Source organism: Lutjanus erythropterus, chromosome 2 (assembly GCF_056507025.1).
Source record: "Lutjanus erythropterus isolate fLutEry1 chromosome 2, fLutEry1.hap2, whole genome shotgun sequence".
NCBI lineage: Eukaryota > Metazoa > Chordata > Actinopteri > Lutjaniformes > Lutjanidae > Lutjanus > Lutjanus erythropterus.
In genome coordinates this window covers 27,255,786-27,495,956 of record NC_139318.1, presented here as the reverse complement: position 1 = coordinate 27,495,956, position 240,171 = coordinate 27,255,786, and the positions used below count along the sequence as shown (strand labels likewise).

The 240,171-nt window shown below is 38.1% G+C and overlaps 12 protein-coding genes across 17 annotated transcripts; 6 read left to right on the top strand and 6 right to left on the bottom strand.

Annotated features, from left to right (window-relative positions):
- Positions 1-252: 252 nt before the first annotated feature.
- slc38a3b (solute carrier family 38 member 3b) lies at positions 253-34,351 on the bottom strand. 2 transcript variants are annotated; one of them, XM_084735696.1, is made up of 17 exons: positions 34,163-34,351; positions 19,624-19,805; positions 19,248-19,268; positions 19,011-19,092; positions 18,790-18,905; positions 14,913-14,986; positions 14,236-14,328; positions 12,724-12,805; positions 7,148-7,230; positions 6,333-6,391; positions 5,797-5,970; positions 4,597-4,676; positions 4,401-4,501; positions 2,947-3,071; positions 2,705-2,849; positions 1,048-1,151; positions 253-940 (listed from the first exon to the last, which is right to left on the bottom strand). In XM_084735696.1, exons 2-17 carry the CDS (start codon positions 19,728-19,730, stop codon positions 836-838), a joined length of 1,551 nt encoding a protein of 516 aa, XP_084591822.1. In that variant the 5' UTR covers positions 19,731-19,805; positions 34,163-34,351; the 3' UTR covers positions 253-835. The 2 variants fall into 2 exon arrangements, with proteins under 2 accessions (XP_084591822.1, XP_084591830.1); XM_084735704.1 differs by lacking the exon at positions 19,248-19,268.
- A 6,730-nt stretch (positions 34,352-41,081) lies between these two features.
- On the bottom strand, positions 41,082-51,000 carry rbm5 (RNA binding motif protein 5). Of its 4 annotated transcripts, none has more exons than XM_084735683.1 (24): positions 50,846-51,000; positions 49,118-49,295; positions 48,849-49,007; positions 48,660-48,729; positions 48,161-48,234; positions 47,412-47,495; positions 47,058-47,118; positions 46,623-46,688; positions 46,378-46,538; positions 46,111-46,208; positions 45,910-45,997; positions 45,754-45,822; positions 45,257-45,323; positions 44,831-44,931; positions 44,581-44,737; positions 43,762-43,853; positions 43,276-43,455; positions 42,996-43,136; positions 42,803-42,886; positions 42,470-42,655; positions 41,838-41,912; positions 41,632-41,732; positions 41,370-41,499; positions 41,082-41,277 (listed from the first exon to the last, which is right to left on the bottom strand). In XM_084735683.1, the coding sequence occupies exons 1-24, from the start codon at positions 50,860-50,862 to the stop codon at positions 41,152-41,154; spliced, it is 2,565 nt and encodes an 854-aa protein (XP_084591809.1). In that variant the 5' UTR covers positions 50,863-51,000; the 3' UTR covers positions 41,082-41,151. The 4 variants fall into 4 exon arrangements, with proteins under 4 accessions (XP_084591809.1, XP_084591801.1, XP_084591792.1 ...); XM_084735675.1 differs by having other exon boundaries at positions 42,803-42,889; positions 43,762-43,850; XM_084735666.1 differs by having other exon boundaries at positions 42,803-42,889; positions 48,849-49,004.
- Positions 51,001-52,592: 1,592 nt separating this feature from the next.
- Positions 52,593-54,016, bottom strand: brk1 (BRICK1 subunit of SCAR/WAVE actin nucleating complex). The gene is made up of 3 exons (XM_084735647.1): positions 53,856-54,016; positions 53,205-53,287; positions 52,593-53,104 (listed from the first exon to the last, which is right to left on the bottom strand). Exons 1-3 carry the CDS (start codon positions 53,971-53,973, stop codon positions 53,078-53,080), a joined length of 228 nt encoding a protein of 75 aa, XP_084591773.1. The 5' UTR covers positions 53,974-54,016; the 3' UTR covers positions 52,593-53,077.
- Positions 54,017-55,471: 1,455 nt separating this feature from the next.
- Positions 55,472-57,899, bottom strand: gpx1a (glutathione peroxidase 1a). The gene is made up of 2 exons (XM_084735622.1): positions 57,625-57,899; positions 55,472-56,147 (listed from the first exon to the last, which is right to left on the bottom strand). Exons 1-2 carry the CDS (start codon positions 57,847-57,849, stop codon positions 55,800-55,802), a joined length of 573 nt encoding a protein of 190 aa, XP_084591748.1. The 5' UTR covers positions 57,850-57,899; the 3' UTR covers positions 55,472-55,799.
- A 504-nt stretch (positions 57,900-58,403) lies between these two features.
- On the top strand, positions 58,404-106,793 carry tex264b (testis expressed 264, ER-phagy receptor b). The gene is made up of 4 exons (XM_084735635.1): positions 58,404-58,986; positions 68,015-68,236; positions 96,591-96,756; positions 106,290-106,793. The coding sequence occupies exons 1-4, from the start codon at positions 58,738-58,740 to the stop codon at positions 106,574-106,576; spliced, it is 924 nt and encodes a 307-aa protein (XP_084591761.1). The 5' UTR covers positions 58,404-58,737; the 3' UTR covers positions 106,577-106,793.
- An 8,133-nt stretch (positions 106,794-114,926) lies between these two features.
- grm2b (glutamate receptor, metabotropic 2b) lies at positions 114,927-160,065 on the top strand. Its single transcript, XM_084735576.1, has 6 exons — positions 114,927-115,632; positions 123,986-124,613; positions 148,464-149,301; positions 151,037-152,100; positions 157,122-157,320; positions 159,372-160,065. The coding sequence occupies exons 2-6, from the start codon at positions 124,104-124,106 to the stop codon at positions 159,443-159,445; spliced, it is 2,685 nt and encodes an 894-aa protein (XP_084591702.1). The 5' UTR covers positions 114,927-115,632; positions 123,986-124,103; the 3' UTR covers positions 159,446-160,065.
- Positions 160,066-163,098: 3,033 nt separating this feature from the next.
- On the bottom strand, positions 163,099-170,235 carry rrp9 (ribosomal RNA processing 9, U3 small nucleolar RNA binding protein). 2 transcript variants are annotated; one of them, XM_084735589.1, is made up of 15 exons: positions 170,023-170,235; positions 169,781-169,869; positions 169,565-169,674; positions 168,915-168,982; positions 168,333-168,374; positions 168,097-168,223; positions 167,804-167,928; positions 167,584-167,676; positions 167,354-167,454; positions 167,130-167,264; positions 165,787-165,849; positions 165,489-165,646; positions 165,149-165,228; positions 164,928-165,001; positions 163,099-163,249 (listed from the first exon to the last, which is right to left on the bottom strand). In XM_084735589.1, exons 1-15 carry the CDS (start codon positions 170,104-170,106, stop codon positions 163,147-163,149), a joined length of 1,452 nt encoding a protein of 483 aa, XP_084591715.1. In that variant the 5' UTR covers positions 170,107-170,235; the 3' UTR covers positions 163,099-163,146. The 2 variants fall into 2 exon arrangements, with proteins under 2 accessions (XP_084591715.1, XP_084591725.1); XM_084735599.1 differs by having other exon boundaries at positions 165,501-165,646; positions 170,023-170,233.
- Positions 170,236-170,570: 335 nt separating this feature from the next.
- On the top strand, positions 170,571-176,825 carry LOC146331798 (uncharacterized). Its single transcript, XM_084735611.1, has 6 exons — positions 170,571-170,690; positions 170,994-171,166; positions 172,271-172,427; positions 173,677-173,852; positions 174,631-174,859; positions 174,955-176,825. Exons 2-6 carry the CDS (start codon positions 171,011-171,013, stop codon positions 175,155-175,157), a joined length of 921 nt encoding a protein of 306 aa, XP_084591737.1. The 5' UTR covers positions 170,571-170,690; positions 170,994-171,010; the 3' UTR covers positions 175,158-176,825.
- A 4,276-nt stretch (positions 176,826-181,101) lies between these two features.
- Positions 181,102-182,940, top strand: LOC146331797 (putative G-protein coupled receptor). The gene has a single exon (XM_084745215.1). The coding sequence runs from the start codon at positions 181,196-181,198 to the stop codon at positions 182,477-182,479; it is 1,284 nt and encodes a 427-aa protein (XP_084601341.1). The 5' UTR covers positions 181,102-181,195; the 3' UTR covers positions 182,480-182,940.
- An 8,010-nt stretch (positions 182,941-190,950) lies between these two features.
- On the top strand, positions 190,951-194,026 carry cav4a (caveolin 4a). Its single transcript, XM_084735563.1, has 3 exons — positions 190,951-191,282; positions 191,458-191,645; positions 193,815-194,026. The coding sequence occupies exons 1-3, from the start codon at positions 191,055-191,057 to the stop codon at positions 193,963-193,965; spliced, it is 567 nt and encodes a 188-aa protein (XP_084591689.1). The 5' UTR covers positions 190,951-191,054; the 3' UTR covers positions 193,966-194,026.
- A 986-nt stretch (positions 194,027-195,012) lies between these two features.
- On the top strand, positions 195,013-198,274 carry LOC146331795 (caveolin-1-like). Its single transcript, XM_084735551.1, has 2 exons — positions 195,013-195,363; positions 197,673-198,274. The coding sequence occupies exons 1-2, from the start codon at positions 195,241-195,243 to the stop codon at positions 198,012-198,014; spliced, it is 465 nt and encodes a 154-aa protein (XP_084591677.1). The 5' UTR covers positions 195,013-195,240; the 3' UTR covers positions 198,015-198,274.
- A 2,522-nt stretch (positions 198,275-200,796) lies between these two features.
- On the bottom strand, positions 200,797-209,904 carry oxtrb (oxytocin receptor b). The gene is made up of 3 exons (XM_084735538.1): positions 209,774-209,904; positions 208,558-209,655; positions 200,797-201,492 (listed from the first exon to the last, which is right to left on the bottom strand). The coding sequence occupies exons 2-3, from the start codon at positions 209,480-209,482 to the stop codon at positions 201,230-201,232; spliced, it is 1,188 nt and encodes a 395-aa protein (XP_084591664.1). The 5' UTR covers positions 209,483-209,655; positions 209,774-209,904; the 3' UTR covers positions 200,797-201,229.
- Between the last annotated feature and the right edge of the window lie 30,267 nt (positions 209,905-240,171).

The window sequence follows — 240,171 nt, the reverse complement described above, 5'->3', positions numbered from 1 at the left end:
CATATACAGTAGTTAAATATAATCCATTTGAAATTAAAAATACAGTTATAGTAGCTAAATAAATATACACTCCTGTCTTTACTGTCTTTTGTGTGCTGTTCCAAATGCTAAAAGGCACCAGGGTTTTTGAAGAAAGTTAGCAGATCTGGAACAAAAGCTTAAACTGTATGACTGTATGACATTACATAACAACTCCGGTAAGTGACAGATCATGAAATGAAATGTCGCCTGCACTCTAAGGCCTTAAAGCACTTATTTTTTTGTCTTATATTACATCATGATAGACAGTTCAGAGTGCTGCTGGTTCAGGATGATGTCATCTGACTGTCCTCTTTTGTGCGTCTCATGGATGATAATTAATATCTATGTAAAAATAACTTATGAGTTATTTATCTTATATATCTTGATGCCCTCCTGTCTTCAGCCTAACTGACAATCACACCTTCTTTTTTCTGTACAGTACCAGCTGCAGTTGTTTGTGTGTAAATAAAGAGGAAGCAACAAGAAAAGGATCATTTACAAAGAGACCCTGTTCAGTCCTGATTATTCATAAAAATTGCATTACTATTGCACTACGTTAAATTGAATTATAGAATTATGAAAGGATTTTGTTCAGATATGTGTTAAGTTACAGTTAAAAAGTTAATTTAACTTGATCAATACAATTCTGATTTCAACCAACATAGTATACTGTATATTTTATACTGTTATAACACCCAGGCTCTGTGCTGGGCGGCCCTGTTGTGTGTTCCCACTGATAGTGATAGTGCTCCCCTCACATTGACCAGTTCTTTTTTCCCCCTTTCCAAAGTTCCCACACACTCTGAAGCAGCATCTAGTGGCCTCCGGCAGCACGGCCGCCCCCTGTTGTCCAGTCTATGAATATGAAGCTCAGACTCATTACCATGAAGGAGACGCCCAAAGCAGCAAAACAGGCAGCCTGAGAATGAGGGAAAATAAACACAGCATTAATTAAAAAACTGTACCATATCACTCACTAAATTAGCATAATGAACGATTGAAGGGAAACAGATTTCAGGGCCTCACCAGTATCTTGGGAGTGGACGTCATGGGTTCGTCATCTTTGGGAACGATGCGGATGTAAAAGACAGCAGGGAAAATGAAAATGAGGCAGGGAGCCGATGTGGCACCTGTACAGAGAAGGAGAAAGGACTGGTTAAACAAAAACAAACAAACAGAAGAATATGCAGAAGATTTATTTAATTGCAGCGACATAAAGACAAAACATATGTCAGTTTATATTTATTTTGTCTGATCAATGCGCAGATTTTTTTTTTAAAGGAACTGATCAGCTTTCATTTATTGTCATAGGCAAATGCAACATTTACCGTGTTTAACTTGCTACAGAAAATGCATGGTCAAATTAGTAAAAATCAGTTACTAAGGGTAAAAACATTTGTAATAAATGTGGGTTTCCATATTTAAGGCTCACCAATGGAGATAGCAAACAAAATACGCTAAATTTGAGGTTATCCTCAGACTATCAATCTTTGGGATTGGAATAATGAGGTTTTAGATGTGGTGATCATAATCTGATGATTCTGTAGAGATATTTATGTGACTGTGTCCCAAGACAGTGTACTTAAGGTTTACCAGGAGGAAATACACAAAGAGGGAGTCTACAGTGGAGAAAAAGTTAGTTTTGCACTGAAACAGCGGGTAGAGATTTCCTTCAGAGGGCAACTTCTTATCTATATTTATACATTTCAAAGTCTGTCCTTTTTCACTTTTACTTGAGTAAAGAAGTTGAATCAGTACTTCTACTTTTACCAAAGGTTTTTTTAACACAAGTATCTGTGCTTATACTTGAGAAAAGAATGTGTGTACTTTTACCACGTCTGTTCATTGTATATTGAAAATGTACTTGACAATAAAACTGGTTCTGAAACAGCTGCCTTACACATTTGCCTGGGAGAAAACTTATAAAATAGCTCCAGAAGACTGCTTTGTTTTGCAAATTATATTTTCATTTGAATGTTTGTGTTGGGTTTTGTGTGGGTTTTTTTTGTCTGTTTGTCATCTGGAACTGTACACAGATAAATTCCTGACTTCCCGGAGCCCTAAAAATATACAAAGGTTGTTTGCTCCATATGTTGCGTCATCTGATTGTCATCTGACTTTCTTCCTGTTTCTCCACAGTCGTGTGTTTATGAAGCGAGCTCTGTGTGCTTAAATGCATGCAGATGTTTGTCTAAGTGGAATCCATAGCTTTGAAGATGCCCTTGGTGCTCCTTTAACTGTTTTCAACTTTTAACTTTCATCTCTAACCCGTGAAACATGACCGCCAATCTGAGGACAGAGCGTGACAATAATATTGACTTAGGTTGTCAGTTTGTCGGTGAGCAAACATACAGTGGTCACATTTTTTAGTTGTGCTGTTGATGTTTTTTGTGTCAGGAACTAAAAAGCTTGTGACTCAACAGACACTGCCATGTCAAACAGGAGGTTTCAGTCTGTAAACAGAGACAGAATAGGTAAACCATCATCATAACGTATGCAGGGTATAACCTATAGTCAAATAAATCCAGAACACTTACCTGTAGGAAACACTGAATGCTGCCTTCAATGATTTTTCTAATGTTATTCAGATTATGTTATGGTGGTGATATTTCTGTGGCAGTCTATAAATATTTGTCTTGACGTTAACAGGAGGAACTAATGACCTGATGGGTGCTGTACTAACCGATGATGCCGAAGATGCCCAGAATGTTGGGAGCAAATATCACCAGCATGTTGATGAAGGTGAGCAGGATGAGAGCGATGGCAATGTGACGCAACCAGTTGAAAGACTTAGTGGGGAACAACATCTGCTGGATGGCTCTACGGACCTGTGGACAGACACGGACGCAGTATTAAATGAGGAAATGACACCATAATATCGTATTCATTACAACTTTACGGGGGACAAATCGACGAAAAACTTACAGGGAACAACACAATAGGGACGGTCAGTGTCACGGCTGTGAGGACGGCCACTCGCACACACAGAATCAAAGGGTCGTAAGGGTCAATCCGGCTGTAAGTGTGCAGCAGTTCAGGCTCCACGTTGTCTGTAGAGATATAAAGGGAAAAAAAACTATAATAAGGTTTTTTTTAACATCACCCACTGACAGTGCCCTCTGACACCTGACAGCACACTGTCACCACAAGAGGGAGCTCAGGCTCCATGTGTAGGAAGAGAAGAAATTACTGTACCTGTACCTCTGTTTTTCATAAGTACAGAGGAATACTAACCATGAATACTGCATGTTGTCATGTGCTAAACAACATACAGTGAATTAGAACCATACATTAGGACTTTGACCTATTAAAGAAGTGATTAAATGTTTGATCTATTTACTGCCACTCTAGTTTGTCACCATACCTTCCTCAGGTATTATTAAAAGCGACATTAGGGCCAGTGTCCAGTTGCGTTAACTAAGTTAAGTTTGTCCCATAAGCAAAATATTTCCCTGAGGGGTTCATTTATTAGCGTTGCTGATATACTCGCTCATAGTGTCCAGTGGGTTTTCTCCTCAGTCATCATAGATTCAGCCATTGTCTTATGTCCCCAGGTTTTTAAGTGAAGTTCCAAATGTCTCATGAGTTTACATCACAAATTAGAACGGCAATAGAAAGTAGCATCCTCGATTTGAACTAAATTAGCCTCGTATCTTTTCTCATTTATGGTCATCTTTGGGAAACTGCCTCTGCACAGGAGATAATTAATGTTTGTGAGTAAAATACAAACTTTATTTTGAGCCAGAATGTCATTCGTATAAACCTGAACTCACTAACAATGATTGAATGTGGTGCTACATATTTTTTTTAATTACTGATTTTTGGATAACAGTGTCTTTATAGTTCTTATTATCCATGAACAAATGGAATAATTTTCCAGCTTTAACAAGGCAAAGAAATCCTTTGTTTGTAAATATCTGAGTTACCTTGAACTCTTCTTTTTAAGTGTTCTATTACTGATATATTATTATAGCTATATAGTCATAAGGTTATTGCTTTTAATGAATACCATATGTGGCCATGATTCTTTGAAGCCCCTAATCTGTATGTCTGTGTGTCTTATATCTGTTTGTTATATATTGTCTGTACTTTCACACCTTTTTTAAAATTTTTTGCTGCCCAGCTTGACTGGGAGTCAGTGGCAGAAGAGATAATGTATCTTAATTGGACCTTTGTGGTTAAACAAAAGATACATTAAAAAATAAAAAAAAAACAGATAAATGAAACAAATGAATTCTGTCTAGATTCTAGATTTTGCCTCTAAGCCAGTGCAGCACTCTTTTTCCTTAACTTTTTTGACAAACTCTTTTGTTTGTTTGTTTTCACTGATTCTGTGAACACAAACTCCAAAACAGTGCCAGGGACAACTGTTCGCTCACCTTTGAAGGTCAGATAGCCAAAGAGGGCTGCCAGGAAGTACATGCTGTACATGACGAAGATGGAGATGTTGGACACCTGCTGCATCCTCTTCTTTGTTGGACTAAAATCAGAGATAAAGTTGTGTCAGTGCCACATTATGCACTGAGGTGAATGTGTGTATTATCAAATACTGCACGTGACAGAAAGGTGACTCACTTGCGGAGCTCGGTGTAAATGGGGAGGACCTCTGGGTGACAAACAAAGGCAAACGCCAGGATGGGGATGGTGTACGCTGTCTGTGAGGAACACATAAACACGTGAGGTTCTATGATTAGCAGTGCAGCCAAGCTTCCCAAAATAAGTGTGGAAACTCTGACAGGAGATTACACCTGCAGGCTTCAACATTTTTGTGGCCTTAAAGAGATAGTTCAGATGTTTTGAGTGGGGTTATATGAGGTACTTATCAATAGTCAGTGTATTACCTACAGTAGATGGCGGTCGGCAACAGGCATACCAATGTAGAAACCTAAGCAATGCACTGCTGTGGACAGAATTAGCAGCAAAAGATATTCTAGCCACGTAAAAAAAAGTCCACCTAAGAATTAAATATCATTTTTAAGCGTATGCTGTATTTCACCACCTTACCTTCCTGTCAGAAAGCCTTTTCCGACAAGAAACTGCAGTTATATATGTGGTGAACCCTGCTCTTTCCAAAGCAACCAAACTCCGCTGGCAAAATCTGTCATTTTACCCTGCAGAACACAGAAGTTGCTAATCTACAGCTGCCTAGATCTGTTACTGTAAAAATTGTGAAAAGTGAATTCTGACCAACAAAACAAAACGAAATCACAATAATACAAACAAACTAACAGATCAAGGCAGCAGTACGCCAGCAACCCCCATGATACGCAAGGTAAAATGACTTATTCTGGAGACGGAGTCTGGTTGCTTTGGAGAGAGCAATATTTGACTTATAAATAAACATTTCCTGTCTGACAGCAGGATAAAGTGGTGAAAATACTCTGAATATAGCATGCACCTTAACTGATATTGATTTTCTTAAGTGGGACTTTTTATTGATCATCTTTTTAATCATTTTACTTTATTTACTTTACTATTTGTTATATCACTCATTTTGCCTACCTCTGTATACCTTTGATATCGTTTTAAAATTAGTCATTATTACGTCTACCATTTTTATTTTCTGTCTTGCAAAGCACTTTGTAACTTTATTTTGAAAAGTGCTATATAAATAAAATTATTATTATTAATACCATTATTATTATTCTGCTGATTCTAACTAACTAACTTATCCACTAACTCTGGATAAATACATTATCCACTTCAAATAATCGAAACTATCCCGTAAATGTTCAGTCCCGATAGTCTGACTCTATCTTTGCCTTTACTGCCTACCTGAGAGTTGATGGTGAAAAAGCGTGTAACACAGTGGGCATCATCGTCCTCGTGAACCAGACCATTGGTGTACTCATGGCCGTGGCTTGAAACATTAAGGCTGAGGTGAGCAGCGGTGCTGTTGGCTGAGAACTCCTCAAATGGGCAGCCAATCTGAAACTTCTTATAGATAACCTGCAAAAGAGGCAGAGGTATAATCAAAGAAAAGACATAAAGGCGAGGGGACGTGTCAGAGTCAGTAAACAAGGGCTCTAATTTACTGCCAAGCTCAAAAAAGCCATTTTCACATCAGATTAGAGTGACTCAGCCTCTAATCACCGAGGTTTTACTCTCAACCTTTGATGTGTCTGAGCAGCTCTTATATTCGCCTTATCAAACATAACCACATACCGCTGAAAATAGAGACGAGGGTGGGAAAGAGACGGAGGTGGGAAAGTGAATGAACATGTGTGCCAGGATGACATGCCAGAACAAACGAGGCTCCTTGTGAAGAGTCAGTGTGGTGATGTGCGACTGTATGAGCTGAACTAACTTACAGCGGTGAGAAAGAACACCATGCAGCTCAGGGAAAATCCACTGGTATAGCCGAGGTAACCTGAAAATAAAGCAAAAGAGACCCTTAATGTTAAACTAAACTGATCCATTTGGCCTTTGTGAGTTGATTGGCGCTGTGTACAACTGAAAGAGTTACACAAGAAGGTTTCCTACTGTTCTATAAATGAGGCTTCCGCGAAAAAAAACACCCCCAAAAATGCCCCATTCAAATGACCTTCGAGCACACCAGAAAGAGCGTGTTTATTTTGTGTATTAATGAAAAGTTCAGGCTGGAATAGAGTGCGATCATCTCAGGTCAAATTATGTCTAATTGGGGCGCCCGCTGATTGCACTGCCAGTGGTGGGATAAAGAAACACACTAATTGCTTGATTTTAATGTAGCTCCATCAAAATGTCATCATCTAAGTTGGCTCAAAGTCAAAATAAAACATAAGCTTGCTTACCAAGTGCTTAATGTTTCGTAAAAGCTTTTGGCAAATGTACAATATGTGTTAGGTAAGCATATTGGAGTTAAATGTAAAAGGCAAAAATACTTAACATTAATTAAATAAAGGTTAAGGATCTCGGAGCTGTGACAGGCTTCACAATAAAAGTTTGAATAATAACAGACCACGTTTCAGAGAGGAGGAGAGGTGCAATGTCAAAATTGATTAATATGTTAATATTAGGAGGCAGGAACTGCAGCCCAGTAACAAAAACTGGAACTGCGGGAATTACCCAGTGTTCATAGTGTTGTGACATATATATGAAGATAAGAACAGAGTTGCGGTGGATGTCATGTGTAAGCTCTACTCACCGAGCTGTTTCATTAAAGCCAGGGGCAGGATGATACTGGCAGAGACCATGATGACCAGGTAGTTTCCATTCAAGTACCACAGACTGTTTGGAGAAAAATAGTTTACTTTGGTGAGCTCAATATTTCAAACACTGGCACAGAGACACAGTACACAGAGACAGAAATAGTGGAGTGGAAAGTGTTGGATGATGTTCTCACATTTAGTGGAGCTGTTAGTACTACTTTTTCTAAAATCACATAGTCTGAGAGCACTTGTTTGAATAACACAAGGTCGTTAAAAATCTAGTGGACCAAATGGTTGATGTGCGGCATTTTGCCAGGCCGACAGCAACCTGCTGGGAACATCAGTGGTGGAAAAAACGCGTCTATGTTATGTTGCTCTCCACACAAGTGCTGGAATAGGCTGTTACATAACTCTGATGATTAATGTGACAGTACACTGTTGCACAGAAGGAAGACATAGAGGAGCCTAAACAACATAGCACTGATGTCTCTAAATATTACTAATGTCAACTTGTTCCATCACATCCTTCTTACACTGTATATATTGTAAAGCCCCCTGAGGCAAATTGTGACTTCTGATATTGGGCTATATATATATAAAATTTGACTTGACGTAGCTTGACTTGACTGCAACAATCAGTCAATTTATAGATTGGCTGATTGAGAGGAAATTTCTTGCCAACTATTCTGATAATTGTTTCAGTCATTTTTCATTCAAAAATGTCAGACATTTGCTGGTTCCAGCTTCTTATTTGTGAGGATTTTCTTTGGGTTTTAGACTGTTGGTTGGACAAAAGAAGCAATTTTAAGAGGTCATTATGGGCTGTAGGAAATTGTAATGAGCATTTATTCACTTTTTTTTTACATTTTATGGACTAAACAATTAATTCAGAAAACAATCTGCAGATTAACTGATAATGAAAATAATTCTTAGTTGCGGCCCTTCCATTGCTTAAACAGTTTTGATTTAAATACACAATATGTAACATCTGTCGCTCAGGGTCTTTCAGATTAAAGCCACCACAAAAGATGTAGGTTGATGACTTCATGAAGTGGTGTGGGATCATGGGAGTTGTTATCTTCACTTTTAACACTACTACCAACATTTTATAACATCTAGAATGGCCAGAGGAATCATTCTGACTCATACAAGGGTGTACTTAATGTCATTTTTGCCATGTCATATTTACATACAAAGCTTCTACTGAGGTTTTTGGCTGAAGCTCTGAATGTCTGCTGTCATATTTGATGACATAATCAGATAATATAATCTTTTTTTTTTATAAACAGAGGTTTTGCTGGATAAAAGAAAAAGGTTGAAAGCTTCAAATCTGTCTTTTTCCTTGGTTTTAGCTCAAAGTTAAAGTTAAGCTAAAGTGGGGGGAGAGGTTTTAAGCTTTGCATGAGTGTAAAAAAAAAAAAAACAACTAGAGAAAAAGTTGCTAGGCAATAGTGACGCACATCTTCAACAGGAGGAATGAAATGACACAGTGTTTATAATGTGGTCAATATGGCCACTCAAGGTAGGAAAAGTCAGGGTCCCATACTTACATGGGCTTGATGAAAACCTATCTGACATGACTCAGACATAAATCATGTTTATGAATGAGGTAATAGTAAAGTTTTATTCACATTATGTTTAGTGACAAGTATGTTAACTCTGATTTATCCAATATATCCCATGTTTTGTGTGTTTTCCTGGAAGTTATTGCCATTAGTTAAATTATGGATTTCTCCATATTTGAACATTGTTGGTAACATTTGGTTTAATAAGTACAAAACTCAACAAAATACATATGTTTGGCATTTTTAGACATATTAATGCAAAAATGTTATGTATTTGAGCTTTAAATCTAAAAACAGGTGGATATAGAATGACATGTCCAATCTTAGCCCTGCTTCCCCTGCAGTCCAGTGAGGGGGGACCATGCTGCTCTATCATCATCTGCTATTTGTGGGCACGACACGTCCCCCATTAAACAAACCTCCTGCAAATGCCCTTCATAACATATAACTCCTTCATAACAACATCTACATATGTTGAAATATGTCAAAAACTTACAGTACCAAGAGTCAGAGCAACTTGAATATCACATAACAAGTGCATCAGGCTTAGACCATCATAATGTAATGCAATACACTCGCCCTTATTTCACTTTTCTAATTGGTTCTGTGTCATGGTGTTCTGACTTAGACTTGTCATAATAAAATTATATATTTCACAATCTTTCGATCAGTCCCTGCATGATTGTTGTTGTTATAGTAAACAGATCACATTGATCAAACAGCTTGTTTATTGTCTTGTGATTAGAGGTGGCCCAGCACCAGTTTACTTAAATAGGATAGGAAAGACAAACTGTCCTTGTGAGTCTCCCATAGGAAAACATAAAACATAACCTGGGGACAGCGATAGTAAATCTCAGTTGCTGTAGACATGAGAGAAGCCCCAGCAACAGAAAGCTTATAGAAATCACTGTCAAACCATTAAAGACCTTTGTCTCCTAAATCCTGTGTATAGAACAGTCTTTATGTCCCAGAGTCCTCTTTTTAAGCCGCTAAGCCTGTTATTCTTAACCTGCTGAACGAGACACAACCAGCGGGATCAGCTGTCTGCTATAAGCCCTACAGGCTGCAGTGTGTGTGTGTGTGTGCGCCTTGAAAGTAGGGGAAGTCACACCAATCACAGGTCACATCCTCTTAGGACATTTGGTCAGTAGGTCATTCTAGGCGATCAGTTTTCACATGTGAGTTGAAATCAAGAGCTGCGGGCAAGTCCAAGTCAAATCTCCAGCCAATCAAGACCAGTCCAAGACAGTATTTGCAATTTGCAAGTCTTGCATTTGAACATTTTGCTATGAAGAACAGTCTGCCTTGCACTGTGTGATTTTTTTTTTTTATTGTTTGGGATTTTAGCATGTCAGTGATATTACTTCAAGTTCTTTTATCTTTTATTATCGTATGCATAACAATTATGGTGGCAATGAAATTCTTGGATCTCAGGCTCCATCTAACAGTGTTTTTACAGATATGAATGAAAATATACCACATAGTCCAGCAGCTGAAATATAGGTATATAATATAATAATGCAGTAACAATGCCAAAAACTAAAAAAAAGAAGAATTGAAAAAAATGTCTTTTATTAAATGAGAGAATTTCCTGGGAAATTGCATGTGAATGCTGGGTGTTGAAAAGTTGATGCTAAACTGCATTGCTGGCTTTAAAAGTATAATAATACCAATAATGCATTAAATTTGTCATTTAAAAATACAAAACTACATTATATACAAACAAAATGAGTCTGACCTTAAAGCTGCAACATGTAAGAATTCATACTCCAAACAAATAGAGGGCAGTAACCTGTAACTGCTGCTAACTGTAGCTGTCGTTAGCTAGTTGGCTCAGTTAGCTGTGCAGCAAACAGTCTGGAGCACCAGGTAGTGACTGCTAACAAATGGGAGTTCACAATGATCCCAACAGGACATCTTATTTGATTAACTTACATTTAGCAAACTTACTTTTTTAAATATTTTAAATACGTTTGACTGCCCATCTCTGACATCAAAAATCTACTATCGGTTGGGTCGAGTTTAGTCAAGTCTTGCAGCAGTCAAGTCCAAGTCAAATCTCAAGTCCAAATATCTGACCTTCTCTTTGTGTGACCATGCTAACACGCCACTGCAAACCCCCAGCCCCACCCACCCAGCCAGCCACCCACCAACCACTCATTCCACTCTGCTCTCTTGACGCCAGCGATCTGAGCAGCAAGAGGCTCTTGGAGTGGGAACGAACAGCGTGTGACTCAGTTGTCGAGAGCCGGCCCCGAGCTGACCTGTCCTTATGCTTAGCCTCGGAATCTGGCAACCATGTTACACCACCTGCTGCTGTCATTTGTGTGTGTCTGTGTGTGCGTGTGTGTGTCTGTGTGACAGAGAGTGAGTGAGAGTCATAACACTTCATGCGTCAGTTTTGATTGTAGCTAAGCCTCTGACCCTGACATAAATACAAATAAGTATTTGTCTATCAGTGATAAAGGGTAGTGACATGTCCTTCAGGAGGATTACTATGTAAGAGTTTTCAAGGGCACGGCCTAAAAACAGAAAGAAACACTCAACCAGACAGATCAGGCCACATGGATGCAGGGTTGAGAGGGCTACTTTAAGTACAGTTATTGATTACCTCGTAAAAAATGTAATCAGTAACCTAATCCAAGCATAAAGTAATGTAATGTGATTACTTCCTGTTACCTCCATACCAAATATGGGTGAATTGCTTAGCCTAATGTTGTATTTTATGTTTGTTGTAGGTTTAATAATTCTTTGTTCAGCTCCTGTTGTTATGCCCAAATGCACATTTAGGTTAATAGCATTAATTATGCACTTTTAAATATACTGTTATTCACACTTCACACTCAAACTTAAAGTAAACTGCCATAAATGCACTCTGAGGCTAGTGTTTTTACCCACATGCCATCTAGATCACTAGCATCACAACCAGCAGTCCAAACATAATTTTCACTAATTGTAGTACTGACAGTTTAGCTAGCTAACTGGATTTCTCAAGATCTAATGTTAGCAGCTGGTCTATGTAGCAGTTGTTCTGTGTAGCTAATGTTAGCAGCTGGTCTGTGTAGCTAATGTTAGCAGTTTGCCCGTGTAGCTAATGTTAGTAGTTGGTCTGTCCTGCAAATGTCATTCCAGTGAAGAGAGCGATGTTGAATTGACGTGTGGTGTTGTGAGAGCCATGAAGTGTTTTATTATTGGCACACTGCACATGGTAGTATATTGATCTTTGTTTTAAAATGTATTTTAGATTTGTTATCCTACTAATAATCCCAATTTTGGTTTGGTTTGGTTTTATCTGTCACTTTAATGGACACATTTTTTCTGATATCCTAATTCCGTAATCCGTAACATATGTAATCTGTGGTTCCCCCAACCTGCTTAGATGGATATCTAAATGTTGCTGAACATAAACTATGCAGTGCATTGTGTATTGCATTGCTTGTAAGATCCCTACAAGGACTGTCTGGATGTTTAGCTCAATTATGTAAAACACAGTTGAGATGAGTTGTTGACATTTCTAAAGAGTTTTTTTTTTTTTAATCTTTCAGGCCTGAGATGCTTCATGAGAGGTGGCTGCTGCAGTGGCTGTGATCCCTTTTGAGCACATGGTTTGTTTTTAGATTTGAACAGGCAGCTGGAATCCACTTCAGTCCTCCATGGCCTTATGCAGAATGTCTGTGTCTGTGACGTGACTCTGTGACATGAACGCCACTTGGCTCGATACACTGACGGCGCTGAGGGTTTATGTTATGTGTATACATAACTGACAGATAGCGCCCCATCACAGGCCCCCTGTCGCCCAGCCAATTACAAGCTGCCATTCTCATCACACCCCCACATGGACTGAATCAATGAATGGTGCAAACTGAAATATTTGCTGCCCACATGGTCTTCCAGGCCCCTTGACTGCTGCACACTGTGTCTGAGCTCCGAGCCAACAGCAGGCAGGAGTCATGTGTGTTCACTAGCAGCACAGTGATGATATAAAGCACTTAAATGAGAATACTCACTCAGAGTTGGGTTCCGCCTTCAGGAAAGCTTGGATGACCAGCGGCAACTCAGATTTAACAATGTACAGGTAGCTGGACATAGCTGTAACAGGCGAGACAGAGAAAAGGAGAAAATGTGTAGTTTAGTATGCTTGAGCAAGGACACAAGTTTCGTTTCAACTGTCTAGAAGTCCTCCATGCACAAACTTTGAACACCAAAACACCTAATTTCTTGTATTCTGGTACATTTTTATGTAACAATTTGTTCCCTTTGATTGTTCAGCTAATTTTAGATAGGCTTTATAAGCTTTAATTATTATGGGCAGGTAACATAATTTAACTGTAATTGTAAGCATTGTCTTTGGTTGTACATTGTCACCACATACTTTACCAGAGGCACTGTTGCACCTATGAGTTGTGTTCTTGGAGTCTGTCAAAATTAAAGACCTCTGCAGCTACTACTGAGGGGAACAAACGCATGATTGAGGGTGATTTGGCCCCTGAGTCCCACCCAGGATCTATGTCCATGTGCTTGAGTGAAAGCAGGTTGGCGTATTAAACAAATGGACACAGCAAAGTAAAGTCGGCAGAAAACTGCCAAAGTGACAGAGCAGTATCTACTACCAGCGACACTGAGGTCATGTCGTCGTGCTGTAGCAACCTTGGGGAGGTTATGTTTTGTACAATTTTAAAAAGGTTTTGAGAATGAAGTTGCTCATCATAGATTCTCAGGAGAAGAGTTTAAAAAACTCAGGGCCTTTGATGCAAAGACTGTAAGTTGGATTTCTTTGGCTTTAAGAAATTGTCAAAGGCATTTTGCCACTATTTTTTGACATTTCATAGACCAAACAATTAGTTAATTCATCAAGCAATTGATGATGTAAATAATTGTTAGGCCAGTTGCACACCTAAATTTTACAGGAAATACAACGGAGAACATTCAACTGTATCAATAAAATATAGTAAAAAATACAGTCCAAACTGTTCAAATGTTCTTAAGTTGCATTGGTATTTGACATTGGGAACTTGACCTAAGGATTTTGAAAATCCTGGCTCTCACCCAGCAAAGCGAAATACTGACACCAATGTGTCAATCATGACCCGATTAGAACGGCTCTATATGAAATGCGTCCTGAGATAACTTCTGTTATGATTTGGCACTGTATAAATAAAACTGACCTGACTTGACTTGACCTGATAGGCTGATATGTATCCACAAAACTTTGATTAGAAACAGCCACTGATACAGCTGTTCAGTGAGAGGGAGGAACTTTTCTTAATGCCAAAACCTCTGGGAACTCAGCTGTTTACCAACAGCTCCATATTGGAAATTTAAGGGGACATACTGTATATACAAAAACAAAAGTAATACTAGTGGTTCAAGTGAATATAGTTCTGTGTGTGGTTGTGTAAGGCACATATAAACTCTAAGCCATGTAATTGTGTGTAATTCATGTTTTGTCCTTCAGGGAGTCTGCAAACAGTCAACATATATATGAACACATTAATCTCTGAGTCCCACTGGCTCCTCACCTCCGATGTTCTGCAGGGTGATCGCGATGCCAGCGGCCATTTTTCCAGGAGTGCCAAAGGCCCTGTACCCCAGCTGTTCATAAGCTCGAATTCCTGTAAACAGATTATAAACAATAATATCCACTCAGTGTTTGATGAAACATCCCTCTGAGCAACACGGTAAAATACCCTCCAAAAAAAATGAGGTAATAAAGCAGGCTGTACATCTGTGAACCATTTCACAGTAAAGTTTGTCTGTAAATTACGACCTTTGCCACACACCAGATTATAGAATGAAGTAATTCATTAATTCTCCTTCTTATTGGTCTAAGCCATTAAAGCCAAATCTCTGTAGTACTAATCACACTGGTGTGTAAACAACAATTTAGCTGTAATTAGCAAAGTTCCTGCTAGAGTGTGTTTAAAGCAGACTGTATTTCCCTTTTAAGTGTTAATCCATGCCTTTTTTAGATGAATTTGCTAGAAGTCAAGCAGACTTTCTGATTTGGACTAACTGGTCCTTACTACTCCTTAACCTGTTTGAAAATATAAAATGTCTTTGTCAGTTGGGATTAATATTTGATGTCCAGAAGCAGCAGAACAGTCGGACTTATGAATAATTTTAATACCGTAACAGTACACTATAATATAGCTACACTGTTGTTTTACACACGGCTGAGACATGACAAAAGGCTTACCCACAATGCCAGAGGATTTAAGCAGCAAATGAATGGAGTAAGACGACAAGGCTGCGACTGCAGTCAGAAGAAACCTGTGACACAACACAGAAGGGAACGTTACATTCCTGTATGTTATATACAGTAAGTCAGTATGTTTACTGCACCAAATTCGACATTCCCTGTTTGATTCCTCTTCTGTTCATCTCCATATACATTACAGTCAACATTTTCCATTAAGCTGTGATGTATTGTGCATGTTCTTGCATGTTACAACATAACTTATGCCCATAATTCATTGTTTAATGTGACTTTATGTATTATGTATGAGGGAAAAAACCCTCTCATTAAGGCTGGGAAGTAGGCTGATTTTCCGGCCATTGCATGACATTTTAAAGCTGATGCTGATTGCTTGCTTCAGAATGCTAATTGTATTATTTTGACACAAATATTCAGCAACAAACAAGGCAGGGCATTCCTTGAATAAATCTTTTTTTCATAAAGGAACATAAATGTTCTCCATTGATAACAGTCCTGTACATGGATGAAGACAATATTTCCCACAACCCTTTGAGTCGCAGTGGTCCTCCCACAGACCTTCAGAGCCCTGAGAAGTCAGCACAGGGCTCTCAGGTCAGCATTCCTAATGGGTCACAGGTCAATCCCAAATCTATCACCTCCCTCAGACCTTTACTCTGAATTTCTTGTAGCCACGACTGAAATGAGAATCTTTTCCTCTGGCCCACGTCTGTAAGATGAGGGATGAAGGCTGAGCCCTCAGATTCCACTGAAAACTGTCCAGCCTCCCTCAACTCGCAAGCAAGCGTTTATTTTGTGTATCTTTTGTAAATATCACGTGTAGTGTGATTCCTTGTCTAAAAGGCAGAAATATCCTCCTCTGGATGCTGACGCCTGGGAGAAATTTTTAGCTAGGCACCAGGCTTTTCACAGCGGCTCTATTTCTGCGTCTCACTGAAAATACACTGACGAGGAATGAGAATGTCTACTTGTATCTGTGCTGGTGGCTCGGTGCTTCTCTTGACACTACAGGCCATAATCTCCACCAGAGCTACAATGAGGGACATAAAGTTGGTGGTACAAAGAGGTGCAACTGAGGCAATGAGAGCAAAGCATCAGAGCAAATCCTAATGCGAACAAAGACAAAGACCGAAGGGCAAAATTTTGTAGATTTTCTTAACAAAAATAACAACTTTGTTTAAACGATCATTGGTAACATTAACAATTAATCAGTCGATATTACACGTATAACTGAAAATCAGGTAACATGTGGAACATGCTCATAAAAATAATCTCCACTATATATCAGATATTTATTCTATAGTAGACCAAAATTAATTGATCGTTGATTAATCATTATCATCCCTGCTAAGAAGCTTGTATCAAGGCTTGACTTATTTTTCCAGAAACATACCTTTATTTCACTTATTAATGAAAACCTCATGTAGAGATATGAAGCCAGTGAGAGTGTTGTGCTTATATATAATCAGGGCTGTCATGTCTAGAAAGCTCTTTTCTTTTTCTTTTCTTTTTTTTTTTTTTTTGCTTTCTAGAAATCAATTAATCCCACAGAAATCAGGGATTAACAGATTTACAACAGCAGATTGCATTTAATACATGAAAGGTCCTCTTTAAAAGCAATAAAACTGACTAAAACCCAGAAAAATACTACGGTGAGATAATAATTTAAGATGCACATAAACTGTAACTTATAATGTTTTCATATGGATGGTCATGTTGAGCATCTCAATAATATCATGTTTCATTTGCTAAGTCAGAGTGATGGTCCATCCTACAGTTGCTGAAAGAGTTGTGCAATAAAAAAAAAAATAAATTATGGATGATAACTTATATCAAAATAAAATTGCCTACACTATAAGATTTTGTTCATCGTGAACCTTTACCACTGCTAAACATACTGTATGCTCATCTTCCAGCCACTGGTGAGACACTGTATGATGAACAGGGAACCTCCTGTCTGCAAAGCCTCCGTCAGTAGCCTGATATCTGTTTGGTATTAAATCCTAATTACATGACATCTAACTGCAGACCAATGACAATATGCCTGCGTTTGTTTTACTCACAATGTTCAGTATTTGCTGAACTTTGCTTTTTGAAGAATTATGATAAAATGGTTTCATTAGTTACATTGTATGGCATACTGTTCATCATGCTGGAGGATTACCCTTTCACCTACATCTGACGACTTATCTAACGCACAATGTTTTAACTTCCTATAGCAGTGCGATGCTCACAGTGTGTTGGCCTTAGATACTAACAGTTTACCATTGTTGTTTTTTATTTAGTTATTTATTTACAAGTCTGTAAGGGACTGCGTAACACATAAACATAAATATCAATACTTGATATATAGATAAGTTAATTTTCATGCCCAGTCCTGGCCAGGTGAAACAAAAATACAAACAGCTGTTAATTCTGATATGCAAGTGCTGTTATTGTATCCTATGTTTGACATAAGTTGTCATGACATTGATATTTTTAACCTTTTGGTAACAACTACTAGTTGCCTCAGGTTGCTTTAACAACTTATGTAAATGTAAATGCATGGACTGCTACATGGCAACCCAATTACGTCAAACCAGTCATCAGCTATATATAGTTATGATGCAGCCTCCATCATAATTAGCAGAGCTTCTCAACATTGTACTGACTTCCACTTCCACAGTTGAGGCTAAAGATGAGGCAACTCTAATTCCTGCTACTTTTTCACTGCAGCTACACACATACTAGACTACAAGACCAAGACTACTGGGGTCACAGACTGACAGCAGCATTCTGCAAAGAGCAGAAGGAAGCAAATGAGAAATCCAGACGCCTCACGCGGGGTCTGGACGTTCAGTTATTCTGGGCTATGGCCTTTCCTTTTGGGGTCTGTACGTGTCAACGAGGGTGGAGACGGGAGCATGAGAAAAGGGTATGTATAGAGGCGGTTATGTCATGGGACATGATGTTACAAGATGTCAAGACAGGTACTAAATCACCAGCACCGCCTTGGCCCTTAATTGAACCACTAAAGCAGCCCATTCCTCAGCCATAATCCCTCAGAAAGTACATTAGAGAGTCTCAGGACGCCATAGTACTTTTGTACTTTTGGCAAATGGTTTCCTTTGTCTTTCAAGTGCATTCAACCATTTAACAGACTCCACCCTTCAGTGAAGCTATAGGCAGTTCAGCATTAGGTACAGATCCACAGAAACAATTGATATGACAAGAAAATGGGAACAATTCAGCACTTCAAACGTGAACATAAGTGACTTTATCTTTGTTTGATAAATGCTACATAGGGATTAATCTACTCATAAAGATAAGTCCCTGGCTCTTTACTTGTTGACAGGTGTTTAATGCCAGTGCTCGCAGTTTTCCATTGACTTTCTTTTTCTGACTTTAAGAACAGGTAGCATCAGGGGCCATGGCAATGTAAAGCTGTGTATCAACAGCATAACTGAAATTTATGCCATGTTTCCTGTTGACATTTCCGTGTAACGGATGAAAAGTGTCGGACCTAAAATGGAACCTTGAGGAACACCACAATCCATTTTATAGTTTTTAGATGAACATTCAGCTCCGGTTGCATAAAACTCCCTATTGGTAAAATATGATTTGAACCAGTTAACCAGAGAGGCGAGTCAGTCTGCGGAGTCTAGCTGAAAGAATCAAGGGGTCTAGTGTATCAAAGGCTGGACTTAAGTCAAGTAGTACTAATATGGAAAGTATTTTCCATATCTATATTTGAACAGAGGTCATTTACAACCTTGACTAGTGCTGTCGCAGTATTATAATTGGCCCAAAAACCAGTGTGGTGTTCAAAAATGTTGTGGGAGTAAACTATTGTCAATTGATAAATGAACTTATTACTCACAAGAAGAGGAGAATGCCAGTGTTGGCCATGGCATAAGCCAATCCCAGGATTCCACTGCCCATAATAGCATTACCCAGGTTGAAGACAGACATGCCAAAAGAGGTTTTTCCTTCAAACTGAGGAGGGAACAAACAAGAACTTACAAACATAGTTTCAACAATAAATAAATAAATTAAGCTATTTTGGTTATTTAATTGTTGTCTGTAAACTTTTACACTTACATCTGTAAAGCGAATAGGTTTCTTTCCGTCAGCAGTCGGCAAAAATTCCTCATTCTCCTGTCCTCCTTCGGGATCATCATATCTAAGGGACAAATTTAAGATTCATCAATCGATCGTCTCTCTGTATACCTCCTTAAACTGTGCACATACACGCTGTAGAAAGTAGCTCATCACATGCTAATTTTTTGTGCAAGTATGCAGTTGAAAAATCCTTCATACAAATCTCTGCAGACATACCTGACTTTCTGAGTGCCATTTCTGCACAAGGATCCACCAGTTCAGGCGAGCAAAAAGGGTAAAGGTAAACATGCATTTAACAAAAGATTATGCAAGAATTCATACTCTATGTCACACACCACATCCGTTATCCTGGTCATTATTAATGAGAAACTCTTAATCAAACAGTCTGTTTTTAGCTTTTTAGTTAACTTTAAAATCACTTTAATGAATCCAGGATCTGAATTTCACACAAGTATAACTGATGCAGAAACACAAAACGGACTCAGCATATAATAAGTGCTTGACGCATGCTGTGTTAAAATGCCATTAACCTGTACAGAAGTGTCAAAAGGCAGCCATTCATGTGTGTTTAAAATGAAAGGAGAAGACTCACTGATCCTCGTCTGGCAGCGTCTTCATTGGCACACCCATGTCATCCCCGAGATCATGACTTTTTCCGTTGGATAAGATGTTCATCTCTGACTGAGAAGGTTCCATCATACAGGTTGGAACAGATTCTTTTTGGCGTGTGTTCAGTGAAGATGACCCTTTAAAGTCACTCAGTATCTTGAATATCTAGGTTAGAAGGAGAGAAGTCATGAATCACATTAGATATGTTTTTTTCCGTGAAAATATAATTCATGACGTGCAGCACTTTGAATGTTTAAAAGCCATGAAAACACATTTTCTCAGTCAACTTCTTACTTGGTCAGTGGGCTCCTATTCAAACACAAAAGCTTCTGCCAAAGTTCAAACAATTTGCCTTTTTTCATATTTTTCATTGTATTGTATATTTTCGCTCTGCTGTTCTCAACTGTGGAGCTGGGTTGGAAAATGCAGATGTCATGTATTTCTGTGAACCAATCAGATTCTGACAATATCCCGTGAGTATCCTGAAGTTGTTTGCTTATGTTTCCACCCCACTGTCAGTGTTCAATGTCCTGCCACTAGTTAGCAACTAGCTGGAAATGTCTAGAAGGAAATGCATCATTATCTTGATTTACAGATTTCTGTGTTTCTGTGTTTAAACACTTGGAAACATTTGGTCAAGTGCACAGATCAGCAAAATATATAACATATATCTAGCATGTTTAGATTTTTTAAGCTTTGAGTATTAAACTTGTCATAAAAATACTTAGTTCACCTCCAGACACATTTTAATGTATGCTTAAGTGGCCTGCTATAATTTAAAATTTGTTTCCAACATTTTTTCCCTTCATAAAAAGTTAATAAATAATAATAAAGCTGGAAGCATATCTACTCTTTCTCCCTTGTTGAGAAATTCTGGATCTGGCTGAGCAATGAAAAAGCAGTGTGCATCAAGATAACTAGTGTTAGCATTCATCAGAGAAACATCAGAGAGATTCAGACATACGTGTTTGAGTCCCAGTCAGAACCAGAGTCAAATGAGGAGTTTGTGTTAGCATCTTTTGTTTGTTTGTTTGTCTTTAATGTTGTTTGTTAGCTTGTTAGCTTGTAAATGAGAGTGCTGACAAAGCCAATACTAACTGCAGTTTTCTTGACACTAACTGCCTTTATATGTACATATATATATATATATATATATATATATATATATATATATATATATATATATATATATATATAATTAATTATATTTACAATTTATAATTTTTTTATATTATTAAGTTCAATTAGAAATAGCTTAGCTGTGTCGAGGCACTGCAGGTTTCAATAGGTGAAATCAATGCTCATACAATATTTGTCTGTACAACATAGTGATGACACAGTTCTACTATTGACACAGTGACTTACAACACCTGAGAACTGACCTCATTCCCTCACTCATTCAGTTCGCCTACCGAAACTCCTGCAATACGTACATCACTATGAACGGTACATAGTTTGAGATAAAATGCAGGAAAATACTGCAAATTTCTGTGCTTTTCCAGAATGTCAGTGTTGAGCAAAGCAAACAAGTCCAGACCACACGGTCAAAGGTCAAGGTCTATTTGAGTTTTTTTTTTTTTTTTTTTTTAACTTTTGTTTGCTCTTATCTTTGGTGTAGTTAATGTCACAAGCCTGCAGGTTTTCAGCGCTCCTCAGATCCCACACAGTGACACAGACGAATATTAGCACAATGTAATTAAACAAAATGCTAAATCACTCACAACAGGCCTTGAATGACTAAGAAGACAGTTGGCAAAACAGTCATTACTGTACTACTATAATTATAAATTTTAGCAGTGTTTTTCCTTAATGAGCGTGGGGTTTTCTGAATCCATGACAAAGGAGGTATTTCACAGGAAAACTGTCAAGATGGGATCTTGTTGGAAAAATCCACAGTACTCACATTCAAATTCACATTATTATTAAAATGGAAACAGACAACTTTTCAACGATAACCTTGATACCAATGAAGTACTTCATTTGATACCTATTTATTTACCTTATTTATTTTAAGATCTGGGTACCAAAATGATTGAATACAGGTACTGTTTGACTGGATAAGTTTCAGTTCTACTGGGTACTGGATTATTTCAATTAATACCTTAAAAGCACTGAGTACTGATACCCAGCCCTAATTGAGATCTATTGTAGTAATGTGCATTGCATAGTAATAAAACATTAGAAACAATGTTGGAGGTGAATGGGGGAGTAAAGTTACTAGAAAACATAGGGAGAAACCGGCAAATTTCCTCATTTATTTAATCTATAGTCTATTATTTCCCAGGAATAATTGTGCCTAATGGCAGACCGATTTTTCACTGTGAAATTGAGGCTTATAAGGAACCAATCTACATGTGGATGGCGTCATTATTCTAGAGCCATTACTCTGTGCAGTCAACACTGACTTCATAATGATACGTTAAAGAAAAAAGGTTGAAGCAAAATGGCTGTCTATTTCCACTTTAATTAAGAACTATTAACAACCTGCATTGCCTCCCATGACCCCGGTGACACAAATGAATCCTCTTCTCTATTTCACAGTGTGAACTCAGAGACAATGGTGTGTTGTTAGCTGCTTCCGCTGTACAGCAGCTCAATTGTTTTCACAGAGTCCACTCAGCTCACTGTTACTGCTATCCACTGTACTGTTAAAGAGGGCCATTGATGGCACTCCACTGCAGCTACATAAGAAACCTGAGAGGAATAAAACAACACACCAAACACAATTATCAGGTACAGACTAATTTAAAAATGACCTCCAGTGAAAATGAGCAAAATCTGGGGCCCAGCCATCTAACCTCAGTTAGACCTCCCATTGCCTTATCTATTGAGTCATGTTATTTGCCCAAAGTTAACATGTCCCTTAACGTAGCTGCAAACGTAAAAAGCCCCAAATATCAATACATTATGTTGCAACACCAGTATTTGATAATGGTCATTTTCAGAGAGACTGAGAGGAAAAAATGTGACGTGTATATAATTTTAACATGGAGCTTATGACAGTTTTGAATCATTAATGTTAAACAGGCTAATTGGCAGCATTGCTTAAAGAACCTGTTTTACTCTTCTCCCTATGAATTACGATAATGTTAAGAATGTGCCTGTTGTTGCACTGTAGACTCAAATCAAGCAGAAACCAGCAGATGAGCCTGGAGACACTCAATTTACAGTAAATACAGCAGGAGGCTCATTATGGGGTTTCATGATGTTGATGTTTTACCACCCATATGACCACTGTTGTCAGAGACTGTTACTCCTCATTTCTGCCGATGGTGGTGGTGATTGTTTGCTAATATGTGCTAAATCGTCCCTGGAATGGCATTTTCAAGTTAATGTGTGTACTGTCAATACCCTGAATTTTACCAGCCTGTGAGAAATATCTCGGCTTTGTCAGAGCAGTAAGTAAGAGAAAGTAAAAGCTGACCTGTGATGTGTACTTAGCACAGGAAATCAAAGAAAAAAACCCAAATCTGATCAGGACCCAATAACTAAAAGTAAAAATACAGCACATAAACACAAAAAAGTCAGCTAAAAGTGTCTACGTGCAAAGACAATTCAACAAATGTGGAGACGAAAAAGTTTCCAATTAATTGATTTTAAGTTAAACTCAAATTGAACTTTTCTTTCAAGGAAATTCCTAGATTCCTCATTTATTTTTTCTACCAATAACATAATTCTAAGTGAACTAAATTACAAACCCATAAAATTAAGCTTTACTAGGTGTTCGCTCGGCTTTTAAGAAGTGTCATGAATAAAACTGTAAGGCATCAATCTGTGACAGTTCTCAGTAAAAGTATTGAGGAGGAACAACCAAAGGTAGAACGAGGGCGACTACTCAAAAATCTGCATGATCAAGCATATTACCAGTTTCACCCACTGAGGAAAACTCATCATTTCAACAGCACTGATACAAGCAACAGAACTGAAACTCTGCAGAAACGTCTGACAGAACAGACCAGGGTCTGAGATCAGGTATGAGCTCTTTAAAAAGACACAGTGCTGCCACTATTTCTGCTGTGTAATCTTATCTAGTGATGTGCAAATGGCAGGCTGAACAGTTTAGCCATATGTTTGTCTATAAACATGCCACTCAAGATGATGAGGACAGCTTGTTAGAGGCGCGACAGATGTGCTTTATGACGCAATTGTTGTTCTGCATTGTGCTTCCTTATGTGAAGGTACTGAAATATGCTTTTCCAAGAAACAGTGTTGCAGATCTTACAAGCTGTTTGTATCATCTTGGGGATATCCTATTTTTTGTTATTTAATTGAGCTCTGCAGGAATGACTCCTAAATCCTAGAAATGAATTGCATGAGTGCAATAAGTGCATATTCACACTTCCAGAGCCATCACGTCAAAGTCAGTGGGTTTGTTGAGTGGATGTTTCATTATATACCTGAAATAAAGTCTGTGGCTAACACAAGATTTTTTCACATGAGATTTTCAAGTTTTGTCATTGTTGAATACATCAGTAAATACGCCACTAATGAATTTTGAAGCTTTTATATGTCTTTAAAAAGGCAGTAAGTGGTACCACTACTTACAGTCACATGACAGTAGTGTGGTTGGTGTGGTTTATTGCCTAATGTTAGCTTTTTGCTTTTGGCATTTGCATTTACACTTCAGAAATCATAAATGTTCTTTTGTGAAGACTATCTGCTGAAAAAACTGTGTAAGTATCATAAACCTTTGTTCGACACAGCTTATTTTCTGCATCCCATGGAAAATCTCATGGGCTTTTTGTGGAGAAAACCAAAGCAATGCTAACTTCTGGGTTGGCCTACAAAAAAACGTAATCTCTGCAGCATTATAGTAGGGATAAATCAGAAAGAAAACAAAAAACAAGCTTGATACAACGGTATAGACACTGATATGAGGGAGTTGGTTTCACTGTCTGACTTATACACACATGCAACAACTTTTTTGCACCAATCAAAAAAATAAGAACCAAGATTACTTGGTGCAAAGTGTGATTCAAAGGGAGGGCCATTAATTTATTGTTTTGTGGGAGTGGTGAGAGCTGCAAAGGTTATGGATAAAAATAATACTTGATTGCTTCTTCTGATCTTCCTCTCTGCCCACGTCTTCATATCCAGGGTGACTCTCCTGCTGACTTCAAATGATCAAGAAGGTAAAATCTGCCAAGCCATAAAAAAGCTCACATGTTCCATTTTAAGAACATCTGCACCAACTTTATGGTAACCTAACCATAATTATACTTTTCTAGGTAAGTATCATGCTGTTTCTTTATCGCTAAAACACATAAAAGAAATTCTTATGGGCAACAAAAACTGCTCAACTATTTACTATTACTCAATACTGATCTCTGTCAATCTGATAAAGCGCCATATGAGCAGCAGGGGGGTCACCTTACACTCCGCTGCAGCCCATAGTGAGTTCTCTGTTATGTAACAAATCGGAGACAGTGAAAAGTTCCATTCTGAGTTACTGGACTTAGATGACATTTGAAATGTTTGAACAGGTGGGCGGGTGAATAATGATTAGCTGTTTGATTTTCCCATCTGTTCAATGTTAATGTGAGAGAACAACTATTTATAAAACATTTTACTTTTATGGAAAAAAAAAAACACATAGCAGCAATCTGGACAAATACTTCCTATCACTTCTTGTGTCAGTGGGACATAAAACAGAGCGCGCACGGGACAAGTGGGGGACAGAGTGGGCGAGCACATGTAGATGAGGAGATGCCCATGTGGTGGTGTATCAGGAACAGGCACGAGGTTCAGCCAACAGCGCCTGGCAGCACCAGCTCATCTCAGCCACGTGCCTGTTGGGGACAGAGGAACACATGCTGGTGTCCTGCAATGTCCGCCAGCACCTGAATCATACTCGCCATGCTAAAGGGACTGCCTATATTATGGTAAATTTCTCCTGAACTACGACCATTTTAAAGGCTCCAGACATCTTTTAATAGTTTAAATAAGCAAAGTTCTTGGGCAGTGATTATCTTTCTTGTGCTTGTGGATGTAAATCTACAATTTTTTGTACTAAACATTTGCTATAAGATACATTTTATTATTTGAAAAATAAATTTATACTCCTGAATTCACAAGATATTGGTCATATTTCACCCTCTACCCTACCCCCTATATGCCAATATTATTAAATATGCACAATGGTCAATTAATAGTACAACATCAAGAAATATCAGACTTGTATTAGACTGAACAAAGAAATTCTGTCTGACTGAGCTTTAAAATTCATGCATTTAGTCAAAAACTATGACAGATTACATCATTGCACAGCATTACATAACTGCACAATCATTTCATCTTCATTCTCTAATGCAAATTTTCAAATAATCTACATAACATGACTTTCATGCTAACAAGGGCATTAGTCTTCTGCACCACCTCCTCTTCAGGTATCTAAGCTGTGTGGATCATGACAGAACACACACTCTAATGATTACAGCTCTTGAGTGAGAGGAAAAAAGCACAACACAATTCAAATTAATCTGTATGTCTCATTGCTACACAGATAACTGTTTGACATATTAAAGGCACAGTTTGGAGTGTCAGTGTATTTCCAGCACAGAGGCTAAGCAGTGCTGTGGACAGGATCAGCAGCTAAATGTATTTTAGCCACCTAAAAATATCAATATCAGTTTAAGTGAACTCTATATTTACAATATTTTCACTGCTTTACCTTACAGTCAGACCAGCCTTTTTCACAGGAAACTGTTGCTATGTAAGCAAAATATCACTCTCCCTCACTCAACCAGACTCCTTAAGAAAAAACTGTAATTTTACATCACAGAACACATGACTTTCTGGTCCACCGCTGTCTTGATAGTTTAATTTGTTTGTATTATTGTATGACTTCTGTGTTTTAAAGGATTAGTCTAAACTGATCAAAGTTACACAATGACACAGACAAGATAACCGATGAAGGCAGTGGTAGAAACTCCTGTCTTCTGCGAGGTAAAATGACTGTTTATGTCGAAGGAGTCTGATAGCTTTGAAGAGAGTGATATAATGGTGTCAGTTTCCCACTGGAAAAAGCTGTCTGATCACAGATTAAAGCAATGAAAATACTCTAAATATAGCATACACTTAAACTGAAACTGAACATTTTAGGTTGCTAAAATACAGTCTGTTGCAGATCCTGTCCACAGCAGTACATTTCTTAGCTTCCTTCATTTGTTACTCCTCTCTGCTTCTACAAACCATCTACTGTAGGTAAAACACTGACTATGGTTAAATATCTCATACAGCCCCATTTTAAAGCCCTTAAAAGCTTTGTCTTGTAAATGCTGGCAAATACAGTCTCCACTGTACACAGTATACATGTGTGAAAACCCTCGGAAGTCTATGCGATAAATAGAGAGAATGTAAGTGTAAAATATATAAAAGAAAGAAAGGAATTCAACTACAGCTGACAGCAAAAGTCATTCGTCTACACTTTAGAATTAGTCTTATTTTTGCACAGCTCTCAACATAGATGCTTCTCAGGTGAACAAAGTTCTTCAATGTCACCAAAGTCCAACCAAGCTGTATGAAAATAATAACAGATAAACACTGCATGCATGTTTCTTTGAACAACTCAAGAGTCAAGGCTGAGGTGGTTACATCAAAGATAAAAATCAAACCACAGAATGATTGTGGTGTCTCAGTTGGACAAACAGTGGCTACAGCAGCACCATTGCAGTATACAGAGCGTGTTTGACATGTCTCTGTGAGGCTGAGCCAGCTTTAAACACAGTAAAACATCTGAACATCATTCTACATTTACTGTAAGCAAAGCTGTGAATAAATGTTAAAAGGGAAAGAGAGAACATACTGTAAACAGGTGATATCCAATATAATGACATAATGAGAGTCTACCAAACATTTTGTTAAATATAATCTCTTCATGGAATGATTTGGATTCATATGGAGGCTGTTTTCTTAATTTATTCTTCTGACTCCTTCTCAAACTCAACTGAATCATTAAAGGGATCATAAAAGGATGCAGCACTACTTGAGTGCAAACAGAGAGCCGAGATATAATTTAATATGCTGTTTTACAAGTGGCCAATACAATCTGTGCTTATACAGGGACTTAAAGGAGAATATTAAGCTCCAGAGCCATTTAAATGATGATTTGTGGAGCGGCATCAAACAGCCCGACTATGCTCCTATGTTATTATTAATCCAAGTAAGCATGCACCCCAGTGACAGGTGTGGTGTTAGCTTGACCCCTAAAATGTGCCTTTCATAAAACAGTTACACAAGCGAATGCACCAATTATTGTTTCTTGCCATCAACTTTGGGAATGACTGATGTCTTAAAGTTTCCAAACACATTTTAGAAAATAATGTCACTGAAGTTCATGCTGCAGAGGTGACATCAGCCATAGGAGGTCCAGAACTTTTTACTGCATGACATGATCAAGTTAAAAGCTGCTACGGATCCACTGGGACATTGGTTTAAGCTCAGGCAACCACTACGTACAGTATGTATGCCATCCCCTAAATATAAAAATAACCTGGAGGAAGTAGCTCTGCAACAAAATGGACAACTGGCATTTTAAGCAACAACTTTCACCTATGTTTCTGCCTTCAAGTAACAGGTTTACTGAATTAAATTGGACTTGTGCATCTAAAGGTTGATAATGCCATCATCCACTGGTTTCCACAGTTTCAACAATGAGGACGACAGTTAAGTGTTGGGAGCAATGGGCATAACAAAAAAGTGTAAGAAAAAAAATGTCTTTAATACATGCACAAAAGTAACAACAAGTTAGGATGTAAAATAGCGTCTAAGTTGAAAATGTGATTCAGTGTGACAACAGCGCAATTACACAAATATCATCTTGATCCTTTAATACTGAAGGAAAATGGCATACAGAAGTGTGCTTGAATCAGTGCTTGTTCACTAAAAATACACCCTTGTTAGTTACATAAGGAATCAGTTAACTTTAATTGAATACAAGTGCATGTTGACAAGCTGCAGGGAATATTTCTAAGAAACAACTAGTTAACAAACAGCTGACAGCTGGAGGCAGACAGGTCAATTATACTCCAGGCACCTGTTCCAGGCAACTACACTTGAGCAGAGGTCTGTCTTAAAGTGTCCACACAATCCAAAATGTGACATTTACCCCCCCCCCCCTTTTTGATGTGTGACTGTAGTTAATAATTGCACAATAAAACATGTTAGAAATTAAATCCAACACAAGTTCACAAGTTCTGGAGTGAGATGTTTTTACGTAAGCATGTATTTCTGTTTGTTGTCAGTGAGCCTCTATTGCACACTGAAGTATGTCTAAAAGAAACACATCACATGAGAGATGTTGATGGTGGCCAAGCGTCACTTTGGGGCCGGTTTGTGTCCACCATGTTGCAGTGACTTATTTGCTTTATGTTTCAGCTAGTAATATTTACACCAGACCATTTAAGCTGCTGTAATCAAATTATTATTCATTCATCAACAAAATGTTCACCTAATTTATGCGCACTTATTTCAGTTCAGTGTGAAGTCTTCTGCGTTTTCTTGCCAGTTGGTCACGTCTTTCTCACCTTGTCCTTCGTCTCTTACTCTGTGTGCTTCGCAAATGTGCACAAAGAGCAGAGGAGAGGAGAGACAAGTGACGTTACTTGTCCATAACTTGTTATGTGAATGTAAGTGCAATAAAAGCTTCCCAACAAGAAATCCAGCTAGCCAGCTTCTCCCCCAACAAACAAGCATGTGTTGCAAGACTCAACTCATGTCTGTGCAGGAAAGCAGAGAAAGACATTTTTAAGTGTCTGTGTGTTCAGCTCTTGGTACTTTTGTAGCTTCTAACTGAATTTTTGTGTTTCAAGTTTAGTTTCTTTCCTGTGTCACTGTTTGTACTTTCAGGTATCTGCTTTATTTTATAGTTTCATGTTCGTTTTCAGCTGTGTAAGAGTCAAATTATTGCTGATGAAAACCCAACATTTACCGATTTTGCTGCATCTTAATACAAACTTTTAAATAACAACAAATAACGAGACCCGTCTGCACCCCCAAAGCAGTCAGCCAGGGGGAAACACTGCACAATATGTGTTACCTGCTCTGTACCCAGCCGCAGACAAAGTTTCCAACCAGCTTCTGAATATAGTGGAGCATTAAGCAGCTTAAGAGCCACATTTTTCTGTTGGGCATTGGTGGAGACCAAAACATAGCTAAAAGGAGAGTGAACATTCGACTTAAATTCACCAGGTGGTCACGAATGACTCCAAATTAATGCTACAATGCTGCTCTCTGTCTGGTTTTGTGTAAATAGGCAACTATTATTAACTAACGAGTTCAGCGTATGAACATTAAAGATTCATATGGCTTCTGTTGCCCCCAGATGGTCAAAAAATAGTTATTGTGGGTTTAGATAGGCTATTTAAGGTGAGTGAGCGATATGTAAGCTCATGTCATATTGTTTTGGGGTTTCACAAGGTCCAAACTTGAGACTTGACTGTTCTTGTTTTAAATACTAAGTCAAGACAAATCTTGAAGAGAACATAACCTCTATATCAGCTTATATAAGCCAGTTTATATACATGATTGCTGACAGTATATGCTTGACTTTGTATCTTGCCAAGTACAATGGTGATTTATGTCCCGCGAGTCTTCAAATATTAGAACATATGGGTCTCTGTGGAACGATTTAAGATGAATATATTAACTTGAGAACATATATTTTGGCATTGATTGCTCCAGAGGGAACAAAGTCATGGGAGTGTTGGTGCCATTTTCTACCCATTAAGCTACAGAAAGCTACAAAGCATAAAAGGTGCTCTTTGAATGGACACAAGAAAAACAAAATTTTAAGTTGAACTTTCTCATATGATGACAGAAGTTGTTGAAACAAGATCAAAGGGCCAGCAGAGAACATCTAATTTATTAAAAGTGTTCTCAGTGGATTAGATCACAATAATGATAATCGTAACACAATATCAACAAAGGAGGGTGACTTTCCAGTGACTTCAATAAAAATAGACAACAGAACATGATATGGTCAGGTTCAACCCCACAGATTATGAGCCCCCTGACAAAGATAATAATAACCTCTGGAGTGTCTGACACGTTACACTCCGGCTGACTCAAACGAAGAAATTCACAGGTCTCTTCCGTGTGACAGAAGAACTCAGCTGGCTGCTTCCCACAGGCACAAAAACATCGGCCTCCCTCCCTCCGCACACCACGCACCTGTCCAGCTCCTCCTCCAACTCTCAGCCACTTTGATCACTGCACATGCTGGGGTCACTGACCGCTGCCAGCCTTATCTGCTCATTCTCCACTGTGATGAACCCAGCATGAAAAGTGTTTAGATAGGGGCCAAAGTCAAAAACATACCCCTGCACCACCCTGAACGCACAGACACAAGTTCTCTGTTCGGTGTATGTGTATCCCTGAATCTGCTGAATGTTTTCTCTTAACATGATTGGTATTTCAAAATCTTCTCTAACTTTGTACAGCGTGTCAAACTTGAAGTTACATGTTTTCACTAGGACAACCACGTTTTTCCATGATGACCATTTGACACTGCATCCAAACAATGTCGAAACAAACAAACGAACAAGTGCCTTGTTTCCCAGCATCTTAACAGTTGTTGCACAGTAATTTTTACATTTCCACACCCGCCACTTTCCAAGTCAGTCGAAAATCGACATTTAACAACCTGCAACATGATTCTTCGTCCTTCAGCATATAATCAGGACACATGTTGCAATTCCAAAAACAAAAAACAAAGACCTGAACCCTGAAAGGTCTTCACTTAGAAAAAATAATAAAAATGTCTAAAGTATTATTCTTATTCTTACTTTTATTATTATATTGTTATTGCAGTGGAAATCTGGAGCAAAACTCTTCATTAATGGCACGACTAGTACAAGAATATAAGATGTATTTTGGGCTGAGCAGCATGTCAATATTATATTAATTTTATGACATCAGACTAGATAGATATCGTCATAGATTTTGGATATCGATATTTTATTATATATGGCATAATTGTTGTCTTTTCCTGGTTTTAAAGGTTGCACCACAGTAAAGTGATGTCATTTTCTGAACTTAACAGACTGTTCTAGCTGTTCTATTATTTGCTTTTTCCCACTTAGTCATGATTATTTACCAAAAACCTCACTTTGTTAATATGTTGTGAAAGCAGCGATAGTCATCCTACAACATCGTCGCAATATCAGTGAGCCACAAAGCTGCTCTTTGAACGGACCCAAGATGAAAAAAAAATTAAGTTGAACTTTCTCATATGATGACAAAAGTTTGTTGGGACGAGATCAAAGTGCCATCAGGGAACATTTAATTTATTAAAAGATTAGACCACAGTAACTATATTCTTAACACAATATGAACAAAGGACGATGGCTTTCCAATAACTAAAATAAAAATAGACAACAGAACATGATATGTTACAACATAATATTGTGGCAGTATCGATTAATAAATATCGATATCAAGGTATTTGGTCAAAAATATCATATTTGACTTGTCCATAATCCCCAGCCCTAGCTGTATTGATAATTAATAAATAAAAAGGGCTGCAGCTAACAGTTAGATTAATTTACCATTAAACTTTTGATTATTTTCTTGATTGATGTATTAATAAGTGACATCCTAAAATTTTGCATTTTGTCTGACCAAGCATTCAAACCCCAAAGATTTACAGTTTGCCTCACAGCTCGAACAGGTATGTTTGTAATTTTTGCTTGAAAGACAATTTTAACAATGAATTAATGATCAAAACAGTTTATTAATTTTGATTGCCTATGATTTAAAGCTGATAAAAGGAACTTTCAGATTATGTTGATTTTGGAGGTCCCTGTAGAGAAAAGTGATAGTGTTTCCGCCACATTATCTAAATTATCTGAAGAAAAATCTCTTCCTTCCTCGTTTTAAGTGGCTAACGTACCACTCACTGTAACTTTGTTTGGGAAAATATAAACACAGGTCTCATCTGATTTCACACAGAATCCGACCCAGTGGCAGACATTTAGAGTAACTATTTCGAAATAGCCGATCTTTTTACCAGCGGTCTAGTTTGCTTATATTGGTCATGTAGAGGCATCAGTATCAAACTGAGTCTGTATTTAACTAATCATTTCTAAGGCTGAATGATATGGACAAACTCAAATATCACAATATTATTTTACCTAATACCTGAATAATAATATTTACTGATATTGTGAAAATACTGTAAGGATGACTATTGGTGCTTTCACAAAATATTAACTTAATCAAATTTTTTGATAAATAACAATCATTAATGTGGATATAGTGTGTAAAGACAAATAACAGCTCAGCTAAAAAGGTCATAAAATCTCATTAGTTTACTGTAATGCAGCCTTTAAAACCAATTATGTCATATCACAATACAGCAATTCCAGAATATGAGATGATATCTAGTCAGATCCCTGGCACACATCCACTACATGAACACTGCTCAAAGAAAACTGAGAAATCTAAGTCACAAAATCTCTGAAATATTATTAAGGAAAAATGTAGAACGTTACATTTCTTGTGACAAAAAGCCATCGGCACACAATAACCACACAACATGACGTTTGCAGCTCAGCCTGCAGAGAGAGAGAGCGTGATAATGTGCAGCATTAACTTCCCACACAGCGCGCTCTTCCTCCACATGGGTATATTTAGCCGACAATAACAAAGACAAAGTGCTTTAAAAGGCTGCTACTGCTCTTAAAGCCACTGGTGTTCATGAGGTCTTACTCATTTCTTGACGCAGACTGAATATGTTATTCCTGTGTGGTGGAGTATTATTTAGAAAAAAACAAAAAACAAAAATAACAGTTTGGGTTGGTTATGGTTTTGGTGCTAAGAGGAAAAGGAAATTGTCTTTGCGTTTAGGACTCGATGCCACCATGTGGTTTGGACACCTCCAACACATTAAGTGTAGGCTGAGAAAAACATGGAGTTTGTCTTAACCAACAAAATATGCACATCCTAAAACAGACTATCGATCAGTTAAGTTTCCAGCCTCTCACAGATCAAGTGAAACTAGGAAACACTTGTACTTTCGCCACACAAAAATAATATCTGCTTCTGAGTCAGACATTGGTTACATTCAGCCAGCTGTTGATTCACAAATCTTTAACTTTCAGGCTGATCCGTTGTGTAGGCTGAAAGACTCAGCATGAGGCGGAAGAACAATAGATGGACAAAAATCTGTCAGAGGCTCCTTGAGGCACATGGTCATGACATCTAGACTTGGCGCTCACTGCAGGAGCACCAAATAAGCTTTTCTTTCTTTAGTGATCACCCCCCACATAGGAAACAAAGCCATACGTGCCAGTATTGTGTGCCATGTGATCATATAGGCAAATACAAATATGAATAACATCTGTTCATTATTCTCCTCTCTGCTTCAATATCCCTGTGTGATTGATTGGGAAAAAACACACTACGCCGAAGGGTTTAAAATAATACCACACAAAATCTGTTAAAGATACATATTATGTCAAAATCAATACAAACACGTTCATTTTTCCTCTTAAAAGAAATACATTAGATTTGTCCAGTCTTACCTTCTTGTCACGAAGCTTTCCAGTTAATTCCTCTGCTGAGTGAGAATAAACGTGATAATCTCAGATGATTCTCCGCGTCTCTTTCTCCTCAGTGAATGTGGTAGTATTCGTGGTGGGTATTTACGCACACTCGGACCGTCGCTCTAAAATGCGCTTTGAGGGACGTTCAGCATTGTGAAACCATCAGGAGCTCAGCTGTGGGGGTCGCGTTAGGTCCGCCTCCTTTTCCAACCCCCCTATAGCTGCTGGTCGCTGTAGGTTTCACCACCGCTCTGGCAGCAGATGAAGGGAAATACAAAGAGAATCACAGAACGTAGTGGTCATACTAGTGTTTGGCATGAAGGCGCATAAATGGCACCACGCCGTTACGCACAAGAAAATATGCGTAAATCAGAGCTACCGTTGTGGAGTAAGTGTAGCCCCCATTAAGGTGTCTTAATTTGTTGTAAGCATTAAAAAAGACATTTAAAAATAAGATATTAAGAAAATATGCGTATGTGAGTACATTAGCATATCCTATAGAATAGGCCAAAAGTTATATTTTGACAAACCAAGTAATGTTTATAGATACTCAGTCATTATGTTGACTTATTAAGTGATTATTATGAGATGCTACAGTAGGTCCTTATTATGATATTCTAAGCCATTATTATGAGATACTAAGTCATTATTTTGATGTATTAAGTCATTGTTATGAAATATTAAGTCATTATTTTGATAAAGTCTCTCATTTTGAGATACCAAGTCATCATTTTTGAGATATTAAGTCATTATTTTGAGATACTAAGGGGAAGGCAGGCCTCCCCTGGGGGCTACTAACAGTTTCAGGGGAGGCTCAGTGAGTGGAAGTGAAAAAAAAAAATTAGTTATGAAAAGGAGATCACATAGAAGAGCCTAAATGTTTGTGATTTGGTTTAGGGAGTCCAGAGATATAGTAGTTTGGGGGAATCTGACTGTCTTTCTCACGTCAGCAACTCAGCAGCTAATAAATATCTTTGGATCTATACCTTTTTTTTTATTTTTTTGGTGTAGCTTGGATTAACATCAAACAGGCAATATTACACTATCTTGTCTCAACTGTTGAGATCGTATGGGAACAAAGTGTTCCTATAGGCATCCAGAAATTAAAGAAAACTAAGGAGGAAGACTAAAGGGGCGATGAGGTGCCATTTTCCAAGCAAGGTCTGTGGGGCGGCTCACATTTTCAGACTTTGGTATTAGCAACTCCCTACAGTGATGGTGTAGTTAGTATGTTTCCCTTTTTTGATCTTATATTTCCCTTGCCCTGCCCGTATCTGATCCAGCAGCTCTCAGCACGGTGCATGCTGAGATTTGGCACCTGTTAAGAGTCAGGAATGTAGAGAGCTGCTCACTCATGAGAAAACAATAGCTGGACATTTAACACAGAGGTGAGGAGGTCATCTTAGGTTTTGGCAGAGAAATACAGTGTAATTAATTAATTTAGTAATTGAATTTAATTGCATAGTTGCACTGCAAGTTGGACCAAAATCCACATTTCTGTGCTTGGAGAAAAAGAAAAAAGAATTTATTCATCTTATGGTTATGGCATGGAGCAGATGTGAGTTAATAAAGTTGTAAAAAGTAGAATAGAGCAGAACTTTATTGTCGAGCATTGTGGAAACTTTAGCTCGCCAAACAAACACTGAAATACAAAACACTGACCACTACCAGTACAAATGCAAATAAAATATTGAATAATAAAATACTGTGGAGCATCTCAGACTAGATCAGTGTAATATTTAAAATTCACCATAAAACCACTGAGCAGAGAATTGTCTAAACTCATTGGAGAGGAGAAATGGCTCCTCTAGTGACCTCTAGAGGCCTCATTGGCTGAATGAAGTTTGAGGAGTTTGTTTCAGTCCTCATTTTCACATCCATCAGCAGGGTCATCTGTGCTGAATAGTTCAGGTGGGGCTTAATGCATGCACTTGTGAAAACTGACAAGACCTAGACCTAGATATTTATAGACAGTGACACTATACTTCTGAGCTTTTTAGGTGACAAATGACTTAACAGCAAAATAATTCAAGCACACAAATATTACCGAACAGTGACAGCAGAGGGTGGCTGATTGGTGGGTATTTGTGAGATTTGAGAAACTAAATAAACACAAATGGCGGATGTAGTTTAGTGTAGCATAGAAGATACAATAGATGGTTATCAGTCATGTATTCATGGGATTTAAAGACAGTTTAAAGCTGCACTAGCTGAGTTTTTAGCCAACTGAAGACAGCAAAAAGAAGCCAGTGAAGCAGGCTGTGAACAAGTTTTTCGTGATATGTTGACAAACAGTTGCTTATTTACAGATCCAGCAAACATGGAGCAACATTAGCTTTCATTTGGAGTTGTGCTTGATCCCACCTAATATGTCATTTGGATATTTTTTAAGATGTGGAACTGACTTTGTGACAGCAGAAAACACGTCTACATTAATATATTCATCACACATCAGCTGATTCTGTGGATTAGTCACTTCACTGTCACCTCGTCTTTTCACTGTGCCTCTACTGTTGCTTAAAAAGTTATTTTAGGCAAAACAACATTCGTAAAGCAGTGTTTCATCCAGACCGTAACTGTGCTGTGTTAAAGGACAACCAGGATAAAGACATGAATCAAACATTACATACACATTCACCCCTGACAGTCCCTCATCTATTGCACTCAGTGTGAACAGGCAGTAGACCTCTCACTTTGTTCTGGTTTGTTCATTTGGTTAAAACACGAGATTCTGCTTTTGAGTTACCGTTAACAGAAAAAAAAAAATCACAATGTGAAATTAAAACAAAATCGATGTATTGTAAAATATATTCCTGCATGATGAAATACATTTATGTATCTCAAATTTGAGCTTACATTTACCTAGAAGGCTGGTTAATAAAACTTAGCACTGTTCTGAAGGAATCTTTAAAGATTATATTCTGTTTTCTCCACATTATCTTTTGGGTTGTCTGTTGTCTGTTTGCTAATCAAAATAGGACATCTTTGCTTATGTGTAGGGACGTTAATGATTATTTATTATTGATTAATTACCATAAATGCATAAAATTTGTAACCCTATTTATGTAAACAAAATGTGAAGAATTGATTTGTTTTATTTGTTTATAATGATAGTCTATCACTTTACATATTCAATTTATTTTCTAAAATAAATAGTTAATATTTATCTTGTGTAAAAACAGACCATGAACATATGTCAGTATTTGGTTGGAATAGATGGTTAGAAGAGTGTTTGAAGATTATGGAAAAACCTTCAGAGCAGCTGATGGTATTACAGTGTTTTAAACAATTTTCAACCTTCGGTGGTTATTTGAGTTTCAGGAAAACGGATGCTAAGCTCTGTGAATGTAATGGTCATTCATGAGAGGCAGAAACGGGCTAGAAAAAGCACAGCACTACATACTTGCTTTATACTATGATGTTTCTATGCACAGCTGGGTTTTTAGGTGTGGTGTTTGGCAGCATGTAGACATTCTACAAAAAAAAACTGATACAGAGAGTTCATAAAACAAAAGGAGGATATATCAAACTGAACCAGAAGATGTTCCTGGTGCTGTCTGATGGGATCCCAGGTGGTATTAGAATTACATTACTCACATAATAATGCCTACCGTTGGTCCTGCACCCTGCTTACTCACACACCTCAGCCAGAATCTGCTGAAGCAATGAGCAGAACCAGCAAAGTTTCTTTTACAGTTTATTTAAAAAAAAAAAAAATTACATAAGCCCATTCATAGAGAGAGGAATAGGTTCATTTTTCTCAAGCTGCAGATGGTTTTTGTTCTGAGAAAGCAGGGTGGAAATACAGAAGGTATAAGAGCAAAGTTTCCACTTCAAACCACAGGAGTTCGGGCGTATTGCTACAATATATTTATATAACAGAGGTGGACGTGAGGTTCAGAACATTTCTCCCCGAGAGGTGAAAATATCAAAGGATGAGGCACCATGAGGTCCATGCAATAACCCATGGGATATATTGTATTATGTTCCATTGTGTAACACACTTTGTTTAGATAAGGACTGCCAGCACAGAGGCCAGTAAACCGACCACCTCTTTGTATGGACCAACAGTATAATTTACAATATAATTTACAGGTGAGTGAACCTTTTAGTGATCAGTAATCAGTGGTCAATATTGTATATGCAGTGTCCAGTAAATAACAGCCTTTCATCTCCGTTTAGAGGATGCTTTCATTTTCTCTTCATCTTTCTCTACTAACAAACACAGACATGAACAAAGACCTTGAACTCAGCGGGCAATGATCTCTTTAAACAAAAGATACATAGGAGCAACACAAACAGATTTTTTTTCTTCAGCCTCCTATAGATCAGCGTGGTCAGAGTCTCTGAGGCTCTGAAACAACATAAAGTATGCTCACTGGATGATGCAACACATCCAGTGTCGGACAGATGGAAATGTCTTTTATCGTCCTTTTTTTTGTTGTTGTTAGTGATGATAACTTGCAATGAAAAGATGGGGAGAAAGGAAACTAAGGCAAATCACATTAAAGATGGATTAAAGGCAAATAAGAGGAAGGAGGAAATGTTAAAGGAACTCATTTGTGTGTTGCATGGTTTTTTACTTTCCACTTTCCAGCACAAAAAGAATTTATCTACATACATATATTATTATTACATACACTACTTGTCTTGCACTGATCATCGGTATAAATAAACACCAAAAGACTCCAGTGGATTGCGTATGTTATTGCAGAAAAGCACTAACATGATTCTCAGATGTGCATGTTCTGTGACTAACGTGGGATTAATGAATGCTTGTACTGGGGCAGTCCTTGACAAAATGACATAATAGCTAAAAAGACAATGACATCAACACATTTTTAAAAAGTTATGTTGCTTTTTCTTTTGAAATAGGCACAACATGAATATGTCATATAAAGATTTGCAGTAGTGCGCCTCTACGTAATGTTTTATATTCAAAACACAGTACCTGGCTTCTGTTCTCTCAACAAACACAATCTTCAGTGCATGTACGCATGTATTAGATCTCACTGTATGTAAGCATATGTTAATATACTTATAGTGTGTATGCATACACACCTATGTTATAGAGATGTATATGTATGTATGGATATGAGTATAAATGACACTTGCCTGCTGTGTGTTTAACCTGAGATCAGCTTTAATTACAGGATAAAAAATACATCTTAACTATCTTATTTTTTGTTCAGATATCATCTTTTTGTCTTTATCTGACCAAGTATATATAAAGATATGAGCTTTGTAAATTAATTTTTCTCTGGGCATGAAATAAAAAAGAGGACTGGAAGACACTTTCTCACAAATATGAAGAAATAGCACTGTCTGTCTGTGTTATGTCATTGTTAAATAAAACAATGCAATAAGATACTCATGACATTTTCTGTATCTCTCTACCTCTGTGGGTCTCTCACTTTCTCACTGCTATTGAGGCACTGTTGCTCTTGTTGCTGGCTTCACAGGATCCACTACACTCTTACCATGACATTGCAACAGCGCCAGGGAAGCCCAAAGACGACTGGATCTAGATAATTTGTGTTAAAACCAGCATTACCTGTCACTCCATGTATCTAGACTGACTGACTGACGTGTGTTACAGGGAATCTGGTTATTCAACTGTCTTCCTGAAGAAATATATCTGAGGTGTTGTCTTCACAGGAAGAAAGGTTAACAACCTGTTTGCTGGACCTGGAGAACATTTGGTGTCTTGCTGAGGGACCCCTCACCAGAGTGGATGCCTGTCAACACATTGCCTTAAACATGTGTCCTCTAGTGAACACACACACACAACACCTTAAAACTAACACTTAGCCAATAGTTGTACAGTCTTGCAAGTCATACAACAGGGCATGTTTAGTACGGGTCATTACATGACGTTGCTAAATACTTATGTAGTAAGTATGTAGTAACTTATAAATAGCTGTAAGTTTCAACACTGAATATACATAAATATACTTTCAGAAGAAGAAAGAAGAAAATTTTTTTAGACTTCACTAAAATAAGTCCCAGCTGGTATTGTTGTATATTTTCATGTTGTTATTCACCTGGTAATGCTAATTTACTCCATCAGTTGTGCTCGCATGAGTGAAAAATTAGACTTGTACAGTCTAATATCAAACAGATACAAGGTAGATTTAACATTATAAAACATAATGTATCAAGATTAAGCTGTACTTCTCTTTTTGCTACTCACAAAAGACATAAACATCCTTTACAGATTCTTTTATTTTCTTTTGACAACCAAACTATTCTGCATGGTGGTGTGCTGAGGATAAATTGAGGAGTCTCACAGCCTAAGGGAAGAAGCTGCTCTACAATCTGGTGGTGAGCCAGCGGATACTTCTGTATCTCCTGCCAGACTGCAGCAGGGGGAACATGCTGTGGCTGAGTGGGTAGTATGAACTGAAGGAACCTTCAGGCTAAAAACCATCTCTACTGGAGATCACTTGTAGAACTGTGTAAAATGATTAGCAGTAGCTTTTTAATCCATCACTGTGGATGCATCACTGATTCTGCATCTTCTAGTCTAATTATATCATGTAGGTTTACACAGCCTCATTAATACTACTTTCATAATTTGTTAAACCACTTCTGTTATGGAAAATGAAATAAAGACCATCATAAATCACGTATCTCATTTATTTTCTGTACAAACAGACAAGATTTTTGTATAAACTGTACAATCTTTTTAACATGCAGAGACAAAAAATGGCATTAACACAGAAGAAATATATAAACAAAGGAAGTAAATTTACTGCACCTATGTACAATTTATAAATAATCTTATTCACTATCTTAACACACCTCCATTACAGATGTTTTCTATTGTCTGGTTTAACCATAAGGGCGAGAGGCATAATCATCATGTATCATACATGGAGTGAAATCTTTTAAGGAGAATCTCTCTTTTGCTTCCAAGTCACTTGTCACTTTCACATCAAAAATCGTCTGAGCTGGAGGCTAAGGACTCATTCCAATTCAGTGAAGCGAGCAAACATGGCTTTACGGACTGCGTCTTTGTATGTGTCTGAGGCAGAGAGGGTGTAGTTGGTACCTTTAGTGCCAAGTCCAGCTCCCTTGGTTCTCAACTGAGCCTTAGGAGGAAAACAACAAGCTTAAGCACTTTTTAGAGAGGGTTATATACAGTTATTAATGCTGACAGCCACCAGGTAATGGTTGTAAATACCTCAATTGGTGTAGTGATGCCCTGCTGGTTGCGACCAAGACCTTTTCCCTCCTTCCAGCCCATGGCCTGCAGCATTTTGTTCCCAATATTGTCACTGTTAAGGCCGTCTTTAGTTGGCTGCTCATAGTTACTACACAGGAAAAAAGGGACACAGTCATTTGCGCATTACTAAATACACACAAAAGAAACAACTACAGGTCTACAAGAACTGGAAAACAGCATGTCACATCACTTAGTAATTTAACAAAACAAAATCACTTACATGACTGGTGCTGGTTGGCTGTATTTCTTCTTTTTGGGTGCTGGGGGTTCAGGGATGCCATATTTTTCTCTCCTTTCAGCTGCCCTGTCTCTATATTTCATCTGTTCATCACAAGAATAAAAACATTTTGAATATTAAAATGCAGTCACATTTAGCTGGGTGAATGGGACTCACTAACAGTTGAGTGATTCTGTATTGAGCCAAACCTCAGTTTCTTTTCTCTCCAGTTCTTCCAGCTCTGCTTCACTCATTTTGGATCTGCGGAGAACCTCCAGGTTTTTCTAGGAAAGGCCAGGGACAAGATTATTACCTTAATGAACTGATGGTTTTCTTGACAGGCACTTTGAACCCAGGCACAAAATTAGCTCCAGCCACCACTAATAAAATATGCATGTGGCTGGTAGACAATGGTAGAGCGGCGACGATTAATTGGTTTAGAAATTAGCTGTCAACTATTAAATTAATTGTCACCTATTTTGATAGATTATTTTGAGTCAGTTTTTTATTGTTTCAGCTGTAAGTGTTTTCTGGTTACTTTAGTCCTGTATGACAGTAAACTAAATCTTTGGGTTGTGGACATCACCTTGGGTTTTGGGCAACACTGATCAACATTTTTGCCACTTCTTGACTTTTTTTTGACATTTTATGGACAACTTATCGATTAGCAAGACAACAATCAACTGATTAATTGCAAATTTAAATAATATTAGTTGTAGCCTTTGACAATGGCAAGCTATTTAGTGGCTGGTAAACTCAACATTCAATAGCCATTTAGCTTGCCAACAGAAGTTACTTTTGCATCCTGCTTTAGGCCTGAAGGCAAGATTTCTGAAGTTACCTTGTGGAGGTCAGAGAGCTGCTGGTGTCGAACTAGACCCTCTTTGTTGGGAAACTGTCTCCTACACAGCAGACATGCCAACTTTGCCCAGTCTGTCAGCTTTTCCTGGCTGCCGTCTCCACCATCAGGCTCTGCTCCGCCCTCTTCAGGGTCACTGTCTCCACTGTAGGCTGCCACAAGGCCACACTGACCACACCATGGATAAACAAAAGAAGGTCTAAATATTAGCAACATGAATAACACCCCAATTTAACTGATAGCGTATGTTTATGATGCAGTTAAAATTGTAATAGTGGCAGTAAAACTAAAACCAGCAAAGTAGAAATCACTCACCTTGGAGGTGCTGACTGAGCTGGTTGGTGGCTCCTCCTCAACACACCTTGGCATCTCCGGCATTAGTCTGTCTAGACCACCTGCCTGCTAAATAAATAAAGTAAAATCAATCAACTGATTTAGGACACAATAGTCTTGAAGTTTACACAAACAGTCTCAGAACTTTGTCAGATATTGAATCTTCCTGGATTACCTTCTTTTCGAACAGTATGTAGCCAGCATCAGCAGCAGCAGCCTCCTTTCTCTCTTCTTGGCTAATAGGCTGAAAGCTACTCTTGAAGTTCTCTTTCTGCTTGTTGAGCGTTTTAGCCCACCGTTCCATGTCTTTAGCAATCTGAAATAATTGAACAGATTTCAGCATTTAACACAGAACTCAAAAATGAAACAGAATTAGAAAATGCTACATTGAAGCAGAAAAAGCAACGTGCAGAGAAGAGTCAATATGTGCTGATGTGGAATTCATAACAAAATACCTGCTGTGCAGTCTTGCTTTTGGGCTTTTCCTTTTTCTCCTTGCCTTCTTTAGGTTCTTTGCTGCCACCTGCTGCTGCATTATCAGTTAGTGTAGCATTTGTGTCGGTTGGGGCAGGTACATATGTCTGCTTCTCACTGTCCCAGTACAGATACTGCTGGGTCTGAGAGTTGTAGTAATACTGAAAAGACATAAACACAGATTATAAAGGTGTGGCTGCGACACACTACGAAAAAGACACACGTTCCCTTAAATTCCATCTCAAAAATAAATGTTGCTGAGAGTTTGCTTCAGGGATGTCAAAAATCAAAATAATAAGTAAATTTAAGAGAAGCAAGTGTGGCTAGTTGTGGGGGGAATGAGAGGGGAGATGAGACCACTGCCATCTTGGTTCCTTACATAGTCAAGTAAACAGTCATGATAATGTCTCGTGACTCTCATGTCAGAAAACTAAGTGAGTGTCACACGATGATTGTTGACTACTTACATGTGAGTTTGGGTCATAGTAGAGGCCAGTCTGAGGATCATAATAGTAGCCAGAGGACTCATCATACTGATAGGTGGAGGTATCAGGAACTACTGTCAATTACAAAACACGACATCATTAAAAACTACTGTAGAAAACTTATTTTACAACTTATGAGACATTTGCCTTTTATGCAAAGTATCTGTGATCAGAAACCTTTAGATTTCATAAGTTTTAAGCTCTTAATATTAAGCTTTAGCAGTAATAAAGTTAATATCAGGTAGAGTTGCAATGATTAGTCAATGAGTTTTTAACTACTAAATTAGTCACCAAAAATGTAGATAATTGTTTTGAGTCTTTTTTTCTAAAAGAAAAATGTCCTAATTCTTTGATTTCAGTTTCCCAAATGTGAATATTTTTATTCACCTGTAACGGTTAACTGAATATCTTAGGGTCTTAGATAAAACAAGACATTTGGAGACACCACCTTGGGCTTTGGGAAACAGTTTTTTTTTTTTTTTTTTTTTTTTACCATTTTCTGACATATTACGAACCAAACAACTATTTAATAAATCAAAAATGATCAACAGGTTCAATAAAGAAAATTATTATTAGTTGCAGCCCTAATCTCAGGTAGTGCTGTATGGTCAACATATTTGGTAAGTTATATCAAAGACCAGCCGTGGCTGTTTATAAATTTAGCACTCTCTAGTCTGTTTCAAGCTGTACCCAGGGAAACACCATAATATAATCAGCGTGACAATGACCTCATGAGGATTTTCTCTTTGTGACCATCACGCCTCAACAGGACAGGTTTTAAGGGATCTTGTGTGCTCATACCAGTGCTGGTGTCAGCTGTCTGTCCTGAGGCTATTAATGTACTGGCAGCAGTAACAGTGGCAGCAGCTACCGGGGCAACAGGCACAGACGTGGCTTCAATGCCTGCAAGATGTCCTGTCTGGGGTTTTGCCTCCAACTGCTGGGCAAGTGGCAACGCCTGCAATCAATGCAATGGTTATTCAGAGGTTGTCACAGCATGCATTTGAACAGTACAGTATACATAGAGAATTAACAAAAACTCATATGTTACCTGAATGGCAGGCTGCACAATTATATGAGGTTGATAGACTTGTGCAGTTTGTGAGATTACAACTCCAGCTGCAGTCGGAACAATCTTTACACCCGGGGCAGCTAGAATTGAAAAAGCAAAGGTCTTTGGTAATTTTTTCAACACTCAACATCAACTCAAGTTCAGAATCTACCAGAGATTTGTGATTATGACTGTTGCATCTAATAGCAGGATTTGTGTACTCTACTGTTTGTTGCTTCTAAAATCTTGGTATGAACAAATGTTAGAATACCCTGTAATCTCAGGCATGATACATACACATAAATAGGACTAAAAATACATTTAACTAAATACTAACTGAAATTATCTTTTTACAGTACGCATATGATACAATAAATGGTCAGTAAGAGCGCCAACATCTGTACAAAGGCATCAAAGCTCTCTTACCTCCTAGAATCCCATTTCCCTGAGAGGTGCTGGCCGCTGCCCCTTGCTGGTAATATGTCTGGTAGTCCTATTGAAAAAATAAAGGAGCAAAAAGAAATAAAAAAAAATCAAGTATTGATTTTTGAGCTTCAGAGGTGTAAACTGCCTCACCAGTCCGCTTTTATTGCAAAACAGATGTAGATACTGGGCAGTGTAATAAAGTGTCTCATTGGCTCAATATTGAACACATGGTTATGAATCACAACTACACCCTGATGTCTGATCTCTGAAGTTTTGTCTTCAGTTAGATATTGCAATCATTATATAGACATTGCTGGACAATTATTTGTCCAAAGACATGAATTGTTTGTCGTAGTCCCCTATAACTGCCACTAGATGTTACTACAGTTACACGTAATACTGAATGCATCTTTAAGGCAAACACAGACATATGTATATCAGAAACTGGGTGCTCTCAAGCTAAGCAAACAAATGTTTTATTCATTGGTTTTACTAACCTGTGACATTGGAGTATAGCCCTCTTGCAGGTAGCTGTACTCTGACATTGGCTCTACGCTCTGTTGTGGCTGAAAACGTAAAGAATGAGTTATGAGCCTGTTACAATGACACTATGAGATGAAAGACAACAGGATGTTGACAGAAAATGGGCCTACCTGACTGGAGGACCACTGGGCTGCAGCAATGGCTGTGCTGGCCACAGAGAAGGCACTGACACGATTCCCATCAGGTAGTAGAAGGTCCCTAAAACAGACAAAGGACATGATATTGCAGATCAATTTGGGGAAAGTCATGAGATTTATCAAGGAAATTTAAAAGTTGAGAAACCAAAGCACATATTGCACCATCATACGCACTTTCTAGCACTCTTAGCATAATCCACCCCAATCGTTTTTCCATCCAGTTTCAGAGGAGGCTGCAGTCCCTGTAAGATGGTTAGCAGCTGAGACGCCTCCTGTAAAAACGTACAATATTACATTTTAAGTGCTATGCAGGCATCATTGAGGTCAGGGTGAAAAAAATGTAAGATAACAAAAGAGTAATAATAGTAGAAAAGCCAAATGTTACACATTATGACAAAAATTGTGACCATATTTATCAGTAAATTGTAAAGAATACTTTACCAGAGGAGAGGACAGCTGAACAAAGGCAAAGCCTCTGTTCTGGCCTGTCTGCTTGTCCTTGATGAGGCGAATGTTGTTTGATGAAAGATTAGCATACGGTGCCAGGGCTGTCATGATGGCTTCCACGGTGGTCAAAGGAGCAATATTTCTCAGGATGATAGCTGTACAAGACAACGTCTTTATGTAAGAACAACATACCATGCATAATTAAGTGGATATTGCATCTATAAAAGAGAATGACTTACTGTCGCCATAGAAATCTCCAGTGGGTTGAGTTTCAGAGACTCCAGTATTATTGCTAGTTTCACTTTCTGTTGAGAGAATGACAGAGAAGTAAGACATGCATTAACATAACCTTCATAACTGTTCATTTAATTAAAGAACTGGAAATGTGGTATAAAGTGATAAGTGTAAAAACCTTTGCTAAAAATGAGTCAGTGTTTTAAAATATCAAATAGCTTATTTCATGAACTCAATCATGTATTGTGGTTTGTCCCCATGTTGTATTGTCAGGTAGCAAGAAAAAAAAAGCATGCTGTTTCCCATCTATGCACTTTGCCTACTAGATCTGACAGAGTGACAACAACACAACATAAACTTTGCGTTGCATCCCAGCACTGTTCACGCAGGCTGCCCGGATGTCTGCAGTCAGTGGCCTCTTGTTGATTTTAACTACTTACCAGCTTTGGCTGCTCCACACCTGAAGCACTTCAGCCTCCTCCGGAAATTGTACAGGCCACACTGCAAGTAACCGTTCACATCATTTTTATTATACACCTACGAAAGCCCTGAACAGTGCTGCCTCAGAAAACAGGCAATCTGTATTGGTGCAGCATACCATACTTACCTGAGACACAACCTAACCTTTACCACTTATCCAAATGAAGGTGAACCACAAAGTAAACTTACAGGACTGCAACAACTGACACTTCTATGCCCATTATATATACACTTATATGCCTGCTATGTATGTGTATGTGAGGTGTTCTGTAGCAGCAATGTGGCCATGAAACCAAGACAGATCATTAACTTACATTGTTGCAGAGCCAGTCTTCATATTTGTTTCTTGGATGACTGTAGTGCATGTCCACGCTTTTGCCTTGGATGGTCAGTCGTTTCTGAAAGAGGACAACAGAAATTAGTCAAGTATTCCTGGCAAGAATTGATCTCATCAATAGAGCAAGCAGTGTTGGAAGGGAGAGATGGGGGAGAGGGACCCCCAACAGATAGCCTTTGTGTTAAAGACAAGACAGGCACATGATGTATATGTGAGCATGATGTATGGAGGGTTCTTTAAGTGTTTGGGACCCGAGTGCCCAGGCTGAGCTGGAGCAGAGTGTACAATGTGCCCTAACAGACATTTTTGACTGCTTTAAAAGGGGAAGGGATTAAAAAAATCCATATACTGAGGGGTAGGGTTAAAAAAATAAAAGTCTGAGCTTACATTCAACCCTGAAATATCATTGATAATGCCTCTATCTAGCAAGGTGTTCATTATTTTAAATGCAGAATCCTTAAGGAGATGATCTCACAATACAAGTCAAATTTGATTTGCTATTATCATTACAATTAGCTAAAACATTAAAATATATTATGAATAAAAGCATCTATTCATAAACAAATCATTTTTTGGCTCTGTGGCATACAGTCCATGAGTTTTTTTTTTCCACAAAAAGATCTATACAGTTTCCATACTACTTATTCAATGCACTTTGGTTGCCATTTGGGTTATTTAATTCCAGATCCCCAAGATTAAAACTAGACTTGGCGATTGTGAAGCAACCTGATTGGTCTCCATCCATCGGGTAGCATCTTGCAAGTGATAAAAGTCCACGAAGGCGAAACCACGGCTTATACCTAGAGACAGCATTCAAATATAGACGGGAGGCGTGTTAGTTAAGAGTCCATGGGCATATTATTCAAACTCTTCCACAAACTGCTTCACGACCCAGGCCCTGTTTGGTACACAATAGGCCATTCCTTAGGAATTTTACCATAGCAAGAAATCCTGCTGAATACCACTGTTTGAACCACACTTAACAACAAAGTGGGTCTGCCAACTGATTTTCTTACAATTCTTATGGCTGCTCTTACTTACCTTAAAAAGCTCCACAATGAACTGAAATGATAAGTCTTCAATTAACATTTTAATTCCTTTTTCAAGTAACTTGGATACAATTCTCTGCTAGTTGCTATGGGAAAATGGGTCTAAATGGAAGCAGATTGGCCCTATGGTCAAAGACTGGGGGGTGATCTGGGTCCGTCATATTTCTGGTTCTCACCTGTTTTCTTCTTCATCAGCCTGACATCCACTGGCTGCGGGCCCTCCAGTTGGTCTATGGCAAAACGAATCTGCAAAACAAAATGTAAATGCTACTTTAAGATCATGATTTAGAAGATTGGTGCAATACACAAAACCAAACTAAACACAAAAGACATTGTATAATTGTGGAATAAAACCTAAGACTTACATCATCCTCAGAAACATGGGGAGACAGACCCCAGAGCATTATGGTCTTGCTCTTCTTCTCCTCCCCAGGCTCCCTTCTGTAATCCTGCTCTGGGTAGTCGCCATCAGAGTGATAACCGTCTTCTGATCGATCACTGTTACGCCGTTTCCTGTCTCTCTGCTTTACAAAATATAGATCAGTGCATCAGTTAAGTGTGGATGTCATGAAACAATAGAGTACTTTCACTACAACGTTCTAACACCTTTGAAAATCACTGTAAAACAAGTTACCTCTGGACTGTCTCTTGATCCTCGACGATCTCCTTCAAAACGATCACTACGTCTCTCGTCATTCCAGCGGCGCATGTTGTGATCTCGCTCTTGGTCCCTCTCTCGTCTGTCACGCCAGTCTGACTCATCACGGGTCTGGTCAGAGCCATACCTACCACTACGTTCTGTGCGACTAATCCTATTTAGAGGGACATCGAAACGCAAAGTAAGACATCGGCACAACTACTCTGCAATTAGATTTTTCTTTTAATATGATTCAAATACTACTGTATCAGCAAGCTCACAAACAGTTTCTTAATTAACAGTGTACAAAACAAAGGGCAGACGATATGCTGATGGCTGATATCCTTCCAACAGTTACAGTGTTTGTTGCAGTGCTTGCATGTCTCAAAAATGCTTCTTTAACATTTACATCTGAAAAAGTTTTACTAACACTCAAACAGCATTTTTGGTGCTCCACTACTTACAAAATATTTCTGGACACAACACACAAAAAGATTTTCTGCTTTTCTAGTTGTTCTCGATTTCTCGATTCATGTGATGGGGCAGACAAAAGATGATCTACTGAGCAACAAAATAACCACAAAGTTTGTCAGTGGTTCCTGTCTTGTTTTAGCAGTTTGATAAATTAAACAGCCCTGACGTGCACCTTTTTCTAAAAGTGGAGAGCACTATGCATACCCAACTCTGCTAAAGTAGCTACAATACAGAGGTGCAGTCATCTTTTGTTACCATATGAGATTAATTTCAGAAGTTACATTTTTCCAATAGCACTTCAGCTTAAAATAGTTCAATTTGGGTGGAAATAACTGTTAGATTGATTTTCAATTTATTAGTTGATGAATCTTTTCAAAAAACTGATTAGTTGTTTGGTCTATATGATTTCAGATAATGGTGAAAAATGTTGATCACTGTTTCCCAGTGCCTTAGGTGATGTCCTCAAAGGTCTTACTCTGTCCACAACCCCAGGACATTCAATTTCATGTAGAAAGAAAGAAACCAGAAAATACTCACATTTAAGGGATTTGAAATCAGGGAATTTGGACATATATTGAAAATGACTCAAAACAATTAGTCGGCCATCACAGTTGCCTGCCAGTTAATATACAATTAACGGTTTAGTCGCTAATTTTCTAATTAAATTCTCCATTTTCATGCTAAATGTCACACCAGATACTCAAACTTCTTTGAGATGTATATATCATTATCTATTTTATTTCAGTCAAACCATGTAGGATACGTTAACTCTCTTTCAACATTCCAACTTGCCTATTAGGCTTTCAATAAAGTAACGACTTTGGGAAGTATTCTTCTTATTAAGGTAAAGAGACTGGTGATAAAATATACTTTCCTAGAGCATGCAGCATGCTGAGTATATTTTAAGATCCATCATGTGGAAATCATGTCACAAAATCAAAGAACTGATTTTCAGATTTAGGCTAACGCTAAATAAAAAGAAAGGTTGAGATGAAATTGCAAGATTACGTTACACATCTAATGTACTTAAGTTACCCCAACTGTGTAAGTATACAGGTTAACTTGTCTGGAATTAATTATGTGTTAAGATTTACATGTATGAATTTCATGCAGGCGTTTTGAAAAACATTTTACGTTAAATTTCTCTCCCCCTCTGAATACGAAAGCGAAAAAATAAGTTTAATTAGCTTAAAACAACACAGCCACAGTTAACCACACCTACCATAGCGAGCGGCGCCAAAGCTTACTCACCTTTTATCGGCTCCCATTTCTCTCTCCAGTACACACACGGCTCTAAAAAGCAAAATACAAAAGTTTCAGATTCTGCATACTCTACTGTGTTTTAAGTTTATTAGCATGCTCAAACACAGAACAGCTTACATACATCGACATTATTAAGATTACAAGAGAGCGCTACAAAATGCTTGTACACCACAACATGGAGCCTGTCCGGACGAACGTTAGGTTAAGTTAGGTTACTGTGTCAAATTCAACAACGCCAGATGCGACGCTGTTAGATCGTTTTAGTTTCTAGTGTAAATATAAAATAACTCACCAGAGTGATTTGTTAACGATGTTATTAACAACTAACAAATTTTCAAAATGATATTTGACAAAATGTAGGCTAGAAAATTCATCTCACGTCCAAGGACTTCTCACAATAACTACAACGGCACCTTCTTTGTCCCAGGATGCATTGCGGTATAACCCCGTGCATTGTGGGAGAAGGAACAATTTTCCCCGGAATTTGCCTCACAGGAAACACTTGGTCCTGGGGTCTTGTTTTGTCGCTTTCGTTTACTGACAGGTTCTGACAGTTGGTTATGTTAAAGTTGACATCACGTAAGATTAAGATTTGGGTCAAGACTACGGTTGGTACCGGCTGTGGTCACAGTTTTTTTTTAGCTGCTGATGCTAAAGGTTGCACGGTACGTGAATATAAAGCAGCAAAAAAGAAATTGCTGCCTGAAAGGCTAAACTGAGGACGAAAAATAACCTTGTATATCCGCCATTTTAGTGGATATTTAGGTTGCTTAGCTTGCAATATCTGTATATGTATATGAAAGTGTTTTTAATTTCCTTGGTGCTTTAAACATTAGCAATATTTTCTAATGTGCATAAAACATTCAGTAGGTTGCAGTGTTGTATAGTAAATTGCAAAAAGCTACAAAGCGTGACTGCTAAATTCCTGCCTAATAAAGGTTTACTTTTGGTTGTTTACAACAGTTCTTCTATTGTTTACAGATTTAACCGTAATCCCAAAACTATACTTAATCCAACTGTTTGACTATTCCTCTCAGTTATTGATCTTTTCTAAACAAAATGAACAAGATAATTGTTATTAAAGTTCATGATTGGAACGGTGTAATAGTCTCTGACTCACCTCTGCCCCTTTATTAACTTACAGTACATTTCTGTGATTTGAAATGATTTCAGCAGTTATCTCTTCACTGTCAGCTGTGCAAAATGAGGATCATATATCGAAGATTCTATATCAGAAATACAATTATCCCCTATGGAATAATATTCTCATTGTTCTAAATAACGTATTACTGCTTAATATGCATATTGTACAATAACTTGTGCATGTTCTTCAATTGCCATACTAAATGTATGCACTTACTGTACATATGTCAATATACAATACTGACATCTCATCTCTTTACCTGTTGTTCATACATTAGTTTATTACAGTATTTAATTTTTATTCTAGACTTCATGCCCGTTATGGACTCACACCACGTCCTTGTATAGATATTAACCATTTGACCTGTATGTTTTGATTTCTGTCCAGCACGTGCAGACATAATAACCTGTAACATCTACTTACATTTTCATGCTTCTTGAAGCTGTTTGTCTATATTAATGTGGCCCCATATTGTTTGAATATATTGACAGTTACTGACAACTACTGACAACTACACTCAATTTCCTAGAAAATAACATAATTAGTCAGTAATGTTGCATCTGAACACGATGAGCTACAACATGAAACAAATGAATTGTTCATCATTTATTACAGTATTTAAATCCTGAAACATCACCAAACAGTTCACTGTACAAGCAGGCCCTTGGTAAAGATGACTACACAATTACTTGTTTAACTTGGCACACAGGAATGTTCCCCTTTCATAAATCTCTGATGTGGTAATGACACTGTATACAACACAGACGGTCAACAAGGTGTGCTGATATCAAATCCATAACTGAGCTCCACAACATGTTTTTGAAAACCAATATTTATGGAGGTTGTTCTTGTTTTGTAACATCGATGATGCTTGAGTCACTGACACCCAAGGCCGACCCATATCTTCTATACAAATGTGTCATGAGAGAAAACAACACAAAACTCAGTCATATAATATAAAAATGATCCACATGGTCCCGAAAAAGGAGGGTGGAATCCATCACACGTTTTTCCAAAAAATCGGGGTGGGGGATGGGCATGTAGCTTTAAGATGCTATGAAACTCCATGATGACTTCTAGGTCAAGGTCTCCCCTTTTGTCACCTGCAATGACAGACATAATTATGTAACAGTTGTATCATTTTCATGACAGTCAAACACAAAACACCATTGGATTGTTAAAAATAAAATGCAGTATACTCACTCTCGCCTCGATATATTCAATCCTCCTCTCCAAAGCTGTGAGCTTCTCATTGAGGGTCGCCAAGCGGGATCGACACGACATATCTAAGAATGATGAAATGTATTTAGCATGCTACCGTCAACAACAGCCATGACACTTCATTAGGGCGTTGTTTATAGACGCTGTCAATATCAAGGTCGTTCGCTCAACAAAAATAAACAACGCCACTGGCAAAACTAACAATGGCTGAGAAAGTACCATAACAGGTTATGCAGCTGCTGGTATAGCGTATACGTTAATGACAGCCGAGCAGACCAGTGTTGACTGTAGAAGTGGGCTAACTGTCATTAGCTGTCTCGACACTTGAATCCAGTCATCATTAAATGCAAAGTACTGGCACTAGTTGGTCTGCTAACATTAGTTGACAAACAACACGTTGAGGTAATTCGATAACAACCTGTTATGGTCTCTGTACAAGAAAACAACAACAAGATGCTGCTATCTGCTAACGACAAGCTAATTGCTAACTGGGAGTGGCCATTGAAAGCATCAACATCAAAGCTAGCAACAGCAGGACAGCTAGCTGTGCTAGCTAATTTGGATCTCGCTGTCTATGCAAAATGTCTTCAGTGCTATTGATCATATCAACAAAACTGATTGTTAAAAGCTTACCAAACGAGTTTAGAAAGTCGGCGATTTTTTTGATGCTGCTCGTAATTACTTCTATATACTCTCGATTCGCCCAGTCCTGGTGAATCTCTCTTTGCACTGGATCTTCCTGGCCAGCCATGTTGGAAATCTTTGCCTGGCGTAGCTTTCAATCCACTATAGCCCCCTGCGTTCACAATCAGGAAGCACAGCGAAGACGGACGAAGTGTCGCTGTTGCTGCTAAATACATTGGGTAATAACTCATACAAACCACAGACCGATTGTAAATAATACAGTTTGCGTATAACAGTTGTACACTACAACTTAATGCCACATTCATAATTACTCTGCGACACATTAGAGCAGTGGTGTAAGATGTACAATGTAACTTACTCAGATGTTTTAGTAAAAGTAGCGATTTCACAGTGTCGAGATACAATTAAATGTCTTGCATTTAAAATTTAAAATTATATTTACCATCATCATCATCAACATATACCCTCAAGTACCAAAAGTAAAAGTACACATTATATGCAGCCCTTTTCAGAACAACAGGCTACCATATTTACATTGGATGATGCACCCAACAACAATAATTAAAGTTGATTTTTAGCGAAGTAAAGGTCAGCATAATAGCATCAGCAAACTCTTGTTTGTTTATTTTCCGATATAAATTATATTCATTAAACTTTGTTCCACTCTATATTTTTCCTTGGTCATTCAAGCCCCCCCCCCTGCAGTGGCTCTATGCCCACCAGGCTGGACCACTGTCTGAAACTAAAGTGGTGGACAGAGACTAAGTTCATTTAATTTTTGGCATACTTGAACTTGAGTATTTCCATTGGATGCTACTTTATAGGCTACTTCTACTCCACTTCTATTTGGAGGCAGAATTTGTCCTTTTGGCCAGTTTTAGTTAGCCCACTAATAACTTTGCAGATTCAGATTATGAATAAATCAACCAGTAATAGATGATTGTTTTTTATAGATTAAGCTACCCAACAGTATATAAAGCAAAAATTAGTTACACCTGTTTAGCAGCTGCAACATTAGAGAGACATTGTGCATGAGAACTTTACTGTGAGTAAGTTACGTAAGTAATACTTTTGTACTTTTATTTTTGTAAAATTTTGAATGCAGGACTTTTACTTGTAACAGAGTATTTGTGCACTGTGGTATGCTAGTTTTGTATAAGAAAAAGATGAACACTTCTTCCACCACTGTTAACCTATAATAATGTACCATATTTTATCTGCAAAGGAGCTGACTAGTAACTTGTGAAAATGGATATACTCAAGAACAAGGCTGTCAATATTGTGCCTACAGTACACAATGTACTGTACAGTAGTACAGTAGTCTTAATTTGAGTTGGTGATGCAGTCAGCCATGTATATGTGAAGGCTGACGGATTAATTACTTTGCACCTTCTGTACAAGACTAAAAAATCTAGATAAGGTTTTGAAACAGTTGCCAGGCAAATGTGTTTTTTCTCCAATGTTCACATAAAGACAGACTATTCACGTCATAAAATAGTACCTTAAAGTGTATACATTTTCCACACACCTAAGAATATTTTGAAGGAATAGAGTATGTGTAAATATGTGTTTGTATGCACTGTACACAAAAAACAGAAACACTATGACATTAAATGTTTATTTCCCCTCTACCAATGAAGGTATTTGTGATATGAGTCATACACAGTGGCAGAATCAGTCTTTTACAGTTTCATCAGTGACTCCCCTCACAGAAAGGTTTCAAGGAGTGACTTCATTAGGTAAATAGGCTGAACAACCACAGCGTACTGCACTGGAAATATCACAAACTTAAGAGTGTTGCAATCTGCTTAAACTGCAAAGGTGGAAAAAACATGATAAAATGCTCTGAACAGATGTATACTGATAAATCTTTTTGGCTAAGCTGGTCATAACTGATATCCTGAACAGTGTGTATCTCAAAACACTTTACTTTTACACATTGTTAAGTAGCTTTTTAATATCAGCCTCAATGTTGATGGTGAGGAAATTTCTGCTGTAGCGCTTGTAGGGCTCGCCATCAGGACCAACCAGGAACTTCTCAAAGTTCCAGGAGACATCGTTCCTCTGGACGGGGCTCCAGATGATAAACTTTGGATCTGTCATGAGAGCCATGGACTCATCAGTGGGGAACGGAAGCTTTTCCTTCAGATAGTCAAACAAAGGGTGGGCATCCTTTCCATTCACATCCACCTTCTCGAGGAGCTGGAACTTTGGTTCAAAGCCATCCCCTGGACGGACGTACTTCAGAGACCTCAGGATTTCATCATTCTTGCAGTTCTCCTGTTAAAAAAAGGCAAGAACATTAAATACATTATAGATCAGGCTCGTCAAACTCATTTTAGTTCATGGGCCATATACAGCCCAATTTGATCTCAAGTGGGCCAGACCACAAGAACCATGGCACAACTTATAAATAACAATACCTCCAAGTTGTCCCTTTCTTTTTTAGTGTAAAGAAATATAATTACATTATGAAAATGTTCACAATGAATGAACCATCCATTTATAAAACACATAATGAACAGCCTGAGATGTCTTCAGAAGAATAATGGCAATTTAAACAGGGCCTCAGTTTTTCCACATGTAGTCAGTCTGCTGTTGTTACATGTGCATTACAATTTACAGACCACAGTGGATCTACAAATGCACAAAACATTTATGTATTATGTAACGGAACAACAATTTAGTATTTTACTTCTTTGTGATTCATACGTCTTGTTGAGATATAGAAATTCTTTTAATTTTCCATACATTCACACTCCTGTGTAGTAATGCTGGTATCACGCAACACCAACTAAAGTGAAAGCTAATGAGCAAGAAGCTTAAGATATCCCAGCCTTAGTCATTTCAGGAGAAAACCATAAATATTTTTTAATTTAAAGAAACCGCTACAGCCACCCAATGTTATATTAGGAATCATTCCAGCAGAAATAGAGAGGGGAGGAGATAAATGTGTGTATACAATAATACGTATAGCTGCATTAAAACAAATTACACGGACCTGGATGAATGTTAAGTCACCATCTATTAACGCCTGGAAATTAACAGCTGAAGACATTAAAGAAATGGAAAGAATAGTTTATAGTTTGAGAAGCAGAGAGGATGAATTCATAAGAAACTAGAGTAAATGGGACAAAGAAACAGGTGGAGTGGAATAGTAAACTTAAATCAATAAATAATACTTAAGAGAGGACAAAAGGATCCGCCACTTTTTCCCTTGTTTCTTTTCCTCCCTTTTTCTTTTTCTGTTTTTATTTTATTCCTCTAACTGTAAAATACAAAAGCTGTGTACATCAGGCAGGACGAATGAAATAAGTGATGAACATGATAACTTGTAACACGAAAACTTGCAATAAAGTAATAATAATTTAAAAAAGATATCCCAGCCTTACGGACCATTCACAAACGGTTCACAAATATTTTGTACCGAAGCTGCAGATTGACAGTATTTTGTACAATGTTCAATATATTTAAATATGACCACAATTAGTAATCATTGTCACTTCACAGGACTGGTCCCAAATCTTGCTCTCTGGCAGCTTGGCACAACAGGACTTGAGTAATTCATTTGATAATACATTTTGCTTAGTCTATTTCTGTATCATGTGGATGTAACTTTTAGGCCTATACTGAGGCCTAAGGGCACCACTGTTCCCTGAATCTCAACAGAAACACATGTAATGTAACTAATTTAAATTATATAGTCCCATGGGAAAACAAGGCATGTGAGCCTCTTTTGAATCCACACATTTCCTACCTGATGTCCAAACTGATTGCAGGGAACACCCAGGATAACGAGTCCCTTGGCGGAGTACCGACCGTGGAGCTCATTCATCTGAGTGTAGTCCCTGGTTGTTGTTCCTCATAGAGACGCGACATTCTCAATGAGAACAACTTTCCCCTTCAGCGCAGAGAAACTGAACATTTCTCCAGACAGCAGCTTGGCTGTCAGGTCGTAAAACCTTTTCACATTTCTAGCCATTCTCACGAATAATTCCGGATCAAGGTGTTACACTTAAAAAAAAAAAAGACCTGCTTCATTCAGGCGGTCCAATGTCAACAAGTTATAGTCCAGCCCTCTTTTTATTCACTGGGCGGTCCGTACATGTAACACAACTCCAGACATCTCTATAAAGTTTTTAGAATTTACTCAACTTTTTTTTTTTTTTCAATATTCGCAAGTTTTAATCACTAAAAGAAAGAATTTCAGTGTTTGTCTTGCAATTCTTGAAGTCTTGACTCACAAGGACATTTCGCTAACAAGGAAGTAGCCTGTCATCAAGCATAGTTAAATATTAAATGTTAGCCAAATATGGTCATAAATCAGGAAACCTAGTGTTTCTGAATGGTCTAATTTGTTTATATTATGTTATACATATTGAAGGCTCTAAACTTTTGTATATAATCCATGGACTTTATCTTCCATTTAGAATACGTCTCAAACACTACTAAGTTTCAACACACTAATATTACGCAAAAGTTTTGTTTGTTTGTTTGTTTGTTTGTTTTTTAAGAAAACAACATTTATGAAAAAGCCTGTGTCAGTATTGACTGTACTCTCACACGCTATCAATAAACCTTAATCATAAAGTGTGATTGACATGCACATGTTTCCTTTCTAAGAGTTTTATAAGTTTATTCGGAACAAAATTCACCCCTTCGGTCGGCATAAATGGTACTTTCCAGGAAGTCCAGTACAATGTGCAATCTGGCGGTTCAGTCAAGGACAATATTACAAACTGAAAACAGCCAAACATTTTCTTAAACATGGTACACTGTAGCAGGAAATACAACTGTGATAACGGTTCAGAAGAAGCTAACTGCTAACTAAATAACCGTACCTGCTCCTCCTGTTAGTTAAAGAGCCAACATGCCAGACTGGCTGAGTCTGTGTGTGCTTATTTGCCTGTTGTTAAGTGTTATAACTGCTTACATGCTGTACTCGGGACTCCTGTCTCACATCATGATACTAACAGGCTCTCCTCCCATAAAGAAGATTACATTCGCCTACAAATTCAAACAAGGACCATACAAAGACTGCGGACAACTTTTTAAGGAGTCTCACAAAATCGGACCAAAGCTTCCGTGTATTGGTGTGTACTATGACGATCCTGAAAAGGTAAACAACCACACAACACGTACAGAATAGCAGTTTCTTTTACCCTTGTTTTTGAGCAGTTTAATCAATATCTTAGGCTAAATATCCGCTAAATTTTACCACATACTTTTAACTAGGTTATGTAGTTGACCGCAAGATGGCGCCAATGTCTTTCTCTTTCTCTCGCAGATGAATCCCTTATTTCTCACCAGATAGTTGATGGGTTGAAATTCTTAATTTATACAGTTAAAATGTTTCTTTTCACAGTGAATAATAATTTTACTGTTATTTTGCTATTTCTTGCACTCTTCACGTTCTCTTTTCCTGCTACTTTTCTCAGCATTTCGGCACATGAGACTTTTGGCACTGCTGATTTTTTGTGTTTTCCCTTGAGCAATATCAAAGCACATCTGGCCAGGGTGTGGTGTATTTTGTGCATTCAGATGTCATTGAATATTATCCAAGTGGATTTTGCAGTTTAATGTTAACATTTAAGGTCCTGAGATATAGTCCCAAACCAGAGTTTAAAGGGACACTTCACCCAGAAATCATGAATACATATTTTCCTCTTAACTGTGGTGCTATTTGTCCATCTAGATTTTTTTTCCAAGTTGCCAGTTTTTGAGATATCAGCCATATGTTGCCTACTCTTGAATACAATGGAACTACATGGCACTTGGCTTGTGGTGCTCAAAGCACCAAAAAATACATTTGAAAAACTGATCAGCAATGTCTCTTTCCAGAAGTCATGAGCTCTTCACTCAAGATATTCCACAGACCTTGTTGTGAGCAAATTAATGTAGAAACTATTGTCTTTCTATCAACTACACCTGCCAACCGTATCACATTGCTAGCTCGCTCAGTAGTGCTGGTAAAGATGCTACAGCTTAGCTGAGGGGGACACCATTAATGTTTACATCTCTGTCACGAGTACGAGCCTCTTGTCCATGATATGCTTGATGGGTGTAATTCAGAGAGAAAAAAAACTTCTTCCAGGTATGTGGATTATCTTGAGTAACAGAGTCGCCTATTTAGACTGATAAATAGCACTAGAGGAAAAGTATGTGTTTTTGATCACAAAATAAAGAATTAAGAATTGCAAAACATTTTGAAACTAAGAATAGTCACCTACCAATAGGGCAAAATTGTAGATGATCATCACTGAAACAAATCCCTGCTGCTTTCAGAGTCTGATTCAGCTGCTTTCACAGTTTGAATGAGGTCTGTTGAGTCTGGCTGCCAAACTAAAGTCTTTCAGTGTTTTGTGATAACATCATTATATGCAAATCAGCATGTAGGCAGCCTCAGTCAGTTTCTTCATCTGCTGATGTGATATGTATTTGTGTTTGACTGGTGTTGTGGTTTCACGATGTATCAGATGTTGGATGGCCACAATGCAAATTAACCAATATGGATTACATCAATTAATGAATCAAATAATTTTCCAGGCTGGTTGTGTTGCATTCACTCTCTGACAGTTAGATGACTGGTTTCTCTTGTTAGCTTGGGGTTTTCACAGAATTATGTCGGCATTGTTGTTGCCATTGCTGAGAGAAGCTGAGCTGTGACTGTCTAGCATACTCTAAGTGTCACTGGGGAAAAACATAGTACTCTGAAATACAAGTTATGAAATATTAATACCATCAAAATTGTTGTAATGGAAATAATAATGATGAAATATGTATTTTCATGTTATTTATTTCATAACCTAAAGTTTGGAGTTCCATAAAGTTCCTTTCCTGCCACACCAATGCTGCTACAAACACAAATAGTAAGTCGTTTCTCTCTGTAAGATGTTTTCCTACGTTCCCATCCATTCCCAGAGTGAACTCATCCATCCCAAAAACTCAGTGTCTGTAAGCAGCAGGAAATAATATCTGCTGGCTCTGTTTTCCTGATACCTAATCCTACACTCTCTCTGGGATCTCCAAAGCATGTGGTGCTGGTTCCCACATTTTAAAGTGAGTCCGGCATGAGTTGTTTTTTCAGAAGGCCCAAACATAACAAGGAGTGAAACAACGAGTAGCACATTGAAATGGTTAAGCAGCACAGTTTGATTCACTGTGGAGGGTCTGGAGGTTCAGCTAACAAGGGTGGAAAACAGAGGCCTGACAGACTAAATCTGTAGAAACGTGCATTAACTAAATAATGAATGTAAAATACTGTATGTAGCTGTCTGTCAAAGCAAACTGCTGACCTCTAGCTATGATAGAATGCAATGTGGAGCTGGGACATACCATCAAAATATTTTGAACATTGTAATATCATGATAATAAGTTGAAGTATTAAAACACTTTACATATATATTAGAGCTGAAACAATTAATCTAATTAGTTGATCAACAGTAACTCAGCAGTCAATTAATCATGTAAGACATTTATCAAATGTCTACCTGGTTTTAGCTTCTCAAATGTAAACTAAATGTAGACTAAACAAAAAATCAATTAATTAAAATAATCAATGGTTTAATTGATTTTAGAAAGTAATTTAAGAAGAGTGTTTTTTTTAAATCTCAAATGCTTACACAGAGAGGTGCTTCTGCTAGTTCTGCAGTTCATCCTCGAGGCCAAACGGACATTTTAACCAGATTTGTAGAAAAGTCTCAAGGCAATCTTAGGATATTGCATTCACAAGAATGGGATGACACAAAAACATAAGGCCGCCTGCCATGACTGTTGCTTGCGTGAAACAAGAAAAAAAGGTTTTTCAAGTTTTTTCAAATATTGTGAATCACAGAGGTCCTTTGACATACAGTCATGAGTGTGCACAAAATATTAGGCTCGTGGATCCAGACGTATGTGAGATTAGCTGCGTACAATCTCCATGTCTGTTGATCACGCACACGCAAGCAATCGCTTGATTCCCTTCAGGCATTTGCCTGACGGAGATCATTAGCAGCTTGAAATCACTGTTTTGCTTGGCCATTGTTAGTGATTCCTTCTCCCATGTTACATACACTCATTTTAGAAGGAATTTTGTATACTGAAGCCCCAGTAAAACCAGACATTGTCTAACTATTAATATTAAGGCACTGAAGCAACTATACTGTGATATTACCTCTTTCACTAACTCTTAAATGAAAAGAATATGCACTTTTATGTTGATGTCCATTCAGTTTTGATGGGAAATATAGTCAGGCGAAGCAATAAATTACTCAATGTGTGCTATACTGAGTTTTTTTGCTGCAAAATCTGTTGTTCTTCTTGCATCCAGTGATGTCCCAGTGATGTTACTGATGTTAAGGAAGAACTACAGGCTATTTCAGCCTGGCAGTCACCACCTCTAGGTAGCCAGGGCGCATGCTAGATGAGTATTTTTCTCGCCTAACGGTATGTTCTGGCCAACAAAGTAATAGGCTGGGCTTTTGATACACAACAACATGGGTGTGGGTGTCAGCAGCTCTGGGATATTCATTGTTTACTACATTTACCATCAGCACTGACTGGACATTCACATGAAAAATACCAAGTTTTTTCTCTTTAATATTTGCAACAATTTTCTTTTTCTGAAATATGCTGATATCTAGTATTTTCAAAACCGGCTTTCAACAGTATTGACTTAAGTGGCACCATTTAAACCTGCCATAGCCTGATGCACAACAACCTGATGGAATGTAACCAGAGTTCAGTGATGGACTCTTCCCAGCCCCGCTTCAAAACCCTTTTGTTATGCTCATCCTCTTTTTCCCAAGCCGGCAATTAGGCTGGCAGTGGGTCTTAGTTCCTCTGTGCAGTCACAGCCAAGTCCTGATCTAAGTTAAAATAATTGGCGTAATGATCTCAGCTCATTAGCGTCCGAGCCTCGGGATGCCATTCAGTCCGAGCGTCAAGAGCCCCAGAGAGTGCTCTCAGATGCAAGGACCGTTATTCGGTGTCTAAATAGTGAGACACTGTCCATTGATATTTGCGGTGAGAACGATTTTCAAAAGTGCAGCTGACAGAGGATAAGTGTCAGCAATGCAATTCTCATCCTCTGTTCTCGGCTTTCTCACTTTTACCTCCTTTAATCACTTCCTCTGGAGAAACAAAAGACCTCAACAAGGACTTAAGTTGGTCCTGAGATGGTTGCCATGGATACAGGGCTGGAGCAGCTCTGTCTGTTCCTTCAAACTGCTAACACACATTATGGGCCCCGCTCGCTAAATCCATTCTCCTCCACCAGCCTCTTTACAGTTTCAAAGCCAGGGGGTGTCTGACCCAGTGTGCCCACTTCACCTCTACCCTGCAGCTCTCCCCTCGGCCGCTCCTCCCCCTCTGCGTCCAACTTTGACAAACGCCAGAGGGAGGAAATGGGGGTGGATCATGTATTTCTCTGTCAAACTTGATATTCCAAGTAAGCGATAGGGGTCAGGGTTTGCGGTCCTTGAGACAGAGATTGTCTAAATAAAAAAGCTATATGACAAGTGGAATCATGCACTCTTGGAAATAAGGGTTCCAAAAGGGTTCTTCCTGAAGGGATGAGGTTCTACTCAGAACCAGTTGCTTCTGAATAACCCTTTTTTGAAGAATGGGTTTGGCAATTGTATTTTGTACCATAATTTAGAAGGGTTGTCCTTAGATCCCCCTCAGTGTGTTCATGATAAAACCCTTGGAATATAAGAAGAGTATCGGTAGAACCTCCTGCTGTATTCTAGATACAACTCTTTGAATATAAAAAAGGTTCTTGGTACAACCCCCTTGGTTGGCTCTAGATAAAATCTGTGGAATATAAAAAGCTTCTCGGTAGAACCCGTTGAGTGTGTTCTAGATATAATACTTGGCATATTAGAAGGTTCTCAGTAGAACTATCTGAGTATGCTGAAGATAAAGGCCTTGGAATAAGGCTCCTGGTAGAAACCTTTGAGTATTTTCTAGATAAAACCCCTTGTGATATAAAAAGGTTCTTGGTAGAACTCCCTGAATGTGTTCTAGATAAAACTCTTTAGGTTCTCAGTTGAACCCCCATGTCGATTCTACATAAAACTCCATAAAATGAAATATCCAAAGGTTCTCGGTAGAACCCTTTGAGTCTCCTCCAGATAAAACCCTTGGAATATTAAAAGGTTCTCGATAGACCACCCTGAGTTTGGTAGAACTCTGGTAGAACTCTTGGTAGGTCTCCGGTAGGGACGAGGTGAGGGTTCTAGTTAGCATCTTTATATCTAAGAGTGTGTTGAGATGACATGTGTCTGCCATCTTCAGGGACCATGTTTAGGTCACAGTATGATGAAAGCTGGCAGCGGGGGGGAGGGGCGGTCAGGAAACGTGCAAAAAAAAAAAAAGTGCATCAGTCTGAATGTTAGTCTTTGTGCTGAATGATGAAACAGAAGAAAATCTCTCTAACACTTGCCCTTTCAGAAAGTCATTGTAAAACATTTAAAACGGAAGCCTTACTGAGTGGAAAACACTTTGTATGCTGGTGAAGATGGTTTGCCTTTCTTACCCCGTTGTCTTACCAAAGTCAATTCAGCACATGTGCAGCAGAGACCCAGAGACGTGGCTCCTTCAGTAGAATTTCCGGAACTTTTTGCTTCAGATGAGCTGTCAGTGTATTGAAGAAACATCAAAAGACCGCACACTTGTGTCTTGATGAGTGCAGAGAGGCAAAACAAAGATTGTGGACAGAGGCTTGTGCTTTTGGTGGTGGTGCTTTGTTCTGGACTCCCTACATGGAGCGCTGTGATGATTAATAAATCCGCTCGGCTCAGACGTCCCACTGTGAGCCCTGAAAACATCCAAAGTGTCAAAAAATACCCTTGTGTAAAGTTTCCCGAATATTCTTGTGGTTCTTTTAAAAAGATCAGTCAGGCCATTAACTGGATGTTTAAAGATCAATATGTTTTGTATTCAAAGTGTTTGACTCGTTATTTTTTGGTTTGACCAGCTCCACTGACTCCTCTTTTGATTGTGGTGACTGTCTGTTATTGATTTGGGAGTGATAAGTAGATGTTTATTTAGGGCTTATGGGTATTTAATAGAGATCATCTCTTCTTCTCTCAGACTTTATTGAATCTGCCCTTCATAGCTGCCACTGAGCATCCAAAGCATTATAGTACCAACCGGATTTACTGGACAAACAAGTCGTTGTTTACTTGTCATCACTTAAATATCATGTGTACAACCACAAGTTTTGTGTATGTTTGTTTTATGTGTGTTTGTTGCTTCATGCTTGACAACGCTGCCAACACATGGCAGGAACGTAAGCGCTAAAAGATAAAAAAAGATTTAACTTACGCTAGAAGTGTTTTGACAGAGCTGCTTCTCTTCATGCATTAAAAATAAACAAAATGGCAAGAGAAAACAACACATCTAATATTTGGCTTGGAAACTCGTCTCAAATCAAACTGAATCCAGCATTTATTTCCCCACAACTTGACTCAAACTGAAGGGTTTCTACCTGGGAATAGAGCTGGAAACTAACAATAGAAAAAAAAAATCACAAAAATCACAAAATCTAGCCTGTTGGTTATTGTTTCCCTTTATACAAAGACATTTTCTCAAATAATTGATGAATTGTTTGGTCAATAAAATGTAGTGAAAGATGCACATCACATTATTCAGCTTCAGTTTTTTTCTTCTCTTGTTATTTTAATATGTGATTTGTTTAAGTGCATTGATGCATGTCCTGAGCACACAGATATATGTACTATTTATTTGTACTTATTCACTTATTTTTGGTATGTTACTTTATTTCACGACAGTAAGTGAATGAAAGCAATGTATGAAATGAATAGAAAAGCTATATACGTTCAAATTCTGTTGTGACTCGTTTATGTGAATTGTAACCTCCAAAGTGAAAGAAGAAAAAAAAAATACAAACTTTGTCACAAATAAAGAGTCCTTGTTGATGCTATTAAATGTTTTGTTCGACCAACAGTTTAAAACCCCAAAATATTCAGTTTACAAAGATTTAAAGGCGCTGTGAGCAATTCTGGAGAAAGACAATTGATTGTTGAGTCTCATTTCCATGTCGTCACATTACAGATGCTGTGGTGGCTCAAAGATGATTGAGTATTGAGTTTTATTCACAGGTCGTCAAATACTTTCATTTTTGGAATAAGACTCAACAGTCAGCTGTCTTACTGGCCTGTGATTGGCCAAAGCCTCCTGTCACGGGCTAGATTCTTAAAAGCCTGAAAACAGAGCCAAGCAGAAGTCTGACTTTTGCCCAGTGTTGGCAAAAAATAAACTGCCTACCCCAGCTTTAAACACAGCTCACACAATTAATCAATTATCAAAAAACCTGCATTTTTTTTTCTCAATGGACTAATTGATCAATTAGTTGTAGCTCTACCCAGAGGGTAAATTTGTAACATGCTCACAGGGTCTGGTAAGGTTATTAATTGCATGATAGAATCAAATTAAGAACTGACTCTGACAATCAGAATTTATCTGAAAAATTTACAAAATTCAAATCAGCTAGTTTTTCATCAGTGTGTGGACTCATTATATCATCCTCTATATATTGCATATTTTTGTTGCTGAAGTAATATCGATCTTTGACCATCGGTTTTGAAAAGTTCTTTTACTGATTTTATTTTACCTTTATTTAACCGGGACGTTGCTAAGCAATGTCACATTGTAGGGTACTAGTTTCATTGTTGTGTACTTACACCAATGCATATCATCAGTATTTTATCTTTAACCTAACAAACAGAAGAATGGTGTGCTCAACTCAAGTGTCTTTATAGGGTGTGATGGCTGTTAATCCAAAACATTTAATTCAGTTCAATTCAAAAATTTATATGTATAGCACCATATCATACAAAAGCAGTTCAGAGTGCTTTACATAAAAGAGCAAAATGTGCAAATAGACAGACATCCATACACATATACACATAAAAATACATAAACATACACACATTCAGTCAAGCTAATTGTATAAGTGCAGAGTGTTTATTTAAGAAAATGCTCCATCATTAAACTGCATAGTCGTGGTTTGTTGCCTTCTTTATTTAGCTGAGACTAAACTTGACTAGTGTGCTGTATTCATAACAACACTCCAAATTGGTCATCTGTTTTCCATCTGCTGATACCAGACAAATCTTAGATCAGAAATGTTTGCAGATTTCTCACTTCTTCCAGTATTTTTTGTGGTTTTGAAACTTTTAAAAATGAGCTCAGTCTGCAGTGCTTGGTGAACACCACAGCTCTACTCATGACTGGCCTTGCATGCTGAGGAACAGAGGAGAAAATAGGCATTCTCAGACACGCTGGTTGTGCATGAAGCGTAGCATTGATAGGTTTATGAACAAATTGGACCATTCCGGCTTATTTATTACATGAGCCTTCAGTGCTGCTCAGCTCAGCACAGTGGGGAGAAAGTCTTGGATGTCCCAGGAGTATTCATTTGTAAAGAGTGTCTCCCTTTTCTTCTGTTTTTAATGGGCAGAAGGGTGCTCAGAATGGAGGAAGGAGCAAATTGCTTCACTGCCAAATGCTCCAATTAAATCTCTGACTGATGAGCACATTTTCTCTTAAAATTTGGCACCTGGCTGACATCAGAGAAGATAGAGAGAGAGGATTTTTTTTTTTTGCTAACATCACATTGTTTTGTGCATTATTTTTTGCCTTACATTACACTCTAGTGTTGATGACTCATCGGTCCTCAGAGACAGGTACTTTGGAAATGTTGATGGTAGGTGGCTTTTCAGAGTTTTTCAGAGAGATTGACTGACACGAGGAGCGGTGATGTACAGTGTAGTGTTTTTGTGCCATCAGTTCCTGCACAAAAACACTAGCAAACATTAGGAACTGTTCTGAAAGAGTCAGATAGCATTTTCTGCTTGACAGCATTAATCTGTCAGTCAGTGCTGCTGTTGTCATAGTGGAGTCTCTATGTAATTATGGTATTTGGAATCATTATAATGAGGACAACACAGAAAGGTCAAATGCTGGCAAGACTACTAGTGTGAGCATCTATCTATCTATCTATCTATCTATCTATCTATCTATCTATCTATCTATCTATCTATCTATCTATCTATCTATCTATCTATCCTTCATAACCATAAGTCTATAAGTGTATTCTCTTAACAATCTTTATTTGTTCATTTGATCTTTGTATTCAGGTGCCGGGACCACAGTGTCGCTACGTTGTCGGCAGCATTCTGACCGAGGGTGAAAACAAGGCGGACGAGGAGCTTCTGAAGAGCTATGAGACTTCGGGCTTTAATGTGTTTTCCTTTCCTGAAGTCACACATGTGGTCACTACGTCGTTCCCGCACAGGACATTTTTCTCCATCCTTCTGGGAGTAAGAAGAGTTTACCCACGCCTAGGGCACTACATCAAGGTATTATTGCTTGTTGGACTCTTTTCTTCAAATTGCAATCACTTTTGTCACTGCATATAACTGCAAATGCAATTTTTTTGCAAGCAAAGGCATATCCTTCATTCAGAAAATATACGATATAATGAGATAATTGACATAAAATTACCCATGCATGGACAGATTTCTATGCATCTGGGTTTTCAAACTCAGGTGTGTACATGAAATCTTGTAATCTAAATGTACAGGTAGCAGAAATAATCCCTACACATCACAGTTGTATCTTCACGTAGCCAGCATCATCAGCATCAGCCTCAAGCCCATCACATATGTGTCCCATGGGCCTCAGTGTTTTCACAAAGTGTCTTTGCTGCACACTGAGTCAGAGCATGAAGCACCATTAAAACCTTTAGAGAACACAGCTTACAGATATAGATAATGGCCTTTCAGTGTTTTCTATTTTGACTCAGCTCATGACCATCTATAAAATAATTTTCATTATTTCTCAATGATATTTCACATTGAAAATGGAGCTAAAGGTGCAGTAAATAACCACTTTGAACCACCGCCTGTGTACATATTTTAGTGTTAGGAAAACAGAAATGGAAATGTGTGATGGGAAATGTGTGTGTGTGTGTGTGATAGAATGAATCATTGCTAACTCAAAGGTGGGCATACGTCAAGTAAATGATCAATATCTAACCTCATGATCGTCACATGCACATCTGAGTCATACTGTGTGTTTTCAGGCTGCACAAAGTTAAAATGTATTTTGTGAAGAGCAGAGCACGTCAAATCCTTTCTTTTCCTCACGCCTTCTTTGCGGCATCCCCTGGAGGGTTGGGAGGTGTGTGTGTATGTGAGGTTCTACAACAGGAAGAGATTTATGGTGGGAGAGGAGATGAGACGTGGAGTGAACTTGGAAAAGACAAAGAAAGAGAACAATTTGAGCTCGTTTTAGCACTCTATGATAAATGATCTCATTGAGTGCTGCTCGAAGGATGCTGGGAAAGTGAGTCATTGTGATGAGGAGAGAGTTGTGTGGATGTGGTTTAATTATGCGGTGTGCTAAAACAGGTGGCAGCACCACAGGTTGTCTCAATCACTCTGCCTCTGCTGGAGGAATGTGTTTGTGTGTCCTGTCTGGCTGGCCCTACCATCTGCTTGGACGCTGTTTAGATCTGGCTCCGCTCCAGTGGCACTTAGCCTGTCTGAAAGGTCAGCTTACACAGTCATCAAACTGGACTGATCAGTTTCCTTCACCAGCGATGTTAAATCTTCTTCTGATCTTTGTTTCTACACTTGCCACATTTAATTTACTGTGTTGTTTCAACAATTACTGCCTGTAGTTAGTTGTAGTCGTGTAACTCCATATAATGGGAAGCAGTGTTGTAGTCAAGATGACCTAAACCGAGAGACCAAGTCAAAACCAAGACCTGGTGTGGAGGGATAGTTATTAGGGGGTGCATGCCTGCATGCATGTCCAAGACTGAGACAAATCAGAGTAAAAAGGCGGTCAAGACAGAGACAAGACCAAAACCTTCAAAAAGTGGTTGTAAGACCAGTCTTGAGTACTACAATACTGATGGAAAGCACTGTTGCATTTTGTTATTAATTATCCTACTCATAAATCTGTAACATAAATAGAAACTGTGAATAGATACCTGTTGAATCAGATAGAATAATAATTAAGGGTTGACAAATATAGATTTTTCTTGGCCTATACAGATTATTAGTAATTGAGGAAACCAATAACCAATGTCAAAATACATTTGCAGTAAGTATAGAAATATATTGGGGTGGGCAAAATATAAGAAATACCTCTCAGTACAATGCAAAAAAAATTCAACAGCACCAACAGCCTTCAAAGTGACTGCTAAGTGTAATTCACATGTCTCTAAAACAGATTAAACAAAACTGAACTTCATAAACTGCAGGCTGTGTTTGCTGCAGGCTGTTGTAGCTGTTCTAGACAGCCTTAATTTAGCTACATGTATTGAATAAACTCCACAAACTGAGGTTAGACAGTAAGTATGTTAATTGTAATATCCAATATTGGCTCTGCCTATAATATCTCATGTGGGTGGCTGTCTATCCTTGTCCATTATTGCCCCTGCAGCTATTATTGACATGCAGTGACTGAACAAAAATCTTACTCATAAACGCTCATGTCCATATTGAGCTGTTCTGGAAGAAGGCAGGCTTGGAAGGCAGAATATATATAAAAGTACAAGTCGTCTGTCTGTCTCTTTGGTGGTAGAAAATCTCTGTGCCTAATATGTGAATTTATTTCCATGTAATTTAGTGGATAGATAAACCTTGGACCAAGGAAAAATGATTTAGGAGAGCATGGGTGTGGGGTTTCTGCCATTAGACAGCACATTTTAGCCACAGCCATGAACCCCAGAGAGATGGTTGATTCCGGGTCATGTGGTTTTGTTTAGAGGCCCAGGAAACCCCTTTCATTTAAAATACATGAATCAGATATTTGGGTGTAACTCAAGATGGACAGTTGTTCAGCGCAGGTGGAGTTTGCAGCTGTTGCCTTTTTCTTTTCTGACAGACTTCAGCAGTACATTTTCAAAGTGATATTGCACTGTGGTATATTATTTTAAGACAGCCATGTAGTTATTTAAATGCAGCTGTGCGATCTTGAATATCAGTAACTCAGCAGGGATGATGTTATCCCCCCCGGTCTCAAAACACACTGTGCAACACTTGAGTCAATTTTGTTGGTAATATTCACAGTGAAATTCAGTTCTTCCATCTTGCAATATCCAACACTGTGTTACCTCCTGGAGATCCATTCTCTGGCGTCACAGGATTCACCCAGAATGGACCTTTACACAGATAACCTGTTTTTCTCTGAGAGGCAGCACTGAATCCTAAAATATATCTGAGCATTTTTGCAGCCATCGAACTGGCTAAAACAACTCTCCATTTTGAAATTGTTTAAGCATTTACTGTAATACAGCCACATGTATTACCTGAGCCACTTCCTTTCTGAAAAGCAAAAGAAGATTGATAACAAGAAAACTCCAAAATTATTATAATGTATGAAATATTTGATGATCTGGGAATGAGAGTTAACAAGCCCTAGAATCATTTCCTGCATGACTTCAGGTTTCAGGGGAAATTTAAGTGATTTAAAACTGCTAAACTGCTAAAAGCTTATAAACAAGAAGAGGTTACTCAGTAGAATGCAGATCTCCACCAGGCAACGCAAAAAGAATATTTAGATGTAAACCATTTTTGTAATCACCAGAATTTTGAATAGTACTAGAACTATAATGGATAATGATGGATAATTACATTTATTTTATGATTTAATTACATATAACTGATTAAATGTGAGCAGTTACTCTGCATCACTGCAAGTGATGAATTATTTGTTTTATTTGTATGAATTATTGTCAAACGTGTTTTGTGAGGTCACCGTGACTTTTGACCACCAAATTCTAATCAGGTCATCCTTGAATCCAAGTAGACATTTGTGTCAAGTTTTAAGAAATTCCCTCAAGGTGTTCTTGAGATATTACATTCACAAGAAAGATATGACATGAAAACATAATGTCTATGACCACAGCTGTCTTTTTTCATAAACTGTAAACTAAGTTGATCAGTCCAGTAGTATGTGAGATCAGTACAATGCAAGCCTCAGGTCTGTTCGTGATGCATGCATACACACACACACACACACACACACACACACACACACACACACACACACACACACAAACACACGATAGCATGAATATCGGCTATATCGACAACCTATGAGACACTACAGCATTTGACTTCATTTTAAATAGCAGAGATGCACAATAATATCTGCATGTCACTGGCCAATAAAGGCTTTGAAATAAAGTTTTGGTGTGGGCCAGAAATTGATATACTGCTGGTTTGAGTGGTCGAAAAAAAAAAAATCCTCTTTAATTTTGCACATGTAACACTAGTAGTCTGTGGCGTGGAGTCTTTTTTTTCCTAACGGATAGAAAAGTTGCTAGTTGCGATGGCTCAGCGCTGGTCATGTGAGGAGGAGCCAAATCACATTCCTCACATCAATGATATAATTTTAATTGCCCATCTAAGAGCCGTCATGTTCATCATAACAACAAATTTTCAAAGAACAAAGAGAGCAGCAAACGCCTGTCAGCAGTAGTTTTCCTTTGCCCAGTGAATGTGTACATTTTGATTATTTCACGATAAGAGTGGGAATCATAATATGTTAATTCCACTACAGGAGAAACAAATAGGTGGAAAATATAAGTACATAGTTTGGTATCTGCAACTGGCCAAAATGAGTTGGAAAATATCAATATATGGGATAATGGTAAAAATCTAATATCATGCATCCCTTATAAATAGTTTATTAGTAGATAAAATTCAACAACATCCATAGATATGGAACTTTCTATATCGATGAGAACAATATTTTGCTAAAATATGGCTTGCATTTGACATAAGCAGCATACCAGCATAAACTGTTCTAAATTGGTGTCTTTTGGTGAATAAAGCATGCTGTTGGTAGCTGACACTTTGAATATCCCAAGTGGTGAGACCTTTTCAGACAAGCTCATCAGCATTTAGCATGCCTGGCCTGTCATGGCAGAATGATTTCTGTCTGTCAGACACTTTGAGTCGCTGCCCCATGGCCGGGCCTGATATTTGCCTAGTCAGACCATCGATCGGCCCCAGTGTTTTTCTTCAGTGCCTTGGCTTTTTAACAGTGGGCTACATCACAGACACCTTGGCATCTTGAGACTTGATTTGAGCGTGGTGGCCAGGCCTTCAGACTGGATTGGGGACTGGGGTGGGAGGATAATATTGCTGACATTCACAGAGATCTAAAGGTTTGTGAAAGGCAGACGATGGAACATTTGTTCGCTTGAGGGCACTGAAGTTTCTTGCCAGCATAGAGGTTCTGGGTTGAATATAAAGCAAGTTTTCCTTTGTTCCTTAGAAATGGCCTTTTTTAGCAACTGACACACATGCTAAATTGATCATAAAGTCTTCTTCAGCACGATGGAAAATGAAGCCTCATTTTTGGGGCATAAGGTGCTGCCTCTCACAATTCTTATTAGTGTCGTCTACACGAGAGCGGTGCAAAGTGGTGCACAGATGCTAGTCCGCAGGGCCTGTTAAACATGCAGGCTTTTAGCTGAGGGTGACGTCCATTCAGAAAGGTCAGAAAAGGTTGTGGGGTTTGTATGCTGGACAGAGTAATGGAGGCAGTGTCATAGGTTGGAAGATTTAGAAGAGAAGCTTGATTTAATTGTAATTCTGGGTGGTTATAATGTTTGAAATATTCTCATCGAGAAGAGAGAGGACCTATACAGTCAAGCATAATTTATTCCCAGTGGAAGAGTTAGGCTTCATGATGAGGAGAAACTGAAATTAAATTCAAAGCCCCTTGAGATGCTTTTCATGCAGAAGTTGTACATTTTTCTTTTGTCTGTTTCAGTTGTAATTCATGACACTAATGAGGCGCAGGGATCAATGATTTATTAGCAAACTGTCAACTTTTATCAAGTCTTAAATCTGCAAAATTCCAATCTTCTCCATGAGCTTCTGTCAGAAAGGAACTTTTCAAAATGTTCAACCTGTATATATCTGTCTCATTTACATTCAACTGCTGTGGCATCTTCACTGACTATATTTGTATTCATTGTCCAATTTTTCCCAATAACTTGCGGAGGTGTTAATTAAAATGGAAATAAAAGTTATAGTAATTGCATACACAGTACACAAATATTCAATTTACACACAATTGTACAAACTCTACCCTCTCCTTTTACTGGTAATGATGATGAAAGCTATTTTTACTCAATAGACCCAGTGGTAGCACTTTATATTACATTTCCAGGTAACAATTCACAGCGTTTAACATAATTTGTACAATATTACCTTGAAACAAAATAGAATGTTTGGAATATAAGGAAGGATGAATTTAGCATAATAATATACCAGTTTTGAATTCAAAGAATTTTCATCAGATTTTGAAGCCTAATATTGTGAAAACATCAACCTATATTACTATTATTATTTTCAGGTTTAAAACCAAATATTGCATAACCACTTCACTGTTAGCAGTTTTGCTTGTTATTACCAAAATACTATTGGCTGCAAGATATTTTTAATGCCAAGCTATTACCTGGTTATTACTTTGTTAATTACGTGGTATTAATTCATTATTACCTCTTTATTATCAAACTATTATCCCACTTTTACCTTGTTATTACAGAGCTGTAATATAAAGTGATACCAACTCAGTTTTGTCACATAGTATAAAATTAATCAGTTCTTACAGAAATGTGGCACCAAATTTGTAATTCACCACAACAGCACTAGGCAGTGTATTAATTTTTGGTCCAAAATATCCTAATTTCTTCAAAAGAAAGATATATCTCACAAGACTAATTATTGAAGTTACCAGTAAGATAAAAACTAGTGTGGGCATCATGCCTGTTTCTGTGTTATGGCTGAAGGCTCCATCTCCAACAAGTTAAAACAAATTTGTGTTTGTTTTTCCCTGTATTATCCCCTCAGTGTGTGTATCACACCTTTTTAAATTTTCCAGTTATCTTTCCTAATCCTTTATTTTTTTAAATTCCTCCTGGTGTCTTGTAATTGTAAACAACAGGCACTGCTTGGAGTTGAAATTATGTAAAGTTTTAAAAATGAAAATAACTTAATTACTCTTTGTGAACGCTTAAATTTTTTATACATTTACTAAGATTAAAGGTCCAGTGTGTAAGATTCATGGGGATTTATTGGCAGTACATGACATAATTGGAATATAATATTAAAAAGTATGTTTTCCTGTTCTGTGTATAATCACTTGTATTTGTTACCTTAAAATTAGGCTTTTACATCTACAGAGGGTGTGGGTCTCTTTCCATGGAGGTGTTGTGCTGCACCACCATGTTTCTACAGTAGACAACAATAGACAAACCAAACACTGGCTCTAAATAGGACCTTTCACATTTTGCAGTTTTGCATCCCTAACGTTTCTCCTACATGCTTACAAAGGGAGAGTGAGGCTACATGTTTGTAATCTGCTTGCTCATCAGTAGATGCTTCTAAATCCTACACACTGGTCCTTTAAAACCTCAAACATTCTATTAGCAGGTATAATTTCTTCAGATAATGAAAAAAATGGTTTTGATCAAACGTAATGAAACCAATGTCTCTCATAAGTTATTGTTATTTTTCACCAGTTAATTATATTAATATACAAATTCAGTGGCCGTCTTTCATCAAGTATGTTGCATCACGACCCTGCGAGCTAATCCTTCCCACAGGAGGCTCAGTGGAGTTTGCCCGTCAAATGTTCAAACATGACTTTCATCCTCCAGCTGCTGGGAATCTACTGTTGGTGTTAAATGTCACATCTACATATGATTGATCTGATTTAAACTTTATCTTCTGTTGCACTGTCGCTCTGAATCAAGATCAGGCAGTAGGGTGTGATTACAATGTAAGACGGGTAGTTATTTTTAGATATGGGACAAATTGTTGTGTGCCAGTGGCCATCTTATCAATCACTTAGGATGTGAGGATCGAGCCAATGCTTAAAAGATGTATGCTGTCTACTTTGATGATACTAGTGTGTGATTGTGTATTGTTAAAATTTGTGCCTGTAGTTTGCAATGAAGATACAGTGAAAATCAGAAAATTACTGGGGTACCTATGTATATTACATCTACCGTGGCTGCAATATCTTCACTTATCTCTTTCAAAATGAGAAACAAAATACCAGGAGGCGATCTGAGGGGGATGAGGAAAGATGCTATCCCTCTTGTTTGCAAAATGGCCATATTGCATCTCCTGTGCTAACCTGCTATAGTGACAAATGGAGTGCAGGAGCATAAGCTTTGTTTATTTGAATATGTAAGTCTAGCCTGCCTGACTCATGGATCCTTTATCAGACTGAGGTTTGTGTAAGATAGAATCTATGGACCTGACTGACATATCAGTGGCCTAACTATGTGGTGTACTGATAAATCAGTGGCGCTGTCCATGGTGCTGAAATATCAGATGGATTTTTAGATGTGACTTTTTCTCTGAGTCCCGCCCTTCTGTCGGGTTCATCTTGGATCTCTAATATTCTATAACCCTCATTTTAAACAGAAGTCTGCCACCCCTAGGGGGTGTAAAAAAATACCCACTGATATAAATCCAACATTATTAGCAAAACTAAATCATCCTATTCATTCAACAAAACGTTAAATTTACACAACATTGACAAAATCTAGATAACCCAAATTACTGTGCAACAGCAACTCTTTTAGGTGAGGGATCCATGCCTTGAAAAATGTTGAAGACCCCTGCTCTAAACTATAGCTACAGGGGCGGTGCCATGTATTAAAAAGTACAGAACCAAAACAGATGTTCATGAGTCCATTTGCTAGTCGCAGGTCAATAAAACAAACTGGATCCTCCCCCTTGTTGAAAATTAACAAATTGTCTACGACTTAAAGCTATACATTTCAAATGCTTCCGACAGTAGTCAAATCCAGAAAAATCCATAAACGATTCAAGGTAATGGTGTATTTCCTGTTAGCTACTGGCAGATGCTGTAACTTCTGGGAAAACACAGGTTCTGTCGGATACGTCAGAGAGTGAGGAAGAGCAGTGAATGTGACTAAACGTAACATGAAAACCATAACATTACTGTGCAAGGCCCCTAGTGGCAGAACTTACATATTGTGTGTTTAAATCACATGTGTCTTATAAGCTCATTAGCTGTAGTAGGATTGCAATAACAAAAAATCCCTTAGGAATCACATAAGTAATATGCTCAGATTTTTAGAAACATACAGAAAACTGGACATGGAAATAGTTTGAAATCACCCTGTAGTGTTCTATTAGGACTAGATATTGCATTCATAAAACTCTTTCCAACACCTGGGTCAGTTTGTATATCTGTGATGTGTTTCTGCTATAAAGAAGAAAAGAACACACACACACTCATTCTCTTATGTCGGCCACAATATTCCAACAATTTGGTCGTGTCCATTGTTGAGATAGATATGCAAATTAAAAGACTTTGCTCCAGTGTCCTCTTGAGGGATTTTCTGAAAGGCAATCCAAGAGGCAATTTTGAACCATTCAAGTATGAGTCCGACAACAGGGTGGGGGCACCTAACCAAGGTGCAGAGGTTTGGGACCTCTGTGAGCCAACTAAAGAAAATGGGAAAGATAAAAAAGAGGCTTAGGACTTAACTGCTTTATTCAGCTCAGTGACTTTCAAACAGCCTGTGTTCATTTGTCAGGGCTGAATAAGTCTGTGTAAAGAGCGTTGTTGCTTGAGTGACACCTGGATTGTTCGTACTGGCAGCGACTACTGTCACTCATTATGCCCTCAGCCCCTTTGAACCGCTTTTTTCCCCTCAGGGCTTTGAAATGAAACGTTGACTATGAAAGGGCTGTAGAGATACTATGTTCCATCATCCCCTCTTCTATGTGAAGCAATAGGACTCTTAGAAAATGTCTGAAAAGACTGTAGTACTATTGAGGAAATGCTATTGTAGTTCTAATGTTTTGACATTCAGAATAACCAAGTGACAAAGCAAAACAGAGAAGAAACACAGCAGCAGTATGAGGGATTTATTGGATACAGTTAGACAAGTAAAAGAAAAGAAATGGAGGAAAGTAAATAGAAGGAGAGAGGAGGGCCGTGCGCCTGTGATGGAGTGGTATCGTCCATAATTTTACCAATTACTGTCATTAACACAAAGGCTGCAGGAAGTGGTCAAATGTCAGACGTGCTGTCCCCTGAATTACATGCTCTGTGTTCCCACTGAGTGCTAGTTTTGGCTTTGCAGTACCCCTTGATTCACACATTTAAGTAGCTTAACAGAGGAACCTAAAAAAAGAGCTGACACACTGTCAGCAAACAGCAATCTCAACCCAAAGGTCACTGTTTCAGTTTTTTCTGACATCTGAAATTCTGAAAGCAGAACTCCATCGATTTTACACATCAAAGTCTGTTTACACGTCTTGGGAAGTACTAATACATATGTGAAAAGTTTTTTGAAAGCCTTTTGTGGCTCCAGAAGGAGCTGCGTGAAACCTGATAAACTGCCTCAAGTGTGTCAGCGCTGGGTGGGGATGGAGGCTACAAGTTTGAAAATGAAATAAATCTTTTGGTGTGGAGTTAGACAGAAGTAAAGTTGCCAGGCCTCTGTAGCCTCCTCCTAATGTCTGCTCAAAAGAATAGTTCTGATTAGTTGAAGTGGTACTTATCGATAGTCAATGTATTACTGCACTTTTATGAGTATATTCTCAAATATGTACTTAAACTCATACTTAAGAAAGCATTACACTAGTTTCTTTTGATATTATAATTGAGCACTGAGTACAATTTGAATAACCAAATGTTTCATCTGCATTTTTGTAGCCAATAGGGCTATCTGACTGCAAATGGGCCAATGAAAACCATGACATATGGACAAAAAACGCCCAGATGCTGCAGCAGTTCTGCAAGGTGAAATGAATGATTTTGGAATTTGGTTGAGCAATAGAGAATGATATTTAGCTGAAAAATGGTGGTTTCCCAATGGAAAAGATAGCAAGATAATGCTGTGAAACTATTCCATGTAAACTATACACTTAAACTGTTATTGATTTTTTGAGCAGGGCCTTTTTTAAGTGGCTAAAACATGTTTTGCTGCTTATCGTGTCCACAGTGAAATGCATCCACTGTAGGTAATACACTGACTTCAAAATATCTGAACTATCCATATGAGGCTAGTGGCTTGTGGATACCTTAGGCCAGGGGTCTGCAACCTGAGGCTCCAGAGCCACATGTGGCTTTTTAGCTCCTCTCCAGTGGCTCCCTCTGACTTTGGAAAAAATTATATGGAAATGAATACCATTATATTTCTTAAATATTTTTCATGTTTCATTGTTTCTGGAAAAGTTGAGACAGCTCCAAATTTGAAGCCAACATACTACAATAAGTTTTGAGCCCAAATCAAATTCCTGTTTTGAAAAAGTTTTACCAAGTACTGATCTTTTGTTGAGATAATTTACTTTTCTTCTTTAGATTAACTTAAAACTTTGAGTTTTACAAACCCCAAAATGTTGTATTTAAAAAAATTATAGCGTAAACCATTTAATTCTTAGGCAACAAAATAGTAACAAATCAAGTTCACAGTTAACTGTGACGGCATCTTGAAAAAGTTTCTCTTAACTTTAACTTTTACTAGAAGTTTATCTAAAGAAGAATAGTATATTATCTCAACTAAAGGTCAGTAGAAAGTTTGTGAAAGTTTGAGTTTGGCACAGAACTCAAAAATCTATTGCAGTATGTTGTACACCAGATTTAAAAAAAGTGTTAATATTTCATCAGCTAAAATATGCATCAGACTGTGTCTATGGCTCTGTGTCTTTTCCTCTAAATTCTGATTGTGGCTCGTTCTCTTGAGTCTACATAAGCTGTGGCCTCCAAAAAAAAGTCTTCAGGGAAAAGAGAAAATTTAATAGCTGCAGCTCCAGACAGATTTTTTTCCTCTCTTTTTTAGCCAAAAATGGCTCTTTTGATCATAAAGGTTGCAGACTCCTGCCTTAGGCATTCCTAAATCTACCCAAATCTCAACCACAACGTTGTCACATTATAAAACATAATTAGTTGTACAACATGTACAATGAAGTCACAAAGCATATATATCTTATGAGTTTCACAAATCGGGAGTTCCCTTAGACAAGACCTCTGACACACTGTTACCAAATTGCACAGTGGGAAGGGCAGGAATTTCTTGGTGGCCACAATGGCCAACATGCACCCTCAGTTTGGCCTCATTCCCCTCAAAAAATTATCTGCCTAGCAGCTTGCACAGTGGCCTTGATGTCCCGCTTGCACTACCCTAGCTGATGTAGCTGTTTTCTCCTCTGCCTCTTTCCTGTCAATACAGTTTTTAAACATCAGTGTCTTTGTTGAGATGCTGATTGGGCAATACACCGCCTGGTATGAGCTGCTGGAAAACCAAGCTGCAGACTTGCAGCGGAAAAAACGGCGCTCAGGATAAGTTCAAGAATGACAGAGTGGGAATATTGACAGAAGTATTGACGTGATATATACTCTACAATTCTGTGGCTTATACTGCAGGCTGCTATCTCTGTTAACACTGACGAACAGCTAGATCCATGGTATATACACTTTTAAGTGATCATAATGAGAGATTTTCTCAAACAATATATCAAAATCTAAAATAAATAAATCCTTAAAGCTTAATTAATCATTTCAGTGGACTTAAAATTATTGTTTTATTTGATGGCTTTGCTGCCATGGCATTTAAGGCATGTTCCTCCTGTGCTGAAGCTGTCAGTCCTATGCAGTGGCCGTAGGTTCAACTCCAGCCTTTGCTGCATATCATCCCTGACTCCCTCTCCCCCTTTTCTGTCACATCTTCAGCTGTCCTATACAATAAAGGCGTACAAGGCTCAAAAGAAATCATTGAAATTAAAAAAAAAAAAAACTGACAATGGCAAAGGCCAAGTGGCCTTGCCCTTTAAATAAATGAAATCCCAGGCATGATCGTGGGTTATGTAGGTGGCAGGTTTACTCAAGGAAGATGAATGTATGGAATTAAGAAGAGGAAAATTGCTTGTAAAACTTCCATTTTGATCATTTCTTTCATTATGAGTCCAGTATCATAAGAGTCAGTGGAGTATTCTTTTAATAGCAGTGTGGAAGTTTTGGCAACAGTTCAATTCCATTTTCCAATTTCTGTTTTTTCTCTATGCTCAGAAACACTGCAGTGTCCCCTGGGATAAGATAGAAGGCATGGTCTTATGGTCATGTTATCTAGAGAGAGGCTGTCTCTGTGCCCTGCAGCCACTGAAAGACTGCTGTCATTATCAACCATCAGGTGACTATTACCTTTGAAGTCACTTTAACTTCCTGCAGCTGATGTTGGTAGAGTCCCTGCTGCATTGAGCACCGAAGTATGTCTTATTTCAGTCCTGAAAAGCTTGATTGAATACTCAAGCTTTGATGGATGTTATTTCACTGTTCTATTTGCTACATTTCTTCCTCTGCTGTAAGTTATTGTGCAAGAGAAATCTGTTGTATATGTCATCTTCATATTCACTGAAGCATGTGGGCTGCAATCTAAACTCAAACATGCTTTAGGCTTCAGCAAATATGACCAGAATGACCCTCAAATGACAACTGGACTGAAAACAGAGACAGCTCTATGCTCCCTCTATTAGCACTTGTTCCACAGACTCAGCAGCAGGGTTAAGGTTTGATCATGTAATTCACACACACATACAAAGTTGGAAATATTGCAAACTTTTTGTGCCCTATGCAGTGTATGAAAGCCTCAAGCCTTTTGAAGTTAGTAGTTCTATTTTGTAGATGTGCACTTGGAATAGTTGTTGTTCGTCACATCTTTTGAGACCTCAGCAACATTGGAAAGAGGAAAAATCCTTCAACTGAGTTCTGATCACTTTTTAGAGTTGACAGTGCCGTTACAAGAGGTCAAGTTTAACAAACTTGCTGAGCCTTCAGCAACAATACAAGTTAGATGGGTTTTGTAAAGAAAAGAAAACTCACAAAGAATTCTACTACTTTCCAAATACAAAACCCATAATATATTGTATTATATCATATGAAATTGTGTTTGAGTTCATTCCCAATCAAATTTTGAATGTTTAGAGTATACATGTATCATGGAAGTATATGATGGATTGATAGTTTTTATTACACAGCTTTGGTGCACAATTTAACTATTGTGGACCCATCAAGAATTGAGAAGAATGGAAATTCATTCAGAACACCATATTAAGACACCAAGACCTTGAAGAGCACCACAGAAAAAAAAAAGATTTGGTATCAGGAACTTTTTGACAATTTGGAGATTTCTGTGAGGACTGCATCTTTCAATGATTTTGATGGACGGTGAGCACTTCTGCTCTGGTCATTGTTCAGAAACCCCCTCATTGTTAATTTGCCCAGGAAAGCCATACATCCCAGGTTATTTTATACAGTTAAGACAAATAAAAAAAATAGTTTCACTCCAATGAAATGACAACTATGGGCACTGACATTATTACACATGAATACAGTAGAGCTCATTAAATGAACAAAAATCTCAGCTTTCCAGACATGTCTGATTTGTAATATTCCAGTACTCAGGCCTGGAGAGTAATGGTAATTCATTATTGTGGCTGCAGACAAGAAATGAAGTAACAGCTGGACAAACTAATGAACTTAACAATGTGTATTTTTTGTGTTTTACTCCTCGTTACTCCACTTTGTCAGTAATCTGAATATATGTGAGTTGTGGACAAAACATTTGAGGAATCCTATCTTGAGCTTTGATCTACATTTTTCACCATTTTATGGTCATTTTATGGACCAAACAACTAACTTATTGATTAACTGACCAATTAATCAATGATGAATATTATCATTAGTTGCAGCCCTAAAAACACTACATTAGGTTTAACAATTTCACTATATTTTATATTGAGGTAATCTAAAAGTAATGGACAGTAATCAAGTTACATGACTTTAATATTGTGATACCTGGATTACATTTTGGCTACATTTTTTAACAGGTAATGACGGGCATCGGATTACATTTTTAAGGTAACCTGCCCAACCCTGCCAATACTGTTTAGGAACCCCAGTATGCAGAAATACCATTAGAATTGGTATAAATAACATATTTAATCACAAAAAAACATAGATCCCCCCAAAAAATCTAAGGTCAAGGACCTCTCTGAAAATGACCATGCCAGTTTTTACCTTGCCAGATTTTTGCCTAACTTTGAAGAGTTATTTAGCGCCCTTTCCAACAAACTGGCTGGAGATGATTGGAACCAACCTGGAATCAACCTGGTGAGCCTGGGGGCCACAGGAAGTCAAGTTAGTAAACAGTGTTTAATAATAATGTTACTTTTCTGATAAAACGATAATTACATTTTCTTGTGGTGCTACCAGGCAGGAATGCTGCACTGGAGCTACCATCTTTTGACTCATGATGCCACCTGATATTAGCCACTTTGCATACAGCAATTTTCACTTAGCAGAGTAAACACAGTAATTTGGTGTTGGTATCAGGAAGAAAAATAAAGACAAATTCATCCGTCCTTTCAGCGTCTTACCAAGCATCAAATCTGACCAACAGAAATCAATGTCACACTAGACAGAAGTTTTAGGGGACAGAGAGAACAGAGGCCCTTTCTTGGGAAAACAAAAGGTCTGAAATAATTTATCTTCATTGTGAGTTGGTGGAGGGCCGCCCCGCACCTTATCGGGGGCCAGATTTGGGCCACAGACCACAAATTGAGTATCTCTGCCTTAGGGCTTCTTTTTCTAAGCCTGCTGTAACCTCTGACAGTAATGTGGCTGAGGACAGGGTCGTCTCTGTGGAGTTAATGCAGCAGGTAGCGCTGTGAGAAGTTGTTTTGATGCACCCTTCGGCATTTAGTGCCCCCCGCTCAGGCTGTGGATTTATTGGGATTCAATTAATGTCAATTTTCTGAATATTTTGCTGAAGGAGGGAACACTCTATAGAAATAAAAATGGATTTTGACTTAAGCAAATGTATGGCATAAAATTTAAACATCCCTTAGCGAGACCATGTAGAAAAATCAGACACTAGCTCATAGCAATATCAGATGCCAGACTTTCTAGTCTTGTAGGCACATGCATGAACACACGTTGGATTAATGTGTCTTATTAGTCACATTAATATGGGGACATGTGGACAGTGTAAATAAACTCTGCAGACTGCAGATGGGGTCTTCTAAATGATCAGGGAAAAAAAGCCACACAGACCAATTAGACTTGTATATTTTATTGAGAGTGGAGTCCTTAAGAAATCAGATTAGCACATATTAAAAAAACTACTGGTTAGTATACAAATGCAATATAATGCGATATAATTCCCTTTTAAAACTTGTAGGAAATAACACAGTGGAAAAAATTAATAAAAAAGAAACAAAAACCCAATACACCCACGGCCAGCTATACCACACAAAAGGTCCTGCTTCATGGTTGTGGTAACAAAGATCTGTGTGTGGCATTAGGCTCTGCTCTGTATCTTCTCCAAATCCTGAATGAGAGGTTGCCAAATGGCATTGAATAAATTCAGCTGATCGTATCTGATATCTTCTGCACCTCAAGAGTTTTGACAAGATCGTCACAACATTTTTAAACATAAGAAATGTCTTCCACAACATCAACAAGCATTTAGGGGCAATAGCTGTCAGGTTGTCTATGAGACGATCCACGGTTGTTTAATTATTTTTATTACATTAAAAATAAGAATTTGCTGCTCAGATTCAATTCTTGAATCAAGAATTTTGAAATTATATGAGAAATCTTACACCTTACAGTATAGACTGGCATGTATTGCACAGAAGAAACAGAGGGGAACAATTTACTGATCGTAGTACATTACCTTTTAAATATATCTTCTGTCTTGACCCACTGCTTTTCACTGGCTTTTTGCAGCAAATATTAAGCTTATGGTGTTTCGGATAAACTTGTTAATTGATGTAGTTGCTATGTGTTACTCACTGGTGCATTTTGTCTGTTTGTTCTTGTGTTGATGGTTGAATAGAAGAGGCTTGAGTGGTGGGTTTAGAGCTGCTTTTCTTGTTGCTCACCAGGACACGGTCAATTATAGTTAATATATCCAAAAACAGTGCTGTTTGAAGATGATTTGAATCCACTACAATGGTTGGGAGCATTTATCTGCCACTTTGTTCCATCAGCTGCCCTCTTCACTGCTGACAGTGGTGTTCACTTTCTTTTGCCTTTCTCCTCAGGAGACAAGGGGCCATCGCTGAAACAGAGGTTGTTGTTTGTATCCATCTCGGTACTCAGACTGATCATTTGTCGGCTGTTTTCCACTGAAAAAAAAAATCTGTTTTTCCCTTCCATCTCCCTGTGGGCAGCAGATCTTCACTTTTCTCCATCAATTTTTCACTGTCTTTGTTTCATCTAGCAGACTCTTTCTCTCCAAGGTAGGAGGTGCAATGCCCCCTGGGTTATTAACTGTCACTCTGAACTTTGCTTCTTTCAGACACTGTCAAATGCTGGAAAATGTTAATAGTTTTGATTTATTCTCTCAGGAGTCTCTGTGTCGTATTATTGTCACCACATGCAATGAAGTCTACAACTACTAAATGATGGTCTGTCCAGCTCAAGCTCACCTGAAAGTGAATTGAGATTGTTCTTGATTATGCATATTGCTAAAATTGTGTGTTTTGAGTGCAATTATTGGAACATTTTATTATATGTTTAATTATTTCATATCTATAGTTGGCACACAAACCTAAAATATATATCAAAAATGATTTAAGTTTGTTATTACTGCAACTAAAATTCCAATATTTTTTCTACTTTGTGATTCTAAATGAGCAGCATTTCCTCCACCCACGCTCTTCATTCCTCCCTGTGTTGCTGCTGCACACCAGTCTTGCGCCATGGCCATCATGGCGGTGTAAAAGGGCACGGTTCTGTGGCAACCCAGGCATGTCTTTTGTTTGACAGACTGCCTGTCTGTTGCCCTGGAGAGGTGATTCTTATCTGGACACTTGGAGTTTTGTTTTTCTCTTTTTTGTACTGTTTCGTGTATATTGCATAAGATGTCTGTTTGGGCTGTGGTAGAAAGTAGTGGCGATTCTTTTTACTGTTTTCTGTCATTAGTAAAGTGAATAATAGTAAAAATAATTGACAGTCGGGGTGCGCTGATTGTGAAATTTTTAGATGATACAGCTACTGATGTTTAAAACAACAATTTGGCCAATACAACACAGAGCCATTGGTGAATGTCATCCTGTTTGCAGTCAACAAGATGAATATCGGCTGATACTGATGTTTAGCCAATAAAATGGTGCATCCTTAATTGACGGACATTGATAATGAAGATAACTGTTGAAGATGTATCTGATTGTAATATCACAACAACACCTTTATTACATACATTGTCTAAAATTCTGCTGACTTGTCCCATTGATGCTGATTCTGCAAAAACCTTATTTTCTTATTATCCAAGGCAGTGACTCCCAACTTATGGCCACAAGACAAATCTGGCCCCCAAGGGGAAGCTGGGGGACCCTCTGATCATTTCTATTTCACAATGAAAATAAATTGATTCGCACTGTTTTTCTTGGGACAGATATAGCAGTTTTGTATGATGGAGTGAATGAGGCTGTTTAGTAGTCGGTTAAACAGCTGATTAGCTGTTTGCTGATCCCATGAATATGTGTTTCATACAGAAAGACCTTAAAGGTGGAGGCTGTTTTGCTGAGCACAGCAACACGATGAGAAAATAAGGAAAACAGGCAAAGGGCAGATACAGATACCACCACAAACTTCTTGGGGGTCATTAGTGATTATTAAAAGGGATTCTGTATGTGTGAGTCTATACCATTTTTATAGGAATATATTGCATATTATGCCTTTAGATTGTTATTCATTCTGTCCCTTGTAGGAGCAGTTGATGTTTATGTTAATGAGTCATTCCAACATTTGAGTGATTGCCTGAAGAAAAAGGTTCCAGCTTTGATTAATGTTGTATAAATTCTTTGAAACAAGCATGTGCAACTAAAGTAAAATATCTGATTCATCTTTGCACTACTTTAAGTTAGTTAATATGATGGGAAAGATGAGTTATGGGCCTTCTATGTTTATTCATTTTATCTGATAAATAAAGTTATTATTAATGTTTGTTCATTAACTGGCCACTGGCCTGCTGTCATTCTGCAAAGGTGCACCCAGGCAAAGCAAGCAGAGTATCCCTGATCTGAGGTATCATGCTGTGTGTGAAATGTGCTCAGGAGAACGGTCTCATCAGGGTATCAGGGTTATTTAGTAACAGGATTAATCTTGTATGCCTATGTGGGCGTTCCTAAACCGAGTCACCGTATGAAGCAGTGGATTTGATTCATCAGAAGCCACCTGGGAAAAGCCATCTTATTTCTCTGTGTGCGTTGGGAGTTAATGGCTTCCCTCCAGAACCACCACTGGTAGCTTGTGTATACAGTGGGTTTTATTTGTGTCAGGCTTGACTTTGGTTATTCTTCTTCTACAGTTCCAGCAGTATATGTGCCTTGTTGAAATCACTCCTCTGGTGCCCAAATGTATTCACCGTATTTGAGATGTTGTCCCAGAGTGCCTCTTTGCGTGCTGGTAAAATATCTTCTCTTTGAGGCAGAGAGCTCTTTGGTGCTGTCTTTTCACACCAATATTTTCCAGCTCCACATAGAGGAGAGATTTTCTCTTCTTTTGTCTACCACTGAATTGCTGCTCGAAAGGTAAATTGCAGTAAAAAAGATTAGGAAAATGTGCTCTTAGTAACATTCCTGTACAACAAGACGAACAAATTATCACTTGGAAATTAAATTCTTAAGACGAAAAGCAGCAGAGGAGTAAAAAATAAATAAATAAATAAACAAAGAAAAAAAGAATGCGGAAAATGGTTATTTTTGTTATTGATAGAATCAGTTTAATTGGACTTGACAACAAAAATCATATTTACATAATTGCTTATAATAATTATAGTTGTAGAAAGTGGCATGCACTGACCCTGTACGTCTTAAGGTGGCATCTGGTTTATGGTGTTCTGCAAGATATATTTCTCTTTAATCTGCTTAAATGCACTTATTTAATCATTAGCTGTTATTTTAATTACAATCAAAAGTTCACAAACAAACCACAATTAACAGACCCAGATTACTTGTCAGTGTTTCAGATTACTTGCCTTCACCCAAGTTAGTCTGATTACTAAATTTGATTAATTTGATTAGAACACAAAAACACACCAGAACAATGAAGTACTTTTATTTATTTACCTGAAGTTGTTTCTAAGGCCACTACACATATAATTACAATTACACTGCTGCCTTAGTAGTTTTTTTGGTTGTTTGTTTTTAATCAGGATTCATTTTATAGTGTGCATGTAAATATCTGGCCGATAATGTGACCAGTACACTACACAAGTACATCGGAAAACCTTTAAATATGCTTGTAGAATTATACATTTATGTCAGGTGTTATATGATGAACTGGTGACTTTCTGAGCAAAAGTAACTTATCAAGCGTTAAGTGTATAGCTGTGTTGCACATGGGGGGAACCAGAAATCCTGTTTTAGAGCTCTAAAAATACCCTGTACAGTTTCATTTATTTATCCAAGGGCACATGTGATGTATTTGCACAGGCGACCCGTGCAGATGTTGTTCCCCAGGCTAGGAACCTGGAAAGAGAGTACACTAGCACATCCTCTTCTTCACGTAGACTATCCCTCACCAGTTCCCTTAGGACCTGCTTTACTGCAGGGTTGCTACAAATACACAGCTAGCATGAGAAAGAGTGTGCGAGGTGATTAAAGGGCTTTGTGTACGCACCAGCGTGCATGTTTTTGGTAATCTCCCCCTTTCAAAACTAATTTCATTAATTTGTAATCCTTTGCTGATGCAAATTTTCCCTCACAATGTTTCAGTATATGACAAAGCACTGTAATAACAAGGTTTATTTAACTGTGACATGTGAATTAGCTCAATAATTAAGCCTTCTAGAACCCATTAATTGAGCCTCCATGGTACCTTTGAATGGTTCCACATGAAACAGCTATGGCACAGGCTGATGTGTGCTTGAAAAGCTTGTAAATAGTGGCATCTATTCCTGAAGATACTTCTGCAAACAGAAAGAGATGAGCAGTATTTCAATTAAATGTTTTTAAAATACATATTTAATCACTTTTGAGTATTTTGGTATTTGTATTTTACTGGCCAGGAAATAAGAACAATACTTTAAGAACTTGCATTTGTGTGTTTGAAATACTGAAAACAACAAATGACATATATGACAATATATGACCATATATGACAGTACCTTAAGTACATGATGTAAGTAATTAGACATAAGTCACGTTATGTTTAAGGTAGAATCAAGCTGAGCTGTTAATCCACAAGGAAGATAGTTTATTGTTGAGTCTCAATTCCAGGATGTCAAATACTGACATTTTGGGTTGGTAAAATGTCCCAAGCACAGCAAAATAATAAGAAATTTAAGCACAGGTCTCTGAAGACCACCAGCCATCACTTCGAGTGAGTCAGAAATGATGATTGAAAGTGATTATGAGTCATACATAGTTTTTTTTTTTTTTTTAGGAAAATGTTGCATATCATGCCTTTAAACACGTGGTCAGTGCAAAATGGTCACAGTTTGGTTAGGTTCAGGAAACGTTCATGGTTTGGGTTAAAATAAGTATATTACATTTCATGAATGATGTTACTTATTAAATTAAACTTACTTAATAAGTCAACATTGACTTTTGGTTTCACATGAGACATGAACCGCAGTCTTGACTCATCCCTCCCTACACAGACTTTCTTACTCTTTTTACTGCTCCCGCCATAATTGCTACAGCCACTTGATATATTTAAAGTATTTAAATACATTTGATGAGCAGGTATTTGTAATTTACCAAGATATTTTTTATGCATTAATGCCTCTGAATCTCTGAAAACAGAAAACAGATGAGGTTGGGTTACTGCTGTCCTCTGCCATATTGGATTTAATTTTGGTGGTGAGAACCATGAAGATTTGAAATAACCCACTTTACCTTGTTTTTTGTCTCAAATTTTGAAACGATTTAATCAAAGTAAGGTAAGGTCATGTTCTGTTGGCACTTGTAATTTCCCATGTCTGTTCCCTTAATATTGCTACAGTGTAATAATGTTTTCATGACAGAGTGACAAAATAATAACCAATATCTTTTTGCCCAAAAAAATATTTCCATTTCTTTGCTGGGGAAGCTGTGAAGAAAAAAAATGACCTTGCTATGACCCTGTTACTCTGGACTGTGCCTCAAGTGCTCTCCTGGGCTCACGGGGCCCTGATACTATCGAGGAAGACTATGGAGAAAATCAAACAAAAATCAATAAGTACACTATCCACAACCCCCTACCCAATTACGAAAGCCTACCGTGCCCACTTTGTCTCAGTGATACCACTGCTGGTCTAATTATTTGCCTGCCCTCTGTCCCAGGGCTTCTGTTTATAGGACACTGAGAAACTGACCTCACCATGCAGCGAGGCTCACCGGCTTAGATTGTTGTTTTACTCACCTCACAGTGACTGTAAGTAATAGGTATAGGCTCTGTGTGTGGGTGCACAAATAATGAAAGTGCCCTTAGGTCTCACAATAAAAAAAAAAGGTAATTCAAAATCAAGGGTTTTTAAAGGTCTTAAATACTGATAGATAATTGTAGTCTTTGATTACAGTTAATGCAATAAATAATAATAAACTGACTTTTGTTCCTTTATAAGCACTCTACATAACTTTTACAACATACACACACATCTCAAGTATTACATGTAATTTTAATGCTAAAACAAATCACTTCTACATCAGTTCAAGTTAAATACTTAATACTGTAGCAGAATATAAAGGAAAAAATCTTTGCTGTTGTTAGGATCTCACCTTTATTTAGACCTGATCTTTTTGCTCCACCTTTCATAATGATCTTTTCCTGCAGGTAATAATTTTTGACAAAAGAAATGAAGGAGCTCGAAATCAGCTTTATGGAGTGTCTAATATAAAAACCAAAAGATATTTAAGTTGCCAAAAAAATGAAAAGGAAACACACAACTTATTTTTTTCTCACCATGTGACCACTTGCTACTTTTAAAACAGCGTATTTGTAATGTGCCATAATTAGTTTAGTTAGACCCAGTTTGCATGCAGTGTGGCTCTTGTCCAGGTCTCTTTTCCTTTTTTTCAGCTTCGTAGATGATACATTTTTTCCATACTCTAGCTTTCAAGGTTGCTGGTCGGATTGTTTCCATCTGCAGTTGCTCTGGCTCAGCCAAAAACTAAAGAAGGTGCCTCGTTTAAAACGTAAACATGATGCACATGATGACATCTGTCACGTTTCACCGTTCAGTTGGTTCAGCCATAAGGAACATACAGGCCAGTCTTACAAAACTGTTACAGGTGATCATATTGTTGAGAACTGCACTTTAAGTTTACGATTATTGATATTTATGCATTGATTTATAATCTTTCAAGAGAGAATTAGGATGCTTCTAAGAATCTATTTTTTCCCATCCCTTTTGCCAATTGTCAGTTGTCTAATCGAAGAATCAACTTATTGTTTAGCTCTGAACTGCACATTATGTATAAGTGCACATCAAATGCTTGGGTAGCGACTCGAGTTCAGGCTACAGTTGTGATGCTTCTGGCTTCGATGAGCCGTCCTTTGTACACAGTAGACCAAGTCCTGCCCTGCTGCTGGACTAACACATACTGTTTCATCTGCCTTTTTGTATAGCTGAGTTAAGATATTGGGGTCGACTTATTCTTAGATTAATGTGTATTGTCTACTAGACATGCAAATGAAACACCTAAACAAAATTATAACAATGAGTTTTAGGCGTGAAGTTGTAATGAATGTTTATGAGTCTGACTCGTCCTTTCTCAGGTCCTTTTAGAATGAATTAGCATTTAGTAACCCTTTATTCTTCCCTCGCTTGTCTATCCATCGTTGTTTGTCTGAAAAAGTCAGACGCACTCACACCTCCACCTTCTGCCAAAGAGCAATTTTACTTTTTAATTAACGAAAAGAACATTTGAAACTTTAATGTGCTAATGCAGCTTCTGCCTCCTGTTTTTTTTTTTTTTTTTTTACAGGGAATTCATTTGAGATGGGATTCACTTTTGGTGGATGCTCACTGGTTAGTCAAACAACATAATGGAAAAAACATGAAAAATGTTGAAATAATCAGTTGTGAAGGCAGATGCTCAAATCATTCATTCAGCTTTGAGCAGAAACCTGATTGTTTTCTGCCAGAATATTAATGATTCTTTTCTTTGGTATGTTATGTTTATTCTCAAAAACACAGTGATGTACTTTACATGTAATTTTTTATCCCCCTCAATCCTTAACCCATAATTACCCCAAACACAAACTCAAGGTGCATACACAAGAGAAATATATATGTAAAATGCAGGAAAGTAATAAAGAAAAATGGCAATAAAAAGTGAACAGATAAATAATGTGTTAAAAAAAGAAAGATAACCAGAAATAGTTACGAATCAATAGAGCCTTCAATTTATCAGTGTACTGTGTGATCAGAAGCTGAACAGATGTGAATTTCTCAAGATGTAAAGTGTGTTTTGTAAAATAATGTGTATCAGTTTGAAGAAGCCTATAATTATAGGTGCATCAAAAAATGGCAAAACAACTTAATATGGCAGGGAAAGTCATTTCAAACTTTCGTGAGTGTAAGTGGAAGCTGCTGTGCACTTACAAGGAGAAGAGTATAAATTGTAAGAATTTAACTTTAATTTCAACATGAAAAGAGCATCACAGAGCAGGTATTTATGGAGGGGCAGCCACAGTGACAGTAACACAAAACATGAGAAGTAAACCCTGAAAAGTTGTTTCGCCTACCTTTTTTACCTACCTTTTTTACTTACCTACCTTTTCAGTTTTGTTTATATTTTGAGAAAGCCAGAATATGTTTTTAGTGTCTTTTGCTGTCTTGAAGGACTCATTAGGTCCCGTTATTGCTCTGCACCTTCACGTAATTGCTGAGGTCTGTGGGGTTTTGCCTTTTGCAGGACCCGATGCACTCTAATTTCCATTGTAAACATGTGTCCTCATGATGTTTCCAGTTCCCACAATGTAAAGAATAATCTCCCAAGGACACTAGACCAAGGCCAAGACCTTGTAAACACTGCGAAGCAAATTCAAAATTGTTTTTGTGAATGCTGGTATAAAATTGGACATCTTATGTGGCCTCCTGTATCAGACCTAAACGTCATTAATTCTTTTTCACGTTGCGAAGCAAACAGATGTCCTCTTTCCTCATCCATTAATGAACTGTAGGCGGTCCCTCTGCAAAGAGTCCAGGATTTGTATGAAAGAAGTGGAAAAAAGGACAGAAGCTGAAAGAGAAAGACTGCTCTCCCTCTCCGTTAGTCATTCATTTTTCGTTAGGCGTCTCTATTATTGTGCTCTGGGGTAAATGCAGTGCTTTTATAACTCACCTTTAGCATATAACGCTTTTGTGCTTGGACCTTTAAAGTGTGCCATTAGGCTATTGAGTCGACATCTTGTATTTGTGAGCTTTTCTCCAGTCCTTTGTTGTGTAACTTTCAGTGCCAACTAGCCTAATGAAATCTCTTTTGCATCCATTGTGCACTGTAAATTAAAGCAAAGATCATTCTGACAATTGAATTTAAAAATGAAATATTAACGCTGAAGCCCACTATGCACCGACAGTGTGTCTGCACTGTTCGTCATTTTCATATTTGATCATTTATTTAGTGTCTGAACAGCAAAATAAAACTTGTGTGTGTGTGTATAGCTGCATGCACATCAATATGCAATATGTAGCAGTCGATGTCTCACTCCAACTGATGAGCCAAGCCAATGAGGAAACACAGATGTTTCTGAAGGAGAAATGCACCAATAATTGATGTTGCTGAAATCACTGAAACTGACAAGTTGTTCCCGCAGACAGCAGTGAGAGGAAACGTCACTGCTGTCATAATTGGGCCCGGAGACAGATGGTGAGAGAGATGATAGGCTAGAGTTTGAAAAGAAGTCTCCTATAAAGAATCTGTGTGTCTGTTCAGCCTACGAGCCTGATTATCAGATCCTACGTGTTTGACGTTCCTGTTGTTCCACTAAATGGTAACCTGCCTGTCACCATTTCCACTTTGCTTCAAACTGGAACGTCAGCAAGGGGCACAGGGACTCCACACTCCCAGAATCTGACAAGAAATGATAATAATCTGAGCAGTTTCAACTCTTAGAAAGATGTCATGAATTTGCTGTAGTGTAAGAAATGATTCTTGGCCTAAAGTATCTTGGCTAATGTAGTTCAAGTCAGTGTTGAATCACAGGGTTCAGAGATGGAGGAAGAGTGCAAGGTGTGAACACAGAGGCCTTCATTACCATAATACCACGCTTTTATTTTCAGTTTTTAAAACACTGAATGCTGTCGTCTCTGCATCATGACTCAATCTGTACCCTTAGCTCTTTTCACCATAAGAAAATAAGGTCACACTTTATTTTACAGTACACTAATTGGATTAGACAAACACTAAAAATAATATGATAATAATAGAATTCTTTAGACAGTGGTTATACCCTTGGTTCGACATTTAATAAGGTAAATATGGACATATTACACAGAACTGTGCTCTAAAGTAAAGTGTATTATTTTCCACTGTTAGACCCTTATTAGACTTTTCAGAGGGTAATTAGGAACACATTACAACAGAACTACACGGGAAACTAAAGTGGAATTCAAATATCGCAATAAGTCTATGTAGTTACCCATACACAAAGTATTCCTTTACTTCTATAATTTTGGCCTTTACTTAGTAGTTCTGGTCCACATATTATTTTTAAATGGGGAAGTAGCAGATATGTGATTTCATTTTAGTTTGCAGTACAGCTCTATTGGAATATGTCCCTAATTACCATCTAATAAAGTGTAATAAAGGATCTAATACTGTCAACATATTATTTCTAGTTTTCATCTAATTTGACACATAATACATAGTTAATCTTATTAGTGTACTGTAAAATAAGGTGTGACTGAGAATAATATTGCTTATGTTTTAGTCGTAGTTTAGTTTAGTGAAGAATATCAGATCATATGATAATCAACTTCTAGTTTATTTGATCATTGAAGTGCATCAAACAACATGAACTCTTCTGCACTTTGGCAGCAGTAAAATGGTCAAGTAATAATGAAAGCTGACATCAGTATTTAGCTAATTAAAGCAATTATCTTTAAATAATTGATAATTTTAAGATACTGAACTGCAGCTGTAATGTGTGTGCTAGTATTGCTCGACATTTAGCATGTGCCAAAAGGGTGAAAATAACAGACTGTGCATGAGCAGAATAACAAAACATGGTGTATGAAAGGTTAATGAGCCTGCAGAAGTGGAGTGGTCTCTGTCATGTGAGACTTCCCACTTCTAGAGGAGTGAGGCAAGTAACAGAAGAAGAACAGCAGTTTTAACAGAGGCAGAGTGAAGTGTGGAGGCTGAGCATTCATCAAGACAGAAAATGTGTTGCATGTGGGATGAGAAGACGAGAGAAAAAATGTTCACGTTAGTTCAGAGGTGAAGCAGTGCGATTCTCACGTATGAAATCAAGTCATTGACTGGAGGCAGGCCTGTGGGATTATTGACATGTCTACGCTCGAATCCTATGGTGGGGTTTCACATACATGGTTTCACATACATCCATTACATGGACATGTATGTGTGTGTTCAAATTTTCAAGCTGTAGTAAGTGTTGATGGGACTCATTTTAACATTGGCACTGGTGACTTTGCACCCTCAGAATTAAATTTGCACTGACGATTTTAACACAGTCATTTTGTTACCACACAGTTTGTGACAACAGGTAGAGTGCAATTAAAGCATCCAGCGTGTAAGATTTATGAGGATTTATTGACAAAACATGTCAGAAATGGAATATAATATTCATAAGTTTGTTTCATTAGTGTATAATCAACTGAAAATTACAATTGTGTTTTAATTACCTCAGAGTGAGCCATTTGTATCTACAGAGTGAATGGGTCCTCTTACACTGAGGTGCTATATTATGCACGATTTTATGCACGATCCATGATGATGGATATACAGAAATAACAGAAATGCATGGCAAAAATAGCAAATGGTTACTATTTTAGAGACCCCCCAGAAAATTTCACAAATCATGTTTTCAGGGGAGCTCATGTCTTATTAAAAGGAGCCAAGCTCCCCCTGTCTGCCCTGTAGTTTGCACCCTAGTTGCCATGTCTCTACAGTAGTCCAGAACTGACAAACTACACTCGGGACTCCATTGTCACATTTGACCGGGCAAAGTGAAACCATGCCACACTGACTTGCATTTTCATTACCACTAATCCGATCCCAAGATGGACAATCTAATAGGGTAAAATACAAATTACTTCTAATTGCTATACCAAACTTAAAGGATTTGTCTGGGTTGTTTGTAAATGCAGCAGAAAGATGCCAGGTCGTCAAATACTGATGTTTTGGGTTGGTGCAGAGCATTGTGAGCACAGCAAAATAATGAGAAAAACAAAGAAATACAGACAGACGGCAGGGTCTCTGCAGATACAGCCACCTCCACACACTTCTACTGGGTCATAAATGTTGATTAAAAGAGCTTATGTTTATATGAGTCTATACATTATTTTGTAGGAAAATGTTGCATATTCTGTCTTTAAAAAGAATTATATATATATGTATATATATATACACACACACAGATATATATTAATCTTATGTAATGTATTATATTTGCTGTAAATCATGAACTTTGTTTGTATTCTCATTCACTCAACTGAAACATCTCCTGCAGGAAAGGAGGCTGTGTGCACACCCATTCCTTGAGATCTACAGAGAGGGTCAGATCCAGTTCATGGCCCCTTTGGCAAGGCAGGGAGATTTCTATGTGCCTGAAGTCCGGCAGGTAGAAAGGAGGCTGTCAGAACAAGAAGAATTGCACAGTGACACAGACATCTCAGGTACGTGTACTACATGCTGCACTGCATAAGCACATTTAAATAAACCTAGTGGGATTCAGAGCCCTCAGGACTACAGGCTTGGCAGTTGTACTGTTGGAAAATAGAAATCATTTATCATCACGAAGTAATCATTATTATAATTTGATGATGTCTGCAAGTCAAGGTTATGCTTCATGTGTGTTTGCTGGTCAGCACCAATACTGAAATACTGAATCATTCAAACATAGAACATGAGCAGGAAACAAGTGTCAGTTTCAATTTTGCACAGTGATCCATCCATAAATCCATATAAACACCTTCAAAAAATATATCTACATCATAACATTTATAGTTATTGTGTCTTGTCTCACATTTAGGACATTCTGATTCAGTCAGTCCTGATTTTTATATCTTAAACAAATTACCTTAAAAGTAATAATGGTCAAAAGCTGAAGAGAAATATTCAGAAGCATACAAGAAAAAAGAAAAGTTACTTATTTACAGAAAGGTGTGAATACGGGTTTCAGGTTCATTACATAAAGTATTACGTATTTAGTTACTGTATCATACTGTGTGTATAATATATAGTATAGTGTGTATGGTCCACCACATAAAGTCTGTTTGTGATGGAACCATACACACTCAAAATATGTTAAGTCTGTGATGTCACTCATTGGTTTCCGTTTTGAAACTTAAATTTGGGTCTAACGTCTGCCACACAGGCAGTTTATTTTTTTCAGAGGGCACTGAAACACGCTGTGAACTAAATATTAGCATTGATTTGCACTCATTTCTTAGTCCATCTGACAAACTTAAAGGGACAGTGCAACCCCAAGTCCAAAATAGTGTGCTATTTCTCTATCTAAATTGTTTTGGTGTGAGTTGCCAGGTTTATTGTTGTATCGGCCATAGAGTTATCTGCCTTCTCTCCAATATAGATGGCACTCTTGTGGTGCTCAAAGTGCCAAAATATATATTTGAAAAACTCAAAAGCAAAGTTTCTTTCCTGTACTCATGACCTGGTTACTCAAGATAATCCACAGACCTTGCTCTGAGCAGTTTCATGTAGGAACTACTTTCTCTCTAGCAGAAAGAAAGTAGTAGAAAGTGTCACCTCGCAGCTGTGAGTTTTTGGAGAAGAGCGCCTGGAGTTTTCAGCTGGGAAAAAATGTTTGGTGGACACAGCTCCTAACTCTTTGTCTGTGGCGTTGAACAGGTAGTGTACAGTGCTTTTAGTGAGTTTTTTGCTGCTGGTGTCAGAAACGAGGTTGAGGAGAGCAGTGAGAGTGAACTAGAACAGAAAAGTTTCAGACCATAAAACCGAAACAGTGAGCTGCAAGACACCAAAACACTCAGTAGAGCTGTGGGCCACTGCACAGTGATAATTCTCTGCGGGTTCGTCACAATGAGCAGTGCTTTTACACTTCATATGAGAATATTGATTAGTGCTGCTTTAAAAAAAAATCTGTCTGAAGAACACTTGTCAGATTTGTCAGTCCAATAAAATCAATAAAATGGCATGTTGAGGCATCTGTGTTTTGGTTTCAGCATTCAGCCATGATGGTAGTTGCCATTTGGGTGGGACCCGGGGGGATTTGGACCCTGTTTCTACTGCTGGTTTTGTTTATGAGCAGCCTTGCAGAATCAAACTGTGATTGACACCTTCTAAGGTGTTAATGAAAAGCCCAGACACAACAGCCTCTGGTGGAAATGTGCTGCCACTCACCAAGGGGCTGTTCACAGTTTCACGGACACCATATGGAAAACTTGCTTTCAACGTAAAAGATGCTCAAGTGCTTCAACACAAGTCCACTTGACACTAATTTATCCTCACAATACATAAATGCTTGTGAAAGAGTGTTTTCAGAGTTAATTCTGATGAGGCGAGTCTAATCATGAGTTGACATGGAGTGTGAAAATGAGACAATTGATGATAACAGCTTTATGGCACCTAATTGCTACAGCTTTATGACAAAGGCTTATTGTTTAGTTCAGTTCAGTTCACACAGACATTGTGTACCGTCCAAATATAGCCTAGTTGAAACTTAAAGGACACAAACGTAAAAATATAACAAACAACAAAAAGGAATACATAAGGGGCTGCATGTTGCACTAGAGTTTTCATTTTGAAAATGTATTAGTAGTTTTTTTTTTTTTGTTTTTTTTTTACAGACACATAGGATATGATTGGAGTTCAAAGCATTTATTAGATGAAAAAATCATTTAATTTTAAAACTCATGTATCAAACAAAAAATGCAGAATATTTTTTAGCTCCAGCTTCTCAAATCTTTCCTCTGTCTTAAAACACTGCAATTTGAATATCTTTGGATTTTGGAGCGTCGGTTGGATAAAACAAGCAACCTGTAAACTCACTTTGGACTCTGAGAACTTGTGATTAGCTTTTTCACTCTTTTAAGATGAGATAAGCCTTTATTAATCCCTAGAGGGGGAAATTGTTTTTTTTTCTGTCATTTTATTAAGAGAATGATAAATTGATCAGGAAAAATAATCATCACCAGTATAGTTGGAACCCCAGACATCATATCTTTGTACTATATTGCACATAAAAAGTTCTAATTATTATGCTACTAAGTGAACATACTATTAAGAGTTTTTAATTGGTTGTAAAACAGTCTCAATTTAATACCTGCGCATCTATATGACTTTTATAAGCAAAAGAGACCATCAGCAAGATGACTGGATGTTTCTGTATAGTTATTCTTGATGCCTGCTGCCGGCTTGGATTCTCCTTGAAATCAGATGAAATAATTTACAGCATGCAGACTGGAAGAGCCTCTGTTTACATTTTTCCAGGCACAGTCGCAGTGAGCAGTACGTTAGCCAGGTAAAAAGAAGCAGCTTTTAGATAATGTCATTTTAGACATTATATGTCGTGGTTCTGGTGGTGGAAACACGGCCGCTTTTGTCCACAGGGTCCTCCAAAATCAACAAAATATGACAGTTCCTTGTAGCAGCGTTACAGTGTATGCACTGAAGAGCCACAGCATGTAATGATTAATTCGGGGGCATTTATGCCCTCACTCAGCTCTGATTTTGGAAAATCAACTTTCTAAATTATTTTTTGGTATTTATCAAATTGCTTTTGCTTTATTCTCAAACTGCCAGAGGGTTGAATGCTGATATATCCTGCTCTCCAAACGTGATAGCCATCCGTTATTAGTAAGAAAGACTTTGTAGTTTAAATTAAGCACAAAAAAACGTGTTCAAAGCAAAGAGAATATTCCTCTAACATCTCTGTAAGTTCCAAAAGTAGTTGATTGCAGTTCATCAGTATTCTTCTCCTTTGAAAGTGAAACATTTTGCACTGAAATACATGAAAAAAGCCACACTGGTTGCTCAATAGGTGTTATAAGAATTAGTTACTTCATCTTCCACCCACAAACTAAAACTTTACAACTACACCAGAGAAAACCTCACCTCAGAAATCCATCCGGAGCTCCTCTCTTTGCTACAAAACTGAGTGGCGTAGACAAATCCAGTGTTTCTCCTCTGTCCTGGGTGCAGAGTGAGAGTGACATTTGGCTCCATGACTGTGAATGATAATGTGACAGGTAGCCATGCTCCTGTCACACTGGGATCAACTCAGCCAGGTCAGTGGAGCATTTGGGGCACTGGAGGCTTCTTTGGTCCACCGACCTCAAACCCACCCATCTGCACCACCCCACTCTCCCGATAACGACCCCATCTCAGTGACCGGATCAACCCGCAGCCTCCTCACACATGGCTCCTCAGTCTGTCAGTTAGCAGCCTAGAAATCGTCCAGTCAACATACAGCAGTTCACTCTGTGGCTTTGTCACCAGAACTATTTAAAGGTATTTTTGGGCAGCGCAACAACGAACCTTCAAGTCAAAGCAAGTCATGGGTTAAATATCTAGTCCAAGTCATATTGTCATCTTCCCAAGCTGCCTATTAAAAGTGAGTTTCTCATTCACTTTGGCTCAGTGCTTAATTGACTTTTTCTTTTTTTTTTTTCAGAATAATGAGTTAAAATCTCTCAACAATTAGTTTGGTGTTCTCAACAGATTTGAATTTCTCATTCATTCATGCAAATTACACGTTTTGGCACATGTGTGCAAAAGAGTAAGTACAAATGTCTACAGTTTGCACAATAACCACTTGCACAAAGTTTGCTGATCAAAGTTGATGAGTTAATTCTCACTACTCACTATATATGACTTCACATGAAAGATCAATCAATCAATCAGATTTTTTTTAATCTGAAAACCTTAACGCGATACAAAGAAGCATTCAGCTAGACAAAACCGACATTGTTGTATTTTACAACAAGCAGTCAGTGTCAACAAAAAAGGAAGAACAAAACAAGATTTGTATATTAGAAACATTTCCAGGATTGACAGTAGGGTGAAAAATCATTTAAACATTTTGAGCAGTGCGGCTCACATGATGACAAAACAACTTTTCATTTTTTGGTGGTGCTGACTAATTTACTGACAGTTTTGAAACATGAAAAGTTTTCCGTGAGTCACTACCTTTTGCAGACATGCATAGAGTTGTGATGTCACATGAGACAGTTGTGACAAGTATACTTGCAGTTTAGAGAATGTTTCAAAAAATGAGGCAAAGAGATTGAGAAAATATTTTCCTCTAAAGGAACAGTTTGACATTTTGGGAAATCCGCTTGTTCGATTTTTAGAGTTGGACAAGAATATCGTTATCAATCACATATCTCTCCATTAAATTAAAGCCAGTAGCAGTTAGCTTAAATTAAAATAAAGCCTGACTCTGTCAGAAGCTCACCAGCACATCTACAGCTTGCTAATTAACGTGTTAAATCCATACTCAAGCAGGCGTGTAGATATTAAAAGTGGTGTAAGTGTTTCTTGGTCTTGTGCAGTGACTTCCTGGATTGTTGTACTCAAAAGCAGGTTGCCAGGCAACCAGCAGCAGAGACCAACCAATTAACAATAACATAATTAGTGCCAATTGAAAGAACCAATTTTTTAAACTTTGTACAGTGCTAAGCTAATCACTCCTGGCTCTAGCTTCACACCTACAGTACAAATGAAATGAAACAGGACAGATGGACAGGACGTAACCGTGGGAGGAATTTGATTTGAACACTGAAAAGTTGACATGTCATAACAAACATAGAGAACAAACCATGTTGCTGCTAGCTTGCTAACTACCAAATCTTTATGTGATCTAAAATGGTTAATAAGGCATTTTTCTTCTCATCTCAACTTTAACTGACATATATAATAGTGATATATATCTTATCATCAAACTTTTGGCAAAAAAGCAAATAAGTGGCCTTCCAAAAATGTTGTTGTTAGTTAATAGTATTTATTACTACTACTACTACTATAGCTCGGAACAAGTCAATTTAATGCATAGGCCTTAAAACTAAACTTCAATGTTTTTTGCTAACTAAAGCTTCAAGTGTGAACTTTCTAGCTCTGGTTGTTTCCCCTTACATAATACATTGCACAGATTTTTACCCAACAGGATTTCAGCCTGAGTATAATAATTATCTTTCTGTAAAGTAAGTTTGAGTGAGCTTAAATTCTGCAGCATTTTTCGCCGTCTCATTCCAGTAAAGGATCAGCTGTCACTCAGACGCATGTAAAGACTGATGCCTGAAGGCACCACTAAACCCCTCCAATCAAATGCAGAGAGACAATTTTTGCCTCAGAAAATGAAGATATCATGCCTAATGTGTATCTTCCAATCCAAATGGGATTTTTCTTCCCCATTGACTGATTAAATTTTGTGACTTGCTTTAGGCGATCAACCAGCAGAGAGGAAAACCAACATGAGACCAAACTCGTTGATCTTTTAGAGCTCAGTATGCATATTTTTTTAACATTTTATTTAATTTTTCTCTTGGCTCCATCCATCACATACATGATGTGGGTGTAAATTAATCAGAGAGAGCTTGTGGCGGAATTTAAATTTGGCTGTGTTTTTTTTTTTTAAATTTTGTATGCATTTTAATAAAGATTAATAGGATTTCATGCTATACATTGTGTTTAGGGCTGATTTGTATGTATTTTTTATACAACCTCTCTTCTACAAGTTGAAAATCATCATAGTCCACTGTTTGCAGCGTTATTGTCGGAAATAAATAATTTATCATTTAATCATCTGTGCAGTTTACATGCAATTAGTTTAAATTCTCATGGTTCAGCTCTTGTTCAAACTCCTGTGTGCTCCATCCTGGCCCCAGTCTCATATTCTGTGTCAACAGCATGAAATGATTTCCACTGCGATATCTCTCTCTTCCACTCTCATCTTTTCTAATATCATATTTTGTGGACGTGCGACACAACAACATGAGGCCTTCAGGTCTTTTATGTTTTGACTAAAACTAGCAGAGCTCCAACTCCTTCTTCAATCTCCAATATTCTGAAGTATTTTCAGGGTACAGTAATTAATGTTCTGTACAACATGTTGCCATGTAACACCATTTCTTCTGTCTGTATTTTTCTTGTACTTTTGGAAGTCTCATAACTCGAGTTCAGAAGTGTAACTTTCCAACATGTCTCTGAAGAGCACGGTTCTGGTTTCTACTTTTGAAGTTTAATGAGGAATGAAAAAAATGTTGCTTTGCTTTACTGTCTGGTGTCTCAAGAGCCTGTCACAGAGTTATTGACAAAGTCAGCAGCTACTCCCGCTGTATTTGTCGACTTTTTCTTCACCTTTGTCAGGCTTTTGGCTTGAACTCTAGCTTTGTTCAGCTACTGTTACTTCTGAGTGCTCAGACTGAAATGTTGAAATGATTTCCTGAAAAAAACAAACAAACATTTGTTTATTGATAATTGGTGACTTCGAACATTTTCAAATGCAAAAGGTCAACTTCACTGTGACATCATATTGTTCAGCTTTCTATCAGTCCTCTGTGCTCCTCTGTACAAATAGTCTTTAAGTGAAGACTGCATGTTTCTTACTGGAAATTATTCATGTCAGTATAGTGATAACTACCATTTTGCCAAAAAATACATGTAATACTTTTTATTATATTCCCTCAAACTCTTCACTGCATACAGTGGTCTATATTATATGAGTCTGGCCAGACATGAATGCAAACTGCAACTTGACTGGTTGGCGAACATACGACTGTGAGGCGGTAATTCGGCAAATACTGATAACCAATAATACCTGCTTCTCATAGCCAGTATTAATGAGATAGCATATAATTTAACATTTTTATATTTTAAAGTGAAATTCATTTAACCTTTAATTTATGGACATCTGAGGGTAAAAAAGGCTAAGATGTAATGAGCATTATTACATATTACAACAAAAACAAAGAACAGGTCTGACACTACAATTGTTAATTTATTTTTTCTAGTTCTTTCTAGTAAGTAAATCAAAGAGCTTCACAAATATACTTTTATATTGCCTAAGATGTCAAATAAAATGCTTTGACATGATCAAGTCAGGTGTTATTATAGCCTGTATTTATTGGTTAGAATTTCACTATCAGAATAATAAATAATTATATATTTTGCATTATTTGACAATAATTTACCAGCCCTGATATTTATTCCTATTGTTTATACTTTCTTCCTGAATTGAAACTGACACTTACAGTTTGTCAACCTGTCATTCTGTTAACTGCACAAACCTCAGTTACCTCTGGAAATCTTTCCCATGTCATAATGTATTTATCAACTGTGACATGACAATTAGCCTCCCTCTGGCTTCTGTCCACTGTTTCATATGAAAGGTTTGGGTTTTTTTTCCATCTGTATGTATCAATAACAGGTCTGCAGTTAATGACAGGCTGGCTTAGTGTAAGGAGATATTGATTTGAGAAGAGCGTTACATGGAAACACTCACAGCCACACAAAGAAAAAAGGTCAAGAGACCGGCATGTACACATATGAAATTGATCCTATTAAACAGAAAGAAACAAACTGAAAAACACCGAGCAGTCATGTGATCAGGCTGCTGAAACGAACCCGTCCAATTAGGAGAGGAGAAGACCTTTAGGTTACAGGAGTTTCTAATTAGCAACATTTCAATGCCTATTTTGAGTTCTGACTTCAAGTCGCTGCACAAGGTGTTGCTGTTCATCCCTTAGTTCATTAACAACCAGAAAAATGTGTGACAAGCAGGATATACCACGGGCTTTCTGTTAGGTAAAAGTATAAAACAAAAACTGAATAGAAGAATTTCCCCGCTACCACGGTTATGGAGTTGAACTTTATATGGATTTTCTGGTTCCTTGTTCATTAATCACCCTTAAGCAAAGTGAGTGTGCAAGACACCACATTTTTCAATATACATGCATGAATATATCATCTCTATGAACAGATATCTGCATATGATGCAGAACCTGTAGGCAAAAGATAAGATTTTCATATCAGATGCTACCTGGTATCCGTTTGTTGTCTCTGGGGTATTGACCAATCACCAATCATTGACCAGTCATTTGAGGGTGTGTTGTTTGCATGCTGGTAAACAGTCCATGTGAAGAGCAAAAGAGGCGGAACGTGTTGGCTGAAATGCCATCTTGGAACCCAGTGGCTATTGTCTGACGACAGTTTAGGTTTCTATTTTTTTTTTATCTGCATTCACATGCAGACATCTGTTGTGTTGTTTATCCTTCAAATCCATTCTTGTGTCTCAGATTGCTAATTGGACTGTAAACTATGGAAGAAGATATTTTGGTCTACACATCTATTATCCGGATATCCAAGAGGGGCCTGTCTGCGGCCTCACAGACTACCAGACTACAAGACATCCACTTTACGACATGGCACAGGCCCTTGAGATAATTTCCTGGATTAACTCAAATCACATTTTTTTCCTAAACCTACCCAAGAAGTTACCTAAATATTGTTTTGGTAGCTAAACTTAACCAAACCTTGACTGTTTTAACAACATTGCCCCTAGGGGCTAAATTGTCATCAGACATTAGCTGACGGGTTCAAAGAGCATCAGGATTAATGAACTGAATGTATAAAAAGAAAAATGGAAGTGAGGATTAGTAATTGTAAAACAGCATCAAGACAGCATCTGTGTATTATGTTAAACCAAACACAACCACTCCTTCTGTTTTTTACCGACTGCTTTAATAGCTGCTCGATCAGTGTGGTGCTGATATGATGGTTGGTTGAAATGGCAAAATTACCATATTTTAAGCCTTTTTTGGAATTAACAGTCTATTGTACAGAAGTTGAAATGATGGTACAAATCCAATAATTATCATATTTTGGCTGTAGACATTTTATGGCCTTGAACTAATTTAACAATCTGTCTAATGCACATTTGGTCACATATGAACCAGGATATACTGACAACATTTTATTTGAAGGTACATTTTCCTCCATGTGTATAATTTCTAAATAAATGACGAGTTTGGTGTAAAATGAAGCACAATCATGGAGGAGAGAACGGTTATGCTGGACTGAAGTCACAGTGCGGCTCAAATACCATCATGCAGATTTTGGTTGAATCCCAGCACTGGATTTTTGGGCAGCCTAGCTTTTCTCATGTGGTGTTTGTTTATAGAAGTCCTCTCACCATCTGTCCATTCCCCCTTTTGTTTTATTGCTGCTTTAGGTGCAGAATCGAACAGTGAATACAGCTCAGGGAGTGGGGTTCTCCTGTCAGACAGCAGGGAGACGTCCCTGGCGGCATCCTCAGTCCGCTCTGTACGTATCAAGGATCAAGGGGATAGAGACTACAGAGAGAGAAGCTCGGGGGGAACCTCATTTAAAGAGCTGGACTGGGAGCAGACTGGTGGACAGCAGGCAAAGAGAGAGGAGCGGCTTCATGGAGACTCCGACCAAAAGAGCCTGGAGGCTCCCACTCAGGAGTGGTGGGGTGTGGTTGGAGGAGAGGAATAAGCATTCAGTGCGACATATTAGACAGAAATTCAAGATGGTAGGAAGTACAGATTACAAAAGCTTGCCTCACTGTGTGTACATGTCCAAATGATGAAATATAAAGGATAAGGGAGGTGATATTATTATATTTTTTATTGTGAAGACATCCAATGAAAAGACCAAAACCAACATTTTTTCAATATTTTCAGACTTCCCTGTCTTGAAAGTCCATTCTTTTCATCTTTTAAAAACACATCACAATTTTAAAAAGAGAGGTTAAAAGGATAGTTCACCCCAAAATCAAAAATATTTTTTTTCCATTTACCTGTAGTGCTGTTTGTTGTGATGTAAATTGGAGGTATCAGCCAAATAGATGTGTGCCTTCTCTCAAATATAATGCAACAAGATGGCTTGTGGTGCTTAAAGTGCCATAAGACTCAACAGAAATGTCTCTTTTCATAAGTCATTACACTGTATCAGCATGTAGAAGGCAGAAGAAATGTGCATCTACTCATGGATGGGAGGATACAGCTCAGCCGAGGAGGATGCCTCTAGGGGCAAGGTCTGCTCTGGTGTTTTTCCTCTGGATGAGAGGAAGACTGAAGCACATGCAATCTGCCAGGTTCATGAGATTTTGTGGGTGAGGAAACACCTTGGCAAGTACCATCATTTGGTTCAAAAGCATAAGTTAGACAGACCCTGGTTTAAGGAGCACTGTACGAGCATGACACAGTTATCCTGCTCCTACTCCACTGTGACTGGATAGCTGGGTAAAAAGTGACAGTGACAAGCACAGCGTTTTAACCAAAGTTAAATATTTTTCAACTCTCAGTGATCAGAAAAAAAAACGTCAAACATGCAGTGCTTAGCACAAAAATGACCCTCAGCTCCCTGTCACACAGTTACCATTTGTATAATAGTTTAAATACAAAGCTCTCCCATTGCAAACATTAAAAAAAAACAAAAACAAAACACTGGTCTGCAGTAGATGCACACTTCTTTCTGTGCTGTGATATCATTAAAATATGTATTTTTGATTTTGGCGAAGTGTCCCTTTAAATAATTTCCTAAAACAGCAGGGGGCTGTAGTTTCAGCATATATTGTTCAAACAGGAGTAAACAGTGCGTTTGTTAAGGACTACTTTTAGTCACGGATTAATCCACATGTTTCGCTCAGTGAGTATTTACGGCAGCAGGACTGTGTATGCAGGATCAACTCCGAACAAACTACAGTTACCATGTTTGATCTAATGAACAAACATGTCACCCAGTGCAACAGTGTGTCTCATTGGGTTTGTTGATAATGAGGAAAATATAGAAAATGACCAGGATTATTTTTTTTTACTCTTCCATTTGCAGAGTTTTAAAGTGAAAGGACTGAAATCTGCTAGATTTTGCCGACATGAAACAATCCACTTGAAATCTACAGAACTTTTTCAGGTAGCCTGAGTATCTTGAAACATTTTTTACAGAAGTAATGATGTTTGTCAAAATGATACAAGATGACTGAGTATTTGCCAAATCATTTTACTTGAACGTCTATCAATATTTTATATCTCCAGTTCAAATACTGTAGCTGTTCTCAGAATGATTTATTTTGCTGTACTGAAGCTAATTGCATACTTGTATTTTTGTTTGTTAAACAATGGATATGCAAGCATACAGGGAATTCTGTATAATTTCATTACTTGTTTACAAAGGGCCATAATTGAATTCAATAATAACTGACATAAGGCATTGAAATTACTATAAGGACATAGTGATCACAGAGTTATCTGTACTGTAAAATGGCTTGTGTTTGACTGAATATTTGTGTGGCTTGTTATAAGCAGTATGTGTATTTTTTTTTACAAGGCTGTTGGTGATGTTCATGTTCTAATGTAAAATTTACTTCATTTTCACGAGGAAGGTGTGAACAAGTGCATAATTACATTCATCCTGACCACCTCTGAGACTGAGGACATGATTATGGTGAGTGTGCAGCTCGCTGCCATGATCAGTCAAGGAGAAAGATGACAAGACAAGTGGGCTGACCATTAATATTCATTTCACTATTACTGAAAGCAAAGCTCACTGACTCTACCTTGTATTTACATCTTGCCTCAAGCATCCTCAAATTATCCTCACACATTCATTCCCACCTCCTTCATTTTCTGTTTAGCCATCAAATTCTGTTATTTTTCTTTCTCTGCCCTTCTCCCATCTGCTGTATCTTTACACAGGCTAATTTCTGTTTGTTTTCTTCTCCTTTTGTTATTTTCCTCTCCTCTCTGTCTGAAATAAATATGGCAGCTGCAGCCTGAAAGACCACCTGATGACCCGCAGCCTATAATGTATGTCCAGTCATATCCATATCCTTTATCTTCTAACAAACAAGAGATCACACCAAGCTCCTCTCAGCAAGCCGAGCTTACTTGGAGGGTGCGGGCAACTCAAAGGGATGTGTGTGTGTAATCAAGTGAGAGAGGAGCCATATATGCCAATTTCAAGCAAAAAGCCTTTGCATATTCTGAGCTAAAATTTGATGATTCTCCCGATTACAATTTTTACTTTGACAGAAATTAGCAATTCCTGTAAACAGAGGGTACTGCCTGTCCTTCATTTTGCTGCTGTGTATTTAAGACTTTCCTGAAGTACAACTGTGGCATTATATTGTCAGATAAACTGGCATTTTTTGAAAGTATAAGTCATCCTGCAAAGGCTACACCAGTGGTTTTTAAACTGGGGTCCAGGGACTAACAGGGTTCCCTCAGTGGGTTGTAGGGGGAAAGCAAAAACAGCAAAAGGCAGAATAGAATATTTTACTTTTTTATCACATTTTCTGGAAGTTAGAACAACAAGGGAAGAGATAGTGTTGGCTGCTTTGCTGATTGTAATTTATAGTAATTCTCATTTGATCAGTGATTGGCTATGAGGACAAACCTAAAAAGTTAAGAAAAAAATCTCTGAAATGTGTGAAATTTAAGACCTTTTTTAAAAAAAAAAAAAAAAAAAAAAAAAAAAATCAAAGCTCAAGTAGTGAAAAATGGTTGAATTGTGCATCAAATCTGTGTAATAAACTGCTGCAACAATTTACGAGTGACAGTAGAGTATGGGAATGGTGATCAAAGCCCTTATAAATTCTACCCTTTAAAGAATTTGAACAGGCGCCTTAAGAACATGTTTATTACACATTTATACAACTTGACATGGAGTGGCTAAATGAATTCTCAGGTTCCCAGCTTTCAGAGGATATGTACCTCTTCTATGTAAGCATGTACTGTTGACCTCCTGTCTCCCCCTAAAGACCCTTAAAAATGACAAAAAATGATGCATGGCAGGGAGGGGTGGAATGGAAAAGGTTAAGACAAAAGATTTTCATATTGGAGGGGTCTGTGATGTAATGTGCATCTTTGACATAGAACATTTTTGGGAATCCCTTGGCTACAAATTGAGCCATCAGACTGTTAAAACTGCAGGTATTTTATCTAAACTAAAGCTATTGTGTATTAACTTAATCTTAAATAATGATTAAAACATTTAAATCCAGCCTAGACTGAAGAGATGTGGATGTATCTTTACAGTCATTATAAATATATAATCACAGTACATGAATAAATAATACAAAATCAAGACATTCATTCAGCTTCTCACTGCCACCTCTGCTTTCTCTCACTGAGGCTCTTGGGTGTTTATCCAATCAGGGAGCAGTTTCAATGAGTTTTAGTAAGTTATCTGGATAACTGGGTGAAACCTGCAGGAACGCTGGGTGATCTGAGGTTTTACACAACAAAGTTATTCAGGTAATCCAGTAAAGCTACTTCTTACCACAATTTGTTTTTGTCTGAATTGCATTTTTGAGACATTATCTGTCAGCGTGGTCTCTGAGGAAAATAATTTTGCATTTGGTTCATTAGTGATTTTTCTTGACAGTGGTTATGTTCTTATGTCACAGAAGCATGGAAATGTGGAAATAACAGAACAAAAAGCAAAACAAACCGAGCCTGTTACAGCATCACACATTCGTTAATTTACTCTAAATTGGAGTTGCCTCAGAGACTTAATTGGCAGAATGCTGAGCTTTCACCTGACAAGTGCTCTACAAATAAGATGATCTATAGAGGGTGTTTACATTTTTAATCTAAATGCTGATTGCTCTGAAGATGGGGTTAAACTCCCAGAGGATGAAGTTAAACAAGATGGATGAGCTTTACGTGTAAAACTGAAGTCCTGAGATGCTTTCAGTGTGTAGAATTATAAAACCTCTCTGAGAGCAGCGGGTGTACTCCACTCCTTCTTACATGGACACATGTGGTAGTGACTTACTGACTCCATGCTGATCTGTGAATTATTTGTATATTATGTTGGTTATTCTTCACACAGGGTATAAGAGAACCTAATCTTAACTAGACTTAGGGCATTATGTGACACGGTAACGGGGTGAATACTCAGGGATAGACTAATGTTTTATGTTTGTGGGAATTCAAAGGGTTATTCTGGTTTATTACCTGTTTCATATTTTCATAGTTTAGGACCACGCTTTGCCTTTGTTTTTGAGTGGTTCTGTCAAATGGGAAAACTGTTACTTGAACTGCATATTTAACCTTCTACACATGTTACAGTTGTGGTTTTCCTGTGCAGTGAGGTATCATTGCTGCAGTGCAGCCACTCTCTGATTTACGTAGAAATAAAGTAGTTTCAGTGATCTGACCAAACTCTTGTCTTGACAATCTTATGTCTGATTGTCTGGCTGTTAGAGTTTCTTTTCACATTGGATTTTGTTGTGGCCATTCTGCTGTACTTCCCACTTTAATGAGTAAAACGTTATCATAACCAATAGAAATAATAGCCAAAGGTTTGAATATATGAACCAAGATGTAAAACAGAGTTAGCTTCTCAACTACAATGGGTGGGAAGTTGAAGCTGTTGAGTTACAGGATGGTTTCTGGCCATTACAAAGTAATGCTACACAAAAGGACAGTTCGTCCAGGTTAAATCAAACACACCAACACCATGTAAAATTTAGATTTTGCTGCCCAAACTGGGAAGAAATAATTGGAAAAACAGAAAAAATACAACCATGAACAGGTCATATCAGAAAATCTGCAGGGTAGTAAAAAAAAAAGAAAGAAAGAAAGAGAAAATTTCTTTGGTAGAAAGCACTACAGTTCCAATAAAAGCCTTTCACAGTGAGTCTGTTGATTTTCCAGAGTAACTGTTTTCAAGTAAACCTTTTAGTGCTTTGAGCACCACAAAAAAGTCTATTCCCTTTTATTAGACAGCTTCCTCAAAACTCAAATTAAACTAAAACTGTGTATAGCACAACTAATGAGTGAGAAAATATGCTCTTTGTGATTTGTATGGAATGGCCATTGAAAGGTTAATTTTGCTTAAACCAAAACTGAATTCTGCTGCTAATATGTGTGCTGTTGAGAAAATATAAAGGTCTAGTCGTAAGTGTCTGAAAGTGGTGACTAAGCTGAGGCAAAAGCACCCTTAACAGATAAGATCTCTCCACTTCCTCTCTGCACTGAAGACACTGTACACAGGTGAAGTTATTAGTTTTTATTTAAACAAAACAGCGTGTTTCCAAACTTGCGAATATCAACAAAAACAGAAACACCTCAGAGAGAGAAACAAAACTGTGGATTTTTGACTGATTGTTTTGTCATCAGCCATTAACATCGAATTATCTGAGAACCACAAAAGGAGCAGCAGTCAGGCTGATGCGCACTGACCACTGGCTACGAACGCTTTGTCTCCGTCCTCTATAATTTCACCCGACATTAATTGGCATGTTCCTATCTAAACTCTGCATTCCACCCACATGCCCTCAACTATTGTAATGTAAACCACAATTCTATTTCAGGAGAAAATTGGTCCCTTTGTGTTAGCTGTGGGAATTATGCAACAAGCAGGACCCCGCTCGTCATTTTAATTGCCACTGTACACAGAAAAAGTTCTTCTTTTCCCAACCCCTAACTGCAAAGTAGCTATTGTTAGTCTGGAAATGAAACATTTGAAAATGGTGAGATGCGTTTTGTGTGTGTGTGTGTGTGTGTGTGTGTGTGTGTGTGTGTGTGTGTGTGTGTGTGTGTGTGTGTGTGTGTGGGTGAGAGGAGGGTGGTGGTGGAGGTTGTGGTGGGGAGAGGTGTTGGTTCTTAAACGTGTGAAGGTGACAGAAATGGGTGAGCAATGAATTTCTATTAAATGAACTTTAGGTTACTTCTTGAATATTTCCAGATTTAATTGTAGCTCTATGAGCAGCGGGGTGCTGAGCTGGACCCACAAACCAAACTGGTGCAGCAGACCTTTTCTGCACTCCTCACTAATTATGTAACAGGAATGTTACTGCTGATGTAATATTGTTTTGGATGAGAAAAAAAAAGTGCACAGTTTGTTGCATGAATTGGTGTCTTTGGAGAATGCTTTGTTACAGAATAGCATTAAGACTAGTGTAGTTAATTAGGGGAGAGCAGGGTCAGATGTGCAAATTTTTTACTTAGGTTGTCCTCTGGGTAAGAAAAAAAAATGAGTCAGAAGTATACTGAAAAATCAACACTTATTTCCTGATTTCACTGAAATTCTAAGAATTCAGCTACGAGAAAGGGGTGTGAAAATATCTTTGAAAAAAGCCCTGCTGTGGCAAAACTTGCTCAAAGTTAGGGGTAAGTTGAGCCATCCAGGGGTAAATTGACCACCTGACTTTTTGAGTTTAAACATGAGCATAATTAAAAAAAAAACAAAAACAAAACTTAACCTCTCAAAAAAATATATATATATAAAATACATTTTCCCCTTTCCTATTGATATTTTAAAACTAAAGGGACAGTTCATCCCAAAATCAAAAGTAAATATTTTTCCCTGGGCCTGTAGTTCTGTTTATTTATATTTTTAGTGTGAATTGCAGAGTTTTGGAGATATTAGAGATGTCTGCCTTCTATCCAGTATAATGGAAGTAAATGGCAATCTGCTTGTGGTGGTCCGAGCACCAAAAAAAATTTGAAAAAATCTAAATCATTATCTCTTTCCAGAAATCATAATCCGATTACTCTAGATAATCCACAGACCCTAGTTGTGAGCAGTTTCATGTAGGAACTATTTTCTGTAGAAAGACAAGATGTAGTTCTGGAAGATTTTACTGTAGAAAGAACGTAGTTCCTATAAAATTGCTCATAACAAGTCTGTGGATTATTTTGAACCACTGGGTCATGATTTCTCGAAAGAAGCATCAGTATCTCTGAAGTGTATTTTTAAGTGCTGTGAGCACCACCACACTAATGTCATTTAGTCCCATTATATTGGAGAGAAGGCAGAAAACTCTACCGCCGATATCTTCAAAATTCCGCAACTCACGGCAAAACAGTTTCGATGGATAAATAGCAACATTATGTAAGAATTTTGTATTTTTGTGATCCAAATTAATTGATGTTGATAATATATTTTTTAATAATGTTAAACACATGATCAACCAAACCAGGGGTGAAATTATTAAATTTAAGTATCATCTTATTCATTAGACTTCACTCAACTTCAGTGCCTTATGGTAGGGTAAGTTGAACCACTGGCTCAATTTACCCCATTGCATTGGGCTCACTTTCTGTCATAGCAATGATGGATGCTTCCTGAATTTGTGCACGCATGACAATAAATGTGCACAGTTGCCTAGAAACATGGGGTGGGTCAACGTACCCACTGGCTCATCTTACCCCACTCTCCCAGACTTTGTAGGTTTCCTAATGGGCTGAATCAAACAGTGAGGGTCACTTGTTTTGGCTGGAGAATGTCACAACAATTATATATGTATTATGTTTGTATTATTAATCCCGGTTTATTCATAACAAGATAACACATAAGTACAAATTATGTACTTTCTGTATTTCATTCAACCTTAAGCTCAAGCATGCCTCCATATGAGTTTAAATTATATGAACTCTTACTTTTATGAGGTGCATGTGTGTATGTGGGACTCTGTCGCCTTTTTCACTGAAAAACAAACAGCACAACGTGCCTCTTTAGTTTGTGAAGTGCTCTGCCACTCATCTGGAGTGTGATTCAGTTTTAATGAGATGGAGGTGAATGAGGAGCTGGCCAGCTTTCATAGAGGGAAAAAAAAGTTCATGCTCATTTCTCTTTTCTCATCTTTCTAAATTTAGCTGGAGAGCTGCAGCCGCTTCTTGTATAATGTATTCGGAAAGAAAGATTTTTTTGGGAGGGAGTTTATCATTAAAAGTTTGACTGACACCATTCAATCTCAGCTCCACAGGGAATACAGTGGATGTCTCACTTAAATAAAAAAAAAAAGACCCGCGAGAAGTTGGGAACAGGAATTGGGATTTTTTTTTTTGGTTAATGCACTTTTCCCGGTTGTTTTTACTCTTTACTCCCGCATACTAAACAGCACATGGTATTATTTTTATTTCTTGTAGGATACATTTCATTGTTTTTGCTCCTATCTCACTTCACTGCCTTGCAAACTGACGCTTTGTGAAGCGGCGCAGGCAGGTTTGTGAAAGGCGAGAGCGTCGACTCGTTGCACTCATTATAGCTGTGGAGCTGCACGGAGTGGCCGCATGTGTGTGTGATCCGACTCACCAGCAGGATTTCTCAACAACAGCTCTTATTTTGAAGTTGATTCGATTAACTTTCAGACGAGACACGACTACAAATAGGAAATGTAACGCAAAGAAAGTGTAATTACAATTGATTTTTTTTTTTTAGATTCACTCGCCTCTTTAGTCCAGCAGGAGAATCCTTCGAGCATCATTACTACAGTCGATGCTGGTTGACATGTGAGCGGTGCCGGGCGGTTAGTTTAGGTTGTATTGCTCCGGTCGGTCTGCACACGGTGGCTGGCGGGCACAAGTTACCGGAGAGGCGCCGAGAGGAGTTTTGCCACACTTGTCAATGTGAGCAACACTTTCAGAACCAAGGACAGATCCAAACCGCTGGCTGGCAAACATGCTCAAAGTGAACAACATCTGGACTCCGCTGCTCGTCGTATGAAGCTCTGCGCCGCGTCCGTGTGTTGTCGTGTGGGCTTGTGGAAAAGAGACCTGCAGGTATAACCGGCGAAATACGTCCAGTGCTTCATCCAGGTAAGAAAATATCAATAAATAACTTAAAGTTAAGTAACATAGTAGTAGGTTTTTTTTAGGTCTCTGCGTTTTCCTGTCCGACGTGCCTTTGCAGTTTTGAATGTTTTAGCCTGAATTTGATCCCACAACCCCAACTTAAGCGCAACTTAATCCAATATTCTGATCACTTGATAGAAGAGCAACACTCTCCCTCTTTATGTGCTTTAATATCACATGGCGCAGCAGTTACCTGTGTGAACTTGATCTAATAGTGTATTCTGCCATTAGACCATTCAACACCTGAGTGTGACTGTATACTGACATATGATATATAAAAATTCGATCGCAAATTTTGTAATTAGTAACGTAATCCCTTGGGTTACTAAAATATAATACTTGTGGATTACTACAGAATCAAACATTGACAGTATTACACTTCACACAAAAACTGGACGCAGCCGCAGTTTCTCTAAAACGTCTCAAAATGCGCATTTTTGCATAAGATCCTTTATTTATGAATCATGTTAGACACGCTTTTTATGAGTTAACACAGCACACCCATATATCATGTAATCAAGTAATCACTGACAATGTAACAGTAATCTAAATACACATTTTTAATGTAATCTTTGCTGATTATGGTTTCTATTTTTTGTAATCTGATTATGTTATTCCGATTACATGCAATCCATTGTTACTCAACACTGCATATTGAAATGCACAGTATGTAAAGTTGTCCCTCACTTGGCCTGAGAGAATATGCAGCACTATCCCTAAAAAATGCATAATCTAGTAACACACTTGGTATTCTCAAGCCAATTAGAGCTGTTGTTTTAGACAGAACCCATGACAGTGTAATAACATCCTGCTGTAAATATAATTGGGATGTTATCTGTTTGCAAGACTCAAGGAGGTATTTGTTTGGTGCAAAGCATTAAATTGAACAAATCCATGATTGCATACATCATTGTATGGTTATTGGATCAGACAAGGTGTGAGGTAACGGTGTGATTTCTCCCAAGTGTAAAAGGATGTCAGTGAGAGGTTACTGTGATAGGGCTGCAACTAACAATTATTTTCAATATCAATGAATCTATCATTTTCTCAATTAATCGATTAGTTGTTTTGTTGGTAAAATGTCAGGGAATGGTGAAAAATGTCAGTCACTGTTTCCCAAAGCCGAAGGTGATGTCCTCAAATGTCTTATTTTGTCCACAGCCCGAAGATATTCAGATTATTGTCACAGTGGACTAAAGAAACCAGAAAATATTCACATTTGAGAAGCTGAGATCAGAGATTTGGACATTTCCCTTAAAAATGATTCAAAATGATTAATTGATTATCAAAGTAATTGTCGATTAATTCAATAGTTGACAACAAATCACTGCAGCTCTATATTGTAACACCACCACAATGACTCCATTAATGTTATCATTATGGTATTTGTGAATGGTGCAAAGTGGCCATCAGTCGACTAACAACCTGTTGTAGCCGGTCTCATTCTGTGCTTTGTCTCTTACACTTTTAAGTCTTCTTGGGAATAAACACCCAGCTAGATATTATTAGCGCAATAAAATTATCTGTTGTTTCTGGGAGCCAAACAAGCAGATTTCCCTGAGCTATTTTCATGACACAATGATGCACTTGATCTATGTTCAAATTCACAATCTGTTGGCTGCTGGCCACTACTGAGACATCCTAATTCCTTCAGCTGACAAAGTCCAGGTGGAGGGATAAACTGTGTCCCCACTGGAGATCATATAATGATGGAAATCATTAGTGGAGTTGTGGCGGCTGCAGTTTTTTTTTTATATTTTAGTGGCTGTAAATATAGGTCTTTCGCTTTGAACAGCTAGTTGCAGCCCTTTAGGGGATCATAAAAGGTCACGATGTGAAATGGCTCAGGTGATTTGTCTCATGTTTTATGATTGAAAAGCTCTTTTTTTTTTTTTTTTGCAGGAAATGTAAAAATCTGTTGTTCTGTATTGCCATATTACCCGGAGAAAAAAGAACCTGGGTTTTAGGACACTGTCCATAATCCATCATGTGGATTTTGTCATAATAATGAGCACACACAAAAAACCCCTCTAAAACCCCATAAATCATCATCCTATCAGTGTGGGTCACGTAAACATTGTAAAGCATAATTTTAAATAAATCTCATGGGACAACCGCTGTGTTTAGGCTGTTATTACTCAACTGGTTTAATGATTCATGTGTAGTGGATTGGACATTAAATTAAATGTCATGTCATGTTCGTTCATTAAATTGTTCGACAAAAGGCTATGTGCCAAACAAACCTGATAGCAAAGTCTAAACGCTTGAGGTGACTTTAATAATAACATTATTATAAATCATCGTATTAATTAACACATCAAATTAATTTAATTTGTATGTCGGACTGGATGGTTGCACTTTATTTTACAGCACACTAATAGGACGTAAGAAGCCACACTTTGTACTAAAGTAGACAAAAACTAGAAATAATATGTTCTTTATTTAACAGTATTAGACCCTTAGACCCTTAATAGATTTTCTAAGTGGGTAATAAGGGACACATTACAACAGAACTGTACTGTAAACTAAAGTGTTTTATTTTATTTTTTCTTTTTATATCATGTAAACTTTAGTTTACAGTATAGTTACAGTTACAGTACAGCCCTCTAATTAAGTCTAATAAGAGTCTAATAAAGGGTCTAATACTGTATAATAATCAGCATACTTCTATTTTTTTTTGTAATTAAATACAAAGTGCAACTTGTTACATCTTATTAGTGTACTATAAAAATAAAGTGTCACCTGGATTTCTCAACAATAACAAACAGGTGGTTAGTCCCTCACCGCCAAAATCATCTCATCAGTTCATTTTCCAGACATGAGCAGCATTGCATTTCTTCCATAGATGTACAGTAGGATTATACATGCCAATCACCACCATTGCTGAAAGCAACTCCGCAGTGAGTCACACGTTACACATTGGCTGCATTTGGATAAGACAATAAGAAATGATGTTCTCAAAGTATCTCTGTGCTAATGTTGGTGAAATCCTCTCTGTCCTGGGCGGGTGCAGTAATGCATTAGCTGATGGTTCAAAGCTGATAAAGCACACTGCCTTTTCTTTTTGAACTCGCCTTTCAGAGGGAATATTGTGCTCAGACATCTGGGGAGCGAGTGACTCTCTCAGCTGTGTGAGTGTGACAGCCGTTGCTACATCAAGATGGTCTTAATGATGTGAGGAACTACTTTGCAACTAATCAGAGGCTGAGATTTAAAGGGATAGTTCAGATTATTTGAAGTAGGGTTGCATGAGGTACTTATTGGTGAGTATTATGCCGGTCAGCACAGCCCCAGTTTTGAGAAAGCGAGAGGAGTACCAGCACAGAAACTAAGCAATGTACTGTTGTGGACAGGATCAGCAAGAAAAGGTGATAATAAAACAGTCGTTCTACGAGCCAAATATTGCTCTCTCCAGACCAACTAAACTACAGAGGCAAAATCAGTAATTTTACCTCATATAATACGTGAGTTGCTGGTCTAACACTGCCTCAGTTTGTTAGTTTGCTTGTGTTATTGTGCGGCTGTAGATGGGGTCAGCAGCAAAATGTATTATAGTCTCTTAAAAAAAGGTTCACCTAAAACAAATCAACATCAGTCTAAGTGTACGCTATATTTATAATATTTTCCCCACTTAACTTTGCCGTGAGACAGCCTTTTCCAAAAGGAAACTGCAATTATTTAAGCCAAATATGGCTCCCCACAAACCGACCAAACTACTACTGCTACTAAGTCACACAATAACACAAACTAACGGATCGTGGCAGCAAAAGTTTTTGCCAGTGGAGTTTGGTTGGCTTGCAGAGAGTCTTATTTGGCCTATATAACAGTGGTTTCCCACTGGAAAAATCTGTCTGCTGGCAAGGTAAAGCAGCGGAAATATTTTAAATATAGTATACACTTAAACTGATATTTATTTGTTTAGGTTGACCTTTTTAAAGAGACTAAAATACGTTTTACTGCAGACCCCGTCCACAGCAGTACATTGCTTAGACTCTGTGCTGGTATTCGTCTCTGCTTCTCCAAACTGGGGGTGCATCAACCGTTATTTACTGTTGGTAATAAACTGACTATCAATAAGTGCCTCATACAAACCCATCCCTTTAAAGATCATTCAAATGGATAAACTCTGGTCCCTGTTTGATAAGTGTTTCAAACACCAGTAGTTTTGATAGCTGACTCTCCAGCATTTATTTGCACTTCTTAAAGGTTTTGAGAGGCTCTTCTGGACCTCCAGCCTCACTTTGGCCTAGTTTGTATAGGCCTGCCTAATTGGCTGCTCCTTATTGCACCATTAATTCACACTGTGACCCAGTCTTTGCAACCAGAAAGCCCCCATCTGCTCCAACAGACAGCACAGAGGAGCAATTAGACTCTTAATGTTGAACTCTTCAAGTTCCTTTCTCACCTTGGTTCTAATAATAGGGCAAATGTGGTGTAGCAATACCACACACCTGCACCTACTGTCAAGTACACACAGCAGGCCTGGGACAGATTTTACATGATATGACTTCACGCATTATGACATGTAATCCTCTCTCTGCTGGATGGAGGGTAGTGGATTCATCAATGTACCATGTGGTTTCCCACCCACAACCTGATGTAATATTTATCTGGGGGGAAATTCAGCATTCATTACACTCTTTCCTCCTCATTTGCTCTGTTGTTTGTTGCTTGCGCTGTCAGAGGATGTTCTTCAAACGTCCCTGCAAAAGCATGCTTACATGCACGTACACACACACACACACACACACACACATACACAGATTGTACCCCTAACCCATCCCTTACCTTACCCCTATAGGGATGGTTAAAATTATTTAAAGTCAGACTGTATGAGATTTGTATTGATAGTTAGTGCCTTACATACAGTAGATGCTGCTCAGCATGACCCCAGTTTGTAGAAACAGACAGGAGTACTAGTGTGAAAGTTAAGCAATGAACTGCTGTGGACATTATCAGCAACAAACGGTATTTTAGCCACTTAAAAAAAGGTCCACCTAAAAAAAAAAAGTAAGTGTACGCTATTTTCATTTTCACGACTTTACTTATCTGTCACACAGCATTTTCTGACGGGAAACCACGGTTATGTAAGCCAAATATCATTCTCTCCAAAGCAACCAAACTCTCTTATCACTAATTCTAACTTGCAGAACACAAGAGTTGCAGGACTACGGCTGCTTTGATCGATTAGTTGTTTGTGTTTTTGCATAATTTAAGTGTTAGTTTGGATTCACCAAACTCACACAGTAACACAAGCAAACTAACAAACCGAGGCAGTGTTAGACCAGTGACTCCTGTATTCTGTGAGGTAAAATGACAGATTTCACCTATGGAGTTTGGTTGATCTGGAGAGAGCATTTGCCTTATACAACGATCGTTTTCTTATCACCTTTTGTTGTGGACTTTGTCCACAGCGGTATGTTGCTTAGCTTCTTTGCTGGTGCTCCTCACTGCTTCTCCTAAGTGGGGCCATGCTACTATAGGTAATACACTGACTATCAATAAGTACCTCACATGATCCTTCAGCAAATAATCCAAACCCTTTCTTTAACCTCATCCGAGCCTTTACTACTGGTCCAAAAATCAGTGTTTTTCTAACTTTTGTCCCCAATTGCCCAAGCTGTCCCCAGTTAACTGGTCCCTGAAAAAAGCCTAAGTCATACTTACACACACACATACACACACCAGATGAACTTATCTGGGTGTAGCGGCAGGAGCAGGATTTTTTGTAACCTACCGCTGCCTACCCCACTGTGGGGGTTTCAGCCTCCGTAATCACAGGAAACAGGACACACGCAGATCAAATAAAATGACTGCTAAAAGATTTACTAATAATAGAAGTGATGATACATTTGGGTCTGCAAGTGGCACATTTTAATGCAATGTTACAATGTCAGTAACAACACTGTATAGCAGAAAAGGAAAAGTCACTAATAAGCTCCCCGCTGCTTCTTAATGGGAGGGGAGCGGCAGCACATCTAATCGTCCAAACTACAGCCAAGCTCTGTGGGCTTTCCAGCATGAATCCTCTAAAATCTGAACCAGGATTTAAAAAAAAAAAAAAAATCCAAAACAGACACACGGATGACTCCTGTTGATTTCAGGTGTCATTTGTGCGTCCCTCTGACTTTCAAATAATGTGACTAATACTGCTGATGTTTAAAGTACATTGATAATAGTCCTGAAAGAGCTATATGTCATTTAAAGTCCATCATCACCGTGTAGAAACTGCTTCAATCAATCCCGTTGTTGAACTTGTGAGTGTGCGTTTGATGAATGTGATGAATGACTGTATTTGAAACAAACAGGATTGGTTCCCCCTCTCGCTGAGAGCACTGTGATTGAACTGGCCCACCTCCCTAATCAGACATCATAACAACTCCTGGTGAGACGGAAACCTGTAACCTCCACATGATAGGAATCTATATTAGCATACATGTCTCACTGCCCACCTCCCCTGCAGTCCAACCCTTCTTTTTTACCCACCATGTTTCCATGGCAACCCCAGCCATTGAGGAGGAGAACCACCATCGATGTGATATCTCCGGTTGTAAGCTTGAAAATTACGCTTCACTTGAGAGGTGCCTTAAATATCTATAAATGTTTGATGTGGTCACTCTGCAGCGGTAACTCCTCAAGTTTGTCTTCCAGATAAAACTGCGGTGATTATATTTCACACTGGAATCCCACAGAGCCCGGCTGAAATAATCTCTACTTATGTTTCACTTCAGAAAGTCACTCATAAGACTTGAGTTAGCCTGATTTCAGCCTCCTGACAAAGCAGGCTCGGGTTTAGACTGTCCAATAATGGCATTATTTCTCCGTAACACTTCTATAGATCGCGTTAGGCGGAGAGAAAAAAAACACAAGAAGTCCAGGCAAAAATCGATGAAAAAATTGTAAAGAACCACTTGGAAGAGAAAGTTTAGATGTAAACTGGCTCAGATATGAAACAGTCACACCGAGGCATAAAGCTGTATTGATGCCTCAGTATGACTGTTTCATATCTTTGAAAAACCCTGTGGGCGAAAAGCTGAAAGTGAGTAACAGTACTGATGAAAATCAGTGACAAAAAGGTGCAAATGTAAGCTGTCAGTGGGCGTCAGTAATGCACCTTTAGAGACATATGTTCGTGTTGTCACTCAGCTCTGTTTCATCATTAGTTTAATAGTATGTATCTACAAAAGATACACTGTTGCCCTTTTATCTAATGTGTTGTAACATCTTATTAAGGATTTATAGTGTTTACAACCTAATTAATGACCTAATTATCACAAAACATTTGACACATTTTAATCATTCCTTTAAAAGGAATTGTTAAGCACTACCATAGATAGATAGATAGATAGATAGATAGATAGATAGATAGATAGATAGATAGATACCAGTAAAATACAACTACCTATTAATTATTTTTAGTATTAATAATTAGGCTATTACTGTTCTCATACATTGATGTGAGCTCATTATTGACAAGGTCCAGTTACTGCTTAATCTTACTGCTTAATCTAAATAAATTAATTTTACAAATAAGTTATTTATATCATAACTGGCAAAACTGAGCTTATTGGAGAGTGTAAAAAACATGACTATGTATTAAGGTAGATGCTATTTGCACCAGGGCTGCAAATAACTATTATGTCTCTTGGGGTGGGACTCAAACCCCACTTTCCCACAGAAAACCCTTAAACTTAATGCATTCATCCACCACAGCCTCTTATGAATGCTGAATTTATCACCCACACAATAGACACTCTGATTTGTTAATGACTTAATTTATAATCAGCAAAGGGGAGCCTTATTGTAAAGTGTAAAATGGTGCATGCTGAAAATGTCAAGGTATAAATGTTGCCAAAGCCTTAGTGTATGAATCTGGTAATTTGAACTTTTTGACTATTAAAATATGCTAACGGTTGTTAAATGCTAGTAATTTATTTTCAAATATGTGATAAAGCTGACAAATATGAATCCTGCTAATGGAGAGGAGCTAAGTAATCCAGAAGATCAGAGGCTCCACAGTACAGATAAATGTGGGCTTACTATTTGGTAAGCAACAGGTCACTGTTTTCCTTTTTGTGTCATTTGTTGTAACAGCTTATTAGTGGTTTATTAAGTGTTTGCAACATAATTAATCATCTAATTATAAACCATTTATACGGTATTGTGTATTGTAACATGATACCACAGATAGATAGATAGATAGATAGATAGATAGATAGATAGATAGATAGATAGATAGATAGATAGATAGAAAAGAAATATCATTTATGCATGCTTCGATTAACTGGGTAATTAGTTTTTCCTTTCATTCCCTCAGGAAATATCAAACATGCTGCACCCACTGAGAGAAGATTTGAAAGTGATCCGCCTCCAGACCCTGTGAACCTCTGCTCCTCTCTACTTCAACCAGCTGAACCCTGCTACCCGATCCTGCCATGCTGAGTGTTGTGCTCTGCCCGAGGTTGTTGGCCAATTCGGCCCATTATTGGCCTCTCCACATGCTCCTGCTGGAGCTGCTGATACTAGGAGTCCTGCCCAGCATCTCCAGATTACCACCCGCAGCCAAACGGGAGATCATTTTGGACGGGGACTTGGTGATCGGAGGCCTGTTCCCAGTGCACCACAAAGGCGATGGGACGGAGGACTGTGGCAAAATCAATGAGGAGAGGGGGATCCAGAGATTGGAGGCCATGCTGCTGGCACTGGATGAGATAAACTCCAGCGATCGCATCCTTCCTGGGCTCCAGCTGGGGGCCCACATCCTGGACACCTGCTCGAAGGACACATACGCTCTGGAGCAGTCTCTAGATTTCGTCAGGGCCTCCCTTACCAAGGTGCACGATCCAGGCTTCATCTGCCCAGACGGCTCCCGACCCATCCAGAACGAGGTTCCGCTGGCCATCTCTGGGGTCATTGGAGGGTCGTATAGTGATGTCTCCATTCAGGTAAATGACAAAAATTCATTCATCTCACAAGTTCAGGGTTATGGTTGTGTTTGTATGCATTTACAGAATCAGCAACATATGTGTCCCGTACATAAGCATTCACTGTGTTTATGTTCCTCTCTTGATCCATGTCTCTTAAGAAATTTATTTTTACAAATAATTTAGCCAAAATCTGTACTATACACATGAGTCTTTAGTGCTTATTAGGTACTCAATAATGAACTGTTCAATACCACATTGAAACAATTTATAATAATCTATGATACGTACTTAAATCTGCACAGATGAAATATTACCATATTTTAGTTGCCACTTTATGAACTTACTGTGTTAGATATGCTCACTTTTCTTCTTAAAGAAGTTAGGGTCAAAAGCTGTTTTCCCTTAGTTTGCTTTCTTTTTCTTTCCTTTCTTTGTTTTCTTTTTTAGTACCTCAGTTTCCCTTTCTTGGGTTAAGGCATGAGAGCGCACGCTGGTGCCCCAGAATCAGCTGCCACTCGGCTCCAGTAGCAGTGTTTAAAGATTAGTCCCAGTGTGGGGTGGACTAAACATGAGAAAGGCCTCAGAAAACCTCCACCAATTTTTCTTTGGATACAAAGTTCAGTCTCTCAACCCCCCCTCATTATTTACTTCTAAGTCCAATGTTCAAGAAAAATGTTGCATTTGAAATCACATGCACAACATACCCAAAATATGTACAAGCATTCAACATACTTTTGTGTGAATAAATAGTAGGATGTATCTGTTTGGATGCACTACTCAGCACGTATCACATCACTTCTGATGAGCTGATTAAAAAAATATATTACACCAACAAAAATAAAACCATACTTACATTTAAATTTAAGTGTCATTGATGTTACACCAGAGCTGCCTTGGTCAGTGTATGCCATTGTCTCTGAGGTTGTTGTCATCACTGCTGCATTGCATTGTGGGATTTTTATGCCAGCAGATTGTCCATTGCTTGCATATGCTAATATCTCTCCAGAAATAGTAGCATTTGTTTAATGCTAAGGTTTTAGACATACTAAAAAATACTGATTAGCATGTAAGTATTGAAGCTATCGGACAGCCATTGTGTGCCTTTTATTTCAGTTGTTGTGGTGGACGAGTGTGTAGCATGCCTGATTTTCATTAAGGACACATGTAACCGTGATGTTTCACCAACATTAACCAATTGTTTTAGCTTCCGAACCATAAATTAATCATATTTTATTCATCATAAATACAACTTTTCCCCCACCTGAACCATAGAGTAGATTTTGCAGAAAGCAAGACTTTAAAAAAACTTTCATATTGGATGTAGAAAATCTTGTTAGCAATAAATCTAATCAAGGGTTTTGCAGACTCATCCAAAAGTCAAGTTCTTGCCTTGCAATAGGTTCAGGATTCTTTGCTTTGATCCTGTTTAAGCTTAATATTGTAGGTAGGCGTCATGTTCTTGTTTCATTTATAACCTGCTCCCCAAACCAAGGTTCTACTTTTTCAACTTCATAATACTCCAGTAAATTGCATTTTTGTGGTTAATATGTTTTTGGGGTTTTCTGTAGTTTTAACTTCAATTCATGCAAATATTTGAATGAGTTTGTGTGAATATTTTGCAACATGAAGCACCTTTACACCTCACAGAAAACCCACACTTAACTCAATAAATCAAGTCATTCATTCATTATGATACAAGGGGATAGACTGACTTCCACTCATCCTCACTCACACGTCACACATCCACACTTACAGATAATTACTGAAAATGCCTTACATCTCCATTTTTACTGGTGGGAGGATATTTCTGCTTTGGCTGGAGTAAGAATCCACCTGGGACGATTCTGTTTGAAGCATCAACATTCACACACACATCCATCACTTTGTCAGCGACTTCATTTCCACCTCGCAAAGAAAACTGACCTTTCACACACGTATGAAAGGTTGCCAGAGGCAATGCATCTGAGCATAATTAATTAATTCTGATTGCCCTCACACGCCATAATTACCATGATGCACTGGCTGTTAGGGAGTGTGTAGGTATAATTTCGTTACACTTTCCATTAACTTCAGTTCACAACACATTTATCATAAACACACACACACACACACACATACACACAGAAACACATACACACACACATAATCTTTTTATTTGTAGCAACACTTGAAACAGTAAACTATATGCATATTAAGATATTTTTATTAGCAGTGCAGTGCGTACATAATGCTTTAGTCACAGAGACTTAATTTTCTTTCAGATAACGACACATTTCACATTTCACTGGTACTGTGTTTTTCATTCTTACTTACCTGGTGATTGGTTGACTAGTTGTTTACTACTATAGCTAATGGACATTCACCATCTACAGAACACATTATTACACCTTTTAAAGATTCAGAATGAGAATCAGCTTTATTGGCCAAATATGTGCACGCACACAATGAATTTGACTCAGTTTTCTCTTTGCTCTCAGTGTACTTGCTCAAGAACAGACATGACAGCCAAGAACAGCAAATTCAGGCATAAAGCAGGATGGACTTTAATATACACAACTATGTGAAATAAAAGGTGTATATAAATATAGAAAAGCACCAATGACAAACAACATAAATAAAAAAATCTATACAAACATGTTCCGTAAGTTATAATGCAGAGTAAATGAATGTTGAATCACTGTATCTTAACTTATTAACTGATTTACTATGCCTTGCAAAAACACCACTGATATTTCTTGCTGTCTTACATATGTGAATAGCTCGAGCAAAGTAATATATTTTCTACATTTTGATATAATCTTTGTTATGTAGCAAATTGGTATGATTAGTATTAAATTATAAATGTTTATGAAGATTACCGTCCACCTCCTCTACATGAAAAGTGCTCTGAGATAACTGTTTCAATGAATTAAATTGAATTTGGTATTAATTGTAGTAAAATAGACAGGCAAAATCTCCCAAAGAGTCCATTTGAAAACTCACAGCATGTGTGTGAGAGCGTTTTATACTTTTGCTTCTTAACTTTGAGTTATCACTGACTTTATTAGGAATGGTTATTAATGTAACATGGCTGAACACACAGTGTGATCACTCTGCTGTGTCGCGACAGCAGCCTCTGAACGCAAACCGAATGAATCTGTCTCACCATAACATCATGACTCTGAAGACACCAAATTACTTGCTTTAACAAATTTTGTGAGTTTATAATGTGAAGAATTGTAAAATATCACTTCCATGAGGTTGTTTAGTCAGTGACAAATAACAGCCAATAAATTTGGCATTTCATCCACACAGCTGTAGTGAAGTTTAAGCTGTTTTGAGTTTTATATTATGTTCTTTTTAATGTCAATTAACATAAATGGTATTCTTCTGCCTCAATAATTATTAATACCACAAAATAATACACTAAAGCAGTCAGGTTGGGAACCCATATTTATACTTGTTGCTTTTAATGTTGCATGAAACATGACCAGTGTATACAAATTGTAGCTAAAGTTTTACCTTAAAGTGTGCTTCTGTTCTGGGTAAAGAAAATGTCTAATTTTCAGGAAAAATCTTATTCCCTAGTATGTAGCCCTCTCATATATTGGCCTCTGCTGGTCTGCTGTGTCAGTGGGTTGGCAGGTTTGCATGTGCAACGCACCAGAAATCACTCAGTTATATTTAAAAAAAATAAAATGCAGCTTCTTTCAATATTTAGAAAAAAAGTCAAGTCTTTTCAAGTCATCTGTCCTAAGTCTACGTCAAGTCTCATGTCATGAACTCCAAGTTAAAGTCAAGTTGAGTCTTTAACCAAGATTAGTCAAGCAAGTCTCAAGTCCTCAATTTGCGACTTGATTCCAGTCATGTGACTCGAGTCCTCCATTTGTGCTATTAGTGATATTTTTTACTGACTAAAGGTTTTTTTTAACTTTACAAAAAATGAATTTTGTTTCCACTGCTCCAAGTCCAGTACTAATGAAATTTATGATTGGCTGGTATGTCTCTGGTCCTCCTCTTTCACTTGTTTCCTCCAGCTGTTATGTCCCCCTGAGGGACATTTCAGAGTGGCTTGTTCAAATGGAGCAATTTCATCACATTAAAGAAGTTTACCAGCTTTGTGCTTAAACAGCATTTAAATAACACTTCTAACATTCTGCCTACATCCAGACGTCTCTTCTCTTCCTCAATAACCCGTAATATCACAAAGGTTAGACAGCTCTGTACTAACTGTGGTTGAAATGACAATACATTCTACAAAGAATAGCAAGTTGCTTATTTTGGCAAAATGTTGTGATGGGAAAAACATTGATATATTGAGGTCAAAGCTAATAAAAACGTGCTGCATGCAACAATTACGCATACAGTGTGAGTAATGTGGGAAAATTTCACACATGACATACACTAAGCACTACATGAATATTTTATGTCACACCTGAAACTGAATCACAGCTAATGAATATGCAGCAGCGTTCATGCAGTCTAATCAGTGTACATGCTACTGTATGGAGACACTGTAAGCCACAAGCAAAGCTGTTGCGCTTGTTCAGTTAATGAATGCTTTTCAGATTATCGAGGTTTAGACGTTGGGTGAAAATTATTATGTCATTAGGGTTGATTGTAAAGATACAATGATGCTGATGAATGCAGTGATTGCAAACAAAGACATGGAGATTAAAAATGTATTGACAAGCTCACAGAGGGAGTGGAGTTTGGGGTGGTGAAATGAATTTTAGTCTGAAAATGACGTTATATGAAACAAAATTAGGAAAACAATAAAAACATGAGTGCGTGGCTGAGGTTGTGGATGCAGCTTATTGTTTTTACACACTTTGCCAGACCTCTCAGGCATTCGTCACATTAAGGAGAATCAGCAATGCTGAAATTATGAATCAATTCATTTATACTTTTTAAAAATACTTTTTTATTTAGTTGCAGTGTACTGCAACTTCTTAGTGCCTCACTACAACAATTTTACCCATGCACATAAAGTAACAGGTCCACATTTTGGGGAACATTCTTTATAATAATTTCATAAAAACCTTTTAGCATATTGTAAATCAGGTGTTCTGAGGGAAGAGCTACACTTCTGCACCTCCTTTATGGCTCTGTTTTCAGCATTTAGAGAATCTGCCCCGTGACGGTATACTTAAACCAATCACAGGTCTTTTAGGACCTGGGGGACTACCAGTGCAGTGTGTGCACGTTCCTTCGGTGAGACCATGAATCATTAACGGAAACTACTGCCGGAGAAGTCGCTGTAAAACAGCATTATAATAAAGAGAAAAGAGCCTAATGAGCAACACACTCAACCCAGGAGTTTGTCAGCACACTCGGTTACTTTGAGTTCGCTTTTGGTTGTGTCCGTTCATGTGTATCGCAGAGCTTTGCCGAGTGCCGAGAGGACTGGGCAGTGGGTGGCGGACTGATGTTTCTGGAGGAAAAAACACCGGAGTTGCTGAGATGCTGGCTACTTTACTGGCAGGAGAGGTGCTCAGAGTGTATGTTTCAAACTTTTTGGATTAAAAAGAGGATTTATCTTCACTCCTGCTTCAACGTTCTGCGGCAACAACGAAGAAATCATGGAGCCATGACAGGCAGACAAGAGCTCAATGTTTGTTTTTGAAACTTTTGAGGTGAGAAGGTGGATTCATGAAACAATTACAGATGTGCTGACCAGCCAGATGACAGTTCAGAGTTTGTTGTTTAAGCTTTTGGGATTAAAAAGTGGATTTATCTTCATGTCTGCTTGTAAACCTTTGTGCAGCAGCACCATGGAGGAGCCCGTTTACAGGGTGAGTGAATGACACAGTCACACAATTACACAATTTGGCTGCACGAGTCAAACCGTGTTGCTGCTGAGTTGCATTTTCATGACCGCGTATATAGTGGTGAGCTGCACCCGACATGAACCGCGAGCACGACTGGCCTCCAAGCTGGCTGTGGTCACGTTGCGCTGACTGCGGCCCAACGGTCGCGAGCCTCCTTTCTGTTCTCCTCCAACAAGCGAGTGTTGCGATACTGAGCTCATGTGTGCAGGAGAGCAGAGAGAAAGACGTTTTTAAAAGTCTCTTTATGTTCAGCTCTCAGTACTTCTGTATCTTCACACTGAAAATTTATGTTTTTAAATGTAGTTTCTCTCTTCTGTAGGTGTTTTGTACTGTCAGGTGTCTGTTTTATTAAACATAGTCGATGTCTGTCGGTCTGTGCTCGCTCATGATTGCTTTAGTAAACATTTGCTTGCGCTCATGAAGGGCGTGCTGCTCGTCTAGTGGGAGGGCCTCAGGACACAGAAAACGAAACTTAACTCAGATGATACTCAAGAATCAACCATTTTCAGGCCTTCTACCCACTGCAGCTTTAAGCAGTGTACTGCTGTGGACAGGGTCACCACCTAAAAAAAAATCAGTATCAGTGTATGCTATATTCAGAATATTTTATTTAATTCATTTTATATCTTTTCCATCAGGAAACCACTGTAAGCCAAATATTCTGAACCTAAAGCAAACCTTGCAGAATATGGGAGTTGCTGGTCTACAGCTTCCTTTAATTGTTAATTTGTTTGTGTTAATGTGTGACTTATGTATTTTCACTTTTGCATATATAATGGTGGATTCCCATTCGGAATAGACCATCTGATGGCAAGGAAAAGCAGTGAAAATATTGTAAATGTAGCATAAACTTAAAGTGATGTTGATTTTTTTAGATGCAGATTTTCTTAGGTGGCTAAAGTACATTTTGCTGCTGATTCTGTCCACAGCAGTACATTGCCACTAAATCTCTAAACTATCCCTTTAAACCACTAATTCACATGTTTTGTCTTGTTTGTTCAATCCATACAAACAATGAAAGGCTAAAAACAACAAGTTGTGGTGTTATGGGGTGTTATGTTCTGGACTGGCTAAGCTAACTGTCTCCTGTCTGTAGCTACTCCATAGTTGTTTACATGCAGATAGAAGAGTTGTATCAATTGTCACAACCACAGTTTGTAAATTCTCAAAATGTCTAACTACTCTTTTGAGCAACCTTTGAATCCTTTCAGTTTTTGTCATACATTATAGTATGTATGAGACTTCATAGTCAAATCTTCTATAATCCACATGGTTCTTCTTTTGAAGTGTGAAAATTGAACTTTATTTGATTTATGACAGCTACCCCGTAGCGCCACACAGTAATATAAACACTGATTGTTTGAATAAGTTGAGTGCTGCAGCCTCTTTGCCTGTTATTCCCTTGTTAATTCCCCTCTGCTAAAGCAACGTCAGAATATGGTCCAACCTTGGACGGGTTTGCCAGGAGTCTGCAGTGATGAATGCTTCATGTCAGCATGAATGGAGATCATAGACACACAGTCAGACAGTCTGGACTGAGGATGTTCACCTTACCATGTTGGAATCATTTAAAGCCCCCATTAAGCATGGGGCATCTTTGCTTGGAAGTGAATAATATGGATCTTCTCCTCCTGTACTGTTGATGACGGTTTGACAAAAGAACAGCATGTTTTTAAGAACCATGAAAAGGGCTGTGTGTTTGTCTCCTTGTGAATGAGTCTTCAGCGACCACACAGCACCAAAGATTCAAAAAGAAACTCGCTGCTTTTGAATGTTTTTGTATGAATTTACCTCTACCATCACTATACTCAACAGTCTCTTTGTTCACTTGCTGGACACCATAATGAATTGAGCCGTGAGAGCGGCGAGAAGCTCATGGTGGGATTTTTCTGAGAGGTCACTGATTTACACAGTCCCTATTTATCCCAGAGAAGCACTTTGTGGACATGAAGAGTGTTATAAAACTGAGAAGGACAAGTGCCAGGGACGCTCCCGGGGAACTTTGAGAGGAGCTGCTTTTTTCCCATCTGTGGGGTGCATGTCCATTGGCTGGCAGAGCCGTGTCCACCTGCGTGTGGAGAGGAGGCTGACACTGCCTGTGACAGGGGCCAAGGACGAGATGTGGGAAAGATGGTGGGAGACGAGCCAGTTTCTCCTCAGACTCCAAAGGATTCTTTCATAATTAGCCCAGCAATATTTAGGAGACTTTCATCATCTTCTTACTCATCCTGCTGTATGTTGTCGTCCTTGTTATGTCTTCTCACTGTTTCATGTAAAAAAAAAAAAAAAAAGTCTTTATTGCCATCTGGGATGTTATATTCCGTATAAAATTGACCATGAATGATGACTCATTCTTAACAGCCTACACATTTTACAGTTATGAATTTAACATTGCTTATGATGAAAATGGAACAATGAAATCATTCTGAACCATCCCCACAGTTTTTATGCAAAAATAAGATTTTAAAAAAAGATAGGTATCTTCAAATTCACAAGCCACTACACAGTTACACTCAAGAAAAAAATATGCCTAGAGGCAAAAATTGTACTTTTGTCTCCAATATGGACATTATGCAAATAAATTTTAGCACAAATCCACACTGAAACAGTTGCAGATCTTTAAATTATTTAACACACATGCACACAGAGAAGAAAAATCAAGTAGTTTTGTGGTAATAATCACTAAGGAACTGAAACCCTTGCAGGGAAGTTCAACAACTGAGAATTGTTTTTTAATTGACTTATGTGGGTAAATAAAAGTAAACTAAAATGAAAAGAATAAAAATTAAACCAACCCATTTGCACTCCAGGTCATCAAATACATTTGTCACACCCCTTTGCTTCTCATACTGATCCCAAAAGTATCCTTAAGCATCATTATGACACACTGTATGAAAGCCTTTTAAACCTGTTAACGCTGTGAAATAACAGTTGCAGTTTAGTAAGGTTTAGGCAGTGAAACTACTTGGTTAGGTTTAGGAAAAGATCATGGTTTGGTTAAAGTAATTATGTTACATCATGTACGTCTTTTGATGTAATAAAAAAAAAAATCCTGCAATGCAAGTGATGCACCTAAAGTTATGTAACTTAAACCTTGAGATATTGTTGGCCATTGGTTTCACACGCAACACAAACCTTAAGCGAATGGTTTACGCTGAAGTTACTTGAAAGCCCAGTGCATCTCATTGCAGAAGCTGAGAGGTATTTTACGCCAAGAGGTGTGACAAATGGGGCTTTTCCATTGGCACTTCTGGCCTGCAGAGTCAAACAATGCTGTGCTAATTTGCATTCCCATTTCCATTTTGCATGTGCTTAGCTGTGCCCAGTTGAACCCAAGATGGACCGTGTCCTGAGTTGGGCCAAAGTGCGCCTGACCTTTCTTCAAGTTTTAGCGATGACGCCCCTTCTCATTCTGTGTTGTGAGACTGAATTCCTTCATGCAGGAGAGCAGAAAGAAAGAGATTTTTAAATGTTGAGCTCTCAGTAGTTTTGTAGCCTCTAACCGAATCTCTGTGGTTTGATGTTTACTTTCTCTGTCATGCACCTCTGTTTGCACTTAAAGCTAATTGTTTTATTTCACCATTTCATGCTCGCTCTCAGCTGGATAGAAGTCACGTTAAGTTACTGCTGATAAAAATGCAACATTTCCATAACAAAATAAAGGGGGGCTTTTATTGTCAAGAACATATAGGAAATAAAACATATTTATCCACTGTTTTATAACTACTCTACTCAAGGGCATATCAAACCTTCAGGCGGGTAGCCCTGTTGTCATGGATACGCGTGTTCCTGATGTGCTAGACTAATGTGCCAAGTCAAACCAAGTGAAGCCAAGCCAGCATAAGAGTATGGAAAAGGGGCTAAAGCATTGGTATCTGATGACCTGGGGATAAGAACGGGTTGAATAAACATGTAATATGGCACTTCTCTATAAGCCATTCTCCCGTCATATGTTTTTGAGAATCTAGTATCCTTAAAATTGAACATCCCAAAATTTATATTTCAAAAACATGCACTAAATCCTTTAAGACATGATAACAACGCATTAGACAAACTCTGTCGTACCACTGCTGAAGCCGCTGGGAAGGTCTTCAATAATTTGAGGTTACAAGAGTTCATATCTGTCCAGCCGTATATTGAAGTTTAATATTTTTGGTTTGCGCTGGTTTATTAAGTCTGTTGATGTGTTGTGCAGAGGAGATGGCGAGGGCTCTATCTTTATTGTGTTTCCGGCTTCACAGATTGCGTCGGGTGAAAAAAAATCCTGCTTTGGTGTTAACTTCAAAAGGGTCTTGTTTATCATGTGATATTATAGCTGAATCCCCCCCAAAAATTCTCCCTCCCCCTCCCTCATCTCCTCTCTTAGACACTGTTATTTTTGAACTGGAAGTTTCAGCACATTCGGAGAAAACAGCTCTGCTCCCTAATTAGCACATCAGAATGTCATTCAAAGTGAAGGGAAACATTGTAATGAGTGGAAGGTTGGTTAGAGTCAGGACTTGTGCGGTCAATAATATTGCTAGCCTATCGATTTCCAGACGCACTCCCCTTCATCCTGTCTGTCTTAAGAACCGTTGTTTTTTTTTTTTTTTTACACAGTATCACAGGAATAAATTAACCGTCTCTGCTCAGAACCTGTAGCTGTTATTTAGAGCCGGGTGTGACAGGAGCACAGCTCTCCAGTCTCAATAATGGTTAAAATTACTGGATTTATCAAGTTTATTTCATAAGTGCTGGAGGCTAGAAGTGATATTTCAAACCTTTAAGCTGAGCAGATGATAGAGAGCATCATTTTTCACAGATATATCCTTGTACTTTAGAGTAGTTCGAAAGGTCTCTTGTGGTGAGCATTGTTTTGCTGGTGGGAGGAAGTAATAGATGTAAGTTTAATGTGAAGAATTGTCTCCTCCTGAAATAGCACATGTAAGCAGATCAACACACGTTTCTCTCAGCTGCTGCTGCATTCACAGGCAGGTACACAAACGCTGATAGTCAGTCACGTACAGCTCTTGCCAAGAGACGTGAATATATGCAGTGTGGTCTTATGTATGAAACATACCTGTTTACATGTGCATCTGCTCCTTTGAATATCTTATCGTGTGTTCAGCCCTTTGTTGTATGTGTGCTTCTGTGTTTGTGTCTCTGTGTGTTTGTGTGTGTGTGGGTTCTTTGGGTGGGTGGGTATCCACAGATACAGCACATAAAGCATATTTGGTGTACTTGTAAAGATATCTTGCCTTGCTGAGCCTTCAATAAACAATACCTCACATGAGATCACATCAGATTCTGAAATTAGAGTTTCTTTTTTACATATTGTTGCCCATATCTTCAAATAGAAAATGTATTGCACCACCCATTGAGTCAACTCTGTCTCCTAGAAATTATGTTTATATAATTCCTAAATTGTTTTTGCCAAGTGTGGCAAATGTAATTGCTGCCTTGACGATGTTCAGAGGCAAGATTTTTTTTTTGAGTGAGCTGCTGGGAGGTGGTCTGGGTGGAGGATGGGGTGGTTCATGTTCTGAGTTGTCTAGACAACAACATCACTTTGGTTTAAAGGTGGGTCCATTATTTATTGAGTTAGGTTTTTATATTATTCTGTAGTTTCCCACAGATCAAATATCAATACCAATCAAATATGTTTAAGCATCAAAATGTTATTTTCCATAGCCATTCTAAATAAACATTTTCCCACTTGACCTGACATAAGTTTCTGCTTTAATTGCAAAGTGGGATTTTTTTTATTGAAGAAACACAGAGAAACTTGTTGAATTTTACCCTGGAAATAGTAGACCTATGCACTTTGCATGCTATTGAAGTCATAGCCCGCTTAGGTTTGGACAATGGATATACTGATGCTGCCTAACAGACAACTCAGAAATGGAAATTTCCCAGGTTGGGTTGTACTTTTTCCATAGAAATAGTACAACCCAATGGATTGCCACTCAAAGTCTGAGTTGCTACTTGTGAACTGATGGCAAATCCATCAACCCCGACCTCTTGAAGAAGAAGTTGTCTGATGTCACACAACAATGACAGCACCCGTGGAAGCCTAAAATATTACATCCAGTCATACAGTAAAACCTGGTCTGCATGATGTCAAATATGACGCCAGTGAAATTAGGCGCTGTTAAATAAATAAAACAGCATCTGTTCCCCCCCATTGTGTCATTTATGCAAAGAGGCTGCACTGCCGAGGTTTCAATTGTGCATACACTTGCCAAATTAACTCATCAATTTGTCACATTCAGCCATGTTGTTTGTTTACTTTTGGTGTCAAGCACCTGGAGTGTTCCGAGGTTGGAAGTTAGAAATTTCACCTGGGAGATTTTCACATTGTTGTCTGCAATGCAGCATAATAAATTTAACTTACCGTTTTCCTGTATTAAATAACACGTTGGTGTGGAGTTTCGGATACATTCCACATTTTGGGAAATTCGCGTTTATTTGAGTTGAATTAGACAGGCACAATGACTTCCTGGAGCAACCAACATGCTACATAATGGTCTTGAGCGGATGGATAAATGGGTTCATCAAGACATATGGCAGAAAAACATTGCTATCTGTGTATTGCTTGAACAAATGAAATACTCATTTTAGAAGGTTTAGACGTATTTTTGAACTTTGGACGGAGCAGCTGCTTCCCCCTGGTTTCAGTCTTCATGCTAAGCTAAACAGTTCCCCCCTGCTAGCTCCAGACTTTACACACTGAAGTGGTATATGTATGTATACACACACACATATATAAATATGTATATTAATGAAGACTCAAGGAGCAGTATGCATTCTCTCACATTCTGTAGGAGGGCACTTGATGGAGTTAGCTGAGAACAAATCATTTACATAAAATAAATGGAGGAACATTTATTTTCCCATAAAATTACACCTATTAAATTCTATAACTTTGAATGGAAGGATCCAACAAAGCCGCTTCAAATCAAGAATAATCCTCATCAGCTGCAGAACAGATGGGGAGCTGATCAAGCAGATATATGATGAAATGGCACAGGCTATTGAACGGTCTGCACTGCCTTTTCTATGATTTTCCTTTGCTGGCAGCACGAATAAACAAGAAAATGCCAAGAGCTGAGAGATCAGTCTGCAAAAACAAATGCAAACGAGCAAATGCATCAGAGGTGTTGCAGCAGCACTGTGAAGTTGTTGATCCAATTTCCAATTTAGAAGAATCAGCCTTGGAAGGAGAGAGGCACTGCAGTCACACTGAAGAACTACCCAGTGCTCAGGTTCGCCTCAAATTGTCTTAGTGAGAACAAACTGCAAAATAGATCCAAGTTTAGGATGTTTGCTTTGGCTGTTGCACGGTCAGTTAACTCACACTGGTGTTCTGCTGTTTCAGCCATAACTCCACAATAGACTGCAGTATAATTTAGTTTTAATACTGTGGATATTTGGATCAAAATGTAGACTGCTACATACATTAAAATATCACAAACCTGCCATTTTCTTTGACTTCCATTTCCTTTTATCTTATGCCACATAAGCCATCAATCATACTTGAATGACTGGATAACACAGAAAGAAAATGTTTACTTAAAGGTCCCTGTGTTCTCCTACACACTTGGAAGGGGAGAGTGAGTGTTTGCGTTTACAGTCTGACACCCTCACTGCTGGAAACCACTAAATCGGGGGTCTTAAATGTATTTCATGGACTGATGCTGGACTGATGCTGATTTGCTTACAGAGAGACAGAGCAGAGACCCATACTATGAATACTGCACTGAATATTTTTGGGTCTTCTCTCATTTGCCGTTTCCACTTACCCATAGCTGCTTGCAAAGGTACAAAACAATCCATTGTGGCTAACAAGAGTGTGCATACTCTTGGGATAATAATATAGCTAATTGGTCGATATGTTTCAACAATATTTAGATAACTTGTTCCTTGCTGTGGATAGTCCCGCTCAGTGACATAGTAAGTTAGCTAGCTCACATGTTTTCACAAGGATTCATACATACCGCTTTGTCAAATTAAATGTTTGGGGCTTTTTTTTCTTTAAAGGGCAGATTTAACTATGATAATAATATGTTGGATTCATTTTCATGTGCATTTTTAAGCATGTTTTAAGTTTTGAAAACAAAAGAAAAAAAAACAAAAAACCCAACAACTCATCAAACAATAATTTAGGACCCCCTTGCAGTAACTCTGAGGACCTACTAAGGGTTGTGACCCCCAATAGAGACCCATCTACTGCACAGGCTGGGTGAGTAGTTCAAGTTCAACTAAATAAAAGTTCTGAATTGTTGAATCTAAATTACTGAGCTGTTGAAATTTTACAAACATGCTCTGTAGGTGCGATATCCAAATAACATGTTACCAGTGATTGGAATCAACATACTATCATGGTTATTATAACATATTGATATTCATATGAATGAATGCCACTTTACCTACAAATTCTTAGATTTTAAGGTTTTTATTATTATCTTGAGTGTATTTTGGCATCTAGGAGAGCTAAGAGTTAGCTCTATCAGCATGTGTATTATTTCCCTCCTCTGTGATTTCCCTTCTACAGGAAAAATTTCTCATCTTCAGAACTTAAACGATTATTCCCCAGTTGGGCCCAATACAAGCTCAGCATGGGTAATTTGGGGTTCTGTTTGTACCACATCCATGTACAACATTATGTTTGGATAACAAGTAGATCATTAAACTTTGTATTTTGTATTTGTGTTGAATGAATTTGTCTTCAGGAACTAGATTATTTAATCAATAATAATCAATAAACTTGTTACCTCACAGCTTTGTTTGCATATCATTACATGTGCACAATATGGATTTTCTTATGAAAACAATCTATGGTTCACATGCATAAATTTTACGTACATTTATGTTTGTCTAGGATTTTGCTATGAATTGCACATTTTACTACATTATACCAAAACTTGGTAGCCGTGTGCATTATATCCATTATGCATAACATGTATTTCTGGATCTTTGGTAAGTGGTTGCTGCACTGTACATCCTTAAGTTCAATCTGCATGCCATCTACTGTATCCACTGCAGGGCTCAGCTTGACAGGGACCTCGGGGACATACAGATGGACTTTCCATGTTGAAAAAAATCATGACAGACACATGAGTAAGAGACTGCCTATGTTCCAGCTGTCTCATATCTTCCCTCAATGCTTCTGTTCCTTTGAAGAAACGCTGGCCTGAAATCCCATAATACTCCTGGCGATGCATCTTATACACATCATATCAAGCATTAACTTTAAACTCAGACACAGTGGAGCTTATGGATTCATATGTCTAAAGATCTAAAGAGGAGCTTGAAAATGTTCTTTGTGTGCAGGCTTTTTTTCTTATTTGATTCACTCAAATATACCATATGTATTAGGTCTTAAAGCTAGACACCAGTAATTACTACACTGTCATGTTCCCAGGTTACCTGTTCCCTTTATTCAAATATCAGCACTCACAGCAGATCTTTGACATGTGTAACTACTTTAATAGCTATACTATTACTGCAGTAAATAGATATTGCGAGGTGACCATAGACTTATCTGTAGCTGTACACATTAAGCACATTGTTATATATTGTTCATTGGTTGTTTGTCATGTCATATATTTGATGGAAGCGTATAAATGTTTTATTTTTGGCACAAATAAATGTATTTCTTTATTGATAGAGACACTGCAGATGTGTTATAAAATGCTAAAAAAAAAAAAAAAAAAAAAAAACACGTATAAAACAAACACACAAAGACAGGAAGGACAACCAGATACAAGAGGGAGGGCAGAAACTTCAAAATAAAACCAATATAAATAACTAACTAACAAAAACTTCAAACCATGACTCAAAGACTTGTAGAACCCACATGACCCTTGTTTGTACAGAGCCACTGTGATTTGCTGTTATCTGCTAGCTGCTAGCTGTTTCTCATTGAAAAGAAAATCAGATTATATGTATATGCAAATACATATTTACATTTCAAAAGTTGAACTGCTGGACACAAGATGCCTCCCTCTACACTGAAAAGTCCTCTCTCACTGTATGTTCATCAGTTGCAAACTGGACCACAGTTGATTTCCAAGTTAGTTGTGATGTCAAATCCTGCCCGTACTTAAACTAAGATTTAAGGTGGGCAAAGAGAAACTTTCACAGCAGGTGAATATGAAAACAGCCTTCTAGAACTGTGCACATAAATCATTCTGCACTGCGAAGGTCAACTATCCAATTGAAGGAATAATGAGCAAAACTCATTTTTGAGTGGAGCGCAAGTCATTAACTAGAGATTTTAGACAAGGCAAGTTCATCTATACAGCAGTCATACCAGGCAGTTCAAAGTACTTCACATACCACAAGATATAAAAGAAAGACAATATAAGAAAACAAATAATTTTGATTGATTTCAAAGAATGAAATAAAAATGAAGATGAAAATAAAAAATGATTTAACTGGAGAATAAGAACTACAGTGCAGTGGGGGTGATGAATAAATGGTCCCGAATTTAATTTAATAAAAAAAAAAAAAAAAAGCAGCAAAATCACATTCAGGGAAACAGCAATTTAATTTCCATCGACTGTGAAACTGTCTCTGCACACAGAGTCTCTTGTGGACATGAATGTTTGAAATATGAATAACATGATACAATCTGCAATACAATCTAAATTAAATGATGCATTATAGCTAGTCCATTTATTTTACACTTTGGTAAAAAAAAAAAAAATCCTAACTGAATATTTGGGCCAAAAAAAAAGAAAAATCACAGACAATGATCCTAATAATAATCCTTGTCTTATGCTAGATAAGGACATACTTCAGTGGATATTTTTAGAGTGAAACAGATTTTTAGTCCCTGTCTGCAAAACAAGCCACTGAAATTATGATAATCAGTAAAAGCTCTCTTTTGCTGGACATATGGTGACATAGGGTATTTGTTGGGTAGCATTAGTGTCTGTATAAAATATTATGCAATCACTCCACTGTGCATATAATAGATCATGTTTGCTTTTACTGCAATTAGACTCCAACTGGACAGTTTGGGTTCAAAGGCACACAGAAGGGAAAGGAGGCATCTACTGAGGGAAACATTATAGAAAACAATTACTGTTTCACTAATGAACCCACTAAATAATAGAAACAAAACAAGACTTTAACTGTGTAATTCGCTGGCATGATCACAATGATGTATAACCTGTAACGCTAATGAGGTCATTAATCTAATTAATGCAGTGATTCGCAATTTGCAGTTTCTTGTGTACTAGAATAAACTTGTTCTCAGACAAGAAATGGGTACGACTCGGATGATTTCTATATCTCAAAAGTGTAAACACATTACTTCATATAGTTAAAATGAAAATATATGCAAGAGGGTGCCTTAAAATCTAATCAGACAATCTCATACAGGGAGGCTGTGGTGAGACTATGCCTCTCTCGTGTATTATTTTTTAGACACTGTGGTCCGAGCTATAGCTCATTTGGGGACCAGTTTTGTATTTCAAACCAGTGGACTGTGAAGAGCACCTAATTGGTGCCTCCAAGTCCTGCAGTTGTGATCCAAACAAGCTAAAAAAGTTTTTGTCACTAGGGATGGGTTCAGGTTAGGGCAAAGTCAAAAGTTAGGTTAGGTATGTATTGGCTATGCTTAAAGGGATAGTTTGGGTTATTTTGAAGGGGGCTTAATGAGGCACTCATTGAGTCAGAGTGTTAGAGACAGAGAGGAGCACCAGCATGGAAGTTCAGCAATGTACTGCTGTGGACAGGGTCAGCAGAAAAACATATCCCTGCCAGAAAGAAAAAGAAAAGATCCGCAATGTAGTCCATCTCGTCCATCTTGTCAATATTTTAGCACTATTATTTTTATATTTTCCACTTTAAAATGTCCAATTTGAGAATTCATCTACAGTCAGACAAAAGTCATTTGGAAATCTGCAGGGTAGTAATATTAGTCACAGTTTCAGACATGCTAGCAGTATAAGAAGCCAAAATCTTCATAAATTGATGATCACAAAATAATAACAAAAATCATCTCTGTTTGAAGTTACAATCAGGCCTGACGTTTCCTGTAGGTTTAATCTTGGTGTTAAGGCAAAAATTAGGTTAATGAACAACTTAATATGTTGATGGTTTTGCTCCCTTACCCAGAAAATTAAGAGAACCCAAAGTGAGCTGACAAGAGCATGCCTCAGGCACGCAACACTGTGTGACGCACGACGTCAGGCACTGCCCCGGGCGAAATACCAAGTTCCATCAGACAGCCTTTATGGAAAACCACTGTGTCATAAGTCAAATAACACTCCTCCTTTTAAAGCAACTAGACTCATTAAAGAAAAACATAAATTTTACCTCACAGAACATGGGAGTTGGTGGTCTATTGCTGGCTCCATCGGTTTATTTTGTTTGTGTTATTGTGTGATTTTGGTGAATCTGAACTAACTTTTTAAGACACCAACGTCACACAATATTTTCCTTAAGGAAACTGGTTGCCTTGGAGAGGATGATATCTGGCTTACATAACATCAGTTTCCAGCCGGAAAAGGCTGTCTGACAGCAACGTAATGTGGTGAAAATATTCAAAATATTTCACGCACTTAAACTGATATGGGTTTTTTGGTCCTTTTTAAGTGGGTAAAATATTTTTTGCTAAACTGTCCATAGGAGTTCATTGCTTAGCTTCCTTTCTGGTAGTCCTCTCCGCTTCTAACACACTGCCTCAATAAGTGCCTAACCCTAACCTAATTACTGTAGGTAATACACTCACTATCAATAAGTACCTTAAGCAACCTCATTTCTAAACATCTTAAATATCCCTTAAATAACTTAAGTCTTAAAAAGCCTAAATTAGTGTCAGTCAAACTGCACCATCTACTGCAGTGACTGGGCTTAATTAAGGAATTAAATCTAAGTTTTGAGTTTGTGGAGTCTCAGGCAATGAGAGCATATTTATAGTATGATACCTCTGAGCCTGTTATGTGGATGTGTTCTTATCTGACTTATCTGTCGATAGTGAGAGAGTGAGAGGGAAGTACTGCGTGAAGACGAACAGACGGTTACTGTCACACACTCCAGCGCCGTCCTGAAAGGTGCGCTGTCAAGCTTCTCCAAGAATCTATTGATGAAGGCCAACTGCCTGCCTGAAAACCCTGCAAGAGGAAATTACCTTATTACCATGCAAGTGTGACTGACTGACTGACTGACTGACTGACTCGGTGTGCAGGCTGCTCATATGGTAGCCTGCTGCATACAAAATACTGTATACAGTAAAACTGTGGCAACATAAATGAATCAAAACAAGAAGGGATCCAATCAGGCTTCCCCATACATTAACAAGAGAAATCAGGTCTCTCAGTGGGTAATTTGATGAGACCTCTGCCCTATATTCAGCCGCAAACAGTGGAGAGGCCTATACTGCTGGGTGCAGTGCGCTTGTCTAAATACATCATATTTACTCCATTCATCCCCTCAAGAGCCTATAGTGTGCCCATGTTTTCTGCTGGCTCTTGTCTGTGGGGTGTTTTAGCTAAAGGAGGTTAAGCACAGGGGCGCTTGCAGATCAGGGTTAATGTCAGTAATTTCTAAGGCAAAGCAGAATGTGTTTGCATTGCATATATAATGCCAAGTAGTCGTTTTTTTCTCACTCCAGTAATGTATGTTTACAAATGCCTCACTTTATATTAAGGTTGGCCATAGCAATGACAAGGTCAAGGTGTCTGGAGGAGATAGCTGTGCAATTAAAAAAATTTAAGGAAGAAGAATGAAGAAAAAAAAAGAGTTCATAGCCATGCTTGCAGCTTTGTGAGGTTATATATATAACGTAGGCAGCGCCATGGTTCTTTTAAACATCAGCATGTTAAAATACTCACAACACTGCTAATATGCTGATGTTTAGAGGGTATAATGTTCATCCTCTTAGTTTAACATTTTAGCACTGATTAAGATTGTGAGAAAGGACATTTAATTTTCATTTATTTATGATTCAATTATTTCATCATCTGTTCTTGAATGTGTTCATGCCTCTGCACCGATGACTGCTGTGGCCAGAGGCGTTATGATTTGAAATCATAATGCCTCCGGCTGGCACTGAGAGCCCAGTGTTCGTCCATCAGTACATTAATTCATCCGATTCTCGTGAGCATGACATCTTGTGCGAACGCATGGACCGACTTTATTCAAACTTGGCACAAACGTCCACTTGGACTTCAGGATGAACTGATTAGTCAGAGGTCACCGTGACCTCATAAAACACATTCATGGCCACAAGTCAAGAATTTATTTGGATACTTTGACAAAATTTCACACAAATGTCTGATAGGATAAAATGATGAAGTGGTGACATTTTATATCCAAAAAGTCACTGTGTCATCATAATGTTCAGCACTCAATCAGTCCCCTGTACTCCTGTAAAAAATAGCCTCCAAGTGAGGACATGTTTCTCACGTGTTTCTCATTATCCTTGAAAAGTCTTCACTGCAGACATTATATGAGTCTGCACAGAATGGATGTAAACTGCAACTTGACATGGTGACTGAGGCATACAACCACAGTAATTCTAGTTCATTTTAATCATCAGTTATTTGAATCACTTTATTAAATTTTTCTTGTTGATTTTTTTAAGGTAAAAAAGCATTTGTATGCTGAACATTGAACATGGCTGCTAAGATAAAAGTTTAAAAGTTCAGTGTGTTAGTTTGCTAACATTAGCATTAGGGGCATTGTGATATACCAGTACTGACGATTCACTCATGCATCTGCTACATCGGACTTTAATGTGTAAGATACAAGTGCATCGGTTCAGACGGCCTGTATCAGTAAAAAGCTGAACATTAATCGGAAAGAAATCGATGCAGCACTAATGTATCAATACATCTCATTGGGACGCGCATATGTTTCATTTTTGGCATCAGGGAGCTGCCGCTGTAACTTTCCTCCGTTTTCTTTCTCCTCCTGCCTCTGCCTGCACCGCTCTCTCTGGACGCCTGCTGCCGTGATCACACATAACAAGCAATCCCTCCCCTGTCTCCTGTGTCTCCTCTTCATTTACTCAAAACAGACCACGCTGACAGAAGTAGCATTGTGCCGTGTTGCACCACCAAACTTTCATAATGCGCAAGTGTAGAATAAGTTTGGGGTTTCTAAGAAAGATGAGAGACACTGCTGCAAAACATTTAAGCAAAACATGTCTGACAGCAGAGTACAGAGACACGAGTCTGACCCACAGAGACGTCATGTCACTGTGAGAGCAGGTAACAGAGCATCACTGTTCCTCCACACTAATCAAAACCACAGCACTCTTCATATGAAACAGAGCAGCAGATCATCTTACTGCAGAAATACTAATATTTTAAACAGTTTTAAAGTTTATTCACAGATTCTCATTTAGGCTACAGGATCTCATTTACACATGAGACTCATTATAAGATGTTAACACCACTGTAATGTCTCCTTCTCTCTGTCTCGACTGCTACTATATTTAGTAAAACTATAAGGATTTCTTTTTGCAACTAATAGCACTCTACAAGTGTTGCATTTGTTGAATCAAAATGTAAAGACTGACACATTGCATTGTCTTATATTGCATCGTATCGTATCGTGACAGAGCTGAATTGTATCGAACCGAATCATTGGTCATTTAAAAATTTTATATCGTATCATTGAACATGTATCGAGATACGTATCAAATCGGTCTCAGTCAGTGAGATACTCACCCCTAATAATTTGATAACATGAAATATTGTTATCATGTTCATAACATGCACACACTCTTTCTCCAACTCCCTACACTTGCAGTTTGAGTGTAATTTAAAGAGAAGCAAATGCACAAAATTTCTACGGATATTATGACAATATAGCAAATTGCTTTGGCCACTTAACACAAAGCACAGCTGATGCCGATAGAATAGAAGTTTGGTCATAAACAAGGTATCTGATAAATAAAAAAAAATTAACTTGATGTGGAATCGGATGATAGGTCAGGAGATCACCACTGTTAATTCACCCTTTGGGGACATGGATGTATGTACCAAATTTCACGGCAAACTAACCTGTAATTTTTGAGATAGCCTATTTCAGTTTGGACTGAAGTGATGCCAACTGACCAACAGAATGACACTGACGCCCCTAAAGCAATGCTGCTAGTGTTACTAAAAACAGATCATTGAGTAACATGTTCAGCTCATGCACCACATGCAGAAAACTGATTCAGGTGCACACAGTATATTGTGTATATACATTGGTGATTTCTCTGTCTCTCATTCTCTCTCTCTCATTCTCTCTCTCTGTCTCTCTCTCTCTCTCATTCTCTCTCTCTCTATATATATACATATATATATATATTTATATACATATATGTATACATCACAGAAAGGATTGATGGCTCTGTTTAAGTTCTCATGGGTTGGATTGAGTGAGCTGTAACAGAGAACAGTACTTTTAATAGGACTTTGTGTGAGTGTGGAGGGTAGGGTTCCAATTATATCCATGGGGATGCCATTGTTTGGGAAGCCTCCAGGCATACAATGATGCCTGAGGGAGGAGGTAGTCATATCGAACCTCATGGGTATTCACTAATCACCACTGTGTCTCATGAGGAATCCTGCAAAATGACAAGTTTTCGCCAGCTCTCTGTCATAGGCAGCTCTGTAACGCTGTGTGAGAAAATAATTGCAGTGATTTTATGTTATGACTCTGGCACAATCATTGCAGCAGGCTTGTATCCAACACGTATGCCTCGCTGAGTTTTTTGTCAAAGATTATCATTCACCCCTGTTGAAATCACCATCAACTATCATCTCCACAAGGAAATCTATATAGTTGTCGAGGGTTAGGTGGGCATCACAATGTCTGACAGAACCTGTCATGAGACTTTAATGACTTGACAAAATGATTTTAACTCAAGAAAGCAGCAAAACACTCTGATAAAAATTCTTATCTCTGTGCCATTGTTGCTGTTGTTATCTGGCACTATCTGTGAAGGGATTTGTGGCTGTAGCTGCTGGTGATGTGGATCCCTGACAGAGTAAACAGTTTGAGATAGAGGAACATTGAATTGTCGCTGTTTCCACTGCCAGTCTCCGCAAAATAGCTGAAGCGCATCAGACAGTAGCTCTGCCCTTTAATGGCTCCACTTCACCTACAGACCAGATGAATATCTACAAGTTTAAAAGCAAAAATGCTTAAAAAGACTTGAGAGCTCTGAAATGCAGCATTGCAGCATTTTGTTGGCTCAAAGTTGTCAGCTATCGTAGGTGCCATTTAAACTGCAAGAATGTTGTAACGTTGAGCAATTTTCATGCTTGTCAGCTGCACAAGCATTTGCAACTGCATCTTGTGGATCACAATTTCCCAAACTTAGGGTTGCAAACCCAAAATGGGGCACAGACCTGTTTTTATTGGGTCTCTAACTGGCAGAGTAAAATGCATAACAATGCTATGGTATGTTCTATGCTGGTCTGTTCAGTGTTGATAGCTAGGTAACATTTCTTATTAGGGTTAGCCCCACTCGCTAATGTTATCTTTCAAGCCTCGATTTACATCCTTTACACTCTGCTAAGGTGCCAAATTCCTTCAGGACTTAGTGAAGACCAAAAAAGAACAGAGAATGATTCTCTCAGGTGGCCAGAAAATGGTGATAATATATTATTGTTGTGCTTACAGCTTCTTTCTGCTGCCCCCAAGTGACATAAAATGAGTAATTGCATGTTCAAAGAACATTCTTGTTGAATTTAGTCGTTTTAAAATGCCAAGTATGTCAGATTGATGTGAACACACTACTGACAACATGATTAGAATGGAGATTATTCATTGCTGCACGATTTGTGCCTGCTTTCTTTAATGTCCAGATTGTCACAGGAAATGGAAATACAAATCTCAAGTCTAATTAGGAAAAGTTGCATTATAAACAACATAATAAACAATAATAATTATTCAGCTGTAGCCCTGCAATTCACAAACTAACCTGCATTAATTATGTAAAGTATAAAGTTTTCCGAGGATGTTCTGGTGAGCAGATTCTAGCGGGAGACACTTTGCAAGTATGAAATTAAGCTTTACAACAATAGAATACACTTCTTGAAATATTTATCTTCTCGTTCTCCAGGTGGCCAACCTCCTGCGATTGTTCCAGATCCCTCAGATCAGCTATGCCTCGACCAGTTCAAAGCTCAGCGATAAGACCCGCTATGACTACTTTGCTCGCACTGTGCCCCCTGACTTCTACCAGGCCAAGGCCATGGCTGAGATCCTGCGTTATTTCAACTGGACCTACGTATCAACAGTGGCATCAGAAGGCGACTATGGCGAGACCGGCATTGATGCCTTCCAGCAGGAGGCCCGCACTCGTCAAATCTGCATCGCCACTTCAGCTAAGGTGAGCCGCTCCATGAACCGCCAAGGCTATGAGAATGTGATCCGCTCTCTGCAGCAGAAGTCCAACGCCAAGGTGGTCATCCTGTTCACCCGCAGTGAAGACGCCCGCGAACTGCTGGTGGCTGCTACTCGCATGAATGTCACCTTCACCTGGGTGGCAAGTGATGGATGGGGAGCTCAGGAGAGTGTGGTGAGGGGCAGCGAGACCGCAGCAGACAGAGCTTTCACCATCGAGCTGGCCTCCTACCCAATTAGAGAGTTTGAAGACTACTTCACCAAGCTGAACCCATACACCAACACAAGGAACCCATGGTTCAAAGAGTTCTGGGAGCACCGCTTTGGCTGTAGCCTCCAGGAGCCTGGTTGCAGTGAACACAGCCTAAGAGATGGAACTTTTGAGCAGGAGTCTAAGATCATGTTTGTGGTAAATGCAGTGTATGCCATGGCCTACGCTCTGCACAACATGAGGCAAGCTGTATGCTCCAACACATCCAAGGTCTGTGATGCCATGAAACCAGGTAACGGCAAACGGTTCTACAAGGAGTTCATCTTGAAGACCAAATTTGAAGGTAAGCACAGCAATGGAAGCAGACATGCTTATGTTCTGTGAACCTTTTGCATGTCAAACTGTTTTTAAATAGCTGAGAAGGGGATAAAATTCATTGTTAATAGTTTCATGTGGAGCAAATGGGGGTTGCAAATAAGCATGTCACTGGATTAAGACTTCAAATGATTTCCTGTGCAGCACTGAAAAGGCCTTTGTAATTATTCAATTAGCAAAAATAATTCATTAATTAGCATGGAGGACTCAGTGGGAGGGGAAACTATCTAGAACATACTATTCTGAGAATATTGGATATTGGATAGATGAATGAATACTCACATTTAGACGAGCCTAAATGGCAAGAAACCAGCATGTTGAGTATTTAGAGCAATTAAGTAATTATATGCCAGAAGAGTGGCATATTTTTCTGTTGTATTTTTATGATTTTAAGCATCATTGGAAATACAAGTAGGATGTACACTAATACTGATAGTATATCATCAAATTGCATGACTTAATTTAGTTACAAAAAACTGGACCTTTAGATTATTTTATTTTCTATTGCCCTTGTCTTATCGAGACTTATGAATATGAGTTTTTGGCTCAGGTGTATTTGAAGTAGCAAGATCTGAAACTTTAGGTGCAGGGGTGAGTGTTCTCAGACAAGATGAATTCTGCTTTCTAGGGCTGAAAGAAAATCTTGGTTGGCTGAAATTCTGCCTCCTTCTCAAGTGCTCAATGGAGAATTTGTAGATCAACTGAATTAGCCACAGTGCACTGAGTGCACTCTAACCTAAATGGATGCTAATCAAAGTTACACAGCATTGCCAAGCAAATTAATTCCTGCAGTTTGGCCATTTCATTTTGACATGTAACCATAAAGTTACCATCAGGTTATGTCTATGAAATAAATTTACTGTTGCATAGACTACAGCAGCAACACAAGCACACACATCAACAATGTGGATCATATCGGTTTCAATATACAAACAAAGCTAAGTGCTCACACAGCTTGTGCTCAAGTTTAAACGTCCACAAAGAACAACATGCAAAAACAGTTACTGGCATCTGACTGCTACTCCTGATATTTTGTTGGTTTTAAATTAGTTTCTCTTGACTGTCCCTCAATATTAGAGCATTACAGTAGCCATGCAGCATACTAACACCAAATTCAATAGGATAACCTACAATATAAATACTAAAACAACATAAAACATGACAAAATGTACAGCTCTTGAGTTTGAACTCAGGTCACAGACGGCTGGTTCCCACCTATCCTTGAGCTTACCGACCCTAGTTGATGAAGCAGTCCACAAACATGTTGTCATCAAAAATAAACTATTTATCCACTCAGCTCTTCTGTCCTCTGAGGCTGGGAGCTGATGTAGTCATTTGTGCTGATACTTTGACATGGTGTCAATTAGTTTGCAGGCCAGTAAATGTTCAGTAATAGCCTCATCACTCAGATATAAAATACATCAGGTCTTCATACGTCCCTTCCCCCGGCAATATTAGATTAAGAAGCACTTCTCTCCTCAAGAAAGGAGCGACTGACCAACCAATTAGAGTTTGGCTGGACAAGAGCATAAAGACCAACCAACTGATCAACCAGACAGAAGGTTTCAGCCATACTGCTTCCTTTAACTACGGTTCATTATATAAATCAGACTTTTCTGTTAAGATCCTGCCACAGCTTTATTACCTTTGTTAATGCATTTTTCTGTTCCACTCAACATTTGTGTATGTTTGCTTCCTACCAGCTCCATTCAGACCTACAGACACAGAAAACATGGTGCGCTTTGACTCATTTGGTGACAGCATCAGCCGCTACAACATCTTCCATTACCACAAAGAAGAGGGGAAGTTTATCTATAAGAAGGTCGGCTACTGGGACCAGACCCTGACCCTGAACACCAGCCTGGTGCCCTGGCGTGGCCTCGGACCCCCCACCTCCCAGTGCAGCGACCCGTGCAAGAAGAATGAGGTGAAGAGCATGCAGCCTGGAGATGTGTGCTGCTGGATCTGTATCCCCTGCCAGCCCTACCAGTACCTGCAGGATGAGTTCACCTGTGCTGACTGCAGCTTCGGCCAGTGGCCTCTGGCTAACCTGACTGGCTGCTATGATTTGCCCGAAGAATACATCCGCTGGGAGGATGCCTGGGCCATCGGGCCTGTTACCATCTCCTGCCTTGGTATACTGTGCACTCTGTCAGTCGTGGGCGTGTTCTTCAAGCACAATGAGACGCCCGTGGTTAAAGCAAGCGGACGCGAACTCTCTTACATTCTTTTGTTGGGAGTGCTGATGTGCTACCTCATGACCTTCATCTACATCGCCAAACCTTCCACTGCTGTTTGCACCCTGCGGCGACTAGGCCTGGGCACCTCATTCGCAGTGTGCTACTCAGCTCTCCTAACCAAGACCAACCGTATTGCTCGTATCTTCAGCGGGGTGAAGGATGGAGCCCAGCGGCCGCGTTTCATCAGCCCCGCCTCCCAGGTAGCCATCTGTGGTGCTCTTATCTCCTGCCAGCTGCTAGTGGCTCTTATCTGGCTGCTGGTGGAGGTACCAGGGGTTCGGAAGGAGGTGAGCCCAGAGAGGCGAGACGTGGTTACCCTCAAGTGCAACAGCAGGGATACCAGCATGTTGATGTCACTCACCTACAACTGCATCCTCATCGTCCTCTGCACTGTCTATGCCTTCAAGACGCGAAAGTGCCCTGAAAACTTCAACGAGGCCAAGTTCATCGGGTTCACCATGTACACCACCTGCATCATCTGGCTCGCTTTCCAGCCCATTTTCTACGTCACTGCCAGTGACTACAGGGTAACTATCTATGAAAATGTTCTTTTATAAAGTCAATTGAGCATTTATGATTTATATTTCTAGAAACTTTTCAAGCCCAGTGTTGTGGAATAATGTAAACAAAGTCTATAAATGACTATCCCTAGTGTGTTTATCATTCCTAAAGAAGAAGAAGGTGTCACTTTCAGATTCCATTTGATCACCGTCACCCAGACCCATGAAAGAGTGAGCTTTTCTTTTCATGTGGGTTGAAGGATCTTTCAAGACGAGAACAAAGACTCTGGAGACAGATCAGGCTGGAATATACAGATAGAAATAATTAATGACAGTCAAACTGATTCGATGAATCACTGCATAACTAAACGCTCAATGGCACATTTCAGGTGCAAAAGATAAATTCTGGAGATTTATTACAGTTTTTCCTCTTATCAAATACCAAGACTGAATCACAGCTGGCCCTGTATAGTGAAGTAGTGTTATGACATGCAGTAAAAATAATTTTAAGCAGGGACATTTAGTGGACCCCTTAATATTCAGAGGCCATGTCACATATCTGCTGCAGAGTTGTCACAAGGGGATTTTTGCAGCCTTCACATACTGGTTATAGACTGCATTAAACCTACATCCCACAAATTACCCACAATAAATATTGTTCTTTATTTTAAAATTGTAACCCTGTTAATAATCCCCATTTTACTGAATGTATTTGTAATCTGATATGTCTTCAAGTCTCCATGCCGGCAACAGCTGTGGCCAGAGGCATTATGTTTTCGGGTTGTCTGTCTGTCCTTCTGTCTGTCTGTCCCATTCTTGTAAATGTGATATCGCCTTGATGGAAAGTCAAGGTCAGTGGGATCTCACAAAACATGTTTTTGATTCAAACTGAAGAATTTATATGCTTATTCTGAGAACATTTCACACAAATATATATGACATCAAAATGCTCAACTGAAAAACTCTCAATCATCCCTCTATATTTTGCCAAAAAAATGCATTTGATGCTTTCATTAAATTACTTAAAAATCTTCACTATATTTGGGCAAACATGGATGTAAACTACAGCATGTTCACAGAGGCAAGATGCTAATTCCAGTTTATTTCTGAAACTATAAAGGAATATTTTATGTTTTGTATTCTAATTACGCAACACAGTTGCACGTAGTTCGTTACTCCCCAAGCCTGTGCATAACTATTACCGTATTACCGTACTTTTCAGGCAACAGGCCAGAAATTCTAATATACTTGTCATTTTTCCCAAGTAGGAAATATATGACTGCAAGGATGAATATATGTATTTCATCATGCAGTGTAGAGTAAGACAAATAAGACAAAACAACAGGCACGAAGCTGACAGACCATGTAAGTTATGAGTGCTGGTGCCTTAGGCAGGCTCAAGGGTACTGCCACAGCATTTGGTCAGCAACAAGGCCTTTGTTGTGCAAACAGATGGGGGGAGGTCTAGGATCACACAAGCTTTGTATCATCATGAGGTACCTCAGGCTTTTCATGTCTGCAGTGATCATCCTTCCTGGCAGTCCAAACCACGAACCAAAAACCTTTACCTTTCCCGATCCCCAGTGGGATATACGAGGCCGTCTGAACATTGTCGAGTATGAGGCTTCATACTGAAGAGGCAGCACACACACAGTAATTGAAAGAATGAGAGGTCTGGCACTGCAACAGAGGCCTTGATGCTCTGGTTCTGTGTGACACCAATAATAATAGCTGTGGGTTCAGTTGCCACATTTCAAATTAGGGTTGGATAGCGCAGAAATATTCTAATGAGAGACTAGCCTTGTTGCTCAGTGAATCATGATGAACTCAAGGTTTCACAGATGGATACAGATATTCTGTTCAGAAGACTTTACATGTAAATTATTTCAAATCTCTTTCCCCTGTACATTTCATTCTTCTTATTTGATCAAAAGGCATCATTATCACTGTAGAAATAGTCGATGCCCGAATTATGTGCACTATATACTGGTTAATTATAAATTCATTCATACATTCTACAATTTTCCACTGATACATTGCAGTAAATTAAAATGCTGAATCATAAAATACAAGGACAAGTGTAAAAATAATTGATAATATGCAGTTAAATCCAAGTTAAACTGCAAATATCTACTATGAAGATACTGGCTTAACTATAAACATTATTATATTAATGTAATAAAACATTTAAAAAGGCACTCAGCATTAAATAAAAGTAAAAGTGTTACATTATTCTCTTTGCTGTCAGTTTTAAAGCAAAAACACAGTGGGGTTCACACAGCATGTCCTATTGGTGCTTCATAATTACTTATATAAAGAACTCTTAAATGGAAAGAGCTGCTAGAAAGACATCTTTATGGCTGAAGGAGAAAAGGAACTGTACAAGACAAGTGAAGTAATATTACCCGCAGTCCTGACGGTGTTTTCACCACTTATTATTGTAGTCTGAAGCTTAAGTGTTCGAGGACTTCTCATATTTCTGCAGTGTTGTTGTTGTTGTGCGGTATGTTTAGGAGGGATTTCACTTCATGCTGTGGTTCTGCAAATAGAAGTTCCTGGACTGCGGGGGTAACCAGTGGGGTGGGAAGAGATGGTGCTCAGGAAGATGACCCCAGCAGTCAGCTCACATTAGCAGCTGAAATATGACTAACAAGGCCCTGACTTTCCAGGACAACCAGCTGTGCTTATTCCACATTCTTCTTCTTCTTGCCCTCATACTCATGCACATACAGATACACCATTAGAATTGCTAAGATTCATAATTGAAGATTTCACACACACACATACATACTTGGAAATGGAAATGTGGTTAATATTACTAGAATAATAAGTGTAGGAATCATAAAAACGACATAAGAGATTTCTGGTTTTGTTTTTGATATGGCTGCAGGGTACAGGAACCCGAGGCAAATTCAGGATAAATCCTCTGAATATAGCAAATGCAAAAACAACAAAATTTAGTCAAAGCATATGATCTGACATAAAATAATCTGTGATGATTATTAAACTAAAAAAACTAGAAGAATGTACTCAGCAGAGTGCAGATCTCCAGACAACTCAAAAATCACCATTTGTCTCATTAACTGTAATGGATGACAATTTATTTTGTTATTTAATTACATGTAACTAATTACTTGTAAGTAGTTATTCTCCAGCACTGCTAGTATCCTATTAGACATTTGTGTGTAAGTTTGTCATAAATTCTTGAGTTAAGGCCAGAACCATGTTTTGTGAAATCCCAGTGATCTTTGATCACCAAAATGTAACCAGAAGTGCTGAAGGACCAAAAATTAATCTTGATGGAGGGCCACAGGCTAAAAATAAATGTTTATATAATAAATAGATATAGTACTGTAATGAATGTTAAATGTAAAATCACATTACATTAAAATGTATTATATTTTTATTGAAAATGTACATTCAAAATGTAAAACAACATTTTAGAATAATAGTATAATATTGCTCTTTAATCTGCTTAACAGAAAGTATATTCACTTGCAAATGATGATGTCAAAAAACATCCAGATGCTTTGTTTTGCCAGCATAAACAGAAAAGGAAAGACACAGTTTTGAAGAATGTAAGCAGAATAATAGCAAGAGCTTGTCAAATGCTATGGTGGGTCAAAACAAAGGGACCAAGGCTAGAAGTGGCACACAGGCCCCAAACTGAGTGGCTATAATCTAAATTGTTCTTCTTTGAGTCTGAGATGACATTTGTATTAAATTTAAAGAAATTCCCTGTATATGTTCCTGAGATATCATGGTCACAAGACTGGGATGGACATGAAGTTACAGTGACCTTTGACCTCTAACCACCAGAATCTAATCAGTTCACTCTTAAATCCAAGTGGACATTTGTGCCAAGTTTGAAGAAATTCCCTCCAGGGATTTTTGAGATGTCGTGTTCACAAGAATGGGATGATCCAATTAACATAATGTCTCTGGCCACGGCTGTCGCCAGTGTGAAGACCTTAAAGTTTTTTTTAAGGTTTTTCAAAAGTTGGGTACATAGCAATTCACGTGCAAAACAAATTAGGTCCAGCAGTATGCAAGATTAACTGTGGATACGCTCCAGGTCTGTTGATAATTCACACACACACGCGTGCGATTGCATGATCCCCTCCAGGCTTACATCAGGCGGAGATAATTAAGACAAACCCCAAAAGCATTCAGTCCAGGAGAGACCAACAGCATAATATTGATTATTATTATTATTTAAGTATTTGTAATAAGGATAATAATGAGTTATCACTGGATGATTGGGAAAGATGAAGATATTAATCCAGACAAGGTGAGAGAAGGAGGAGAAGAGATCTTATGTGTGCTGAATATGATAATATGATGTCTACGCTATCTTATTAAATGTGTTACATTAACGCACATTTTTTTCTTTCGATTACTATCTTGCACATTTAAAATCTTCTTATACTTCATACTGTGACCTGCACAAAAATACAGCTTTTTCATTTACATAAAACAATGTACATATTTTTATAGTATTACTCTAATCAGTCAGTTTTCCATGTGTGCTTCTTGACTTGAAGTACTTGTTTTTTTATCTTTCTTTATATTTTTCTACTTACTATTTTTATTGTTATGCACCAAAACACCAAGACAAATTTCCTCGTATGTGAAAACGTGCTTGACAATAAACCCGATTCTGATTCTGAAGAGCACACAGTATAGAGTGTATTTGGCAGGAAGATTGTTGCTGGTTTGGGAGTCATTTTTGGAAAGAAGGAAATGAACAGACGGGTTAAATGATTTGGGGATAACCACAAAAGAGGTGAGAGGGAATTCCACTGATTGGATTTACGGTTTTTTGAGTTAACAGAGCAGAAAATGAATAAAACTGCAAGTGACCTGATTGAATCAAAGGCTGTAGTGAAGTAACAGGTGTGTGTGTGTGTGTGTGTGTGTTTGCTGGGCCCAGGTGGCCTTTGAACAAACTTCATTAGTCCTTTTGAAGACAAAAGTAGGAGATCCAAAGTGCACAGACAGATATAGTCATTGTCTCTGTGTGTGTCTCCGTCTGTCTCTCCTCACAGGTGCAGACCACCACCATGTGCATCTCCGTCAGTCTCAGCGGTTCGGTGGTGCTTGGCTGCCTCTTCGCCCCCAAGGTTCACATCATCATGTTTCAGCCCCAGAAAAACGTAGCCACGCTCAGAGTCACAGCCAACCGCTTCAGTGCCACAGTGTCTGCCTCTGCCTCTGCCTCTGCCCCCAGCTCCAGCTACTCTAAAGGTACACGTGTTCGCTATATCTGCTCCTCACGGCTCTATCCAGTCCTGTGTATAGTAACACATCTGCTCACAATTTCAGCTGCAAGCTAAAACCTAGCAACAGTTTAGGTTTCCATAATAGGATGTAAGTAGTAACAGTGCAATCAACAAGAGAATTGGGACCTAATTGACTTTGAACACACGCAACATTTTGTAAAACACCACCAAATGTTGGTGCTGTGCAGTATTTCTATATGTTGCATTTCTTTCAGAGGTTTTTACAGGTTGTTTAATGGAACGGGACTTGAAGCACAGAAAGTTTAGAGTAAAAATCAGACAATATTAAAAGTTTTTGCAGCTTTTTTCCCTCTTTCTGGATCAGTGTGGCCAAGCAATTAAATTCCAGTCATTTTGTTTCTTGTCATGTCAGATAAGAGGCAGTCTTATCTACAGCTTCCTAATGAACTAGCAGACTAATTCACAGCACAAACTTCATAAATAAACACAGACACATTAAGTTTACATAGTGCACTGTGTGTCAAAGCCTCAATGAGCTTTTAGTCCAGACTTCAACTGTGCATTTAAATGCTTGACACTAGTTTGACTGTTGTTGTTTCACCTGGACTAAAAATGTTTTAGTCATCTGAAATAAATGCTTGATGGACAAAATACTGAGGATCTGTAGAAGTACTGTTACATTACTGAAATAAAAGTACAATATATGCTTCTCAAAGACTGCCCAGAGTATTAGTTACTGTCAAACCATTGATGCTTAATGCTTTATCAGTACTAGGAATTTAACTGAAAAGGGTTTCTTCAAATCTTCAGTCTAAGTTACTCCCAACGACTGCGCTGTTCTGCTCAGTTGCCACACTGTGACCCTGATCAGTAGACAGTTATAATTTTAGAAGTTGTGAAGTAGATTACATAGTGTAGTGAATACTAATGACTCAGTTAATATAAATAGTAGTAATTCATTACTTTCATAACTGTACATAAGTAAAAGTAAAATACAACGATATAATAATGCTCAATTACATGTAAAAGGCCTACATGCAAAATTTTATGTGATTGTTATGCTGTTATACCTGTACTGGATTACTGTTACTGGTGCATTCATATGTAAGTAGGATTTTACCGTTGTAGTTTGTAAAGGTGCACAGAGATGTCATTATTTGTATCTATATCTATTCAAACAACAAACTGACCTGTCTCTGTGTCTGTATTCAGATAAAAGACCAGAAGTGAGTGTAGTCTATACCAAAAGTCAAATTAAATCAGGCAAATATATTGTTGTCCAACCAAATATTCATTAGCAATGTGATTGTTGTGCCTACAAAGCATCAAAATGATTTAATACTGGCATAAAATTAATTATATTTCCACATCCTCATATTGCACTAACTGTCTGAAGTTCACCACCATCGCCCCTTTAACTGGAGGGTATTAAGAAATCAGACGCTGAAAAAAATGTTTTATAGCTTGAAAGATTCTGTTTTGCATTGAAAATAGAAACTTTACAGAAAAGATACACAACTATATAAATAATCATGTAATCATGGACCTAGCTTTTTTACGAATAGTTTGGGTAGAAAAGATGTCTGTTTTCATCGTATTATCTGTGCTTTCCCTAATAATGTATTCAGATTTGGGTCCCATGTAGTTCAGCAAGCTGGAGCTAACTGTCATTACAGTATATAGTTATATTGAGTGTAATCTGTAATAATGCATGGATCATATTATAAGAGATGATCATATGTTCTTAACCAACAAAGTAGCTTTCAGATACAGTAAATGTGCAGTAATCATAAAGTAACATAAAACAGAGGCACCCAAGAGATGCACAAGTACCTAAAAATTGTACTTAAATGTAATATTTAGGAAAATAAGAGCTAATCATAAACATGTAAACTGACATTTTTGGAACCGTGGAAGTAATTCGACCCAAACCAACACAGTTTCAGGGCACACGGCCGTCCATTTCCATTTTCCTCATAGCTTTTTATCTCTGGTTTACAGTTTTGTTTCCTATAAACTCTCGCCTGGCTAACGTTGCTGTTTTTGTTCTCCCAGGATCAGCCTCTAACTACGTGCCAGCAGTTTGTAACGGCCGCGAAGTGGTGGACTCTACAACGTCCTCTTTGTGAAAAAAGGTTCCTCTCTCTCACATGAGACCACCCCATCATCATCAGTCATCCCCCCATTAAACAAGGCTGTGTATGACAGAGCCCCCCCATGCCATCCAACATGCTGCAGAGAGATAACTCTGTCTGGGTAGACTGACTGACTGTGGCAAGGGTAACTCTAACTGTGAAAGCTAAATGATGTTCCTACAGCGAGCAGTATGTATCAATTGTAAAGCCTTTTTGTATAGATTTAATATGCTGTGATGATCTCCTTGGTTCACAGATAGATGTGATTATTAAATGCACCGTGCCTTGTCCTAAAGAGTCTTGTTGTCAAATGGGTGCTTGTGAAGCAATAGTGTAATACAAAACAAAAGGCTGTTCTTATCTTGTCCTTACAGTGCTGTGAATATATCCAAATGTTGTAGACATTGACAAAAAAAAGAAATGCTGTGAAATAAATTTAGCCCTTCTGTTGAACAAAATATGTGATTAACCATAGTGAACGTGATGAAAAGTAGGCAACTAGACAATATAAAGGACATGTGTTATTGTAGACTGGTATAACAGTGTGTGCTTTCCTGTAATTTATGTAAATAAAATGTTTTTTTTTTCATATTAAAAGATTAAATGCCACTGTGTTTGGGTCCACACTTGCAATTCTTGAGACTATTCAAACTAAATGCAGCTATTCAGAGACAATAACAACGGGCTCTTTGCACACAGAGTTTGATTTTTTTTCCTCTCCAAAACCAAATTTAAGGACCAGTGTGTAAGATTTAGTGGCATGTCATGTTGAGCTTCATCTGACTCCCCGCTTCCAAGTGTGGAGGAGAATCTATGATGGCTGCAAAAGTCACTCAAACCATTAAAGCCCTATCTAGAGCCAGCGTTTGATTTGACCATTCTAGTTGGTGTTGGTGAAACATTGGATCCTCAATGGAAGAGGACCTGCTCCCTCTGTAGATATAAACAACTCATTCTAAGGTAACGAAAACACAATTCTTATTTTAAGGAGATTATACAAAGCCCAATTTGAAAAAGTTGGGACGCTGTGTAAAATGTACACAAAACAATGCAATGGTTTGCAAATACGTTTGGACTTGTATTCGCTTGAATACAGTACAAAGACAAGATATTTAGTGTTAAAATGATTAACTTTATAAACTTAAGTTTTTGTTAATATACACTGATCTAAATTTGATGCCTGCAACATGTTTAATAAAAGTTGGGACGAGCAACAAAAGACTGAGAGGCTCTTCATTAAAAACTCTCATTAGTGAGCAAAGACAAAAATGTCTGCTATTTGCATGCACATGGTAGACAGTGTTTTATATTTCTTCAATTTCTATGAGATATTAATACATGGGCTCGGGAACGCTTCTGAACCCGCTGTCAGTAAACACAGGTTGTTGCTGCATCTACAAATGCAAGACTCTACCATGCAAAGCCCACACCATATATCAACAACATCCAGAAACTCTGCTGGCTCCTCTGGGCCCGAGCTCATCTGAGATGGACTGACACAAAGTGGAAAAGTGTGCTGTGGTCTGATGAGTCCATATTTCAGATTGTTTTCATCGTGTCCTGTGGGGTAAATCCTCTTTAGAAGGACCATCCAAATTGTTACCAGCACAAAGTTCAAAAGCCACCATCTGTGATGAAATGGTTGGGTGTTAGTGCCCATTGCATCATGGCTAACTGTCACATCTGTGGAGGCACCAATAATACTGAAAAGTACATGCATCCAGATGTTTTTTTCAGAAACATCCCTGTTTATCTCAACAAAATGATGCCAAGACACATTCTGCACGTGTTACAACAACGTGGCTGCGTAGTTCAGGAACTGGACTGACCTGCCTGCAGTCAGGACCTGGTTCCCATTGAAAAGGTGCATCATGGAGAGTAAAATACAGCAACAGAGACCCCGGACTGTTGAGCACCTGAAGTTGTAGATCATGCAAGACTGAGACAGAATTTCGCTTTCAAAACTTGAACAATCTGTGTCCTCAGTTTCCAAACGCTTACTCAGTGTTGTTCAAAGGTGACGTAACACAGTGGGAAACATGCCCCTGTCCCAAAATTTTTTTTGGAACATGTTGCAGGCGCCAAATTTAGAATGAGTGCATAAAAACAAAGTTAATCAGTTTGGACATTTAACATTTTGTCTTTGTACTGTATTCAAATGAACATAGGTAGACAAGTATTTGCAAATCATTGTATTTGATTTTTATTTTCCTTTTACACAATGTCCCAGCTTTTTTGGAACTGGGGCTTGTCCACTAATGAAAACATATTTATGAATATTGTATTCCATTTTGGCCAGTAACTCACTGTAAGTCTTACACACTGGACCTTTAACTTACTTTTAAAGGTGTTGTTTTAGTGAGTCAACCCATATTGCTTCCTGAAAGTCTAACAGGTTAAAATATATATGAGTTGATTTTTTTCCAACGGTTGCAGCATGACTTTTTAATTCTGCTCTAATACCAAGATATGTATTTGGTGCTCAGTTCTCTAAAATATTGCTGTAACTACTAGTTGAATATGTGCAATTATACATGTACAGTGCCTATAAAATGTATTTACCCAAGCTGGACCTTTTCATCTTTTATACTGATTGGAGTTTCCTGATATTAAATTGTAATAACCTATCCATAAACAACCCACCCACTGTCTGCCTGGTCTGTTTTTCTAGGTTAAATGTTAAGTAAACCTGCAGCCCATCCAGGAGTCACTTTAATTACAATATTAAATGCCACTGTCAACACTGCTTAACTCCACGACTGGAAAATATGGTAAAAAATGGGATTATCACCTAACTTTTCTGCACCAGTTATTAAGTAATGAGTAGATGTATGAGTAACAAAACACAATAATGCAATAGTGAAAAGGGCAATCACACTTCTGTGAAAGCCAAAGAGGACACCTGCAGGAAAAGTGAACAAAGTGCAAATACAAAACATAACAGGCTTAACACTGTAACATTAATATGGCAACCAATCACTCTTTTGAATTAAAAAGGATTAATTAAAGGATTTCAGCACATTGTTGCTATTGTAAATTCAATATATTTAGAGCTTCACTCAAGTAATAGGTTACCTGATATTTGATATGGACCTTTTTAGTTTAGCTCTACAGTTTATCACTGTCACACTCTGCAAATGTTAATATGCAAGATTTAAGCGATTCTGCACGTCCTCTTCCAACTGAGATAAATAATTCTCCTGTAGAGTTAATAGCAATTTTATATTTGGCTCTGACAGGCTGACAGTAACCTACACTGAAGCAGTTACCATGACGATGTAAGCCCAAACTTATTCCTTTGGCAGCCCCTAATGAATTTAAAAAACATATGTTAACTTTCCCTGCAGACACTTTTAAAGAGAAACTTACAGCAGAATTCTCAAAAAAAAAAAAAAAAAAAAAAACCTGATTAAAAATTATTTTAAAAAAACTAAGTTTGGATCCTTGGTCACCTCAGACAGGGATGTACCGATTCCTACAATCCAGACTCAGCCCACCTTGCCCACACTGCTGACTCTTCACTAAAGCGGTTAAGAGAAACTCACGGTGAACACATGTATAAACAAATCCCTCAGGGTGGTTTTTAATTTCAATATTTGCACTTTTTTCCAAAAAAAAAAAGAAGAAGAAGAAAAAAAAAACTAAAACAGTTTTTAAACATTTTAATTTACAAAATAAAAGACAAAAAAAGTCCACTATTCAGGCATCTTGGCTTCTTCTGGATTTGAAGGTTTCCTTTTCAGAGGAATAACATAGATCCCGTTCTTGGCCTCTTTTATTCTCCACCAGCGGCCCAACCTGCAGAAAACAAACAAGTTTAGAATCACGGAAGAGAAAGGGGATAAAAGCTTGTTCTGTTTTATTTTCACTCTCATTTTTCATATTTAAATTATGTTATTGCAATTAGGTTGTACACTGATTCACCAACAAGCAATTCTAAGGTTGTCCACATTTAACTAATCCTTGATAGTGAACCTCTACTTGCAGCGCCTCAATTGTTTGTCTCTCCCAGTCATGTGAAAAAAAAAAAGAGATCAATTCCTGCCAACAAGACACAGAAATCAGCACAGAAACCAATTAATATTTAAAATGTTTGTGTGAGATCATGAAGTTTCAAACTCTCAAGTTTGGATGCAGCCCCCAGTGAGGCCTGATGAGACTGAGGGTTGGAAGTTTTAATACAGACGTTCCTGAGAATGGCTGGAGTCATGTTGGCCTCCAGGTTATGTTCAGACTGATAACTCAGAAGCAGACCACCTTTTATTAACTTTTGGCAGCAGAAAAAGCCTCATAACAATCTTTCATTCAGATTGAAATCACATCTAAAAGTTGTTGAAAACCCAATTAAATTTCTGTGCGCTCCAATCTGGTCACCAAATCAGATGTCAAATTGTCACCAACAATGTGAAATGACATTAATGTTATATTCAGAGTAACGTGAGCTGGCCATTTGTGTAGCATGAGATATAGTTATATACTATATATATCTACCTGTATGGATGAGTATCATTAGGATTTATCGATGCTGATAAGATACAGATACTGCTACTACTACTATTACTTACTCTTGTTAATACTTGCCATAATTTGATGCAAAAACAAAAGATATGAAATTAAAAAGGCATAAATAGATCAATTTATTTTATTATTACATTTTTGCATAAATAAGGTAAATTATTTCCAAAATATCACATTTAGCTGCATTTTCATCAAGTCTAGAAAAGTGAGCCCACACTTTTAAACATTTTGCCCTTATTGTATTAAGTGACATTACTCCTCCTTTTCTTCTTATATAAACTACCTGTGTAATCCATAATTTTAGACATTATCAGTTGGATGAAGGTGGGAAAGAGATGCTAGGAAGAGTGGGAACGATGCATATGTAACTTGCACCTGTGTTATCATGTCATTACACTGCTACTGCACTGTTCGTGCACTTTGTTGCTAAATTCTTTCAAAGTAAATTTTTTGCCATATTTTCCACACGATGACTATTTTAAATATGAGGCATCCAGATCTTAAAGTCTGTCTTTAATATGTACTGTCAAGGGCAACAACGATCACAATTGCAATTTAAATTCATTTTCTGTTGTTTTGGGTTTTTAAATTATCATTTGTACACCACAAAGAAACATCCACTATTACATTTCATTTTTCTGGTATTCACCTACATGAGAAAAATCATTGTATTATCTAACAATATATTCCCACTGTAAATAACAGTTCTTGAGCTTAACTGATAACTCATCTCTCAAGATACTATCTCGTCTTTCAAGAAAACTTGAAAACAAATGACTGAACCTTGGGGAAAAGTTCCATGTATTTTCACCTGTGACAGAAGCTGAAAGATGAATTAACACTGCCATCTAGTGGATCTTTGACTCACTGAACATGAACTTGCACTGACATTTAGTAGTTGATAGGAACCCTACAGACAGACAGTTTCTATGGAAACATGATCATTAGGTTCAGTTACCTGTGCTCCTGTCCAACTCCTGCCACCAAGAACTGACCGGAGCTGGAAAACTTCAGACTGTTGACGAAGCCGGGCTGGGAGGGAAAGCAGAAGAAGAGACAAAGTAAGACATTTGGAGACCGCCGCTGTGGTAGCTGTAAATAATGTGTATAATTAGCTTAAAAACACATCTTATATAAAATTTCACCCTTTTCAAAAGAGAGGAGGGAGTAAGAGCTCACCACTGGTACACTGAACAGAGGCTCCAGTCCGCGGTAATTCTGTCCACACTTCCACAGCTGCACCTGGGAATTGTGTGAACCTGTACAGCAGAATCAGTGCAACGTTACTGTACTATCACTACAGATATCTTAAGTACTGCTTAGCTACACATAACTGCATCAACCGTTCTACTTATAAACTGTGCTGGGCAGTTAATCAGGACCAAGTTTATTAATTATATCGATTAAATTTGCATTCTTAAAAGACAACAGTGAAAAGGTTTAACTTAATTCTGTCCTGCACATAATAATAAATTGTGATTATGTGTGTTAGTAAGAAGCTGGTAGGAAGGACTCTCACAGCCAGAGGCACCTGAGGCGACGGTGTCAGAGTTCTGAAGCGCTGCTACCGAAGCCACCCAATGAGGCTGCTCCAGCCCTGCGTCTCCATGGCAACCGTGAGCCTGCTTAACTGTGCTGAGAGGCTTCTTCTTGTTGACACTCCAAAGAGACACGGAGCTGAGGTCATTTGGAAAAGAAAAGAAAAAAAAATCAAGAGAGGGCACGACGGAGAAACATCACTGAATGTGATAACATGATAAGATTCTGGAACAAAACTGTAACAGACAGTGTGGCTGCAAAAGATGCAACCGTCTCACCCATCATCGGCTCCTGTTATCATGTGCTCCTCGTTTATGAGCTGGATACAATCAATTGAACCCCTGTAGGAGGACAGAATGAGTAAGAGATGACATTAGTCTTCCTGTGTGTTTGCAGGAACTATGAGACATTTAGATGAATATTAGAGACAGAATCAATTGTTCTCCGTTATCCAAGAGTTACAGGATTTCTTTCATATTCTGGAAACCTTTTCTTTATTAACTAGACAGTATATTCTGCCACCAGCAACCACTTCTGTCAAAGGTCTGTGACGGTTCAACAGAAAATAGCAGTGTATGAAATCACTAATTCACAACTACAACAGTACAGACCAGTCACTCTATTATTAAGTAACCTTCTGATTACAGCTACTTTATGACTGTTGATTTGTCAATTGGCTTTTTCTGTGATTAGTTTACTGCTAACCAGGCTAGCTGATAGCTAGCTGTTTGGAGCTAATGTTTTTACACAGCTACTATGGGCGCCTCTAGTTGAAAATCTCTTAAGTTTTCAGAAGGGAATCTCCTCTTTTTTACTTTTAATCTTGTGGACTTTATGTATTCATTTACAGGGTTAATTACTCTTTTGTACTCCCTCTTCAGACTTATAACTCTTTTACTGATGAAACTATTCTTCATGGCAAGAAACATGATGTAACCAAATTTATAGTCTATTCTTTTGTGAATCCAGCTTTCTTATTATTGTACATTTTTTTTTAATGACACTTTTGGTCCAAGTCTCATTCATGGTATAATTTCGGATTTTAAATGATTATCCTTGCCTTTGTTGTTCAATACTGTTCTCACAGATTCACAACTGCTGCCAGTAAAATCGACAAGGGCCAACTCTTGTGTGTTTAACTCGCTGCATAGTTATTCATCTTCTGTTCTGTTTATTTCAGTCTTTGAAGTTTTTTTTCCTTTAAGGAAACTCAGAAATGTGAAGATTGTTGGACAATACTTTCTCTTTAAGTTTAACTCATTCAGAGGTTAATTTTGGTAATGACCATTTAGCATGCTGAATTAATAAAATATTACATACATACATCAATATACTCTATAGGATATCATCAACAAAAGCTTCTTTTGTGGGCTGGTATATTAATATTGCTTTTTACATGATTACCTCACTGCTTTTTGATTGTTTTAAAATCTTCACTGCTAACTCAAAAGTAAAACATCTTTTTCTTATCTTTGACAAGTAATACTTCCTTATTTGACGTGTCTATTAATTAATCAGTGAGCCCCAAAGTGTTTTCATATGGCGCTGACAGCATATCAACACATCTGAACTCTAGATGCAAACAGCGAGACACAGGAAACACCAGAGGAAAGAGACTCACTCATGGCCGTGGAACACCAGCTGAGATTCCTCGGCAATCTTCCACACCCTGACTGAGCGGTCCCTCCCTCCTGCAGTCACACAGCGCTCACGGCTCAGGCTGTCCAGTCCTGTGATGGCGTCCTGATGCCCAAAGCTATGGTGAGCCACAATCAGAGTTAATGTCAAACACTGACAATACATGCAAGTGTTTGACAGTGAGATAACTTTTAATGAGTTACTCACAGAGTTTCCACATATGCGTTCTCATCCACGTTCCACACCTTTATTGAGCGATCATGAGAGGCGCTATACAGATCATGAGTCCCCTTCCTGAATGAAAGACCCTGAGAAGGAAAAGATATTTGATAGGATTCACAAGAAGGCCTCAGAGGCCCAGTACACATCTCTACACAACTGCTCAGATAAAAAAGAAGTTATTATAAGCAGCTGAAAGAGTAATAGGTAGAACGTACCGACACAGGGCCTTTGTGTCCTGTGAACTTATACAAATGTTTACATGTTTCTGCCTCCCAGATCATGATCAGATTGTTCATGTCTCCAGTTGCCTAAAAAGATGGTGAAAAAGAAGCTTCTGTTACACAATGATGTCATTATATTGATAAATACACACATTTCCTTTGCTGGTTTCCTAACACTGGCAAGAGCAGGCTATGCTGACAGTTAACTACTCACCAAGTATTTTCCATCTGATGATATGGCCATACACAGGACATGAGTTGTATGTCCAACATGCCGATCCTCTGTACCTTTCCTCCCACCAGGTATTGTGTGCAGTTTCTTCCCACTTTCAACATCCCCTGAAGAAATAAGAAAACACTAAAGTGATACTGCCAAATCAGACCACTAAAAAAAGACAAGAAATTTAATTTATCTCCATATTTAATTTTTTTTTCTCGCCTCAATTTTCAAGCAAACCTTCTGAAGAATCAAAACAAATGATTTTCAGCATTTTAATGTATACTAACATTTAATGATGGAGCAGTCTTTGGCAGCAGAAAAGATGTACTTGTCATCAGAGCTGATGACCAGACAAGTAATGGGAAGTTTGTGTCCTCTTAACACTCTGATCTCTGAAGCATCCGGCGGCAGGAGCTAAAAGACAGAACAAAAATGTAATAAAAGGTCATCAATTCATTTAAGTTTTTCCCCCTAGAATATTGAGTGGAGGGAGGTAGTTAGGGATGACAAGTCCTGTACTTACATCTTTGGCAATAAGTCGCTGAAGCTTCCCCTTTTGTTCAAGCTGAGGGGAAATCAGATACACAGCAAGATCAGTAACAATGACTTAATTTTTTTTTTTAATTTATTGACCAAAATAACAATAATGAAAGGATTTCATATGTATCAGTAAAGTCACCAGAAAGAGCGTTAGGGTCTCTGATGAATAAAATGAAACCGTGTCCTGGCATTGGTTTTTAAACCTTATCTAAACTTCATGATTCAAGAGCAGACTCTGCTTTATTTAATGCTGCAGGAGTGTGGGTTTTAAGGATGACCCTGACAGTAATGCTATCCAGAGTCAAACCATGAGGTCCTTTCTTGGGGTGCTCAAAATATACTGCATAGTTAAGCTATTGAAGGGGACAAAGGATGGGAGTTAAGAGGTTTGCTCATCTGGATTATGGGAGAAGTTCAATATGATGACAGTGTTCTGAGTAATATAGTGATCAAAATGAAGCTACACTGTAAACTAAACTGTAAAATTACAGAAGTGGTGTTAAACAAACACCACTTCTGTAATTCACGGTCCTCATGGTAATTACACCCTTTAATACACTCTCACCACTTCTTCTTGAAGTCTTCCAGCAATCAGATCAGTCTCAAAGGAGTCGTCTTCTGCTTTCTTTTCCTCTGGTGAGAACAGATCACATGGTAAATACATACAAGCATAGTCTGTAATGTTTAGACTTCAGTGGCATATAGATAATACATACCACTTTACAATAAGAGTACAGTTATGAATGGTTTATAACTATGTTATTGTTTAGTTTGTAAACACTGCAAATCATCATTAAACATTAGAAACAAGTTAGAACACTGCTGTCATACATTGATGTGGGCTCACTATTACTGCCGACTACTAATTAACTGTACTAATGAGTTACTTGTAATGACATTTAGAGCAGGAGCCTTATTTAAAGTGCAAAATACAGGACAATTTATTAATGATTTGCTATCATTCATAATTGGAAAGGAAACCTTATTGTAAAGTATAAAAGCCATTATTTATTAATGACTTACTACTATTAATAACTGGCAAAAGGAGCCTTATTGTTAAATGTAAAAGGATGCATTCCCTTTTACTGTGTTGTTTCAGCTTGTTAATGATTTATTCAGTATTTTCAATCTAATTACTCAGATAATTATAGACCATTTCTAAATAATTTATAAGGGTAGTCGTATTGTAAAGTGGTACCGATAATACAAACTAACCTTCTTCCTTTAGCTGCTCCAGGTAGAGTTTAGCTAATCTAAGCTTCTTCTCCTGTGGCGTCTCCTCGTACTCATGTTCTTCTTTGGACTGCCTTTTCTTGGGCACAGAACTGAAAGACAAGAAACACAAACCACAATAAACATAATTTATACCTGCTAGGTTACCTTTGTGCTACCATCAATGGATAACCCAAATTAAGCACATCAGAAATTAACCTCTCTGTCTCAGAGTCGCTGGAAATCTCTTCGTTGTATTTGGAGTTGGGTTTCTTCGCTCGTACTTTACTCTTTCCATCCCCATCGCCCTGCAGCAAGAGAAAAATGAGGGGGTTGTAATGACATGCAGTAAGTTGCAAAAAGTGTAAAAGGCGTCTGAACAGCAGGTTAAATCAGGTAAGTCGCATGAGCCAATCTGATGGTTAGCATTAGCTTAAGTGCTAACAGTCCAGCTTCCTTACCTTTCGTTTTGGCCCCTCTGTATTCTTCCCCTTTTTAACTAAATTAGAATTTCCTTTCTTCTTTATAAAGAAAGACGAAGACATGATGAAACGCTGAAACGGCGTTTCAAAGTAAACGATAACTGCAGATATAGTAAACTGCACTAGTTTTTCAGGCAGCAAGTCAACATTGAACCCACATGTGTGCACGTCAACCGAACTAATATGCTGAAGTCAGCTCTGAAAACGCGCTATGATTGGTTAAAATTGACATGCTGTTCTAAATGTCCCGCCTTTTGGTAAAATTCTGAACTCCTATTGGTTAAATTAAGAATTTGTATGAGCAGGAAACTGTACTGGAGAAAAATACTTCCCTCGGGGAATAAGTTTTCGCAGCTTTGTTCCGCACATAATTGTAAAAATATAAATATCACAACACAGTACTCTTATACATACACGTACCACGCACAATAAAAGATAAATATAGGAGTAGTATTTCACACATATTTAACTGGAAACGTTTTGCGCGGCTGTTAAAAAGGAGCCGTAATTGTATGAGGATCTATGTACTGTACTACTGCAGTAGTACTACTACTTCCTTTACTACGCAGTATTTCCATTTACTGCGCTGTGTCTGTCCTCAGTGAGTGTGATCCCAGTTTAACCCTGAAGTCGAGCTGCACGCCCAGGTGAGCCTCCTCTGAACATTAACTATCACATGTTATTGATAATGTATTGACAGACAGTTTGTATCACTTAGGGGCTCCAGCAGCTGGAGGCAGCCTGGGGGCTGGTAGGAGGGGTTGAAAAGGCAGGGGGAGGGGGGATGCAACGTGAACTAACTTTCTATTATTGTCTCGCATGAATGAGTTTAAAATGGACAAACAACGTTGAGTGACTGATAAAAGTTTGACTGAAAGTTTCACTCCATTCTGTGCAGAAAAGCAACATTTCACGTGCAAACTGATCAAATCTGCATCCTTCCAACCCAGATTTATTTTGTACCTCCATGCCACCCAAGAGAGACGCAGGAGTGGATCCCACACAGCCACCGGTCAAGATGATAAAAATCGGCACAGATGTGCAGGATTTTGGCTGTGATCCAGTGGAGGAAAAGTACAGGCTGGGTGAAGAGTCCAGCTTCTCACCTTTCCCCAACAATGAGGTGAGAGATGGTGATTTAATTGTGCATAAAATCCATCTGTGTATAAATCTCTATACAATAAATTCTAAGGCATTGTATAGAATTAATTGTTCACTTATGGTGATCTCAGTATCTTATTGTGTGGAGGGTCGACCTTTAAAACGACTCTAAATTCAACAGTCTTACTACAAAAAAAGCCTTAAATATTTATTTTTTTTTTTAATTTAATTAATAAGGCTGCCTACTATGCTCATGATAATCTACTGTTTAGAAAATCCCACGGTGTGAAATTTAATGGTATAGAGCTACAACGATTAGTCAATTAATTGATTAGTTGATAGAATGGAAATCAGCTGGCAACTATTTTGATAATCAATTAATTGTTTCAGTCATTTTTCAACAAAAATGTCAAACATTTTCTGAATCCGCGTTTTAAAATTTAAGGATTTGCACACTTCACAATTCACACTTGTCACACTTGTGACAATTGATGAGGCGTCTTTGGTTTTTGGATTCTAGGTTGGGTAAAAGAAAACAGTACTTTGGGCTCTGGGAAAATTTGTAGACTAAACAATTAATCACTTAATCATGAAAATAATTGTTAGTTGCAGTTGGAGTGCAAATACGATTTGAGAGATGTTTGTAAGTTTACCGTACAAGAAGCTTAAAAAAAGAGGGTGGAATAAAAAGTGACGCATTTGTACCGTTGGTGTTAAATTATGGAACAATACTAATTTAAGGAATGTGTAAGGTGCTTTTGGTTTTTAACAGAATGGTTTATAAAGCTATTTTTTAAGGCTACAAATGTGATGTTTCTTTTTTTTTTTCTTTTCTTGAGAGTAGCTTAAATTGATAGAATTGTAGGACAGGTATCTATAAGCTTACTTCAGCCTGTGCTTTTTCAGTCACTTCAGAGTCTGTTGAATAAGTTTATACTGTCTATACTGTTTATATTTATTGTATATTGTATTATATATACATATATATACTGCTTATACTTACTGTAATGTGAGCAGAGACTGAGTACAAGTACTACTACTATTGTTGCAGCTACTATTAAAAAACAGCTGTTGTTTACTGTGCTGCATGTGTCAATAGTTCGTGTGATTTCTTGTCATTTGGCAGCATGAACCCATTGAGTTTGATGAAGAAAACATTTCAAGTCCCGGCATCAGAACAGACACCATCAGTCTCCTCATGAAGATCGAGCAGCTGCAGGCACAACTCAAATATGAGCGCAGATGTAGGATTTTGGCTGAGAGAGAGTTGAGAGAGCTGAAAGGTGGGTGTAAAGAGATGACTAATTAATTAATATGATAAAAAAAAATACCTGTCAAGACCACAAAGTCTAATAACTGTATGTGACTCACAGCCATGGCAGCATTGTCCTTACCATGGAGGGCATTCCCTCTGTCATATATTTATAAATTTGGTGATTTAATGATATAAGGTATTACACATGCTGGGCCTTTCTATTATGTTTTAGCCCAACATAAAGTCAAAGAAATATTACATTAAACCATCTGCTTTATCTATCACGTCCATAATTTCTTTCCTTTTTGTTGTGACCAAATCTTGTTTTTTTTTTCCTTTTTCATACTTAATGGAGGAGAGATTTCATATGAAAATAATGTAACTGAAATATTGTGTTGACATTGCACATAACACATCCACATCAATTCACTTAGGAAATCACATATGCATTGTGAATGTACATAAAAGTTTACTTTCACATAGTGACATGGAATAACATAAACAAAATAATTAAAAATAGATTAATTAATTGATGATATAAATAATAATGAAGAAGAATGTATAACATAAGTGTAATCTTTTGTGCACCGCTGGTCAGCTGATCACAAAAGTTTGACATCTGTCTACAGGCGAGCTAAACATATCTTGTGAATTATATCTCCAGTAATTAAAAAAACAAAAAAAAAACAATTAATATGTAATTGTGTTTAAATCAGGTTTATTATTCCAAGGACATTTTCCTTAAATGCCTGTAAAATAACATTTAGAATGCAATGTAGGGAGATGTGTTTGGTCGTTGGCTTGTTGTTGGCTTGTCAAACGTTCCCTGCCGTGCTGTGAACTCAGGCTGAACGACATCCAAACAAAATCATACAGGAATTATTTTAACAGTTATTGCAATTGAGACACAAGTTGTTTAGTGGGAATGGTCATTTTTGCATTTTATTTTCACTGAAACAAATATAAAAAATGATGATGTGATTTCTTTTCCTGAGGTTTGGAGAATATGATTTATAGGTCAGGGCATCTCTAATATCACAGTGTGTCAATTATAATGGCACCCTGTCACACACTTAACCTTTATCAAAAAATTGAAGCTCTTGAAATTTTGATATTGGACTTGGCCATATTGTGATTTCAATAATAATTTAAATAATACTGTATTTCCATTAATTGTGCAGCCTTACTGTAAATTTGCCATCTAATAATTTGAATTACTCTATGGATAAACTTGCTGTGCGTAAGCATTTCTAAAGCGATGTGAAACTTTTTTTCAGAGATGAACACTCTCATGATGCAGATGAGGCACACGGCACACGAGCTACGAGTCACTCTCGATCACGTTCTCCAAGGAGAAGAGCCAGTAGTCCCACCGCAGAACTCTCAGGATGAAAACATCTCTTTTCTGAACGAGCCGGAGGCAGAGATGAGAGCAGTTCATAATATCCCAGAGGTCAGTGCAACAGCACAATTTTAAGAAGGTTGCTCATTTCACTCACATTTTGTTGTTGTAGGAGAGCTAGTTTCGTGTCAGTGTTCCCGTTTCATGATTTAGTTTTTAAGCTCTTGTTGACCAGTGGTAGACATTTTTACAAGAGCGGTGGCGCCAGATTCAGCCATTAACCCACTGATGACGAACAGCTTTAATTAGTAGGCCAATATTGAGGAAATGCCCCACAGATTTTTCTGTTAGAGGTGAAAACAAAAACTTTGCTTTAGAAACTGAAAGATGTGGCTACAGATGACAAAATCAAAGTTTTTGATTTCACTTATTTATCATTCCACAATTACTAAACATCACAGAAATAAGCTTAACATTCATTTGAACAACTAAATATCAGATTACACTGATTAAAGAACATATCATTTAAGTTGAAGTTGTTTTGAATCCAGTGCTGCCAAGCATCTGATATAACTTGTAGTTTTTGAGATAAAGTGATATGTGTGTCATACTATATTTAGTCGTTAGTCACACATGGGCTTACTCATTGGTCATTTTTCCTCTAGTGGAAATACAGGTTCCCACGATCCCTTGTGACTAACAACTAAAAAGGATGTTGAGAAAAACTTGCAGTGTAGCCTCATACATTGCACAATTTGAAAAATTTCTGGGGATTTGTGCTTAGCTCAGCTAGTACTTTAAATCCTGTAGAGGAAATTATAAAATTACCCTGTGGGCAATAATGGATTTATATGTTTGTAGCTAACAACTGTTCTTTTTTTGCCCTCAGGATGATCCCAACTACTTGTATCTCGCTGAGAATCTTCGAGTACCGAAAAATCTTTACGAGCGCATTGCAGAGATTGCAGACTACAAGAAGTACACGTCAGCATTGCTGATGATACTTTTTGACAGAGAGACGTTGGCCACACACTCTCTGCAGGGCCGGAGGAACACCTTTACTGGAGAAGAATGTCACAAGCCTCAACTCCCACCTGAGATCTTAAGAAGTATAATCGGTAAGAGAGTGTCACTGGATTTAAAGCACATAGATATTTTTATCTGATGCTCATTATTCACGAATTAAATGTTTTTACTACTTTTCTTTCTCCAGATCATGTGGGAGTCAAGTTTGGAGTTGATAGCAGCCAAATAAAAACTGCAATCCGCACAAAGTTAAATAATGAGGACAAACTGTTAAAGAAGAGACTGGGTTTGGGAAAAGCTGAAAACAAAGCTATGACCGAGCAAAGCTTTTGTCAAGATGCTTCACTCCTGCCTGAAAATGAAGTAATGAGAAATGATTCTCAGTTATAGCCCTCTGAGTCTGCCTTCATCTGTTGGTCACCAGTACTTCATGTCTGATAGAAATGTGTGACATGTTGCCTTTTTTAAAGTCACATGTAGTTTATTCTGTATTGAAATCTAGTGCTTGAAGGTAGTTATTTTTTTAACACTTTTTAGAACTGTTTTCTTTTTCACTTTGACAGCTGTTTGTTGTCTGTCATGTGTTCTAGAAGTGTAAAAATTCAACCTGGTGACCCGACCGAGACGTTGAACAGCACTATAAAATGTCACGTGTAACTGTCAGTGGTAAAAACAACCAAGTGTTCTTATTTAATTTGAGGTAGTAGGTGAATGTGTCTAAATAACAGTTGTGTGAAGTTGGCCTGTTTTCCAGTTTTCAATCAGGAGGCCTTTGTGTGTTTGAAAGTAGGATGTGAAAATGTTTAAAGGGACAGTTCACCCCCAAGTCAATAATGCACATCTTCCTCTTACCTGCAGTGCTGTATATCCATCTAGATTGTTTTGGTGCAAGATGCAAAGTTTTGAGGATATCGGCCCTAGAGACGCCTGTCTTCTGTTGAATATGATGGAACTAGATTACGCTCTTCTTGTGGTGCTCAAAGCGTAAACAAATACATTTAAACTCAAAAGCAATATCTCTTTCCAGATGTCATGACCCTGTTGCTCAAGATAATCCACAGTCCTTGTTTTGAGCATTTTTGTGTAGAAACGACACCTGTCAGCTGTGTCACTGTGCAGGAGAAAGTATGCATCTGTTCATGGATGAGAGGTTACAGCTCAGCCAAGCAGGACGCCATTAATGTTTACATTCCACGCTGTCACGAGCACGAGTCTTTCATCCATGAATAGAGGCATGCCTCCTTCTGCATGGTGACACAGTTGGTGTTTGGTGCTTTCTAGTTCCATTATATTCAAGAGAAGGCAGACATACCTGCGGACGATATCGCCAAAACTCGGCAGCTCGCATCAAATAGTCTAGATCGGGGGTTTCAAAGTTTGAGAGTCCCCTCAGACAAATCTTGGAAAAAGGTGCACCCCCTTACTTTACTTTTTTACTTTCACTCAATTCTTTGATGTGGATGGTCGATGATTGTGTTATTTGTTTCCATAGACATAATAGAACCAAAATAGCTTAATATTGCTGTCTGATATAACTTCAGACTACACCATATACTGAAAAATGGTCTGCCGTAAGGAATTTATTAGTTTCTGATTTTGGGATAGTGGAAAAACAGTAAAATCTCTGAGCTATTCCCATAACCAATTCAAACACATTTAGGCTATCCTATGTGATCTTTTGATATTTTTCACTTCCATTCACTATGTCTACCCTAAAACTGTTTGGAGCCCCCTGGTGAGGTCTGCCTCCCACTTTGAAAACCTCTAATCTCAGTGGTTAAATAGCACTACAGGTCAGAGGAAAAATAATGCGCTTTTGATTTAGGGGTGAACAGCCTCTTTAAAGTAATAGGGATGTCTTTTGTACCTTGTTATTCATGATGAATTGTGCATTACACCAAGTGATACTGTGTTTCTAGAATACTGTAGTTTAATCTTGCAGTTGCAAAATATGCTGTAAGTGATAATTAATCTTCCTGCTTCCACAACATGTTTCATCACTTCTCTGTTTGTTGTGCTTACCCATGTATGGGGCCAATAAACTGATGTTCAAACTGATTTCCTTCTGTTATCTTTACTTACATCAGCAGAGTGAAAGTAATGTATCCACTCATGGGATTTCAGTTTTGTTTTACCAGCAACCAACAGATGTCAGCGCTGAGCCCTTTTCCATGCTCTTCTGCAGCCAATCATTGATCACCTCCCAAAAGAGTACAGTTGTTGTGAAATTAAGGTTTCTGTGAATTGAAGAAATCAAGAAATAAGATCAACATTCATAGAAGAATATACTGTGTGTAAATTGGAGGATGGACTGAACAAATCTAACCAGATGTCTGTTTAATCTCTTAAGAAGCTCTGGAGAGGAGAATAGAGGAGTGTGTGTGAAGAGAAGACAGAGGCATAGTGAAGAGTGTGTGACAGTCAGTGCCACATACTGACCGATGAAAGAGAGTGTGTGTGGGACGTGGTTAATGTCAGTGCACTGCTGGCTGTTTGATAGAGTCATCTCGTCTTGAAAGAAGTGATTTGAACAATCACTGATTGCTGGCTCCTCCCCCCCCCCTGTCCTTTCACTCAAGCCAGCTGTGCTGCTGTCTCAGTGGACGCACATCACATCACCTCCTCTCTGCTGGTGTCAGCTCTCTCTGGAGATCTACTGTTTTTTCATAGTTATCACAGGTTTTTTTTTTTTTTGCATAGTTCCTGATACACGTCTGTAACCTGAGAACACCACCTGAGTGCTGAGTCTGATGCTTTTAAAGGATTCAGAGAGGAGTCATCACCATGATTTGGATATGCTCAGGAACTTTACAAGACTCAAAGGAAACTTTCTGGAGGAGCTTCAGTCACTTTTCCCAGTGTAAGAGCTGCCTGGTAAGTTTTTGTGTAAGTAGTTATGGTGCTATAAGATTAACCTTGTTTCGATAATCAGTTGAGCCAGTAAAAGGAATATAAATGCTGACAATATGTTTGGTGCATTTGATCATATATTTTAAGGAATTAGGAAAATACAGTGGATTGATTCCTCCATCATTTCTCATTAGTTAGGTTCTCAATAGTTTGAGTACCATACTTAGGTACATGTTTTTGAGAATGTGGAAATAACTGAGACAGAATGTTTGAGTAAATAACATTAAAGTCAGTTTTACAAATCATACTTTGGTATGCAAAATTGGACAGGAGCAGATGATTCTAAAAACATGTTGAGCAGTGCAGAGTTATTTCCTTTCTTCAAAAAAACAATAGAATAGAATAAAATAGAAGATAATAATATTACAATATACCCTTTGCATGCAAAAGGCAGAAGTTTGTCCCTGCTTACATGTGCTATTAAAAACACAACATATCACAACCAAACAGGACATATTACGAGGACATTTAAATAGAAACACAGTAGAAGCTATATTAAATTGAGCACTAGGTACTCAATGGTGAGGACTGAGTGGAGGTAAAGACAAAAATCGATGTAAAGTGCTGTCCGCTGAGGCTGTAGGCAGGCTTCAAAAAGTGTCTGTCCTTACTGATATTTTATGGCAACAGTGATAATCGATTTTCTTTAGATGTTTTTCTTTGCACAGGGGACTCTTACTTTTTTCCTTGACATCTGTATAGCTGATGCATTGTTTGATGCATTTGTTTGCAATACTGCAATAAAACTCCATAAAAGTGATACACAAGTTCCATCGTGTGTTATAGACCTTTGTATAGGCCTTGTAAATTGCGATCTGGTGACATTTCCAATGCACATGTGGAAATTTAGTCTATTATGTTCACACAAGAACTTTAAGAACTCTTGAGGGAACCGGTGGTGTTGTAAACCAGTGCTTATTTAATGCTTAAGATTACATTTTCATTTGATATAAAATGAATGGTGCTAACTTGGAATATATCAGCTTAAATGCATCAAAATTGGTTATTAACATATTTAAAAGGGTCATCACAAAGGGTGGGATTATAGGGTTTCCCTGTACAGGCTAAAATGCTCTGTAACACAGCTTTGTGAGGGATTAAAAAACCTGCATAATTCCCTCATCCTCATTATAAAATAGAAAAATTATTTGCTAATGGTGATTTCCTTCTCCTTGAAAAGCAGCACCAAAAAGATCTACAGCAAAGGTAGGTCTACTACATGTTTCTCTAATGAGTTAATAACTACAAAAGCTTTCAAAGAGCTAATTAAACTGGAAATGATTCTCATGGCTGAAAATGACCATCCTCTTCAGAAGTAAAACATGGACTTGTAGGATGCAGCATATGCTGCACTGCAACTGGAACATAATGGAGAATGAGGACACCCTTATATAACGTGCATGAGAATGTACATGTACTAGTAGTCCTTCCTGGGGATAAATCTCAGTGCAGACGTGGCACGCCAATAGCTGTCCACCAGAGAAGATTACTGCAGGAGAGAGCATCAGTGGATCCCCTGGCAGTGAGCAGGCACATGTATTTAGGACACAGCATCGTCCACAGTCATACATTTAAAACCTGATTATGATTGTCAGCACAAGATGGGAGATAGAGACACGTACGGGGAGGCACATCAAAGATAATAATGAGAGAACATAAAGTGAATTTGCAGTATTTCACTCAAATTTTATGCGGTAGATTCAGTCAGTGCTTTCTGGCTGTTTTTCATTAGAATCTACAGATGGATCAGGGGGTCAAACTTGTCCTGGTGAGAGGTTTCCTCTTTGATGGTGCCGTGCAGGGTGACACTGAACACATATTAATCAATGCAGCCAGTTCCCTGCAGCTGGGCTAAAACAAGCACACTCATTATCTTTCATTTCAAAAGGATGGGGACGGATGGAGGAGAGACAGGGTGTCCTCCATGAATTATTCCCATTGATCATGTCTCTGCCTCACTAAAAGAGAAATTGAGGATCCCTTCTAAAAAATTCTCACAAATGTGAACAGTTATTGATTAAAGTTCCAATATCTTAAATGCATGTATGTGTGTGTTCTCCTGAAGATTACGAGGCTGCAGTGAGAATATATGGATGTTTATATTTACGCATTTGATATTACTTCCTATTGGTGGAATGAATAAAATGAGGATTTAGCACTCCGTGTAATTAGGTATTAGTGTAATCATTTCAAATTTCCAAGAGATCAGTTAACTTGTCATGGTTACTGCTACTCTGTGGTGGGTAGATTACTGAAAACCCAAGTAAAAGTACAATTACTCATGTCAAAACTGGCTCAAATAAAGGTGAAAATTACAGTTCGAGAAACCTACATAAGTGAAAGTAATAAATAAATTAGTACAGGTTACATGCCATTTTAGTCACACTGTACTCCACATTAAAATTATACATTGAAGTTGGAAGTATGTTGGGTTAGCTGCTGTCTAAAGGACAACACTTTCAAAGCACAACAAATTAATTAAAATAACATAAAAGAAAATGAACACAGCTAATGTTAGCTACCTTGTTTTCACCTACAGTATGTGAAACTTACTTCAACATGTTTGCAGAGGTTAGAAGAGGAGGATTTAATTGTCTGTTTTAGATCTAGGTATTAAAAAGTGTGACTAAATGTGGCGAGGAGTTGTTAGTGGAAGGTGCCTCTTGTTCTGGGTTTTGTGCCATCTTTATCATATCACGCTCTTAAGACGTGCTTATTTTTCTTCCAGACTGAAGGAACTTGAGATTGTAGAGGTGCTACTCATATACTCTCCCTGCCTGAACTCAATCCCTGCATATAGAGCACACTAGTCCTTATAAAGATATGAATGGCAAATAGTAAAAAGTAGATTCACCCTGAAAAAAACAAACGTGTAATGTCTTCTGTGGCTCTATGGGAACTTTGTCACCCCTGATGATGTCATGTGTTGTCATCAGGGTTAGATCTATTACTGTAATACTAAGCAGAACAGTCATTGTATTTTCTCTGTTTTATTCTTATACTGACCCTGATCTTTGAGGAGCACCTGATTTATTTATCTTCTATTTTTGTTTTTATATTACCAACACTACTTTCTTGACCAAATGTAGTGTCCCCTATTATTTTCCTTATTAAAAATAACTATATGTATTTGCTTGCCCAAACTAAAACAGAGTTATCCTTAGGTGGACATGAGCATGAATCCAGATGAATGCCTGTGTTGCTCCGTGTCTGCTTGATGAGTAAATAGGAATCTGTTTGTGAACAGGTTTGTCATATCGACTTAAAAGGTGATAGTATGTTTGTGTTGTGCAGCAGTGCAGCTTGTTGCTGCTGCACCCAAGTGGCTAAAGATTTAGATTTAATCTAGTCTTTATGAATGTGATTTGTCATAAATGTTACATATCCTGTTTTAATGGACTTTATTTTTTCCAACACAGGAGTGAAGACTTTCATTTGATGTCTGAAGGATCCTTTGGCCTCATTACCAAACAATGGGGGAGTCTGCAGTGTGTTCTTTGAAACCTTTACTATGAATCATGGAAGAAAACAGTTCATTTCTGACCCCTGACTACAATGACAGCAGCACCACAGTTTGGGCACCACTGCCCTCAGCTCCCAGCAGACAGTTGGGCACCCTTCCCAGCCCGCAGACTCGCTTCAAGGACCTGACAGGGATATTTTTCATGGTGACCCTGAATGTTCTGGCACTTCTGGCCAACACTGCTGTGCTGGTTGTTGTCATAAAAGCGCCTCATCTCAGGAAATTTGCCTTTGTGTGCCACCTGTGTGCAGTGGACCTGCTGTGTGCCATCCTGCTCATGCCTCTTGGGATTGTGTCCAGCTCGCCGTACTTTGCTGGTGTGGTGTTCACTGTGCTGGAGTGCCAGGTCTACGTCTTCCTCAATGTCACCCTCATAGCTGCCTCCATCTTCACCATCACAGCCATCAGTGTGGAGAGATACTACTACATCGTCCACCCCATGCGCTATGAAGTCAAGATGACGCTGAAGCTGACTGCAGCCGTGATCATGGTGGTGTGGGTGGCCTCTGCCGTGCTGGGGCTGTCCACCGTGTTTGGGTGGCCATCCTACAGCAGCCTGAGCTCCATCAGCGCTGCACACTGCTCACTGCACTGGAGCCACAGCGACCACAGACGAGTTTTCTCTGTGCTCTTCAGTGTCACCTGTTTCTGCCTGCCTGCTGTGGTGATTTTTTCTGTGTACTGTAATGTTTACAAGGTGGCACGTGTGGCTGCCCGTCAGCATGGACCTCTGCCCCTGTGGACAAACAGTCAACTGAAGCATCGCTCTGACTCAATAAACAGCCAGACGACCATCATCACAACCCGTAATGCCCCACGCAGGATCATGCGTGACCGGCCTTTTGGTGGAGGGAAAGCCGCTTTGACTCTGGTGGTCATTGTTGGCCAGTTTCTGATCTGCTGGCTGCCTTACTTTGCTTTCCACCTCCATCTGACAATAGACGCAACACACAAGATTCCAGATGACCTGGATGAAGTGGTCACCTGGCTGGCGTATTCCTCTTTTGCTGTTAACCCATTCTTTTATGGGCTCCTTAACCGGCAGATCAGGGAGGAGCTTTGCAAGCTGAGGCGCTGCTACTCGGCCCGGCCCGTAGAGCTGGCTGTCTCCAGCCATGAGGGCTCGGGACACGAGAACTTCCTGCAGTTCCTCCACAGGACCAGCTGCACGACAGAGACACGTGCGAGCTTCGCCACATCCAGTCCCAGAAGCACTCTGGATCAAAGTGGGCACAGTGGTTTCAGGATACCAGGACAGATACCAGAGGAGTTCAGCTAAATAAATACCTCACTGTTGTGCTACAGCATTAGCAACCAGCAGGACTATTACAGTGACAACATGAAAAGTGATCACACAGAATTAACAGACTATCTGCAATATGTGTGTCAATTATATTTGCATGCAGTAAACACTAGAAAAACAGAAGTATGAAATACATATTAAGATGTTCAGACATTCTTTTTGTTTATTTTTTCTCATGATTACACTCAATGGACATAGTTTCTTAAATCATTGTTACTGTATTTGTGGTAAAACTACTGGCAATAAAGTTACACCCGGGCCTCACGTACCTGTGCGTGACGGCTACCTCAGTACAGTGACCACACAGGCAGTATTTCTACTGTGGATCTGCTCTTGCCAGCCCTGTCTTTCTGCATTTGTTTTTGCAGGAGAGTTTTGAAGAGAAGAAAAGAGTTATGAGAAAGCAGTGTGTTTTTCTCCCTTGTTCAGAGAGAGAGAGAGAGAAGGAGAGAGAGAGGGACAGAAGGAGAAAGAGAAAAGAGACAAACTGAAAAAAACTGCACTTCACTTAATTTTTTCACGTCTGTAATATATTCTACAGATATAGACGCTGGAACTGTAGTGAAATGTATCATGTTGCTGGTACGATGTTGATTTGATTCACTTTAAGTGTGCATTTTTTAAAGCTGCAACAATTAATCAAATAATCAGTTGTTAAATTAAACACCAACTGTTCTGGTAATCAATTAATAAGGTTGAGTAATTTTTTAAAGAAAAAAAAAAGTCAGAATTCTCCTTTTTCAGCTTCTTAAATGGGAATTTTTTTTGGTTGCTGTACTCCTTTATAATAGTAATATTTTTGTGGACAAACAACATTTGAGGATGTCATCTTGGGCTTTGGCAAACAGTGATCAATATTTGCCACCATTTTCTGACATTTTATAGGCAAACAACTTTAAATCAATTAATCGTGAAAATAATCAACCAATTAATTGACTGTGAAAATACTTTTTAGTTGTAGCCCCAGTGTTTCTTTTGAGAACAGTGCTCAACACACAGAAAAAATAGGCAAGGTGCCGAATCTCCAGGCAAAGTGTTGCTGCAGCCACGTATGCCAGTGTGGTCCGGGTGTTACGCTTTGTTTTTACTAGCTACTACAGCAAAATTACTGTTTCTCTGTGATCAGTCATTAAAAATCATGAACACAAATATCACATTATACTTGAATAGTAAGTCATTAAATATAATCAGCAAACAGATCTACAGGTAAATACTATCTCATACTTGACAGATTTATAATGAGGATGATTGTTCCAGACTACTTGTTTTGATATGAGGTATCAATATAGCAGCAATATTCTTTGTACAAGTAATTCAGTGTTGTCATGTTATATTTATGTTGCAGGAATTTATGTAAACTTTATTTATTGTGCTCAAGAACATCACTTTTTGTTTTGGTCATTCAAAACTGTATTGTTTCTCATTGCTTTAAATGTGCAAATAAACACTGGTTACTTTGATGTAGATCATATAAGCTTTTAAAGAGGCATTGCACTATAAACAAAATAATATGACTGTTCTGTGATAAAACAGCTCGTGTTAACATTGGCATTTCTTACCAAATTTATATAAAAAAAATGTATTTCATGGGCCAAAATCTACTGTTTTTGAGAGACTGGAGAATAATTTACATCTCTCTGTTCATTAATAATCAGATTAGTTTGATCAGACTGTCCTGTAATTATGAGATCAACTGCCAGACTCTCCATTAAACATCCATCACATGTTGAGTTCACTTTCTGTAAGTTGCTTTGGAGGAGTGTGCCAGCTAAAAGCACTAAAAGGAGACATCTGCAGAAACATAGTACCTATGTATGTTCACCATTTTGTACAGACGAGCTTTGACTCTCAGGTTCCTGACCACCAAGTTGTCCATGTGTCCACTCATGAAACGCCTGTGACTAAGACTGAGCCCAGTTAACACATGATTATATAAGGAGAAAATACCATTTCATAACAGCCGAAGTGGTTATCTCTAATACCCTCTTGATATGTGTGCACCGGCAGATCAACAACAAAAAATGTATATTTCCGTACATTTATTTATGAGTGTGACCTACTGCACACATAAAATTATGCTGCATGCAGTTTGTTCGTGTTAAAGTAGGTTAATCATTCGTTAAATTGTTGATGTGTCTGTGGTGAACATGTTGCTGCAGTTCTAACACACAGATTAGACTTACAGGACAGACATCAGATAGACACACTGATAATGATAATGGTGATAAATGAAGAGAGATGACCTAAACCCTGTAAACACAATTTAAAGATATAAACATCAATCAGTAAACAAATAAATGGATTAAATATAGAAATGTGTGAGAAAAAAAAACAGCCCCAGCTTTGCTTTGTAGTATCACTGATGCTGACTTTCAGGGTGAAGAGAGAAATAATAACAGGATGGGTGACAACTGTATAAGTCTGTGTACTGAAAGGCAGGATGAAAGACATCCTGCACTCAAATATAATTTATAGACATCGGATATGTTAAATGCAAGATAACGCTGTGTCATTTTATGATCTCTAAACACATCTGAGTAAGTGCTGCAGAGTACCAGAGAGACTTTGATAACAGCTGGCCTGCAGGTAAGTATTGTTATCAAAGCCAACATAATAAAATACAGCCAGGAACGAGGAGTGATGAACAGTCTGCAAAAATTACATGACACTTGCGTGGAGGCACATGAACACAGCTACGCATACAATTACACCAAGAGATTTTCACATTTCACATCACAATTTTTCACATTTTCTCATTTTTGCATCCATAGCTAACCTAGGGAGACTCAAAACTAACCACATTTAGAGGGCAAAGTGTTGAGCCATAGATGTACGACACACAATGACATAAAAGAATCACTTTAGGGTTACAACAATGATAAATGAAAGTGAAAATTCTCAATATAAATCTTTGTCAAAGTCAAAGGGAGCCAATGGAAAGAGGCAAAAGAGCTGCATGTGGCTCCAGAGCTGCAGGTTGTTGACCCCTGCCAAAGGTGGAAGGACGGGACGGGAAGGTATCAGTGTTATAAACTATGTCATTGCTTTTTACTAAAGGCTGAGTGTGAGTTTTCATTACTAACTCATGCTGTGCACCCAGACATTGTTCAAACTTGCAGAGTTTTAATTTGAATTGTGTTAAAGTTCTGAAAGTTTGTAAAAGTACTACATTTTTCTGACTTTTTGGCAAATGGGTATCAGCTGATGCACAAGACATTTTAGAGAATTTCTATTTGATGGAATGGTGCAGCCATAAAAACACAGACGACATAGCTTCAATGAGACTTGTGGAACAGGGGCATATTTCATTCCAAGATTGGGGGGATTAGATATTACACAAGTGCAAGTTGTACCCCAGGAAAAAAATCATTTAATTCATCAAAATAAGTCCTCTGCTGCTTTCATATTGTAACTGGGGACAAATGTTCTAAATATTGAGGGGGAGGCTATGCCTACAGTGTGGAATAAAATTGTTTTTCCACCATTAAAGACACTCAAAGGGGGAATTTAAGGAAACTGTTGTTAAGGGATTATAGGGAGGTGTCATGAAAATACAATGAACATTTTGACTTCTATAAAAAATCCATAAACTCAAGAAGAAATCAAGATATATCCAATCATAAGTTTCCCCCCTTTTTTCTCAGAAAGTTGAACACTTTAGTTACCAGTCTTTTTGAATACGACATACTGTATGTATTACAATGATATGAAACGGGGGTAATGAGGTTGATAGCAGTATCCTACAGTTCAAAGAGCTGACTGCCTGTTTCATCAGCCAGCTTCCAAAGTGTGTGATTCAGTCTAATGAATATTTGAGCCTGAGCAGTCTTCATAAATTGCTAATTAAACTGAAGGACCTCCCACCTCCATGGCTGTCTTTATTAAATCATCTCCTCTGCAGAGTGTATTCATGGCAGATCAAACACAAGCCTGCTCTCTATAGAAAATGAGAGTTTGTAGCCCGAGCTGAGCAGAGTGTGGTTTGTTATCCGACTGTACTTAAAGGTAAATCTGAAGAGACTTGATGTTCCTCTGTGTGCTGCTGTACATTGTGCTGTCTGTTTTCTTTAAACATCATGAGCTCTCTGTTGCTGTTACAGACAGCAATAATGAGAGAAGCACTCCTGAAGAATCAAAGGGGGGAGGTGTGATTGATGGTCCTGTCTGACAGAGTGAACCACATTATTTCATCAGTCCTTCCCTCAAACGATAACAGCGTGAGTTTCCTACACAACATGACTGATGTGACCACCTTCAGAGCTCACATAGAACAGCCTTGTGTCCATCAGGTCCCACAAACTAATTATGGACCCAGATCCACAATGAGACACAAAGTGTACATATTACAGGCTCTCTGCAAAACACTCTTTAAAGGAATCTGCCGACATTTTGGGTAACACGCTTCTTTGATTACTTAGAGACTGGAAACGAGTGAAAAAGCTCTGGATCTGTCCATAGGTAACAAACTCTGCCTACCAGTACCTCTAAAGTGCAATAATTTACATGTTAAATCTTATTTGTGTGATATGTTTGACACAATGTGATCAGGGGTGGAAATAATTAATTACAAATACTGAAGTTACTGTAATTAAATATATATATATATACATATATATATTGGTTACTTGTACTTTTAGGAGTAGATGTTCAAGGTTGTACTTTTACTTATACTTAAGTATTCATCACATCAAGTAGTCTACTTACATAATTGAGTATTGAGTACAAGTTAAATTAATGTCCAAACCTTTCATTTGCATTTTTGTAGCCAATACAGTTAACGCAAATATGCCAATGAAAACCTGGACATATGGACAAAAATCAAGGGCAGAATCAAACCTCTCATCTCATCTGAATATACTTAACTATCCTTCATACATTTGGATAAGAATATTTTATATTTTGTGGAAGGAAACCAATAAAGCTTTGTGCTACAGTCAACCAGTTACCTGTTCAGGTTGTTTATAGATATATTTTCAGATTAATTGTTATTGTCCTCCTCAGATAAAATCTGAAATGCCCCGTTGAAATATTAATGGCAACATATATTTTCATGAGAAAACAAGTAGATCTCACACTCATGTCCAGTAAAGTGTAATAATGTAAAACTGAACTGCAGCTGATTCATTTTATAATACTGGTGTATGGTGTTTGAGGAGGATTTTGTGAATCCTGTGCTAAAAATAAATATATTTCCCCCGGATGCACAGAATTGGTGACTGCGTTGTTAATGAGACGTGACAAATAATCAGTCTGACCTATTGTACTGAAAACAGCTGGACTGACAGGTGCTGAGCAGGGACACTGTCTGACGTCCCTCATGCCCCCAGATAAGTTCCTCCTGTTGGAAACAGAGGATGTGATCTGTGGTTGGAATCAAGTCAAAGCACTAGTTAAAACTCACGCTTCACACATTTCCTCCACTTAGTGATATGAATATGATTAATATGTATGTTTGTGTGTCTGTGCTCTGAAGCGGCAGTTCTCACTTCTGCCAGCCTGAAGTGATGCCTACATGCAACATCTGTCCCAGATTCAGGATCGGGTGTTACGATCCCTGAAGACTCAGCACTATACTTACCTGAGTGGGCTTGCTCGTGGAGGTGGCTCTCCTTCTCTTGTGCTCACAAACAGACACACATACACTCACATGTCCACTGACCTCACCTGTGCAGCTCTGGACACAAACAAACCCCATCTGGCGAGGTGTTCAGTCCATTAGCATACCGTCGTCTCCGGCACAGAAACAGGAAACTCTCTGTCATCGATATACGGCCTGAAACTGTCATTACCGTGGAGACCGTGCAGAGAAGCTCACTTTTTTTTCTGAACAGTTTGTCACATACTTTGAAATTTCTTTATGTGCAGTAATTTTTCAGCTTTTTTGATTAGAAAACATTTCCACTTCATTCGCCACAATAATTCATCAGCCAGCAGTACATAAGTCAAACCTGTAAAAAGCTAATGTAGCAGAGAACATCAATCATATGAATTTTATTTTTTAGGATATCTGAGTTTTGCAGATAGGTTGTATGAAGAGAGGACATTTTTACAGGAGGTACTTTGTATATTTACTTTCTTTTATCGGATTATCACATTGCCAGCTACTATGGTGGGCCATTATTTGGTGGAGATGCTGATGAGAGCAGTGTGAGATGGTTTTATGAAGAGTCTGACATGGTCTAACACTGTCGATTCATAGCTCACCTATTAATAGCAGTGTGGATAACTGCTTAATGGGTCCAAAGGTTGGCAGACGTGAAGGGTTTTTCTTAAAAGCATGTTGCGAAACATGTTTTACACCATGTAGAGTGCAGAGACCTGAGAAAACACTTCATACTATCTGAGCCTAGAGGAGGATGTTGTGATAACACGCAGTTTATCTCCTTTTGCTTCCACATTGTGATTGATGCTGTTGGTGAGCTGGAAAGAGTGAACCAAGGCAGTAATGTGTCATCACACAGCTGCACAATTGACTAGTTTATGTAAGAGACATGAGGATGGGGTCAAAAAATTGGGACAGATAAATTATTTTTCATTTTGAGAAAAGGAGGATTCACTAAACTTCTGAGGATAGCGGGGGTGGTTTTCCTCATCCCAGAGGCAGATTTTGTTTTATTCTGAAAAAGAGTATTTACATCACAAAGGTGGATTTGTGCCACAAATAATAAAGGTGCAATCAGAGTAGGCAGAGCTGACCTGAGGCATATGCAAACCAAGCACCTGCTTAGGGCCCCCATTGCCAACAGAGGGCCCCCAAGAAAGCTTTTATCTGGTTTTATTTTTGTGATATATTATTGACATTGGTCATGGAAACACAATATTATGTTAAAGGGCTGGCTAATGGAACTGGTTTACAGTTTTTCTCATCTGCTTTGACTCAACACTCAATTGCTTTTTTCAGAACATTAAGTTCAATTCTCAGAAAAGTTAGATTGTTGATCACAACAGGATGGAATTTCTCATTCATTCAAACAAATTGCACATGTCTGGGCACATGCGTGCAAAAGATTAAGTGCAATTTGTCTACAGTTTGCACAATAACCACTTGCATTATGGGTCACTGATCAAAACTGATGAGTTGATTCTCAGTGAAATGGTCACAACTCTTCACAACCTCTAAACATTCTTTCACCATCTGAGACATCACATGCAAAATAATCCGTTCAGTTATCAAAAACTGCCAGACAGACATGTATATTACATAAATATCTATGGAATATTATGTTTTTAATGTCTACTATATTGGCACATAACCTCACAGGTGACAGTAATGAACTAGAAATCACATGGACGTCATTTTGTGATAAGTTTTCTATGTATGATTATACATGAAAAACATGAAAGCCCAATTTTCTGTTTACAGTACGTGTAACCAGGGGTGTAGCTGGGGGTAAACCTAAGTAAACTCAGTTAATCACCTCTTTGAAATGAGGCTGAGAGTTTACTCAATTATATTCAACTGTATCAGTCAATGCAGACAAAATAGGTGAGCCAACTAACTGGTTCATCCACCTCTGTATTTACCACTACACCCCTGCATGTAACACACTGGTACACAATAAATGAACTGTAGTAATGTGTATGAGCATAGACTGAAATGTCTGTATCATTTTCTGTGTGCAACAAATTGAAACTTGAGTCTAAATACACAACAGAATTCAGTCTGTTCTTCTTTACTTGCTGAATTCTGCTATGTATCACACTGAGTTTCTTAAACCCAAACTATAAGTAAGCAGTCTGTGTTGACAAAAAAGTAAAACAAAACAGAGATTTGTATATAAGAAACATTTCAAGGGTTGACTGTCATAGTGAAAAAGCATCTAAATATTTTGACCAGTGCAGCTTACACAATGACAATGTAGAAAGAAAGACTATTGTTATACTTTTCTGATTTTAATATCATGTTTGTTTTGTCTGTGAGTGTCATAACTGGACCCCAGGAAGAGCAGCTGAATCATGAATACTAAATCCTAACGATTATTCGGTCAGTGTTTTGCACGATAATAGGGTACAGGCACATCTGATTGCTCTGAAGGAAAGATTTGATCTCCATCACATGCCAGAGGAGGGCAGTATTGTCTTGCAGGCAACCCTTGTCCTGACTCAAAAACACTTCTTTTTACTGTAAGTAAAAATGTGACTTAGAAATGAAGGAAATCCTAATAAGCACTGCATGACTAAATGTTGGAAGTTTCAACTTGTGTCCTTTAAACATTTCTTTTACTCTGTCTTTGCTGTAATGGCTGCAGATTTTATTCAAGTTGTCTCTGTGTCTGTGTGATAGGGGTGTGATAGCAGGGTGTGTATACAGAGCCATCTCCATGTTTAGAGTATTTATATCCCGCCTATCCTTCCTATCCACCGGCAGCACCGGAAAATGATCTTCACTTGAAAGACCATCTGCAAATACCATCCAGGGCACTGTAACGTTCCCAATATAACTTCACTATGCAGCCAGCTGAGGGGTCCGGGCAGAGGCTCAGTCTGAGCTGTGAGGGGTGTGACAGGCAGCCACTCTGCTCTCTGGATTGTGTTTTCTTCACATGTTTGGATGGGCACCATGATGAAAGGAGAGGATTCAGAGGAAGTAGAGATTGACTTGGGGGACTCCAGTGACCCTGAAGAATCTGATAACGGGGAAGAACCTCAGATGTTGTGGAGGGCCCCTCCTGCTGTGGAAGAAGAGGAAAATATTCATACGTCCACACTAGTGGAAATCAGTGATACCAAGCCTCTGATCAATGTCAGAGACCCTCGAGGTATCAATGACTGCCTAAAGGTATTGCTTTCATACGTAGTCTCTCTATTGAACTTTGTTTTCGGATTATTTGTGCATTTGTCAGTTGCCATTTTGCTCGGCTGATTGCACTGCCCTCCAGTGGGCATGATTTATTTTTGAGGGTGGAACAGTTCATCTCTCTAGCAACAGCACCGCTTTCTCTTTGTGTCTCCAGGTGACATTTGAGGATGTGATTGCTGAGCCGGTGTCAGTGCGCAGTGGGGACAGAGTGTGGATCTGGAGTCACGCCCTGTTTGAGGTGTCTCGGATTTGGATCTACAGGATAGTTACAGTGCTGTTTGCCATTCCCGTGTCTATTATCTCTGGTCTCCTCTTTGCCATCCTCAGCTGCATCCACATCTGGTAGGTTCATGACCTCTAGCACATGTAGAGAACAACATCTAACATGTTTTAGTTTGGGTTTAATTTGGCCTGATCATAAGATATCCATTTCTAAAAGTCTGCCTCCACCCCAATACCATGGGACTGACTGGAAGTTTGGTTGTGGTGCTCACATCCCTAAACACATCCATGTAAGCAACTGTGTGAGGTTGTACTTAGGCACAATGGTACTCTTACTTTGAACAATTTTTGTTGGGGGGGGTGGCAGAAGCATATTACACAGCTGCTAACACAATAAGCACAAAAATAACCAAAATACACAAAATACATGCCAACATAAAAACTATAGAAGTGCAAAGGCTTTTCGATTCACTTAAACTCACCCTGCCAATGTTTTCTGTAGTTTACTCTTTTGTAATGTAGCAGATGTTTTGCAAAACATGTGTTTGATAGTGTATTCCTCTGACGAGACTTCTGTGGCTAAAAAGTCACAGGCACAATGGATAGTGTTGGATTTTGACTTGAAGGAAGATTTGTTCATGGGAAATTTATTCAGTCCATCTCGGTAGTTTTTACAGTTTTGGAGATTCTGTAAAATTGTAATGGTAATGGACTGTTTGTTTGAATATGTAATGTAATGTTCATGATTTTAGTTTAGCATGTTAGCATGCTAATATTTGCTCATTGGCACTAAACAGTTACCAGTACAGATTATTTTGCAGCTATTTAGTTAGAAAACAAAGTGATGAACAAGGGACAAAGGATCACCAAAATAATTACAATTCACCCTGTGGGGCACATGAATGTTTGTTCATAATTTCATCACTATTCATTTATTAGTGAGGAAAATTTGGTTGATCACAAAAGGTATTGGGATTTATCGGCTGGGAAACATGAATATCTCTACAAAAAATTGTGCGGGAGATATTTCACAGGACTGGTCAAAAATTTGACTGTCTGCAGGCCTGAGAGGAAAAGTCAGAGGATCAACAAAGTCATAAGGATTCATCATCTGTGCACCATTTATATTTGCACCTTCATGTCCAGTAGTTGCCAAGTTATGTCACTAAAAACAAGAATTAACAACCTGCTGATGGCTGTGGAGGAAAAGTCAGGGGATCACCAAAGTCATTAGACTTCTTCCTCTGAGTACCTTGAATGTTTATACAGAATTTCATGGAAATAGATGTTGAAATCAATCGGGACCAAAGTGGTGGAGACCGACCAACAGTCATGTCATGAACGTGGCCAAAAATTACACTCAGCAGTGTGATAGAGAGATCAGTGGGCTATCCAATGTAACTGGACACCGTTTCTGGAAAGACTCTATGCTTTTGATTTTAGACATGTAATTTTTTCAAGATTGTGAGTACCTCAAATAAAATCCCATTCACCCCAACTGTACTGGGGCAACGACAGAAATCAGACAAGTGTCTACAAGTAAAGACAGACTTAAGTGCTAACCCCTGCCAGAACCACAACATGGCCTTAAACCTGGAGATGAAACAGGCCTTTGAAGAATATCCATATAACAATATTCTCTACAATGCTATTAAAGGGGTGCTCCACCAATTTCACACATGTAGTTCAGTCATTCAAAATGTTTTTATCCCAGGTTGTCAAGGCACAAGATGCACAAGGTACCCTTCAGTCTGTATGAGGCCTTTCTCATAGCGGGTCAATATTTTGAAAGGTCACAGTTTGTTTAGGTTTAGGCAGCAAAACTGCTGGGTTAGCATTTGGGAAATTATTTGGATTCAACTAAATACATCTGAGAGTAAGTCACGTGACACAAGTGAAATAAGTCTTCTGTAAGTATAAAATTCTGATTCTACTATTGAGAAATATATTGAATTGAAAGTATGTTAAAGGACATATTTGCGTGTCTATCAAGCTGTAGAAAAAGAGGAATTGTGACACCACTGGCAAGAACCAATAAGGTTTTATATCCTGATTTAACCCAAAGTTAAGAAATACTAAAGCCTTTGGGACTGTATAAAAGTATACAGTTCCAGAGGTTTTGGGGAAGTAAAATACTTTCTGTGGGCTGCATGTCTACACTGCTTGAGAAGATTAATGTCTACAGTAAATACAAATTTAACTAGAGCTAGCTGCATGGCTCAGTACCACTGACCGAGAAAATGACTTTCTTTTTGTAATTTGTAATATGTACTTTTCTTTCTCTGGCAGGATGGTTGGTCCCTGTACCCAGTGTATCTCTATTGGCACACGCTGGCTGCAGAGCTTATGGAATATCGTGCTGGGTGTTATTGTGCGTCCCTTCCTCCTCAGTGCTGGGAAATGTTGTGGAGGATTCAGTATTCATCTGGCCAAAGAATGAGACTCATACATCCAGACTGGGATTGTTTGTTATGTGTGCATGAGTGCACCGCTGTTCTCATGGACCTCAAACTTTAATATTCACTTCAAAATAAAATATTTGTTACTACATGTTTTCCACAGTTAAGTCCAACAGTATCTGCTGGTCCTTTCTAATGATTATACTAAGATTGTGACATTTCGGAGTTCTTAACAACACTGTAAGAAAACTGAGTTTCTGAAATAAGTGAAAATGAGAATAATGAAAGTGACCCTTATTTGTGAGGTATGCAGTACTTTTTCCTCACACTGATATGGGTTTACATGAATTTTAGAAGTAATTTCAGCATAATAACAATAATTGAATGTTGTATTATGTTTATGTCATAATGCCTAGGTTTGTTTTTATATTTTGTCATTTTTAAACTGCAGTTTAGAGTTTTTAAGTGCAAGAAACTAAAATTTGCAACTTCTAGGATCTAATTTTAAAGGTTTGTTACTGATTTCAAACCTAAGAATATTAAGTTCTTTAGAAAATAAGAACTGTTTATATTAGTATGCATTCTCAAGGGAGGAAATGACATTTAAAGCTCTGAAATTATGTGTTTTCTGTTTGAAACAAGATTAGCTATCTACACAAAACATAAATATTCTGTCAAATTAAGTGAATGGCCAGTGGGAGATAAAGGTTTTAACCAGCATTAACAGAGCATCCTAAAGACATGTAGTATAGCTATATATGAGCTGGGAAGTAGGATCTACCTTTGAAGATCTATGAAGCCATTACAGCCATTGTAACTCATTAATCCTCCACTTTACGCTAATTATTTTGAATAAAAGAGACGTCTAAAAAATTGTCATTGTGTGCATATTTAACTTAAACTTGGGTTTTATAAACGTTTATATATGTCATTTGGTGATATGGATGGAAATTAATAAACATCTATCTCACCAAAGATAATAAGTTGTCCACTTATTAATTATTGTGCATCATGGCACCTTCCCATGTGAAATGAAACATGGGCCTGCTTCCCTCTTTATGTATGTGTGTCCCTATAAGTTATGCCATTTCAGCAGTGCCTTTTGTGTCTGTGACAGTTTGAGGTAGTTCTTGCTAACAGCTACCTCCTGTCATTTCTGAATTGGAATAACCCTGAGTTTCAGTTTCTAAACTGAAACTCTCCTCCTCTGCTGACTGCAGCCAAACACTGACCTCTCATATCTTGGCCACTTTTTACTTCATTATCTCGGCTCCGGCATCAGCTTCAGCCTGCCCTTTCTGTCAGAGAGCAGGACCATGGATGAACCGGACGGCAGCAAGGAGCCACTGATCAAGAAGGAAAGCCACACCAGGAATATTGACCAGGATATTGAACTGGGGACCAGGGACCCCAAACAACTCCACGATGATGTGCTCAAGGTGCAAATAATCTATGTTTATTATCATAGAAGTGCAGAAACTGACATTTAAATCTATGATGTAATGTTTAAGAGTACTGTAATCAAACCAAAGTGTGTGATTTATAAAAATTTGTTAACTAAAACTCTGATACAACTTTGCATTTGTTTATAGATCTGCAGAGTGTCGGAGTTTTACTTGAAATTTATGGACAAATCTTTGATTTTAAAGGACCAGTATGTAGGATTTAGTGGTATCTAGTGGTGAGCATGCAGACTGCAAACAGCTCATCTCATTCTCCCATCCAAGCAAGAACTACGATGGATGCAAAATCCATGAAAAACATGAAAGACCATATCTAAAGCCAGCGTTTGGTTAGTTCTGGGCTTTTATAGAAACATGGAAGTACCATAGTATTTTTAACTGCGGACATGAAATGTATCTTTTTTAATAGGTTTGTACACAGATTTTTAGATAAATTGTGATTTTAAATAACACTGAGCAGACACATCCTTTACTGTAACATGCTTGGAATGGGAGGGAGAGACAAGGTGTCTGCAATCTGCAAGCTCACCACTACGCCACTAAATTCTGTTGATGGTAAATGTGATCAGCTGAAGCAATAAATTCCAAGGTGTGTGCTAAACAGTGGTGGACAAAGTACTCAACCCCAGTACTTGAGTCAAAGTATAGATACTCCTGGTCAAATATTACTCAACTACAAGTGAAAGTTGCTCAGTCACAATTTTACTCGCGTTAAAGTACTAGAGTACTTGGTTTTAAAAATACTTAAGTATACAAAAGTACATGTTTTTAAAAATACTTAAGTATTCAAAAGTACAAATTACAAAGTACATTTTCTAATATCAATACATGCTGTATTGTTTTCATGATGCATTTACAGAAGCTTGTAACTCTCTGAAACCATCTAATGATGCACTGACCTGCTTGTAGAACCACTCTGCTACACAAAGCCTATAGAAACACCTATAAAAACTTCAACATAGAAATACAATCAAAAACAAATAGGACAGTTATTGTCATTTTCTGATGTAACTGTATTAAAATCACTGCATAAAATTAGATTGAAGATAACTGTGAGGAGTTCTCCAAGTCTGTTAAATAACTGAGATTTCTTTCTGTCTTCAGAGGCAGTATATACATGAATTATGTGGTATTTTTCACCCCAATAAAAACAATCCAAAAGCTACCTGCAATAATTAATAATTATAATAACATCTTGAAATTTAATTTAGTATTTCTCCTGCTGTCACCATTACCGCTTTTTGTCTGAATGAAAGAGGGAGAACTTGCTTGTGCTTGTTAGTGCGCCTGGACGTATTTCTGCTTTTACATCAGTCCCATTTGAGAGGAGCTACTGTGATTGGTTTCTTTCTGTGAGGAACACAGCATGTGACCAACTGCATTTTAGAAAAGAAAAAACACCAACAGCTGACTTCAACGATGTGCTCAGTCAAAAAGTAACAACAACCTTCCTAGAAATGTAAAAAGTACAATATTTGTCTTTGAAATGTAGTGGAGTGAAAGTCAGAAGTTTCCAAAAAAAACTAACACTCAAGTTAAGTACACACACTCAAAAAATGTACTTAAGTACAGTACTCAAGTAAATGTACTTCGTTACTGTCCACCACTGGTGCTAAATCTATTGTTCTTCCTGCATCCAGTGATGTCACAGTGATTTTGTTGGTGTTAAGGGAGAACTACAGACTGTTTCAGCTTGGATTTGTAGTCTCTACCTGTGGGTAGCCAGGGGTTGTTGCCTTTTAGTCAACAAAGTAATAGCTCTAGGTTAAGTTGGTGATAACACAGAAACATGGATGTGGGAGTCACAAGCTTACCAGCAATGCATCCTGCTATTTCCCCATGCACTGCTGCACAGCTCTGTGAGCAAGAAAACTCTGTTTTTTTGGTCAAAATACCACACACTGAAGAATTTATTGCTCCAATTGACCACATTGACCACTAGCGCTGACTGGACATCTACATGAAAAGTGCAGCTTTTGCATAGTAAAGTGCTTGGTTTTAAGATTTAAGCCCATCTTTAAAGGATTACTTTACCCTGATCACAAAACAACTTAATTTCCCCAGATTCATTTTTTATTTGCAGAGGGTTTAAGATCACCATTTAAAGCATTATAACACCCGTCATATTTTCAGAAACAGTGACTCTTACTCTAGATAATCCACAGTTTTCATTATGGTATAAATATAATATTTTTTATGTCTCATGGTGAAGTCTGTGTAATGCATGTCTTGATACTGAGTAAGTGGGAAAATATATCTAAATGAACCCTCTCTGTATGTTTTAGGTGGACTTTGAAGATCTGATTGCGGAACCTGATGGCATACGCAGCGTGGATCTGGTGTGGAAATGCAGCAACAACACCTTCACCCTCACAAAGTACTGGTTTTATCGCTTCCTGACTCTCCTCCTTGGCATCATTTTGTCACTGCTCTGGGGCTTGGTGTTTGCAATTATGTCATTTGTGAGCATCTGGGTTGTTGCACCCTGCATTAGGTACTGTCAGGTTCTGTTCCAGTGTCTGTGGCAACCTCTCTTGGTGGGTCTACGTACCATGGTTCTCCCGCTCTTCAAGACCATGGGAAAGATGGCCAGCAGTGTGAAAGGGGTTTTACGAAAGGACGCATAGCTTCTGTAGAGCTGCTTCACTCAGGACCAATTTCTGGACTTTTCACTGACTTTTAGATGATCCATGAAACCTCAGGCTGCAAACAAACAAAAGGTGCTGAATAACAGCCGTCACTGTTGTTTGACTGTCTACTTTTGAGCTGATTTGTGTCCACAGTGATGTTCTCTTTTTTACATAATGATAAATCAAAATCTGAAAATCGTGTAATTCTGAATTTCACTCTTTTTATTCTAAGCTGTCACTTTGAATAAATTATTTTTTAAGAACAACATGAAAGGTTTCATTGCACAAAACAGTATTGCTTGCCCACATGCCATAACAGAAACATCAGTAGATTTTGTGGCTGTCATTGACATTTAATGAGACCTCATGTGAATGAGACCTTAAAACAACTCCCTGTAGATGTTGAACCAAAATGTTTTGCTTGAAAACTTGCCAGGCTATATAAAGAATTTACAGAAATATTAAAACAGACCCCATAAATCAATAATGCGCACTGTTTGATCTTGACACTGAAATTCTCTCTAATGTTGAGTATTAACAGTGACTGTTTGTGTAATCTGTGTGGCCACAAGAGGGAACTATTATTCTATTTTGATCCAAACTAGATGGGCACTGCAGTGTGCCTGAAGTTCAGATATACTAAAAGATGGAGTTGATGACATGTAGATACACAAGAGGAGCAGTGGAAACTATTTACAATGTCAATTTAATATTACATCACAAAGGATAAACACTGTTGGGTCTGTGGCACAAAACACGAAAGTCTGCAGAAAACACTCAAACCAGCCTCTTTGTTACTTCTGCCATGGAATTTATGTATTCAGTGCCAGTTGTTTGTTTGTTTGTTTGTTTTTTTGTCAGCAGGATTAAGGGAAAAACGCTGGACAGATTTTCATGAAACTTAAGGAGAGGGTATAGCTCGACCCAAACTGACTAAACCAGGAGGAATCTTAGGCCAGAAATATCCCTCTGCAGTACTCATTATGATGTCAGTTGGTTAAAAAAAAGTGATGTTTTTGTCATAAATTAGACAAAGTAAACACAATTTGGAGAAAGTTTTAAAAAAAAGAAAAGAAAACAAACAAACAAACAAACAAATTATTACAATACCAGTGAACCAGTTACCTCACTAGTTTGAACATTTTGCCATCTGAAATTGCAAAACATTAAAAAATAAAAAGTCTTTTTGGATGTTACCCTCAGGCAACACTGTGGAACAGCCTGTAGGAATGAATGTGTTACAGAGTGTCAGCATATTTCACCAAACTTTACATCAACAATCTATCAAACCAAACCATGATAACCCTCTTCTAAAATAAAGACAGTAACCTTTCAGAGTTTGATCAATTGTGTATCTTTTAAATGATTGTGTTGTTTCTTGGTGTGCGTCTTTCCTGAAAAATATGTTTTCTGGCAAGAGATAATGGAGCTGAACCATGTGAAGAAAGCCATAAAAAAGGGATTCAACATGACCTCCACAGAGTCATGTGACACATTTAAACTCTGCTATTAGTTTCCTTAGGGTTCTGCCTCTTTTGCACCATAATTGAAGATGTACTGTGTTAGACTGGGACACAGCTTCCAAGGCCGACGAAGGTCAGTTTGAAAACAGGGTATACAGCACCGAGGTGAGTTTCAGTGGCTCTGACCAGGTCTCTGACTCCGGCGACAATAGAGACATAGTGGGTTCGGGTGGGGGTGTGAAGTGGTCGAGGAGTGAATTTATTCCAGGTTGAATGATGTTATACTGTGTTGAAACAAATTAACAAAATGTTCAGTCTCCCTGCCGATTGTTCAGACACATTTAGATCACTTTTCATTTTGTGTCCCCAAACTATATATTTGAATAATTAATATAATATCATTAACACGCAACAAGTAATCAACTAATTGCATGAAATAAGGACTACTTGTTGATGAGGAAAACCTTTAGTCGGGGGCAGCCCTAGTGGATACACAAATGATTTTTCACTGTGAACAGTGCAAGCTGAGTTGTAACACTGGTGTCCTGTATGCACAAGTCTGTTGTAATTAAAGTGAATGGTGTACTGTGACTTAATATACAGTGAAACATAACAGCCACCTCAAACACCACTGTAGAAGCAACTGTAGCAGGTATATAAGCAGAGCCGGCTGGCCACCAAGAGGTAAAGTAAAGATACAATAATGAAATGAAGCATCAGTTGTACTGCGTCAGTTATTTACCACAGTGTACTGTTAAGTTGATAACTTGCTTCTGGGTAGGGCCGGCTCTGTATATAAGAACTAAGTGTCAAGCAAGTGATATTTCTGGATTAACCTGGAATTCTGAATTTTTATTATTTTTTTTTAATGGTGTGCCATTTGGTGCCATTTTCTTGTTTATTTGTCATAACATTTGCATGTCATAGAAGACTGAACTATTGGCCAGGTCTGCACTCTGCAGATGCCTTTCTAGTTTTCAAATACATTCCTTATGGATTTTGCTCTGTTGATGATTTTTGTTGTGTTGCTGGAGATATTTGTATTAAGACTAATCTTAATGTCATTCATGCATATCAACAACTATAAATTGTTTTTAAAGTAATGTTGCTTTAAAGGGTAATTACAGTAAATGAATTAGAACACATTTGCACAGAGCAAATATATCTTATATTATGTTTGCATCATTTGAAATCTTACAAACTCCTGGCTGTCTTAAAGAGACAATTCACCTGTGAATCAAAAATACATATTTCCCGCCTGGGCTGTAGTGCTGTTTATCCTGGATTTTTGAAAGATGTTGGTTGTAGAGTTGTCTGTCTATTCTCCATTGTAATGGGACTAAAATGGCACTAGGCTTGCAGTGCTTGAAACACCAAAAAGTACATTTGAAAAATTCAAAACCAGTGTCTCTTTCCAAAAGTTATGACCCAGTTACTGAAGATAATCCACACTCTTTGTTATTAGCGTTTTCATGCAGGAACTACTTTCTTCTTGCAGTAGAATCTACTGGAACTGCAACAATCTTTCTCCAGAGTAGATATGGAGACACAAGACATTTTGTTCTGCTTTTCATTATTGCAGGATGCAGGGAATTTTCTGGGTGTTAGGTTTAGGCTACATCGTCTGTTTAGCTTAATTTAAAACATTGCAGTGGCCACTGCTGCTGATCAAAATGCTTGAAATGGAGGACTGGCATGACAGCCAGTTTACTCGAATACGGGAAGCCAGGATGGCTTGCAGCTGGCTCTTCAGTGTCCCGGTCCTCCGGTGCTGGATGTGTGTGTCAGGCTCCTCTGGCTGCCGGTGTTCTTGATGACGTAAGTGGCAGGTTTGCTCTTGTGTGTGCAATGTCGATCACAACTGCAGGAGGAGGCTGTCAGATACTGTCTGCAGCAGCAGAAGAAGCACTGCATCAAGTCCTGGAACAAGTGACCGGCAAAGAACATGTAAATCCAGGGGTTGCAGCAGCTGTTGAGACTGGCCAGGAGCATGGCGATGATGAAGGCCATGTCTAGGGAAGGAGACAGAGAAGAACATATATTTTTTGTGTTTATGTGTATTCTTACAATGCAAAATACAGAAAGGTCATTTTAAGTTTAAAAATGAAAGAATCTCAAAGAATATAGCTTGTGATTTCAACATTTTCATTATCGTCAACAAAAAACTCCCATGAAACAGTTAAAACTGAGCAAATATCTAACAAATATGCAATTTCCTCTTGTTTCAGTTAGATTTGCTGAAAACTTTTTTTCTTTATGTAACTATATTAAAGATTCCCATCTTCAGCCATGTGGGGTTTGGGTCTGTGTGCCACAGGGAAGGTAGAGAGGTCAGAAAGTACTGTGATACGGACTAAACTGTAGATGCTTTTAGGCTTATAATGAGCTTTGTTGACAAGGTTAAGAATAAAAAATATTGCCAGGTTTATCCTTTAAATAAAATCCTTGTCCGTGATTTGCAAACTGTCCAGGGTGTACCCTGCTTCTCACCCAGTGCATTCTGGGACAGGCTCCAGCCCCCTGCTACCCTGAATAGAATAAGCTGTTTAGAAAAGTAAATGGACCAGTGGATCTTTAAAAAGCCTCTAAAGTAGCAAGTGTTTTCTCCATTCCAGGAAGAGTGTGAGGGCTTAAGTCAAACTCAGTGTGTGTGTGTGTGTGTGTGTGTGTGTGTGTGTGTGTGTGTTTATGTGTGTTTTCTTTGTTCTTTAAAGCTTTACTTTGTGTATTTGTGTGTTTTTAGCCATTTATAATGTCGTAGTACAATACTTGCACAGCTATAGGTCTTTTCCATTGTCCCTTTTGGCTGTGCCGAGTCAGACCATGCTACGCTAATTTGCATATCGATTGCCACTTAAACTGTACTCAGCTATGCATAGTTGTGCAGGTATCTGGCTTATTTTAGTGTTCAATTTCAGCTGTGGGAGTTGTTCTAAGTTGCCACCAATGAAAATATAACATTTCATGATTTTCCTGCTTCATAATAAAATCTTTTAAATAACAAAATGAGAGGGGTCTCTCTCACATTAAAAACAATAACAAAAGATGCAGTTTGATGATGTTGTGAAGTGGTGTAGGGTGGGATGGGATGGGAGTTGTTTTCTTCATTTTTAAACTGACTTCCTTCCTTCCTTTGACACATCCCTTTTTTTCTTGGAAGTTTAACAACTAGCAAATAGCTAGCAGCAGTTTGCTAGAACCACACTGTTACCTTGAATAAAGTTCTTGACATATTAACATTCGGGATAATGAAAGTACACAACTCAACAAAATATGTAACATATGTCCAGGATTTTTAGATATTTTGATGTGGAGATGTTAAGCTTTAAAAGACACACCTTCAAGCGGGTGTCCCTGATATAAGATGCAAATTCCTACCATGCTGAGCTGATCCACCAAGTAAAACCAAATCAAGCCAAGCCAGCACATGTGCATGGAAAGGTGTACTAGTCACATTCCCATCAGCCTCAGCTGCAGTTTGTGTTTAGTACTAATAATCATGTTAGCATGCTAAGCCACTAGCATGGCTATACACTCTTGTTAAAAATGCATTCTAATTCTTATTTTAACTGTTTTGTAAGGAATATGAGGTGTTTAGAAGTGGCTAAAACCCACATGTTCAGGTGTGTTAATGTAATCTAAATTTCTTCTAAGGCAACAAGCCAAACATACACAAATGTACAGTGAGGTGGCAGATCAGGCAACCACCCTTAGGCAAGTTTAGACTCTCCATTTAATTTCTACTTTACAAAGATCAGTCCTGATTCATGGCAGCTAAACTTACGTTACACATCATTTACAGAGAAATACATCAACTGACATGCCGAAGCATTTCAGACAACCCAGAAAACATCTGGGATTATATGGGAAAAAAATACTGATTGATGGATGCCACACAAATAGTATTTTAAGTTCCCCAACACAAACATGATGAATCACGTCTATTTTGAATAGTCTGTCCTGGATGGAAAATTATGCCTTATTTTCTCATTCATTCAACTGATGAAATTTCCAATCGTTAGAAGCGCAGGGCACAATGGAGAAGCACGCCATTTGAACAGTGGAAAGTGGACGCTTTCCAAGTCTTTTTTTCTAATCCTTAATGGGGTGAGAAAGATTTAGTGCTCGTTGTCTTCTTCTCTCCTCAAGTGAAAATGCTGACCTGTTCGGTTCACGGTGCTCTGACTCTCTGTGGTGCTTTGGTTTATTGTGAGAGGTGAGCTGTGTGCAGAATCAACCAAATGACCCGTTAGAATTATGATTCAACAGATAAGTCAAAACACCCAGTCTGCAGTCCTGAGAAGAGACGTTTGGTGCCATGGGGAGCGTAGAAGAAATACCACAAAATGACAGCATTCAAGCATTATGGATGGAAAGTGGGTAATGTGGAAATCAGTTGGAGAGCTGTGATGACTCTGCCATTTGCTCTGGGTAGATAAAGTTGAACAAACACTGAACAAGTACACAAAGTCAGATTCTCTCTCACAGTGAGTGGATGCAGGCTGCAAAATATTATGGTGTGACTTGAGTTCAGGTCCTGGAATACACTGTTCATTTACAGATTTTGATTGGAAAAAACAAAGAAACAACAAGAAACTCACCTACATGAAGTCTTAACCCGAGTGACTTTACTTCAAAGAGAATGCAGTTACAGTGGCCAAAAAAGATGAAGAGAAAGTCAGTGAAATTCGAATCACCTTTACTTTTACACCTAGGTTTGGACAGAAGCTCTTCTTTGAAGGTTTTCTTTGAGATGAACATGAAATGTATCTACAGCCAGGCCCGTAACTACCATGATGTCATCATCTCATGGCTTTAGATTATTTTTTATTATTTGGATGAACTTGTGTAAAGAGTGTTTGAACACTTGTCAGGTAATTTAGGGCAAAACCTGAGAGAAAATGCAGCTATGCTCCTTTACTCTGCTTAATTTGTTTTACGGTACTTTTCTCCTATTTGTCAGCTGAGACATGCTTCACCTATGACAGAAATACACACATAGGCATTGGAAAATGAAGATGTGGTGTTTGGATTAAAGAGCAGCGGACCCAGACGATCAACTAATGCAGTCGAACATGCTGTCAGATCAGCTGTCACAGATGACTGGGTGACCGCCCCAGGAGGAAATGAGGTGATTAGATAAGAGCCATGATACAGCTGGGACTTAAGGCTGCTCCTGGATAATGTCCAGGTAAATGAAACAAACTCAAGCTGGCCAAACAATGAAACATCAGAGACTGTTGTGCCCACACAAAAAGATCTGCTATACAGCATCCTGGATTGGGCTGCTGCACCTGAGGGGCAGATCAGGCTCTAAGCTGCAGATCACAACACTCAAGACCCCGTCTGGGGGACGCAGGAGGACTCTGTGTTTTTACATCGATGATGCATCATGTTCTCAAACATAGTCAGTCAGTCATAGGTGATAGACACAAAAGTGCACAACAGAATTATTTCCAAGGTGTTTGTATATATACATGGATATATGTATATATACATATATGTACCTCTATACATGTATTTATTTATTTTGTTTTATATTTTCACCCAATTTCATCTGAATTTATTTATTTTTTTGTGTGTGTATATTATGAAGGAGCTACAGCTCTAATTTTGTTGTACAACCCTGTGTTGTATAATGATAATAAATGTCCTTGAATCCTTGCAACTTTGATGGGTATTTCAACGAAATATAGAAACCACACTGAATAAGAGTAATTTCCAAATTGGCCAAAATTGACATAACATAACATTTTTGTTCCCACTCCTTCTCTTTTACCCATGCATTAGTATATGTGAACCATATGTCTGTTGCTTTCTTCAGTTATTTGTTTTTAACTTATTTAACATTTAGTGTGCAACTGTTCATTACTTTGAAATTCAGTATTGAGATAATAAACACTGTTCAAAGGTACAGGAAACAATGATTTTCTGAGCCGTGAAAAGTTTACATTTTGGAGACAGATGATTTTCACAGTACAGTGATGAAGAACTCATTGTTTATATAGTTTTGTATCTCAATATGAATCCATATTAAACAAAAATAAATTTATTCCACACTGATGGTGTGTTAATTATGGCCTCTGAATGCTTTGCAAAACAAACTGTTCAGAAATCACCAAAAAATATTTACAATGCTAAATCCATCCATCCAAACAATACAGGGGCCCCTATTACAACATACTCTTTCAGATGTGTATTGTACAGTGGATGTATTCTTGGCTTTAATGTGTTTGTTATTCTGATTTTATGCAAGGTTGCTTAGAGGAAGACTAAAACAGGAAGATGACTGGTTTGGCCGAGTCTGGTCTATATCTAAATCTCTGAATGAGCACATGTCACATTTTTTGCTCAGATAACATGACTCGAAAGGTTATGGAACACATCTAGTCCCCTTTAATGATAAACTTAAAAGATGTGAGGGGTAAATCTGAACAAACTATGCCATTAAAATGAACATATAAACCCCCACTGGGACCAGAGATAGAAACTCTTTGATGTCCTGGTTTACATTCAGTCTCATGCTGACTCTCTCTGTATAGATAACACTGTACATTCACTGTGGGGAAGTCTTTAGTTAAACACCATTGTGTTGCTGTGGAAGTGAAGTTGGTTGCTTATGCATTCCCAGATTTATTCTGTGAGGTGGGAGAAAGACCTTTGCATGTAGGAGACACTGAGTGCTGAAATATTGCCGTAGAAAAACTGATTTTTTTTTTCTGTTACAGGGATTATGGGCAATAAATTCACCACAGTGTAAATCTCGGGGAAAAGTGGTCATTGAGTCACTGAGCACTTGGCACACTGTAATATATCAATAAACCAATAAATCTATGAGACAAATCGCAGCTTCTGATAAATTCACAAGAGATCAGTAATGGAGGAAGTACCAACCCACCAATCAATCCATTACAAGTAAAAGTCCTTGTTAAAGTCCTTAAGTAAAAGTACTGGTTTGGTCAACTATTATGTGACATTGTTCCATTGTTAATGCTGAGGCAATTTATAAGCAGTATGTTACTGTTGTAGCTGCTGGAGGGGGAGCTAGTTTGAGCCACATAATATACAGTTAGTGTACATTATAGTTAGTCCAGTAGTTTCAAATCAGGAGGTCAACAGGTAAATATGAGGGTCGTGAGATGATTAATGTGGGAGAAAGAATATTATCATCCCCATAGAGGTCTGTCACAGCTATATCGGTCTATATCAGTTTATGTTGTCTGATAGGTGCCTATAAGAACATTTTTTATTGCAGATAAATTTATTTGTTAACTTGATAGGCAACATTTTTGTATATTTGATGCTTTTTCTTAATTCAGATTTATGCCTATTTTGCTCTATTTGTGTGTTTTTTAAAATTAGTTATTAATAATTATAAACAATATGAAAAATTGCTGTTTCAGCAAACTACTTTTACTTTTTGTTGCAAAACATGTTTTTTATGTATATATTTTATATTCTGTATGTGTAAAGAATATCATCTAACATACCTGAGATGTGACATGACTACATACTGCTGTTTGTAAGACATCAAAAGCCAAAAATATATATTTTTTAACAATGTCTTTAATGATGTGTTGTATTTTAAAAGCTTGTTATATTACCCATTTGGTCAAATCTTAATCTAAAATGTAGGGTAGCCTGAGGACAGTTGCAACAATTCTTATTCCTCCAATCAGAAACATGCGAGAGTGATGACACTCATAGTGCACATACTTAGTTAGACCCTCTCCCCACCAGGAAGACAGAATACATATTCAACATCTGCTGCTGCATTTACTGAAAAGATGTACTTTTGTCATAACGTCCTGACCTATTGTATGAATTAATCAATGCATACTTAGTTTGAATCCTTGTTTTATGACTTCATAGTGACACGTTTAGCATGTTTCCAGGTCTGTGTGTCTAGCACATGATGGTCTGTTATGGCTGATAGAGCTTGGTAAGCTAAGTAGTCTTATCAAAACAGACCATGAAACACTGTTTTTCAATATAATCAAGCCACTGTGGGGCACATAAGAACAAGAATAATTCACCCAGATACAAATGTACATGTTTAATACGGTTTGTTTCGTTTAATATTCTTCCATTCCTCCTGTCTCACATTGAAATACAGAGAGATGTCACATGTAATCATCATTAAATGGTATGAGTAATTAGCAGACAAGTGTAAGTTTAATATATGAAGATTTAGTTGGTCTAGTCCAAAGAGTCTCTGAGTAACTGAAAGAAACATAAAAAGTGTTGCAACTGTCCCCAGTCTCCCCTAACTAAAGCTGTCAAACATATATAATGGAATAGAAAGGACAATATTTACCTCTGATATGCAGTAAAGTGGAAGTATAATTATAGTACTTTACTGTAGGCTGTTAGACATTTAAATTAAAAATACATAAGATATTACAAATATACTTGTAATATATGTTTATTTTTTGCATAATTTAAAGTATACTTTCAATAAGTCAGTAAGTTCAACTTCAATGGACTAAAAATAAATATTCACTGACAAAAATAAATATATTAATTCTGCAATTTATTTCAGTGTACTTATGAGAAGTGTAATTTATTGCAATTGTATTGATAATTGTACATCAGTGCACCTTAAAAAAGTTAAATTGCAAATACTTACAGTGGTAAGTTAGTTTACGAGACATTTAAGACAATTAAGACACTATCAGTGTGCTTCATTAAATTGTACTTTAATTTTACTTCATGTGTATAATTGAGGTATTCATACAAAAAAAGTGTACTTTAATATTTTTCTTTTATTTAAAGCTGTATGTTTAAAAAGTAGCCCAAACAAGGTTAACTTTAATTTCATTAACCAAACATGTATATTAGTACATACTTATATACTTTAAGTGCTCTGAGCATATTTGAAGTTGCTCCACTTTAGCACATAAAAGTACTGTAAATACACTTACAGTTGTGTTTTTCTACAGTTTAATTACAACTAAAATAGACAAAATTAGTTGCTCCAAAATAGCAAGGTACGATTAAACAATTATTAACACACTGGTGAGGTATAATTAGTCTGACTGCAAGTACACTCAGCATAAAAGACAGTATGGCTTTACCTTCTCTTGGTGCAGCAGGATCCCATGCAGACCACATCTGGACAAAGAAGAAGGGAGTCCAGCACACAATGTAGGCGACCACCACCACAAATGTCATTTTCACTGTGCGGATCTTTGCTTTTGAAATGAGCCTCACGCTGCTCACACGAGTGAGGGGATGAGCGCCTTTGGAGGCCCTTGGAGTCAGAGCCAGTAGGTGCTCCCTTCTGGTTTTTAAATTGAAATTCTGCCATATTTTAAAACATATCAAGCCGTAGCAGATGCTCAAAATCGCCACTGGGATGATGTAAATGCTGAGACTCATCCATGTGATGTATGCTTTGGCTCCCCACGGCTGTACAAAGTCCCCCCAGCAGTCATACACACCGTGCCCGACCTCCTTCAGAGAGAATATGTACGCTTGAGGAGTGCTGAATATCAGGCTGAGCATCCAGGAGGCGACCACACAGAATCGATCCTTCCTCTTGTGGATGGAGCGGAGAGGCTGGCAGATCGCTAAGCATCTGTCGATGGACATCAGGACGAGCATGTAGGTGGACGCAAACATCCCCACGACCTGGAGGTATTTAACCAGTCTGCACAGAAAATCTGGCCCATAGAAGCGAAATGTGATATCCCAAATGAGCTGCGGCAACACCTGAAAGACTGCAACGACCAGGTCAGCGATGCTCAGGTGCTTCATGAAGTAATACATCCGAGACTGACTGTGCTTGGTTGCGTGGATAGCCCACAGGACGCACAGGTTGCCGATCAGAGCAAGCAGGAACACCAGGACCAGGACGGTCACCTCCACTTTGGCCACCTCTTCGTTCCGCTTCAGAGGGTTCACGGTGGTGTTTCCTAAATGACTTTCGTTTCCGCGGCTTGAGTTGCTCCAGGAAACATTCTGCGCCCAGCTACTCTGTGCGCGTAAAAGCTCCTCCATCGTGCGTAAAAGCGCCACTGTGGCGCAGCCCACGGTCACATCACAAACAGATTCAGGACTGATTGTAGTGTTGTTAGTGTCCGAGTTAGTGCCAGATCACTCCATCAAAGTTGGCTTCGTGGGCTGTCCTAAGGATAGATTAAACCGATTAATCCATAAATCAGCGCTCTTGTCTGCAGAGAAACAACAACGTAAGACTTTTATTAAAAACTCTGATCCACTGAACATCAATCTAAAGCTTTTAAAATATTAAAACTTATATGTGATTACATTACCAAGTGATTTTGTTACCTTTAAAACGATCGATCCTTTGTACAGTTATCTTGGGACCACGGAGCACCACAGTCCTCATCACTCACTGCGTCCAGTTTGATGTCTGGTTCGCTGAAGCTCTCTCTGTATCTCACCAATCTGTAACCCCCTCCCCTCATCTTCATCTCATGGAATAAACTGTCTGGGTTGAGTTTGAGCACACTGCACGTAACTCTTTCTGTCCCTCCCTCCTTGTCCCCAGAGGGGAGGGCCTCCTGTACAGAGGTGGAAGACGTACGATCTAAGATGTTTTACTTCAGTTAAAACAAACAAAATAAAAAACAAGCAAGCAATAAAACGGTGTATAGAAATACTCAGCTACCAGTAAAAAACATGCATTCAGATTTTTACTTGAGTACAAAGGGTCATCAAAACTTTCGAAAAGTAGGGGAGGAATGATTGCTACAGGGAGATTTGCAACAAGTCTTATTTCTCCAGTCAGCAACATGCTAGAGGGATGAGGCATGAACATACTTTTTTCATGAGCTGAAGTTTTGTCATCCTGTCCTGACCTTTTATAAATGAACTAATCAAAACGTACTTAGTTTAAATCAGTTTTGTTGATTTTTATGTGACATAGTTAGCATGTGTCTATGTCAGTGTGTCTAGCGAGCACATGATGTTCTGTTATGGCTGATAGGGTGAGGAAGGTTGTAACTCTTTGTTGCAACTGTCCTCAAGCTTAGCAGCCTAATCAAAGCAGACTGTAGAACTGTCCTTTTCAACACGACCAAGTCACTCTGGAGTACAAAAATGACAGTTCACCCAAATGCAAAACTGTATCGCATTTTTCGACATATACAAGTTATTATGGGGTAAATAAATTTATATAAAAAAGAAGCTGTTAGAAGGTGTTGAGTTGACTTTTTCTGGCCAGCTGGACAACTGAGGCCATGTGGACCTTGAAGATTAGTCATCAGCCCAAGTTTCAGGGCAAACTTTGTAGGTCTGAGCTGTGTTTCTTTGGGGTGCATACTGATTTCTTGTTGTATAGAGGGATAAGATGACAAGGAGCTCAGTCTTTAAGAGGTTACGTTGAAGGTGCCACTCTTTTATTCATGTCGAGATATCTGCATCGGATGACAAGTTCCAAGCAGACACTGTGTGGTCTTCTGGAGGGAATGACAGGAAGAGGTGTGTGTTGTCACCATAGCAATGGTATGAGAAACCATGGGAGTGGATTATTGTGCCAAGTTATGTGGTGTATACTGAGAAGAGAAGAGGGCTGAGCACTGACCCCTGGGGAACTCTTCCCTCCAAAATACTCTGAAATATCTCCCTGAGAGGTCAGACACAGGAACCAGTGGAGGGCAGATCCTGAGATATCAAGCTCAGTAAGTGTGGAGAGGAGGATCTGGTGGTTAACCATGTCAAAGGCAGCCGACATATCTAACAGCAGTAGAGCTGAGGACTGACCAGCAGCTCTGGCTGAACATAGTGTCAGAATGTGGACAATTGGTTAAGCACTGTGTGCACAAATGTTTTAGACAGGAAGGGCAGGAATGAAATCATTCTGTAGTTTTTGACCTGGGCTGGGTTGAGTGTTTGTTTTTTGAGCAGTGAGGTGACCTGAGTTTGCTTAAATGCAGCAGGGAACACACCTGTTGTAAGGGAAGAGTTGGGTCCAGGCGACACGTGGTGTGATGAGAGTCCAGCAGTAATTTAGAGACTTCCTCGAGGACAGTGTGGACCTATTTACTGGCAGCTGCAGACTGAGTTGGCCAGGCTCAGAGAATTGCTTACTGATTGCCGAGACCTTATCAGTAAAGAATGAGACAAACATGTCTGCAGTGAGCAGAGTGGTAGGCGGAGGGGGACGTGGGTGGAGGAGTTAGTTTAAACTAGGGAACATTTTCCAAGTTTCTGTGGCACCAAAGATCTTGTTCTGATAGTAGCGCAAATAAATGTAGTGGAGTATTAAGCACAAATTTTCCCTCTGAACTGTGGTGGAGCAGGAAATGGAAATACTCATCTAAAGTAGAAGCTCCTCAATATTGTGCTCAAATACAGTTACTTTTCTACCACTGCGCTTAGTTGAGATTTTGACTTTGTGGAGTGCCTTGTAAAATCAGATGTTCCCTAACAACAATTGGGTGATGCCATCTTGTATTGAACAGTGAGTCAATGCTTTTAGATTCAGCTTTATTTTAAATGAACCCTTGTTAAACTAAAAAGCAGGAAAACTCCATCTGGATCTATCTAACTCACTCATTTTCCAGAGAAAGGCACCAAATATGGAAAAAGATGCTATCTGGAGCTGGAACAGTATGCTTTGGTTGAATGTAATTAGATTGTGATGCTGTTTTGTAAACCTGTTCTTTTTGCACAGGACCAATCAGAAATGATTACAGGTGAAGTGAAAGAGTATAAGTCAAGTGTGCCAGGGCACTAAGTCACTAGACTCATTTAACTTACAATATTGGTGAAATATGCAGTGGTCAAACAGAACTAAACAGTTGGTAAAAATATCTAACTCCCTAAGGCCGTATTAAATTCCAAAATTTGTTCTTGGAAGTCATGAAGGAAGAATTTGTTCAGTAAATTGAACACTAACTCAAAAATAATCTCCCTCTTTCAGGCCCATGCCGTACATTGAAGCAAAAAGTAATTAAAACAACCATCCTCCAAAGGAGGAGGCTGTCATTTTGTTTAAATGTCAGATATCTTGTTTTTCACTGAAACCCTTTATTTATTCACTCACATCCAATTTAAAGTAACCATTTCAGTGTTTTATTTTCGATAAACAAGAGACTGCTCGCACACTGCAGGGCTCCAATTTTCATTTATTTAAAGCACTGAAGTAGTGATGTTTCGAGCAACACTGCTTTTCATCAGATAAGAGCAGTGTTGTTTGAAGCATCACTGTTTTAGTGCTTTAAATAACTGGGAATTGGAGTCCTGCGGTGTATTTACTCACCTATGATTCAGCACTTACAAAAGTTTGGATTGGTTGTGCATGCATACTCTTATTATTGTCTTTTTCCATTTGCCTACATTTACCTACTGAAGAGAAAAAAACAAAAAAAGATTATCTTGTCTGCATATTAAAGTTACAATATGTTTCTTAATAAATGACTCATCTGTAAAAGGTCTGTCAGTGTGTTAGTGAACCAGGCCATTTCTTATTTTGTTAAATCACAAAGATGCAGGTCACTTTTGCTTTGAAAATAGTTTATTGTTCTTAACCACAACATAAAATGTGACTGTCACATGTGTGGTGTGAACATGTTTTTTTTGCTTTATTTGACACACTCACACTCAGTTGAACACTTGCAGGTGCTGTATTGTCAGCCACTTGTTCAGCTGAATAGCCCTCATAAAAGATGTCATGTTGTGCCAGATACAATCTGACCTGGCATGTTGGCAGATAAATGGATCTATTTTTTCCAAAAATAGAAGATCATGTAACATGCAGTACAAGGTTTTTGTGCACCAACTACAGGGACCTACAGATGTCAAGCATCCAAACAGTCTGACTACAAAATAAAGTGCTACTAAGAAGTGTGTGTGCATAATTCATTAAGTTTTTCTTCTGCCTGAATAATCACTTTCATCAAAGATCACAGTGAAATGACTGGAAAATTAAAAGAAAAATGCTGAATGGGAAGGCTAAAATTCTCAACTGTGAATAATTGTGTATATTACCTGCTGATGTGCTGGTACTTGAAATAATCCACTTTGTGGATTATATAACTAGGAGGTAAAACCTTGTAATTCATACCACATGATCCTGAGGATATGAAACAGGCTGTATTTTTAGTCCCTGTTCTCAAATGAAACTACTTACGCTGATGATCAATGATTTGAATCCATTTTTTTTAGATTATTTTTTGGGCTTTTGCCTTTATTGTGATAGGACAGCTGAAGATATGACAGGAAAGGGGGTAGAGAGAGGAGAAGACACGCAGCAAATGGGCCGCAGACGCGAGTCGAACCAGCAGCCGCTGCAGAGGACTGACAGCCTCAATACATGGTGTGCATGATCTACCAACTGAGATACAGGGGCGCCCCTGATATGAATCACTTTAAATAGTTTTACTTTGCTCATGCAACTCTCATCCCCAGATAAAAGACTTTGAATACACAATTAAATCAGTTTTGATTGGCTGCACAAAAATTATCACTGAAGACGTACTTTGTATGCAAATACATGGAAATATCATTTTCAATCATGTAGCATATGATGGTGATGTTTTTTTAAATACATTCCCTAAATGGCAGCACAGCGGCGCAGTGGTTAGCAAGAAGGTGTTTGGAGTTTGCTTGTTTCCCCCGTGCCTGCGTGTGTTTCCTCTGGGTGCTCCAGTTTCCCCCACCATCAATAACATGTATGTTAGGTAAATTCTCCGGTCAGTGCTCCAGTCAAGGCACTGTCTTAGAACTGGGGATGGTCCTACAGGGGCTGCCCCTTGCTTGTAATGTTGGGACAGGTTAGATACAGAGATTGAATCTTCACTGTACAGTGTACCCGAATATTTATTTCCTCCAGCCCTGGAGACCTGCAGCTTGTCCACAGCTACTCTTGCATACTCAGTCTCATTTTGTGGACATTTGTGTGGTAGCAGCCATGGACAGAGATATTCTGTTTTTGGGTCATCCCATTCTCATTAACGTGATATCTCAAGAATGCGTTGAGGGCATTTCTTCAAATGTGGCACAAATGACCACTTGGACTCAAGGATGACCTGGTTAGATTTTGGAGGTCAAAGGTCGCGGTAACTGTAACATCATGTTCCTACTACTCTCATGAATGCAATATCTCAGGAACCCTTGGAGGGAATTCTTCCTCTTCTGGTTCAAACGTCCCCTTCAACTTAAGGATTAACTGATTTGATATTGGTGGTCAAAGGTCCCACACATTTTTGACCATATCTCAAGAATTCATATGCTAATTATGAAAAAATTTCACACAAATGTCTAGTAGGACACGAGCAGTACTGGAGAACTACTTACATGTAACTAGATAAATGACAAATTTGTAATTGTAATCTGTTACAGTCAATATATAATTAAATTACAGCCACCACAATCAAAATGTCGGTGAATACAAAGTGGTTAAATCTGAATACTCTTTTCAGACTTGCCTGGCGTACACTTTACTGAGTGTCCTCTTCTAGCTGTATATGTAACAATAAATTTGATCTTTACCTTTAAAGACAGAAGATTTTATCTATTACAATAATAGGTGAGGTTTCCAAGCTGTTTTCAAGATTGCTTGCTGTAGCCAAGATACCACTCTCTGTGAAATGAGAGCTGAGATGTCTTGGGCACCAGTGAGGAAAGGCTTCAAGGTGATTCTTTTGGGATGAGACTGTGGGACACATCCAGGGCATGTGGGACAAAATGTTCAACAACAGATCAAAAAGTTAAAAGGAAAAAAAAAGGCTGCTGTAGATGAGGGATGAGTTGAAAATGTATTTTTTTGATCCACAGATCTTTTTGAAAAGAATGCCACAAGTCAAAAGTACAAAGAGTTCAATGCCATCTCATAATTCACTTTACAGCTACACACAGCCTTTTTTTTTTTTTTTTTTTCAGTAAATCGAAGATTAAAAAGAATTTCTGACATTGGAGCGTATTCCATGAAACATGCCAGATGAGTGACATGGATTATTTTCCTGAATCAAAGGAAAGGGTGTGATCCTGGTGGTCCTGGTTGATAAAATAGACATTTTTGCTTCATATACATCATCCATCATGTCATAAAAGCATGTTCAGTCAGACAACTCGCATGACAAGATGTTTCTTGCAGCAGCAGAATATAGTTTGGTTTCTAGGCTGCAACTCCATCACCTCCTTCAGATGATGTTTAGAGATATTGAGGAGTGATGACCAAATATCTTATATCCACCTCAGAGCCTTCACGTGGATGCTGGGGTGGTGGTGGGGCTGAAAGAATGAGCAGCGATTCTGATGAAAGGCAGCATTACTGGCATTGACAGGCAGAGGTTAAAGCCCCTAAAACATGAATATAACCAAATAAGCAGCAATCAATAAGTGAAAATTTTGATCTAACATTGTTAGGTATTATTTATTAAGAGTTAAGAAAACTCATCAAGACTGTGCAGGAGTAGTTTGATCAGATTTTATTAACAGTGACCTGTGACCAGTGAATAAGCAATTCCACAAAGGTCTCAAATGGCCCAACATTTTGATTGGTCCATATGTGTATGTGGCCTTAAGTCATTCCTGACTGAGCACAGATAAAAACAGAAATATCTTATGTGAAATAACCAAATTCATTTAAACATTGGCAGAAAATGCTGAGTACCATTTAGGACCCAACAACTCAAAGTAAGACGCTGAGTAAGAAAAAATGTTGTCAGAACCTTAAAACTGCTGACATCACACAATGCATGAAACACTGACATGCACAGAACATGAAAAAGCTAAAAAAAAAAAAATCTGTTTTTGATGTGGTTGATTATATTAAACCATATTGGCTGCAAGGCCCCAAGAAGCCACTTAGTTTGTTTATGCCTCAGGCCAGCTGTGAGCGAATCAGCCAAAAGTCTGTGCAAAGTTTTCATCATTTATTCAAAAACATCTGAAGACGTCACTGGTTTTGTCATGGTTAACTGCTCAAACATAATGCAGCATTAGGTGTCAGACATGTAAGATATTAATGAACTTTGCACCAAAGCCCCATTACTTTGTGCTTTTCTGAGGAACTCACACCATGTGGTGCATAAAGTTGCATTAAACTCCGACACTATACAAAGCAGCAGCAGCTGTTCAAAAACCCCCAAGCACCGGTACTCCGTCCTGTTGTGAACATATTTTAATAAAAACACTAATTTGCAAGTTATGATGTGTTATGTAAACTCATCGCAAAGAAAGTTTCTGTTATGAAACCACGACATGAACTTCTGAAAAACATTTCAACTTGAAGCAATAACAAATACTCATGTAAGATCAATTTAAGTTCTTCAAAGTTTATTTCATTAAGAGGAGCTGAAAACTGGGAGATACTTACAAAATCTCCCAATTATACCATCTCTTTTCTGGCTCCTGTCATGTTGGAAGCCTGGTCTTAAAAATAATCCTGCCTCAAAATGCTCTGGTCAGTAATTATTTGTCTATGAGAATTACTCATCTTACACAACTGATAATCTATCTTAAAATGAGACAGGTGAAGGTCTGCTAGACATGATTTCACATAGGCAATTAATCTGTTATTTAAAGATGATGAATTGCTTACAATAAGCCTGTGACTTCATATCTAATTATAATTTGACTAATGTATATCAGAATTATAAATTTTAACACATTTATCTGACATCTGAAGGAGCCCTCAGATGTCAAAACTGCCCTTGATTTTAATGTAGGGACAATAAACCTTTGTACATTTTTAGATTAGAAGCCAAATTGTCGATTACAAAGATGACATCAGTGGTTATTAGTTAGCTTGCTCTGTATGCTTGAGAGAAGAACCATTAAAACGTTTGCAGTGTGATTTTATTTGTGGAGAAATAGGCCTAATTAATTCAATACTGATCTTGACTGATGGTGCTGAAAATTAATGAGGAACACTTTCTATGCACTTCTTTTTAAAGTGTAACTTGGGACTACGGAGATCATTAATGTTGCACCCCTACAAGTTGGATGAGGGCTTTGTTAATTAGCTGTGAGAGATCTTTCTGCAAGTTGTCTTTTAAATGTAGTGACTGAGGGGAGACAAAAGGTTATTTACACTCTGCTCTGTTCAGGCGTCACCAGCGACAGAGACTAAAACACACAAGCACATGCATCAGGTTCTCTGAGTGGTGGAAACTGAGACACAAATCCAACTCATCCCTGTGTATTTATGATCAAAATGCTAACTATAGTAAATTCTGGTTATTCCTTCTCCTAAAAAGCAGTAGATATGCTTCCTTCAGACATGCAGAAAATTACAAAGAATTTACTCAGGCTGAAAAAAACACAATTAGCTAGACTCCTACAACAGGTTACTCACAGGTACCTACTAGGTAACCTGCAAAAAAGTTGTGTAAACAGTAAAAAAAATATATTTATAGAAATTCAAGGGTACAGACACCAGTAAAAATGAATGAACTGTGGGCGGGCAATAGGTGAGAACAGTAATATAACACGCACAATATAAGAACATGTTTTTTCTGTCTTGGAGAACCAGAAATGAAAATGACTTTGCAGTATTTTTGATATCTAAATCTAATAATATAAAGTCTAATCAGCTGCCAGGATTTTATTGTGAATGTTTTACAACACAACCTTTGATCCCACATCCTGTCAAACAATGAGATGTCGCTGATAGCTGATAGCTAAAATGGATGACATTAAGGCTAAAATATCCAATGGAGAATAGCAAACTGTGGACAATGCACTGTCAAAGGCTAAGTCAGATATGTGGGAGAAATCTGATGTGATCAGAGATTGTGACAATGACGTTGTCAGTTGCTTTATTGCTTGTAAAAAGTATTCGCTTTTGATAGCTGCAAGCAAGGTCAGTTTCATCACAGAGGAGGCATACTGACAGCTACAGAAGCACAGGTGCTGTGCCTGTTGGGAACACAGGTGAGTCGCCTGTTTAATCTCCGGTGTGAGTCGGGTTGTGGGACTTTTATTAATCCAGGCAGGATATGACTTAAAGATAATTGCGGGTAAAGGGTTGGATTCAGTTTTCATCATTGCGGGTGCAGGTTTTCAACCTTGACCGCTGCAGGAATCTGAAATGCTAGTAGCCATTCCTCTTATCTTCTTACTGGTAACAACACCGCACAAGCTGCAGCCTATATGACAGCATACAGAACTTAAGCTTTTGTTATTGGTCTATTAACAACTGTTAGTTTATATCTAGTCTCACATAGCCAGATCTCTCTCCACAGCAGTCAACGTGGAAGAAAGGCCTGGCTCCATGCGTACACATTCTGCTGCAAGGGAAAAAACACCCTGCCTTGTTTGCATTTCTTTAAACAAATCTCAGTTTGTGTGGCGCTAAGCCCAGGATGCGGCAACGGTCCTGCTGCAAAATAGCGTTGATGAGGAACTTGTTTTGATGGAGCATTTGCATGTTGGGAAGTGAGCACTGGCATTCAAATGACTACATCACTGCAAAAGAAAAGGTAACAGCTGTTAGCATGTTTACTTTTGTACCATTACTGTCACAGGTGCTAATTTGCCGTTTTCAGCATGTAGGTTGCAGATCTGAAGTTGTTCTTGTTTCCCGTGGACTTTGAAAACGTAGTCAGCTTACGCCGCAATGCCACTTTAAAAAGCAACCAATGGGAGATTATACATCTGGTGAGTCAGACTAATCAATATCAATCTCAACTTTGACTTTTTCCAAAATACTTACCAGATGAATGTGGCTGGTAACCTCAGAACTTCTTTCCCATCTGAAGATGACGCTCAATACAGACCAGAAATGTGTGTGGGCATGATCTCATACAAAGGTCATAATGTTCCCACACAGAAGGCGTTCTTAATTCCAGACAATCATTTCTTTCAATTACATTGCATTTTTTCATATATGTTAAATTAATAAATAACAGACAATAACTAAATGATGCACACTCAACCATACTGAAGAAAGAAAAGAAACGGGGGAAAGCAAAACAAAAACATAAAATGATAGGGAAGGGGGTCACTGAGGTTGGGGATAAGTGCTCTATTGCAAATTTCAGACTAGATTAACTGATTGAGATAATGAGACCTTTCATAAAGTCTTTGTTTGGGTATATCTTATTGGGGATTTTTGAGGGTAAGTTTTTCTGTTTTATAATACCCATTCTTGCAAAGTTAAGTTTGTTACACTCTCTGCCCATTTTATTTGCAACACATGATACACACTGTCAAATATACCAAAATAACCAAACTTAAACACATAAAAACATGCAGCAGCTCAACCTGACCTTTCAAACTGTAATTGCTTACTTCTGCACAATAGCAAAACACACATTCTTTATTTTGTTTACAAGAAACCTGACACAGCTTCATAAGAAAAAATGTGTATACACAACCTAATCTCTGACTGTAAGTCTATATATACCCAGTTTTCAGGTTCCAATAACATTTACAACCCAACATCACACTGACTGAATGCAGTAGAGCTTATATTGTATGTAGCATGGTTTTGTTATTTTGCTGTAACTCATGGTTATTTTACTCACTACACAGATGAATTATATTAGCACACAAATACAGTATGACAGAAAACTGGAAAATATTTGACAAAATATCTTGTTTCACAAAAATACCTTGAGACAGATGAGTGTCACAGTGATGAGCCTTGAGTGTGGAAACTGGCATGTAAACGGACAGATCCAGTATTACAATCCTGACCACACAGAAACTCTATCTGACACTGCTTCCAGCATACTTGGCATCCATATGTATCATCAGTTGAGCGGTATATTTTCAAATCAAGTTGGCGTGTTGTGACAGTCGTTTGACTCGACGGTGATGTAAGAGTGAAGGCATCCCGCTGTGGGAAAGCCTGAGCACTTGAGGGTCACTGCAATGCAAGGATAACAAACCAGCGTGTTGGTACAGCTGCCCCGTGGTTTCTGCTCACTCACACAGGTATAAACCAGCAGTCACTCTCTTGTTCCTAACCTGAAGCATGTGTGTGGTGGTGGAGGGGTCAGAAATCACATGCAGAACTAAATCATGTTAGCGTGACTAACACAAGGTTTGTGTGAACACCACCAACCAAAACAAACGCTGTCGATGATCTTTTTTCACTTAAATGTGCCTGTTGTGTGTATGACACGTGTGGATTGTTTTACAGTTGTTAACTTTTACTCTCTGGTGCATGTTTTTTTGCATTTTAGAATATTATTGTGACTGATAACGGTGTTTTTTGTCATTGCCAGCTGTTAAAGTTTGTAATCTGTTTCCTCAAAACCTGAAAGAAGAAAAGTAGTAAACACAATACATTCACCCCTGGAAAAGATATAAATCTCAGTCAATGTTGATTCGGCTATGCCTGTGGTTACTGGTGGTAATTGCAAGTGTCTTTCAATAACATAGGACACTGACTTCCATTTGAAATGGTGCCCACTGGAGGCAACAAACATGCCTGGAGAACTCTGTCAGCTGTCCAACAGAGGAAGAAAAATGTGTGTCTGTCTGAAGTACGAAAACAACCTGTGGACTGAGAGGATTCATTGCTTTAATAAACAAAGACAGAAGACAACAGTCAACAGTGTTGTGTGACATTGTAATTCTGAAATGAATACATTTTACATTGCATGATACTGCATGCACCAGTTTTTGTTTTCTGTCAAGTACATACAGACATTGATACCTGTGAATCCCTGTATATGTTGCAAGTAACAATGCAAATTTGATTACAGAAAGGCAAATATATTTAATGGTGGTAACACTTTATATTGGCCCTTGTAATAAGCCTTAATTAATAGGTAAGTCAGAGAGATTCTTATACTACTACTACAACTACTTTTATTTTAGTTGGCACAGTTATTTAAAAAAAATCCTTGTGACAACATGAGGTGGTGGTTTATTGATGAGACAAGGTGAAATGAGTGGTTGGAAAACAAATTTAAGGTTTAGCTGCATCATTGTACGCAGAGCAATGCAACACCATGGCAGGCTGTAAACTTTAAAAAACCAAGTCTCTAAATCACTACAAACCAAAAAACTAACTGTGATGGAAGCTGAGAAGAATGGTGGAAATTCAGTTTTTAAGAATGTTCTCTTAATGGTATATAGGCACACAGACGTATATAAGGGCCTTATTACTTAATAACTAATGCCTAGTATTACTTGACCATAATCAAAAAATAGGGTTTGATATCATGAAAACCTTATGGATTATAACTTTAAGGTATCAGGAAATTAACAATGAAATAGAACATTAGCCATGGCCGCATATTATTTTTTGTGTGGTATAGTTTGCATCATATAAGTTTGGAAAAACCTCCAAATATTTTATTGTTCTGGATCATTACAAAGTGTGTACACATTCCCAGTGTTAAATCCCAAATCATTTTTTAAGAGTTACATCACCTTAAGCGTTTAAGCGTTAATTTCTAATTCCAGTAAAGGCAGTGCAGCCACACGGGCTTTTTCAGTTACCTGACAGACAAGACTTCTGTTCAGGTTGATGGATCGAGGTAATTAATGTGAGGTCATCAAGTTGCATGTACCAATAAGACTGATAAAGGTATAAGTCATCCCACCCTGACAGGAGGAGAGAGGAGAATCATTTGAGATGTCAATCAAACATGTACAAGATTTTAAAGTAATGTAAGGGCAAGGTTCCTCATCAAATCCAGTGTTGCGAGTATTTTATACAGCAGATGATATTAATACTTAGGACTACATCATCTGTTAGAATAAATATAATTCTTCATGATGCTGCTGCAAAGTCTCCCAGTAAAACCTGCTGGTGAGGCAGTATGCACAATATCAAAGCAAAAGAACTGCATGTCAGTGGAACACAGCCCTAATTAATAATATGAATTAGTTGTTTAGCAGAATGTATTTTACTGTAACCAAATACTATTCCTCAGGAAGTCCCTGGTTCATCGTATACAGTGTTTATTTGCAGTGCAGTGATTGTGGAGAGGTGTGTTTTGGTTAACTGTCACAGTAATCTTAATAATTCTCCTCTGCAATGTCTTTTTCTATGAAATCTAGGAAAGTATGACTTGTGAGAGCCAATGAAAGGACATAAACATTGCTGCAACCCAGTGTGCCTTTAAGTTCTTTAAAATGAGAACACTCTATTCTTATAGAGCCACTAACGAAGTTTAGCAAAACACTTCTATGACTTAGGAGCTACAAAAAGTTTTTCTCATTAGATCTTCCAAAGTGTGCACCGATTTTTTGGCTAAGTGAGAAAACGACCTTGTCTTAGAGCCAAGTCATTTCAACAATCGCTCCAGCATGTGGACACAATTTAAAGAAACGGGGATGAAAGCCAAGTCCACAGAGAATCTATAAGTCATCAGTGAATGCCACTAGCCTCTGGCACTATTTGTAGAGGATAGCATACTACTCTCAGCATCTGTAACATCTGCAACTGAGCTTGATTAATTGAAAATCACTGACATGCATCCAAACAGAGGGTCTACAGGGGAGTAGGTTTTGTTTCAACACTGGGGGGAGACATATATTAAGCAGGGCTCCTCCCGCAGGAAATTTTGAGCATCAAGCGCTTCATTTTCTACATTATGGTGATTTTTATCCACCAATCTATGGCTTCTCTGCATTATTTATTGTGGAAGTGTTTTTATTTACTTAAAGGAAAACACAAATTTCAGATGCCAGGTGACAGTTCAAAATATAATAGAAGATAATTCAGTAAGGCTTTCATGCAAGTGGTTTGTCAAAATAAAATCCCTCTGCACATCTTCTAAATATTGAGAGGGACTTGTTCCCTTTAACCTCCCTGAAATCTACACCTGTGTCTGCATGCTTCTTTTTGGTGGTATATCTTTTGTGAGTATAGTAAAGTATACCTTGTCTGTGAACTCATCGCTCTGTGGTTTAAAATAGAAACACAATGATTAATTTGCCAATAAAATTCAGTAGAAAAGAACTTTGACTGTGTCAGACCCTGATGATCTTCCAAAAATGTTTGGATGGTTTAGAAAACATTGTAAGTTATAGTTTCCTGTGTTGCCTAACCTTTACCACAGATGTAACCCCAGACCAACATCATTTATTTATTCCAGGTCAGTTGGACTTGGAATAAGTAGGATAGGAATATACACCCGATGGGTAAATTCATTTTGAGGTTGTGTCTCACGAACTGAGTTGGAGACACAACCTGTTGAAAAAATGCAAGGTCGCAAGGCACCGCACTGTCCAAGAGCACATTCCTGGTGGATTATTTTGCAACATGAATATTGTATTTCCACAGTCCTTTGAGAGGCCCCCATGTTTGACAAAAAAAAAAAAAAACGCTGCAAAAGTGCCCTCTTGGATCGCCCTATGATAGTGCCCTCTACAGATTGGCTATATCGACTGTTCTGCATCAGGCATGCTGCCAGGATTTCAGTTAAGGATTGGCCAGAGTGATTGTGGCTGGGCGTTTTACTTACAGAATTACTGTTACAGTCGTAACAGTTGAATGCTTTCAAGGCAATACAAAGACAGTCAAGTCCAGCGGGAATTTTCAGCTCTGCCTCTTTTCTTGCAGCTCTACACGTTCTTAATTCCAGTTTCTCTCTTTCACCAAACTAAGACAAGCTTAATGGTAAACATACCGCATTCAAAGTCAGCAAAAAAATATAAAACTCACCAAAAACATCTGGGTTCATCTTTCTACTGTTCTAACTCAATCACCAACTGGTCTATTTTAGAAATGGAAAATTGGAGTTGGATGTGAATTATTTTTTCTTCCCTGCTGCTGCAAACATTTACAATAATGCCAGAGAGTTGTATAGTCCAGAAGTAAGGAGTTTCAGAGGTTTACTGAAAACATAAAATGGCCAGTTGTGCTTGGTTCAGACATTCATGATAGTGTAGCCTGGTAAATATCAAGGGAATGTTTTTTTACTCTTTATTGTATATTTAAAGGTTATTTTTAATAATCACAAATTAAAAAGTCTGGACCCACTTAGGTATTCAATGACTTCTAAATGTATGAATCAGTTTTTGGTTGAGGATCACTTTTTATTAAAAAAAACTCAAGATGCAAAACCACCTCAAGGCACTTTCTCTCATGGTTGTACCGTATTGACCAATACACTGGACTTGGACTATATTGTGGATGATTTTGCACAAAGGAGAGCGAGGAAAAAGACACTGCATAGGATAAGACTATTCTATAATGAATTTAGCTGACAAATATAGGCATGACACCATACTGTAGCTTGCGGTCAGTTGTTTTTTATCTATATGCATTAGATCACATGATTGCTTGTATGTGTGTGCATGTGCGTGTCTGATCAAAGAACCTGGAGCTTGTCCACAGCCAGTCTCAAATACTACTGGACCAATCAGCCTCACTTTTTGTGCACATTCATGGCTGTATATTGAAGGTCTTCGGTGATTCACAATTTATTTTTCTTACGAACCCGATATCTGGACAATGCTTGGAGGAAGTTTCTACAAACTTGGCAAAAATGACAACTTGGCCTCAAGGATGAACTGATTAGATTTTGGTGGTCGAAGGTCAAGGTCACTGTAACCTTATGTCAATCCCATTCACTCTAATGCTGTATCTCAGGAACATTTCTTCATATTTGGTACACGTCCACTTGGAATCAGGGATGAACTGATTAGATTTTGGTAGTCAACGGTCAAAGGTGACTGTGACCTCACAAACCATGTTTTTTGGCCATAACTCAAGAATTCATTCACTATCTAGAAGAGTGCACTAAGTAGAGTGCAGATCCCTGGCAGACTACAGATGGTGAAGCACCTACTGCAATGCCACCACAGCTGCCAGATGCAGCCAGCTGAGATTTGCAAAGTTATGGCAATGTTAACATGACCTCCACATATGTTGTCCTGACCTGAAACAATATTTCAAACTGAAGCAGTTGTTGATTACTTGCAGCCCTAGTGGCTGGTTAAGAAGAGTGAGAGGTCAGCTGTCAATGGTCATATAAAACAGAGCAGTCAAAAAATCGAATTACTGCCTCACAGCTGTATGTCTCCACCAAACAGTCAAGTTACAGTTTACATTCATGTCTGTCCAGACTCATATAATGTATGTAGTGAAGACTGAAGGAATATAATATGGAACTTACCACTATACTGATATATAACTTTGAGGGAAATTAATAAAAGGTATTAAGTGTATTTTTTGTTGTTATTTTAACTGCGTGCACCTGCACTGTAAATCCTGTGTTGTTGTGATACAGGTGGCTTTATTGTGCTGTTTGCTTTGAGGGATCCTGTATTATAAATCCTGTTGAGATGCAGGTGAAGGTATGACTTCATTATTGTGTGTATGTGTGCTGTAAATCCTATTGAGACACAGGTGAATTTAGTTATCATGGCGTTGGCTGCAAGTCAGTGTAGCAGCTGTGGGAGGGAGGGGAGTCAATTTTGCCCATATTTGCAGCACCCTCTCCCACACAATAGTTTCAACTTTTCTGAATGTAAGTAACTGGTTTAGCTTTTTCTCAACACTAATACCAAAGTTGGGGAAGTTGTGCCTCTATCCAAAGTTAAAACTTTGGCAGTACCCATGGGGAAAGTCCTCTTCTGCATTTGACCCATACAGCTATTTAAGAGCAGTGGGCAGCCACAGCATGGGCACCAAAACCTGTCCATAGAAAGCTGAGCTTTGCTTGAGGCCTGATGTCAATCTTATGTGATAAGAATATTGAGACACAGTTGCATATTACGTAAAACAACATCAATATGAGAAGGGGAAAGGTATCCTGTAAAGACTCTACTTTAGACCCATTAAATTATACCAGATGGGGCTGAGCCAGGATAAGATGCGTTGAAGGTGCAGAGAGGCACAAACTGAATGCAATGTATTGAAGGAGAGTCTTATTATATAACCAGCATGGAGAAGGTTTTACATTGCATGGAGCATGGCCTGGGGCAGCCGGTACCCAGAACTACAAGAGTGAGCCTGTAATGTGATAGATGTCTAATAAATCTGAATCAGACTGAAGTCAAAATGTTAAGGATTGTTTTTCCAGTTTTTAAACAGTTTACCCCTCTTTCCAGGAATGACTCTTCCTTTGTTTGTTTCTTTAATATGAAGTAACAAAATAATGATAATTTCTGTAAAATACACAGAAAAAGATGAGAGATGTTTTATTTTGTGTTTATAGTATCTATTTCTGTGCGTGTGTGGGTTTTTTCCATTAAAGAAGGGTATGACGGTTTTATGATTACATGTCTCTGGGGTCTCTTAAAGAATGAATATGAACTGTTTCCTGATACTTTCAAAATATTTTTCTTTGTTTATATATACGGTACATTGTCTTTGTCTGGGTACTGTGGTAGTTTCTGTTGTCAGAGCTGCATGTAAAGTTGTGTTGTTGCAATAATAAAAGGTAGAAACAAAATTGTGAGAACAAAAAAGAAGTGAGGCTGATTTAATCAGATTAACACTTTTTTGTTTTGTTGTTTTCATTTATTAAGAGTAGTTAAGAGAGTAACATTTTTTTTAACCTGTCCATCAACAGCCTGTCCAATTTTGTAATACAACAAAATTTTCAGTATCTGACTTCACATTAAGTACATTTTCATGTGAAGTCAATTTCATTATAAAATAATTCAAAGCTGAATTATTAAATGTAGCCATGGTATTATTTGTCACACTGAGCAGTGTATATCACATTTTTTTTGGCCACTCAGTTGGTTTCAGCCATATCTGTGTATTGAAAGAAAATATTGTGTTTAGAGGTCTCTTATATGGGGAGTGTGTAAAACGAAAACAAGATGGAGAAAGTTAATTTGAATTCTTAAAGAAATCCACAGGTGGTGAGTGTTAAATAAGATGTGGATTTTCCTTTTGCAATGGAGCTCCATCTGAGAACTATCAGCTGAGCTGAGCAGGACTTTGAGGCAGTTAGTTAGAAAGCTTGGTCAACAAAATCTTGTTTATCCACTTCTTGAAAAAAAAAAAAAACTTTATGTAAGACATTAAAAACTCACAACAGAACATTTTTATTCCTTCCTCATTAGTCGAAGTGTCTCTGAGGTGCAAGTCCAAGAGTGCTTTAAAGATTGATTAGTGAACACTATAACTTTACAGTCAAAACACCCACAATTTGTGAAAACCACAGACATTCCCTGGGTACCACAAATGGCGATAAAAAACATTTATCTAATCCATGCAATAATTGTCAACATATTTCGATGTAGACCAAAGTGACACACCAACCAACAGATCATTATTGCCATCCCCAGAGCCATTGTAAGGGCATGACTAAAAATAACAAAATAACCACCTGAAGCAGCCCATTAACTTTGACTAAATGTTACCTCGGCCAGTCAATCATGTGGATGTGAACATTAATTTAAGCTCTGGCTCATGTCATTCATGAACTAAGGATGCATTCCCTGTTAAAACTAGCTGTCAGTGAGTTAGAGTGACAGTAAGTCTGAGAGGACACAGTGGTGCTGTAGGTACGACCTAATGATCCACTCCTACGGACACATCAGTGTGATGAACCACTTTATTTGAAGGTCCCAAAGGAGATCTATTGGCATAATCTAGCAGAAATTGATTATAATCTTCATAAGTATATTTTCATTAGTGTACAATTACCTGAAAATAATAATCATTGTCTTTTTGTTACCTCAGTGGTTCTCAAACATTTTACCCCACGCACCACTTCAGAAAGTATTGAGCTCTCCAAGCACCACCATAAAGTAATAATTTGGTGCTAGCAGCCGCTGTGGACCCTTCAGTGGCACTTTGTAGATATGAAGAGATCTTTTTCAGATCGAGATTCTCAGAGGCCGCAGGTCCTTTTCCATGGAGGCCACCATTCTGCACAGCCGTGTTTCTACATTAGCCCAGAACAGACAAACTAAACACTGTCTTTAGGCCTTTTGAATTTGTTCTTTGAGTGGAGCCTTCAAGAGCAGCAGGTACTCATTATTTATTTCTTAATTATCTTATGTTAACCTTTTTCTAGGCTTTAGTTATTTCTGAGACCAAATTTGTTAAAAACAGTTAGAAATATCTTGATATTATTATACAAAACTCTGGATTTAATATCTCTGATGTACAATATTTTAGGCTGAAAATTGTGGTATTGTTAATGGTACAACTGGCTCAGTTTTTAACCGCTGGAGACCAGCTGATAACTCTAACTGTCCTGAAAATATTTTTTTCCCCTCTTTTTATCAGTGCTTGTCAGTGCTTAATGGATGCCAGTCTAATTTAAGTTAGGATATTATGAGATGTTTTTCTCAGAGTCAGACCACAACCAAAATGGAAAGAGTGGGTGTTGGTTGCCCCAGACCAAGAGTGTGTGAAAACACTGTAAAATAAATCTCTGTTAACAGTCACATAATATGATGACAGCACATGTGGTCTGGTGGTTTGATAAGCCAAGTTTTTGAACTGTATGAACCCAGATTTCCCACTTAAAGTGTCCATATGTAGCTTTTAACTTGCAAAAAGACATTTTCCATGTATGACAACATTTGTATCTGCCTGTTCCAACATTTTATTGAGTAAACTATTTAAAGCCATGACAGTTTTTTTAATGGCTGCACCATTACTTTAAATGGAAATGTTCTATATGTCTGGTGCCTATTTGTGACACACAAATCTTTTAAAATCTTTGTGTATGTGCAAAGTTTGTCCAAAAAACATGAGTTAGTAGTATATATATATATATATAGACAATAAAACAAAAAGATGCATACATTAAACTAGTACAGTAACATTCAGTTAGTCAGTGTGTTAGCTTTAACATAGATTGTTTTAAAAGCACAGTGTATTGCAGTCAGACAGGTGTCCAACATCAATATTTTCATGAAACAGCCACAAATACACTTTGGCACTAATACAGGAGCGATATTTTGATTTAACACCAAGATCCGAACTTTAAATGTATCAGTGAGAAGATTCTTATCAGAATATAGGCTAAAAATAAAATCCAGAGGGATCTGTGGCACCCTCTTTAAACATCCTAGGCTGATTAAATTTTAACAGGAAAATTCAATTTACAGCTCACATTTTAGGAGTAAGTGGGTAATCTTCAGTGAAATCTCATGGCCTGTTACATATGGTGCACATTACCCTGCCTTAACCTCTCCTTCACTGGGACTGTTTCATATCATTTCTTAACACTAATGAGACATGTTGGGCTTCTACTAAGATGGAAAAGATGCAACAAGGAATGCATCAAAGGAATAGTTCAGTGTTCAAAATATGCTTGTCTGCTTTGTTGCCATAAATTACATGAGACGATCCCAAATACTATACTCATATCTGCATGCTAAATATAAAATTAGGGTGAGCAGCTCATTAACTAGCTTAGCATAATGTCACTAGCAAAGCCAAAAAGAAGTTCTGACATGTTATTTCCCATAATATAATATTTTTGTTTTCACATTACAGGTTTGAACAAATTAAGTAAACTAAAGTAACTGAACTATCCTGCCACTAACACCTTAGGTACACCCGAGGGAAACTATAGAATTACAACATTAAGAGACTGTAAGACTTCCTTTTTACAAACTGCGTTCTCAATCAAAGGTGCAACCCTCTGGAATTCCCAACCTGCCAGTTTAAACTGGATTTAGGATTTTAAGACATTTTCTCTAATAGTCAAATCCTGGTTAAAATTTGGCCAGAACTGTAATCATGACACTATCTGTATTCTTATGTGTTTTTGTGTTTGTGTTCTTGTTTGCTTTACTGTTTGTATGTTGTCATGGATGATTGTTGTTCCTGCTCTCAATAACTATATGAACTGATTTTAAGTTTTAATTTCAAGAATTACTCGGCCTACCACTGCCCATCATGGGGCTGGTGTTGGAAATTAGTTTCAGCTATAAACATGTGTACAGTTCATCAGACACTGGTTATGCAGCTGTCAAGGTTTTTCTGTATTTATAACAGCTAGACATACATGGTAAACAAAATTCCTCCCATGGGCATCATGGTTAGTTAAGATGAGATCTTCTCATCCTCTATTTTTTGAAAAAGAACTACAGTTGAAACCAGTATGAATTAATAGCGCCTGTTAATACAACCTGTTAGCCTCATGTCTCAAGCCAGACAGTCTCTTTCTGCATGATCTATTATCTGTCCTCCAAGACAATCCAGTTTACTTAACCACAAATCATGAGCTGCAGCTGTGTCTTATCTAGGCTACTGAGGAAAAGATGCAGTGATAGATAAACATAATAATACCAGATGGGAGGACAGTCCAATTCAGTTTACACCAGAGAATAGCAGGTATGAAATATGTGTTTTCCTCTTTGACAGCAAAACTGTTAGGAGCACTGCAAAGGCTGCTCTGAATAAACAAACATCACCATGATTAAATTTAAGTTATTCCCATCAACTTTTGCTTTGATTTTCTGCCTGTAACTTATCACTACATCACTGAAGGAAATGAAAGTCAGTCACATAGAACAACAGAGGAAATTACAGTTACGTTAACTGGGAAGAAGACATTTATTTGAATCATCTTCTATGTGAACTTTCACTCTTGTTAATTAATTTTATTGCATGTTCCTACAAAAATGTTGCCTTCAGTGTAGATATAAATGTTTGTGGATTTTTTTCCTGTTATCGTTGAACAAAAATACAGAGTTGCACATTTTACTACAAATTATACAAGATTTATCCCCCTAAACTTTAGATGAAAGTGATTCACTAAAAAGCCCTCAAGTGCTGTTTTAGATGGATCCCAACAATATACTGTACATATTTTTTTTTTCTTTATATCATGAGCAAGAAAATAAATATGAAACACATTTGTCCCAGACTTGAGGCAAACTTTTTTTTTTAGGTTCAGTTGTTGTAAAAAAAAAAACAACAAATCACAAACAAATTATTACCAGGCTTTCTCGCATGTGAACACATTTTAAAATAAAAAAAACCATACATATACCAGTTTTGCTGTGATGAAAGATGGTTGACAACTGATCTGTGTTTCTACTTCTCTTACCCACAAAACTGTATCAAAGTCGGATGTTTTCTTTAAATATGGTATAACAGGTCATTAATGAACATTTCCACCTGACATCCAGACAAATTAGTTCCAAAAATGTTTGCCAAAGTAAATAAAACTTCTTTTAGGCAAATAAAGCAAAGAAACATTAACTAGAACACAATTCATAGATCACTGGCTCCTGTCTGCTGCAGCACTGTGCTCCATAAAGTACATCTTAAGCGAGTTTACCATTAATATCTGTCAGGCTTATCATTTTTTCTGAATGTTCATTCACAACTCTTTCCAAATATACTGACAGTGATGAATGTCACAGATATGAATATTTATAGTGCACATATGGCAGAGGATGTTGTCTTTTGAAGGGACTATAATTTTAGTTATTAACTCCTGCTTTGCTTGAGGCTACTAATAATGGATTGCAGTTAAGCATCTGTGATGTGATCTGTGAAACTTAAAGGAATAGTTTGGATTATCTGATGTGGGGTTGTTTGAGGCTCTTATCAATAGTCATTGTATTAGCTGCAGTGATGCTGGTCGGCAACACCCCCCAGTTAGGAGAAGCAGAGAGGAGGAACAGCACAGAAGCTAAGCAATGAACTGCTGTTGGCATGGTCAACAACAAAAGATATGTTTTAGGCTAAAACATACCTTTTGTTAAGTGGCTAAAACTTTTAGCCACTTAACTTAAAAGAAAAATCGATATAACTTTAAATATATCATTCAGACTGCCTTTTCCAATAGGAAATAGCCATTATACAAGCCACATATTGCTCTCTCCAAACCAACCAAACTCATGAAGCAAAATCAGTCATTTTACCTCACAGAACACAGGAATTGCTGTTCTGTCATTGTCTGGATCTGTTAGTTTGTTTGTGTGATTGTGTGACTTCAGTGTTTTAAAAGGATCAGCTCAGATTCACCAAAGACACAAACAAATTAACTCATCAAGGCAGCGGTAGACCAGCAACTCCTGTGTTCTGTGAGGTAAAATTATGAATTTCGTCTATGGAGTTTGGTTAGTTTGGAGAGACCAATATTTAGCTTATATAACACCCTTTTTAGTGCAGATGAGGCTGTGAATTGTTTACACTTTCTCACTCAAAAACCAGAAATTGAAACATGTTTTCTTAATATTTTCAGACCTCACTGCACTATGAGGTGGCCTCTGACAGAGATTTAACCTTGCTTAACTTTTTTTTTTGAATGTTTCAGATTCTTGATGCTACTCAGAACTGGTTTTACTGTAACAACCTACCCCCATTATTTGCATGTACCAACAGTTTGATCAGACACCTTGCCCTGATATAACATAATTAATCAGATCAAAGCAAAAGCCGCCTCTGATTTACATAACCTCCTTCAGCTAAAATCCAGTCCTTCCACAAAAAAGAAAGTCAAAAGATATTTTTAGTTTGCATGCATTTCACCGAGTCTCTTCCCAGCAGTTCCCTGCAGACATTTGGTCATTTCAATAAGTAAACAAAATATAATCAGCTTTTCCAGTTCTGTCCCCTTTAGATCTGAGCCAACAAATTTTGAACATTAAACATTTCACCAAAGCTCTTAGGCTAATCACAGCCACACTACAGAGAAAAAGTTCAGATCAATCTGCCAAATTTGATCTGCTCTTATCTGAAGAGAGCACCACTCATGAGCACATTTGTTTAATAAGCATATATAAACATTTACATTCATCTCCTTAAAAAAACATGGCATTTATAAATGGAAAAATAATCATGAATGTTCATAAATCTGATCATTAAAATGACAAACATTCCTTGACATAAAAATGGCTCCACGTGAGAGGGAAAAGGTGAGGTTTCTCTACACTTTTACTTAGCATCAAGCTGTAGAAGTAATTTAACAAGAATTCTCAAAGGACAAATACAACTCTTTCTCGTGGTGAGACAGTTTGTGCATCTTGTCAAACTTGTACATGTACAAATCATCACAATGTGTTGAAGTTAATTCATTGTGTCACCTGACAAACTACATCCAAAACAGCACAGCAGGAGTTTTAGCTGTTACATAAGATGAAACAAATCATGTCTTCATAACATTTCTGGAGTCAAACTGGAAAGTGTTAGCTGCATCCTCTGTTTTCACTGAAGACGTTTACATTTTTTAGATGTGTGTCAAAAGCAGTTCAGTTTGATTCCTGGTAAGGCATTCTCAAATATTTACATGCTGGGTAGGACAAACTGTGAGGATTTGATACCTCAGCTCCTTATTATTTCTGATCCCCATCAAGTGGATTGTGGTCCTCTTGCTACACACTTCTTCCAGCTGAATGGGTTCTGACATGATGAGAATGGAATTATCTATCTATCTATCTATCTATCTATCTATCTATCTATCTATCTATCTATCTATCTATCTATCTATCTATCTATCTATCTATCTATCAGTGGTGTTAATATCTTATTATGAGTCTCATGTGTAAATGAGATCCTGCAGCCTAAATGAGAATCTGTGAACAAACTTTAAAACTGTTTAAAATATTAGTATTTTTGCAGTAAGATGATCTGCTGCTCTGTTTCATATGAAGAGTGCTGTGGTTTTGATTAGTGTGGAGGAACAGTGATGTTCTGTTACCTGCTCTCACAGTGACATCACGTCTCTGTGGGTCAGGCTCGTGTCTCTGTACTCTGCTGTCAGACATGTTTTGCTTAACTGATCTGCAGCAGCGTTTCTCATCTTTCTTATAAACCCCAAACTTATTCTGCACTTGCGTGTTATTAAAGTTTGGTGGTGCGACGCGGTACAATGTCACTTCTGTCATTGTTCTCAGTGCGGTCTGTTTAGAGTAAATGAAGAGGAGACACAGTAGAGGGAGCAGGGAGCGCTTGTTTTGGATGATCGTGCCAACAGGCGTCCAGCGAGAGCGGTGCAAGCAGAGGCAAGAGGCAAGAGATAATGGAGGAAAGTTACAGCAGCAGCTCCTCGATGCAACAAATGAAACACATGTGCATCCTAATGAAAGGTGTCGGTGCATGATTTGTTTCTGATTCATGTTTAGCTTTGAACCAATACAGGCCGTCTGAACCGATGCACTTAAATCTTACACATTAAAGTCTGATGCACTGGATGCATGAATGAATTGTGACATCTCCATTTACCATAATCTAAGTTTAGTGTGTCAGCATGCTAACATTTGCAAATTAGCTCTGCCAGTGTGTAGAGCAAATTACTGTTATGTTTCTTACATTATGAATACAATTAGTTTTAAAGTCCACTTAAAGGAAAAAGGGAGTTTTTCTTCTGAACATATTGTGCAAGTTAGAAAATAGAAATAATAGAATACAGTGAAACTTACTCAGAAAACATTTGAAAGGACTGAGAACTATGGATTACTGAATTGTGGAGATCGGTAAACTGTTGCTCGCCATTTCTCTGCTCAGGATTTTCTGGGTGGACCTAAAACATGGCGCTGTGACATGCCGGAGCCAGGGTCCTCCAACACTGTATAAGCCCCATGAACGAAACCTCTTCCCCCTCCTCTAACCTTCACTGATGGTCAGTTCCGAATGTACCTCAGTGACTCTCTCTCTTAGTCCAAATCAGATAGATAGACTCTATGGCCCTGACTATGGCTCTTTCTCCGAGTCCTGCCCTTCTGAATGTTTCATCTTGTATCTGTGATATTCTCTAAATTATATTGCTACAGGGACCAAAGAGTCATTCATGAGATGGTTTACTATTTGCAGGTGAACAAAATGAACCAGATTTATCCCCACCTATTAAAAATTAACAGATATTCTGCCAATAAGCCCCTGTAAATCTCTAAATCTGGACCTTCAAGGAGGTTTGTTATTAAAACTTTAAACATAATGAAACAAAAGATCACAAACATCTGAAAAATTCAAAAGAAATTGTTCTATGAAGTTACTTCCCTTGAGTATCCTCAGGCAAAATCAGGAATGCAGAGCACACAGCAGTAGTGTGTGTGGATGTCTAAACACATTTAGTCCTTCATCTCTCAGAGCTTTTTCACCCATGAGACTGCTGCAGCTTGATGCCACTGTCCACTGTGGCTGCCCATTTCTTGTCCACAGGAAGAGCAGAGGCTAAGCAAACAAACAAACCCTGCGACAGTATTGCATCTCAAATGTGGGAAAGAGATCCTACATCTGTATCTCATATTATACAGAGAAAGATGATATCCATGAAATCGATAGCGGGGAGCTCTCAGCAGTGTGCTGTAGTAACAAGGCTTCAAGCTATTCATGAGGTTTACGAAGCTATATCCGTATCAAATCTCAATCTGTGCTGCTCTCAGCCATTTACATAATAGACCCACTGGACCTTGAACTTGAAGGACCGAAATTCCCATTATATGCTTAACAGATGGACATAAGAGAGTTCTCATGCAGTGAGATAATCCCGGTTTCAAAGTGTGTCAAAACAGTCAAACGGTGAAGATATCTGCATGCACGTTGAAATGGAGACTGATTTCTATCCTTGACCATGTGTCGGCTTCTGAGATAACAGCCTGTGCCTGAACAGATCAGAAGGAAGTATCACTTTAACACATTTAAGAGACACTTGACCTTTACCTCACACTTTAACAATGGTGGTGAAAAAATATCCAAGCCCACTGAAATAAAAGTAGCAGCTGGCAGGAAGATCTATAACTACAAACAAAAGCCCATTATTAAAAGGTTTTACCTGAGTCAGTATGAATAAATATGAGCAGTCAAGTCAAAAAAACAAATTAAATGCATTCATTGTAAATAAAAAAGGAGTTTACTTTTTTTTTTTATAGCCTATCAATTGTCTCTTGCTTTCAGGTTTTGGTGTGTTTTCAGTTTTCATGTCAAGTGGAGAAGTGAATGGGAGGAAAAGAGGCGAAAGAAGGAGTAAAACAAGAAATTAAAATAGAAAAATGGGAGAGGAAATGGATGAGAAGTACCCCCGAATACTTAAACCTGTATTCAATAAATTTTCAACCGCTTGAAGGCAGAACAACAACCTAACACAACACTGACTAATACTTGCCTATTTACACATCCAGCAGAAATGGAGCAAAACCATCTTAAATTGTATGTCTGTCCACCTGATGAATGTAAACCAAATATCTCTTTGTTTTTAGCTTTGTTTTGGTTCAAACGACTGTGGTAATATCTGGCTTTTTAGCAGCTAAATGCTCCAATATGTTCACCAGTTACTAACTTTATCTGTCTGCAGGTTGGTGCTGGTTCAGAGCTTTTCCACAGAAAACAGCTTGATGTGGCTAAAATGACACTGTGAGAGCAGTGAGGGTGAACCAAAACAGTCAAGTCGCAAACCATAAAGCTAAAACAACAAGCTGAAAGACAATAAAGTGCTCAGATAAGAATAAAATATTTCTCTGTGGGTTCATACCTACAAGAAACACCTTTCAGATTACATGTCTTTTGATCCATTGCTAAAGCAGCTATAATTGTTTTTAATGATAAAGTATGTGAAAGGTGTAACTTTATAAACCTACAGAGAATTTTCACCTGAATCTGCGGCTTGCCTCGACTTTAGAGAGCCTTGTGGTGAGTTTCAGCTCATTGTTTAACCGTCCAGTCCCCAACGTTACTGTTTTTGTTCACTCCCACTGCTCTCATAGCACTGTTTTCAGTCACAACAGGCTGTTTTCAGAGAAAAAGCACCGTATCGTATTTGCTCAGCACCAAACTGCAGACAAACACCATTAGAGACCAGCTGGTGAACTTAGTGGAGCATTTAGCAGCTAAGAGGCCAGATAATTCCCTGAGGACCTGGTGGAGACAGAAATAGAGTTAAAAGAGAGAAAGAAGAAACGTGGACTTAAATTAGCCAGGTGGTCAGAAACATGACCCCAAATGAATGTTGCTCTGTAACTGCCGGATGTGCTAATAAACAACTGTTTTCTAATACGCTCGACATATCACCAAATAAGGTGATGATTTATCAATGATGTCTTCTTTACACTGCCCTCAAGCGGGAAAAAATCTGTTATTGCAGGTTTATTGCAACTTTGATACTGCACTTACACTATAAAGTATCAATGAGCCATTTACTCTGTGACAATTATCTGATTTGTCCTGCACAAGGGTAGTTAAAAACTAGCTTGAAATCATTTTTCTCAACCACAAGGCAATCTTCAGGTAAAGATAGCTTGAAATTTTTTAGCGTGGCTTTGAGCAGAAATTTGCCTTTTTATATCCAAATCTTTCCCTCTTACCTGCAGGACACAGATAACCTGCACTTTTTCCATAAGCACGTTAGTTCCACCAGTGATGGATCTTCAGACTCTCTGAATGAGATTTTAATCACTGTGACCTGCCAGGAGTATTTTGGCACCTTGACATCCGCCTCTGGTCATCAGTTATTGTGAGACTGTTTTCTCTTCTATTTCCTCTCGGCCACAAATTCCTGTCCACTGAGAGATTTAGTTGATCAGACCCCTACATCTCCTGACAGTTACCTCAGCACCTTCCAGTCGCTGCCGGTAATATGCAGCAGAGCCAAGGGAGCAGATGGGAGGGGGGTGACTCACCCCTGCATGTACCTCTGATGGGAAACAGACACCTGGATCATTGCACAGCAGGGGCAAGATGAGCCAGAGGCTGCATTATAAGGCTCACATTTAATTTCCAATGTTCACACACAGGCATGCTATACAGCAACCCGACTTCTTGCAAAGATTTTATCACATGCTCTTCTTGGTTCCCAGCAGTTCAGTAAAAGCCTCAAGAGAGGATTTTTTTTTCCCGCCTTTGCTCTCTTTAGCTTCCAGTTGTCCTCATGATGTTCCTCTTCATTTTATTCAATTAGATGAAAAAAGAACATGATTTTACCGTTACTGACCCTTCGCTGCAGTCTCACATTCACCTTTGACAAGGAAAAGCAATGTGCTTCTGTCTCTGGAGCTGTTTGTACAAGTCTCAATGTTCAGAGGACAGCGTGTCTTCTCCTCTAATTATTCTGAACTGTAGATTTCGCTTTCACAAAATGTACCCTTCTGCTGCAGCTAATTTGAAGTCAGAGCACCACTTACACACTCGTCTGAGTTGCTGTCGTGAAATTAGAAAAAAGCCCTTATTTAACATTTGCCACAAAAGCTTCACCTTTTATATTAAAAGACTGAGATTGGACATAAACTGGTAAAATGGCAACACAAACTGTAATCTTGGTGTGGTGGCTGCTGTGGTGCTGCTACATGTGTGTTTCATTTGTTTAAAACAGAGGTTTGCAGAGTGGGAGGTGGGCCTCCCCTGGGGGGCTCCAGACAGTTTCAGTGGAGGCTCAGTGAATGGAAGTGAAAAAATATTACATGCATTATTTCATTACTTATTAAGAGGCGATCATATAGTGTAGCCTACAGCATGTTATTTGGTTGAAGTGATATTTCAGAGGGCCTTTTGTTTTAATACTCAATAAAGTCAGCTATATGTGATAGGATTCAGCTTTAGTACTTGCTGTACTTGTATGACTGACAGGTTTTTCACTTGGTGGTACTGAAAATATTTTAAGATGGGACTTTTGTTTCTAACTGTCTTGGCTGGACATTCTGTTATATTGCATGTCTGTCTGGCTGAAATGTCCTTCAAAACTCATCATTGAATTAAATTACTGCCTCTCAGACTCCAATCCATAACTACTAAAATTAAGTTTTTTTTTCTGACTTGCCTAATTGAATCAAAGCTAAACAAGCAGATTGACAACAGATGAAGACTTTGAGTGTACCAACATCAATGTTGTGTGAAGGCTGACCCAGTCAGAGAGAACAGAGATGAGAGGAAACACACTACATTTAAGTGTGTTACTGCAAGAAGTGTAATACCTGCAGAGTACAAAGGCAAGGTAACTGAAAATATTTTAGGATTGGACTCTTGTGACAAATGTTGGCAGCTCTTCCTGACCATGAAAACCCTTCTGTGTTATTCTGTTATTCTGACCACCCATACAGAATAAAATACAGCCTTGACAAGGGAATCTCACCACGCTAAGGTCTGCTTTCAATTTCAGGTCATTCTAACCCACATTCAGCAACTTTCCCAGGAAACACAAAAAGGGAAAATTACTGTAATAAATAACTAATACAAAATGTATGTTACTTATCAGGGTTCAGCCTTAACACTTGCCTGCTTGCATGAAGCAGATAAACTGTGTGTGTTCAGGCAAGTGGAATGCTGCATGCAGTTGGGCATGAGAAAAACAAATTGGATGTCTTCATCTTTTTTTCTCCTGTGTCTTCTGGGTGGCAGCTCTGATCTCTCTGATCTCACTGCACAGTGGAATAAAAAGCAACCATCTTATTTTTGGCTTACAATGTTTCTCACAACACTATCCAGTATTTCCCTTATTTAACTTTACATTTATTGCCACCTCTAGTTCAGAATTTTATGAAATGTCATGAAGTCACAATTACTCTCACTCAATGTACTCAAAGCTAGCTAGTTAGTGGGTACTAGTTGCTGCTATTTTTTTCACCGTGGCAGAAAAAATCTCAAGAGAAAACACCATTGATCATCTGATCCCCGTGGCTTTCAGCTCTGTAGCTCCAGCATCCATTTGGGGGGACCTCCAGTTTTAAGCTATTTCAAATTGTCTTTAACTAATTTAAAATGTACAAAATATGCCAATTTCCCAATCTGTTCAACAAGTCAGTGTGGAAAATAAACAAGAGCAAGAAGTGTTGTAGCGAATGTGTCTCTAAATATTTGACAGCAGTGGCACACACCATGCCGTGTACACAGTATTTTGTAATTAAAATCTGCTTGATCTCTTGTTTCTTGACTTGTGTTGTTGTTGTATCCTGATGTGCAGCGAGCACAGACGGTGCAAAACATCCACGCTGCTTACATATTT

Bases quoted from the DNA above. Each gene is read 5' to 3' on its own strand.
- slc38a3b (XM_084735696.1), bottom strand. From the start codon at position 19,730: ATGATGGAACCTTCTCAGTCAGAGATGAACATCTTATCCAACGGAAAA. The intron at 19,269-19,623 runs GTGAGTCTTCTC...ATCCTTGTGCAG, and splicing joins ACGCTGCCAGACGAGGATCA to AAATGGCACTCAGAAAGTCA. The intron at 18,906-19,010 runs GTAAGTGTAAAA...TTCCCTCCTCAG, and splicing joins AACCTATTCGCTTTACAGAT to TTTGAAGGAAAAACCTCTTT.
- rbm5 (XM_084735659.1), bottom strand. The intron at 44,932-45,256 runs GTAAGAGAGCTT...TTTCAATTCTAG, and splicing joins GGGAAATGGGATTCTAGGAG to CTGCCCCGGGTGTAAAGATT. The intron at 43,854-44,580 runs GTATGAGCACAC...TGTAATTGACAG, and splicing joins GACAGCTGACACCAGCACTG to TAGTTCCTGATACCTCCACC.
- brk1 (XM_084735647.1), bottom strand. From the start codon at position 53,973: ATGGCTGGCCAGGAAGATCCAGTGCAAAGAGAGATTCACCAGGACTGG. The intron at 53,288-53,855 runs GTAAGCTTTTAA...CATCATTCTTAG, and splicing joins CGACTTTCTAAACTCGTTTG to ATATGTCGTGTCGATCCCGC. The intron at 53,105-53,204 runs GTGAGTATACTG...CTGTCATTGCAG, and splicing joins TTGAATATATCGAGGCGAGA to GTGACAAAAGGGGAGACCTT.
- tex264b (XM_084735635.1), top strand. From the start codon at position 58,738: ATGCCAGACTGGCTGAGTCTGTGTGTGCTTATTTGCCTGTTGTTAAGT. The intron at 58,987-68,014 runs GTAAACAACCAC...CTTTGTATTCAG, and splicing joins ACTATGACGATCCTGAAAAG to GTGCCGGGACCACAGTGTCG. The intron at 96,757-106,289 runs GTACGTGTACTA...TTGCTGCTTTAG, and splicing joins CAGTGACACAGACATCTCAG to GTGCAGAATCGAACAGTGAA.
- grm2b (XM_084735576.1), top strand. From the start codon at position 124,104: ATGCTGAGTGTTGTGCTCTGCCCGAGGTTGTTGGCCAATTCGGCCCAT. The intron at 124,614-148,463 runs GTAAATGACAAA...CTCGTTCTCCAG, and splicing joins ATAGTGATGTCTCCATTCAG to GTGGCCAACCTCCTGCGATT. The intron at 152,101-157,121 runs GTAACTATCTAT...CTCTCCTCACAG, and splicing joins TCACTGCCAGTGACTACAGG to GTGCAGACCACCACCATGTG.
- rrp9 (XM_084735589.1), bottom strand. From the start codon at position 170,106: ATGTCTTCGTCTTTCTTTATAAAGAAGAAAGGAAATTCTAATTTAGTT. The intron at 168,983-169,564 runs GTTAGTTTGTAT...TGTTCTCACCAG, and splicing joins GGAGCAGCTAAAGGAAGAAG to AGGAAAAGAAAGCAGAAGAC. The intron at 168,224-168,332 runs GTAAGTACAGGA...TCTGTCTTTTAG, and splicing joins AGCGACTTATTGCCAAAGAT to CTCCTGCCGCCGGATGCTTC.
- LOC146331798 (XM_084735611.1), top strand. From the start codon at position 171,011: ATGCCACCCAAGAGAGACGCAGGAGTGGATCCCACACAGCCACCGGTC. The intron at 172,428-173,676 runs GTGGGTGTAAAG...ACTTTTTTTCAG, and splicing joins AGAGTTGAGAGAGCTGAAAG to AGATGAACACTCTCATGATG. The intron at 173,853-174,630 runs GTCAGTGCAACA...TTTTGCCCTCAG, and splicing joins CAGTTCATAATATCCCAGAG to GATGATCCCAACTACTTGTA.
- LOC146331797 (XM_084745215.1), top strand. From the start codon at position 181,196: ATGGAAGAAAACAGTTCATTTCTGACCCCTGACTACAATGACAGCAGC.
- cav4a (XM_084735563.1), top strand. From the start codon at position 191,055: ATGGGCACCATGATGAAAGGAGAGGATTCAGAGGAAGTAGAGATTGAC. The intron at 191,283-191,457 runs GTATTGCTTTCA...TTGTGTCTCCAG, and splicing joins GTATCAATGACTGCCTAAAG to GTGACATTTGAGGATGTGAT. The intron at 191,646-193,814 runs GTAGGTTCATGA...TTTCTCTGGCAG, and splicing joins CTCAGCTGCATCCACATCTG to GATGGTTGGTCCCTGTACCC.
- LOC146331795 (XM_084735551.1), top strand. From the start codon at position 195,241: ATGGATGAACCGGACGGCAGCAAGGAGCCACTGATCAAGAAGGAAAGC. The intron at 195,364-197,672 runs GTGCAAATAATC...TGTATGTTTTAG, and splicing joins TCCACGATGATGTGCTCAAG to GTGGACTTTGAAGATCTGAT.
- oxtrb (XM_084735538.1), bottom strand. From the start codon at position 209,482: ATGGAGGAGCTTTTACGCGCACAGAGTAGCTGGGCGCAGAATGTTTCC. The intron at 201,493-208,557 runs GTAAAGCCATAC...CTCCTTCCCTAG, and splicing joins TCCTGCTGCACCAAGAGAAG to ACATGGCCTTCATCATCGCC.